Here is a 288358-nt window from a genome sequence, read left to right on the forward strand (position 1 = left end):
GTTTGTGTTGCCTATAGACTGTTCTCTAGGGTTTGTCTATAGATAGCCTATAGACTTTATAGACAGAACTCTATGGGCAATCTATAGACTGTCTAAAGAAATTTGGTAAGGGTAAGCTGTAGCACTGAAGGACTATGGCTATGGTTAAACAGCTTGACGAGGCCCAAGTAACCCTTACAAGGCAGTCCTAACGAGACCACTGAATAAAAAGTGTACAAGAAAATGTGCTCCCTTACAAGCATACCCAGCAATTCTGGACGAAAACATTCTTCAATGGAAGAGGAATTTAGGAACGCAGTTTTTTTTATATCGTAAGGTATAACATTTAATATATCCACAGATTTTCCGGCGGCAGGCTTCCATTTTGTTTTGCTATTAACTTTCGTGCTTTCCTCAGAACGTTCCCGATTGGTTTTCAATGGCAGTCTTAACTGCTCGATGCGATCGATGGAAAAACTTCGAAAAAAGATTTTGGTGCTCATCGGAAGACTGGACCACTACCTTCAGCATTTCCATAACTTTACCTTACAGTATTCCAATACTGGAAATTCTTGTGAAAAATGCCGGACATCAATAAAAAAAATTAAATAAAAACACAATATAACTTGAATAAACGTCTGCATTATGACTGAAAAATTTTAAGAACGACGCAAACTGTTTAGAACTGTTCGAAGGCATCTCCGCGAGCAAACGCAAACAAATGAAAATGAGAACAGTTGGGAGCAAAAATTTGGATTACAAATTGGAAAAAAGGCTGGGGCAATTGAACGCGTGTTGAACGGTTGATGTGTTCGTGCTTGTTTAAATTATACGGAATATTATGGCGAAAGGACTGGAGCTTGAAATCGGTGCGGAAATTGAGCATGAGTCATGTATAAGAACACCACTATTTTAGTTAAACGAAGTGCTACACCGAGGACCCTATCTTTTGACGGTGCGAGGGGATAGTCGGGTGACACTCCAGGAAATTCACCAAGTATTATACTGCATAGTGCAGTGACCTCTTTCGTGCGTTGATTTCTTTTTACGTTGATAAGTTCGCAAAAAAAAAAATCCTTACAAAACGCTATACAAAGAGGGAGACAGATATGTCCGCAGCGAGTCCCTCAGCATAATTGACGAGCCCCTTAGCAAAATAAAAACGGAAATGAGAAAAACAATGTAAAAAAAGGGACACTCCCTTCGCAACTGAGGACAATGACTGCAGTCATAAGCACCTGCGCCTGACGCACTTGACAAGGGGCGCTTTGTTTGACCGCCAGTGATGCGCATTGTCTGAGCGGCTCAGGGCTCAAAGCAATAAGCAGCCCACTGAAGTTTAGGACCAATAAAAGTCGACGCTGCGTGCTGCCATCAACAAAGCAAGCAGCATCTCAACTATTGACTGAAGCCTCAAGTGAAGGAATGAGCCCGTCCCCGCTTTACCCTCATGCGAGGCTGCACGAGAACGCAATTCTGAAAGGAACCGCTTGCATGTCATACGAGATTTGCGAGGCTCGATTAATGAGATAAGGAAGTGACTAAAGCATTTTCTTTTTTTTTTTTTTAAGTTAAGCGCCTGGGCGGCGTCAATCGTCCAGGCCCTCGTCGCCTTAGTGCGCTCCATGCGCCGAGTGGCTGCTTTTGTTGCAAGTCTTCGCTGTCAATAGCAGAGCCAGATTTACAGGACGCTGCTCGCGTTCGTATTACCAGGCGCCATTTACTCTACTACGCGGCAACTTTTTCAGGCAACGGAGCAGAAGCTCCACCCAACTTCCGAAGATAGAAAGTCAAAGCAAAAAGTTTTCTTGATTTCAACGAATTTCTTAGCCACGTCTTGTTACAAGAAGCTTGCAGAAATGGGACCTGCTACACAGGTGACGGACTGAAGCTACCGTGAACAGAGGAACGAGCCAGGTGGTCAGGCCCTTCGTGCGCAGCGGAATATAGTTCCCGCTTTTTTCTTTTAAAACATATTATTTCGAAAGCAATACTACGCTCATGAACGGCCTTTCGCGTAGCGGCGGCTGGTAGCCACGTTTGACCTTTAGAATGACCTCTGACGTCATACCAGGGTGAGAGATGGGCTACCAAGTCGAGTCATCGCGCAGCGGCGGCCGGTAGCCACGCGTGACATTTATAATGACCTCTGACGTCATTACCTTATGACGTCAGAGTCCTTATGACCTCTGACGTCTGACGCGCAAAACACAAAGGTCACTTTCACTGTTTCTGTCCCTTCTCCTTGTGTCTCGAGCGGTACATTCGCCATTCGAACCACGCCAACAGTCATCGAAATAAACGACACCAAGGGAACCAACATCATAAGGACTTTTAACTTTTTTATTATGAACGCAATGAGTTACTCGTAAAGGAAACAGTACTAAGCAAAAAAAAAAAAATTGAGGGGACACCTACGCTCCGCCTTAAAGGGCAACTGCAGCACTTTTTTTGAGAATTTCGCGATATTCATGGATTCAAATCTATGTAGGCTGTAGGTAAAGCGTTCCAAGTTTTTTTGCACTAGCATTTAAAATAGTGACGTAATCGACGATTGAATTTTGCGCTTCTCCTCAATGCACCGGAGGAGTGCAGAAAAATTCAGCTTGACGTCACGGAAGGTATGATTTCAAATTACCGCTGTCGTCAGCCACACCCTGCCCTGACTCGTTAGACGCTGCCCAACAACTCTCGGCAGGGTTTGCCTTCGGTGGCATTGATTTTTTTCCTTCAAAGCAAGCGTTTGTGCGTTGGAAATGTACTGATACCTTCGATGACGTCATCATGCGCCCCCCACTTGGCGTTGTGCGCTGCGGAGAAGCTTGAAGGGCGTCCGCATTTTAATCGGCGATCACTTCACTATTTAAAGTACTAGCCTAAAAAGATTTCGCATGCTATACCTGCAAGTTTCACACATTCTACCCTCTTCACCTCGTTGATTTCTAAAACCTATGCAGTTTCCCTTTAATTTAACTGCCACCTGCCAGTGTGGTTACTTTTCTCGCAGTCTGGTGGGTAGGTCGCGATGACCCCACAAGGCCACGTGACCTAGGTTTCCAACCTAGTTTGCTTCTCCTGGGGTGGCAGCCTGGGTCACCCTGCCACACTGTTTACCGCTCACAACGCCGACGTCGGATTTTTCTGCGTAACGGGGCCTTTAACGGTAGCGATTTAAAATGAAAACTGCTGTATGCGTCGTCTCCAGTTAGAGACGGTCGCTGACAACTAGCAAAGGTGTCTCATAAGTAGATCAATCACTACGGGGAAAAAAATATGGGCCAATACGAAATGATTGTGTTATATATGGGATCAGCAAAGAGGGGGCGTCTTGGAGATCGTGTCCTGCGTGGTCGCGAGGCATGTCTCCTTGGCGATGCTTGCTGAATCCTTGATTGAGTGATCGATCACTCAATCGGATTGATATATTGGAAGCCGCTGTCTCTTTTTAATATCCAGATTTTATTGCTTTCATTTTGTTTGAATTACTACTTTCTTTTTCCCTTACCGCACTTCGCCGCGGTGGCTGAGTGGTTACGGCGCTCGGCTGCTGGCCCGAAAGACCCGGGTTCGATCCAGGCCGCGGCGGCTGAATTTCGATGGAGGCGAAATTCTAGAGGCTCGTGAGCTGTGCAATGTCAGTGCACGTTAAAGAACCCCAGGTAGTCGAAATTTCCGGAGCCCTTCACTACGGCGTCCCGCATAGCCTGAGTTGCTTTGCGACGTTAAACCCCCCCAAAAAACAATAATACCCTTACCGCACTCTAGCAACAGCCTCACAGAGGCTGCTTTAACGAGCAGTGACATCTGACAGCACACGGGGCTCTAGCATTTCGCCTCGATCGAAATGCGATTGCCGCAGTCTAGGTCGCACCCGCGTCTTTCGGGTCAGCAGCCGAGCATCATAACCACTGAGTCATCGCGGCGGCTACCTGTAGAAGCAGCATCAAAACTAACGCAACCGGCTAGTGAAGCTTGCGCTCGCAGCAGGCTACTGCCGACAGGTCCCTTTAAGCGGCACATACTTCACAGTGAATTGATACAAAAAGCTGCACAAGAAGCGCGGCGTGTTCTAATGTTTCCTGCAGCCGGAAACGGCCCGGAGCGCTAGAGGTCTTCTGTTCCTAACAGGAGATTTTTTTTTGCGGGCGCATATAGCTTTAACCTTCACAGTCCCCAGCAGCAGACGTTGTCGGGCTCGTGAGAATGAAACGCGATGGTTTTTCTGCACCTCATCCTCCTTCCCTCGATTCTCTCCCTTCTGACACAGGGAAGAGCGGAAGAGGCGTCTGTTGTTTCAGTTTCCCGCGTCTCCTACGTCGCATATATGAAACGAGCAGAAATCCTCGCAGGTGCAGCTCAGAGCAGGCCTGACTGTTCTGATCCACTTTAATGATGCCTTCGCAGATTTATTTTTCTCTTCACTAGCACGCCTGTACTTGGTTTTCTTTTCCCGCTTTCTCTTATGCGATTAGTGCAGAACTGAAAAATGGGCGCTTTTTGCTTTCTCACGCAGAGCATTAGCTTTATTCTTTTTTTTTTCGCTTATTTCAGATGAGCAGTGCTATACATCCCTACCCACTTTTACATGAATGCGACAGAAGCCAACCCGAGTCTACTTTTTGAACGAAAGAGCAGACAGAGCGAGAAAGAGAATCGAAAACGAGTCCAATCTTTTCTTCTCAAAACCCCTCTCTTTCTCTCGAAAAATCAACTCAAGCCGAATTCTGTCGCATTCATATAAACGCGGATACTGTGCGTTACTATACATGCGTGTATTATTCTTCAATAGCATTCTCTGCTCGTAATGTAGGCACTGAGCGTTTCGCGCGCTAGCTTTATGCTAACGCCATAGTGCATATTTCATCCTTTTGTTTTTAGCGTTGGCCGTGATTCCAAGTGTATGCTTAATTATAGCTTACAGGTGCATTGTAAGACGTGTATTATATAAACAGCACTGATACAAAACGAGCATACGAGCGTAGGTGGGTTGCAAGAGACAAATGCCAATAATTACTCAGTGTCCGACAACTTATCTTGTGCAGCCTTCGACATCCGATCGTAAATTAGCTGTGAGGGTGCGATTAGCTTCTGATTTACCGTGTACGACCTTATCGCCAATGCTGTGCTTGAGGTGAGCGCTATTAATTGCTCCGTGTCTGATAACTTCCTATCTTGTGCAGCATTTATAACTCTACGCTACATTAACTCACAGGATCGTTAGGCATTTAATTTACGACTAGCGACCTTATCGTAGAGAGAGGCTTGAACGCTCCGAAGGAGCAGGAGAGGGAGAGATCAAGACTTTCGCCCTAACGAAACTCTAAGCAAATAATAGATACTTGCGCGTGTTTTATAACGCATAACGAGCGGGTTGCAGCGGAGAGTGCATATGTGCGCCCGTGTAGGCAAACTTAACCTTGATTTTAACAAGGGTGCTGCTGCGGGCTAGTTGGTTTGACATGACGAACGACACAGCGCCTGTATCTTACATCTTAATAGTCGTGTGTCTGCGCTGTTCCTTTCGAACGTGTATGCTTAATGGTTAGCAGAAGACGAGGCGCGAGCGAAATTCCCTCGAAATCCGACAGCGCAAATTTAGGTACGGAAAAAAAATTCTAAACTGGCTGCAGATTAAGCCAAAAAATGGGGGGGGGGGGGGGGGGGGACACTTAAACTCCGCCTTAAGGGTATGACACGATTGCGTAATGCGTCAATTACTATAGATGCAGAAGGTCATTTTATACTCTGTATTCAGACATCCATAGGAATACTCATACCCCTCCTGGGACAGTGGTGCAGCGGTTAAGCAATGCGCCACTGCACAGCGATGGCAGGTAAGCCCAGCGGTGGGCCTTGTGCCGTCCAGGTTGCTCTTCTAGAGCGACCAATCATTTAACTGCCACCTGCCACAGTGGGCAGTTTGCTCATTATCTGGTGGGGCAGGTTATGATGACGGCGTAAGGTCAAGTGGCCTTGGTGGCCAACTTGCCTCCTAGGCTGCTCTCTGGGGACCATCTGCCGGAGCCATGCTCGTGATTTTTCGCTCACAGCGCCGATGACGCCGACAACTGACTTTCTGGGGAATGGGGCCTTTCACGCTATCACGTTAATATTGTGCTGAAGCACAATAGCGACAACGTATACGTCCGGCGGTACGTCAGGCTTGCCTGCATGACGTATCGCCTCGAAGACTTGCCTAAGCATCGCAAAAGTGATGTGCACCGAATCTTCCCGGAGCATGTTTCTCACCTCAAACGATACGTCTCCGGCGCGTACAATTACTCCGGATCCTCTACAAGGCCCAGACTGACGGCTCCAACGTCATCATGACTCGGCCAGAGATTCGCATCGACCAGCATGAAAGTATTAACGGCTAAAACCAGACACCATGTTTGCTCTTCAAAAGTAGAACGTCGCGGCTTTGTGTCACTGGGAAGTTGAGTGGGCTGCCTGGTCGATATGTCGCCTTCGAACCATAGTTGCCTGCTTGTGTTATCACCCCGACAACGAACAGGAAGATTGAGTAGTGATGCGGGGTGGATTCAGCAACTCGTTTCGTAACTGTTGCATGTCTATGTGGGTCAAGAGGAATATCCGATGTTCGCTGTGTCGGCAGGACTGAATTTTGCAGCGCGTCAGGATCTGATTCTGTATCGCTCTTTAGTTTTTACGGTCTTCTAATCTTCTTCATGTGTGCACGAGTGTGCTTGGCACCCTTTTAACCAGCCAGTTAATTCTGCAGCTGTCCCCCTGCCGCGCGCAGTTGTCCCGTAAGTGTCATTGAGTTGATGCAACCTGGCGCCCGGACGACGAGAAATCTGCCTTCCAGAGCAGTGGCCTGCATGGCGCCCTTCTGCGCGGGACCAACCAAGCCGATGAATGACGTCCTTCGGCGAATATTGACGTCTTCACATGGCTCACAATCTTCTCGGTCAACGCTTGCCTTCACCGTCTCCTTCGTTGCTCAGGTACCGCAGACGCCACCTGTGGCACACTGCCAATAATCGCATCATCTGCTACGCTTGCTGGCTTCAGGCCACGTCGCTCGCCTCTGCCGTCAGCGTGCGCCTCGTTCCTACGCTGCTGTGCGCCCCTACCAACACGACACAGAGCCTGCCGTGACCAACGCCTCTTCCGGTTCGTCTACGGGTCGTCCCCCACATCTCCCTCGTCGCTCGCCCTCCCCTCGCTGCCGTTGTATATATTCGATGCTCCGCTGCACCACCTACGTCTGCGAGGCAAACTAACATCCACAGTTCCGGAGGCAAGTATTGCGTGTCTTGCGACCTACTCGTCGCAGAACACACAATACTAAGGGAGGTGTTTTAACGGACCAGACCGGCGTCAGAGAACGGGACACAACTAAGAAGACGACGAAGACGAGTAGAAGCTGTAGCAACGCCTCAGCGGATCGCCACAAAGATTTTCCGGCCCAGCGTTTCAGCAAGGAAGCCCGGGACTGAACCCCACATCACAATATATATAGCATGTTGAAACTGCACGTGGGCTGTGAGAGACGCCGTAGCGGAGGGCTCCGGATTGATTTCGACCACTTGAGGTTCTTCAGTGCGTACTGACATCGCGCAGCCCACGTGCATCTTCGCATTTCGCCTCCATCGAAATGCTATAGTGCCTGCACTATAGAAATGCGGCCGCCGCGGCCTGGATTCGTTCTCTTGTCTTTGGATGGATGGATGGATGGATGGATGGATGGATGGATGGATGGATGGATGGAAAAAACTTTATTGTCAATAAATTGGTGTTTGGACCCAGCAGTCTAACGTCATAATCAATAAGCGACCGCGGCGGATAGAAAATGAATATAAGGAATAAAACACGTATGCACTGTCAGCAGCAGGTGAAACGCAAACAGAACTGAAACGGGAGAAGCAAAACAAGATTTTAGTTGACGGAGGCTGAATACCAGCACACTTGACTTTCATTCCCGTGACACGACAACCGATGCGCGGAACTGTATTGCACCCCGCGTGTATTTCTTCTCCAGCAGCTTATAATGTTGTGCTCTTGTCCGCCCATTCTGGTTATATTGTTCGCGCTTCATTTGAAGCTGGTGGTACCTAGCTGTAAGCAAGTATGTTCCGTTAGTTCTTTTGCTCATGGTGTCAAAGAAGATCTGCGAATAAAATGAATCCGAAAATGCGATCCCATCCGGTTATCGATGAGTCAGAAAGGCGGTGATCGGTGCTGCTCCGGAGCCTCTCACGGCTGCGTGGCGCCAGAAGTCAGCGATCGCTCAAGCGCGGGCCACGAATCTAGAAGCTTGCGTGGAGCACATGCACTCACCCAACGACAGCGAGGCTGATGATATTCGGGAAGCGGCTGAGCGCCCCAAAAGTGCCGAGGCGGAAGGAAGAATGATCGATCCGCTAGACCGTCAGGCCTACGTGTACTATACGAAGCGAAATAATGTGGGTGCGTATTTAGCATCGAAATATCTTGGAGTAGGAAACCAGCTCAGGAAGGCGTTCAGCGAAAATCGCCAAACCAACTCATAAAAGAACACGAATCGCTCGTCCATCGCGATGTAACCGAGATCGGACGAAAGAAAACTGAATGCACTACCAATGAACGCACCGGGACGAATTTGCTAGAAAGCAAGCCACTCTTTATACGGGTGATGCCATGCTACGGAACAAGATGCACCTAGCTAACCCCTAGGACTTCCATTTATTCGTGCGCCCCGGGCTGCATCTTCGACGTTGTGAAGGAATGCACCGAATAAGAAGAAAATGCGGATCAGCGTTCTTAAATTGGCACCATCTGTTATTAGTGTCTCCATTTAGTCAGTAACGAGTGGGCAGCCTATTCCACAAATTTTACAAGGCATCAGATCTTATCGCCCGGTGTCGGCATTGGTTGGGACCCAGTTAGGATGGTAAATTGGTTTTTGAGGAAAGTAAATGGCGCAGTATCTGTCTCGCATATCTCGGTGGACGCCTGAACCGCGCCGTAAGAGAAGGGAGGAAGGTAGGAGTGAAAGAAGAAAAAGAGAAAGAGGAAGCGGTTTGGTTTTGTGCGTGTGCCTGTTTCCTTGTGGTTTCTGTATAGAAATGTCGGCGCGTTAACTTCGCTGCGATTTCGGGAGCGCTCCCGAAGAATGGCAAAAATGCGAAGTGCAAGCATTGAGGGCTTAAAAGTTACTCCCTAACTGAGGTCTAGATGAAGGCTCAAAGAATGTGAGGCAAGCTAAAAGTTACCGTCAGCTGCCAGCAAGGCCGAGCCTATTAGCCCGATAAGGTGTTCCAGATCGGATTAGAGGGCTTTTGTGTACAATGAAGTCAGGGATCGAGCTTTGATGTCCTAACAACTCCTAAATGAACAGGAGGATTTAGGGACTTCAGATCTGGAGTTACTTGATAGGTTCCCAGAGTTTCGCGCTTGTTTCCCCTGTGCCGCTCACTCCTGTATTGGCCAAACGCGATCACGTGGTTTAAAAGAATTTCGTCATTGCAGAGAAGCCAACTCATCCGCATCGTTTAGCACGGCTGTTGCAACTGACAGATGATTGGTTGACCCCATAGAGTTTCTAAATATTACTCTATCGCACACCCGGCGCAGCTACTCTTCTCGGGATTTGCGGCATTTCATTCTATCCGAGTGCAATTTTTCATTTAAAACGATGTTCTCTTATGAAAAACACGCAATTTTATGACGTGTTCTCCCGATGTTTAAAAGAAAATGCCTCTGACTTTCGCCGCTTGCACACAGATGACGCCACCCAATCGCATGGAGAGTATTTTGTTCGCACCTCATTGATAGGTCTTGTCTCAGCCAATACATTACTATCAAGCTGTGTTGTTCACTGCACCAGTATTTTGGCTGGAATAAAGTGAGCTCGGCAGCCAAGAACAGATGAATTTAGCCTGCTCCCGCTCTACCCACTGCGCAAAGTCAGCCTATTGCATGGAAGAGTTTCGGCTTTCCCTCAAAACTTTGATGCTTGAGAGAGCAGTATGGCGGAACTCAGCGCAACTCTGTAAAACCGAGAGGGTCATCCTCCATGCAGTGGATCAATGTCGCCATCTGCCGAGGAAACGAGACGAGCAAACCTCAGCTACTCCTCGGCCTCTGAGAGCTTTGATCCCGCAGGCCAAGGATTGTGCTTTGTGGGTTTCATGTTTTCCGGCAGACGGCGCTGCCTGTCTAAGGTTAGGGATGAACTGCTTTGTTGCTAATAGTTTTAAGGACAAGAACCTCTTCGTCTTTGCACAGGAACTAGGGATTATTTCTTTGGTTATGACAGTACTTTTTAGATTGAACCATGGCTGAAGACAACAATATTTTTATGCCGTGGATGCAGCACCTATGATGAACTTCTTCAAAGGAATCTCGTTTTTTGGCCAGCTCTCCAGAGCGCGCAGGCTAGTTGGTGCGAACCACGGTGCGAATATCCCGATAAATTAACTAGTAGCGTCTGGTAGACGACTTACTAGACGCGTTCTCAGCAAATGAGTGTTCTGACGCGAACTTTACTGCGATCGAATGTCGTCAGGCTCACCGTTGAGTGCGCGCATTCGTTTTTCTCTGATATCGCATCGCGAAAAGTCTTTGGTGGCAGGAAAGATAAGCGTGATTAGCCCGCTGGTGGCCGGGGCCGCACAAGGGACTCCGCGTCGTCGTGTTGTCGGATCTAAATGCCTGTAATTCGTGCGTATGCCTATAGTTACTGATCGCTTATAAATGATACGAATTCTTCTCCACTTCCTCTCCTCTTTTACGCATTGTCCCATCCTGGAAGAGTTCAAGCTCCCTGTATAGTTGTTGCTAGGGTGTGGGGGACGAGTTCCTTGCGCGACCGCCATTTTCTTCCCAGTTTTCTTTCATAACTTGAACAAATCAGGCAGGTCGGCAGTGTCTGTTTCGCCACGTTTGCTTGTACAGCCACAGCTGCTTGTGTTATACTGGCCGGAATAGGCACTTTTCGGCGTAGCAGGCGCGGTGGCAGTCTCACAGTAGGTGGACACCTAGACCCTGTCAAAAAGTTGAGTGTTTAAACTGGTTGTCGCTGCATTTCCCGATTAATGCAACGAGTGCAAACGTCAATTATTGTCGCTGCTGTACGGCTGTGGTCAAAGCTGTTCCAAAACGCGCATTAGCACCTGCTAGCCTGTTTAGCCTTTCTCCTGCAATTCGTTCAGGTTACTGAACTGCACTCGAAATTGTGGCCGTGGTGACTCTTGTGGGTGCTCGTGCGCTTAACTAGGTCTCAGAACTATCCCACAAACTCTTGTATTTAATCATTATTTAATGCGTCGCTGCGCGAGAGAAACTGCCAGCCGATTTAGCCAAAGTCTAACCAAAACCACGGCTGGTCGACGAGCAACGCTCAAGGTCTTACCGAACCTTTAGCCAACAACAAACTCGACTTCTCTCAACCAGTTTAGGAAACATGTGGCAGACAAATCGGCAACACAAAACTTGTTGCTTTTGGCTTATCTTTTTATTTAATTAATCCTAGCAAGGAACTACTGGGTACACAAATAATCACAGTAATGACAATGTCTGCCGCATTTAGGAGATTATTAACGTAAATTGCAAGTTTTCCATCTAAATGCCTTTCGAAACTCCACTGTTTACTATTTATCAAAATAGAGAACGTGGCGTATGTGGGTAATCTTCGGCAGCACACAAGGTGCATTTAGCCCTCGACAGCGCTAGTTCAATACCTCGGAACAATAGGTTGGTGCACGAAACTCTTGAACAATTTCTCAAGGCTACCAAACAGCTGCATGTCGTAGTTTTCCCATGAAAACGCGGACACTGCCTTATTCCTGAAAACACGGATGCAAATGCGGCGGCAAAGCAAATTCATGTCAGTATTAGAACAGTCGAATCCGACTATATCGAAAAATTTCTGAGCACTGTCAGGCCATAATATAAATGCATAGGAACATGTACTGCTAGACGGTACAAAATTAGCCATCAAATTTGATATACCGAGCTTCAGATAACACTGGTCCACTGAAGAAGCTGACTTTCCCTCATGTTATCTCTGGAGGTGTAGCTGACCCGCAGGTCAGATCGAACTTTGGGCAACCCCTCCTGGTAGTTGAAAATCTGAGATACCCATTCACCTCAATCCACAAGTGCATTGCAAAAAAGCCACCTTACTAAGACACATCTAGGTTATGTGGTGAAGTTCATCGCAACTACCTACCGGTCGACTCAAGAAAATGGCTTTCCCTCGGCACATTTCTGGAGGTTAGCTTTCCCTCCTGGACCTGGGGACACTACATAGTGTACGCCGACCAATGATGACGCTGATTTTTTATGACGTAGGCGGCGGGCGTGTAACCAGCCAACCAGAATAGTTTTTGACGAGTTCGGTGCGGTGGTGAACGAGGCACGTGATCTGACGTCACAGCAACATCTCAGCCCCTCCTCCTGGTTGAAGATCATTGTCAAGATGTTTTGACCTTGAGCTTTGCATGCGGACAGTAGAGCTTTTCGCTATAAAACCGACGTCAAAAGCAAATTCAACGACCCAGTGGGGAAGGCGATCAATGTATATGCGAAATGTACAATTACTACTGTAACGCAGATTTGTCGCAGCAAATCGCGCGAAGGCCAGTGCATTTTTTTTTCAGTTTGTCAATATGATATACTAGGTGCTGCTGTAATGAGAACCTTCTTACGCTTGTGGTCATGTGACCTAGCCACAGGCACTGATCATCGAAACTTTAGCATTAACTGCTTAACCAGATCTTGACATCCCCTTACACTGAACAGAGATACGCAGCGTCGGAAGTAGCAAGTCAGGGCTAAACTCAAAACTGTAACTTCATTGCAAACCTGGCGGCATGTAAGCTGCCGTAAAACACTCTGAAGAGGCGCATTTCGCTGCAATCACAAATAACCAACTTGAACGCTTTTTCGCCATAATTTTGCACTACCTCTGAATGTCTGAATGCAGATTTCGCTTAGTGATGGCGACCTCCACCTCCATACCAGCCATACGGGCCTGGCTTTCACCGCTGCTATACGAGCCCTTCGCTCGTAAACATAGCTCGTAGCTTCCACTTTGGTCCAAAGAGAGCTGCAGAACGCGAAATTGCGCGATCTTCTTTTCCCACAGACAACACTTCGTACGTACCACTGTAGCCTGCAGCTCCAGCTTCCGATATAGATATCAGTGAGATAACACAAACCTTGAACGATAAAGAAAGATACCAGAAAACTGTCGTCGATGCCAGGTCAAACGCATTGTCTTCAGCGATCCTTGTACTTGTCTAGCAGCGAGGTTGCTGGTATCTGTGACAGATATCATCACTGCCGGTTTCTTGTGCTATTAAATACAGCTCTCCCTTCCTCTTACCCACCTTGTCTAGATGAGATTTCGCTGTTGGCGGAATAGACGTTCAGTTGTCAGTCAGCGCCCTGTGGGTGTCGTCTCTTGGCCTTTGTCCACGCGCTGTTTTCCATCATGTTTACGATTCACCGACTGTCCAAACGCAGGAGACTTTGCTGTTTAGTGTTTGAAAGAAGAGTTTTAATTAAACCCGCGCATCTCAGTTCATACTGCGCTAATTACTGCCTCTGTTCGCCGCCTATAGGCAACTTGCAGTCGTGGCTCTGTAATGACAGAGCTGTCCGACATCGACCACTACGGGCAATCGGTATTCCTATAGCGATGAATTACGTTTGAAATTGTTATGCCGTGTATCTCAGACCCACAGCCGGGCGCACATTTATCTGGCCAAAGAGCTTTTGTTTGCTCAAAGATCATATGACCAATAAAATTCTGTAGACTTTTAATTTCGGACGCGTTATTCACCGATTTCTGGACTTGCGTAACCTGGGTGCTAAATTATTTCTATGCGCTACTCATCGTCCGTTCTTTAAAAGCGTGAAATCGCAATTTGGAACGCCTTGTATATTTACTGTCGTAGTTATGTCTACTTCCGCCAACAACTTTGCACGCGTGGTGTTGAGGTGAATGCAGTCGCGTGTCATGTCTGTGGAGAGCAAGATCACTGTGGTTGAATAATATTTAGTTTCTGCCGTTTCCCTCTAATGAAATAATCTCCGCTATTTTGCCCTGACCTGCGCCTCCGGGAGGACCATCGAGCTTATGGTGCTCGGCTACTGAGCCCTAAACCGCTGGATCGTTGGCGGCCGTATTTCCACAAGGTGGAGGCGAAATGCAAAATACACCCCTGTTCTGTGCGGTGTCCATGCACGTTAAAGAATTCAAGTGGATGAAATTAAGCCTGAGGCCTCCACTATGCCAGCTGTTTCTCTCTCTCTCTCTCCCTGCCTTCCTTCTCTCCCTTCTTCACCTCTCCCTTCAGAATGCGATTGAGATATCTGCCGTCAGTGCGATTCCCTCACGAAACATTTGCATTTTTCTCGCCAAAGCCGCAGCCGGTAGCGTTCGTGGAAACCCTCATTCCCACTGTTCTGAGCGGTTGCGCGGATTCAGTGTTGCCGCTGCATCCTTCCCCTATGCCAGCAATGACAGTGCGTGGTAAAAACGCGATAAAGGGACCCTTAAAAAGAGAAGGTCTTGCTTCTGAGCACAACGCGCCACATAAGACCATGTGTCCTGGCCGAAGTGTTAATGGCGGCGCAGTCTACGCATTGCATGCGATATAACTCGCCATGGTCAAGCAATCTTCACGGCCTCTAACGTGGCATTCACACGAAGGATGCCGCTGTGGGAAGAGCGCGGCCTGACGTCAGAAGCCGTAGCCACTCCCTGCCCAGAATTCCTACTTGTATCTAAGCTCAGTGCCCAAGTCTGCTGCATGCGACAAACAAGAAAGCAGTCTGTGAAGATTGCGAAGCGCATCTCAATCGGACATCTATCATCGCCCGTTATAAAGATGAGACCACGAGGCTCATTTCGGAGGCTTGCCATATGAAAAAGCTAGGTAACACCTGTATCAGCAGCCCATCGATAAATCTACTACCTAAGGAACTTCCATATTTTAATCAGTGACGTGCCTTTTTTAAGTCAAGTTGTGTGGTTGTGCGGTATCTTTATCTCATGATTATTTTGTGTTTTTACTCGTGCCATTTCATTTATATGTTGCCTCACCTGTAGCAATAAATCATTTGGTTGTTTGTCAGCGCTGGTGTATTGTCCTTCTCTTGTGTCGTCTTTCTTTGCGCTGTTTTTTCCAATTCGTAAAACATGTAAAAACCAGCCCGTACTTGCCATCTTCAAGAAAGCATAACATGGATTCCGCAACTCCCATGAGAAAACTAATTGGGAACACGGTAATTTTGTAACGTAGAAAGTTCGCCCAGTTGGCAATGCATTGTGTACCATCGTGCAGAAAGACAGAATAGAAAGAAAAGAGAGGACGAACACGCGGGCTCTCGTGTTCTTTCTTGCCCCGTCTTTGTGTTTCCTCTTTTTGTGCGCTGCATTTCACAATGGATGACAACTCTAACTGATTACAAATATTTCGAGAAGGCATTTTCGAAACGTTTTAAATGAGAAGACTTAACAATCACTTGGTAATTCTATTTATCAATAGTTCGAACCAAAAAAAGAGTGACGTTTTTACCAAGGAACTCACGTTCATTGGTTATGATAAAAATTTGTGCTAAAGAAAAATGTGCTTTCCATATATCGTAGAACCTCGTTAGTTCGCAGCCCGTCGGACCACGTGAAATATTTCAAATCAGCTGGTTTTAGAATGATCCGAAAACGAACCGAAACGAAAAAGGGTTGCGTGAAACGTTGTTCATCTGCTTGCAGCAATTCACAGTCGCTACCTTTGCATAGGTACACTCTAGACAGAAAGGAGTGAAAAGGGAGTAACCTGTCCTCTAGCGCACTCCATTTTATAAAAGGAAGTGCACTAAAGTACAGATTACTCCCTTAATACTCCCATAAAGGCGTATTCATGTATGGAGTGCAGGCGACGCAGGCGCGGCGTACATGAAACCGCGAGAATAGCGGACAAACTTAACGGCTTCTTGTGAAGCGATCTCGTTTTCTTCCTTTCAAGTCCAAACAAGCGACATTCTTCTACGCCGATCGGCTAAATTTCCGCCTCTTGAAACTCCGCAGGGGAAGATGCTCGCGCTGTCGATGCTTCGGAGCACTCCGTCGCACACCTGGAGAACTTTTAGAACATAATATTAATCCACCGCTTACTTACCCATCGCACCACGCCACAGATCTCGAAAGCACCGGGTGCTGTTCTTAACAAGAGGTTCACCAAATCAGGAGCTGCTAAGCCGGTGTAACAGCAGGTCCGCAGCTAGTGGTCCTTGTCCTAAGGCAAGACTTCTCGAAAAAAAATGCTGAGAAAAAAAATAAGAATGCGATGGCATATCACTGTTCATTTTTCTAGTAGAGTCGGCAACAGAATGAGCTCAACAATTACTCCAGGGAAATTACATTTTCATCGTTTCCCACCACTCTGTTCAGTCTAGTAATAACCTCCAGACCGAAAAGGACTCCGTGGTCACAGTTGGAAGTGAATGGTGGGGTTGCCTTGCCTCAGGGATCGGTGCATAAAATTATCCTTTGTTTCAAAAACCGCCTGTGGGTGGCGGCACCTGAATTTACTTCTTTTTTTTTTACCTCTGTCTAGTCCATAAAAGCTCCGTTTTCAGAGAAAGCGGCGTCTTTGTCGTTACAACGTTGAAACCTATTGATATAGGCAAACTTCATTGTGCCGGTAATGTCCTTTTAATAAAGAGTATTATTCGATCTGTTCCAACGGAACTGTTTATGCTGAAATGTTGTGTGCAGTACTATCATGAGCCACTGGCGCTTTGCTTCATCTGTTGTGAAAGTTGCGGAACCAAAGCGCACGTGTCCATACTGGATGAAGGCGTCCAGAAGAATGCAACACTGTCGTTCATGAACTCGCGCTAACAAATTAAGGTAGTCGTTTTCACAAAGTAGCCTACTAGTATAACCGTGCTTCATAAACGTGTGCGTCTGCTTGCGGTTCGTTGAAGGTAATTACGCGCACGCATATGCGCGTCGTCTCTTGGAACAGTCTGTATCTTTAGCTACAGCACGAGCCACTGTCGAAGCTGCTGAGCGCTGGAATCACCTGATTCCTGGAATCTACGCCGCCTGAAAGGCCGGCTGCTGTAGCCGTGGGAGCTAAACCGCGGGGGCAGCTGTTGGGCTTACCGGATACCAGGGACATGGCACAGGCTCCCTGTGTAAAACTGAGCCGAGCTGAATGCTGGAAGAAAACGAATTACAGTAACGCGGAAAATCAGAGCTCTGAGTTTCGACGCGTACACGCCGGAAATTTCTCCGGGGCTACAAAGCTTACAACACATGTTAAAAACAGAGGTAAGGCGCTAACCGTTTAGGACACTGGGCAAGCGTTGACAAAAATTGACAATTTTAATGCGGAAACAGCAACTTATACAAACAACCATCCTGTACGCGTACAAAACAGAATAACGACAAAAAATGAACTTTAAAAAAAATATTTCGCTATCGCGGATAAAGGAAACGCATTAGTCAAGGCACTTTTCTGAGTGAATATCACCGGAAGTATCACGCGCATTTTCACCTATGCGAAAATGCGAATTTTTCCATCTTGCTGTCAGAAGCAGCAAACTAGAACAAACATTGATATCAGTGCAGGCCTTGAGACAAAGTCGGTCCTGTCCTATACAGGTGCAGGTGGTAATCACATGATCTGCAAAATTCTCACGCAAGGCTCTCTGATGTCCGCACTTCTTCCTAAACGTCACAAAAAATCGCGAACATGATGCTGTGCATCCATCAAGCCATTCCGTCATGTTGATTTCAACGTCATGATGTCGCACGCCCTATTCGGCTGGATTATTTTTAAGACGCTTCACTCATTGTTGCACCATCTGCTCAGTGGCGGTGTTTTTATGTTAAGAGAGTACGAACACACTCAAGCTCAAAGTTAACAAGGCAAAGACACGCGGAGTGTATAGTCTAACTCCATGGACAACCTTAACGCACGGAATTCTGTTCCGTCAAATAAAGCAGTATAAACGAAGTAGCGTGCTGAGGTCACTGAACCTGAAGGCTAGTGAGCAGAAAGCATGTTAGTAAATCTTCATCCGGTTCCTAAAAAGACTTGTTAGCATAATGATTTTTTACATCGGACCACTATCCCCGCCTCGTGCCGCTTACGACGAACCAAATGAGACTCTGAGCGACTGTCTAGAATGATTACATTGTGTAGTGGTGGTAGGCTTTCTTTGAGAACCATACGTGGCGCAATCATTCCTTACAACAGGGCCTGAAAATTTTTTCCTAAAACCACATTGCAGGGCAACACTTTTCTCTTGTCTTCTTCATTGGCGCTGAGCCGCAGTAACATCAAGGTGCTGTGCCAAGAAGCTCTAGGTATCTGTTCCACTAATAAGAGCTAAAGTCTGAAGGCACGGTTGAAACAAAGGTATTTCCTCTGCAGCTCTGAGGTGGGGATTTTGCTCCTACGGGAGATCGTGTGGGCAGCCTCTGATTCGCAATGCATGGGCTGAGAAGTGCTGCCCGAAAGGCTGCTTCTCTGCCAGGAATGGCTTTGCAGGAAAGAGACCTCGGCTGACTTTCCAGTCGAAGTGGCGGTGCATGGCACAATACTGAGAAACTTGGCGTAGATAAAGCTACAATTACACCACACCAATACAACCTTCACAGCTACTGCAGGAAGACGTGCGTAAGTTGTATACTACATCTAGCATTTGAAATGCAAAAATAATTGCGGTAGAGTCTATGGCTCATTCTGTTCATCCCTAGCTTGCGTCCGTGTCTGCTCGCGCCGTGCTTATACTTCGACCGTGGCTATCAGCTCTCAGGAACCTTCGCAAGGGCGAAAGCGAACCGGCAAAATAACGGGACTTACAGCAAAACGAAGGCAAAGAACGGGGTCACTTCTGTGGCTTCACTGACCTAGAGCCGTGTCCTGTGTGGTTCTCTCTTCTAGTTTCTGAGCTAACCTGCTCAGCTTCGGGATGCCGTGACAACGACAAAACGTTCTTATTTGCCCTAAAGCCCAGCGGATCATTTTTATCATCAGTCTTTTTCGTGTAACTTCAAGATCGTATTGCACACAAGCACCCGTGATTTCAGGACTCCCTCGAAGCCAAAAAGCATTGCTTGGAGGCTGCGCTCGAAAATAATATTTTTGCAGCATTATCCATATCCTCAACCGAGCAGCAGTGAAGCTAAATGTTTGTTTATTATACGAGTATAGTATTCGAATCTCCATTGGCATGCCGCTGCCTTTTGATTAGGCACTCTGAAGACAGCTTTCAATACTTTGTGTTTCGAAAGCTCAAGTAAAGAATGATTTTATAGGCAATGAATAGTCACCTAGCTATACGACGGTAGCGTCGTTAGCATCACCGGGGTGCTACCAATGAAGCCATGGGCGTTTTTTCAGCCTCATCATTCAAGATGAGCTCTAGGGGCGGTCGTCGAATAAAATTAATGTATATTAATGAATTATGTTACAGCAGGAAAAACAGATAACAGATGCTGGTCTTCCAGGGGTGTAACCCTTGCTCCTCAAGGTGCAAGAACACGCGCTCTGATACCAGACCTACAGGTCAATCAAAAGATGGCGTTCCCTGCGATCTCTGAGTGAACGTTTCTAGCTCCGCTCTTCTCTTTTTTTTTGCCACAAGTCTTCGTCTCGAGGCCAACTGCAAGCTGATCCAAAGCACAGTTGCAAAGAACACCGCCTCTAGTGTTCACAGTCACGAGTAGAGAACGCCGCAAGTTCTGTATGCGCTATCTTCGGGGTGTCCTGTCTTTGGAAGTGGGCAGACTCGCCTGCTTCGGATGCTTCTTCGAAGAGCTGCTTCCTTTCGTGCGATGCGCGCATCGTTCTCTGAGGTAGGCGCACAGCCACAGTAAGGACATGCACAGCGTCACACCCCCGACCAAGCCGAATAGACCCTCGTAGTCACCGCGGCTGTCTCGGTAAAATCCTGAAACGAAAGTTCCATCAGCGTCGTAACTAAGACAACAAAGCGACAAAAAACGTGGGAATAAGTTCAGCAACACATCAAACGTTCATATAAATTTAGCACACCTCTTACCAAATGTCAGAAGTTGAAAACAAAAACTGAGCAACTTCGCGCCGCCGCAGGCAACTTGGTGCGACAGGATTAACGTGCCGTGGCAGTCAGGGGACGACCAAGAATTGAGAAAACTGTAAATAGGACAGTTTTCGTGCACAGCAAAAAAAAAAAAATAATAAGGGTGCTGAAAATGGTGCGCTGAAGTACGACAGTATTTCGCTGCGGAAAATAAATGCCCGCCATTGTGCCCTGCGTCGGCAACACCAATCGCAGGCGTGCACATCCATAAGAGGGAACCAAATTTCTTGGTAGCGCCTGCCCATGTCTCCTATTACAGAAGAATAGACTGTTGGGCGAGTTGGTGCATGACTCGATGATACAAGGCACAAGAGTGGACAGGACGAACAAATAAGGATCACGGACAAGGCGCTTACTGCAACTGTGGTTTATTGCATGAGCGGGTGAATCGATAGCGACACAGATATCGTCACAGATTCATGCGTGTGTGTGTCTGCCTAAATGCTTTTTCCTATCACCTTGCTATAAAAGGCAGCTTCGTGCAATAAACCACAGTTTCAGTGGTTCGCCTTGTTCGTGTTCGTTCTTCGTTCGTCCTGTCCACTCTTGCGCCTTGTATCATCGAGTTCTACTACAGGCAACATGGAAAAACGCAGACAAAATATGCCTCTCCCTCTCCCATGCAGGGGGGCCACTGCCTCCTTTTTCCTCCTGTGTGCACGCCTACGGCTGTGAGCAACCAAAAGTAGCGCAAAAGACATGTCTGAGACAGAATATTCACGCGCCTGTTGGCGGATGAACTTGTGCAGAGCGTTTCGCTATCTACCGACGAAACTTTGGCGACAGGGCGTTCGCGCTGCCCTCACCAGTGGCGTGACAGGAGGCCATCTTACACGGTTACTCGTGCAGAGGGAACCGGACAATGCCTCCTTTGTTATCAATGCCTGCCTCATTGGCTGAAAATAACGAATCAAGCCTCTTCCTGTCGCTCTATCCTGCTCATCACCGCTCGCTAGCTTTTCTGCCTCTCAGGGCTCAGTCTGGTCAAATGGGTATAAGCGGGTCTGTAGCACTGCGCCACGTCGCAGAAAGTGTGAGAAGAGCAGCGCGGCACTGCAGTCACGTAAAGACTAAAGTACTGACTTCAGAAGTGACGTAACAACAACACTCCGGAGCACGACGGATCGCGGATAACCGGCGAACAAGGCCGATGAAATATCGTGATCTAGCTGGCATTGATAATAAAAGGTGCGTTTACGCCTATGACCAGTGAGGCCAGGGCACAGCAGAAAGTAACGAACGGCGCAACCCTCAGAACTGCTTACTCTTACCGATCAGCGATGGCCTTGCAAGCCCCAGCAGTCCCGCGAACGTCGTGGCGATTCCGAAGCAGACGCCGAGCTTGTCGATACCCACCAGTTCCATGAACAACACGGCGATGAGTATAAGAGTCGAGCCGTTGCACCAGCCCGACAAGGCGGACAGCGCAACCTGGCAGGAGTAAGGGCTGCACAGCGGCATCAGGTAGAGAGAGGCGCCCCACAGCACGAAGTGAGAGCCCATCATGGTACTCTTCAAAAGGTACTTTCGGTCCGTAATCCAACCGGAGCCAAGCCGAGCCAATAGGTCAGCCACGGCGTACGCGAATATCAGGTACACGGCATTCCATTCAGAAATGCCTTGGTCGAAGGCAAAGTCGACAATAACTGTCATGTATGTGCTCATGTTGAACAGTATCATAGATAATGAAGATGAGATGAGGTAAAACTGGGGAAGCAGCAAGAAGGACAACAGAGGAGCCCTTTTGGGTCCGACAGTCTCTTGTTTTGGAGAGTTTCTTGGCACGGAAGTCTTAACGGCCACCTCTACCCTTGCCGGACCGTCAATATTGAGCATTCGCACTTTTGTACTGTCGTCGTCAATCTCATGGCCGTACACAGTGCAATCCATGGTCACTGAAAACTGAACTGTCTGGCCGCCACTTCCCTGAGCATCTTCTCCTCCGGGCGTGTCCGTGCCATCTGTCAGATCAGCAAAACCAGACGCGCCATTGGCGGCCACTGTGACTCCACATCGATTCTCCTGGCGTTCCTCACTGTTTTCAATCATGGCGTCTCTTTCGTCGGGATCTTGCACTGCCCTGTCATTCCTGGTCGCGTCGCTAGTGGCGCGCGGGGGCGAATCTTCAGGTCGCACTCGCGGCGGCGTTCGTTGCAGAAAGGCACCGGCCACAGAGTTCAACATCGCGCCGCCGCAAAGCAAGAGGGTGCCCCGAATGCCGTATTCGTCCGACAGCGCCTTTATGACCGGAGGGAAGACGAGTCCGCCAATTGTGAAGCCGGCGTTGCTGATGCCAGACGCCATTGCGCGGTACTTGTAAAAATGCTGGTTGATCACAACGCTGAACAAGGCTAGCAGGCCGATGCAGGTTCCTGCATTAAAGACAATAGGGGGGGGGGGGGGGGGGGCATGACGCGATCGGTTGGATCCTGGTGCAGTTACGGTTAAAGTACGATGAGGCGCAATGCGACAGGGAAAGCCTCTGCTGCAATCAAGAGGCAAGCTCGTATTCATGTCCGTGTGGAATATTGCAGAGTACCTAAGAGGTGATGACACTGTGGAAAAAGTAACCTCACGGACACTGACAAATACAGTTGAAACTCGAACTTTGAGCAGGAAAATAAGATATTTTAACTCATTTCCATTTCGGTTCGGTTCGTCCTGCCCATCTTCATCCCATTTATTGCTACTGCATCGCTGCTGTGGAATGAAACCGCAGTCGATGAAAAAGAGAGTGGAATGAAACGGTTCGCAGCATTTCACACTGCAATGTGACAGACAAACTAATGCATGAATATGAACTACACCGTTACCCGCCAATATGAATCAATCCGAATGCAAAGTCCCTCCCTTCGTATCAGCAGTAATATTGGAGAGCTTGTTCTAACTACTTCCAGGTTTATTTAGTCTTTTAGCAAGCATGAAATAATGCATTACAGATTCCTTCAGTGCCACCTTGGAACTTTCAAGCAATTGCAAGTCCGTTATTACAGCCATCACGGTCGCATCTGCCGCACACACGCCCTATCTTGACGTCCTTAGTTTTCAAGCCCATTGCATTTTCTCTCCCTCCATTTTATATCTCCGCTTTCCTTCCCTTCGCCTAGGCTGGCGAGACAATGGTGGGGCCCCGCCTTAATGCCTCAAGCAACGCACAAATGGCGCACAATCAGTCTCCTTTCGCTGTGAAGTGCAGCAAACCGGAGCCTACTTCTGTTTAGCCTCCTCGCCTTTCCTTCTCCTTCTCTACTCTCAGAAGCATATCCGAAGCGGCTGGTGACAGAGGCAACGCCTCGACTCCAGTTAAGTGAAGCGGTGCTCACCGTGGATGATGCCGAGGAATATGTCCAGGAAGAGCATGGACTGCGCGAAGAAGCACACGCAGACGGCCAGCGACCCCCCGAGGCACCCGACCACCGTCAGCTTCCATATGGGGATGTACCTGGCCAGCACTCCCGCTAAGGGACCTGTGCCAACAAAGAACGTAAGATGGCGAGACAGACGCTTGCCAAAAGCCGATGTGGTCCCTTTTGGACAAACTTGACACGAAAAATGCGAGCAACTATTTAATTTACAATGTGAAACCTCGCGCATCAATCTTTATCCACGCACATCATTATACAACTCCATACCCTTACAAAAAAAGTTTTATACAGTCTATAGAGTGTCCATAGAATTCTGTCTATAAATTCTATACGCGTAGACTGCCTATAGACAAAAGTCTATAGGCAATACAAATGTCATAGAAAGTCTATAGACGATCTATAGATTTATGGCCATACACTTTTAGTAGACTTTTGTCTATAGACAGTCTATAGACCATGAATAGACAAAAAGCAATATCAATAGGAAGTCAATAAGAAGTCTATATACTGTCTATAGACCATTTTTATAAGGGTATATCTCACAAAATGACTATAAAATATCATACAGGACACAAAACACTATTTCGTACGATGCGCAATGGTCACAGCATGATAACTTTAAATTATGCAGCTAGATGAGATCATTTTACGCCGAAGCTAAATAGCCTTAGGAGGCTATAGCTACGCTTCAAATAAATGTTTGGCGCGATCTCAAGTCAATATTTTTTTTGCACTTACCAACAAACGTACTTCATAAGTAAATCTGAAGTTTGGGTGATTTGGCACATATTTATTGTGCATCAACTGGGCATGAAAGACGGAACGCAGCGCTTGTCTGCGTGTCCGTTTCTTCCTGTATTTGATGCACTGTTGACACACAATGGGTACTTTATAAGTATTTTTCTTTTCGCATCATCGTTAGCGGTGCAGCAAGAGCACAACGAGCTCAAGCAGCGGCACAAGCCGGGCTCAATATTTAAATGGCCAAATTTATTTATTTTTCACTACCCTAAACACTTACTACTTTCTTTCTCTTCGGGCGACCTTTGAAAATCATCATCATCATCATCAGCCTGACTACGCCCACTGCAGGGCAAAGGCCTCTCCCATGTATCTCCAGTTAACCCTGTCCTTTGTGAGCTGCAGCCACTGTATCCCCGCAAACTTCTCAATCTCATCTGCCCACCTAACTTTCTGCCGCCCTCTGCTACACTTCTCTACTCCTGGAATCCACTCAGTTACCCTCAAGGACCAGCGGCTATCTTGCCTACGCATTGCATGCCCTAGCCAAGCCCATTTCTTCCTCTTGATTTCGACTAGGATGTCCTTAACTAGGGTTTGTTCCCTCACCCACTCTGCCCGCTTCCGGTCTCTTAACGTTACATCTACCAATCTTCTTTCCATAACTCTCAGCGTTTTCTTAACTTAAACTGATCCCTCTTCGTTAGCCGCCACGTTTCTGCCCCATTTTTTCTGCATATTTTTGGTCACCCAGACATCGATGAAAAGCACTGTGCAACATAAAGAGCTGGATTCTTGGACTGGGCGATTACTTTTCCGCGGGCATGACATGAAGGATCTTGCAGCTCATCGACACCGCGCAAAGCCACTTGATGAGATAGCACTGAAGTACCTTCACCCCTCCAAGCGGTCATGAATAGCAACGCCGGCTGCGCTATTGTTCAGTTTTGCATTGTGTTTCCAGGTGACAATTTTCCGACCACAAGTCACGTACGAAGGGGCAACCGAGAAGCCGTTAACCTTCTTAATGAACGAGGTCGACGCCAATAGTTTACACCTACGCATGCTTCATTTTGACAAAGAACGTGCCAAAAGATGGGTTCAGCACTTTTCCAGTCATGGGACAACTAACAGCCAGGCAGCCATTTCAGACGCGAATCAAACTCGCTGGTGGTACTCGCTGCCAGCTGAAATATAGGCTCTGCGAATGGGTTGCTAGCAAGAGTCTGCTAAGTACTAGAGTTACTTGGATCGCAGAAAAAGATCTATAAGAAGTGGTCTATCAAATCCTGTTCAGTCCACGCTTGCGAAGTGGTCGTCCTGAGATGGCTTATGTGGCTTGAGGATGCTATTGAGCTAAAAGTACAAAGGAACACGTCTTCTTGCCAACACACAAATAATTTGCCGGATTGGAGAGTTTCGAAAAGAGCCGTGTAAGGCCCAATTCATCGAGTAGCTTTCTTTTTTTTTAATACTGCCTAATTAGTGGTTTAAATAGGCTTAAGTATTGTGGCACAAGGGAAGGGAACTAGAAAAAGGATGTAGGAGACCAATGTCATCTTTGTCCTTGAGGTCGGGTGCCTACTAGGTTACTTTTTCCCAAAGCCACCGAGTAATTCATTTATTTTAAAGGGACACTAAGGGCATGCAACTCCCTCCAATTATTGTTTTCAGTAAAAATTTATTCTCAAACTATGGTTGTGCTGACGTTTGTGCGGCAGCAAAATACGTATCTATCGCCGAAAAATTCGATATAAAGTCGTGACGCCCTTACCGAAAGCGGCGGTTTGTCGACGTGTTGAAGTGGATGGCGGTGTAGTTAGCCTCTGGAATCCGCGCCCTAAAATCGGTGTTGAGCATCCATTTTACTTGCGAATCTGCCGATGACGGCGACACCTGAATGTGTTTTGTTTTTTTTCCGGCTCATAAAAGCTCCGTTTTTTGTGAGAATGGTCTGTTAGCGATTAGAACGATATAAGTGAACTCCAATTCGTCCTCGATGTCTGTTTAATTCACTGCCGAGAGCTCATTCTAAGCCAGGAAGGGCTTAAGGGACTGCAAGAGCGGATTGCCGTAACCATTAACGCCTAAAACCGCAACGATTACGCCATTGGAGGAGAAATACAAAGCAATTACCATGCTTCGGGATTAGGGGGCACGGAGTGTTCGTGCCACCTGCTACGACCCCGAAGTGTGGAGTCGACCCTTGCCCCAATTAACCTACAGCCGAAACATTTCTGCAGCTGTCGTCGAGGTGACCAAGCAAACCAGGGAGCTGTCCAGCGGCTAAAACCAGTTCGATCATGAATAGTATTCCGCAATAGCTATTAGTCGGGTTTTAAACATGTCTGTGGCAACAGCGCATCGCACAGACATTATTGCGTATCGAACCCGTGTAAACGGAATAGGGCGTTGTAAGGCGTTTCACATTGAGCGTCAGACGAAGGTGGATCGAGGAGGGTGAGTCGCTTCACATGATGCACGTAAACAACTTGCTCTTTGTGTCGAGGAAAGAGTGAGTAGATAGGTTTAGCCTTGTGGAGACGTGCTAACTGACACGTATACCAGACGTTGGCTGCGAATACCCAGTGGCCCCGCCCTTGCCACTGCGCATGCACGTCTCCGCTACGCTAAACCTATCTATTTTCCTGGGCTCTCCGCGCCGTTATTACAACGGTATTCGGGATATTGAATCGTTGAGAAATAAAAAGATCATTCAATCAAGTGAATCTTTCTTGTGCATGTCCAGTGTTCTTGTGCATGAATGAGCCAACTCATACACTGAAAGAACCAGAAGGTATTAGGTACCAGCGTATAACCAGTGTTACACTGAAAGCTTTTCGCGATACTCTTAAACAAGTTGACCTGGCCCACATAGCTCACCTCAATGATGTTAATGAAGTTTATAATAAGTTCCTTGATATTTTCAAACAACTATACCACTTGTACTTTCCCTCTACAACATATAAAGCCTCACGAAAAACTCGGAAACCATGGATCAACCATGAGTTACGAAAAGAAATAAAAATGAAAAATAAGCTGTATAGAACATTTCTAACCACACGTACAGTTGAAGATTTGAGGTTATTTAAACAATTTCGAAATAGATTAACAAAGAAATTGCGATCAGCACGAACAGAATATTACTCTGCATTTCTAGACGTCAAGAAGGGTCGTCATGATGTGGTTTGGACCCGTTTAAACTCATTGCTGCACCGTAACCAGTCACATGGCCATGTGCGGAATCTTAAGATCGATGATGAACTTTCAGGGACAGAGCTGGCAAATGCTTTCAACGACTTTTTCACGAAAAAGAGAACGGATGGGTCTGCACGGAATGCATGCGATTACTTAGACTTTCATAACGATAATACAATATTTCTTGAACCTGTCACGACGGATGAAGTAGCATCGGTCATACTCAGCCTAAAAAATAGCAGTAGTCGAGATATTGACGACATCCAGATAAAGCCCATAAAATATGTAGCCGATATTATAGCTCCAGCTGTGGCACATATTTTTAATGTTTGTTTAGCTACATCAGTATTCCCAGAAAAAATGCAGATTGCTAAAATAACTGTTTTATTTAAAAAGGGAGACCGAAATGACTTGGGTAATTATAGACCCATCTCTGTACTGCCTGTTTTCTCTAAATCATTGGAGAAAATTCTACACTCTAGACTGAATAAATTTTTAGATAAATACAACTTGCTCACACCATATCAGTTCGGATTCCGGGAAAACAAATCGACTGAACTAGCACTCTTAGAGCAAGAAGAATATATTCTGACACAGTTTGAACACAAAGAGCTCGTAATAGGAATATTCATAGACTTCTCAAAGGCCTTTGACTTGGTTAATCATAAGTTACTTCTAGAGAAGCTATGGCACTACGGAATTCTGGGCCAGGCTGCAGAACTAATAAAATTTTACCTGTCAAAAAGGAAACAAACTGTCAACATAGATAATACATATTCAGAAAATAAAAGCAATTTATTCTGGTGTCCCACAGGGAAGCATACTTGGGCCCCCTACTTTTCAACATTTACCTTAATGATATTTTGAACATTAACCCAAATGTCAGGTTCATCATATATGCCGATGATACTAGCATTTTTTTCTCCGGAAGTAACATTCATGACCTGATACAAATGTGCAACACGACAATGATCACACTGGAAAGATGGTCACAATCAAACTATATGCGCGTGAATGAAAAAAAAGACTAAAGCTGTAATATTTCAACCAAGAAACAAACCGATCCCCCCACACGATAGTATTAACTTCAACTCGAGAGAAATAGAAATTGTTGATCACTTCCAATGCCTAGGTGTAGTATTTTCTTCGCACATGTCTTGGGAAGATCACACAAATCATGTTGTCTGGCAGTTAGCCAGGGTAACAGGCACGATTGGCTGCATTAGATGCATTCTTCCTAAATCAATTAAACTACTTCTATATAACACACTGTTCTGTGCCCACATTAACTACTGCCAGCTTGTATGAGGCACTGCAACGTATTCCTCATTACAAAAAATTCATGTTCTGCAAAAAAAGTTTCTTCGCTACGTCTTTAATGCGGACTATGGAGCACCCAGCAGAGCGTTCTTTCGTGAAACTGGCATAATCAAAATCTTTGATTTATATCAATATCGACTGAGTGTGCGTTTTAAACTAGAAACCAAAAATAACATAAGTCATATTCGACGTCTGGAAAATTTGAAAGAAAAAGAAGCGAGTTACCCTTTTAGAGAGCCTGAAACCTGGTCAGTGCCTACACCACGCATAAATACCGGTAAACAGCGCCTGCAATATAGACTTCCTTCTCTTCTAAACACATACAAATCTGCCAATTTCAACTTGTCTACCTGTACTCATCGTGAGCTGCGTTACTTATACATAGACTGTGTTACAAAATGATTTTTTTTCTTTAAACTGCACTAAGAGGTGTTTTTTTTGTTTTCTTTAATTTGTATTGTTTGATTCATTGTGCTTTTGTTGTACTGCTGAAAGATACTTATGCAATGATGTTTGGATGACCATGTAAATTGCCCACATGTACAAACTAGAGGTAAGATTTTTCTTGGTGTTAATGTGTTTTTCTCTGAATTGTTTTCTTTTGTTTTCTTTGTTATTTTTTTTCTCGTCGCCTGTCACTGCTGCCCGGTATAATGAGGGCTGCGGCTCAGTCAAGCTGTCTATGACAGCTTTTTCTGCAGCTCCTCTGTCACTTTTTGAGGCAGAAATAAATTGATTGATTGATGATTTATTTATTTATTTATTTATTTATTTATTTATTTATTTATTTATTTATTTATTGATTGATTGATTGATTGATTGATTGATTGATTGATTGATTGATTGATTGATTGATTGATTGATTGATTGATTGATTGATTGATTGATTGATTGATTGATTGATTGATTGATTGATTGATTGATTGATTGATTGATTGATTGATTGATTGATTGATTGATTGATTGATTGATTGATTGATTGATTGATTCCCTTCCTAATACAAGCGAAATGTACCCCAAACGAAAAGCTACAAATCAGCAGCTTGAATGTGTCTGAGGCCCCACACACAGGTATCGCATACAGCACATGGTCCGGCACGTGACAAATTAACACATACACGCGATGAAACATAACCAAAGTACACACTGCTAAGGATATGACAAAATGACGTAAAATTATTCTTGCGCATATAGAGAACAAAAAGGAAAAGAATTGTCGGTGTAGAATTTACGTATTTATTAGTACAAGATGCATTTTAAACTCTTTAGTACTTAAGGTGTGTACATTAGTATCGTATGGGTTGTATTTGTTTAAAATGGTTGGCATGAGGAAGTGTAGCGTCTGATATCCGTAGTTTGGCCTATTAGTGGAGACCGCCCATTGTTTTCTAGACCTTGTAGAAACAACTTTCTCTTTCAACGTCAGCTTGGCTACGGATTTCAGAAATTCAGATCAGCAGTCTCTTGCAAACCACCTCGCTCCATACTTTTTTTTGTTCTCCTCAAGTCAGCACATAAATTTATCACACGCGCACATGATTAATACCCACATAACATGTAATGAAGTGTAAATAGACCATAAATTTTAAGCACATTTTTTTGCCATGAATGGATTCAGTGCGCGGGAAAACATGGACACATTAAAGTTTATTTCCGATTCCACTGCCCGCAGCTGCTCGGCTTTTAGATTAAGTTCAGCTTGCTGGGAAGTGTTCTGTTAAGTTCAGCTTGCTAGCAAGTGTTCTTCACGTCATGTCGATCGCGATACACCTGTGAATAAGTCACTTGAGTGAGAGAGCTTCCTGAGAATTCACACGTGTTCTTTTAAGCAGAAGAAACAACTGTCTGTAATTATGCTTAAAAAACAGACCTGTTGAGCCACATACACAAATAAAATGGCAAAGACCATGTATTAAGCCAACCCCGTCACTAAAGGAAAAACAAAGGCACTTTACGCACAATGTCCGAACGAGAGAAGAAACGATGGTTTCATGGCTTACCAACTAGCCCCAACAACAAGTTTCACCGAGAGAAGTAGCGTCATTTTAAAATATCTCCGTGCCGCCAGATTTGGCGGAGCTTGCAGAGAAATTTTGTAATGCTATCCGTGGCAGCTCAAAGCTTGTAGGAGTTGAGGAGGAACCTTATTCTCGACTTTCAAAGATTTGGAATCAGTCGTGATCATAATTCGGTCGATTTTTCTATCCTTCACCGCGTAAAAGCTTCCCCCTCTCTCTCACTTTTTCCTTCAGCAATACATCCCAAGCGCGCGAGCATACACACAACGCGAGCGCATCTAAAGCATCTCCATCTTACGCGAACCAGCCAGTCAACAATCAACGCCAGTAGGCGCTTCCGTAGCTCTCCGAATCGTTCTATGATAACTCATGAGGCAATGTTTGAGGCTAGATCAGGGTGTCTTAGAACGCGAAGCTATAAAAGTACAATACGGTCCATTGTTAAAGGGAACATGCAATCGCGTGGCCTCCGCGCTTCGCGAAGCCCTGTTGCCTATAGATGCGGCGAGAATGGGCGGCATCAGGCGGATACGCGGAAAGACCAGCCGGAATGCTTACTGTGCATGCATCTTTTGGCGTTAATTCTCGTACGTTCCAGGCGGCAGCGCTTCGCGAAGCGTTGAAGCCACACGATCACATGTTCCCTTTAACAATGGACCGTACTGTACATATAACGAAGAATGTGACACATGTTCAGTGTATCGTAGATCTGTAGAAACAATTGAACATCTTATTCTCGATTGTGGCGGAATCGATCTGGATGTCGATGCAGGCACAGTCACTCGCCCTGAGGCCCTAGGGTTTAGAGATAACAATGGTCATAAGAGTGAATCTGTGGTGTAAGTTAGCAAAAAGCGATTGGAAGATAGGTAGCTCGAAAGCAGAGAGGTGATATAATATTAGCAGAGTAGAATTAAAAATATATTTAAATAAAATGGCGAATATAGAGACCAATTTATAACATCGGTAAAGAAATATAAATAAAGAAAGAGAAAAAAAACGGCCGATCATGGTGGCAACTGCCACCACCCCGTTTCAAAGGGGACGCTCCTATCTTCCATCCATCCATCTTAAGTGGAAGCACCTCTCTTAGGATGGAGGAGTGGTAAAGGGGAAGGGGGGGGGGGGCGGTGGAGGTGGAGAAGCGCTGGGGCTCTAACGTGTACAAGCGCGACCATAAGTAAACGGAGCACGCTATTGCGTTTGAAGTGCAATCACGCTTTCTCCATTAGCAATGAAGAAGCGTTGTTTGTCTACAAGAAAGCCCACCAACCTCCTCTACCGGCATGCGCATACCACTGCTGGAAAATTCAATTAGGTGACGCGTGAAAAATATTCGAAGACAGTTGCGTGCTCCGTTTACTTTTGTCCGCGCCTGTACATAACATGGACTAACATTAGTCAACCTCTTTCCGCCACCAACTATATAGCCACCTCCACCAGCGCAATTGATACCGCGAATGTCCTGCAAATGAGGCGGTGCTCTATTGCGTTCTCAAGAACAGAACGCATCTTTCCGCGTTTGTATACACGCGCAAACTTCAGAAGGCTGTTTATCATTCTTTTCCCATTGCCGTTTCACCCGGGCGTGCAAGGGTTCTCTGTGGTGGGGCACCTGTGAGGAAGTAGCAGACCACGGACAGGTTGACGGGCCACGACGCCTGCTCCCTGGTCACCAGGAAGGTGTCCAGCAGCGCCACGTACACCACGGCGGCCGAGCGGATCAGGGCGAAGGTGAACACGTTGATCCAGCAACAGGCCGCAGCCACGGCCCAGCTCCGGGGTGAGTCCATGCCGCTTTCTCCCTAGGCTGCTGCAAGACGGCAAAGCGCGCATCGTACAAGGTTGTATCAGCAGCGCAGATACGAGGGGGCTTATCTCGCGACCTTCTTCTTTAACGTTTCTCGTTTCTTAACAGGCCGCGCGGTGTACACTACATACGACCACGGAGGTGCCCCGCCGCCCGCATCGCGAGTTTTATTTGCACGGCAAACTCCTGCGCTGGCAGTACATGGCCCTCACGTAGCCACCGTCGTCGCGTCGACGCGCGCGGAAGCTGCAAAGCGCGTCTACATTTTTTTCTCCCGTTTTCAGCTTTTACGCGACAGCCTTTACAGCTGGTTCGGTCGAAAAGCCGTCGGCGTCGTAATAGTCGACACCGCGTGACGGAAATGATCGGGGGCTGAGCAAAAAAAAATCGTATCATGGTAATTTGTGGTTTGGTTTGGTTTAAGGGGTTTAACGTCCCAAAGCAACTCAGGCTATGAGGGACGCCGTAGTGAAGAGCTCCGAAAATTTCGACCACCTGGGGTCCTTTAACGTGCACTGACATCGCACAGTACACGGGCCTCAAGAATTTCGCCTCCATCGAAATTCGACCGCCGCGGCCGGGATCAAACCCGCGTCTTTCGGGTCAGCAGCCGAGTGCCGTAACCACTGAGCCACCGCGGCGGCTACCATGGTATGGTAATTTGTGGCTCAAGTGATTGATGACTGATTGATGTGTGCTAGACGGTGACGAGTTAATGAAATCATTGTAATTAATTGATTATTTACAGAAATGAAAAAATGAAACAATTAGAGAAGGGGGTTCAAAGGTGTCAAAATGCGCATAATGAAAAGCCAATGCTTGATGATGGTAATTAAGAAAATATGGTGTGTGTAACTGATCTATGAATTAATTGATACAATTGAAAAAAATAAAAATGCGTTCATTTACACCACCACAACCTCCTACACGCTGTCGCGTTCCACTCTTAAAGGCGAAGCTTAAGCGTCTTCCAATTTCTTTATTAACGCATTTGCATTAAAGGGCCTTTGCAAGCGTACCGCCGTCACGCGTGGTGAGTGGCACAACGAACCTTAGTATGCCACATGTAATATAACGAGCTTTAGTGTGACTTCGGATATAACGAAACTAACTAAATATGCCGCCTCGGATATAACGAACTTTAGGGCGTCAACCTCGAATATGCTAACGCATTCAAACGATCCACCAAGGATCGCCTAAGATCTTTCTTTTATTTCAACTTTTGTTGGAATGCGGCAGTGATAGCGGACGGGGTGATTGAGGTTGTAGTGTGCCAGTCGACAGGCCCGTACTCTTCCGTCTTCTTTCTTGGCACTACCACTTCCTATTACTACCACCACCACCATAACGGTAGCCACAAGCCCGCTATAGGTCTGTGCCAGCATCGATCATCTTGTTGTACAGCCTTTGTCAAAAATACGCAGCCCCATAGGATTTTGCTTCTGGGCTGTCCAGTGTGGGTCGTTTCGCACTTCCGGAATTCCGAATCTCTCGAAGGTAAGACCAACTCCCGTCCTCACCCCTTCAAAGCTTAGGACTTTCGGGTGTGCTGAAAGTCCTCCCCGTACATTCCCGCATTCAGTTCATGCAGCCTCGGTTCTCTTACGTTAAATGAACACCGCGTCCATTGTCACGCCATGTCACAGCGCGTCCTCAATAACGTTGTGCACCGGCTAGAAGAGAACAGTATCGTGCGTCGCGCGGATCAGAGCACATGGCGTTCGCCTCATCGGACGATTCCTTGTGCGAGCGCGGGCATGTGTCAGCCGCCAGTGTGGTAACGTCACGCCACGAGAGTCGCGCAACGGTGCAGGCTTACGAAGTATCGGATTAGTGCGTACGCTTCTGAACAGTTCAAGTGGAGTGCTGCTTCTAAACTTGAGATGACTGACACAGCGCCCGAGATGGGCAGAAAGGAGTGAGAAGAGAGGAGAATGAATTTGAAGGGCCTCGCTCGACTGAATACAAACCGCCATTTATTCATCTTCTGTCGCGCCCGGCCCGAATTGGGCACAGTTTGGGATAAGAGTTAATGGACAATAACTAAGTAATTTGCGATTAGCTGATGACATTGCCTCGCTAAGTGTCTCAGGACATGAACTACAAAGCATGATCAATGAGTTAGGCAGGCAGAGCAGAACAGTGGGCCTAAAAATTAACATGCAGAAAACCAAAGTAATCTTCAACAACCTCGCAAGGGAACAGCAGTTCACAGTTGGTAGCGAGGTGCTGGAAGTAGTAAGAGAATACGTGTACTTAGGGCAGGTTTGTGGCTGCTGATCCGGCTCATGAGAGGGAAATAACTAGAAGAATAAGAATGGGGTAGAGCGAAAAAGGCAGGCTCTCTCAGGTTATGAATGGCAGTTAACCAATATCCCTCAAGAGAAAAGTATACAACAGCTGTATCTTACTGGTACTAACCTATGGGGCAAAAACGTGGAGGCTAGAAAAGGGGGTTCAGCTTAAGTTAAGGACAACGCAGCGAGCTATGGAAAGAAAAATGATAGGTGTAACGTTAAGAGATCGGAAGCGGGCGGAGTGGGTGAGGGAGCAGACGTGTGTTAATGACATCCTAGTCGAAATCAAGTGGAAGGAACGGGCTTGGGCAGGGCATGTATTGCGAAGGCAAGATTACCGCTGGTACTTAGGGGTAACGGAGTGGATTCCAGGAGAAGGCAAGCGTAGCAGGAGGCGGCAGAAAGTTAGGTGGGCGGATAAGATTAAGAAGTTTGCGGGTATAGGATGGCCGCAACTGGCGAAGGACAGCGTGAATTGGAGAGACATGGAAGAGGCCTTTGCCCTGCAGTGGAAGTAGTCAGGCTGATGATGGTGATGTCTAGCCCAGCGGCACTTAAACTTGTCGATTTTGCATTCGTTTCTTTTATCTTTTTTTTTTTTCAACAAAGGCCACACTAAGTGGACTGCGGTATGCCAGGCTAACCTCGTAGTTCTTCCTTTAAATAGACTTCTGCGCCAGCAGTTTATATCCGGAATAACATCAATACATTCCGCCCCCTTATTTAAGGATAAATAAGTATCTGCCATCAACAGTATAAGTGGGGAGAAAAACAGAAAACGGAGACTGCCAGCTGCTGAACGTCCCTCATCATCGCAGGACACAAATGTTGACCCTGAGTTGAACTGATGCTGTCAGAATGCGGGATTTGGCGCGTAATACGCTACAAGCCTTCTAGATTGTGCTTGCATTCATCAATAAACAGCCGGAAGACTGCGCCCGTGGTGTCGTTTTCGTTTCCATGTCTCGTGTCCTTGTCTCGTTCGCGCAGTCCTAACATCTTTTAATGAAATGAACCAACTAGGCAGCAAGAACGTTCTACTAAAGCCGCACTGTTTTCCGGTCAACGCGCGGTGCCCGCAGCTCTTGTGTCTGTCGTATAAACATGTCGTCTTATTTTATTTAACAACTATTAAGAAGTTAATAAAAAAAAGCCTATTACAATTTGCTTAACTGGTAATATTCACAAATGTGCTTGAGCGAGGTATGCAACCGGTCGGATAACCGAGCCCCAAAAACAATGCTCTATACCCATTACATCTTCTTAAAAGCTTTTAAAGCTAGGGGGCCTTCTTCACCACATTTTTAAAGAAGAATATTGGATAGATTTCAGGTTGCCTGCTATGGTGTCTAAAATTAATGTCTAATGTTCTTCCCAAACTCCGGTTGGAACCGGCTCTATTGCCCATACAAGGTATGCATGAGTCATCGCCTTCTAGAATATTCAGAACCTTTCATTAGATTATCCAATGGGATTAACTAATCCGACGCCCTAATCCACCTCAATCCACTAACTAAACCTTACTTATTCACCTTAATCCATTTTCTGGGGTACGGCCTACTTCCGAAAATTAGGGGGTCCTTTGGAATTTCGGGGGGTGAGCCAACTTCCAAATTTTCGGGGTCCTCAGATTTTTAAACTCGACGATACCTTGTGATTGGTATCACCACTGGCGGTCACGTGGTGTTGGTGACGTCACGGCCCTATCATCGCATTCACAGATCTCGGGCAGTCCTCATACCACTACTGGCGCAGTGGTGCAGTGATCTAGTGATGCGCCACTGCCCCGGTAGGTCACTGGTTCAAACACAGCCACCGGAGGGGCTTGTGAGAACCAGGTTGCTCTTCCGGAACTCCCCTAAGGCTCATGAGCAGTGCCACTGCGGGCAGGTTGTGATTGCATCACAATATCACGTGATCCTTCCTGAGCAATCAGGCAATTTAGTGACAGAGAAGCCACATTTTTTGTCAGACGACAACCTAAATGATCTGGCATTAAAAATCTGCACTCAGTAAAGTCGCGTGGCGAGCTATGCGTGCTGAGCTGAAGGCGTCGTACTTGGCGCATACATACCCTGACGCTGACGAGGGAATGACAAGGATGGGCAGTGTTACAATGACTCGTAAAAACGACCGGCGATAACGCACTCGGTATCGCATATCAGGTCTTGAAGTGCGGGCTCCTCAAGTTCTCACTATCACGCGTGGATACGCCCGGAGTCTGCGCGCACAATGAGGGCAATAGCGGTGATAGGGAGCCAGAGAAATGCCTTTCTGCGTCGCAGGGAAGGGTACTACCGAGTCTAAGTGCTGAGGCGTGCCGGAAATTTACTGACCCGAATTCTTCCTGCGTCACAGTGTGTATTAATGGGTCTAGGCGCTGCCGCTATCTCAACAACCATTCCAGGCTCGCTGTGACACGGATGTAAGCTTGGGGAAGGCGATGCCCCCCCCCCCCCCCCCCCACTTGAGAGGAAGGTAGTGTAACGACCGTGAGGCGCATGCACGAAACATACCTGGGACTGGTCTATACATTTTTTAGCACCTTTTCTGGTTTATTGGTTTATGGGGCTTTAACGTCCCAAAGCGACTCAGGCTATGAGTGACGCCGTAGTGAAGGGCTCCGGAAATTGCGACCACCTGGGGTTCTTTAACGTGCACTGACATCGCACAGCACACGGGCCTCTAGAATTTCGCCTCCATCGAGATTCGACGGTAACGGTCGGGATAGAACCCGCGTCTTTCGGGTCAGCAGCCGAACATCATAACCACTAAGCCACTGCGGCGGCATTTAGCACCTTTTCGTTCGTCATTCACAGTTATATATTTTTTTAATACAATGGTTCTTCTTTTTGTACTATTAAACGATCCGTGTGTGCCGGTTGAACTCGCGAGATTGTTTTGGTAAGAAGTTGCGATAATTGGCAAAGGAGCGCATGCCATCATTTTCTAAGGGCAAGCTGAAGAAAACCATCGCTCTTTTAGGCTCGATACCGGCAGGCCTAAAGCTTTAGAATAAAGCATACTACGCATACGAAGGCGCGTTTCACACACTCGCGCCAGTACACCCTTAAAATAGCGCGAAAAAAAGACACGGTCGCAGAGGAGGGACGTACACACTAACGCTGACTTACAACTGAAACTTTACTGCGAACAGGCTCACTTTTGTAGGCAGGCTGCGCAACAAACAGAGAAAAAAGGGGAAAACACAGAAAAGAAGGAAATGCGGTAATCAAAGAAAACTTAACGAGAAGATTTCGCACCATAGCTGAAAGGTCTCATTCCTTTGTCAGATGAAAGCACTGAGGGCGCCCTGACACACGTCTCTTTATTTGATACCAAAGCTTATAACATATTATATAATATGTTGTAAGATTCAATAAAACATTTCTTGTAAGTAAGAGCTCGTGTATACATCTCTTCTCTGCGTCCGTGTTTGGCTAGCGCTATTTTAAGCATTATCTACCGCAAACTTGCCCAAGCTCGACAAGAACTCTGAGGGCGCACTGACATACGTCTCTTTATTTGATATCAAAGCTTATACCATATTATATAATATGTTGTAAGATTCCATAAAACATTTCTTGCAAGTAAGCGCTCGTGTATACATCTCTTCTCTGCGTCCGTGTTTGGCTCGCGCTATTTTAAGCATTATCTACCGCAAACTTGCCCAAGCTCGACAAGAACTCGACAAGTACGTCATGTTGTGGCAAGGCAGACTAAACATTGATAATTTTCTGTTGGATCCTTTGGAGCGCGACGGGACGACACATAGAGAGAAAACACTCGACAGTGCTACTCTGTGTCGCCCCGTTGCGCTGCAAAAGATCCTGCAGAAGACTATGAGCCGACAAGCCCAGCTTGAAGTTCTTCTGCATTGATAAATAAAGGGCGGAGGAAAACAGGTGTAAATGAGATCTATTTACAGTCATTTCCACTTCAGAGTACAATTATTGACAAAAGGAAAAAAAATATAGGCGAACCGCAAAAGAGCGAACAGCTAGAAACACGTCAAACTCAAACCGGCATAAAGACAGACAATGGAAGAACTTATATTCGCTAACCTTCAAAACTGTCACGGACACCTCCTGCCCGCTGCTAACAGCACTGCGTTTTCGCGGGGAAGGACAGCCAACCCACTGGGAAGCCATTGAAGCTACGAAGCGGCGGCTAGAGAGCACTAGTGGCCCACCCGGAGCATAGTCTATACCTCTGACTATATCGCCTGTGCGAAGAACCCTCTTGTTGTGTTTCTTGTTTGTCGCTTTTATTTTTTGGCTTGATCCGAGCCGAACTCGTTGATCACCCGTTTCGAAGTGCCTGCTGGCCACCAGGATCATCATCATCATCATCGTTTCTTTTAGCTTCGCCAATATTAACCGGCGTGAACGTGGGAACCAGGGTTGCCGTTGGTGGCTACTTTGCGCCAAATTGGCTACTTTTCGACCCCGTCTGGCGGTGAAAATTTCACGTTGGCTCCTTGGCTACTTTCTGGCTACTTTGAACTTCTATTTTGGCGCATTTACTAGCCATTTTTTTTTTTGCAATTGCATATACAATAGTAAGCAAGAACAAAGAAGAACAATTATTTCCAAGGACGTTGCGCGGCATCTGGAGAAAATAACGCTAATTCAAGTGCACGGCGAAGCAAAAGGCCGTGCGGACGCTGCACTCCTTCTGGAGAAAATAACGCTCATCTAGAGTACTTTCTCCGTTAGGATCATGCATCCGAAACCATGCGTTTAGGTGCAGCCGTGTGAACGGCATGACACCAGGAGAGGAACGAGCAGCACGGTACCGGTGAAATAACACTTGTGTACCGCAAGGCGACAAAGCTCCTGTTTTTGTGCCTTCGGCTTGCCGACACCGGCGTCTACCATGGGATAAGACGCAAGAGCAAAGCGCACGTTTCGAGAAGAACGGAAAAAGGCCGAGCAAGTGGCCCAAAATTCCGTGTTCTTTATTTACTGTGTTTTTGTGTTGATTCAAAATGATATTATTTATTGTTCATTAATAAAAGTGGCTTATAATAATGGTTCTTTTCAACTTGGCTACAAATTTGGCGCCAAGATCTTGTAGCGTGGCTACTTTTGGCTACTTTTAGCTTCAGTTCTGGCTCTTTTTGAAAAATTCCCAACGGCAACCCTGGTGGGAACGATCGGAACAGCCGCGAGCACTGAACGCGGCGAAGGTGTCGGATTCGTTCGGCTGGGATGCGCGAATCCGGCCCGCTTAGAGGCGGATCACGTTCAGCGCGCCGGTCGGTGTTTACACGCGGTACGTGTAATCGTGAGTCTATTCGGGAGAGTAGACAAACAAACCATAACATCGCTCGATTGGAAACCTCGAAAACGATGTCAGAGTGAGGTCAGGGGGAAGAACGAATCCATGTATTTTGCTTGTACATGTGGAGAGAGGGTGTGAATCACACCGTAGTTTTCCGTCATCGCACCATAACGATTCTGGACTCTAGAAGCAGGCACGCGAACTGCGTCCTCAGGTAGCCGTAAAGAGGGTTCATGGGGCAGCCAGCGAGACGCAGTGCTGAACCCAACCTGTTGCTGAGCCACGACCGATCTGGAGCGCCGCGTGGCTGAACACAGTACATATATAAAGCATGTACCCAGCCAACGACAAAATCCCACAAAACTAGAGCTCGTCTTTGTCACATTATCACAACTGGCCCGCAAATGAACGGGAGGCTGCGCAACTCAGTCTGTTAATGAAAAATTACAGCCCACGACTCTCGCTGTACGAAGAACGATCAAAACTAGCTAGCTGGTTAGTAAAATGATTAACACAGTGATGAAGCCACGCTTGACTACCACTGTCGCTGAACTCCTCTTTGCTAAAGCCACTGAGAAAACACAAATAGCCGCAGTAGCATGCATGAGTGCATGCATGAGGCGGGTTCTTGACTGAAGGGAAGTTTGCTCTGCACCACGGTCCATGTCAGGGCCTCCGGTTTGATTTCAGCGGCCTAGGTTGGCCTTCGCCAGAGAGGTGGTGGAGCCGCAGTGTCCCTGTGCAGGCTGCTGCGCACGTGTGTAAGCAGCTGTCCACCTTAATGCGCTAGCACCCGAGCTTTCACTTTGTCTTCGTTTGTGCGGTCCCTCTGTGTGATAAGGATGTGATGACGTCACAAATTCACGTGGCCACTTGAAAAAAAAATTGTTTTCGTAAGCGCAAAGACAATACAAGGTAAGGCTGGATCGCCTCCTTCGGTTTTTTTTTTGGTTTTTTTTTACAGTTATGTCGTCTACGATTAGCTCCGAAGTTCCGAGAGCCAAACGTGAAGGGTTGCATAGACGTGTCATAAGCTACTTTGCGGAAGCTTTAGAATTATAAGCAGTCATTTTTCACCGCCAATGATGTCTAATTATTAAAACGTCTTAGCATCTGTACCAATGTCAATTTTAGGAGAGTCCGATTCCGCGGGTGATTTCTTGGTCGCGCAGGCCGCGTTTCAACGGAGACGAACAGCAAAAGTGCCTGTTTATTGCGTAGTATGTGTTTGAACGACCGGTAGTGGCAAGCGCACTTTTCCCTGTTTTCTAACTAGTTTTCCTCTTGGCGTACAATCAGGGTGTCGAACCGGAACCGAACCCGAACCCTAAACCGGAACCGAACCCGAATTTTCGCCCGGAACCGGAACCGAACCGAACCCATAAATTTTTCGCCATCTTGGAACTGAACCCGAACCGGAACGATTCAAAGTAACCGTTCCGAACCGGTTCGGGACCCGGTTCAGCGCCACTTTTTTTCATCTCGGCATACTTCTTGTTTTCAGACAAAATGAGATGATCTAGCGCGTAGATTTACCCTCCCGTAGCTGTCTGCTCTGGGAAGTGCGAAAATGGTACCCAGTATATGCGACAGAAAAATTACAGGAAGTCTGGTGCCTGGGAAAAAGTCTAATTGACGCTTCTGCAATGTACTACCGCCAATTCTTTGTGCGTCAGGTTTATGTGAAATCTTGACTTATTACCCCTCCCTTTTTATATATTTGCGTAAATCTTTAATCAAAATGTTAGGACTGCTCTAACTCAGTAAAGTACTAAAGACACCAAATTTTTTGCTTGCGTGCTTTCTTCTTTCAAACGATGTGTTAGACGTTGGTGTACACGGAGCATGGCGTGGTATTTCACCAACACACAATAAATAATTTATATTTAATTTCTTCATGACCCTGTTTCGGTTTCACCAACATAACGATGGCTGTGACGTGTAGAGGAAATTAAGTCGCGTGAGGTGCAATAAAACGGCAATATAACTGCTGATACGTTGTTCGTTGTAACTATAGGTCTTGAAGCTGGCTGATTTAAGTGCTATAGTGAGTCAGAACAACGTATCAGCGTTTCTATTAGTTTTCTCGTGCCTCACTGGACCTAAAGTTGAAATCATGTAACAACCATCATTTGGTTGATGAAACCGGAACAGCATGGGAGAAAAAATTGTTTTCTAAATTATTTAGTGGCAGTAGGCGAATACCACACGGTGGTCCATGTATTCTAATATCTATGGCGTAATTTGAAAGCAGAAAACACGCAATAAAACTGGGTGTCTACAGTCATTTAAGCACCGATTAAGAATGCCTTCCTTTTCTTTGGGTCATTTCCCACAAATAGATGAAATATTAGCGCGAGGATCCAACAACGTTGTGACGGTGGTTTTTGAGGAAAGGAAATGGCGCAGTAACTGTCTCATTTCTTGATGGACACCTGAACCGCGCCGTAAGGAAGGGAGGAAGGTGGGAGTGAAAGAAAAAACAGAAACAGGCGCAGTAGGCGTACACAGAATAAGTAACCGAGCGCCCTAACCACTGAGCCACCGCAGTGGGTAGTGCAACATTTACTTTTGTAGGCGCTCTTTGTCTCAAACAGCAGGTTCTAAATAAAACCCCTCACGATGTAGCTCAACAAAGAAAAAAAAAAGGGGCTGAATGGCTGTGGAGCTCGGCTGCTGATTCCAAAAATACAAAGACCAGCGTGCTTTCTCGCACGCCGAAAATCCCCAGCTGGTCCTCGTTAATATGGAGCCCTCCACTACACGGTCCATCCTATAGCCAACAATGTCTACTCGACACATTAAACCCGAGATATTCCTACTATTATTACCAAAAGAAGGATGTATAAATTGGTGCAGCTTGTTTTGTTTTAGAGTCCGCATATTCTTGTTTGTGCGCGACGGAAATAAGCAACGAAAGGCGGGTTCTTGGCAATGGTGGAGATGTACTAATAAGAAAAAAATTAAATACGGAATACTCAGAAGGGCAATGCGGAAATATATGCGCTCGCTGGCATGCGATAGTGATTACGCCCAGAAAGATGCTACTGCAATTAAATGTAACTGCGATGAAGTGATTTCGTTATCCCTATTCGCTGAAATCGTTCTGCTTCTAAGAAAAAATTGCTGCCAGTCGCCAGCGCGCGGCTCCATCCGCTGTTCTCTCACTGCTCGGTCTTAAATTCTGTCTGGCGACTTATATCTACTTCTCGCTGTCATGCTTCCCATTCGTAGTGTCTGACACGACTGGCTTATGACTGTTGGCGTTTTTTTCGTACAACGCTTGGGCGACTGAATACGTTGAGCCTTCACAACAATCTGCCTCGGCTATATCGGGTACAGGTGGGTGATGGGGGTAGAAAGATGAGTGAAAGTTTTTGAAGGTGTATTTTTACCAGTGAATGCCCGAATGTGCGCCCACCGGAGTGAGCATCAAGGATGGAGGCTGCACGCACGCACCCCCCCCAACACACACACACACACAGACACACACACACACACACACACACACACACACACACACACACACACACACACGCACGCACGCACACGCACACACGCACACGCACACGCACACGCACACGCACGCACGCACACGCACGTACACGCGCGCGCACACGCACACGCACACACACACACAAGCACGCACGCGCGCGCACACACACACAAACACAGCGCGGTTATTTTTGGGAAAGCAGGCTATACTGCTAACGCAGTAAAAAGAACAACAGGGTTTGTATACTCTATATCCTCTGACTCCGAGTGGAATTCGTACCAATGGCGGCGCAACAGAAAACTCTCTTTACAGATGCTTTAGGCTATTCGGCTATCTTGTAGGCTTCTTTTTATGGTTGTTGCATGGAATATTTGGAACCTTTCTGACCCTTTGTGGCAGATTGAAACTACAGTTGAGCCCATTTATAACGAACCTGACGGTGACGCGGCTTCCGTTCGTTATATCTGATGTTCGTAGCAAGTGGATTCTTCGTACAACAGCCAGAAACACTAAGGCCACTAAAAATGGCGTCTATTTCTTATAAAACTGCGTTATTCGTGCCTGCTTGTGCAAAGCAGAGCCTGTCGCGGCTCTTTCCAAGCTATCTAGGGCGGTCATGTAATCCTCGTCGAGACCTTGCTACCAGCTATCAAATTTAGGGACAGTGTATAACTAATCATGAATGAGATGTGCATGGCAGTTGGTGGCAGGTCGGCCCCATAAATGAGATTCCTGGTAGTAGGGAGAACTCGCCCTTGGTGTTCAACGTCTCTGGCAGAGCATGCACTTCTGCGATTGTGTGGTCCCCAGGAACGTAGTTATCCGAGAAAACATCTGCCCGGCTATGGATCAACGTAGCGCTGCCAGAAATCTGCATGCGTCTGGTCACGCGTGTTTGCGAGCTTCTTCTGTCGTTCCTGCATGGGATGATGCAGCGACGAAGTAGCGCAGCGCTTGTGGCGCAGAATGCATCCGTTGCACTGTCCGCTGTGTGACAATGCCTGCACATGGTAGCGGCGCAAAAGATGGAGACGACTGGCCACGCTATGCATACCACTTGACCGCCATGGCCAGCAAGGATTTCAGAATTTTCAAATCGCTGCTTTTAGTTGATCCTTCGGAGAAATAGCGCAAACAGGACAAGGGACCAAGGACGAGTAGACACACACAGCGCTGTGTGTCTACTCGTCCTTGGTCCCTTGTCCTGTTTGCGCTATTGCTGCGAAGTATGAACCAACAAGCCCGGATTTCAACGTTTTTAGTTGATCCGCGACCATGGTCAGTAGCTTCGCTTTCGACGATGCCCCCGTCTCACGCACACCGCGCTTCTTCCATACGGGATGCTTTGCCGAGCCTGCGAACGCGTAGGCAATGATTGCCCTCGTAGGCCATTGACGTGAGTTTGGCCGGCGGTTACTTACTATTTCAATAGAGAGTTATAGCATATCGTTACCATGTTTAATTTATCGTTTACATTGTTACCAGACGCTGGAGTTTGCGGTTAGCGCTGCGCAGGGCAGTGCCGCCTTTTAATTGCACTTCTGGGTCGACATGTTCTTTCCGGTTGAGAGACACTCTTTCATCTGCATGCTTAGTGGAAGCACGACCTCTTCAACTTCGAGGGTAGTTTACCGCGCCTCCTCGTTCGCTATAGCCGCGTGGTGCGGCCAGACTTGTTCGTTGTATCTCCGACAAATTTCCATTATGCATATATGAATAATGGAAATGCATATTTTGACGGTAGCACCGCATCCGCTCGTAATAAACGAGGGTTCGTTATATCTGCGGCCGTTAAAGTGGGCTCGACTAACTGCACATCCGCGGAATTCGCTTTAATACACTGGTATCAAGAAAGTCCAGGCAGGGCTGCAGATGTATGAGTAGAGGAAGTAATGGCCGATCGCAACATTTGTCATCTGCCTTGTGGAGAGGCCGTACAGGTAAGTGAAAGCGAAGAGTGAGAAAACCGAATGAATCAACACAAAGTTTTCTCGCCAGCACGTCCAGAAAAGACAGGCAAGAACTTAGTCGCCTATTAAGCATAGCTGCCAGAAAGGAGTTGTTTGTAGTTTTGAAAATAAATGCCTGAAACAATTTGGTGGACAAATGGTGCATGCCAGATTTAACCACTCTTTATCACTCAATCAAGGGCGCAAAAAATTCTGTTGACGCAAACGTTGCCTTTCATAGCGCCTCAAGAAAAGTCGCAAACATTCGGTGTAGTGCAAGTATATCTTCTTCCTCGCACAATGCTGCCCTTGCAAGAATGTTGCAGCTCAAGGTCGCAAACAAACACGTTGCCAATTTCTTTGGTTTGATTTATTGGATTTTAACGTCCCAAAGCGACTCAGGCTATGCGAAACACCGTAGTAAAGGGCTGCGGAAATTTCGACCACCTGGGGTTCTTTGAGATGCACTGACATCGCACAGTACACAAGCCTCTAGAATTTCGCCTTCATCGAAATTCGGCCGCCGCGGCCGGGATCGAACCCGCGTCTTTCAGGTCCGCAGCCGAGCGCCGTAACCACTGAGCCACTGCGGCGGTGCTGTTGATAATTTCTGTCCGTGCAAAAACGAAATGTTCTCAACCCATACAAGCGTGTGTTTTTATCATATTTTTTTTAATCAGAAGAAAGGCAGTTGACGTCATCATAATAAGTCAATGTCATAATTTCTAAGCCATGATTAGCTGTGTTTTTGAAGATACTGAGCTATAGGGGCTCGGGATATATAACGTGGGTCATAAAGGCGATGTCGAATAGGCGATTTAAATAAAATATATTTGGTAAGTTCTGAATGTTAGAGAGAGCCAGTGCTTCCACGAGGCTCTCGTTGGGCGGCGGATGGGCAGTGGCGGGATTCTCCACACTTTCTTACCATGTAGGGAAGGAGGGGGGACTGGCAATTCGGTTTCCGGGCGACGGAAATGTGTCCGTCTGTATGTAGGTGCTGATACATGAACGTTTTGTTTCTCAGTAGTGCGCGGGAACGTAGAGGGCGCATGCGGCGGCAATCTTGGGGCCCCGTATGTACAATGCGTGCGAGAAAGTCCCAACTGACTCAAGCTTCAAGGGAGACCTATTACTCGCATGACGAGGTCTCCTAAACTGCTCAACCAGGAGGGTCTTGTAGATGCAAAATCCACCGGCTTTTCGCCTCACACCTCATAAGGTGGATTATAGCATATACATAGCCGATTTTAATAAATTTTGAGTTCATTTCATTTTGCGGCTCTTGCCGAAAATTCGTCTTTTTGCTGCGGACAATAAATAAAATGGGTCAAGTGAGAACATCGCGCATTAAACAATTTTTTCGTGCTTAAGTAACGCCGTAAACACGACAAAAGGCATACGGGAGACGACACGAGCGCTGACTAACAACTGATTATTTTATCCTGGAAAAGTGTATAAAGGCGCAGGACTCGGGGAACAACCCCGAGAACAGAACAAAGGTTAAAACTTAAAAACCATACTGTGCATGCACATCACAGTCGAGTCATGACTCTTTTTCAACGAAATTCGAAGACTATCTTCCATAGTAGACGGCACTCCCCTATCCCCTGGACCTCACCCAATTGCCAAAAAAGCCTGACTCCTTATCTACCGAACTGATAGATGGTGAAGCAACACACTCATCTGCTTCCTTCCTGATCACATAGGCCTCGACCAACTCCCTACATATGCAAACAGGGTTATTAAACAGGACACTTGTCTTATCTACTGGGGGAAGCAATTGTTGCACTCGCTCCAATGCAAAGCCAAGTTGTACGACACCGCTACTTTTTTCCCCCATCTGTGATGCTCGAACAAATGCTCATTGCTTCCCCACTTAGAAAGACAAGTCTCCTGCTTATTCACCCTGATCGAATTGGTAGCGAGATGGTGGAGGCCTTTATGATAAGGAAGGAAGCAGATGAGCGTGCTTGTTCACCATCCATCAACTTCGTAGATAAGGAGTCAGACTTTCTTGGCAACTGTGTGAGGTCCAGAAGATAGGGGAGTGCTGTCTACTATGGAAGATAGTCTTCGAATTTCGTTGAAACAGATGCCATGACTCGACATTGATGTGCATGCGCAGTATATTTGTTTTATTTTTAATCTCTGTTGTTCTGTTTTTTGGATTGTTCACTGTGTCCTGCGCCTTCATATACTTTTCCGAAAATGTAATAACCGGTCGTTAGTCAGCGTCTGTGTCGTCTCCAGTCTTCCTTTTGTCTTGTTTACTGCGCTTCTTAAGCATGAACCCTTACAAACTGGCACAGTTTTATGTTCTCGTAAACAAATCTTTGCATTTTTTTTATACCGATGTGCCAGAAAAAAGAAAACGCATAGCAAGATTGACTGAAACTCATCTGCGTTCTATATTTTTTGTCCTGAACCCGTTTGAACCCGTTTGAACCGGTTCGGGACGGTCCGAACCGGTTCGAACCGGAACGGAATGGCCCTCTGGAGCCGAACCCGGAACTGAAGCCGAAAGGCGTGAACCCGAACCGGAACCGAACCCGAAAAAATGCCGGTTCGACACCCTGCGTACAATATTCAATAGTCATTTTCAACTGTAGTAGAGGAATAGCAAGAATAATAGGCTTTTTGTGCTAACGGGTTATTCCCGTTCATATTGGAGGGATCTATACACGGCGCTCGATTACTGCCGAACAGGCGCCCTCAATTTCTATGAATGAATGAATGAATGAATGAATGAATGAATGAATGAATGAATGAATGAATGAATGAATGAATGAATGAATGAATGAATGAATGAATGAATGAATGAATGAATGAATGAATGAATGAATGAATGAATGAATGAATGAATGAATGAAAGCCATTAGAACTGTAGTACAAGCAGCGTAGCTTTCTCTGTCATCGATTGACCTTCATCGCAGAGAATGGTCGAGTGTCTGGCCGACCTAAAGCAGTCCGCAGTGTGAAGAGTTAAACGCCGAAGCGAGGACAAGCGTGGAGGAGATGCCCAGCCGAACTTAAAATGGTCTACACCGGCAGGCTGCAGGAGCGAGTGGTGAAACCGAACTACCCCGTCTGCCACCGCCCCAGAAACGGCACTCTAAAATTGAGCTGATGCCAGGCAAGTGAGTTCAAGGACGGCCAAGCCGCCCGACTTTGACAACAAAACAGAGTCTAAGCTGAAATAAAGAAAGCATGCAGGATAGGTGCTGCTCGTACTCACAGTAATGGAGGTTCACACACTAGCTTCTGCACCGCTCCTCAGCGCGTATTTAGAGGCTTTACTGCACTTAGGAAAAGTATAACGCAATAGACTTCCGTCAGCAAACTGTTTTAGGCTAGCTGGGAAAATCCGTAAAGAAAAGAACAAAACACGACAGCGCGCAAGAAAACCGCCTGTGCCTTGGCCAACACCTCCAGTCGGTATACGCCATTTTCCACTTGAAATGAAATAAATAAAAGGCTATTTCTTTTGCCTCCTTGTGTTTCGTTCTGAACTGCATTACATGTCTGCGTTTTGCAAGACTCCTGTCAGCTCGAACAAGTCAAGACATACGAAGCCATTTCGAACTAAAGAAGGTATATGCAGGGAGTTAAACGCGCCTTTCCTCGGAATATCCAGCGATGTTGGTCTCTGTTTACCCTCGGCAGCAGTGATTATGCCAGCAACCTAAAACAAAGTCTAGACGTCACTGTCTTCGTGCTCAAAGAACTGTTCGGGGAACCGAAGCGCAGCTATAACTTCAGGAGCGGGCGGTCGCGGATCCAGACATCGCTCGGGGACCAGGGATACTCAGGAATACACAAATGAGCATCGTAAAATTCTCCAGCCTTACGGTACATAACGTTCAGTAAACAGCAAAAATTTAATGGACGCGTTCAATCGGAAGCAGATTTATTGTAGCGCTGCCTCGCGGCGTTATTGCCTTGTTACAGACACCAACGGATTGAGCCTGCACGTCTTCTCATGCCTGCAGGTATTTCAGGCGATTGGCTTCCAAAATCGTCAAAAGAAAACGTGACGGCGAAAGTAGCATAGTGCAAGCTAAGGTGCCAAACGGAAGAAATCGGCTGAGTGTACCCGCCGCAGTGGCTCAGTGGTAAGGCGCTCTTCTACCGAGCCGGAGTACCCGGGTTCGAACCCGACCGCGGCGGCCGCGTTTCGATGGAGGCGAAACGCAAGCGGCGCCCGTGTGCTGTGCTATTTCAGTGCACGTTAAAGATCCTCAGGTGGTAGAAATTATTCCGGAGACCTCCACTACGGCACCTCTTTCTCTCTTTCTTCTTTCACTCCTACTTTCATCCCTTCCCTTACGGCGCGGTTCAGGTGTCCGCCGATATATGTGAGACAGATACTGCGCCATTTCCTTTCCTCAAAAACCAATTTACCAATTTTACGGCTGAGTGTATTCCCGGAAGCATGTGCAACGTTCGTCCACCCGTCTGCGTACCAACGCGGCAGTATAGGCTGTTTTCGAGCTCTTCTGCACGAGCATATGCCAACTTCGCAAACACGGCCCTGGAAAGACTAACGACAGACCCACAGAAAAATAACTGCAAGACAAAAGGAGAGTGACGTCAAAGAAATTACTTTTATGGCTGCCTGCCAGGCATCTTTCCCAAGCTGCGAGATTCGCTGCTTGCTGAGCTTGAAGAAAACCTCGTCGACGCGCATGAGTCTCCGCATTACAGAACGCGTTGTCGGATTGTGAAGAAAAGCGCCAGGGCACGGGTGCGCATCCCTTTAATTGCCCAAGACAAACGTTCAACGCCGCAGAACGCAACGGACGACACGAAGAACGGACACACAGAGCGCTGTATAGCGTTCGTCATGGGGGAAGAAAAAGATGCCCCTCATGGTTGTGATGGAGGTATTAATTTTCAGGCTGTATCAACCTCTCATTCACAATGTGGCCAATTGCTCCGCCACTGCCGCGGAATGAAAAAGGAGATGCATTCCTGCCACTGTCCTAAAAAAAAATCCAATGTCCAAGCTACTCTCGAAGATGTTCATCACGCCTCTTGGTGACTGGAATGCTTCTGATTCTAAAACATTTGTTCATTTTGCACTTGGTTCACAATTATTCACGACTTTCACGGTGTACAGGGAAGGCACTGCAGATCCAGTATGGCTGCTTGAGAGATGATCAAGCAGCCGCGCTAGCCTTACGCTGTAGTGCGCTGCGCTACGGTGCCTGATGTTGCATCAGAATATTTGTGCCCTTTACTCGCCCCCTGGTACTGGGATACGTTATGTTCCCCATTGAAGCAACTGGATGAGAGTGTGCTGGCTTGCTAAAGCCGAAGCAGCTCTCAATGCAGGCCATGCTGTTAGTCCTCGACGTGCAGACATTGCAGGTGTCACAGAAACCTCACGACGCAGGCATGGCTGGTCTCGTGGGCAAACCGTTCGGCACCGTGCAGCAGCAGTGAGACGCGCAGGCGGCTTTGTGTAGTAAAGAGGGAAGGAAGGCGGCAGGGAAACGCTCGACTCGTGCGCGGAGAGCAAACGCGGATGCTGGGGAAATTTTCAATTCGTGTGGCTCTCTGGTCGCATAAGGTGCATTTACAGGCTTACTATAGTATACAGGGTGTTTCTTTTTTTTTTTCAGTCGTTTACAGATTTAAAAAAAAAGGCGCTGATAGTCTTGCGAATGCCGCCTTCACGGAATACATATTCGACTCGGCGGATGCAAGATAAGGACATAGCGGTCAAAGTTAATTAATTAATTAATTAGCCAGAATTTGTTAATTATTCTAAACTCTTCAATTTACGTTGCATACTGCAATCGCAATTCTGGAGACTGTGATAATTCAAAGCAAATACAATTTGCAGCATGTCACTAAGTGCAACTGGTATTGAGATATTCGCGATTGCGTTTTCTGCCTTTTCGGATCCGGTTCGGGAACTGAACGCTCAGACTGCGCCGGAAATCCCGCCCACGATAAAAAGGATGACGACAACCGGCGGCAGCGAGGCTATAGATCCGACTGCGGCAGGCAGGCGCTCGAGAAGAGCGCATATCACTGCTTCCGTGAGCAGCACGCTCTCTTTTTTGAGGCACGTTTCCTGCCGTCAGCGACTTCGAAAAAGCGGCACGGTGATAACGCGCAAGATTTTCCTTTCCGCTCTGGCCCGGCCAAGAAAGGCGCCAAAGGAACCGTGTGCAAGTTGTGTGGTTGTGCTTCATTATTTTTCGTTCAAAGTAACTTCAAAAGACGTGAACTGATGACTGTTGTCCCGTCGTATCTAGGTGGCTATGTTTTATGCATCACTAATGCTCGAAGTACTTGACTTCAGCCGCCACACATGCCATGAGTCTCTCCTTCATGGACTGCAGCTCTCGTTTCACAACCAGCGGGGGTATATTCGCACATGCCTTGATGATTCTCTGTTTGAGGTCGGCCACGTCTTCCGGTTCAGTTGCGTAGACTTCGTTCTCGACGTAACCCCGAAGAAAGAAGTCTAATGGAGTTAGGTCGGGTTACCTAGGTGGTCAGAACAGGATTCTACCGCACCCAATCCACTGACCGGGGAAGTTGCTGTCGAGCCAATCTCTTGCAAGCGACGAGAAGGGCGCAGGCGCCCCGTCGTGCTGAAACCACGAGCCGTGGACTTGACTTAAAGGGATCTCGAACATGAAATCGCTTACACCATTACTTAGAATGCTCGCTGTGCATGAATTTGCTGTTAGATTTTCTTCCAGAAAGTACGGCTCCAGTACTCGATTTGAGTAAATGCTACACCAGACATTCACTGGTTGGTTGGTTTACGGGGTTTCACGTCCCAAAGCGACTCAGGCTATGAGAGACGCCATAGTGAAGGGCTCCGGAAATTTCGACCACCTGGGATTCTTCAACGTGCACTGACATCGCACAGTACACGGGCCCCTAGAAGTTCGCCTCCATCGAAATTCGACCGCCGCGGCCGGGAGCGAACCCGCGTCTTTTGGGTCAGCAGCCGAGCACCATAACCATTGAGCCACCGCGGCGGCTTAGACATTCACTGACCACCGGACTTGGTGGTGGTGTTCCCCGAGCCAGTGCGGGTTCTGATCACACCAGTAGTGGGCGTTGTGTACTACATTGACTTCCACAGTACGGCAGAATTGGGCCTCTTCCGTCCATAGAACGTTCGTAAAAAAGTCTGAGTCTTCGTCACATTTGATCAACGCCCAGTTGCTGAATTCATACCGCATTTTATAATCGTTTTCACTGTGGTCCTGATGAAGCGATATATGGTAAGGATAAAAACTACGCTTCTTGAGCACTCCAGACTGAATACAGACTGAATAGCGGGAGGATCCAATGGCCTCGACGATTTCACGGATGTTGGCTTCGGGGTATGCACGAACGTAGGCGAGAACATTTATCTCGAATTCTTCCCTCAGGATAACTCCCTATGCCTTCCTTGAATGAAGCACAGATCCTGTGATCTGGAACAGTTTGTGCATTTTAGCGAACATCGTATGTGACGGAACCGGGCGGCCAGGATTCTCGGAGGCGTAGAGTCTTGAGGCGAGGCGAGCGTTGCCATTCGTTTTTACACAGGCGACAACCATCTGCACCTTCTCGGTCAACGAGTGTCGCGGTTACAGCTGCCCTGCCATTCCAACGCGCATTCAGAGTTCATATGCGCCGCCGCGGTGGCTCAGTGGTTATGGTGCTCGGCTGCTGACCCGAAAGAGGCGGGTTCGATCCCGGCTGCGGCGGCTAGAATTTCTTTGGAGGAGAAATTCTAGAGGCCCGTGTACTGTGCGCTGTCAGTGCACGTTAAAGAACCTCGGGTGGTCGAAATTTCCGGAGCCCTTCACTACGGCGTCCATCATAGCCTGAGTCGCTTTGGGACGTTAAACCCCATAAACCAAACCAAACCAAACCAAGAGTTCATATGCATAGTATTGCAGCAGCCTTGTTCGTTCTGTTAATAGAATCGACAGCCGGCAGCGGACCAGTGGAGATTCCGGTGAAAAATAATAAATCACAAGCCGATAAGCCATCGTTCCCTTCTTGTTCGAGTCAGAGCGGAAAATGAAATCGTGCGCGTTATCACCGTGCTGCTTTTTCGAAGCCGCTGATGGCAGGAAACGTGCCTCTAAGTTCAGTGCCGATGACCAAAAAAGGTTGGTTGGTTGGTTGGTTTATTGGGGTTTAACGTCCCAAAGCGACTGAGGCTATGAGAGACGCCGTAGTGAAGGGCTCCGGAAATTTCGACCACCTGGGGTTCTTTAACGTGCACTGGCATCGCACAGCACACGGGCCTCTAGAATTTCGCCTACAAGAAATTCAGACGCCGCAGCCGGGATCGAACCCGCGTCTGACCAAAAAAGAGTGCGTGTTGCTCACAGAGGTAGTGACTAAGCGCTCTTCTCGAGCGCCTGCCTTACGTAGTGTCGTGGGCGGGATTTCCGGCGCACTCTGAGCGTTCAGTTCCCGAATCGGATCCGGAAGGGCTGAAAATTCAATCGCGACTATCTCAATTCCTGTTGCACTCAGTGACATGCTGCAATTTGTATTAGTTTTGACTCCTTACAGACTTCAATATTGATTGCAATATGCAGCGTGCAGTGAGGAGTTAAAACGATAATTAACAAAACTTGGCTAATTTATTAAATAAATTTCACCGCTATGTCATTATGTTGTGTCCACCGAGCCGAATATACATTCTGTGAAGGCGGCATTCACGATACCATCAGCGCCTTTTTTTTTTTTTTAATCTGTAAACGGTTAAAAAAACACCGTGTATACGCTGAGCTTGCAGCAAACGTTAAATAAATCGTTAGCAGGCCCTGAAGTCTGCATTTTTCAGTAGCGGTTGCTTGACAAGCAAAGAAGGCACGTCTTGGAAGAGAAATCCAGAAGAGTGTGGTGGGGGCTAGTTAGTGCGACACTCTTCAAAAATAAACACAGGGCGAAGAAGGGACTCATGTAGTGCTTCTTCTCTGTGCCCCGTCTTTTACGCCGTTTTTGTGTTTAAAGAATTGAAAGAGCTCGAGAAGCCGTAACTATACTTCCTCGGTGCCACATATATGTTAGCTCTCATGGTACCGGCTGCGGAGGTAGCCCCACGTCTCACAAAAAAAAAAAAAAAATAAAGCGTGAAGCACTTCAGTTCTCTCGCAGCATACATACACATTCGAGAGGGGACGTTACGAAAAAAGCTGTGGTATGCAACTTGGATGCCCCACTGCGAACACTGTTGCAGACAGCCAGCAGAGCAAGGTATGCAAATTTCATAGACAGGAACAAACTCACAAACAATGCCTGTAACAAAGGTGCTACAGTTGATTTGGCTGTTGGAGGACGTGAAGCAATAAAATGAGAGACTTCTCAGATGTGTTTTCAAGCTCGACATTATTTCCCTCAAGGTCATTGAGCAACATTGTTAATTCTTAGGATATTGATTGGGTATATTAATACGACATAACGGTAAGGCCAGGCATTATGCTGGCGTGTGTTACAATAGGAATATGGAGAATAATAAGAAGCATTTGGAGGATTATGGTGTTTATGGGGCATAACGTCCCGAAGCAACTCAGGCTATGAGGGACGCTGAAGTGGAGGGTGCCGGACAATTTATACCACCTGCGGTACTTTGACCCGCACAGACATCGCTCACTACATGGGCCTCTAGCATTCCGCCTTCATCGAAATGCGATCACCGCGGCCGGAATCGAACCTGTGTTTATCGGGTTGCGGCGGCCGTTTTGAGAATTACAGTGTTATTACATGATATAGCCATTTTGGACACGCATATTAGCCGAAAGGCATACAACACCTTCGGCTTTATACAGTCTAGCCCGCTTATAACGAAGTCGGCGGGAATCGGAAATCACTTCGCTATATCCGCTATTTCGTAATATGCGGACTACAAAAAAAAATGAAAACATCGGCATACGGATTTATTGCCGCTGAAAGAAGTCGTCCAGCGTCCCCTGAACACGTTTCGCGAGTGCGGCCTTCAGGATTGCGGCTTCCATATTATCCAACTGCGAACCAAAGATCTGATCGAACTCCGGACTCCCGAGGTGTATTCGTAGCGTGTCAACAGCTGAGATGGCCGCTGCGGAGGTGACCGGCTTAGGGGCACAACTATCATCGTCGCATTCGCTGTCGGAAGCGCTCTCCGCCAAGTTCTCTTCCATGACACTCCCGGCAACTTCTTCAGTCGTCAAGTCCTCGGTGGCAACAAGGTCTTCGTCGGCGAAAACGAAGTCCATGTGGCTTAGACCCGCAGGCACAAGGTTCAAGTCGCTAGCGGTTCAAGTCGCCGTGACGCCGTTCAAGGACGGCGCAACACGAGACCGGCGTTCCATGCGATGCAGTGAAGCAACCTTTCGCTCCGCAGGAGAGCAGACGACGCCACGAAAGGACGCCGTCAGCCGAATTTTGCTCTTATTTTCGCGGAAAAAATCACCTCAAGGACGCAAAAATGTGTTGATTGGCAGATTATTTTTCGCTTGGTATTAAATCTCTTCGTTATATCCGCTGACGCGCTCTTATTTACTTCGTTAAAACCGGACCCAAAATGTATTGAAAATGCAAAAATGGGAATGGGAAATTGAAATCCCTTCGTTATAACCGCTATTTCGCTATAAGTGGCTTCGTTATAAACGGGCTAGACTGTAACACCTCCCACGCCGCGGTGGCTCAGTGGTTATGACGCTCGATTGCTGGCCCAAAAGACGAGGGTTCTATTCTGGCCGTGGTGGTCGAATTTCGATGGAGGCTAAATGCTAGAGGTCCATGTATTGTGCGATGTGAGTGCACGTTAAAGAACCCGAGGTGGTCGAAATTTCCGGAGTCCTTCACTACGGCGACCCTCATAGCCTGAGTCGCTTTTGGACGTTAAACCCCAATAAACCAAACCAAACCTATAACATCGAAAATTAATAAAGTGCATATCTGTACGTGAGCACCACGGCACGTTGGCTATAAGTCTGGTTGCACTTTTTTGCGCAAAGGCCGATTTGTCTGTGTTCCGTTCGCTCGTCACGGCGGATGTCTCGGGCTGCGCAAGAGTTCGATTCTGAAGCTAACTTTTCAGTCAGCTTAAGGGACTTCAGACCCTAGCTAAACGAGCCTTGTTAGGTGTTTAATCTTTTAGGTGCCTCTAATTATCGTTTATGTTTTTATTTATCCGTTAGATTCTCTACGATCACCCACCTTTTTAGGTGTTTACAGACATAATTTTTGCTTACTAATTTGTTTAATTACCGACCTCACAGTTATTTTGCGTGACGTGTTGTTGCCCACTTCTTGTGTTTTTATCCCCCTTATGCGTTGCCCTCTGAGTTTCAAAGCGTACAATAAATTATGACAAACAGTGACGGCAGTGCAGTTAGTCCCCAAATCACCGACCCCTGTGTTATTATTAGTTCCTTGTGGCTTGCAGTGTAAGACATGAACGGTAATAAAGTTGGGATTCGAGCAAGTAAATGCAGCTACCTCGGCCACGCACGACCCATGGTCCAAGCGGGTAATGTCGCCGGACCTGCGTGATAGAGGCTGTCTTTGTTCGGCTACACGATCGCCGTGGACCACGTGAGAAAGGCTCAACTCTCGGCGCAAGGGCATCCGATCCGACGTCGGGGCCGTCTGGCACCGGAAGCGCCCTCGACCGCAACTCAGCGTGAAACTTCGCCGTGAGAAACGCGAGGCAGGGACGCTCCCAGTGGCGTCAAGTTATGGCGGCTGCACACAGTCAGGTATCGCACACCCCAACAACAACAACAACCATGAGCATCGATACGTCGGTATTCGGCGACGGAAGCGAATCTGTTTTTTTTTTTTTTCAGGCCTGGAGTCAGAAACAATCCACAACTGCTTCGGTCAGAGCATCTCGGGAAGCTCGACCTGTTTGGTACAGCGTATAAGAATGCAATCTTAAAAATAACGGGAAAAAATGAAAGGATTCGGCTCACCGTGGTAAACTTTCGTGGACTTCCGTGACAACAAACTTCCGTTTCACTTTTTCTTTGTTGGCCGCGATTTTTAGACGTTTTGTCCGTTACATGTTGTATCAATACATGACTGTAAACTCAACGTGCTGTGCAGTTAACCCAAAGCGACTTGATGGCGAACCCAAGATTAAGTTTGATGGTTCTACAACAACGCCCGTCGCTCCCCTGGAAGAGAGAGGCGAAACTGCCGGGAGCGTGAGGAGACGTGTTTAGCTTAGTGAGTCTGGTCTAGCTCACTTCGCGCGCAACATTATTCTACTTTTAGCGATGTGGCATCCACTTCTTAGTCTCCTCGGAAAGCTAGAATTCATTACTGCAGTGTTGTGGGGTGCCACAAAATCTTCACAATTCACCAAGACCCGTAAAATTTTTACCGCTTCTCAGGCAAGTGGTGCAGATCAGAGGTGAAAAGCGTGGATAGCGGCAGTCAGCAGAGTCAAGTGTTTCGTTTAGTGTCATAACTGGCTTCGCGTGGCAGTATTCTCTGAGACTAGCACGAATGCTGGCATAGCCTGCGACCGGTTACCTCGCTGAAAGATGAGCTCTAGAGTTTTTCGCGCGTGCTAAGGCAATGCGGGTCTTTAGTAGGTAGAATTCAATGAATATGATAGTATCGCAAAGATATTAGCAGGATGAATAGTTGAGGTAGTTTGCTTTGATCCATTCAGAATTAGCAGCGCAAAAACACGAAGCACAGAGGGAGAAGTGATGCGATTTCAGTGCTTGCTGTGTGCGTGATCGCTTCTCCCTTTTTGAAGCACTGCGAGTTTTTGGCGGTGCTTTCCCATTCGTAATGAAGCTTGACGACACTGGACAGTTGTTTTCGTTTTGGCTGCAGTTTGTGCGAGATCATGACAATGCAGCTAGAGATTGCGCATCTTTCCTTCTAAGTGTATCGAGAAGCGAAGTGGCGTCAGCTTATTTATGAGGGCCCATGTAGGTACGGATGTCTGCTTTTCAAGGACATCATAATAGCGTTAAAGAAAATTGGCAATTCATTATCATTAATATTCAGCAAAGGTTTGGCCGAGGATACATTTCTTTTAGTGTTAACGTAGTGCGCTTGTTTTAAGCTTTATAGTGCTCTTCTACCTTTTCATGCTATTATGCTTGCATTACGGGTGATAGGTAATACCTGCAAGGCACTTTGATCAATTTCACTTCAAGTGCACGCGGAATGTCCTCGTCAACAGGCGCCGCGTGTTTGTTTCAGCACTGATTACATGTTTCTTTTCAACGTGATTTCCTTTCTCCGAGCAGTAAACCAACTGAGCTCCTGAACATGCAATGCAAAAGGTACATTGAAGGAAGAGCGTCGAAATCACGAAACGAAACTGTTACTTTCGTGCGAGCACCGCCTTGAAACGAAGCCACCCAGCCAACCCTGCTCCTACTTAAAGGAATTCGCGGCAAAGAGGGCGCTGACTGCTCGCTCTTGACGCGCCACCTGGCTGAACTTGGGCTCCCTATAGGATGCCACAGCTTCCAACATAATTGTTCTTCGCAGATGCAGCCGGCTTGTTCAAATGCCCTGTACAGTGCTGCACGGCATAGAATTATCTATGCCGTGCATCTATTATCTAGAGGGAAAGCCGGCGTCCGGGAAGATGAGGTCGCGTACCTGGCTTGGCTAGTGCTGTGCCGAAAACGTGAACCCTGCCTCGAAATCGATAGGTAGCTATGCCGCGATGCTTTCCTCTGAGCGCAGATTAAATTGATTAAATAGTGCGTTTTTCAGTTCTTCGATAAGTTTAACACAAGCGAAAGTTCGGTGTTAGACAAGTATCGAAACTTTTACAGCATTTCTTCGATGTTTGCCTGGGGAAGATTCGTTCTGTTACGGCTGAGTGCAAGTGTTACGCCCAAAGATAACCAAGACAAATGCGAAGCCCCATCTTCCCGGCATTCGTGCGCTTCTCCAGAATGGATGAAGAGCAGCGCAGCCAGCTTTCCCTCTATGTAATATAGAGAAACCATGTTGCGCGGTATAAGTAGCTCAAGGAACAGAAATTAAATTTGTCACTTTTTGTGTGTTTAAGTGCAGAGTACTTAAAATGGTTCAGCTCAGTCAAATGCGGGACCTGTCTCTGCAGACGTCGTGTACGTGAAGCCCGTAATAGTTGTAGCTGTCGTAGAAAAAAGTTTTGTAGGGAGTTAGTTGGTCGTGCATACTGAGACTGGGGAGCGCTAGGTTCTAGACAAGCGAACAACAAACACAAAGGAACAACACGTGACACGAGGTTCTAGACAAGGGAATAGCACACACAAAGGAACAACACAAGCCGCCGCGGTGGCTCAGTGGCTATGGTGCTCGGCTGCTGGCCCGAAAGACGCGGGTTCGATCCCGGCCGCGGCAAAGGAACAACGCAGGCAAAGGAACAACACGTGACACGAGGTTCTAGACAAGGGAACAACGCAGGCAAAGGACCAACACGTGACACGAGGTTCTAGACAAGGGAATAACACACACAAAGGAACAACACGTGACACGAGGTTCTAGACAAGGGAACAACGCAGGCAAAGGAACAACACGTGACACGAGGTTCCAGACAAGGGAATAACACACACAAAGGAACAACACGTGACACGAGGTTGTAGACAAAGGAACAACGCAGGCAAAGGAACAACACGTGACACGAGGTTCTAGACAAGGGAACAACGCCGGCAAAGGAACAACACGTGACACGAGGTTCTAGACAAGGGAACAACGCACACAAAGAAGCAACAACACCTGACACGAGCGTTGCGCTCGTGTCACGTGTTGTTCCTTCTTTGTGTGCGTTGTTCCCTTGTCTAGAACCTAGCGCTCCCCAATCTCAGCATACTGTCGTAGAAATTCGTAAGGCAAGCCGAGGCAAGCTAAGAGAGCGAAGTATAAAACGAAGAGGCGAAAGAAGAAACGAAAAATATGGGGGAGAAAATGGAGGGACATCATGCTTTTGCTGAATGTTTTACTTTAGCCATAGCCTAGTTCAGCCAGTATTTTTTTTTTTTTTTTCAGGATCACAGCACGCCTCCCAACGCTAAAATGCGTTATCCCCTCAAGGCAAAACCTTTGCTAAAAAACACTGTTTATCGGTGTCATTTCCTGCGCAGTGCAGCAGGTGCGGAACCAATCCCGATGACAGCACAGAAAGGCAGGGACGCATGCACAGCATGCAGGAGCTGAGACTGTAAAGTGTACGCGTACATGAACGCGTACATGAACGCAATACTCCATGGCAAACAAGGCTGTACGGTACAGTGCATCGAACCGCATCGACGCATTCACCGTTTCATGAAGGGAGAGGTGGGGAAAGGGAGGAGAGGGGAGAGGGGGAGGAAGTTGACAAGACCCGCCCACCACACACGAGAGACACAGGTGGCGTGAAAGCGGTATGTGCCCGAGCGGACACGGTAACCGCAAAATTTCGCTCGCATTTACGGAGTTCACGTACAGCCACGCTCTGATCACTACCACTCGGCTATTGGACGCAACGAAGATGGCTGCTATACGCGACAGTCGCGCGTTATAGTATATACGTGTACTACCGCAACTACGGGGGAAGGCGGAGAGTCCAGAGCTGGAGACCTTCCACATCGAAATAACGCGACGGAAAGACGATACGAAACTACACGCTGCTGTGTGGTTTTGTTTAATAATGCAGTGCGGTTTCTTTCGAATTGTTTTGGCAGCTTTAACCAACACTAGTTCGCCAACGCTTCTGTCCTGCCGGAGGTCTTCAAAACGAGGGCAAGCGTACGCCCACGAACCGCTCCGCTGCCAAGCATGACCTTATCTCTCGAGTTCGTCAGTCAGCGTCGAGCTTGCTTCAAAGCAGCCTCGGCAGAACACGGTTGCCCCAGCTTTTAAACGCACCCACGTGTAGCCTCACAGGTACGGGTTCTCGGCTACCGCAACAAGACTTCTTCGGAGTTAAGCAAACAGAGCATGCATGCACTAACTGATTGCCGGAGCTTACCGTGGCCCGATGGAGCACGTGAAGACGAATATAGTGAGGCAGTTGATTTGTTCACCGGTAACTCGGCGACATTGGCTGCTGTTAGCGACCCGGGGAGGATGCGGCCATTAGAAAGAGGAGGAAAAGGAAACGAGAGATGGGCGAACAGCTGCGCACTTTGTCGTGTCGGTGCGCGACAGCTACACGGGCAGTACGGTGCGTACTGCGTGCCTTTGTTATATAGGTATACTCTATATTGATCGCCGCCCTTATGCCGTGGTCGTATACTTGATAGTAGTATAGTTCAATTTTAGTGCAGCAGCGGCAACACACTATCGGTGGCTTACCGGGAAAGCTTCCACACGTGGAGTGTGTTCAGGGGGGCCGTGTTTTCACAGACAAGGAATGTTCCTTCAATTGCGTGCTCACGCAGTGGCTCATGTGACCAGCAAACTTTATAGCGTGGCGGTGCCACGCTATAATGTCGGCCTCTTCTGCGCGTGGCGCACTCTCACTGAAGCCTTTCTTTCCGGCTTAAAAAAACAAAAAAACGAGCATTCGTCGCATCTGCATGAGCACTGGTGGTGGGAGTACGCGGCTGCAAGCAATGCTTCAGTGACGCAGGCGTGGTATTCAGATATACGGAAAAAGGTTGTGCGCGAAACTGCGCTCTGTATTCACAGCGAGGCAGCACGTGAATATAAGCGAGCCATCCGTACCTCTGCCAGATGAAGGGACGTTTGTGCTTCGCGATGCGAACGTAAAGCGGTACAAGTTACGGGTTTGTTCGATTTTTGGAGCCATTCGTTCGTGAGCGTTTTAATAAACGTCAGCTATTAAAACGTTCACGGACGCATAGCTCCAAGAATCAAACAAACCCGTAGGTTGACCGCAGCAGTGGCCCAGTGGTTGAGCATCCGCCTAGCATACGGGAGGTGCGGGGTTCAATCCCCTGTGCCGCTGGGTACCCACCGGTGGTACAATGGGTTCAAGCTTCCCCTGGTCTGGTGCTCGGCTTATTCAGGGTGAAATGCTTGCGAGACGGGTATTTGACCCCTACCTTGAGCAAATGAAATTACCTTGTGCCATGGAGCTCTTAGGCCGCAGATGTCCTTGCGCCATAAAGATGCACTATCATCATCATCAATAAACTTCAGCTGATAATCCAGATGTCGTCTGTCTTCTCACTTCTGGTGTTGCTTGGGCCGGTAACTAAATGCACGAATTTGCCCATTTTTCAACTTCATTGCAGTTAAAGCAACGCAATCATTAGCCGCGAGCACCTCAACGTGTCGTCACATGTGTGCAAACGGCAAAACCCCCTCCACAAATCCACCTTAAAAATTGCCACATACGTTTCTGGCCTATCTTTTAAGTTTTATTATTTACATAGCAAGGCTTTACATTGTAAAGGCATAAGGCTCTGGCTTTAATTCGACACCGCGTTGGAGGCAGCCGGTGAACTGCAGTGACGGCATGATGTGCGATGCATCATCATACACCTATAGTAAAAAAAAAAAAAGCTAAATAATGGCTACAACTCGTAGCTTTCCGCGATATGTGCGTGGAGAAAATATATTTGCACCATGTAATACGATCGATCAGCGGGAAAAAAAAAAACAAGGCAGAGGTCTCTACACGCCGAGTTAGACCCGTTTCACATGCTTTGACTAGAACGAAAATACTCGGCCTGGTCGGTGACGCCGCAGTGCGATTTTCGGCCAGTGTTTTCACACGCAGCGCGTACCCAGAAAATTCGGTCGGAGGGACACGCAAGGTTGCTCGATGTTCGCGTGGGCAGCCCACGATTAGACGCAACAGAAACGCTGCACGGAATGTGTTGATGATGTTATGACCAGCTTGTTTTTAGATGCAAGGCAATTTCGTATGTTTTGATTAGAATAAACAGTTTTGCTTCCGCCGCAGCAACAGCTCCCACGTGACCCCACGTCACGCGCCGCCTCGGCGCTCCCCATTGGTCAGTCGCAGAGCGAACACACCGACGCTGGGACTGAATATCAACCGGACGGAACTCGGTCGCAGGCCGACCGCGGCTAGACCGACGGCCCTCCCCAGTCGCAGACCGATAGAATTCGCAGCGCCGCAGGCGAAGATCGCATGCATGTGAAAACGAGCCCTAGCTCGACCACTGTAAACTCAGGGACCGTTTCACGATCACATGAGCATTCCGCACACATGTTCCTCTGTACACTATAAGAGGAACTCGCAAATAGGCACAAGATATACGAACGTATATATGTATTTACAAGAACGTGCGAATCGGCATGAGTATATCAGAGGTGCCGTCGGGGTTCGCGCATCCCCCATACAATGTTGACAAACGTTGTAGGCATTAGCACAAGCTTAAAAAAACATTACATCAGCGACAAATACCCTGATCACCATGCATCAACTGCACAATCAAAAGAGACATTATGAAAAAAAATGTTGCATCGGGTCGCCTTCGACGATGGCAGGATGGCAGCTTGAGTGAAGGCATCACAGATTACAAAGGATCTGATAGGCACAACGCAGAACCACGACTAGTTTCAAAACGCGTCGCGATTTTCAATACAGCCGTTCGCGTACAGGCACTCTTCGGTTTAGGCTGCTATGTGAGCATTCAGTGGCAGTTCACGGCAGACCAACCGAAACTAAGGCAAGACGGTTCGGAATAGAAATCAGGGTCATTTTTTAGTGTTAGATAGATTTAGTGTTTTCGACAAGCTTGCAGAGAACAAAAAGCAAAGCACAGGTAGCAGTCACAAATGTGCCTATACTGCTTTGCTGATCGCACAATAGTGATGTTTACATGAAGCGATCCTTAGTGCAGGTGACCCTGTAAACGTCCTAAGAGTTTATTACCCTGGCTAGAGCGCGAGTACGGTGCGCCCTCCGTTTACTGGCCACAACCACGAGAAACACTTCTGGCTGGAGAAACTAAACACGGACGTTTAGTGCTCTTGACACACACAGACTTCACCGAATGAAACGACACTTCGAGGGGGAAGCATTACGCCCGCCAGAGCGTTTCCGCTGAAAGCAAGCACTCCGCGCGAAAGATTCGGGGATTCTTGTACACGTTCTTCCAGCGTCGTTCCAATCACGCGCGCCTGCTTCACCACGGCGCAGACTGTACCGGGGACCACGAGCTCGCGCACCGCGTTTCATCCCTTGACGACTATGCGTGAGCAATGCATGCAAATAGCTCGACCATCCGCAATCAAACATCCGCAGAGCACACCAACCTCACAGCGTCGAGCGAATGGCATACAAGGCCTACTGTTACAAACGCCGACGAAGTATATACGTAAGCATATAGCACCGCTATTGTTTCTTCTTCGCGTTAAATCACAACATGTGTATCACGCAATTCTCGCTACACGTCCGTGGCACTTTTCGAACGCAGCTGCAGGCGAGGCATTTGGCGCTTGTGCGTGCACGGTACATCGTCCAGTCCTCCACGCGGCGTTGCTGCCCACCAGCGAGTCTTCGGGAGCCGGATAGTGCACGGACATGGCTTCTCACGTCATGCCGTATTGGAAAGAAGGAAGGTAGCACGTCACTTCCGCCGCTGCCGGAAACGAAGCGTCGTGGTGGCGACGAACCATAGAAGCGCGACTGCGAGCGACACGCCGCCGATGAGGTGGAACAGTCCCTCGTAGTTGCCCGACGCGTCTCGGTAGAGACCTGCAACGGCAACAGCATTGGACCAAACGATATACGAATCTCCTCATTTCAGTCTCGGCTGCGCCACTGCTCCGGCAAGACGCACCTGTGCTGATTCGCAGCCACATTTTATATCCTTCGATTTGATACTCTCGACGATTTGATACATGGCTACCTGCGAGTTAGGAGTCCCTGAAAGACATACCTCTGAAGAAAATAGAGTGCCGAGCGCTATGAAGCGTCTAAGAAGTTAATTGCAGCCTGCATCAAGGTCGAAATTGCCCGCGGGTTGATGCCGTATGTCAAATGTCCTTTAGAATCGGCGAGCATGCAACGCGGTTCAGTTGCCGCGATAATTTCGGTTACATACGACTGAGGTCCCGTGATAAGCGCCGTTGGCTGAAGTGTGCCGCGCCAGCTACACGACAACCAAGTTCTTTACTCTGCGCCGCGTTTCCGGCTTGATTAAGAAAGACACATAGTTGCTACGTCGCAGTCTCGAACTTTATGAAGACAAGAGGACTGATAAGCCGAAAATATTAGAGGCTGGCATTGCTGGCATCAAATCTCAGAAAAGTAGCACTTATCAAAGGCTCCGTGCTTTTCCAGCAGACCGCAAATTATAAAGCGTTTCTCGATCCCTCCTTCCAGGTTGCCTTCCATGGTGGCGCAAACGTTGCAGCTCTGCAGGACTCAGTGCACGACTGCGGGCGATGGGAACGACTATTTCAGAATTCATTAAAGCTCGCCCCACGCACTTAACTTGTCTTAGCTTCACCGCAGACGCCTCACACGTCGAAATTGAACACCACAGTAGACGATGCCGATAAACTACACCTGCAGACTACATACGCAGGGCACAGCTACAATTTTTTCAGTGGGTGCTAAGCTGTCGCGGCTCGTGGAGAGCGAAGTTTGGGACAGCATTTAATATGTCATGCTGACTAAGATGCACATCACACACGCACACAGGTACATCCTGCAGCTTGAAAAGCGAAATAGGCCCAAGGTACCGCGACCTCTTCGATAAATATCTGTTGCGAGAATGAGCGGTTATCGGTAAACCAAATCAAAGAAAAAGGGACAATGATCACTCCATCGGCGACCAGGTACAACCAGCGTATTTAAAGGGAGTTAAGAAGGCCAAAATCAATGGACGAAACCTCCATCCCTTACCGATGAGCGGCGGCCTGGCGAGGCACAGCGCTCCCGCGACGAACGACGTGACGCCGAAGGAGACCGGCAGCCGGTCCAGCCCTACGTGCTCCGTGAGCAGAACCGACACCAGGATCATGGTGCAGCCCGTGGCCCAGCCGGACACCACGGCCATGCTAACCTGGCCGGCGTACGTCGTGAACACGGGCATGGCGAAGAGCGCCAGGCCGCCGATGAGGAAGTGCAGGGCCATCATGTTGCCCCGACTGACGAAGCCCCGATCAGAGATCCAGCCGGAGCCCAGGCGGGCGACTAGGTCGGCCAACGAGTAAGTGGAGATGAGTAGAACGGCGTTGATCCTGGACACACCGTGGTCCACGGCGAAGTCCACCACGACTGTCAGGTACGTGGTCATCGTGAATAGCACGGTGACGAAGGAGGCACAGATCAGGTAGAACATGGGCACGAAGAAGATGGACACGTTGCGCTGCAGTTTCGGGACGTCCGCAGAACGGTTAGTGCACAGGACATCGGTCTCAATATTGGCAGCCACGTCCGGAGCCGCGGCTGTCTGCTGCACGTCTGCTGCATAGTCTAACGGATTGAGAGCCGTTAGTTCTGCGTCCTTAGGCTTCTCAAAGCTCTCGCCGGGGAGTTTCGAGCACTCCGTGTCTTCCGGAGGAGGGTCCCGAGGGACGACCTTGTACGAAGGACACTTCTTTCGCGGATTGGGCTCCATCTGCAAGAAGGCACCGGCCACGGCGTGGAACATTATCCCTCCGAAGAGCAGCAGTGACCCGCGCAGCCCGTACTCTTCAAACAGGACCTGGACGAGCGGAGGGTAGACGATGGAGGCGAACGTGGGACCCGCATAGCTGATCCCGGATGCCGTGGCCCGATGCTTCTCGAAGTGCTGGTTGATGATCACGTTGTGCAGCGTGAGCAGACCAAGTGCAAAACCTTGAAACAGAGAGACGGAAAAGAAACCGTGGTTTTCAACGCAAGCGGAAACTGACGCCTGTAATTAGTGCACATATATTAATATATATACCTTGCACGACACCTAGGCAGGCAGTGAGGTAGATGACGCTGTTGGCCCAGAAACATAGACACACCGCGAAGGATGACAAGAGGCATCCGCACAGCGATATCTTCCAGATGTCCACGTAGAGGGCGAGAACGCCTGCCACGGGAGCTGGAAAAAGGACGCCAAGGTGGAGACTTCAGGGGCGCTTCAGAGCATGTTTGCACAGAATGGCGTAGATTACTGGGAACAGAACGATCCAGGTCCTGCCATCCGGAGCGCTAGGCATGCATCGATTAAATTACCATGCATGAGGGCATCACGAATGTCCAGTTTTTCTTGACTGAGCCTCGCTGACGTCATTAGAGAATTCAGCAAAGACTGCGCACCAAGCGGTCAGGTGAAAGGCGACAAACTCAGCTCAACGGACGGAAGCAACAATCATCGACTACTGTGTTCCTCAGAAGTTCGAAAAACAAGCACCACATTTAAGCTATAGGGACGTGAAAATCAACAGGAACGACCGCATGAACGGAAGAACTCGAAATGTCCCTAGTATTTTTAGAAGCCTCTATTTCCTTGCAGCGAAAAGCAAAGAAATTTAAGGACTACGAATGCGTCTCAAGGCTCTTCTGGTAGATCTTGAAGAGTTACTCGAGATCCTGATATGCAAATCGTTAAGTTGTTTGCCTCCGTCATAGCCTTAGGCGCGAAGAATACGTGCCCCAGATAAAGTAGTACGTGCAGCAGATATGCATAGTACCCGTGGTAAAGATGAAGACGGCGAGCAGCGTGAGGGGCCACGACGCCTCTTCCCTGGTCACTTCGAGCGTCTGCAGCACGCCGACGTAGACGACACCGCTCGATTTGTACATCAGGGCCGAGAAGAAGTTGATCCAGCAGCAGCTCACGGCCACCAGCCAGCTGCGTGGCGAGTCCACCCCGCCCCTGCGGACCATCGCTGCTGCCCGGACGCGGTGGTGGTCGTGGTCCGCCACCATGCCATGCACGGCGCCGCGTCCTGCCAGCCCGCCGCCGTCGCGTTACCTGCGATGACTCCACTTGTGGGCTGCCGACGGCTGCTGCTAGCGCTGCTAACACGAAGCTCTTCTTTCTCACTGCACTCCTCTCCTTTCTAAATCCTTCGCTGTCGACACCCGGCGCGCCGAGCTTGTGTACGCACCGCGAAATCCGACGACGCGACGTTTTTGTTTTTCGTCGTCAGGTGTCTCGCTAGTCTGGGCCCCGCTGTCAGCTTGCTATCCAGCCTTTCTCCACATATTTCGCTCTCTTTCTTTCCCCGTCGGGCCAGCCAGCGCATCTTATCTCAGAAATGGTTCCACGCCGCCGCCGCAGCGTTTTTGTTGATTGTGACCTGAGTAGAGCAGCTGCTTGCGGCGCACACACGCTCGAGACAGGAGGAAAAAAAGAGCGGGCCAGAGCATGCTAAACAGATGGGGCGGGTCTTGCTAAATGAATGTCTTTGCTCCATTCTCTATATGGACACAAAGCGTGCCCGCCGGTCGTTTATTCAGTTCTGCCAGTCGACCTATACGTAGTATTTTCCAATACTAACAGGGGACCACCTTGGGGTCGCGCTTTTTTGGAATACCGAGCAAGCGTCCGTATCCACGCGGTATACGATTTGATGCATGTTACACGACAGCGACGGCACAACGCGTCTACGACGAAATGAGGATGAACAGACAACCAAAGAAAGTCGCAAGCGATACCGAAACGATAGCACCGCACTCAAAACGACGCGGGCACAAGCGACGTTGAAACTTACCTACTCTCGAAGTATGTCGGAGCAGCAGTCGGCGATGTCGCCCTGTCACGTGTGTGAGGCACAGCGACAGCCTAGCATATAGCGGCGCATGCGTTGTTACAATGGCTCGCCGATTCACTGCCGTAATTCCGACATATATTTTTTTTATTAATCGTGGCGCTTAATTCGAGGGCCTCTCTGGCGTCCTCCACTGTCGGCGGGCGCAGCTGGCGGATGCGGACGTGACGCAGAGAGCGTTTCCTGAACATGATTTCGCATTCCCAACGACTGCAGCTGAATTATGCTTCCCCGCAGGTGCCGGCTGGCACAGCTGGACGTCACGCTCTCCATCAGCACACAACCTCGTACTAAATACTTCTCTTTGGACGTGTGGCATGGGACATTGTTTTTCCTTCAATTCCGACCGTCTCTTCAGATACCATTTAGCCGCGAAAGCGTCGGAACGAAGGCGGGAAAAAGTAGGTTCAACAATTGTGGAACCCATGTGAACACTGACGTCATACAGCACGAACAAAGCCAGGGCCGCCGCGGTGGCTCAGCGGCTATGGTGCTTGGCTGCTGAACCAAAAGACGCGGGTTCGATGCCGGCCGCGGCGGCTAGAATTTCTTTGGAGGAGAAATTCTAGAGGCCCGTGTACTATGCGATGTCAGTGCACGTTAAAGAACCCCAGGTGGTCGAAATTTCCGGAGCCCTCCACTACGGCGTCTCTCATAGCCTTAGTCGCTTTGGGACGTTAAACCCCATAAAAAAAAAAAACAAAGCCACGCCTTAATGATCGATAGAATTTTCGCGTTAGCAAAACTTCTAGACGGGCACGTTAGTAAGGATTCATGTCAACAGCGCAGAAGAAAACAGGGACACAACGCAGAAGCAACACACAAGCGCAAAGCGTAGACTGGCAACTAGATTAGACTATAGCTCTTTGCACACGCACGTTCTCTTTTCGTTTTCGTTCTGTTTGTTATTCTGTTTAAATTCCATCTGCGCTGTGGAATAAACTATAGATGCTAGTATGCGCTTATGTGGTGTCACTTAATTCCTATGTGCGTGCCTCTTTTGTTTTAGGCAGTGTTTCACAGTGAAGAGGCGCTTGTTTCGTGAGGGAAACCGTGAGGTTCTATTCAACGTCGCACACTATATACACGTCCCGACTGTTCGTCATTGCCTGCGGTGTAACTACGTAGGCAACGAGCAATAGCTTACAAAGTTAGCGGGAAGTGGGGTGGGGGTACATGCTCATCAAACATGGCAGGAATTATACTGCAACAAAATTGCGTTTTTAATTACTTATCGCGATAATTTGTAATTACTGAGTTACTTCCGTGGTCTAGTAATTCAGGAATGTAATGAATAATTTTGGGACGTGTGATTTCGCAGCAAAAATAAATTTAGTTTCGAAATTATTTTTTTTACAAAAATGGATCACGCACTGCTCTTTGCTTCGGCAAAGCTGGGGTCTCTCCTATGTACGGTAGTGCACATTGACGCGAGGTAAGCCTGCGCCAGTTAAAAGTTACGTTCCTTGCAGCGCTATCGAAAGTAGGGACCTCCTCAGCCAATCAGGACAGCGCGCTAAATGTGTTCCTCCAGGACAGAAGAATGTGTGCGTCACGTCTGAGAAGAATTCGGCGTTTCTTTTACACTGTTTTCTTTCGATATTTTTTCGCATGAAAAAATAGAAAGTAATCTAAAAGTAATTGGACTACTTTTTGCTATTAACCTAACGTAATGTCCGTACTCTTTGTGCGTAGTAATAGGTAATTTAATTTAATTACTTACATGCAGTTTTCAGAAAAATGGCTGAGGCTTAGCTTAGGTTAAGCCTAGTCAGATGCGAAGCATATTGTCGCCGAGTTGCATATCGAGCACGCCGCTTGGCTAGACGTTCTTCACGCTCTTCATCAGTCCCTGGAGCACGCCGCAACTTTTGCTTCTCATTCCAAGCAGCAGCCCTGTCTCCAGGAGGCATCTCTATCCCGTGTACGCCTAGCAGAGGCAGGCGCACCCCCTTGTATACCGCCGCTCCAGCATCACGTGTTCACTACAGCGCACCTAGCGGCAGAAGCAGGAAACCCATTGGTCGCGACGCCTCGCGCGACGGCGCGAGCTGGGGCCCCGTTTCTACTGTGTCGTTACGTCACGCATCACGTGGTCCTCCTTGGTCGCGACGCCTCGCGCGACGGCGCGAGCTGGGCCCCCGTTTCTCATCTGCTGTGACGTCACGCACCACGTGGTCATCCTTGGTCACGACTGTAGTGAACTAGAATACTATTCTAGTTCGCTAGTTCAAAAGACGCGGGTTCGATCCCGGCCGCGGCGGCTAGAATTTCTTTGGAGGAGAAATTCTAGAGGCCCGTGTACTGTGCGATGTCAGTGCACGTGAAAGAACCCCAGGTGGTCGAAATTTCCGGAGCCCTTCACTACGGCGTCTCTCATAGCCTTAGTCGCTTTGGGACGTTAAACCCCACAAAACCAAACCAAAACCATCTAGTTCACTATAGTCACGACGCCTCGCGCGACGGCGCGAGTTGGGCCCCCGTTTTTTAATCTGCTGTGACGTCACGCATCACGTGGTATGACATGGAGGTCACGAAAGGTCAATGGTAACGACACCGCCGCGCTCGAGGAGTTGGGTTGGGCTATTTTAGTATGCTTCGCATAAAAGTAATTAGTAATGTAATGTAATTACTTTTAAAACGTAATTTTGCCTTGTACGGTGCTCGCGACATCAACAGTCTACCACATTCTAGAAACATTACATGCGGCTTCCCAAGAATAATTCTGAGGGGCTAGACTGCCCCGCCGCGGTGGCTCAGTGGTTACGGCGCTCGGCTGCTGACCCGAAAGACGCGGGTTCGATCCCGGCCGCGGCGGTCGAATCTCAATGGAGGCGATATTCTAAAGGCCCGTGTACTGTGCGATGTCAGTGCACGTTCAAGAACCCCAGGTGGTCGAAATTTCCGGAGCCCTTCACTACGGCGTCCCTCACAGCCTGAGTTGATTCGGGACGTTAAACCCCAATAAACCAAACCAAACTTGAGTGGCTAGACTTGATCCCTGATCGTGACAAAAGGCCGAAGAGACCACAAACGCGGGACACAGACAAGGGGAAAGCGTTGTTGCTTATATATAAGCACCCAGTTTTTGCGCCGTTTCGCCTTTTGTCAATAGGCAGGCTATTTCCAAACGCACTGCAGACGCGCACGCTGCGTCCGGCGCACACCTGGCATTTAATGCGGTCGAGCCGCCTCCGACGCTAAAACCCCTACAGAAAAGATAAAACAGACTGCACAGACGCGCTGTCATGCGCGGAATAGTTCCGGTGCGTTCGATGACCCCCGAGTATGTATGCCTGACTGTTTTAATGCGCTTTTACGTGCCAAAACGGCTCGCTGCGCGCTACAAGGCACACCGTTGTCGAGAGGTGGGGATCACTATGCGAGCCTTTTAGTTTTTCGCGCACGCTAAAGCGTGGGCACACGGAGCGTTTTCGCATTTCGCCGCCGTCAAAATATGTCCGCCGTGGTTTGAATCGATCGAAGCCCCCCCCCCCCCCCCCCCCCCCCTTCCCCCGAAGTCGTGCTCAGCACCCGAACGCTACAAAGGGTGTTTCACCTAAGTCTTTAAACAATTTTTAAAAACAGGATTTTGGAGTTAGAACTTTTTTCGGCATAGCACTGTCAGCGGTGTAGTACATCAGAGTGCAGCTAAGACGTGCTAACTAGCAGGTTGGTTAACTAATATTGAATAAACTTCTTAACTGTCACTGTTAGGCTCCTTAATTATTAAGAGGCGTGTAGCACATCGTAATTGATATCCATATCAGTTTTTAGAATTTCGTAATCGCGGTTACCCTCGGCGCTGCAGCCGAAGAAGTTTAGGCTAAATCTCGTCAAAATGCACGCGAAAGGCAAAGCAACCTCTCCAGTGCACGTAACTCATCGAAATAGCCAAAGTTTGTAGGGCCACAGAACCTAGCGTAACCGCATTTTCAAAATTCTAAAAACTGGTATGGGTATTACTTACGGTGGGCTACACGCTTGTCGGTAATTAAACCCTATCGGTAATAGTTAAAAAGTTAACTGTGCAATATTAGTTAAGCAGCCTGATGGTTAGGACATGTTAGCTGTATTCTAACGTACTACACCGCTGACAATGCTATGGCGAAAAAAAAGCTCTAACTCAAAAAACCAATTTTTAAAAATTGTACAAGTCTTAGGTGAAACACCCTGTATATCCACGCATTAACCGCGGAAAGACTGCGGTGCTATTTATCGTTTATGGTTTATAATTAGCTTTAACGTCCCAAAGTGACTCAGTGACTCAAGTGGGGACGCCATAGTGGAGGGCTCCCATAATTTCGAACGCGGGGTTCTTTAAGTTAACGTGCACTGACATCACGCAGTACACGCGCCTGTAGCATTTCGCCTCTGTCGAAATGCGACCGCCACGGCCGGGATCGAACCCGCGTCTTCCAGGTCAGCTTTTCTCTTTCTTTCCTTCTTTGTCTCTTTTCCCTTCTTTCTTTCTTCCTCTTTCTTTCTTTCATTCTTCCTTACTTTCCACCTTTTTATGCTTCTTTCTTTCATTGAAGAAATCGGGATTATTGCTTCATTTCGTTTTTGTGCATACCTTCGCCTGGCACGATGTCACAACACCTCCGGCGTTCATCGCGAACAACGCGCTCGCCCGGCGTACATGTTGAACAAACAGCTCTGAAGACGACAGGTTAGTAAATTAAAAACGCATTTTTAGTTTAAAAAGAAACGGGTACGTCCTTGAGCCACTTCTTTTTCTTATACTTAAACGACCTCAAGTTTGACTCTCCTGTGCACGGCTGTTTTTGCAGTAATTTTTGGGTACTTAATTTGATTCTTCGAGCGTATGTTTTAGTGCGCTATCCCTTATAGTGGCCATTGTGATAGACCATGTGACCATGTCCTCTGTGATAGACCATGCATTTGTACACGACATGCACCCGCTCCTGCCTTGGCTACCAATAGACGGCCGGCAGTATCGAATAAAGAAAGAAATATTTACACACACCACATTGAACATAGTCACAAAATTATCCCAGTTAACACCTGTTACTGAAAAAAAAAAACTGGATTTACGAATAGTGTACCGTTGTTACCAAATCCTGAAAGGAAAAAGAAACGCGAAGTAATCAAAAGTTGTATACGATGCGCAGCGAACCAACCGAACGGTAAACCACGCGTATATACTCTATACAGGAAATCAGCCGACCCTCGATAAATGCAGTTATTTCAACGCAGACGTCCCAGATGGATGGCTAACACATGTCGTACTGCTAAGGGCAGTGTGATGTGCCCCGACCATTCTCGAAAGGTCGACGCCAGCCGTCTGTACGGCTACGACGTTGACGGAAACAGAGCAGCATTTCTCGAAGGTCAGCTCTTCGCTTAGCGCACGTGTTTTGCGTTTCATAAGGTTTTTCATTTTGATGCATCGGAATTAGAAGCCCCACCGTGGAGAAAAAGTGTCAGGCATCCGGCGTAGTGTTGTCCACACCACATTCCACTGCCACGGTTGGCAGATGAAAAAGTGTGGAGGGGGAAATCCCCCTCTCCACCAGTAGCAGAGAGGAGGGAGAGGTAGTGATGCAAAACTATCGATAGTTGAGTCACTATCGAACTATCGATGGTAAAAAAGACAATTGATAGTGCTATCGATAGTACTATCGATAGTAGTATCGATAGTACTATCGATTGTACTTTCGATAGTTCTATTGATAGTACTATCGATAGCAGTGTCGATACTACTTGTTATATATAGTACTATCGATTCTTTGAAATCAAGCACGCGTACTCACTGCATCGTAAACTTGGTTTCCCGAGTGTGTGGTATGGAGGTGATGGTGTGACTAACTTACAGGACTCGCCCGTTTTCGCGCCCTACGCGTCACCGAGCTCTGCAGGCGTACCGTGCGTAAAGTTGCTGGATAAAATGTTAGCGTGCGAATGTCCTAGTTGCGAAGCATGTGTGCGAAAAGAATTTCTGCAGCGGTTACGTCAGCAAGACGACGTCTGCAGTGCACGATAGTGTCGTGTAAGCCAGCACAACTTGCGCTGTTTGTTAATTCATCGGATGCAGTTCCAGGTATTTTTCCGAACTTTCCCTGTGGACGTTAAGGTACCATAGCTGGTCGAAATCTACCTGGAGACCTCCACTACGGCATCCCTCATAGCTTGAGCCTCTTTGGGGGGTTAAGCCTCATGAGACTGTGAAACCAACCAGGTATCGCAAATGTTTTGGTTATATCGCTGGCCAACAAATGCATAATATCAGTATTGTTACTATCAATAGTCTTACCATCGACAGTTTCACTATCGATAGTCTTGCTATCGATAGCGGTACGATCGCTAGTGATACTATCGATAGCAAAACTATCGATAGTAATACTATCGATAATACTATAGATAGTATTCGCATTGGCATCGGCATTGGCATTGGCCTTCGCATTGGCATCGTATAATGATAATTAAGAGGTCCCTAATTTTTTGTTTGCTTTTTCACCTTTTATCCCCTCGAAATTCTTCCTTTGTTTTGAGGATTGTATCATGACGATGCAGTTCCTCGTTTCGATAAAAAGTGTTAGCAGCGAGTAAGCGCTCCTCCTGTGTTTTTCTTTGTTTCCATCATCACGAGAGCAAAGCAGCTGTCCTAATGTTGATTCCACAATAAAGTAAACGCACCGGTTCAGGAATGATGATGATGATTGAAACGTTTAATGAGGAAAAAAGGGGGAAGGGGAATAAGGTGAAGGTGGTCGGGTCCTCTGTTCAGGATTCCGTTGGCAAAGGCCGCCGCCATCCGTGCTCTTTCAACGAAAGCTCGTTGATCCTCGAGTTCCGAGCCGGCCGCCCCTATCCTTTCCACGTTTGCTGTTCTGCTAAATCTATAGAACTATGCGCCTGGAAGGGCCATACCTTATTGATACGGGTCTCCGTATTGGCCAAAAAATTTACGCACTGATTTACAAGCTTCTGAATTTTTCTTGTGAAGTTTAGCCGGATTGCTGAGTGACAATTTGCACTGAGATGACAATAGAAAATTTCGTTTTTTAGCTTCCCTTTTCTTTCCTTAATTGAGCTTTTTTCAATAACTGTCCCGGAGAGGGTCTCCTAGTACAAAATTATATGCCGTCGATTGGAGAACGCAAAGGTCACGCGTAACTATAGCAGTGAACAAAGTCAGACGGTAGATAGCAACGTACCTTCCTATGAGCTGCGTTTGTCTACAGGTCGCGCACACATAATTCGTAGTTACGGCCCGCCCACCCGCGGTTTGATCCAGCAAGCCTTCCTCTTGAACCCTTCCACTCATGTGCTTCCGAGCGGTTTTAGTGGGGGTTTTCACGAGAGGTCGAACAGACATGTCCGGTAGACACTTTTAACATTGGCAAAAGCCTATATATTAATGCTGACAAGGAGCTCAAAAAACCTTTTCCAAATTTATTTTCTGAAAGAAATATTACAGATCCGGCTTCATGCAAGGGCACGTTTTGTGGGTTTTGCAAACCTTAAAATTTCGACCGCTATAATATGGATTTTTTGTAGCTAGCCATTCAGCTATTATTCTCTGGGCCCTTCCTATACTAATAAATGATGCCATGGGTTTATTTTTGTTTTGAAGGACGCTTATTTTGCAACAGAAAATTCCAAACACGGCCCATTTTGAAACAAGTTCATAATAGTCAGCCTAATATTTATGCACCTCATATAGCTATAAAGCTGAAAATATCCCAACCAATCTGTCCCTAACAGAACACCTGGCGGGCTAGTTGGTTGTTCGTAATTCCTATTCGTAAGCGCTACTTATCTCAGACAAGCACCCAGACAGACATGACAGGACGGGCGCTGGCTTTAACTAAGTTTATTGAAACACACACTCGTACATTTGTTAGAAAGAAGACAGTGAGCGCATACGCATTCACAACTATATATATATATATATATATATATATATATATAAACACATTGTGAATCAGGCAGACTAGACAGCATATTATAACGTATTTTCAAGTCATCTGAATTCACTTGCTCGCAGGAAGACTGAAGTGGTGCTGATGCACGTGTCACCTCTCTCGCTGATAAAAAATGCCTCTTATAGCTGACGTACTGTCTTTACTTCTAGTTAGAATTTTGATTTCCTCAAGTCATCGCTTACAGTTTTAATCGTTGACATCACTGCAAGAGCAGCAGTGGGCAGGTAGATTCTGGAACCAGTCCGATGCGTTTTCTGTTGATCTTTCATGTTTCCTGGCACGTTCGTTGACACAACTCCCAGTTGGTCCGGCATATACTTTGTGGGGACGCGCTCTACTCGTCCCGTGTGGTTCGCTTCCCCGCAGTGCACCCTCCTTAGCCGTGTTAGTTACTTTAACTAACAAGGGAGGGCGCCGGCGTCGCAGCGACACGAGCGCCACAGATGGCGTTTGCTGCGCGCGCGCTTTTCGTCGGCGGGCGGCCTCATGGTGGGAACATGCTCCCGCCAGTACGTCCCGTCCGGCCTCGGAGTTTCCCTCTTGCCCTGGCGTGGGCGAACGTTCGCTCGTAGCAGTGCTGGTGAGTCGGACGTCCTCAATTCATCAGCGTATTTTGCTGCTAGCCGGCGTTGTTGTTGTTGTAGCAATAAATGTCTTGTTTGTGTCAGCCAGTGTGTCGTTCCTTTGTTCCCGCAGAGCAAGGCCCGCCGTGGTCGGCGTGCGCTCGGTAGCGTATGCGACCACGGGGTGGGTTCCGGCGGTGTTGAACTGGGTCAGCGCGCTTAAGCGGGGAGAACGTGTTTATATCTCCCCAATTAAAGCCCCACAACTTTGCCACATGAAAGGGGATCTCGTAGACCACACCCGTGGCGCACCGGATGTACGGGTTTGCGTGTTTTGTTCCACAGCCGGAATCCGCAGGACCCCCGCTGCTGTTATGTGTGCCTGTGCTCGTCTCAAGTAAGTAGCGCTGAAGTACTATTCTATGAACTATCTTGGCCCTCCTACTGGAAACGCTCGATCTAAATTTCGTTTATCTAGCAACGGTGCTTCATACTGAAAAACATACTCGATTACGAGCAAATCTTCTTAGGTTCCATAGTTTGAAAATTATTTATAAAGAATGGCCAGCTTCAATTTTTCTCAAACTCTCAGAAATTAAGGTCATCATCATGAATTTTTAGTGCCCAAGGGGATCTGTGGCCAAAGAGCGCCGTGCCACAGGGTGTGACCCCTACTAAAGTAGGGGTAAACGACAAATTTTCTCAAGCATTTCACCCCAGATAAGCAGAGCTCAAAGCCAGGGGAAAGCTTGTACCTACTTTGTCACCGGTGGTGGGTACCCGGTGGCACTGGGGATCGAACCCTGCACCACATCCGAGGCGGATGCTCGACCCCCTGCAGCTGCGGAACTTTCAGAAATAAGCCTCCGGAACATTAATGCAGCACGTGCTTCAAAAACAAGTCGCAGTATTTTTGTAATTTACAAGTTAGATTGCGAAAAGAGGCCCTGTTAGCAAAACTGCGATAAGAAGGCAGAGCCAAGCGACGATGCTATAGTGAAGAATGTGTTCCTCAGCAGTAAGCATCGTCGCTTGGTTTTGCCTTCCTTTTTCTACAGAGGCCTTCAAGCAAAAAAAAGACGAAAGTGCATAAGTCAGCTCGTCATTCATGAAGAGTGGGCGTTTTTTATTATTATCTTATGCCTGACGTCTCGCTTGATTGATTGCGACGGCTAGTATGCGCTCAGAAAAAGAAGAGAACTTGCGAGGGCGCCGACCTCCGTTAAATGCTGAGAATGTGTGCGCGGCCTTTCCGAGGCGCTGTAACGGGCCAAAGATGCGAAGAGGTTTAGCAGCAAAGGTTACGGCATCCACACATGAGCGCTCAGCCTCATTGCATGCATCCCGGAGGTTCGCGCATTCGCTCGACTCATTCTGAGCACTTTGGCTTTGAATATTGTCACGTAGTGGTGACGGGAGTCCAGGCAGAGAGGAAGACAGCGAAATGTTCTCCTAAACAAAAACTGTTTATTTGGGCTCACCTGCGCCCACAATGAATTGAATCACTCGGCGGCGGCGAAAGCAACAAGCGTGCTCGGCGATCGTCAAACAGAATGACCGCCGCTCTCGGCTGTGCTTAATATAAAGCTGATAGCGAACTTCCGAGATATGGCGTCCAAAGTTACCACAACATTCTGGAACAACGTAGAATCTTCTCCGCCTGGATGCGATCAATAGAGATAAATATGGCCGCGTCTTGCATCACAAGCAAAGTGATAAAGCGGCGTGCCGGAAGCTTTGAAGAATGAACAAACACTACAAAGATTAGCGCCAAAATCACTTAACAGTCGAGCTATTTACACTAAAACCAAGTAGCAAAAGAAGTGTAAGAAACTGCTTCGCTGCAACATACAGTTCTGTTATCGAACGCTGTTCGCTTTCATTAGTCTCATTTCTTCAGGATGCAGGGTTTGCCACATGAAGTACGAGAAGTCCGGAAGCCAAGATCCTTCCTCCCCGTTCAAGGATTCGAAAGTTCGGCAGCGCCGCAACATGCCCTAGCACGCGGCTCAGAAGCAAATCCTGTGGCCTGAACACTTTTGAACAAGGCTGTACTTACTTTGTCACAGGCAGTTTTCTTACAAAGTGGATTACCGCAGTCCTCCTCCTCTTTACAAAGTCTCACCGCATATACGAAACAAAAGCACGAAGAAGGCCACAGAGCTTGGAGAGAACGTCACTATCGAAGCCGCGACGGGGTAGTGGCTCTCAACGAGTCGCCAAACGCTACCGCGCACTTTGCGAGACTGGGACAAGCAGGAGAGCCGGAGTTTCGAGCAAGGTGCAAGTGGGCGACGCCCAACTCGGACTGCGAACGCGAAGGGTGCCGGGAATGCCGATAGCTAGGCGCCCATATCTCGTCCACTCAATCGCACCCCGGTCGAGCCGCCGTGTTCTGTTCCGTGCGCTTGGCGCAGAGCTCGATTCCTACCGTGTGTTGCTTGTGTGCGAGCTGTTTGCGAGAAGTCGCTTGCGAACACCAGCCGAGCTAGTGCGACCGCGTAACCTAGGCATCATCATCATCAGTCAGGTTGAGTCCTGTGCTGGACATAGGCCTCTCGATCTCTCGAAGTGATTTGCTATGAGCCCTGTCCTATGCTAGGAGGCATAGGACACCTTATCTCAACAAACATAACCTCATCATTCCACATCTCAGCTTCTCCTATCATCAACAATGCTTCCTATCCTTTAATATCCACTCTGTATACTATGCGGTGCAGTACGGAAGTACAATGCGACGTGTTCTATTAACCACTTCCTAAGCATCGCAAAAATGAGTCACCACAATACAAGCCGCTTCAAAGGGCGCCAACGCGTGTCAAAGGAATCTTATGAAAGCTAAAAAGTGTACAGGAAATTCTGAGCGCCTCACATTGGCAGGGAGTACATGTACTCTCACAAGAACGTGAATACGACGACAGCCGACGCTGGTTCCAAGCAGACGTGAAAACAGCACCAACTGAGTAGGTTTGTTGGTGAAGGTGAATAGTTTAATGGATTAACACGTTTTGGCGGGCTAGTTGGTTAAGCATCTTGAATAAACAGCGCGAACGAAGACGAGCACAAAAGACAAGAAAACGGACGACACAGCGCTGTGTCGTCCGTTTTCTTGTCTTTTGTGCTCGTCTTCGTTCGCGCTGTTTATTCAAGAGTTTAATGGAGTAATTAACGTTTCTTGATAATTAGGAAACAAGTGAAGCGATTATATTTGTACGCTTCATCACAAACATTTTTTTCTCTCTCCAAGTACCCAAACATTGTTTATGATTCCGTTGTCCCAGGTTCGTCATACTGTACAAACTCCTCACTTAACGCTACAAACATTGCCGCCATGGTGATGCAACCTGCAATTAGGCGACAGCCGGTCCCAGCTGGAATGAGGCGAAGTCAGCAGTCGCAAACACCTCTTGCAGCTTAGAGTGGCAAGTCAAGTGTAATGATGCAAAGTTGTTGCGGCAATCTCTGTCACACAACGAGTAACTGTATACTCAGAAGAGTTGTCCCGCAGTCGCTTACAAAACGTTCCTTTATTATGTTTTTCGCTTGCCTCCAAAGCCTTGTTACGGCTTGGGCGGCACGCTCTGGCGGGTCTTGACGCTGGTGACCCTGCGACCCGCACCGCAGATTCTTCACGCAGCATTTTATTTCTGCGCCAAGCATTGTGGCTGCGGGGTCTTGACGCCGACGCGTGTTGACCTCGCAACCTGCACTGCACGTAGTTCGTGGTCTTGACGGGCTCTCATTTTTTAATTTTTTTCCCCAGGTCGCAATGCTTGTTCAGCAGCTCGGTCTGTTATCGCGCCGCCTTAAGTTCTTATTTCAATTAATTGATGGGCACTATAAAACCGACCTTTCCGAAATAACCTCCTTCTCAACCGGATACGCTACTGGGCAAAGGCATTCTTTAACGATAACGCCATTTCAGCCGTGCAATAACTGTTATGAGTATTCCTTTTTCAAAAGAACAGCAGCTGACTGGAATAACCTAAATGACATTGAAGTTCTGCAGCCATCGCTGACATCCTTTGCTTCCCTCCTTCGGTAATGTTCTTTGATACTAATGTTTTCTTTTGTTACTTACGTTGCTTCAATCTGCACTGTTTATTTGTGCTTTGCCATTGTATTGTGGTCTATATATATGTTGTTCTTCTCCCACCCTACTAAAATCCCGAAAATTTGGTGTTGCAGTATAAATAAATAAATAAACAACGCGGCGGGAAAGTTCGCCGCCAAATTGCCGCAGTTAATCTTCAGTTACGGTTCAGCAAGCAAGACACTGTGCAGCGGTCCCCGCACAACGGGATAAATGCGATATTGTAGTACAATACAATAGGCGTATAAAGACGGAAATCTATGCGATGCCGCGTTGCGTCAAGGTCAATGTCGAATGCGTGTTTGCCCTCGGCGTCCGTGTTTAGCGGGAGGGGGCTGCATTAATTCGTACGCGGGGCTAAACAACGCGCATCATGCAGCAGCAACAAGACGCCGTGGTGCGTAAGCAGGCGGAAAGCAGATGTGTACAACACACTTCCGGTGCATAAAGCGCTTTTGCTCACGCCGCAGGGTGTTCCGAGCTGTTTGCGTAATCGCTGGGATGACGGCATGCGTTCGCAGCGCCACCGGTCCGGGCACGTTCTGTATCCTCTTCGGTTGTGAATTAGTTATGAATGTAGTAACCCAATGAGAAACTCCACCGCGAAGTGAGCGTGACGCAGTCGCCGCGGGGTGAGTGTCCGCGGTGCTTGCCACACGTGCTCTCCGTTCGCTGCTCTGTACAGTAGTCATGCCTCCAAGTGCCATTCATTCGGGATCGTAGACGTTGCCTTATACGTTTATTAATGCGAAAGCACTTCTAGGATATGTCATGTCACCGTAAACGTGACCGTAACCGTAACCGTGTCACCGGGTCGCGTCACCGTAACGTGTCCGCAAAACGTGTCCGCAGCAGTTGTGACGTTCTCATAAGAGGTAGCACCAAACGAATGGTTGTGATCGATAGGGAACGGTGTGAGGATGATGCGCAAAAAAAATTGTCACTAAGATGATGAGGTAATTAGTTGGAGCCAATAATTAGTAAAAATGTCGAATTTGAATGTCGAAATAGCACGGACGACAAGCAATAGCAGGGAATAGTACAAAATGAGTGAAAAAATAAAAGTTCGAAATGGATTGAAATGCGTTCAGTGAATGAAATGTAAGGTAATCGATTAAAAACACTTCATCGATTTGGAGTAAGTAGTTAATTAATTAGAAGCGAAAGCAATGGAGGGTTGAATGGATTGGACGGGTATATAGCAAGTGGACGGAAAAGCAATTAAGCGTCGAATTTGAACAACAAAATTGGTCATCAGTCGTCGACTTATAAGGTTAAAAAACGATAAATAATCAATTGATCGGTAATTAATCAATATATAATTCAGGGGGCACTTTGGCTCTCTAAAGTGCTGCAAGGCGAAATCGTTTACTGGCGCACTGTTTGTTTTTATTTACCTTTTATTTTTCATTATCTTTTTATTTTTCATATTCTTTATATTTTTCTTTATATTCATATTCTTTTTATTTTATTTTTCATATTCTTTTTATTGTTTTTTATTTTTATTTTCACATCTTATTTTGTTTTTATTTTTGCTTATTTTCTTATTTTTATTTTCCTTTTCTTGACTTTATTCCTTTTATTTTATTTATGAAACCTATGCGTTCACTAGATGCGTTTTTATTCATGCCGGAATCTTGAGCCTTCGTGGCGGAGTGGTAGCGTCTCCTCTTCAAATGCCAAAGGCCCTGGTTCGATTCCCACCCTCGGCGCAGTTTTTCTAAGCAGTGACGCCGAAAGGCGGACAAATCTGCCGACGCTTCTGTCGACACGGCTGCCGACGCGTCTGTCGACATTCCTGCCGACGCGTCTGCTAACGACAGTATGAGGCATTAAAGGCTTTCGCCTTAAAAGAGACACAGAAAGGCGACGAGTGGCGAGGAGGCGTCAATGCTTTCGCATTCTCCCAACGCAGATCGCCGCGGTGATCTCTCTCTTTTTTTTTTTCTGCTTAGCCACCTGCTATTTCAGAGAAACCGCCAAGCACATAAACCCGTTCCCGGTGGGCTCCATGCGTTCGTGCTCTCGACTGCAAGGCCGCTAAGACGACAACGCATGAAGGACGACACACAGCCCAGGTAGCACCGAACATTAGAATAGTGGTATAGAAATGTTATGTAAGTTGGAGTAATGTTACATGTTGCATAGTAACTTTACATTAACATTAAAAATTAACATATAACATAATAAGTTACATAGGAAACGTTACTTTCACATTCTAAACAAACGTTGTTTTAATATAATCGTCTAAATTTAATTATAATGTTAGAGTCGCAACTATAAAACAACGTTGCAAATATATTTCGAGCACGGATTTCCAGACATTTTCTCACTGTTCTTAGAGTAAAGATGTTTTTCAACTAACAGTACCTAGTAACCTCATCTCTTAGATAGTACTCGCCATAGATTACATGAAGAGCCCCATTATTTTGTCACAAAACTTTATGTTATTACCCATTCCCCACTGTCACTCGTGGGACATCCCGCAGTAGCGAGTATATAAGCTCGGCGGCATGATATCCGCTTGGAGGTGAGTGAATACGAGTTGCTGTGCTGTAGTGTAGCGGAGAAGGTGTCGCTCTTGTTGTTGGTTCTTGCAAAGTGTTGTAAGTTGTGTGCCGTCACCACTGGCAGGCCTGCATCTATTTATGTTGCTTACATGTTTCATGAATGTTTGGGGAAGGTTATTCGAACATTTATATGTAACATTACAAAAACATAAGAAAAAAAAAGATGCCCAGGCTTAGCTTGGTTAAGCCAAGAATGCGTTGCATATTGTGCGGTCTTTTTGCGCGAGGTATTGCTTGGCGGCACTCGATTTTCTCAGCAGCTTTTCCTCCGTGACGTCACGCGCCGGCGCAGTGCCCCTAGCGGGAGGAGCGGGAGTCAGGTGGTGGCTGCGGCCGCGCGCGACCGCGCGAGTTGGGGCCCAGCTTTTCCTCCGGCTGTCGTGACGTCACGTCACGTGGTTTGGTGGCTGCCCGGCCGCGCCCAAGGGCTGAACTGAGTGATTGCAATATGCTACGCATAAAAGGACATTAAGGACATTGAAATAACATTTGAGCGTAACAAAAATGTAACATTATCGCAATGTTTCGGTGCTACCTGGGAGGCACTCATGCAGTACGTGTGAACGTGTCAGCGCTTTTCCGATCGAGAACATGCACCAAACTCCCAACAGTCCGACATTCTGAAGTGCCTACGTGCGCGTGTTCGTTGGTAAAGCACAGAAAATTTTCATTGGCACTCACTCCTGAACTCTGCTGAAAAAAAAAAAAAAAAAATGGCGGTGCGCGACTACTGCTAACTCCAGATCTGACAGCCAAACAACGCATACCGCTGCGTCGGAGGCTGCGGCCTTGGATAAAAAGGAGCCCGGTATGGAAATCTGCAGTCGAAGGAACGCACTCGATCATTTCATTATTTACATCACGGGCGCGTCCGCATGGCGGCCGACGAGGAAAACAAGGAAAGAAAAGCAGCTGAGGCGCCAAGTGCCGCCAGTAGCCTCGTGATCTTAACGAAGTGCGCGGCGGAAGGGGAAGAAGGAGGGGGCACGCCTCTCGCGTCCCCCGTTAAGCCGTCGCCGCCTCTTCCGCTGTGCGTGACAAGTGGCCTGACGTAATCTCTGCAGAGAGCCCCGATAAACGCTGACCACTGAAGCAAGCAAAACGTGCGGCCGCACCACAGCTCCAGCCGCAGCACGCGTGTGGCAAGGCTGACGCAAATCCCCGCCGCTTATTAAGCCAGCGAAGGCTAGGCTGCTATCGCGATGCAGTCTGCGCTTTACGGCCGGCAGCAGCTGCGCGGCGCGGATGGATATCTTTACGGTCAGCAAATGACACCTCGGGCTCCGGCGCGAACTGTTTCTTCCTATACGACTGTACAGTCTTAGCTCGCAATGTAATACAGTTAAGCCTCATTCGTTACAGTTCGAAACAGCGCATGTAACGAAGGGGGACTCGGGTTTCCCAGGCATATCACAAAGCATACTGTCACCGACTGGAAGATGAAGCGGGAAGTGGCGGAGGTAAAAAACCTCGCGCAAGGACCCAGCCATTAAATCATGCCATCACCATCCGCCACGTCCTGCCTTCATCGGCTTGCCGTAGCGTAACAATATGTTCATCATCCATTTAATTCAACTTCGTTGCAAAGAGGTACAACACATACAGACATTCACATTCGCAAATACAGAAGGTGCACGAGGCCACTTGAACCATTAATTAATTAAGGAAAGCCGGGATGATCATCAAAAGCCATGATGGCGCTCGCCTAGCCAGCAGCTTCAGGTTTAAGGTTAATTGAGTTTATAACTCCCAAAGCGACTCAGGCTATGAGGGACGCCGTAGTGGAGGGCTCCGGAAATTTCGACCACTTGGGGTTCTTTAACGTGCACTGACAATGGCCCCTAGAATTTCGCCTCCACCGAAATTCGACCGCCGCGGCCGGGATCGAATCCGCGTTTTTCGGGTCAGCAGCATATACCCACTGAGACACCGTGGCGGCTAGAACAGCTTCAACTTTATTACTCATAAAGTCATGTTATATTGCGCTAAAACTACGACACATAAGAGAAAAATATATAGCACAGGACGAGCGCAACCTGTGCTATTCTCGTCCTTGCGTTCTTCTGTTATGTGTCGTAGTTTCAGCGCAGTATAACAGGACTTATGTAGGCGATCACCAACTAGCCAGACAACAGCTCTTGTTAAAGCATATTACTTGTAAAGTCCCTGATTACATCATTTAGTTCAGGGACCCTCCAAGCGAGGAAGTTCCTGTGGGAAAAACGCATGGGACCTCATATTTTGGTTTGGTTTGTTAAGGTTTAACGTCCCAAAGCGACTCAGGCTATGAGGGACGCCGTAGTGGAGGGTTACGGATAATTTCGCCTACCTGAGATTCGTTAACGTGCACTGACGTCGCACAGTACGCGGGTCTCTAGCATTTTGCCTCCATCGAAGTGCGACCGCCGTGGCCGGGATCGAACCCGCGTTTTTCGGGTCAGCAGCCGAGCACCATACCCACTGAGCCACCGTGGCGGCTAGAACAGCTTCAGCTCTATTACTCATAAAGTCATGTCATATTGTGCTAAAACTACGGCACATAAGAGAAGAATATATAACACAGGACGAGCGTAACTTGTGCTATTCTCGTACTGTGCTTGCATGTCGTCCTTCTTCGTCCTTGCGTTCTTCTGTTATGTGTCGTAGTTTTAGCGCAACATAACATGACTTATGTAGGCGATCACCAACTAGCCCGACAGCAGCTCTTGTTAGAGCATATTACTCGTAAAGTCCCTGATTACATCTTTTAGTTCAGGGACCCTCCAAGCGAGGAAGTTTCTGAGGAAAAACGCATGGGCCCTCATTTTTTGGTTTGGTTTGTTAAGGTTTAACTTCCCAAAGCGACTCAGGCTATATGGGACGCCGTAGTGAAGGGCTCCGGAAATTTCGACCATCTGGGGTTCTTTAACGTGCACTGACATCGCACAGCACACGGGCCCCTAGAATTTCGCCTCCATCGATGTTCCACCGCCGCGGCCGGGATCGAACTCGCGTCTTTTGGGTCAGCAGCCGAGCGCTAAAATTAGCTGTGCATAGTCCTGTTGGCACTGTCTGAGAATACCTTCCCTTTCTTTGTGTCATTTACCAAAAATATATGAAACAAACGACCTAACAGCGTTCAGGTGGTGGTTATTGAGGAAAGGAAATGACGCAGTAACAGTCTCACCACTGAGCCACCACGGCGGGTCTCAATTTTTCCTCCAGAAATTTGAAGAAATGCCTGATAAGCCAGCAAGACTGCCCACCTCCTCACTGTCCCCTCCAAAAGTCGCGCAAAAATCCGCCTGCATGGTAACGGCGGTGCGTTCGTGCGTGCGTGTGCGTGCGTGCGTGCGTAAAATGCAGCCAAAGCAGACAGGACTTTTACCGGAGTTTTTTTATTGAGCGCAGAAAACTGCGAAACCCAACCCGTATCCCCGTCTTCTCGGTCCCACGAAGCTACTCGTAGAAGCGCGGGCAACTTCTGCGAGTGACTTTCGGAAGCTATAGCTGTATAGGCTCACCGGCCGGATTGATATGCGTGCTGGCTGCCTCGCGCGGACCGCTTGGAAAGTTTGAACACCGCGTTTCCTTGACTGGAACAGATGGCGGGTTTACCTGAAGGCACCCAGACTTTAAATCGGGCAGCATATGCCAGCTTTTGAAACGGCAAGCATGGAAAGGGAGCATCGCTAACTGGAATTACAAAGCATAAAACTGGGCATGGGACAAGACACAGGAGAGAAGCAAACAGGACGAGCTCAGTTTTGTGTGTTTTGCAGTGTTTGCTTTGTTTTATGTGTTTGCAGCGAAGCAATGTTTGCTTCTCTCTTGTGTCTTGTCCCCTGTTCAGTTTTATGTTTTGTAATCATGTCGTACCAACTAGCCCTTCATCGCGCACCATCGCTAACTGGAATTATTGGAGACCTATCTCAGTACAGTAATATCAGGAACAAAATGCGAATGGAAAAGCTGGAGATCGCTTAAAAAAAAAAAAAAAACTGACTGAAGATTCCACCAAGGTGCCGTTTAGGTAAAACAGTTTTTTTTTTTTAATGCGGCCTTATTAAACCATAACCCGCACAATAATAATAATAATAAAAGCTTCTACGCGACAACGGTGCCACTTCAACGTACCAAGACGCGTCTTAGAGACCAAAATCTGATTTTTTTTTTTTTGCTTTGAAGCGCTCTCCCCAACGAGACTTTACGCGCACAGTGGGGCAGATGTTTGAGCTAGCAGCTGTTCATGTGATAGCTTTCTTTTAAGCCCAATAAAGCAACGTAAATCGAACCTCGATGCAAACAGTGCTACTAGCAGTTTTTCGAGGCGGTATACAACTTTTCCATTGACAGTTTGTTCTTAATGTCAACAATTAAAAAAGTGAGCTAATTGGACTTAACTAATTAATTAACTTTTAACAACGAAAAATACTGCAGATTAGGCCACGCGACTCTGACTCGGATTATGCGACTCAGTTGGTTTCACTGGGCTAGGAAACTTCGTATTTTTTAAAAGCTTGGTTACATTTAGCTGCTACACCTGGTATATGGCCCCTTGGAAGTTACATAACCTTAATCGCGTAGCAGAATCGAATCACGAAAGGACAGCAACCGAGAGCGCATACATGAAGTGAGGTACTCAGTCGAGAGCGACGCGTGTGCCGCCGTCGCCTATCACTCAACGCAGCATAAGCTCGCGGGGGCGGACGTCTAATTGAACACTGAGACCCCCCCCTTTTCCCGAGGAGCTAGCCGTCGTGTCAAGGACGGAAATTTAGAGCTAGTGCCAGTTGCAGCAACAGGGAGGCGCGGGGCAGTGCGCAGCCGCAAACACTGCGCCGAACCCACTGTCTGCGCTGTCAAGAGCCGATTTGCACTGTCAACTCAAGGACACGCTAAGGCCCTGGGCATGCCACGGAAAAACGAAAACAGTGCGCGAAAGGACACATTTTATGCCCGTTAAGAGAAGTATAAAGAGAGAAAGCTGAACCTGGAAGCGACTGTATCACGCTATCCCTCTTTGAAACTCAGAACTTGCGCCTTATAGCCGTCGGTCAACACAAGGTCAAAATAAGCACCGTTATTTTCTCCTACACAGCATACTTCTCTGCAAGCAGTAGTGTGCTGCGAGCAGCCCAGTCAACAGGAGTCTGTCGACTCCACCCAAGTGGTCCATTGTGATGGAGCGAATGTCGCGAAATCTTTTTCACCTGCAATGTTTCACCAGTACATTCAGAATTTGGCATTGCGTGGCTAATTGAGCAGAGGGAAGACGTGTGTGTGTGTGTGCGTGTGTGTGTGCGCGCGCGCGCGCGCGCGCGTGTGTGTGTGTGTGTGTGTGTGTGTGTGCGTGCGTGCGTGCGTGCGTGCGTGCGTGCGTGCGTGCGTTTCGTCTCAGAATTCATGCTGTTCTGCAGACGTGAAAACTGCGCAAAGGACGGGGCATTCTACCAACTAACCCCACACTGCCCCCTTCTGGAATTCATACCGGGCATGCACGCATATATATCTTTTCACGCCAGCTTTCAGTGAATATGCGTTCTTGGAGAGCGAAGATGTCGGTAAGGGGCCCATGAGAAACTAGCGCAAAGCTTTCAGAAACGTGCTAACGGCTAGCTGCGAGCTCAATAAAAATAAGCAAAGGCGGAACTATTTTCGTCTCCGTCTCATCACGACGCGACTCTTCCAAGAGGAAACAAACGCGGTTGAAGACAATAAGCTCATCACAATACGATGCTCCAGATTAAACAGCCAGAACGTTGAGCGTAAGAAGCGCAGTTTATATTCACGTCTTCAGAGCTGGCGCCGTCCCTCGGTGCACTTCGTTATATCAACTGGCAGCGTGGAGTTAATGTACTAACACAGTGCAGCATACCACAGCGGTGTTAGTTACCTCTGTAATCCATCGCCTTATTTAGAAACAGTCCATAAAAGTTTGCGATGTAACACTTCGGATTATGCGTAATATATCCGGGCAGCATAAAGTAAGGCTACCTCACCTCTGCGGCGACAAGTCAGCAAGTCAGTCCATCCCACGTAGCGACAACCAGCGACAACAGCGTTACGGAATGAGAAGTGAAACCAATGAAACTCGAGTACGAAACTACGAAGATGCGCAACTGCGGGATACGGCGGCTGTCACTTCTTGAACTGAGCGGCTGGTTCAGTACGCTGCAGAATGCAGAATGGCGCGGTTGAATGTGATACGAAGTTGTGGGAATATGAAGCTCCATAAATTTCTCCTCTTTTTCAACGTATTGGACATTGTCTACAAAGTCGTGCAAAGTGTTGACGGACATGCACAAGGCAAGTTCGAACAAGCGTTATATTTTTCGCTTGCGCCGTCGAAGCAGCAGGTTTCTGTCGCCCGCCCTCGAATCGAAACTAGGCCTTCCTTTACGGTGGTGTGCAGCTGTTCGCGTGATTCCGCGTCTTTAGCGCGCTGCTAGTTAGACCGGCTGGTTCTTGCGCACTGACGGACGCAGATACGGCAATGGATCGAGAGCGAGCGAAAATAAGTGCGGAAACTTAGATTTCGCGAGCGCGTCCTCGAAACTGCAGCAAATCGATAGCGCTCCTGGCCGTGGCGTTTCCATTTTCAATGCTTCACGTGCTGACAGATGCAAGTGCCTTCCGAAACCACTTTTTCACCGGCAACCATTGTTTACAAACTTCACGCGCCAGCTGCGTCCGTTTTGTCCACTGGCGTGGGGCCAGGCTGTTACACAGCGCGCGAAGAGATATGCTGTGGCATTTCTCGGTCTTCGCGAAAGTATCGACCAAGCGACGGTGGCTGGCGCGAAGTGGTGTTAAGCGGGGTGTGTGCGCGCGTGCGTGCGTTTTTTCGGCGCGGTACAGTGTCCCGCAGTCTCTGCATGACAAAGTTACCGTGCTCGCGCGTCTGTTGTTTACTTGACACTTGAAACCACAAATTCGTCTATTCTTTCTTTGCCGCAGGTTAATATTTGGTTACTGAAGCAAGCTTCAACCGCACCACGCGTTTGCGCGCTCAGTGCCGGTGATCGCGCATAACGGTGCGACTTTCGGTCCACTCTGTGTCCCCGCGTCCGCACGAGTGCTCAACTCGTCAAAGTCGTGGTGTTCGACTCCACTTTTCTCTTTTTTTTTTTTTTTCATCGCACCGTCCAGCGCCGGCCAGTTTGTGGCGCTTACTTTCTTTCCGGTTTTGGGACACGTTGCTTAGCGTTGACTCGTCGCGTGCGGATGCTGCGGCATGCCGCTGCGAAGATTTCTTGTTTTGTTTTCTTTGATTTCTTCCGCCGTTTTGCTATTCCTTGCACGTCAGTTCTACGCTCGTGGGGTGATGCCGGCCGGCGTGCAGCAGTGCTAGCCTAACCGGTGCCGTAGCGCGCCTTGTGCGTTTGTTCCACATGGGACGCCGAACTACACCGACAAAGGAAACAACGGCATTGCAGTTCGCGACCTTTTCTCGAGTCATGTGGTGGTCGTTGGCGTCTTTACTCTTAGCGATTTTTTTTTTGTGACGTCGGTAAAATCTCCTCAGGCCACACGCCTGCCTGCGACTAATACAAACGATTGATAGCTGAGTTATGCTCTGTAATGTGCATCAGCTGCAGTTCACCAGTAGTTGTACTGCACAAAGGTCATGAGGATCTTACGATGTGTTTTTCCTTTTTAACATCACCTCATTTGTCAAGCGGGAACCAAGGAATAATTTCTTTCTAGCTTTAGAGCTGCATAAAATCTCAGCAGTACCAGTTTTAACATGTCTGAAATTCTTTTCCATTAGCACCGGGAAATTTTTAGTTCTTTCAGCATTGCTATGCAAGAAAAGCATGGCATTTGTATAATTTGTGTGTAGGCTAACATTATGGAATGTCATGACCTCTGGTTTTCAAAGATGCTGTGTGCTTTTTTGCGACACCTTTTTTTAAATCAAAATCCGGTCTAGTTGTAATGTAGTCTTGGACATAAAAATATGAAGCATGCTTCGGCAATAAAACGCTTTTCATGCCTTACATAGTAAAAATGAGGAAGTATTTCACACGTATGTGCCACTGATGCACTCACATATGAACCCATGAAAAAAAAAAAGCGAGAAAATTTCAAATGCTGAAGTGTACTCTAATACTATGGTTGCACCTGCACAATTTCTTCAGTTCTTTCGTATTTGACAAAATTGTATATAGAGGCTGAAGTTTGTTGTTTCATTGTGGATGAGGTTTTTTTTTTTTTAACTATAGATTAAAATTACAACAAACTTTACAAAAGGGGCTACGTTACACCCGGAAATTTGGAGCATGGGGGCTGCTAGTAACTTTCAGTCTCTTGTCCACTTAAACAGCATACAATTGAATTTCACACATTTTGTCATTTTCTGTACTTGCTAACTTGTTAGTTGGTTGCAATGAATCAGCAGTCCTCCACAACAGTGCCTCTTCACATCCCGTATGCAGCTTCTGTATGTTAACCCCCACATAGTCTTGTTGGTGAAAATGCTTTGACAAAGTACTTGTTAACGGTATGATAAATTCCTGGTATGCTGTAACCAACACTAGTTATCCCATGCACTTGCTGAATTATGATTTGTTTCTGTTCCATGCTGATTAAAAGTGTATAGTTATTTTCTTGTAAAGTAGTGTGTATTGTACATCCTGTATATATAACACTGCAAGTGCAGTCAGGGACAAAAGTGTCCAGACCACGTGTTCCTCAAACGAAGCTTATAGCTCTACTATCAGACAGCAGCTGGAGACCGCACTTGTGGAGATGAAAGAACAAAAAATTAACTTTTTTCTCCACAAGTGTGGTCTCCAGCCGCTGACTAATAGCAGTGCTATCGGCTTCGTTAGAGAAACACATGGTCCGGAGACTTTTGTCCCCGACTGTACCAGTGGATTGTATGGTGTCGTTGTTTTTTTTCTTCATATGTAATAACTTTTATTGTATACCTCGTGCAACTCTCGTTTTGGCTCAGGCTGACAGTGTGAATAATAATAATAATAATAATAATAATAATAATAATAATAATAGTAATAATGTAGAATAATTAAGTGTTTTTGACCTCACTGCCCTGCTTGGAGAAAGTGTAGCACCGTCGCAGATTTTCACGCGGTTTGTTGCATTGTGTTCCTTTCTGCAAGTTTGGTTTAGCAGTGACGCATATAAAAGTTTATAATTTCAGAACTGTCTAGGATATTTCAGTGAAACTTTGTATTTAAGCATTGAGTGAACTTTCTGATAAGCATGCGAATTTAATAACTCTACACGAAAAAAATTTACATTTTCACCTCTGAAACCTGCATCCCCACGTAATGTTTCAGCAACGAGTACACTTTATATGAGCTCTTTCTGAGTTAGGCAAACAGATGCTCTGGTCTTTCATGCCATTTTATTGCAGTTTTCCTTTCAATCTTTTTGCAAGCTTTCATGGCCCTCTTCTTTTGAATGTCTCTTCTTGAATTTGAGTTTATTGCAGCTTGACAATATAATGCTGCATTGCCACGGCGCCAGGGCAAAAGGGTAGGAGTAACTCCCCTGACTAGGCCCCTGGCACCCTTCAGCTGTGGCAACACGAGCAGCGCAAACAACTATACAGTGTTCTTTTTCATTACAACAACAAAACAGAGTACAACACTTGTACTTCTAGTGAAAAAAAAAAAATGTAATTCGTTCATCACAAATAATGCACATATTCAAGTACTTTTTTACTGCAGTATTCAAACAAAACATTTTGTGCATGGGAAGAAAGTAAATGGCTTTTAGTGCGCTTGAAAGGAAGTAAATGCGCTCATTGGTTAGACAAAAAATATAACTCTGATTGTTTCTGAAAAACAGGCAAGCTAGCAGACCATTCTGTTATTTCAAGTAATGAAGGATAGCATTTTAAAACTTGGGGACTTGCCATGGTAGCAATTGTGTGCCATGGTTTGGCCTAGTTTTGATTTTCTTAAAATGCATGTGTCTTAAAAAATAAGTGTGTTCAGTATCTGCATGTAGAAAGGAAGAGTTTAGGGTCGGCTCGATATTCTAAGATCATCTCTGACAACTGTTGATCGTAGCAGTTCCCTATACTCAGTATTGCATGCTTTTTAAAGTAGACTGAAGTGACGTCAGGTTTGGATATGTTTTCAGTAAATCTGATGCCCCTTCTTTGCATCAGGAGAATGCTTTCAATGTTAGGGGCCACACCCCAAACGAATAGTCAATATCGCAGTCTAGTGTGAAGAGCGCTAAAATGAAGTTGCCTCCTGAGGTTTACAGAAATCAAAGCACGAAACCTATTTAGCATGCCTGTAACTCGCGCGAAGTTCTTCCTTGTACAGCTTGCATGTGATGTCCAGGGTATATTTTCTTGAAACGTTGCACCAAACAACTTATGTTCAGCAACCCTGTCCAGGGAATAGGATTTGAAAGTTATATGCTCACTATGATTAACGGGCCAATTTATTGCTGAAAACACAATATATTTTGCTTCATTAACATTTAATTTTAGTCTATTTTTATCAAGCTACTTGGATAGATTCTTAAGCCACAAATTGGTGTTATGATATAGAGACGAAAGTTCACAAGGAGAAAAGAAAGCGCTTGTATCATCGGCGTAAAAAACGATATCTGGCATATTTGGTACTGAGACAATGTCATTGATATGTAAGGAACAAAATGGACCCTGATATAGACACCAAATCTTATGCGTTAGGTGTCTGAGGTTATTTTATTAATACTTACAAATTGATGGTGATAGGTCAGATAACTACTGAACAAACTAAGTGAAATATTTCTAATACTGTAATCTGCCAATTTTGTGATTGAGAGAATCAAATGCTTTACTGAAGTCCAAGAATAAGCCAGTTGTACTGAGCTGGTTTTCTATATTAATGATATGCTTGACCCTCACATGCAATAGTGCCGATTCTCGGTTTTTCCTTCTGAACTCCGTACTGACATGGATATGAGATTGTGTACCCGGAGATAACTAACCATTATTGAATTAATTGCCTTCTATACTAATTTAGAAAGTAATGGGAGTATAGATATTGGTCTGAAATTAATAACGTCATCAATAGCATTGCCCTTATGCAATACAGATACCTTGGCAACTTTCATGTCATCAGGAAAAATACCCATACTTATTAAGAGATTTGTTTAGTGACAGAGTATCACATAGTAAATCAGAAACCACCTTAATAGGAGCAGCTTTTATTCCATCATAACCAGGGGCCGAGCTGTTTTTTGAGCCGTTAATAATATTAGTAATTTCTGATGGTGTGGTGGGAAAAAGAAACACCCAAGAGTGGCATATCAGTCTGCACGTAATTTTCTAGGTCATCACAACTTACTGATTTTCCTGATTCTCACTGTGTCGAGTGGGGATGCTTGACATCTGTACGCTTCTTTGTTATTGTCTACCTGGTTTGCATGGCATGTTGCTACTGTTTATCAAGCCACATGGAGGCACACACAATCACTTCTATCGAGAGGGCCTTTCAGTTCATTTGCCCTGTGCTTTTCACTTTATCATTTGCGCGTCACTGTTGAATATCTCTTTGCTGCTCTTATTTCAGGGTTTGTGCAGGAGGGTAGCGACATCAGTGGACTCGTAGATGGTGTGCTTGCTCAGATTTCAGAGGTGCGTGACCCCTTTCTGCTGTTTGCTCGACTGCTTCACAATCTCGGAGCTGCTTTGTAATTTCACTGTTACTGTGCTGCTGTCACACAGAGGTATTGAAAAGAGTTCTAGCTCTCATACACGTAAATTTTCTTTGTGTAAGAGCATGTGAGGCATATCAAGATGTGAATAAAAATGCATGGGTTACTAATTTTTGAGTTCAGCGACATCACTCATCATTTAGGTAAAGAGGGGAAACATAAAGAGAAATAGATTGTTGGGTGCGCACTACAGTGACACAGCTGTGGGTGTGACGTGTTGCAGTGTGATAAATAAATGTGTAAGGGATGAGAAAATGCCTGCATGCAAAAGAATTTGTGATCAGCATTTGGGATGCTCTTTGTGGTGTACGGTCAAGTTGCTAGTGCAGGATGAAATCTCATACAGCTATATAGCACACATCAAAAAGGGGAACTTCCTCTCTTAGAACTGCTGATACTTCCTTGAAGGTCTTATTGCGTCTATCACTGTATACTGGCTGGGAGCTGTGCAAGGAGTGATAAGCTTTGACCTTCGTCAGCAGAAGGGAAGGAGCCATTTGAGATAAACTGAACGCTGCCTCTGTGGCAAAGGCCAAAGAAGGCCTTGTATGCGTGTAAAAAAACTGTCGAACAGAAAGTTCTGTGCTTCATATTTTTTAATGTTTACTTTCATTTTTATTTTACATCCATTATAAGTCTTGGCATGAATCTCCATATCATAGTATCTAACTGGTGCAGATTTGCCTGCAATTTTTATGTTTAATAATATTCAATAATTGAAGTTTCTGTTCTGGTTAAAATGAGGAGCTGCATCCCCAAGAAGTTTACATTTATTACAATGAGCATAGCCTGTTTGTCCAATGATTACAGTAGCTCAGGATTTTTGATTTATTTCTGTGTAATGTACCTGTGCAATTGTGAACTGAAGTAAATAGAACTCTAGCAGTATTCACTTAATTCCTAGCATGTGTTAGGGTCATTGTGAATTCGTGTCTTAAAGGTGCACTGAAGAGGAATCTGAACTCGTCTTTTTGCCGCGGGAACTCGATCTACATGTTCTGAGCATTTTTAGAAACTTTGATTTATGGCCCTGTGTGGCCGATTTCCCTAATTAAATCGAATTAACGTCCGGCTCCCGCCTTTTTTTTTCGAATTCTCCCTCGTACGGTGGGCGGAGTCAACCAACGCGTGGAGTGCCTTTCAGCCAGCTCTGTGGAGGCTTTGCTTTCGCTTTATTTTGATTTTTAGGTTTCCGTGAATAAATAGTTTCATTCGCAGATAATATAGCCGCAAAATAAGCCCGCAGAAATAAAAATACGCGCGGACTATTTGCTTCTACGGACTACTACGTATTACTCCGCCGATGGCAGAGCCGCAAGCCGCCACGGGACTGGGTGAAAGGCACTCCACGCGTTGGTCGACTCCGCCCGCCGTACTGGGGAGAATTTTTAAAAAAAGGCGGGAGCTGGACGTTAATTCGATTTAATTAGGGAAATCAGCCACACAGGGCAATAAATCGCAGTTTCTAAGAATGCTTGGAACATGTAGATCGAGTTCACGCGGCAAAAAGATTAGTTCAGATTCCTCTTCACTGCACCTTTAAGCAGTGTGTGAGCGGTACTGAAACGCTGGAGTAGTGCTAATGCTTACTTCTGTCCTCATTTGTACATAATGTAGACGCAAGCATTGAATGGATAGACAGGTGAAGGAGGCAAACTGTTCATGGCACAAAGGGAAGTAAAAGCAAATTGCTGCTTTGCAGGTTCAATGTGAGATTAAGAGAACTTGTGGGAATCAGAAGTGAAAAGGGGCAGTATGAAATAAAATTTTCCAGTAGCAAGGGCTGCACACTTCACTGGGCTGCACTGGACCAGCTTAGTTCTGGTACTATAACCTTACAACAGTTTCTTGTCATTATCTCTGTCATTGTTGCCCTTTTTTCTTGAGAAATTGCCTTTGGTAGCTGCAAGCAGTGTGTGATATGTGGTGTGTCCAACCTGTGTTACCTAAAGGTTTTTTAAGTTCAGAAGCTGATGAAGTGACATTCTTGTAATGTTTGTTTTCTTGTATGCCTCTGTGCAGCCATCAGCAGTTAGCAGTTCGTCACCTGTCAGGTAAGGAGAATTTTACTTACACTCTCATTCCTGTTTGGGAGTGCTCTTGCTATATTAAAAAAAAGAAAAATGCGCCTCAAGGTTGTTAAAACAACTTTAAAACATCTTTTTTTCCTTCTGTCTTGCTGTTTGCAGCTTTGCTGACTTGGAAGACAGCAGCACAAACATGTATGCAAGCCCGATAGCATTTGAGCCTGCTTTCATGGATTTTAAATCTCAGTAAGTTGGAAAGCAACTTTTGTTTGTAGCTTCACAGCATTGTTGGTTCCTTGGTCTCGACTGTGCCATTCATTGCCTTGGCTGCCACTTATTGCACGCTCCCAAGGTGCACTTTGCACCGTTTACCACGAATACCTCTGAGCATATGTGCAACAAAGTTTGGTCACTCACATTCTCGCTTTGTGCCTTTTCTGTATGGGCCAGCTTAAAGGTGCAGTGAAGAGGAATCTGAACTCGTCTTTTTGCCGCGGGAACTCAATCTACACGTTCCGAGCATTCTTAGAAACTTCGATTTATTGCCCTGTGTGGCCGATTTTCCGAATTAAACCGAATTAAACGTCTGGCTCCCGCCTTTTTTTTTTAATTCTCCCCATACGGTGGGCGGAGTCGACCAACGCGTGGAGGGCCTTTCACCCAGTCCCGTGGCGGCTTGCCGCTCTGCCACCGGCGAAGTAATACGTAGTAATCCGTAGAAGCAAATAGTCTGCATATATTTTTATTTCTGCGGGCTTATTTTGCGGCTATATTATCAGTGAATGAAACTATTTATTCACGGAAACCTAAAAAAACAAAATAAAGCGAAAGCAAAGCCTCCACTGAGCTGGCTGAAAGGCACTCCACGCGTTGGTCAACTCTGCCCACCGTACGGGGAGAATTAAAAAAAATAAAGGCGGGAGCCGGACGTTAACTCAATTTAATTAGGGAAATCTGCCACACAGGGCAATAAGTCGGAAGTTTCTAAGAATGCTCGGAACGTGTGGATAGAGTTCCCGCAGCAAAAAGACGAGTTCAGATTCCTCTTCACTGCACCTTTAAGGCTGAGCCCACCTTTGCATGAACAGGTAACAGGAGAAAATGTGACAGAAAGCCGGACTACTTTACATTTTTGTGGTTGCAAGGGCTTTGATATACGAACTTTGCCATTTGTCAGCAGCTCAATTTTACATATTAAGCCCTTGCAGAGGTGCTAAAAGAGCAGTTGACATTAAGCTGTTGGGATTCAGAAGAGTTGTGTAAAATCCAGGTAGCAGTCGCACAGTTTCTGCGAGTTTGATGGCACCGGGAATACTCGTATCCATCAATCTGATTGCTATTTTGATGCCTGGGTGGCATGCTTATTGGACAGCACGTGATGCATCACAGTTGTTCTGAATTTTTTTGTGTTATGCTGCATTTCAAACAGCTGTAAAACTGAGCAACAGATGTTAAATCGCTAGATCATTTATAAAGGAACTTTGTTGATGAATGCCATGGGGTTCAGGGAAGGTGTTCGTGCTGCATGTTTACATGTATGGCATTTTGTGGTGAACCATGGCAATTTGACCTGCTGCTCAGATGTGCTCTGAATGCTCATTTCCATTTTCTGTCCTGTTTATTACTCTCCTAGACCATTAAGTATGCCCGTGCGCCGGCGAGTAGTTGTGAAGAACCTGAGTCCTGAGTCAAGCATAGAGATGCTGTCGATTAGTGGCAGTACAGCAAACTTTCACTGCTCATTTTTTCAAGAAAAGGTATGTCTCGTATGCGAGTGTGCGGCTCCTTATTTGCATTTGTGTGTTACTCTATTGCTGAATGCTGTGCTTTATTTATTTTTTTTTTGTATTTTTCCCTCTATTTTTTTTTTCATTGAGCGGGAGACTGAAAGAAATTGTTCAATTTATGTCTTGTGCCATGTAGTCAGTTCTATAGGTTCTCGTTTAAACAGCATATGTTTGAAATGTATAGGATTCTGTTAAAACAGCATCATTTTATACTAGAGAGGCAAGTTCTAACTTTCTTGCTTTCTTGTTTGAAGTGGGGGGGGGGGGGGGGGGGGGTGCTTGTGTGGTGACAGGCATTAGGTACTGTCAGCGTCAATTTAAATGCGAACAAGCCAATTGAAACGCGAACAGCACAAATCGCAGATATTAAACGAGGGAGGCAAAATACATGAGCAGTTGATTTTCCCATCGAAGAGGGAAAGACCGCTCTTCTGAAATGTTAATAACCCACGCCTGTATTTCACCTCCATCCTCTAATATGCTTGATTTTTTGTGCTCGCGTCTCAGGTGTTTTGTTCACATTTCATTTGACGCTGATAGTACTCTATGGCATTACTGTTTTGTAGCTAGGTAGTGGCATAATTTTTAAGGCACGGGCTCTCGATTGTGCGTGCTGTGAAGAGTGGTGTCTTTTCTTCCTGCTTTTTTGTTATGACGTCATTTCTGTGAAATTGTACAGGCACGTTAAATATGCAGAGATCTTTGCTATTAGCCCTGCCTTTATTTTTGGGGTGGAATGAAATACTGTCCTTAATCCATGTGTCACTCACTTGTAGACGTAATGAAGTAGAAGCCTATTTCTCTAAATTTGTTGTGATGTCTGAAATTTGCTTTATAAAATTGTGCATAATTATCGAGTGCAACTAAAACAACATTTACGAATATTGCCTCTTGTTACCATAACATTACATTTTGTTGTGCTGATAAAATGTAAAGACAAAATGTAAATGTAAAGCATGTAAAATATGTCTATTCGGGTCTTCGTACTGTCAGCACATCACTGTTAAGCTATGAAAGTTCAAAGAAGATAAAATGTAAATGTAAAGCATGTAAAGTGTAAATATCTAGTCGGGTCTTCTTGCTGTCAGCACATCACTGTTAAGCTATGAAAGTTCAAAGAAGATAAAATGTAAATGTAAAGCATGTAAAGTGTAAATATCTAGTCGGGTCTTCTTGCTGTCAGCACATCACTGTTAAGCTATGAAAGTGGAAATAGCCTGTACAGAATGCATTTTGTCTGTACGCTCATTGCAGTCAGTGTGGTCCAATGTGCATCTGTTTCTTTCCATTCAAACAGAGGATATCGCCTGGTGGCAACACGAGTTTTGACATTGTGTACCTCGGAAGGCAGCGGGGCCTAGTTGAAAATATCTTATTTATTCACACATCGTTAGGCTCATTCAAATATCAGGTAAGGTTTGGATTTGAAAAAAATGTGGACTGAAATTTTTTTCCTGTGAAATTCATTGTATCTTAAATATTCATGTGTATCTTAAATCTTATCTTAAATATTCACAAGACAAGGAATCCTTTGTGTATGCTTTGATGTAAGCTTTGTTTGAAAGAGTTGTCCAGCTTGACCCTTGGCACCTGTGCTAAAGTAATTAATATTCTGAACCTGCTGTACAACTGTACACTGAACATGAATGGAGTTATTCCTGGTCAGAGCTGAAGAAGCCCTCCAAGTTTTTGTTGCACGGTGGTAAGTCGAGCAGGTTTAGCATTCTGATGTCTTAACCATAGTGTCGGTTACAAGAAACTTTTGTTGCCTAAAAATTTGTTTAAGCGGGACACCGTTTCTGATGCACATGTGTGCCGTGCATACAACCCATGATGCAGGCTAGCCCGTAAGAAATGTTTGTGCAGAGTGATGCATGGTCAAACGATGAAGCTGATGGTATGTTGTGCATTTCCCCCACCTCTTTCTTAAATTTGCTGCCCAGGTGTCGGCATTTGGAAAAGAGAATCCATACCGATTGCGACCATTTGTAGGGGTCCGCATGCCTCTCAACAGTAGCTACACGCCACTCATCTACATGCATAACCCTCACAGCTCTACTATTCAGGTGATGTGAAGAGTCATGCTGGGAAATTGGACTTGCTGTTATGTGTTCATTATGGGTACAGAAGCATGAAACAGTAAGAGACCAGAGAAGATGACACAGGAAGCATTTTACCTATGTCGACTTCTTTGGTCTAGCATTGTTTCAAGCGGCTGAATCCGTAGTGAAAATATGCTTGAATTTTAGTTCTCTTTCTAGCACAATTTATTTGCAGTACTTATGCAAGAGAGTTTAAAAGTGGCTGGAGATTTGTAAAGGTTTTTTTGCAATGCAAGGCACCGTTCATGTGTTCTTTGTTGTCTTTCTAAAACTCTATCATTTTGATGGGTGTCAAAAAAGTGAAAAGGATAAATTCTGCAATTCAGTTTCATACATTAGTTTGAGACTAAAAATGTTACGTAGTGGCATTTGGAACTCGTATAAAATATAATCTGTGTAGAAATGTAGAATTCTTGTACTTATCTGCCAAATACCTTTTTGCTCTATAAACTGTATTAACTGTGTATTATGTCATTGTGCAGAGAAGTTTTTCTTTTGTGCACAGCCATATTCTGCTGATAATGAATGCATTAATTTTAGCTGTACCTGGTGTAAATTGTCTTTACTACTTCAGCTAACTGAGATTTACTCCAGTGGTGGAGACTTGCATCTGGAGGTGCCCGACAGTGACAGCAAGGTGACAAAAGAACTTTGGGTGAGTTCTGGCGTGTGTATTGGTGGCTTCTTATTCTCTTGTACTTGCTTTCATTTGCTTGTTTTGTCTGTGTCTTTGGGGACTTGATGTAACAGCACTTGCCGCATGACCCTTCTGATTTCTGTCTTGACGCCTGTAGTAAGGCCGCAGATGTTATACCAGCTTGTTCAGGCCCACACCATTGGGGGCTTTGTCTGTACACACAGATGCACGTGGAGCCCTAAATGCACGATTATTGCTGCTCACTGTAATGCTATAGAGGATGGTGCACTGGTCTTATTTAAATGCTCTTGACTTGAGAGTCGTTTCCTTTCGCTTAAGGGTGGACGCTGCTTTCAACAAAAGTTCTCTTATTTGTTGATGTATTTACATGAAATTTTTGCACATGTTAGAATTAATTTTGTGACTACTGTCACTAAATTTCATGGCTCTGTCTTCGGAAAATTGTTTTTAATATATTTTTTCCTCTGAATCGTGTGGAAAGGCTGCAGAGTTAAGAAAATGTGGCAGAAGCCAGGTTCAGCATTCATTGCGTTCCTACTGGTGGGCTACAGGTCTACATTTTTTTTTTTTTTGCGAAGCAGTAGTCTTGGTTCTGAATTTTTGTGGTGCAATGCCCGTTGATATAATCTAGTCAGAAAAAAATTTCGTTAAGAATATTCAAAATTCACAAATTAAAAAAAAAAAGTCCTGTCCTGTGCCATGGCTCAAGGAGTGCAACAAAACAAATGAGATTGAAATAGGTAAAACAGTAGTAAAGAAACCTGCTCCACAAGGTGAGTATCTAGGCAGAATGTTGTAACTGAGAAAAACTCGCACTGTTCGTCATTTCGCTGCAATGCAGAGCCGCGGCAGTTCACAAAACAGTGTTAGAGTACTTCCCTGTTGATGTCAGCAGTGAAACTTCGGGACAGCATAAAAAACGAGGCTTACAAGCAGATACAGCAGTTTTCCCAATTTTGGGGATTTCAAAGCCGCATCCCCCCTGAAAGGAAACTTGAAACACTTTTTTAGTCGCTTTGGGACGTTAAACCCCATCAACCAACCAACTTTTTTATCAAGTTGTAATATTTCTCCTGGAGCAAAAGAAGCACAGTTTCCAAAATTACTGGCTCGCATGAGGATTTTCTTCAAGTGTTTTGGATCAGCTGAGTTACAGGAAGCTAAAAGTTTTTTTGTTGTTGCTTTCACTTCATTTCTAGCACACTTGGAGCCTCAGTTCTACATAAGCAGGGGCAATCCGCCTTTTTCACAAGATGTGGCGTCCTCTGGGGAGCAGGCAAAAACTGGTTGTAAACAAATATACATGAGACACAGGGGCAGTCCGATTCCACGGGGTGCATACTGCACCGGCAAATAGCATGCGTTTGTGGCCCAGCGGGCAATACCTGCCAAGTTTAGAAGGGGCTATAATTGCGAGCATAAAGGATGTGATGCATAGTGAAGCGTGTCTCTAATCTGGAGAGAAAAAAAAGCAGTGGGGGAGCGCTATTCCCAAGCAAAATTAGTTCAGAAGCAGAGCGGATGGCTTTGCCTATCGCATGCACAGTAGGAGCTGGCAGTTTTCAGGTGATGGAAGCGGAGCAGGAGAGGACACATGTGCAGAGCAGCCATGTGAAAAAGGCGGACTCTGTGCCTAGTGGTTATCATCAGGCTGCACTTTTTATTATATTTGATGCTGAATTCAGTGTACTGAGCTTATGCCATTTGTGAGCTGTCATTCGCTGTTTCTGAGGATTGAAGGCATTTGGCCGATAGCCATTTATGCCACATATGCAATCACATGTCATGAAGGGTAGCGTCACTAGCGTGGATCTCTTGATGGCAAGGGCAAGCCACCGTTTTGAGTGAAATTATACGTTTTCTACTGATAGTCATGGCATGACAAGCGTTGTTTACCAAGTCAGCAGGTTTGTTTACTGTTTTCCAAAAATCGTTGGTCATTCGTTTAAATTTCATGGAAGCAGGCATTCCTTTCATGTGTTGCACTTTTTCCTACTGCAGGAGATTCCTCCATACAAGACTAAACCGGTGATGAAGGCCAACTTTGTGTCCCGTATTGAGAAGAACCACACTGCTTTCATCCGCATCAAGCTGAACAGCACTAACCGTGTGGACCTCATTCTGCCCGTAGAAGTGGAAGTTGTTTCATGTGAGTTGGCAGCGTCACATTGAGAGATAGGTGAAGTCAGTTACTCAGCTTATTCAAAAAGGTTACGAAATGCTGTAGTTGCAGTAAAACTGAACATTCTCACATCCTGGGCTTGCAGCCCAGAATATAGTGCTACGGGTTTCCCTTGTCTCTGCAACCGGTGTAATGCATCAGTCACTTCCATGCTGTTACTCGAGGCTGTGGGAACTTTTTTTTTTCATAGCTCCCTTGTGTCATAAACTCAAGCCTAGTGTAGACTTGTACAGCTGTAATTAAGTAATGCCACTAGAGCACGCTTACAGTACCATGCTTGAATGTCACTGTTGCCATGTGATTTGCAAGAAATGGCAAAGCTTCAAAATATTAAAGTAATTCTGCAACCCGACTGCAGCGGCCGCATTTCGATGGCAGCGAAATGCAAAAAGCACCCGTGTGCTGTGCAACGTCAGTTCATGTTAAAGGGACACTGAGGAGAGCAATATTAATATATTTTTTATAGCAAAATCCGATAGTTCGGCATGTCATGGCTTTGTTGCCACTTGGCCGGCAGCGAAAAATGCATTTATTTCTAAGAAATTTGGATTCGAAGTTGAAAAGGTTTTTCCCGCCGCTGTGATTCAAACTTGGGATTCGGCTATGACGACAGAGGACTAAGTGATGTGAAACATGACGTGACATGACGTAACGCAGACTCCGTGATTTCTGCCGGCCAGCAGTGCGGCCTAGCAGCAGCCGAAAAGAAAGCTACCGCCGGCCGCACGTTGAAGGCATCTATCGGCTATTGCGGCCGTCGCTACAGTCGCTTCGCTTACGTTTGCACCGGCGTTTTGCGAGCGTTACGATGGATCTCGTTCTCGAAGTCGTCAACGAAGTTCTCGCAAATAGACACCTTTAGCATACCGTGTACCTTGATACCGCTAGCGGAATACCGGGAGCCCGCCTAACGCCGGCGAGCAGGCGCTGATTGGTCCCGATGCTTCAGGCGAGCGCGTAGCTGCCCGGCACGTGGCGCCATCTGGCGACGTCAAGGAGATTTGCGCATGCATTGGCTGCGCCTCAGTGATTTGTGCTTTTCGTGTCCTAGCGTCGCTAGAACCATTGGTTCCAGCAACACTGTTTTGTTATATGACGTCATGACGCTTGTACTTGCGAGTTTGGCCTGTGGCGGCGATACCTGTATTTTGGTTCTTGCTCTTTTCTACGTTACAAGAGCTTTGTTGTCAGTATGAGTGGCGTTTTTGTAATCAGGAGCTGGTATTCTGTCGATACAAGCCAACTTCAATTTCTCCTCAGTGTCCCTTTAAAGATCCCCAGGTGATCGAAATTATTTCCACTACGACACCTCTTTTCACTCCCTCCTTTATTCTTTCCCTTATGGCACAGTTCAATGTCCACCCATATGTGAGGCAGTTGCTGTGCCATGTCCTTTCCTCAAAAACCAATTACCAGTTACTATTATTTTGAGAAATTGGGTGATCCTTATTTTTGTGCAGTAAGGTATGAAAGCTTTCTTAATTCTTAGGTGAGGTTTTGTGTTTTTTGTATATATGGGTCCTTAAAGGTGTCTCGCTACCACTTGCCCTCTACCTTATCGTTTAAGCTCTGACCTCTTTGCTGGACTTTAAGTTGATGAAAGCATTAGAGGGCTCATTGTCAGGTGTCAACAGCATATGTATGGTGTCGCAGTTAGTCACCATTGCCTGTTAGCATTAAGGCGCTATGATGAAAAGGGTTCTGTATAATTAATGCATGCCGGGCCTTTGACGTTCTTACTCTGTGCAGTACCTGGCATCTTTTCACCCATGGAAGTCCTCGATTTTGGAGTCATGCACAGCCAGGATGAGCCCAGAACACTCCCTTTGAACTTGTTAAATTCTGGCCCGAAACAACTCTACATCACAGTGAGTGGCAGTGCTGGCTGCATTCCTCGTTGTTGTCTTGCATCCCCCCCCCTTCTTTGTTTTCAAATGTAATGTCTGTCATCTTTAAACTTGATTTTTACATGGCACACTTGGTATGCAAAAAAAGACTTTGGTTCAGTGTTGCACTCTTGGCCACCCATGTGCTTGGTGCCATGCATGGAGGCACTCTTCAGCAGTCAAGTGCACAAATCTGGTGTCTTTCATTTTCTTGAATTCTTTCATTTGATGCCTGAAGAATTTAAATTACAAAAACTATTTGCCAGTGGACATCAGAACTTTTCTCTGTCAGAATTGGTAGTGCCTTGTATATACAGGGTGTCCACGCTAACTTTAGCCAAGGGTTAAAAAATAAAATATTTGAGGTAGGCCAGGGAAACCACTTCCATACATCTACCAATTGGCTTGCACATCATAGGCAATTTTTTGTTTTGCAATTAATTAGCAATTAAGGTAATTTTTCTAAATGCATAAATATTGACTTTAAACAGGAAATGTGAATAGCAAAGTTGGAGAGCACCTTCAGAAACCCCCCTTCCATTTATTTGCGGTAAAGAAAACCTCACGTGTATCTTTTCTCCGAGCTCCTAAGAAAGCCCGCGAAATACAAAAAAAAAATCACGTGACTAGCGCATTTGCGCGCCACGATTGTGCTGCTTTCAACTGTGGCTTGAGTGAACGAAATCAGCTGCTGGCAAGGCGCTAAGACCTCATTGCTCCAGCAGGCCAATATGTTGAAGGTGGTTACGGCACCTGCGCGAGCCAGTCTGCAAGCGTGACGGCGCAAGTTGCAGCGAATGCGCAGGGCATTGTGAGCTATCACATGGCCAAAGGTGACAAACACAAATTCGACGAGTTTTATTCTCCACTGAGAGGCAAAAGAAGATAAGTAAAATACTTGCCTATCTTCTTTTACCTCTCAGTGGCGAATAAAACTCGTCGCATTTGTGCTTGTCACCTTTGGCCATTTCATAGCTCACAATGCCCTGCACGTTCGCTGCAACTTGCGCCGTCACGCTTGCAGACTGGCTCGCGCAGGTGCCGTAATCACCTTCGACATATTGGCCTGCTGGAGCAATGAGGTCTTAGTGCCTTGCCAGCAGCTGATTTCGTTCACTCAAGCCACAGTTGAAAGCAGCACAATCGTGGCGCGCAAATGCGCTAGTCATGTGATTTTTTTGTATTTCGCGGGCTTTCTCTGGAGCTCGGAAAAAAAATACACGTGAGGTTTTTTTTACCGCTAATAAATGGAATGGTGGTTTCTAAAGGTGCTCTCCAACTTTGCTATTCACATTTGCTGTCTAAAGTCAATATCTTAATTGCTAATTAATTGCAAAACAAAAAATGCCTAAGATGCGCGAGCCAGTTGGTAGAGGTATGTAAGTGGTTTCCCTGGTCTACCTCAAATATTTTATTTTTTAACCCTTGGCTAACGTTAGCGTAGACACCCTGTATACATCTATATAAAATTTTTTGTGTGCCTGAAGCTGCTGCTGCTGCTGCTTTTGGTGATTACACACATCAGAGAGTATGGTTGGTTGTCTGCTTGGCAGAATGTCATTGTTACCCCGGTGAACGAGGCAGTCGAGGTCAAGTTTACGCCCACCAAGGTGCCCGCGGACACTGTTCGGTCCACCCAAGTTGCGACTGTCACCTACATTCGTGAGCGGCTTTCACCTTCATCTGCTCTCTGTAATCCCTGCTTCCTGGCCAGAGATAGTGAGCCTCTCTGACCCATCTGATGGGCTGGCTTGACAAGGTGTTGCAAAGTGCAGTGAATGACTGTAGCTCGCAGGCTGTATACACTGTTTCTTCTCTTTACTCAGTTGTGCTGTGAGATACCAGAAACAAGAAACAGAGGCTAGTTTTGGTAATGTGTTTGTGACTATTATGAAATTATGCTTATGTTCACAAGGTACAGAAAGCCAGATGTATGTGTGAATATGTGCAGCCAAATCTAGAATTTTTTTTGGTCAGCTCGCTCATTTCATTCATGTTCACTTTACTGCTGAGATAAAGCATAGTGCATTAAATGAGCTTGAAAGAAAATAAAAAGCAACATGCAATTTTGTTTTCATTTTTTGTCGGTGTAGCATCACTTTTGTTTCTTCTTTTTTTTTTTTTCACAACTTCCCCGGCTACACACACTCTTTGGAGTTCATGTGGCAGACCTAGCTTCAGTTCTAAATTCTTTTGCCAAACCATTTCGTATTTGTAGTTGTATTTTGTATAGTAGAACCCCGCTGTACCACTCCCAGGTACTATGTTTTCCTGGCTGCTTCATTTTCGTGAGCCAGACCCGTTCAAACTCTCATAGAAGCCTATGCAATTCAGACTCGACTTTTGTGTTGCAACTGTGGCAGTGTTCCCGCATGCTATATCGCGATTGTCACATCACAATAGCCAGCATTTTGACGCACGCGGAACGGTGGCAGCATGCCAGCCAAGGTAGGACTTCATTGGCACTGGGCCGCCGCTGTGGTCAATTGCTTCCGGCGTGCTGTGCCCACGCCGACGCTGAGCACACTTATGCTTGGTGCGAATCCATTTGTGGCTGTTTGTGCAATTCCATGGCCACTGCAGCGTGAAGGCTAATGACCAAAGCCGCGAAAACAGTAGCCGCATGAAGCCCTGTGTGAGACACAGTCGCGTAGATTGGCTCTGAGGCTTGTTTCTGTCCTCCGCATTTGCCTTGTCGCCTGCAGCTTAGAAACGCAATTGATAAGTTCCAGTAGATGAGGATCGTGTGAGATTAAATGGCAGCCGCGAGAATAAGGCAGCCTGCTTGGCTGCTGCCTCCCGTCCACAAATAGCTGCTCAGGCAGACGGAGAGCCATCGTAGGGAGTCTAGGACATTCCGTGCATGCAGACAATCGCGAGAGTCAAAAAGCTTTGCAAATTCCAGGGAAACATGCTTCCTTAAAAAAAAAAAAGAAAAAAAACTGTGGACAAGGATGTACAATTTTTTCATGCTTGCTTCCAGACTACTGCGTTATGCCCTTGGTGCATTTTTTTTTTCCACAGTCCCATGAAAAGAACAGCGGGGTTCTACTGTTTTTATTTTTGGTGGAAAACTGGTACATATCATTGGCAAGGAAGGTACAAATTAAATATTATACCGAGGTAGATGAGGCACAAGGCAGTTGAATTACACCTGACACGGCCTCACCTCCCAGCGAGAAACATTGCACTCTAGTTTGTTTACTGTGCTGTTGTAGAACTTATAACGGAAAATACGTTGTGTGTTTCACCTTGTACACAAATGCAACTGGCAAAATAATGTAATCTGTTCATCAGACATGGTAAAGTTGCACAAAAACACATGCACGGACAGATTACAGGATGAGTGCAACCCTGTCTTGTGTGAAGTTTTTTTTTTTTTGGCTTTACCATGTCTGAAGAATTACACAAACCATCCCAACATCATGTCCTACTCAGTTACTATAGTTAGTACCTACTATAGTAATCATGTCCTACTATAGTTAGTATGCAGGGGGTTTGCAGGAAAGCGAAAGTAATTTTCAAAAATAGGCTTTTCGAAATGAAGTGGATTCCTTTGTTATAAAGTGACAGTACTGGCAGACATCATAAAAGTTGCAAGAGAAGTTTATTACTAAGGTATCTGCTAGCTGTTAAATTTCAACAGCTAGGTGCAAAATTGTAGTGAGCCATCAAGGCAAGCAAAATCAATTAGTTAATGTGGAAAAATGTAATTGTCCTTGGTGCTACAACTCAAGGAATTTCAGCTGTCCAGATGTGTCGAAGGAAAGCACGCCAGCCGTAAAGAGTGCAGCCATGCCCACCTCTCTTGTCTACTCGAGAGCCCGAAAATCGCAAAAGATGACGAAATGGCATTTTCGGAATCTATAGGCTATCTTATCCCTTATTCATTCCCTGGGTCAGTATTTTTGCTGTAATTCCACTTAAGGCGCAGATGAGCTCATCTCTGTTTGTTTTTCCTTCTTTTCACAAAATACAAATTTCTGACTGTTTGCTAGTTTACAAGGAGGATATCTTTGCGTCTAGAGCAGATAAAGGAATTATTTTTATTGCAGCATGTTGCTAAATGATTGAATTATACAATGTTATGAACCGATTTCTCGATCTATGGTTAACTTTTTGCGCATCAAATTGAAACTGCTCATCAACCAGTTCTCCCTGCATTTGTATTCCTTGTACTGTATGCTATCTAGTCGCATGTTAATAATGGTTTTCGGATCAGTGTTCTTTTCATATTGTTTTTGCGAACAAAAGAGCGAAAATCTTGAAAACTTATTTCAGAAAAGTGGTTATATATTTAAAATTGGCATACAAAACTGATTAATACTGTGCATTTGCATTGCATTTAACCTAGAAGTAAAGAAAGTTTTAAGACCCCTGTTCCCCTTACAAGCTAATGGGCAGATTTTTGTTAGTTACCTTAGTCATAAACTTCACTTGTACCTTTTATGCCACGCGCCAGTGCTGTCGTTGTGACCGTGAAGGAATCGTAATTTCATCATCATACCACACCAGCCATCCGGTACAAGTTGCCTATCATCATTCTCACACTGTCACATTTTCAAATTCCTTTTTTCATCGCAAAGCTGCAGACTGAAATGGCCTTCCAAACAATGTTGCCCTTCACAGTTTGTTGAAAATATTAAAAAATTTCCTGTTATTGTTTTCTTAATCTTGCTACCCCTTTTTAACACTGCTTATTATGGCCTTTAAGGTAATAAGATGAAATAAAATAAATAAAAAAAGAACCTTTTAAAGATTATTTAATAGTCTTCCTGCAAACAACCTGTGTATATCAAATGCTAGGTGTTCTCAGTATGAGAACATTGCATGAACAGTAAAATTATTACAGCATCAAAAAAGCAAAAATGAGACATTTACACAGACATATAACCGTATTATAAGAAGAAACCTGGCAGTATAAACGAAACACTAATTGGACGAGTGAATGAATGAAAGAATATGAAAGATTTATGAAGCAAAGTATGATTGTTGATGCTTTTCGTATTGCAGATAAATAGTTTGTGCATAATCTGCTTGATACATGCTAAAAGTGTACAGCATTACTGTACGGCTCTTTTTTTAATTGCCTTTTAACTAGCTTCTTTTTTTTCTTGCTTTTTCTCCAGCCTCAAAAGTCAAGCACTTGAAGCAGTGCTCCGGCAAGATTGTGGTGAAGTCTAAAAACAACCAGTACAAGTTGACTATACCATTCCAGGTGTATTTTATGAATGGGTGAGTCATGAGCTTATTTTGTTTGGATCGACTGGCCCTCAGTTTTAGTCTCTAATTTGATGTGCCGTTCCTTAACGGTTGCATACACAATGCTGCTGTATGGAAGCGTTGTGTTTGCAGCTTTTTTATTTGCCCATTGCTTTCTTGTTTGTTTGTTTGTTTTTTCTAGATCAGTAGGGTACAACGTGGATGGCTGAGTATTTTGTATAAATAAAGCACAGAGACTCACTGCTTTCTGGTTTCTTGTGTAGGTCACTGGAGTACAATGTGAACGGCACAGTGTTCTATATAGGGAGGGCCAAAAGTCTCAGCAAGTCGGACGTCAGGCCATTAAACATTTCCAACACTTTCCCGGTTCCGGTGGTGATCCATAGCATTGAGCTTCAACCTGAGAGTCAGCCCCATTTCACTGTGAGTAAGCCGACCAAGGATCAGAAATGGTGCGCTGTTGTGTTCACCTCAAAGGAGCAAGTGTGAATATCAAACCAGGTTACCACCTGAGTTGACAGCCTCACTTTTAATGAGTGTAGTAAAGGAAAATGGTCTTGTCAAGTCACGCTTTCAGCTGAAGGCTCTCATAAATTATTCATTTTGTTATATCATGGTTTCTCAGTTCAAGTAGTGTTGTGGTATGCAGCTGAGGTTCATGGCTTGCCATGTGTAAAGGAATCCTGACACGAAACTTAGAAATGAAGCTGCCATTGCAGCTCATTGTGTTTGCGGGTTTTTGTGTCATTTGTGGCCAGCAAAGTGAACTGCATAGAGAAGCTCAAGAGTTGTAGGAGGCTGCCGCTAGATGACTCCACAATTAAGTACCAACATCTCTGCGTGCTTGCCGACAAAAAAAATGACAACAGAAGATTGTTAAATGAGTAAAAATAATTGTACTGGTTCATTTGCTAAGACTGCATGGGAAGCTAACCTTAGAAAGCAAAAACTGGCTAGACATTGCACAGGGGCCTTGAAAATGGGGGTCACATTTGTGCATGCTTATGTGCGTTATCAAGAGGTCGGTTAACGTGGCTTGTCTATCTCTCGCCATCCTCAGGTCATTTTCAACTCGTCAACAGTTCTACAGCCGAACGAAACAAAGCCTGTGGTGTATCTCAAGTTTCATCCACAGAAGTCTGCTCTTCAACTGAATGCGACCCTCCGACTGCACACAAACGTATCACATTTCAACATTCCTCTCACCTGTTACAGCGGCAGGCTCACACTGGTAATAAAACTTGTCTGGAGTGCATGCATTTCTGGGCGGGTGCTTGCACTAGTTTTAAAGGATTTCTTTCTTGAGCTTCAGCCTTCACTTGAGTGGCAAGCAGTGAGAATTCTTTGCTCTCGTTGGTTAAAATTTCAGAGGCTTCATCATGTGGTCAACAATGAGTCCTTTCTTGACTTTGGCACCCTCGGCATTGGCAACAAGCGCAGCATGTTCTTCGTGGTCATCAATGAGAACCCCATTGAGGTGAATGTATTTGCAGTGCTACATTTTTGTTCCTGTTGCTAGTAAAGGACTCTGTTGTTGTATGCGCCGCTGCGGTGGCTCAGTGGCTATGGTGCTCGGCTGCTGACCCGAAAGACGCGGGTTCGATCCCGGCCGCGGCGGCTAGAATTTCTTTGGAGGAGAAATTCTAGAGGCCCGTGTACTGTGCGATGTCAGTGCACGTTAGAGAACCCCAGGTGGTCGAAATTTCCGGAGCCCTTCACTACGGCGTCTCTCATAGCCTTAGTCGCTTTGGGACGTTAAACCCCACAAAACCAAACCTGTTGTTGTATGCAGTCCCTTTGTAGTGTTAGCATTCCCCTGCTGCTGCACAGGATGTTGGCATTGGTTATAGTTTTCATCAGATGGTGATAGAGCGCAAATAAACAACACAAGTGCTGTTCATATAGGTACTGGTAATTAGTCTAAAAGTAGTCATTAAAACTCAGTGGGGACTGAAAATTTGTTTAGGTTATGCTAAGTTTGAATTGTGGAAAGCCCAGTAGGCTCCTGCAATACTACACATGATGTTGACATGACCAGTTCAAATGAACTGGAAATTTGAATTCGGCGAGTTCGATGGGAAGATTACATTGTATTAATTAATTTCTCACAAAGTTTGCAGAGTGTGCATGGCAGCTGTGTTCCTGAATTTGTTGTTTTAATGCGGAACATCTCTGATGCATGATGCTTTATTCTCATGAAGAGAAGTCTTTCCAGTCATGGGCAGCACATGCCCCCACAAAGGACGCTGTCCCACAGAACAATTCAAGAGACTAGTACAATGCAATCAACGTGCAATTTTCTCGCAGTACTTTAAGCAAAATGTTGAGACAGTGAGTGCTGCAGACATTGTTGGCCCTTAGAGAAAAAGTGCATGCGCACAAGTAAGCGTGGTGAGATTAGTGTGTAGTTTTTGTGAGGAGAATATTCGGCACGACTACTAAATCGCAAAGTAAAAAAAAAAGATAATCAGACAGTGTGCCTTATTGAGATTGTGTGCGTTGACCGTGGTTAGCCTTTTTTTCCAGGTGGTGATTAAACATTGGGGCACCAATATGACGAAGACTCTAGTCGAACTGGCCACTGAGGCAGAAAACAGCAGCACACTTGTCGGAAACTACAACTTCTCTAGTGCTCCGAGGCAGGTAGGTCCTTGTTTTTGTCAGCGTATCGATGCATTCAGTTAAACGAGAGATCTTGTGTCCTCACTCCTGCAGTGTTACAGCTTTGCGCAATGTTAACGTGATTTATGTTAGAGGCATGCGGCAAGAGTACCTATGCTTCTGGTTACACGCAGGTGAGCTTACTGCCCCTGCGTTACGCGCTGTTCCGCATCAGCGTCACGGCACCTGAGACAGAAGGAGTGTTCTGGGGTGAGGCCTCAATAGAGACAAATCATGAGGCAAGTGCTGAAGGATGCATTTGCATGATCTGAATATCTTTTGATACATGCCTTATTTTTGTGTGTGTCTTTCGCGCTACAGGTTCTTAAGGTGCAGTTCACAATGAGAACAGCAAAAGGCAGCCTCATGTCGGACCCCATCGTCTTTGAGAATGCTTTTCCGGTATGTCATCAGTCCTAATTAGTTGGCTGTTGTTGCCGGTTCGCTGGGCATAAGAGAGCATTATGCTGTCTTACCATGTAGTTTGTAATTGCACTGAATTACCAATGCAGCAGATCAACAATAATTGCTGGCTAAGCATTCATTGAAAAAAGCATGCATAGTGTCGTGAAGCTGGCAATTTAATGTAGATGATGATGATGATGATGGATTTTTATGGTGCAAGGGCATCTGTGGCCAAAAAGCGCCATAACACAAGGTAATTTCTACTACTCAAGGTGGGGTCAAAAGACCCATTTCCCAAGCATTTCACCCTAAATAAGTCGAGCACCAGACCACCGGAAAGCTTGTACCCATTGTATCACCGGTGAGCACCGGTGGCAGTGGGGATCGAATGCTCAGATGCTCAGATGTGGACGCCCACTGCTACAGTTCCTATTTAATATAGAGAGTGCATCATCTTTGTGCTTAACTAACTACAAGAAAAAAGATAAGTTGGTCAGTGGTCAATGCTGCGCAGCCTCTGTAGCCAGCACCTGGAACAGTTTTGGCCCAGCTACAATCACATGATGAAATTAGATGACGTTGTCATTTGCTTTGCTATGCATTAGTGCATTTTTTATGTTAACTTCTTGTCAACAGCAGCATGAAGCTACAATAGTGCCTTTCGCATTTTTTTTTTTTTTGAAACTTCAACCCTTGTTTCATACCATATAGCATGGCATGTCTTCCGCCTCCTGTTTGTAATAGCTGTGACCTTTTCTTTAATTTCATGTTGCCCTGGCAATGTACCATAGTATGCTCATAGCACTGGCGAAGCATTAGTAGTGTGCAGTTTTTTCTTCACTCTGTTCCTCTCCTTTTTTTGTCGTAGGGGAAAGTGTCATCGCAGAACCTCTACATCCACAGTACATTTTCACACTCCATGACAGTGACCTCTGTGCAAACGGTTCCTGAAGATTCTAGGTTTTACTTTGAAGTTACTCAGAACGCTTCGCCTGTGTTGCAGCCGAGGAGCAAGAACTGGGTAAGCGGGGCATATTTTTTTATGCTTACATGAAGGAGTATGGATGCCAACCTTTCAAGTCCTGTTGTTTGCTGTTGGTGTCCAGCACCCTGGGAAGAGCACAAGTTTAGAAGACATGCCCCAGTGTGCTTTAAATACAGTAGGCTTCTGTACAGTAGGCACTCTGTGAAGACGCAATCTCAGATAAGGTGAACCATAGGAGACTGGTTAGTTTCTCATAAGACTCATTGTAAAAAAAAAAACTACTTAAAACTGTTTCTCATGTCCTTAAGATGAACTCTCACTGAGGTTGCGAATTGCAGTGGCCCCATGCAGTGGCACTCATGGGGCATCCACGTTGTACTACAAGGAAAGAAAAAATATATAAAATGGTTCTACGTAAAAAAAAGTGCACCCCCACAAGATTTCTTCCACGCACCTCCACACAAAACTCTGGGGTAGCTGTTTTGCGGGAGCACTCTTTCTCATTGTGGCGCTGCAGGTAGGTAGAGAAAGCCTTCTTTTTTCAGACGCATCGTCAGGCAGTTTCATAGCCTGAAAAAGAAATTCGAAATTACCATTTTCATGTCCCCAGGAGCTACATCGCCATGGTCTCTTTGCATAACTTGGAACGCATTTTTCATCTTTGATCATTTTCATGCAACTTCAGTGCTTGTGCAAGGCATATTTTGCACTTGCACTTGTCGCATCACAATGAAATTTAGTATGGGTATGCTTTACTGTATGGAGAATGCGGCTAAGTACTATTTTTTATTGGAATTTATAGTTGTAAATGGGATCAAAAATTGTTGCATCCATTGTCTCATCTAAAAGAGACATTCTAAAGAATATTAATTTTTTTTTAAGAAGTTTGAAATTTTTTGCCTGACACAATTTATTCTTACTGCATAAAAGCAGTCATAACAAGCAGAATAGGGTATTTTTCAGTATGAAGCAAAACAGCGCAAACTCCACAAAGGACACAGAAAGGGAAGGCGAGACACTGGCACCAACTAACAATTGAAGTTTTATTCTTCTGACACCTCAGTAAATCTACAGCAAACATCGAAAAGAAGAAGAAGAACAAGACCTGATAGACTGACATCGGAACCAGCCATCACTCAGGAGAACCATGATCACCCAGCTCGTGATAGGAAATGCAACTCCTTATCCAGAAGGAGTGCTGACACAGCGCTGGCAATTTTTTCGTCCTAAATGATTTTTCGTGTGGTTACAGTTCGAGACAGGGGATTTCAGGCCATCTGGGTGTTCATTGCTGAGATTGTACATGCACACCTGAGTTGAGTGACACGAGTGTGCTGCGCAGGCTTGGTGACACAACCACGCGTGACCTTCCTGTGTGAGTATTGAACCATTGGAAGTGCCACAGAAGCCTCATCACCTCTCCGAGGACCATGCTTTTTCGCATGCTCGTTTCTTTCGGCAAAGCCTGTGACTGTACGTAATTCAGTCCACTGGATAAGCCAATGGTCATATTGCTTCAGATATTGTACAACATTTGTCTCCGTCGTGTGAGCACGGAACTTTTGTGTCACTGGAGTTGCATCTAGAATTTCACACTGTGTGCACGGTTTACTTCATGCAGGCAGGGAAGCTCTACTTTGACCCAAGGCGTGAGTGCAAGCACAAGTGCTACAGTGGGCTGCCAACAGCGACAACAGGTGAGACCGCAGGACATTTTTAGCGCTGGAGTTTTCATAGCTTTGCTGCAGTACCTAGTGCCAGCACACCGCCTATTCAAACTCTGGGTGGCATACCCGAAAGTTTGATGTGTTTCGCAATTTCTGTGCAGAGGGCCATCAATGGTTGTCTGGGCTGAACCTTCCAAGTGATGTTGGCGATTCAGACCTAGAGCTCTTTCAAGGCATCCATGGCCGCTGGCTGGCTCTTCAGGAAAGCAGGAAGCATGTGTGAGTGCCTGGCGTTCGATTCCTCATAGCTCCATCGGTTCACCATTGCAAGCTTTCTGCATTCCACTGCCCATGGTACACTGTTGCAGTATGGACTTTGCACTGACTTGGCCCATTCAGAGCACCAGGAGTTTCCCACTCTCCCATCTGGTGTCATCTTGTAGTGTGAAAGCATTTCTTCACTAGCAATCCTGGAAAAGGCGATGGGTCTCTGATGCCTCGATATCTGACCCTTGGCCTTTTAGAAGAAATGACCTAGTCTCAAAATGGAATTGGCTCACTTCTAAAATCGGGGTTTAGCCGAACGCCAGAATTTGGGTGGCCCACTGCCGAAAATTTGAGAATCGAGTCGACTCACGTTTGGAACCGTGCTTAGCAATGCTAAACCACCAGCCATTTTTTTACGAGAAGCAGCGGCGTGCATTGAGCAGTGGCAAATCATTGTGGGCCGAGGACATGGGCATCATCACGCACTATGCCTCAGCGTTGTTGTCTCTGTGCTGCATACTTGGACCTGCTGATGGAAAATGAAAAAGGAATGGGAATCCACTGGCACTAGGTTTTAGTGATGATGCTGCATAGCATACTGATTGAAACCAATGGCTAGTTTTACTGAGCTATGGTAACACAAGTGTTTTAGAGCAATGTGTGGTCCACTCTGCGTTTCTGAAATTCAATAATATGCTTGCACAGTGCTCCCTGTGATGCTCTTGAGATGGCCGAGCCTTCAGAGTACCGCAGGTGTTGCACTAATCTGTTTTTCAGGTTAATTAAATAATGATTTTTCAAGTTGTGAGTCACACTGCTGCTTGTCTAATGCAGACTTGTCTAATGCTGCTGCACAATGCACACTGCAGATTGCAGTCAACTGTTGGATCATCAGAACCGGTCTTTTTTATTAGCTAGATGGCTCGGTTGTATAGCTTTCCTTCTTGGCCATGTGGCTGCCTTCAAGTGGACAGTAATGAGTGATTGCTCCCTTAAATAAAGTTTAGGCCTTGGAGGCAAGAATGAGAAATAGATTTTACATTTGTAGTCGCCAGCCGAAAATTTGGACCCATATTATTGCTCTATGTGTGGCTTCACTTGACCATGTACCGTATGGTTTAAATGCAAGCTATGGATTTACTGAAAGCACAACTAAGCCCAAGTGGAGCTGTACTGCATTGTATTGCTATGTTTATATTTGTATGCTTGCTGCCTATTTTGTGTGGATTAAGGGGGGACCCTGGTCTTTGAAAAAATATTTTTATTAATGAAGTCACAGTTATGAAATTTCCAGGCCACATGTAGTTTTGTGCACTGATTCTGGATATGTCATTTAATTTCGTGTAAAACAATTCCTTGAGCACTTGTGCAATTTTTATGCAAGTATTTTGGGAAAAGTTTTGCAGAAAATTTGCTGCAGGAAACTCGCTCAAATGCATGCCATTGGATTCTCTTGACACCAAGGAATGCAATAAGGGTAAAATTATCATCCTGGCTATCATAGAACTTGAGTTATAGAGTTTTGAAGTTGTCACTTCAGAAATGAGAAGAAAAGTGTGTACTCCTGTTTCTGAAGTGGCAGCTTTAGTACCCTGTAACTCATGTTCTATGACAGCCAGGATGATAATTTTACCCTTATTGCATTCCTTGGTGTCCAGAGAGCCCAATGGCATGCATTTCAGCGAGTTTCCTGCAGCAAATTTTCTTATATGCTCTCTCCAAATGACTTGCATAAAAATTGCACAAGTGCTCAAGGAATTGTTTTACAGAAAATTAAATGACATATCTAAAATCAGCATACAAAAATACATGTGGCCTGAAAATTTCATTACTATATCTAGATTAATAAAAATTTTTTTTCAAGACCAGGGTCCCCCCTTAAGCTCCTTTAGTGATTGACACCTGATGCAGATCAGAGATCTCAAACATGTTGCCACACTATTTAAATGGCTTCAACCCATCTGGAATCAACCACTGTTGCCATCTCACCATATTTTTAACAATGAAAACAAATCAGAACAGCTAATAATGACAGTTCAGTTTTGCATCATGATTGTCAGCTTTATTGAGAAGAAAAAGTTGCCATCTCTTCCTACTTAAAAAAAGAAAAAAAAAGGAAACTGTGTACGTATGAAACCTCCTATTGAAATTTGAATCAAATATTTGAAGGTTACTGCTCAAAGCACCTGCTTTCTTCTTTTTTCAGCAACTGTTGGAAGTCTGCCTCCGTGCACTTTGTGATTTGCAAACAGTCTGTGCTAAAGCACCTCTCTCTGTGTTGAGTTAGCTTTGTGACCTGTTTTTCAGCATCAATGTGACCCTGAAGGTTGACACTAGTGAGGCACAAGGTTTCCACATGGAGGCCCAGGTGCTTTTCCAGTGGCCAAAGCTCTCAACAAAGAGCGTTCTCAAGTTCCCGGTTACACAAGTCGGCAACCTTACGGCAAGTTCTGAAAGCCTTCTCACACTTTGGTGAACCGCATTCACTGTCTTGCGTTATAGTCCGTGATGCACTAGCACTTTGCGATGGCCTTTGATCAAGGGCCTTCATGATTCTTAATTGCTATTCAACTGAAAGGGCTTGTATCGTTGCCATCATTGCTCATGTCATTGCTGTCAGTGCTTTTGTTCTTGTTAAAACAATTGGCTGACATTTCATTGAAAACATTCTAAAATATGTAAATTGTTTAGTTTTGTAAACTAATTTCAAATGTTCCCAAAATTAGTATTGGTTTCTTAGACGAGCAGCAGTTGTACTTGTGCACTTCAGTACAGGCCTGACCCAAAAGACGCGGGTTCGATGCCGGCCGCGGCGGCTAGAATTTCTTTGGAGGAGAAATTCTAGAGGCCCGTGTACTGTGCGATGTCAGTGCACGTTAAAGAACCCCAGGTGGTCGAAATTTCCGGAGCTCTTCACTACGGCGTCTCTCATAGCCTGAGTTGCTTTGGGACGTTAAACCCCATAAACCATTCAGTACAGCCCAATGTCTAGCTTTTGTCATGAACCTAGCTACCCTAATAATATGCTTGGTTGCATTGCTCGTGTATCCCCACCATTTTATTGTGAAAGCAATACTAGTTGCACTTTCAGCCCGTCGCGTAGCAAGACCGGTAGCTACCATATTAGCATATTGGATTGGATTGGATTGGACTGTATAACCGATGCATCACCACAAGTCTAACCACAAGCACCACCACCGGCTACACTGACAGCTGAACCATGGCGTAGCTACGGATATTGCTTCCGCAATTACCGGGCTTAACCAAGCTAAGCCACAGCCATTTTTTGTTTCTAGAATGTCATTTATTTCTTTTTAATTCCTTCTAATGTTGCCTGCTACACGTAGTTACGAACACGCCAAGAATGTGCACTACTGCTGCACGAATGCCATCCTCATCTTTGGAGTTCAGTGCTCCTGCATTGACTGTTGACTTGACAGCTGTGGTGTTGCATGAACACCCCGGCAAGGCCCGCAACGGGCCGCTGAAGGACACGACTCGGTTCCGAGCGGAACAAAAGCGGGCTTGCGCCCGTTCCCCACGGTTTTATTCACACAGCAAACAAAGTCATTGTTGTTAGACCAGATTTACAAATCAGCTAAGTGAATTGTGTGTCGACCCAAGAGGGCGCCACACAACATCGTCTCCCCCTAGGAAATAATGTTAAGCTATTGCGAAAAATACTGCTCTCTTAACATGTGCCACGAGACAGCAAACATTATACAATGGTCATCAAACAGAAACTATCCGATTTTATAGTTCAAGGCACAAAAATGTCTCATTTCAGCAGTCATTACACATGGCAAAAGAAAGCACACACATTATACAGTGACTATGGGCACGACATACGATCAATCTCACCCAGAAACAACACTAGATTTGTACATCCACCGTAACAGAGAACACACAAGGAGATTCATCATTATACACAACCTATCACAACATCATTGTGCGCTGAATGCGAAAACATGAGGAACTTGCAAAGAAAGCAAAGTGAGTAAAGATCACAGCGATACAGGAGTATTCATTCATTACCCGCTTTATAAAGTCTCCATGACTGGCCCACTGGCCACGGACAGCTCAGTCGCGACTACAGGCCAAGAAAAACAGGTGTGCTACCCTTCGCTCCAGAACTACATCTGGTAGTCTACGGCCCAGAAAGGTGGTTTCCGCTGACGCACTGGGCGCCCGCGGCTGTGCGAACTGGAAGTCCCTGGGTCGCTTTGCTCCGGAAAACTACAACTGCTGTCCTCTGTGGATTCGTGCGGAGTGGTGCGGCCACTTTCGGCTGACTTTGACGGCCTATATTCCTTCCCCCCCTCGTTGCGCGAAGCGTTATCCAGGATATCTGCAACAGGAGGCGACACATTTTCGGACATTTCGGCACTTGTTTCAGCTAGAAGCTTGTTTTGAGTTGCTGCCATTGCATTATCAGCAGCGTGTGCTAAGCCTGCATAGGAATAATCTATGCTTGGTGGGCTTGGAATATTTTCTGGGGCCGGCAGTACCCAGACCAGTTTAGAAGCATTCCAGACCTTACCATCACTCAGTAAGAAAGTGCTTGGACCAACCTGTCGCTGGACTTTGAAAGGTCCAATGTATTTGGATGGACCTGTTCTGAATGACCGCACCTTCACTGTGTCACCGATTTGCACGGCCGTTGGCTTTGCGCCTCTACGTCTATCAACGTAGTATTTCATTTGCTGTTGCTTATTTTCAACCCTTTGTCGCACCTGTGTTTGCTCCGAAGATGTGTGTTCTGGAGACGTTGCTGTAGCGGAAGTTTGAGGCAAGTTCCAGGTGCTTTGCTGCGAATTAGGAAAGGAAGTACAGCTCATGTCGAGTTTCGAGCGCGGTTGCCGGCCGTGCAGCAGGACTGCAGGTGACACGCCCGTAGTTGAGTGGGGTGTGAGCCGGTACCATCCCAGATGTTGTAGGACAGCTTGTTTAACGGGTTCTCCTTGGAGTTGAGCTATTTGAATGGTCTCCTTCAAAACTCTGTTGAATCTTTCAATAAGACCATTTGCTTGAGGGTAGTAATTTGATGACCGCAAATGCTGTATGCCTCTCTCTTTTAGAAAGTCTTTGAATTGTCTCGAAACAAATTGTGGCCCATTATCTGTAACTATCGAGTCTGGAAAACCCTCCCTGCTAAAAACAGAGATCAGAAAGTCAATGACATCCTGGGATGTTACTGAAGGAGTGAAGTAGACTTCAGGCCATCTGGAATAATAATCCATTAACGTTATGGCATACGTTGGACTCGGTGGAATGTTCAAAGGCCCCACAATGTCCATGGCTAGCTTCTGCCAGGGGCGGTCCGGCCAGGGAACTGGCTGGAGGGGTGTGAAGGATGGCTTAGCTGACTTGTCAGCTGCTTGACATATGAGACAGTGTTTGATGCATTCCTCTACCTGTCTATCAAGCTGTGGCCACCAGTAGCGTTCTCTTAGCAGTTCTTTTGTGCGGACTATGCCCGGATGTGATTCATGGGCCAACTGTAGGAAAGTGGGACGAAGTACTTCAGGAATTACCACGCGATCTGCTCGCATTAGTAGACCATCTACAAAGGATAATTCCTCTTGGATGTGAAAGAATGGCACAAGATCAACTGACAGAGCCTTCTTGTGCAACCAGCCCTTACTGAGCTGACTGATGACCTTTTGCAGGGTAACGTCAGAAGCTGTTGCATTTTGTACAGTTGCCTTGTCGACTACTGGTGTTACCAGAGAAACGATTTCTTCCTCCTGATTGTCAGAATTTTCTGCGACGGGCAGCCTGGACAAGGCGTCTGCCACATAATTTTGTGTGCCCTTGCAGTACTCTATTTGGAAATTGTAATTCAGCAACCGAGCTGTCCAACGAGAGATGCGTAGTGGTCGGCGACCCGAATCGCCGGCGGAAAGCAAAGCAACCAATGCCTGATGATCGGTTCTGAGTGTAAAACGTCTACCCCACAGATATACATGTCACTTTTCGCAAGCAAACAAACAGGCTAGTGCCTCACGTTCACCAACTGAGTATTTTCTCTCAGCCGGCGACAGAGCGCGTGACGCAAAAGCAATTGTATGAAGGTGCGACCCTTCTTTCTGCTGTAGTACAGCTCCCAAGCCAACGTCTGAGGCGTCAGTGGTGACTACGACAGGTAATTCCGGGTTGAACATTTGCACAACAGGTTTGCATGCCAAACGTGCCTTAACTTGATCAAAACTATTCTGAGCTTCCACCGTCCATTCAAATGATTGACCTTGTCGGAGCATTTTCCGCAACGGTTCCACTAAATCTGCATAATGATGCAGGAACTTGGCGTAGTAGCCAGCTAGACCTAGGAATGATTGCAGCGACTTGACGTTCGTAGGGGAAGGTGCATTAACTATAGCTTTGATTTTCGATTCCATGGGAGAAATACCCTGGGCCGACAGGTTGTGCCCCAAGAATGTGAGTTCCCTTACTGCAAAAACACATTTCTGATTCAATTTCATTCCTGTTGTGGAAATGCGAGACAGCACTTCCTTCAAGTTGCGATCGTGCTCCGCCTTGGTCCGTCCCCACACCAAAATGTCATCCAAATAGCACACTACGCCCGTACAGCCTTTCAACACGTGTGACATAAGCTTTTGAAATGTAGCCGGAGCAGAAGCTAAACCAAAACAGACTCTTTTAAACCTAAATAGTCCTTCATGGGATATGAACGTTGTCAACTCACGACTTGTTTCCGTGAGTCCCACTTGATGGTATGCTGAAGCCAAGTCCAGCTTTGAGAACCACGTAGCTCCTGCGAGCAACTGCAAGAGTTCCTCCGTGTGCGGAAGTGGGTAGCCGTCGACGACAATAGCTTTGTTGGGCTCCCGCAAGTCCACACACAGGCGAAGGGAGCCATCCTTCTTTTTCACGACGACCAGCGGAGACACCCACTCCGATGCGTCGACGCGTTCGATGATGTCCTCGCGCTCCAGGCGCGCGAGCTCGTCGGAGACTTGTTGTCGCAGTGCTAGCGGAAGGCGTCTCAGCTTCGCACTGACGGGAGGAACATCTGGTCGGCGGTTGATTTGATGGACGTAGTCCTTGACAAAACCGAGCTCACTCGAAAACAAGGCTTCAAATCCTGGCGGTGTGTTCTCCGGAACCTCGAACGAATGACAAGTGGCTTGGAGACAAGTGAGGGTTGACCCCATCACGTTGATGTGCAGTTTCTGAATGGCGTCAAGGCCCAGCAACGAAGATCCTTGTCAAGTGACATGAAAAGTTACCGATGCTTGAGTATCGTTGTACTGTATGTCAGCTTCGAAGGTGCCCAGTGTGGGAATCAACTTCCCGGAGTAGTCCCGGAGAGCCAGGGTTGACGACGACAGAGTGTAGAAGCGTGCAAAATATTTCCGAAAATCAGCATTGTTGACAAGAGAAACGGCAGCCCCAGTGTCGACAAGTATAGGAACTGGGTTTCCTTTAAACGTTACGGTAGCTATTATCTCTTTCTTATTTTGTGGCAATTCTATGCCCAGAATATTCGGAGAATTCAGGATGTGTACTTCCTCCACGGTAGAGGCCGGCGCCTGCGACGCGCGAAGTGTCGCGGACTGATGCTGTGAGCGACAGACTAGAGCGAAGTGTCCAATTTTCCTACAATTGTTGCAACGACGATTGCGGGCTGGACAGTTTCTTCCGTTTGCATTATGTTTCGGAGAGCCACAACGATAGCAATACGGTTGACGACCCCCTTCCTGGCTTTCTCGCTCGAACTCCGGGCGCCTTCTTCCATCTTGGCTGCTTCTACCTCCTTCGTCGGTTCCGGGGACGCCACAGTGGAAACCCGACGCTGTGTAACTGCGCCATCCGCCTTCTTGCTCACGAGCACGAGCGGGCGTTCGAAAACCTGAAGTTGCTTGACGAATGCATCCCTGTTCGATCGTCGGATTTTCCGTTACAGGTTCGTTGACGCGATAAACCGGCGTTCCCTCATAAGCTGCATTTGCTTGCTGTACGGCTTCTAAAGCTTTGCCAATTTCTTCTGCCTTGGCCAGCGTAAGCGTTCGGCCAGCGTTCAGAAAACGTTCGCGCAACGCTGGGTTTGAGACGCCTTCGATGATCTGATCTCGGACGCGCTCGTCGAACGCCGAGCCAAATTCGCACGACAACGCAAGTTGTTTAACTGCCGCTACATACTGGGTAAATGGCTCACCGGGCAGTTGAAGTCTCCGGAAAAAACGGTGTCTCTCAACGATGAAATTCGTTGCGTCTGCGAACAGCAGGTCCAAGCTCCCGACTAACTGTGTGTATTCGTCTGTGGTCGTGGCAGGCTCAAGCGGCGTCTGCGGAAGTGCTTCAGACGTTATGCCGGCGACTGCGGACGCTTGCCTAGTTTCTTCATTGTTGAAATGCTGGCGCTGTCCCTCTGCTCCGAGCAGCGTGAGAAGGAGTGCCGCTTTCCGCTCCGGTGCCCAGTCGCTACCACCGGCCGACAGGAGGTACGCCTCGAAAAGTTTGAACCAACGCTTCCACGGCACTGCAGGCGAACCGGGCGCAGACAAAAACGGCGCGGGAGCGAGGCCTGACGCCATGCTGACGCAAAGTCTCTAAAGTTGCAGGAGAAGGTGGAGCGGGGCAGCAAAACACAGGGCCAGTCGAAGCAAATGGTACGTCAGTCGGGGCAAGCGTACAAACGTCACTTACTGTGATCCCATCCTCGTCGCCAAAATGTGGTGTTGCATGAACACCCCGGCAAGGCCCGCAACGGGCCGCTGAAGGACACGACTCGGTTCCGAGCGGAACAAAAGCGGGCTTGCGCCCGTTCCCCACGGTTTTATTCACACAGCAAACAAAGTCATTGTTGTTAGACCAGATTTACAAATCAGCTAAGTGAATTGTGTGTCGACCCAAGAGGGCGCCACACAACAACAGCCTTTGAGTCTGTAGGCATTCAGTTAGGGGGCCTTCAGAGCATATATCGACCCCTTTTCTGTTTGTAAACAAACCCAGAAGGTGATGACGACAGTGGCTTCCCAAAACATCTCTGGAGGAAGGATTTCCAGAATCTTCGGTGTGGTTTTTAAAGTGGTGCCAGTGCAGACACGACAGCACTTGTGACCCCTCTTTTTTTTTTTTTTTTGCTTGCGTTACCTGCTTTTAACCTCGAGTGAATATTTCAATCAGCCAGATAGCCCAGTAGGCACTGAGTTCAGAGACTTTAGTGGGACCACTAACAGGCCTAGAATTTTTTCACTGCACAAATCACTATTGTCAACAAGGAGCGCAGAGATTGCAGTGGTGGCCTAGTGGATTGAACACCCACTTCGCATGTGGGAGGCGCAGGGTTTGATCCCCAGTGTCACCGGTTGCAATCCGGTGATACTATGGCTACGAGCTTTCCCCTGGCATGGTGCTTGGCCTGTCGAGGGTTAAATGCTTGGGAAATGAGTCTTTGACCCCGCCTTGAGCAGACACTAAAAGTGTCTTGTGCCATGGGGCTCTTTGGCCAAAGCTGCCCTTTTGGCATAAAAATTCATCATCATCATAAACAGGAAGTGGGGAACTGGTTCCCGCTTCTACAGAGAGCGCAAAGATCGCTGTCTGTTGTGCAGAAGGCACGGTTTCGCACTGCAAATAGTGGTCATGTGCTGCAGGTTAAACTTTTTCTTTTTAGTGGGTGAAATATTACATGCTCAGTTTACCAGTGAGAGTGACTCTGGAATAATGGGCTGGAACTGCAGCACCCTGCCTGGGCACACAAGATGCAACAACAAAAAGAAAGCATTGCGCTAGTAGCCATGTTTATCTTAAGGAAACATGCTGCTTGCATGCAGCATAGTTGTGTGCTCGATAGAGAACGAATGCAGCACTCATTGTTTATCTAGACGGTGGAATGCACCCGAAGTGAGCCGGCGAACCAGAAAGGTAGGCCAGAGACCCCTATATTTTCTGCAAGCAAGCACATCACCTGGAGGACATCACTGTGTAGTACTTGTAGTACTCAAACTTCAAACTGGAAATGGTTTGAGAGCTCAATCACGCTGTCGCCAGAGAACAAACTGGTTTGTCAACAAGACAGATATAATGGGAGCAAAGATCTCTGCGCAGGCCAGATTGCAAATGTGCATGAGCGTACTTCAGTTGCAGCATTTCTTGGTTGTTTGACGTCAGACTGCACACTTTGCTTACTGATTGTTTGTGTGCTTTCTCCGCGGTCATCTAGCAGGTGAGTCTGGCGTTCCTCACTCTGGTGACAATGCACTTGTGCACTGCAGGTGAGGCAGCTGACCCTGGAGAACCCGTCTAGCCTTCCTGTGCTGGTCCAGGTGTTGCCACTGTACTTGTACCCGGATCTGGATGCCGCCCTGACCATGGCTGCCCACTCGACCAGCATGCTGAACCTCTCGACAGCCACCAAGAGAGAGCATAACGTGTTCACACTGCAGGACTTGGAAGAGTACAATGTGAGCACTCGGGAGATGTATTGCGCTTGCTTGCTGTAAACTGGATAGCTTTGGAACTGTCTGTCTTAGAACAGTGCCTGAAGCACTCGTATAACGACAGCCGAAAATCCACGGCAATGTTTTGGATTTGCTCCTGAACAAACTGCCTCTTTCTATTCACTAGTCTCTTGTGTGGCTTAAAAAAGTACCATATATTGTTATGTGTAAGTCAACCTTTCTTTTTTTTTAAAACCACCTTGCAGCGCCTAATGGTAGTTTTGGCCAAGCCGCAGGCAGTATGCATCCTGTGTTGGTGCTCGCTCCTGCCAGGGTGCATGGAGCTCCATGTTTCAAAAAGCAAAATTGTTCATTTGTATGCAAATCAATTCCGCTGACGAAAATTTGAAGTCTGCCATGCCATTTACCCGGGTTGCTTGTGCTGGCAGTCGCTTTTATAGGCGAGTGAGGGGTAGTGCGAGAGCAAACTTCTTTAGAGTGTGCATTGTGCACCAGAATCCTAAACTGCAAGAGAGCTGCCAGTTCTGTTTCCTGCTTACCAGGGTAGTCGGCAGGGCCGTACGCCTTGTAGAAGGTGTGCCTTTTTGCCTCTTGTGATCTCTATTTACCTCCGACTGCTGGCCTTGCAATTGCATCGTTACGTATGTATTGCTTCAAGTCGCGCATATGCCTCTATCTTATCCCATGAGAAACAGCATAGGAGTTCACTGTAGATGCACCTCTAGCTTTCTTGGTTGGTTTGGGGACAGCTGTTGACTTATATTAGGCCAGCTTTTTTTTTGACCAACAAGGGCTTCGATTTGGGGGCCATCTTACATATTTGGAGTCAAGCTGTATGTGGTGATATACAGTAATTTTCTGTGCATATGTTAACTGTTACTACTACTTCTGTGCTTGAGGCAATCCTCTGACGGCTCTTCATTGCAGCCACAGGCGGCATCTTATGCATTCTGTCAAGTGCTTGTATTCTTGTATTACATCAGTATTTGCACTGCACGGCGGGAATCCTCAGTGCCTTATTTTTTATGCATTTGCATCACTAACCCCCCTTTCGCGCAATCTGTCTTCTGGTGTTGTGTGATGCCACCGTCACCCTCCAGGAGGAGCAGAACTTACTACCATTATTGCTGGCGCAGATTTGTCGTGTGTCACATGGTATGATTGCCTGTGCTTTTTTTTTTTGCTTGAGCATATACCGTATTTACTCGCATAATGATCACACTTTTTTTTTCAAAAAATGACGAAAATTTAGGGGTGCGATCATTACGTGGGGTAAATTTTTTACAAAAAATTTTTGAGCACCGGAAACACAAACAAGTCGCAGGCAGACAACCCTTATCACACGGGCGCACTGCCCGCGCTAAACGCGCTTATCGCGAACCGATCTCGGCTTACGTCGTTACATACGGCGAAAAGCGCAAGAGCTGGCAACGTACTTTCTTCGCACTAAATCACGTTCCAAGAGCAACGCATCAAAATAGGCAGTGTGTATAGTACTGCGCGACGGCGATTTTATGCGGCCTTCAATCTCGTCCGATAGCGCGGCAACAGCGTACAACAGCAACGTCCCGCGGCGCTCAAGCTACGCATTTTACCGCCGTTACGCCGAAAAATGTCCAGTCCCTGCCACATTGTTGATGTACTTAGGTCACACGTTTGCAACGATCGGAGCACTGGATTCCGCACGCTTACCGCAATGGTGCCGCCCGCGAGCGCGGCGGACGACGGCGCTCTGTACTCCCTAGTCGTCGCTAGGCTTAACTTGTTTCATACCGAAGCCACAGTGGACAGCGCTTTTGAATTGACCAAAGCTATAATGAATATTCTACTTATGGCGCTGCCTTACTCACAACCTCATTGTTTCATATTAAAAGAAATATACACGATCGATTTCAGCAACGCCTTCGCAGCGGAGCTGTCATGCATGCAGATCGGGTCACTCGCGCTGCAACGGCGGCAGCTGCTACGCGGCTGTGAGCGTAAAACTAGCTTGTATCGCAGTTATTACTCCTACCAGCAACTCGGTACAGGCCCCGCGATCCTCAAGGAGGATTCATTTTTGACGTTCCCATATCCCAGGGCTTATTATTTACAAGAACAATAAAGTTTAGCCGGATCACCGCGTCACTTCGTTCGTTGCACCGCAACCCAGAACGGTGGCGAGACTTGCGACAACGGCGAACCGTGATTCGAGATAACCGCAGTAAAGTTTGGTATCTGCGGTTAAGCATAACCGCATTTAGACTGCCCATGTGACCGCAGGTGAAACAGCAGGTGGCTGCCGCTGCAATGCTGACAGAGCAAGATGGTAATCTGCACGTGCCATCTGTCAGACAGATAAGCAAGTACGATCATCGTCAGCTAGACTCGTCATCGTCGTCAAATTGCCACGGCAAGTTCGGGGTGCGATCATTACGCGGGGAATAAAAAAAACTGAATTTTGCCACAAAATTCGGGGGTGCAATCATTACGCGAGTGCGATCACTATGCGAGTAAATACGGTATGTAGTGTGCTACAGTAAAGTATTAAAGGTGCGCTGAAGAGGAATCTGAACTCGTCTTTTTGCCACGGGAACTCGATCTACACGTTCCCAGCATTCTTAGAAACTTCGATTTATTGCCCTGTGTGGCCAATTTCCCTAACTAAATCTGATTAACGTCTGGCTCCCGCCTTTTTTTTGTTTTGTTTTGTTTTTAATTCCCCGCATACGGTGGGAGGAGTTGACCAACGTATGGAGTGCCTTTCAGGCAGTCACGTGGCAGCCTTGCTTTCGCTTTTATTTGTTTTTTAGGTTTCCGTGAATAAATAGATCTAGTCAAGACTACATAGCTGCAAATTAGGTTCACTGAAATAAAAATACGCGTGGACTCCTTGCTTTCGCTGTTCACTACATACCACTCCGCCGATGGCAGAGTGGCAAGCCACCATGGAACTAGGTGAAAGGTTGGTCGACTCCTCCCACCGTCTGCGGGGAATTTAAAAAAAAAAAAGGTGGGGGCCGGATGTTAATCCGATTTAAATTAGGGCAATCGGCTGTACAGGGCAATAATTCGACGTTTCAAAAAACGCGCAGAACGTGTAGATCGAGTTCCAGTGGTAAAAATACGAGTTCAGATTCCTCTTCAGTGCACCTTTAAAGCTGTTTACTAACAATAACTCTTAGTGTGAATATTAATATTCCTTTGATGAGCAACCCACGGGGTTGCTTTTTTTTTTTTTTTTTTTTTTTAATGGGAAGCCTTGGCTCTCTCTTTCTCTGCTCTGCTGTGCTGGTACTTTAACCATGCCCCACGTGCCTTTCTCCCACAGTCGAGCCCTGACAACGTGTTCCTGGCGTATGGCAAGGGCCTCGAGGAGTACTTCCATGTCCAGACCCATCGCAAGTCTCTGTCCTTCCAGCTCACACCAGGCATGAGGGTGCGTTTGAAGGTCGGCTTTTCTCCCAGAGATGACCAGCCGGCGGCTTCACTGCTCCTTATTCGGTATGTCCACGAATCCATTTATACGCGATAAGCATGCCTTGTTGAAAACTAACCGTGTTGCTTTGCACTGTGTGAAACGCGTTTCGTTACATTTTTCTACTAATATTGCTTGAACCCTTTTGTTCATGTGGAGTTGGTAAAAACTGACATTTCGAACTTTATTGGGGAACTGTCACGCAGTTCATAGGAACACGTACATATTCAGAGACGATACAGATTTCAGGCTCTGTAGAATCTGAAAGTTCGAAGCATGCCCAAAGGAAAAAATCTGTAGTATTTTTCAATCCGATGTGATCTCACTAAAGTGATCTTTTTTTTTTTATGTTAGGGATTTTTCAGACTGTTTGATTATTTGAACCACTTCATTAGTCCCTTCGAGTCCAAAAAAGTTTGTTGGTGACTGTAAGAGCATTTCATAACCTGCAGTTGCTGTGACTATCAAGCAATTGATGAAGTCAATGAAAAAGTAATCTGGCTCACAATATAACATCAATAAGCTCTTTAATTGGATCAAGTGGTTGCCGTATTCTTGTGTGGCATTCATTGTGTTCTAATGAGTGTTTTGTTTTTCAAAAAAAAGGCAGTTATGATAGTATTGTTGTCCGGAGAGGTACACTTTCTTTCTCTGAGCGTTTGTTTACCGCTGTTCGCATATAACGAATTTTATTAAAATACCAGACTAATAAACCAGAGGAAACAGCTCGGCTTGAGTATGGAAAAATAGATGTTGTTTGACAAAGTCGAGCCTAGATTTTACTGCTCCTGTGTACAGTCATGCACATCCCTATTGGTGGCGATTGGTTACAGAAGGTGAACTTCCTCAGTTCCTAGCCTTAGCTGTCAAACGCATGGCAATGTGTTCCCCGCTGCCACCACAAGCTTTTTATACACTTCTTATTTCTGGCATTAGCTCTGTCAGACGCCATTTTTGTTTCAGTCAAAAACAAGCATTTTTATCCCTAAATAGTATATTCAGACCTCAAGAAGGACAATATGCTAGTTTTCAGCACAAAGTGCCAACAGGGAATTTTTTTACAGGAAAAGTGCAGAGTTTCTGCACAACGAAAAGCTGTGTGTTCACTGTGTACACAGCTTGTACAAAGCACCTTATAGGGTTAAACTTACCTACCAGTTATTGCCGTTTGTGGTTCCTTTCCTTGTCTGTCATTGTATTTTTGTGCTGTGTTTGTCTGTGCTGCATGGGTCCGCACCTGTATTTGTTTGGCTGCAGGAACAACCTGACGGTGATGAGTGCGGTCATGCTGAAGGGCCAGGGTGGTTATGGCCAGCTTCGTGTCGGAAACAAAGTTCCGGGCAGCGACTCAGTGCTTATTTTTGAGCTTTCTGAAAGCCACCTGAAGGACTGCGATGGTGGGTACTTCAAGTGTGATGTAGAGCTCACTTGGACATGCTTCTGAGAGGATTACAGTCGCTTCAGTTATGAAATGATCTTACACCTCTAAAAAATTATTTAGCTCGCTGTTAACACATGCTGCTACTGTTACCACTATCATAGGGTGATAAAAAACACGTTTTGTGGACATGGGCACAGTTGATAGAACATCTTGGTTTACTGTTACCACACCAGAAATTGACCGAGTACACTTACAGTGCATTTTTGTATCCGGCACCCACCAGACTTCTGACTAGTCGCATACAGGAATGCAATGCGTAACATTTTAATGATCTGCGGAGAGTAGCCTCCAGACTAGTTGTGGTGGCTCAGTGGCTGTGGCAATCAGCTGCCGAGTACAAGTTCACATGGTCGCTCCTTGTCATGGTGGCCTTGTTTTGTTGTAGCCGAAATGCAAGGGCAACCAGAACTGAGATTTCGGTGCATGGTGAAGATCTACAGGTTGGCGAAATTAATCCTGAGCCCTTTATTACAGCATGCCTGCTGGCCCAATGTGTTACTTTGCCATCTAAACGCCCATCATATGGGCCTTCAGGCTTGCAGATGGCTCTCAGTCGATGTAGTAGTGTTCTGAGTTTTCATATTGCTACGTGCAGACAACTTCTAAAATTGGTCGAAATGTCCTTAATTGCATGTTTCACAGCAGCTAACATTGGTGGGGTATCTGAAGCTTATGCATAGAATCCGTGTGTAATGAAATGGCTTCCCAACGTTTTTGCACCCTTGCCTTTGGACTCAACTCTTTTCAACCCTGATAGACTTGTCACTGTGGCTTACCATGTGGGCCACGGACTTTTTGTGGTACATCTGAGGAGCATGAGTTCGACGACAAGCTTTTAAAATGTAAATTACAACAACCAAAAGATGTGTAAAAGTGCACAAGAAATAGCAAAGGAGTTCAGCATAACATTACGTCATAAGAAGCCATCATTTTGTATTTTAGATACACATCAAATTGACTGCCACCACATAATGGGCATTGTGAAATAAATTTTATGCACACAGGCTTCATATTGTTTTATTAGATTCCATAGTAGTTGTTTCACACATATAATTGTAGTTTGTTTGAGTCGTCCCTGTTCTCGTGCTCTTCTCTAGCCCACCAGTTCATCTTTAACAAATCCTGTTCTGTTTGGAGAGGTGCTGTGTTTTGAAGTACATTTTGCCCATGCTCAGTTTGTAACTATTTTGCCATTGTTATTCCTGAGTGATACTGACAGCTGTCGCTTTCTTTTATGTTACACAATAGCTCGAGGGCCCACAAATTCTTGTTTGTGGTCATTTTGCTGCAAGTCCATATTTTAACTTAGTACTACTCTATAGTGCCCGAAATGTGAGCTCACTTTTTTTTTAATGTGCGGGCGATAAAGTTGTTTTCTTTTTGGTGCAGGCACAAGGAGCGGGCGCTTGATGCAGCCTAATTTCACGGTGCGTCGGGGGTTCACAGCTCGCAACACTGGTCAGCTTCCGGTGTTTGTACAAGGCTTCTACATTAGTGGAAAGCCGTGTCAAGGCTACGGCTTCCGAGTGTTGGACTGCCACAGCTTCGAGCTTAAGCCCAATGCCACTCGTCGCATCGACATTGCGTGAGTAGCTACTCAGTGTAGCAGCTGAATTGTTGTTCCTTTTCGAAGGCTGTTGTACTAGACTGCAGAAGCAACACCTCGTGGTGTCTCTTCCTGTTTAGTATGAAAGGTTCTAGGTTTTTGCATTGGTTAACACCTGATGAAGGGCATGACTAGGGTGTTAAGTAACGTAGCTGTCAGCACTCATTATGAGGAAACGTAGCAGGGATTCACAGTTTCTGCATTAGCAAGGACAAGCTCGTTTCAATAAGAAAAAGTCACTGAATTTTTTATAAACATTGGGCTTTTTAGCTTTTTGTTGAATACTGAGCAAACCAGCCAGCTGGTTCCAAAGAAATTTGTTAGTAGCTAGTCCTTGCTGAGGGGAGCAGGTGTGTGCATTCAAGTTTTACTACTATTGGTTTTTTTCTTCTTTGCTTTGTTAGCATCATGCAGTTGGTATACGATCTAACTCCTTAGGGCCGCAGATTTTGTGTAAACTATTTGAGGTACGAAATATCTCTAATTTTTGTAGTAAAACCTTTTTAATTCGGTCTTAAAGGTAGTGAAGAAAACTTCCGAATTACCTGAATGTTTAATTATCGAATGGCCCCCCCAGCACTGCCGAAAGCCATTGTAGCTATAGCTATAGCCTTGTAGCTATGGCTATTTCTTGTAGCTAGCTATGGCTTGTAGCTATAGCCATTTTGGTATCAAATCTAGGACACCGAGGCCACATTTCTGTGGTGGGGAAATGCAATAACACTTGTGTGCTGTATGTTAGTGCATGTTAAAGATTCCCAGTACCCGTCACAGTGGCTCAGTGGTTAGAGCTTTTGGCAGCTGAGCCCATGGACATCGGTTCCATCCTGGCCACGGCGGCTAGGTTTTGATGGAGGCAAAACGCGAACGACTTCCTTATTGATGTGCGATGGCAGCACATGCTAAAGAACCCCAGGTGGTCAAATCTGGAGCCCTCCTTCACTGATCATTTTTCTCTCTTCCTTTCACTCCCTCTTCATTGTTTCCCGCCATGGCATGGTTCAGTGTCCACTGAAAGTGTGACATGCTCTGCCTTTCCTTCCCCGAGAGCCAATTATTATTATTATTATTATTATTATTATTATTATTATTATTATTATTATTATTATTATTATTATTATTGAAGATCCCTTGGGAGGAGGGGGGGGGGGGGGGGGGTGTCGAAATTACTCTGAAGCCATCCAGGACACGGTGTTCCTCACAGCCCATGTGTAACCACTGTGGTGGCTCAGTGGCTTTGGCATTAGGTAGCCGATCCCAAGGTTGTGTGTTCAATCCCGGTTGTGGCGTCTGTATTTCAATGAAGGCGGAATACAAAAATGACCATTTGCTATGTGATGTCAGTGCACATTAAAGACAGCAGGCGGTTGAATTTATTCTGGAGGCCTCCACTAAGGCGTCCCTCCTAACCTGTGTGTTGCTTCAGGACATTAAACCTCACGTGACATAACATTTTAAGCTATTCCAGCAAAAATAGGAAAAAGTAGCTTTTCTTATTCAGGAATGTGTAATTTTAAGAAAAGTTGGAGAAAAGCCTGTTTTCTGTTTATTCAGCATAGAAGTGGCACATGCTCTCGTTACTTCTTTTTCTTTTTAATGGCTTGTTGGCTACTTGAACAAGTGTATGTGACAATTCAAAAAACAAAGTTTTGTACTTTTCTTGCGTGTACCTGTGTGAAGAAATGGCTGAGAAAGCAAGGAGTAGTGTGAGGCTGAATAACACTGTAGCATTGCCCAACAAAGATTGCAATTTAATTTCGGAAACTGTATCTGTATGCAACCTCGCCACAGGCAAAACCTCTTCCTGACACTTATTCATTGTTGTGCAGTGCCACAGCCTTGTTCTGCCCTGATGACATTTTTTTTTCTTGGCTTAGCATCAATGCCAATGGCCCTGTTTAAATTTCTTCATTGCCTCATGCACATGTTTTTCTAACCTCATGCGGACCCAGACAGTTTTTTTGCTCATGGGAGTGTCATGGGAGCAAGTGAGAAAAATGTATAATTACGAACACAACTCTGATTGAGCAGCATTACAATTCATTTGAAACGAATGATTAGGCAATATTCTGAAGTTTCTCAAATTAACTGGAAGTATGTGTGGATTATTTGAGTAAATAAAATTGATCCTAGTTAGCCTGTATTACATGATGACTCATCCAATTTCGTCTGCTGAGAAAAGATATTTCTTCTCTTCACAGGTTCACTCCCGATTTCATGCTGTCGCTTGTCGAGCACACACTGGAGCTGCAGACAAGTCTGGGCCCCGGCCGGGTGGCCTACAAGATGTCAGCCACAGTTCCGCGCCAGTACTTGGGGCTGTGTCAGGCAGCACTGCCGCGCCCTCGCTGGGAGCCCTTCATGCAGTGCTGTGCCCTCAGTGCAGCGCTCTTCCTGCTCCTCTGCGCCCTGGCGTACGCCTACCTGGAGCGGGACCGCATCCTCCACACCAGCTTCTACCCTCTGACCACCCTGTCCAACCATGGCACCATGGTGCCTCCCGCTGGACGACTGCAGGCCTTCGACCTGCGCTCCCTGGCCTCTTCTCAGACAGCAGTTCCGACCGACAGCCAGACCTTGAACTCAAGGTTTGTGCTAAGGGCCAGTAATCCAGTGAATGCAGACCACACATATGTAGACCTCCCCTGTGTTTATAAAAAAATCACATGCCTGTGCAAAGCCACTGCAGTGGCTCAGTGGTTATCGTGCTTGGCTGCTGACTCGAAAGACGTGAGTTCGATCCCAGCTGTGGTGGCCGCATTTCGATGGAGGCGAAATGGTAGAGACCTGTGCACTGTGTGATGTCACGGCACATTAAAGAACCCCCCAGGTGGTCGAAATTAAATTATCCACAGCCCACCATTACGGCGTCCCTCATGGCCTGAGCTGCTTTGAGACATTAAATTCCATAAACCATGACCCACATGACAGTGTGAGGCCTGTGTAGGGTGTCATGTGGTAAGCCTGTCCTCTGATATTGCAGAAATCTAATGTACATTTCTTATTCTTGTAGTCCTGGTTAAACCATGACCATTAGTGCAAGTCATCAACTACTAATTATATTTGTTGGTTAATACATTGTGTTCAGCTTTTACTGCAAACAATTTGCGACTTTTGTGAGGTTAACCTGTAGAGAATGGTGGTCCCACTGAGGCATTAAAAGAGAATTAAGATAGGCCTCTTCATTTGTTTTTCTTAATAAGAAAGCTTTATAGACAAGTGTCATGTTGGTCCACAGGATGCTTCCAGTCGTTAATCCGATGGCTCTGGCAGTCCAGTTCATTTGCTTTTGACATGTTTTATGAGTCAACTTCTTTGACTATAACTGGCATAGAATGTAAACTCTGTTACTTTGTGCTGTTGCTTGTGCTTTAATAACACCTCCACTCTCATCCAGCTGCAACAAAACTGGAAGCAGCAGCAGTGGCAAACGAAAGAACCACGACACAGCACAGCCGAACACAGGACCATGCAGGGTCGACTCAGCATGCCAAGTCTCAAGCAGCAGAAGTTCGTCATCGCTCACACGGCCACCAGATGCCGAGCACCACTCAGTGCGTGAAGCTGACGCAGACCGCGGCAGCAGTCGGAGCGGGTTACGCCGCCGCACAAACACAAGGCAGAAGCAGGAAACTGGGGTGCAGGCCTCGTTGCCACCTTTGCAGTCTTCGCCACCGCAGGCAAAGCAGGTGGTGGTGCCTCCAGTGTTGGGGAGGAGTGGGGACATGGATGAGCAGGATGACGTACAGCTGGCAGCATGGTGGAAGTTCTTCATGTGGTTCGGCTCAGATGCCTGGAGCAGGGAACGAAGCGTTGAGGCAGTGGCAAGCGTGGCAACGCAGACAGCTGGCGAGAAGCAAGTTTTTGATGGCGAAAAGAAAGAGGAGGACAGGAAAGGCAGGCACAAAAAAGTAGTGGTGGAAGAGGAGACATCATCCACTACAACGGAGACGTCAAATGCGGACTCTGACTTGAGTGAAAAGGTAAGATCGTTGAGGTTACTGCGATAACATTGGGAGATTTTTTTTTTAATGAGTAACTCCGTCACTCTGCAGCCTTGGTTGGCAGGTGTCAAAGTGGAGAGATGCAAAATCCTCTTGGAAAAGTGGAAAGAGTGAAATTCCACTCCTTCTTCAAGGGAGAGGGAAGATGAAGAGATGGTGGGAGGTGATGGGTGGTACGTGGGGCAAGGAACTGAGGGGAACAATGCGTTCCACTCTGATTGCTGGATTGGATAGGCAGAATGGAGCCAGGGGTACAGCATTTCACACGGCGATCAGACTGGATCACGGCACCCGCTCACATAGTCTGAACCTGTCAGTGGTGGCGGCTGCTTCATCTGGGGGAAACTCTTAATGCTAACGCATACTCTACTGCACTAATCTCATTATCATTAATAATTGTTTTCAGTGCACTAGCAGTAAGACTCCCCCCCACTCATCGATTTCACTTCTGTCTGTCTGGCGACGTGAGTTGCCCCTGTCTGACGACGCTGGTCGCTTGAGAAGAGCAACTTGGGTCTCGCAAGCCCCTCCAGTGGCAACATCTGCTATCGTAGCGCAGTATCGCATCGTTTAGCTGCTGCACTACTGTGCTAGGAGTGGTATGTTTTTCTTGATATTTTGTTTGCTTGGCAGAGGCAGTATGGATCAGTTCGTAACCTTGATGAACCTTTTACGATGTTGTTTAGTGGTAACATGTCATAGTTACATTGTATCAACCTTGAGGCAATGCACAAACTAGAAGGGGAAAGGAAGCAGGCATTGGCAGCACTGTCTTTCTGGAAGACTCAGCAAAGAAGTGTTCATGAATGCCAAAAAAGCTACTAAGGAAATTGCGCGGTACAGAAAGACGTGAACACAGACGGATGAAGTGCATACTTTCATCTGATTTATTTTCATAGGATGTGGCACTTTTATACAGAACAGGATGACATGAAAGAGGGAAGAAAAAAATTTGCTGGGGTTTATTTGGTTAAACCTGGTAGGTTGCGTAAGCATCCATAGCATTCCATTCGGGATATCACCGGTTGTAGACGATTCGGTTTTGATAGAGGCGCGGTGCGCCCGTCTAGCAGCGTCTTGAGCGCGCCGCTTAGCAAGGCGCCGTTCGCGTTCTTCATCTGTCTCTCCGAAGCCCGTTGTCGTTTCCTGGCTTCGTCAAGCCGACGTAGCCTCCCTTTGTGTTTATCAGGCGGCATAACGACGGAGCTGGCAAGAGAGCGCGCGCATTTTATAACCCCCCTCCCCCCCCCCCCCCCCCCCCCCCGTTCTCCAGCCTCCTCTCCACACACCCCAGCTGGCGAGAGCACGGCGCCTCCACTCGGCAGCGGCGTGGCTACAGCTGTAGTGTGCCGCGCTTGCCACCCTTCAAGGTCAAACGTGCCTCGCGGCCGCCCCGACGCGAAGGGCTGAAACCTGTCGTAATATTGCTTACGCAATAAAAATAAACCATTTGCATCCGAAAAACTACCTTCGACTTCCTATCTATAATCTGGCCTGTGGCCTCAACCATTCTATTTAGCTATCTACGAGGGCCAATCATGGTGTGCTGACGCAGTTTTGTGTTGAACTTGTGAGAAATGTGATGTAGTAGCCAACTCAAAGTGTCTAAAAATCTCTCGGAGTTGCCTTTTAAGGAGTATTTTTATGCACAGTTATCTGTAAGCCTGCATAGTGTTAGGTAATTGGCTCACATCCTGCAGCTCTGCGATGGACGGTTGTCTGCTTCTCTCATGTGGACCATCTTTTCTCCCCCAGGATCAATCATTGCTGCTTCTGCCTGATGTGTGTACTTCGGCAAAGTTGCCAAAGGGAAAGAGGTCCAAGCTGAAGAGCAGCCTCGAGGCAGGCAGCAGCAGCAGCAGCAGTTCAGCTGGGGCCGGCAGCCGATCATCTTTCAACTCACCCATGTTTGCGTCCGACGTGAATCTTGCAGATGAAAACTTTGAGTCGAGCACAAAGTCAAAAACGCACAAGAAAGCCAAAAGTGAGAAGAAGAGGATTCACGATGAGGATGTTATTAGACCGAGGTGGGTGTTCGTGTTGATGACGAGAATAGTACATTACGAACTTCCCTGTCTTAGAGCATGCTTGTTGGCCTAATTTAACTTCATATTTGTGCTAAAAGGGGAGAATCTGCCTTTCGAGTTTTTTTGTATTGCTTCCAATATTTTATTGCAGCATATTTGATGCTGTTTCTCTTCGGTTGCGGCGGTCAAATTTCAATGGAGGCGAAATTTTAGAGGCTCCTGCACTGTACGATGTCAGTGCACGTTAAAGAACCCCAGGTGGTTTGAAATTTCCGGGGCCCTTCACTACGACGTCCCTCATAGCCTGAGTTGCTTTGGGACGTTAAACCCTCCATAAACCAGCTGATTCAAGCACCAAAGCAAGGGAATTGTTGAGTGGTTAGTGCTGGTCAATAAATGGTCAAATCCCAGGGGAGCATGTTGCACTTACAAGAAATAAAAAGTGGCAGGCAACAGAGTGCAATTGCTTCATGCGCTGCATTCGACTACTCTGCTTCTTGGCCAGTACTTTTTTTTTTTTTTTTTACACAGTCCCACGAAAAACGCAGCGGGATTCCACTCTATTAGATGGTTTGGGCTGCATGGAGTCGGGTTCTTCAGCTAGCAGTACTTTACTTCATATGTTGCCTTCTTGGTTTTTTTCTTTGCTATCCTTTTACGCTCGGCATATTTCCCTTTATGTAGTGCAGCTGAACCTTGTTATAAATAGGGCGAATTCCTTGCGATTCGGCAAAAGATGTTTTTTAGCATTTTCGCAGAATTGTGTGTTTTAGCTACATTCTCTTGATGATATTGTGTTTGTGGACATAAACGATAGCATGATGGGAATGTGATTAATTTTATTATCTGAATTCTTTTGAAACATGCAATCTGGTAATGAACAAAAGTTCTGCAGATGCTTTGACACATGCCTGCTGCCCTATCTCCCCCCCCCACATCAGGTGCTGTGGCTCTGGCAGCAACGCACCTGTATGCTTCTGTGGGATGAGTCACGGTACTGGCGCCTGTTGAAAGCAGTGTTACCATGTTTTCACAAATACAATGCAAGGTTTTTTTTCTTGAATAATCTGCTTCGGAAAGCACAAATTTTTTCCACTGTTTGTGAAACCCATGGAGAGCTCACTCACCTAGCTTGTGAGATGTGAAGAAAAGCCAATCTCTCTACGACCCTGAATCACTAAATTGAGTCACTGACCCTACGGCTACCCTACATTGAGTCACTGATCAAATCAGCTCCACTCTGCCATGTGCTCGCCTTCCTGGTTAGATTAATTGGCAAGATTTTGTTCCCAGTTTCAAGCCTCAAATTAGAATACATCTTTTTCAACAGTTATGAGAAAGGGTTATCGCTTTGTAGGTTTGTGGCTATGCTTAGGTGGTTACTAATTTTTCTGTTGGCAATTTCAGGGCCAATGCATTTAGTTTTTATATTCATTGTTTCATTATAGTTGAGTTTGTTATCACAAGGGTTAGCCATATGTCTACTTGCACATTCATTTTTGTGTGCTACTTTGCAGCACGTTGGAGCTTCCATACAAGCCCAAGACAAGCGCAGAGACCAAAGAACCGCATGTACCGCGACCTGAAGTTTTGAGGCTGCCTGTTGAATTTAGGAAGGCAGCTGAAATGAAAGTGAAAGGCAAGTTTTTTCCTAGTTATATCTGGAGAAACTTAGCAGAAACCTTTGGCAGTCTTGTCAGTAACTACTGGTATGTGCAGTGCTGATTAATAGCATGTGCCAAGTTTCACTGAAGCGCCGCCGCGGTGGCTCAGTGGTTATGGCACTCGGCTGCTCACCCCGAAGACGTGGGAATCCTGGCCGCGGCTTGTGTGTCAAATTATTAGGCTGTTTTGTGTTTCTGCACGCACATGTAATTGGGTATCCATGAAGAATGTCTTAGCTGTTCACAGCTTGTTGGTTTGAATTGTTAATCCATAATTGCAGTGCAGCATGAGGTTTTTGGCTGAGCTTGTTTGAATGCAATGCTCCTTACAGGGCGATCTTCATCATTTGAGACCGAGGCAGAATCGCACTCGAGACGAAGTTCCCCGCCTCCCTTGTGGGATTCACCAAAGGAAGCAAACTCTGCACCAGGTCAGCCCATGCACTCGGCTTTCCTGCTCTGAAAGGGGCGTTTAGCTTGGATGCAAAGCAGTTCTTGGGCTCACTTTTTTAACAAGGCAATATCCCTTCTTACGGCAGCTCACTGTGACCAGTTATGAAATTGCTTGGTGAAGCTTGTAACATGGCCCTGACCCAATGGGATAAGGAGTGTCGCCACAGCTTCCAGAGCTTTCCACTAAGTGACGCTACCAGTTCACAGCTTCACTTCCACACTGATACTTGCCTTCGTGGTCCGGCACTGGATAGGGAACCTATGATGGAGTTTCCCCGCCTCCCATTAGCTCTTCCTAGCGGCCATCCCCACAAAGGGAGGACGAAGGGAGCATGCTGCAGCTAGAAATGTGGATGGGCGACCGAAAATCATTGACATGCCGCGGCGTTTGCAAGTGCTGCATTGAAGAGGGCTAAGATAAAGGCGTCTTCTACTTGTTCCTATCGTGCCCACGCGAATAAGAGCGCTTACAGAGATAGATTCAGGCGGTTGGATGAGTACAGCAAATCAGCACGAGGCTCATTTGTTCAGTGCCTTTTCATTGAAGCTTTAATTTTCATAATGCAGTGGGGCTTCACCTGTCGTGGCGCATGGATATATAACATGTTTACTCACGGCATAGACCAGATGGCACACCGTGCAAGCCAGAGGCTAACTCCCGAAGGAGCGAGTGTTTTGTTGACAGTGCCAAGAGTGGCTTAATGCACCACCTGGCATGTGCTGCCAATTTTCCCCTCAGCATACCACTGCGAGGCTCCTACAGTGACTCCTTAAGGATGGTTGAGAGGCGTAGGTAAACTGTAGGCTCTAAAAACAATTCACCGGATAGGAGTTGCAGCTAAAATTCACATCGGTTCTACGCCACTCAGAGTGGTTTTGTTTTTCAGTTGCATCAGTGTTAGTGCTTTATTCGTTTTACATGCAGCCGAAATAGTTGTGTGTTTAAATGTGCTGTTGTAGGCTGTGCTTCTCTATGGCACTTCCTTTCTTAAGGTAGGTATGCCGTTAACGGCTGCAGTTAGGCATTTTTTTTTTGTATGTCATGTTCTTTGAGCAGATTTTCTTTAACCGCAGCAGGTGGGCTAAAGGGGCAGGGGTAGGCATGTTGAAGCAGTCACAGACCATGATACACCGTTGTCGTATATCACGGCAGCAGCATCTTCGTGATGTAATGCCCTCAAACAAGCTTTGCAGATGCATTTTATATATGATGCACCTGCGGAACTCTCGCATGCTGCTAATCTCGAAAGAATGAAAAGTGGGAACCTTGATGAAACCCATGTAATAGCAGTTCTACACAATCTTAAGCTAGTACGCATGTATTGAGGTGCAAGAACAGGCATATGTTTCACACGCAGGTATGTTTCCATTGGTATTTATCCAGCGAAACCAGCATGAATATTTTACTTCTGATGCGAACTGTACTCCGTTTTCTGCATCAGGTGCAACCTGTGAAGTGAATCATGTAATAAGCCAGCAGGCAAAGCATTTACTATTTTTCACTCACCACGAGAACACGCTGCTTTCTGATCACGGATGTAGACAGCGCAAACAAGAGCGCTAGCTTTGACAGTGTTGCACCTGGTGTGTGAATTGGAGTATAGAGAGCTAACAAATGTTTTTTGGGAGACAAGAGAAACCACCAATGAGATGTTGAATGCAAATTAGTGACACTTGCAACAGGATGTGCTTTGTGAAAGTGTGGTTTGTCCAGCTGTGCTGACCCAGCTTATGCTGTAGTATTGTCAGAGAAATGGATTGACTGCGTGCATGCAAAAATAACATGTTGAGCTTGAAAGAGTCTCTCAGCATAAGCACATGTTTTATTTGTAAAGGCACAGCCACCACAGTGGTCGCATTTCAATGGAAGCGAAGTGCTAGAGTCTCGTGTACTGTGCAATGTTAGTGTACGTTAAGGAACCCCAGGAGGTCGAAATTATCCGTAGCCCTCCGCTATGGCGTCCCTCATAGCTTAGTTGCTTTGGGACGTTAAACCCCGTAAGCCGTAAACCTATCTGTAAAAGCACATTAGAGTTACATCACAGCATTCTACAGCTGAGCCTCGTTATAGCAAAGCAGTCTGTAACGAAATAATGGATATACCAAAGGAATGACGATTCCCCTTGGAAGATTGGTCAGCGTGGGCTATAACGAAGCTATGGCTATAACAAAGTAATTGCCGGGACCCTTGACCTTCGTTATAACGAGGTTCAGCTGTGTAGTATTGTTATTGTTTTTTTTTGTGTTTTTTTTTTGTTTTTTTAGAATTATATATAACCAGTGTCTTTCACTTGTGAATATTTGGTTATCAGCAAAAACTAAACTTTGTGAGATCATTGAGCAGTATCGCTCACCAGTGCTTGAGCCAGCCTCTGTTGCACTGGCGGAAAAGAACCGCAGGTCTTTGCAGTGGCGTTTTTCCTCTGTTCGACACGCTTTGCAGACGATGCACTGGCAGAAATAGCCAGGCAGACGGAAAGCTTTGCCCTTCAGCACAAGAGCACGCGTGCAAGCCGGCCACTCAGCTACTCAGCAGCAGTGGCTGGCTCCAGCTTGGCAAGGCCATCACGAGCACCAGGCAGCCCACCGCGCCCTGCGCCACCTGCCATCAGTCGCAGCCCTGGTGAGATCAGAGACCAACATCATCATCATCATCATCAGCCTGACTACAACCACTGCAGGGCGAAGGCCTCTCCCATGTCTCTCCAATTAACCCTGTCCTTTGTCAGTTGCCGCCACTGTATCCCCGCAAACTTCTTAATCTCATCCGCCCACCTAACTTTCCGCCGTCCCCTGCTACGTTTGCCTTCTCTTGGAATCCACTCCGTTACCCTTAAGGACCAGCGGTTATCTTGCCTTCGCATTACATGCCCTGCCCAAGCCCATTTCTTCCTCTTGATTTCAACTAAGATGTCATTAACCCGCGTTTGTTCCCTCACCCACTCTGCCCTCTTCCGATCTCTTAACGTTACACCTATCATTTCCTCAAGCGCCACCCAGTTTTTGTTCTTAGCAGAAATAGATCTCTTGGCTTCTTGGGGCTCTTTTGACATTCGTTTGGCACCAAAAATGCATTTACTTCTGAGGAAGTGGGAGTTGAAAATGGAACAAGCTTTTCCCGCCACTGGGTTCACACACTGGCAATGTTAGTTGCCACAGTGGCTCAGTGGTTATGGCGCTCGGCTGCTGACCTGAGAGACGTGGGTTGTTGTTCAAAATTTCATTTTTCACGGTGCCCCTCATGTCGAAACACTGAAACCAAAGCTGCACTCAAAAGAACAGTTGTTGAGCACACAAACTAGACTGTGCAGCACGTCCAGGAAGCTGCAGGTCGCGCTTTTTGCACGGGCGATTTGAATCGTACAAATGCGTCCGATGGCCTATGACGCAGTAGCAAACCGGTTAAGTAGCTTTGCAGTGGCAAGAAAGTATAAAATTTACCGTATTTTCCGGTGTACAAGATGCACCTTTGTATAAGACGCACCCGCCATATATGCAGGCTGTCATTGAAAAAATCGGTATATAAGACGCACCCGTGTATAAGACGCACCCCAATTTACCCAGTTAGGCTAGTGAGGCTTAATTAAACATGCTTATGCGACCATCGCAAAATGCACCGTACGTATGAGAAGTTCTTAAGCAACGCTAAGTGATCGAAAAAGGCAACACTCATGCCATACCAGCCCACGTTTTAGCATAAAAGAAAAAAAAAAGCGAAAGAACTCTCTTTATGTCCATAACAAATTATTTTTACATAAAACTTCAAAGTCTTCATCTTCGGATGCGCTATCGAAAAGGCAACACGTCTGAAGCATTCTCTTCGCACTACGTACTTGCAAAGGGTGACTAAAAAAAAACATCGGCTTCTCTTGGCTTGTCTTGACAATGGCGAGAAGCGCGACTGTCGCCATCTTTTAGCATTTCACATTACCTTTGCTTGGGGCCTCCGAAACGGCCGCATATTTAAGATCCCGGAAGTGGTCAACCCCGCCGTTTCATGATAAAGTTCACCTAAAAAAGTTGTGCATGGCGGTCTCCGTATTGAAGTATTAACCATGTTACAACCGCGTTATTGGTAGTAATATTTTTTCGGTGAAAAAAGCTTGAACATGAACCTGAGTAATTTCTGAACTCGCAAAAAAAAAACCGGAAAATTCACATATAAGACGCACCCTTGTATAGGACGCACCAGCAAGATTTTTGACAAAAAAACCGCGTCTTATACATCGGAAAATACGGTAGTTTAAAATGTTGGTCTGTGGTGCTGATTTTCACATTTACGAAATTAGTGAGCGACAAAGGCCTTTGAGCATTGAAATATTTCTCTGTTTCATTTGAACATTTAAACAAAAAAAGCTAGTACAGCCTTTGTCAAAAGTTTGGAGCCCAGGGGGTTTTCTTTTGAGCCACACTGTGTCGTTCTTAATGACTCTCTAGCACTCCAAATTTCCTGAACGTGAGAAGATTTCTGGTACTGCCTCCTGCAATAGGTAGGACTTCCACGAATGCTCCTGAATTCCCAATATAAAGCTTAGAAGTGAACCCCCTGGGCTCTAAACTTTTGACAATGACTGTACATTTGACTCTTCAATAGCAAAATGCTTTTAGTCTGCAATCTCTTTAATAAAGGCTTTTCTTCTGGAATTCTATTGTGTGAACTTTGCTTCTTTCCTAACCGTGCGAAAGGCTAGTTTTGAGTGCTTTAAAATAAAAATTATTTCTTCAAGAAGTACTACATGCACTGCACATTGTAATACATCAAATTATAGCTTATTGATTATACTTTCTAATGAAAAAAACACCAGAGTTGTGTGTGCAAAACTTTTATGAAAATTTATTGGTTAAATATGCTGGTAACACAAAAAAAAAGAATACAAGCAAAACAAAAATAAGCCACCGCACTGTGCTAGCAATTGGTTACAAAAAATTTAAATATACAAAAAGTTGCACATCATCTTAACTACCATTCTTGTGATTTTCAGCTGCGTACATAATACATTGCACTTTCCGTGTTCTTTCAAGTTAGGCAATATGTCTGCTGCACCACTAGAGAAAGTAGTCGCATGAGGACATAAAGTGGAGGTAGATATCGGATGTGCTGCACATTACAGTTGTTATGAGTTCTGACCTTATTTTTGTATAGCAGAGCTTGTAGTTCCTACTTTTTTCCAATTTCTCTTGTTCTGTTTGTTTGTTTGTTTGTTTATGGGGTTTAACGTCCCAAAGCGACTAAAGCTATGAGAGACGCCGTAGTGGAGGGCTCCGGAAATTTCGACCACCTGGGGTTCTTCAACGTGCACTGACATTGCACAGTACACGGGCCTCGAATTTCTCCTCCAAAGAAATTCAACCGCCGCGGCCGGGATCGAACCCGCGTCTTTCGGGCCAGCAGCCGAGCACCATAGCCACTGAGCCACCGCGGCGGCCAATTTCTCTTTCTCTTTTTCTGTTCTATCGGTTCTATGGGTGAAAACGGGGCATGGCCTTCCTTGACATCATCATAATCAAAAATTGCGCATTTGGTATAATATCCTGGCAGTATGTTGCAAAGACCCTAAAGCACCAAATAAAACCACTCTTATCTTTTATAAATCAAGTGCACTGCATAAAATACGTCAACGGCAAAATGAACCATGCACGAGCACATGCTGGTGTCACGGTCCTCTGAGACGAAGTCTCAAAATCGGAACTGTAATTGGTCCATTCCACATGGTAGTCTAACTCACCGTTAAAAAAAAAAAAGTGTTTATTTCAGCTTCTTGCCTTCCAGGAGTGTGCAGTGCAATGACGCCATGATAGTTGTCCGGCGGACTGCGTACGGTCAAAGTTTCATTTTTCACGTCGCCTCCTTACGTTAGAAAATGAAAAACAGAACTGAAACCAAAGAGATGGTGTTGTAAAAGCAAACTAGATGGCACAGCTTGTCCAGAAATGCAGACTTGAATTTTTGGCAGCCGGTTCAAAATGTCACTTATATGACATTTCATATATGACACATGTCCTATGGCACGGTAAAGAAAGAGTTAAAGCTCTTAATATAACTGATGGCCATTTGTTTTATAACTGTGTAACATAATCCATATCAACAGCTGCGTAATATAGGCAGAATTAAGGTACTGACATACCAAGAGAAGTGCACTGTTGTCACCTCTGCTACTGGTACGGGTTGGTCTTGGCTGGTTGTGCTCATCATTATAAAAAACAAAGGGTACAGTTGAACCTCATTATAACAAAACGGCTTATTGCGAAGTAATGGATGTAACAAAGTAATGGCGGTTCTCCTCAGAAACTCGGCCAACACGGGCTATAACAAAGCTACGGCTATAACGAAGTAATCGCCAAGCCCCTTCGACTTTGTTATAACGAGGTTCAACTGTATATGCTAACATGGCACTTCTGTCTTGTTTTGCAAAAACGATATGTCCTCTAATAATCAAGAAGGGGAAGTCTGTTATGAAAGACACCTGCTCGTTTTGCCGTTTTGCAGAGACAAAGCAAGTACAGAGACAGCTGTAGTACTAATGTGCATTCCACTAGAGTACTCATTTCACTCTGGGACCTCTTTGTGTAGTGTACTTCCCTGGGCTTTTTTCCCTTGATACTTTGTACCCTCAATACTGTCTACTGCCTGCTCCATTAGCTTCCGGCACTAGCCCTTTCTGTCCAAATGCTAATTGGCCAACAGACAAATGCTAGAGTTTTTGATTTGAAGGCTATTTACCACTGTGGAAGTCTGCAGTTATTGCATTAAAACTTTTTGCCTTTTTAAACGACTTGTTTCACTATGTGGGCACAACTGGGTTCGCTAATTGAGCCTGTGTGGATCAGCTTTTGTTGTTGGTTTAGCTGAGGAGTGCTCACTGCCTTGTACTTGGTCCCTGCACCCGAAGGTGTTGTTGGTCAAAAACCAGCTGGACTCGCTGTCGAGCCTCCGCTGAAGGCGAAGCCTACTCCGCCCGGCCATTCCTGGGACAGCATGGTCCGGCCTGTACCAGACCTGCCCCTAGATGCGTTCTCACTGCCGGAGAAACCCAAGGAACCCTGGCTTGAGCCCACAGATTCTAAGCAGGAAATTGCACCCGCACTCAGAAGTGAGTACTTGAGTGGAACCTCGTTAATTGGGATTTCACAGGAGTGGATGAAATGTTTGAAATAACCGAATGAAGAATTATTGGGGAGACTGGAAAAAAAAAAACTAAGTATTTTCCACATCAACGTACCTTTATTTCTTGAAACAATATGCTATTGGTAATTGCCTTGTATGAGAAATTAGCATGGTGATAACTATTTTTTTGCTATTCTGCCAAATGGTGCAGTGTGCAAAGTTTGTCTGAAGTACCAAGACATAGTAGGTCCTCTAGGATACTCAGGGTATCAACAGCCTCTCATCCCCATTCCTTGTAAAAAGAAAGCATAGTGTGGAGCACGCCCACAGCATAATCTAAAAGGAGCATAGGCTCTGGGATAACATGAAAGCTGACATGTTGGTCCGCGACACATGTGCGACAAAAATAAAGAAATTGGCATAGTGCAGTACAAAAAAAGCATCTCATCAAACTTTCTCAACTGATAGTCATAGCAGTGAGCGTGGTGCCCACTTCGGTTTCACGCAGTTCGTTTGGACAGCAGCATTACTCATGCTGTAATGGTCAGTCTTGCCAGTCACTCACTCGCCACCATCACCCCATTTGCACATGCAAGCTCCGCTGCATGTCCAAATTCACCAAAGCACAGCCAAATTCTTCCAAATTAATGAGAATTTGATGGGACCGGACAGTGTGTCTCAACCAGTTTTCTTAATTAACGGTGGTCAAGTTAATGAGATTTTAATGTACTGTAAATGGCATTGCTCAATTCATACCACAGCGTCATGTACAACCGAATCTTCCTACAGTTGCTCGTAAACTTAGCCAGAGATACTGTTATACTGTGGCCATTTCATGCCAGATGTTTAGAGAGTGCCGACAATTCCTTGCAGATTTTTCTTGCAAAATCCATGCCATTTTATTTAACTGCTTAGAATCTTGCGTGAAAACATTTTTGCTGATGAAAATTTCAGTCTTTCGAACTTTGCAGGATTGCACAAGTGTGTGGTTATAAATAAATTTATTAACACTTTTTTACTTGCCACCATTAAACTTGATTGATGGTTTATGATAATCATTTGGTAAGTTACAGGATCAGTAAAGATTACTGTAAAGAATTTCTTCTTTTTCATGTATCTATGAAAATGGCCATACTGACAGTTAATTTGTGGACCCTTTTATTGTCGGTCATGTTATTAACGGTCATTTTATTAACTTCAAGTGGGAGACACAACTCTTAAAATTGTAAAAAAAATGCGAAAATTTTGATTTTTCAAAAATAGAGTACATTGAATCCAAATATGCCAAAGTACCTACCTGCAAAGTTTCAAGGTCTCATTCAACCTCTAACTTCTAAAAAATCGACATAGTTGACGCCTCCAAAGCTCCGAAATGGCAAGTAAGGAGCAAAATGCTGCAGCACTTCGCACCTTTCACTGTCCGCGACCGTGTCCCCGATGGCTAGCACGCCTCCAAATGGCTGGCACACGCATTCCAGATGGTTTTCTCAGCTCTGTGGAAGTTTTCGTTACGTTTTTTACGGTGAAATTTTAATTATTCTTATGCCGTTGAATTCAGAAAGAACTGAACTCTGGAGCTATGCCTTCTTTTTTTTTTTTTTATGGCCGGGTTGAACATATCAAATTTGTTGAAGAATGATGTCACCTAACTATATTTGGTAATTATGAAGCTTCGACATAATTGAATATTTTCATGCAATGATATATTTCAATAAGAATATGCATAGCATAGCTCTGTATGGCAGGTCTTTGGCTACAGCTGCATTTCGATCGGAACCTAAAAAGGTTGATAGAAATTGTCTTAAGGACCCATAAGAAATTAGCTAATTAGGCTTGAGTTATTTTCTCATAATATGAGAAGTAGTTGAGATACACTAAAACTAATTATATTTTTGAAAACAGGAGGAAGAAATACATACACATGCCTAATTTCATTATATCTCTGATAAAAAAATTACATTTTAAGACGTGCACCTCCCCTTACGTTAATTATATCCATTCCTGATACTATTCAGAGGAAGTGAAAAATTATAGCTAGTATGCAAGAAGTCTGTTTCGGTTCACTTCTAGGTCCCGTTTGCATGCTGATCAGGTCCCACCAGCAAATTTGGTAGCTTAAGACATTTAGCAGAGCACTGTAATTGGTACTCTTTTTAAAAGGATCATGACAGTTATGTTGTGTGTGGTGACTCCCCAAGTTTTATTGCTTAGCACTAGATGCTGTTGCGGCCACTTCATGCTGGCTCTTAGGCCCGTATTGTAACTTCTATACATCAAAGAACTCAGTGTGCTCACCACTTGGCTAAAGGAGTGAAAGTGGTTGCTGCTCTCATTATCATTAGTAATCAAAAGTGCAGTGGTCTCGCTGCATCGTCTGTGTCTCTGGCATAGAAAGCGTGAGTCTCACCGCTGTTGCAGACACCACTTTTTTAACCAAATCGCGACACAGTGAGAAACAAAATTATATGTGCTGTTAGAATCATCCCGGTAAAATAAATTGTGAAGCTCAAATCACAACACTTGTGCTGTAAATATAATTTTGCTTGTTATTAGTAAAAGCAAATAAATTTTTTGTTGGTGTCTTTGAGTGCAACTGCTTTGCACTGTGTCAACCTCTAAGTCGCTTTCACATCGCAAACCATTGCTGCACATCTGGTGTGCCTCCAATACAGTCCATACTGCGCCCTGTCTGCAGTATCAAATGCCATACAGCAAGGAATAGTGTCACCAAATCGGAAAGCACTTCGGTTGCAAAGCATGCCCCACGGTTCTTCTTACAATGTCTTGCTCTGCATCTAAGTGCCACATCGCCTTCAGTGAGCACTTTGACGGATCAGAGTTAGAATATGGGCCCATACTGTCACCGGTGGGGTTGGCGGGCGTTTTTTCTGTGGGCAGTACACTTAGTGAATAATGCACTCATCCCCCCCCCCCAGACATGGCTGCCGCCTTTTCACCTGGCAACCTGCGGCCAAGTGGTGCATCATACCCCGTGCCATCTTCCGATGCCACGTACTCTCCATGGTCAACACCAAGGGCCCCTGCCTCCGACTTTCCATCACCCTGGAAAAGCGTGCCTGTTAGCACACCACCCAGCATGGCCTCCAAGAGCCAATGGGGCATCCTGGACATGAGGGCACAGACTGAGGGCGACCGCTGGGCACCCAGCCCTCTTCAGCACCCCATCGGACCTGGCGATGGCACGGTGAGACAAGCGACCCCATGCACATCAATGCCTGGATGGGCCTGAATGGGCCGGAATGATGGTGCCCATGGCAGACGCGGTTTACTTTTATTTTTTTTGCAGCATCCTGTTACAGTAAAAGCTTGTTAATTCGAACGGCACAGGGACACCAGCACAGTTCGAATTATGGGGGATGCGGAAATTAAAACTATCTTCATTATTTATGCATGAAATGTTACCAAACTTTGCAGAGATGTGCAGCTTTTTGAGCTGAGTTCAGAACTGCAGTATAATTTACACTAGCCGGTACAGTTGTTGAGGAATTACGATTAACACTCTTGTAAACTCATCACTGGGGCATTACATACTGTATTTACTTGCATAATGAACCCACTTTTTCCCAGAAAAGTTGACGTGAATTTGGAGGGGAGGGTTTATTACGTGGTAAAAAATGTTCCAACAGGTTTTCTTCTTTTTCAAGAGTCGAAATTTCATAGCATACGTCCACCCGCCTGCTTATTGGCCTGCCCATCGGTACACCCATCTGTCCCTCTGTCCGTCATTAACAAAAGCACGCGGTCACCCGCGTTCACGTCGCCAGTGTTTAGCATTGTTTGCTTTGAAACTTGTTGGCTATATCACGGTGCGATCCAACAATTCTGCGACCATTTGCATCAAGATAAAGTGAACATGCGGAACACTTGCCCTGAAGGTCAGGTGCATTTATTTGCCTGAGATTATAAAAGTTTGCGGGATGGTTACGAGTGCATAATCGAATGTTGAAGAGTTGGGTGTGGTGTGAGAGGGCTTAGTCATTTTCTCGCCCCCTCTCAAGCTCGCCAAATTGCATGGGGGTCTGAAAGTCCTGTTTCCTCAGTAGCATTTCAGTGTAGAGGAATTTTATATCTTTCTGGTTTAAACCACTACACTCCCCTCTGACGCTCGACTGTTTGCCAGTTTTCTAAGCTGCACAGCTAGCTGTGCAGCAGTGCGCCAAGCAAGCCACCGCTGCCAGCGCTCCTGTCAAAGGTGCACAGCATCTTGGCATTCTGCCAAGTTTGCTGCAATCTATTGAATGAAACATAATGCAGAGGGCACTGCAAACATCTGAGAAAGCTCCAGTTAGTTTTACACATGTCGCAGTGTCGTGCACAGTCATGGTTGCCATGGTTTCGGAGTACTGGAGGCACGGGAGACGCCTGATTCACTGCATCTCGGCTCAGGTCATGCCATCCATCATTCAACAACAAAAGCTAACACAGCAAACTACTGAATTCTTAGAGATCGGTGCTGCCTACAAGCAGTGGTCAGGCACAAATCTCTGAGGTCATAGTTGCCTGCTAGCATGGGGGAGAGGCTTCTTGTTCACCTCTAAGTTGGTTCACCATTCCTCCCTGGCCCCACACGCCAGATTTACCCTCTCCAAATCTACTTTGAAGAGGGATGCAGCCTTGCAGTCGCATTGCTTGGTTGGCTGTGTGCCCAGGCAACACCACCTTGACGCTGAAGGCCTCCCCATGGTGGGTTGGTGTCACCCAAGTGAGGCTGCCCTGAACACCACTTTCATCACGCCTGACCATTCGCCTAGAGTTGCTCATACAAAACATGACAGTGTGCAGCATTTTCTATATTCTTTTCAATATATTATTTGTCTTGTAATTAGGCTGACCTTTTCGGCATTGCAGAGGCAGGGTGGAAATGCTAAATTAAAATTTACACAAGCTTCCATACCTGGACATGGCAGCAGAACGGGAACAAACGCTTGTGTAAATAGCAGCAAGAGCTACGTTAGCAAATGATTAGAACTAATTAAGTGGTGTATTAGCCCACCCCTCATAAAATGACCCAGAAGGCCTTTGAAGAATGCATAAATAAATAAAATAAGCATGGAAATGTGAGCAGATCAGTACTTCTGTGCGGATTTCATAATGACACAGCATCACCTTGCGCCTCTGCCACTGCAAAGACCACATTCTGCATTTGTGAAGGTGATAGCAACGCAACAGTCGATTCCACAACAGTTCACCCCGACAGCACTACCTCCCTCTCCTCTGTGGTGTATGCGGCTCCCATGTGTGCGCCTTGCTATTCCGGGGATAGCGAAGAAATCAAATTTATCGACGTCAGCCATTAAGCAACTGACACTGTCCATGCTCCACTTCGAATATTGGGACTGTACTCACGTCTATACGGATGGCTCAGTAACCTCTACTAGTTCTGCTTGCGCCGTGGTCATTCCTGCGCGACAGACTCAAATTCAACAACAAATTTCGCATCGGACTACCTCTACTGGAGCAGAATTGGCCGCGCTTCTTGCGGCAGTACAGTATTTCTCACAACAATCGCCTCAAAAATGGGCTGTTTTCTGTGATTCAAAAGCTGCCCTACAATGTCTTCAATCTGCCTTGAGACATAGCGACCATGAGCAACTTGTAGCGGAGATACGATATCTGCACCACCAGGCAATCGAACAGGATCGTGAAATCATCTTCCAGTGGGTACCAGGCCATAGCGGCATTCTAGGTAACGCCTTAGCTGACGATGCTGCTTGATTGGCTCACGATACAACCAACACTGTCCGCATACCACTGACAAGAGCTGACGCAGCAAGGCACCTTCAGCTGCTTGCCCGAGACGTGACTGTGCAGTCGTGGTCTACCCCTGGAGGTTGGACACCCCGCTCGCACCACTTTGACCTCTTGCTTCAACTTCATATACCATTCGGCATCCCCCGCGGTGATACTATGCTGTTGTGCTGCCTGTGGCTGGGAGCAGCGTTCACAAACGCCTATTCCAATCTCATCGCAATGGCAGACTCTCCAGCGTGTAAGCAGTGCGGTTGTGATGAAACGACCGGACACCTCCTCTGTGACCGCCCTCGTTTTGAGCGAGAGCGCGGTTTCCTGATTGCTACTCTGTACTGCTTGGACTCGCGTCCTCTAACAGAGTCCAACGTTCTGGGGCCTTGGACATAACCTTCCTCCCAAAGTAAAGCGGTGAAAGCACTCCTGGGATTCTTAAGGGACTCGGGGTTGTATTCCCATCTATAATCTTTAAGTTTTCAGTGCGCGCCCTCTGTCCCCGTGACGTAATGGTTGCTGGACACTTGGAAAACTCATTTCATTGCCGCTCTTTTTTTCCTTTTTTCCCCTTTGTTCCCCTCCCCAAGGGTAGGGTAGCCAACTGGGCATCGCTTGGTTAACCTCCCTGCCTTCTCGTCCATTTCTCTCTCTCTCTTTCATAATTACACAATAGCAGGAAGGCATAGTACACTCTAAACTGAAGGGAGTAAAAAGGGAGTAAAGCTGTCCTCTAGCGTGCTCCCTCTTATGAAAGGGTGTGCGCTACAGGACAACTTTACTCCTTTTTTACTCCCATATAGGCATATTTGTACTTTCAGTGTAGCTGCGATTTTCAGAGCCCTAATCTCTGGGCAGCATAGCCCACCAGTGGACCCCTAAATTTTCTTGGGCGCGATGTGACTCCGTCTTATTGAAACTGGCAACAGATGGTAATAGCAACCTAGCTTGTGTTTTTTTCCGGAGGCTCTTTGAAAAACGTGAGCTGTCCCACTGTTTCATCACACCACTTATTATTCGTGCCACACAGTGTGAATATACGATGTGCGAATAGTGGTTTTTTGGTTCGGAGTGAACAGTAATTTTCTTCGAATAATTTCATAGCAAATACAGTCACCGACTGATTTTTCGGACTCGGCGGGACCCGAAAAATGGTCCGAATAATCAAACAGTCCGAAAAATTCGTGAACTTAAAAAAATAAACTTTTCTGCGAAAAACCGGCTTTGAAAATCGCGAAAATCCGCCTACAAGCGATAATATTAGACGCTATCTGAGTCATAGCCATGTTTTCTTCATGTCTGTACCTTATCACATCATGACACCAGATAGTGCGAGGCGGCCGCAGTCATGCCACGAATGAATACACTCGCTGCGCGAAGCAAGAACTGTCAGTTTGCATGGGGCAATGACGTTCGCAAAGACTGAGAGATAACCCACGGGAAGATGCGAGCAGAAGCGAACACCTCTGAATGCAGTCCCACCTCCCCCTCACTACTACCACGTTTGCTGCCCCGCACCGCAGGGTGTGTCGTCCAAGCCGCGGTGGACACTGCAGCTGTCCCGCTGTCCCATTGTCCTGTTTTCAGTGCGATCGCGCGCTCTTTGTAGGCCATCTCGAATGGCAACAATGGAGAACAAATTGCCAAGCCTATCCAAGCCAGTCTGATTGTGCCCGCCTTGCCGATTTCGTTTAAATCCAAGGTGGTGCCTCTCACGGTGGCGGGGAACGGATTGTTTGTGACAGCGATGCCTGCTCGCGTCTATATTAGGCTGAATCAACAAACTTTCGGTTAACGATCATCACAATATTGTTGGCGTCTATTTTAGTCCGAAAATTCGAACTTTTAGACTCCACAAAGTCCGAACTATCGGTCGTGAAAATGTGCACGTTTCTGTGAGGTACACGACGGTTCCTCAGCGAAGTCCGAAATATCGTGCTAGTCCGAATTATTGGAGTCCGAAAAATCAGTCGGCTACTGCATTTCTAATACTTCTGGCGCACAAGAAAGGTTGAACGACACAATAGGCATTTTCAAAATTGTATTTCTCAAACCCATAAGGCCACCACATGAAAGAAAAAAAAGCAAGAATACATTTAAACTTTGTCACATTCATTGAAGCTGTTTCGACTTTCTGCAAAAGTGGCTATCAAAATTAGGGAAGCCAGCCAACAAGTGGCACCAACGTATCTATGGGATGTGATACCTATATGTAAGCCCTGCAATTGCGATTGCGTATTTGTGCAGCTGTTACTTTTAAGCGGTGACCCCCACAGTGAGTCCCCACCGCCTAACCTTAGAAATAGAAGACAAACACTCGTCAATCCCAATAAAACATACGACCTACTTTATTCACAGGTGTCGCAAATAACAGTGGCGTGCATGGCATCGAGTTCGAACACTTGGCGGACGAACAAACAGGGCAAACACTGTTGCAATTCCTCGCATGGCTCAAAAATAGTAACTTTGATTGTTTTCAAGACGAGCACCATACAAGATGTGGACAGGAAGTTTTTTGTGTTGATTATGATCTGTGCTGGATCACTGCAGCATACTGCTCTGCACAGTGATATACAGTTGAATCCCGCCACAACGAAATCGGCGGGGCGGACGAAAAATTTCGCTGTCGCGGAATTTCGTTGTCGAGAAATTACAGACGAGTCGGCTGATCCCGGGCTGGCGTTGCATATGTCTCCTCGCCCAACGCCGCCTCTCCTCCTCCTCTTCTCTTCTCGCCCAACGCCGCCTCTCCTCCTCCTCTTCTCTTCTCGCTCAACGCCGGCTCTCCTCCTCCTCTTCTCTTCTCGCCCAACGCCGCCTCTCCTCCTCCTCTTCTCCATTCCTTCTTTCACCACCTCCTCTACTTGCCTCCTCCCCCACATCGTTTCGAGAGCCGTCGGGCCTCATCGCATCTGCACCGCTGCGTGCTACCACGGCGCTCTCGCGGGCTTGCTGCCGCCGGCGGCGACATCCTAGGAATTCAGCAGAGCAGAGACGCGACGAGACCACGCTAAACGGTGCACACACAAAGGAAGAAATGGTGAAGCGGAGTGGGCTTCTTCCTGCACTCTCGCGTTTTCCTTTTTTTTTTTTTTTTCTCCGACAGGACACGAAGCTCCGCCCACCGATGGCTCCGCCCACCGGTCCACACAGACTGCCTGAAAAGGCCGATTCACACGACGGACCGTTCGCCCGCGGCCCGCGCACTACGTGTGCATACGTCAGCACTTTGAGGGGCGCGCTGTCGGCCGCCATCCATCCATGCATCCAGCGCGCCTCTCAAAGTGCTGACGTATGCACACGTAGTGCGCGGGCCGCGGGCGAACGGTCCGTCGTGTGAATCGGCCTAAACGCGCTCGGTGCCTAGCAGACGACGCGGCCACGGAGGACGCGGCCGGAAACGCTAGCAGATGGCGTGCGCTGGCGCATTTTACACGCGCTTTCGAGGAGCCCCTCTTCGCTTGGAGGCCGCGAACGCTTACCAGCCAACACCGCTAGCAAGTGATCATGACGCGCTTTCGTGCTTGACAGGAAACCGCGAGCACCATGACAGCGAGCTACATCAATCGAAGAAGCCCAGCAAAGAGCCAATGAGCGGGGCGTGACGTCACTTCAAAAATCACGTGGGCATCTCGAGAAAAAAAAAAAAAGCACACGAGGGTGTGCGCGAGGAGGATGTGCGATTGAGTGCGCGTACCCCCCCCCCAAACAGTCTGCGATGCAAAAAAATTAACGGCGGGAACGGGAAAGTCGCTCTTCAGCACTCAACTTCTGAAGAAAGACAAGACGGAGGGGCCACTCACCCGCGAAAATTCGCAAAAAAAATTCGTAGAAGCGAACACGTGCTCGCAAAGTACTTCGTTTTTGAGGAAATTTTAATACATTAAGTCCTATGGGGGTTTCACGGGGAATGCAAATTACTTCGTTGTGGCGAAAATTTCGTTGAAGCGGCGTTCGTTGTACCGGGATTCAACTGTACCTGTATGGGTGGTTGGGATCTGGACGTGTGAATAGCTATGCATAGGCCGTCTGTGTACGAAAATTTTATTGTTTTTTTTTGCGGCCCAAAGATGCGGCCCAAAGTGGACAGCCAGATGCCATTGCAGTCAAGCGGTTTTTTTTTTAGCTGTCACATTCCTTTATGCCACCCATGTTACTTACCTTGCAGTAGAAATGCTTGTATATTCATCACAGAGGAAGCTAGCACACAAGGGCACATTTTTCTGTTTGTCAATCTTCTCAATAGAGACCACTCATTCACACACGATACGTTTCACATTCCTTGCTTCACGTGGGATAGGTCTGGTTGCAAATTACTTTGCTCGCTTGTGGCGTATTCCTTACATCCAGAGACGCACAGTACACGCATTCATCCACCACAACAACCACAGTGTTGGCAGAGGATGCTTGACGACAAAAGAACACTGGACAAGAGAGCATATGTACACGAAACGACATAACCTGCTCCGGTGTTCCTTGTTTTTGCCCTGGAGCAGTGTGTTGCTCGACCTTTTGTCGATCTCACTGTGGTGACGTCACGCCTGTGGAAAGGGGCTCAGGGAGAGGCCTCCGATCCTGGTGGTGTTGGCCCAGGCTGCCCTGGTGCAGCGGCACATAGTTCAAAATTATTAGTGGCGGAACCGATTTGCGTTCGAATTAACAGGCTATGTTTACAAAGGCTTCAATGGAGCGTGGATGGACTAAGCTGCACTGTTCGAATCATCCAGAAGTTCGAATTAGTGAAGTTCGAATCGGTGAGCTTTCAATGTATAGACTGACCTTGTTTTTGTTTCTCGTAGTGTAGTTCCACCTTGTATCTTCCTCCTGCGAGATATTTGTAGTGTTTGAGCATCTGGAACAGCTTCGTGTCCTCTTTCAGCTCACCTCTGCTCCAAGAGCAAGCTTTCAAAATGAACGTAGCCCAACTAGCCCAGCTTTCCATCCTACTACAGCAAATTATATAGGCTCTTCCATGGAGAGTTGGTAAGGAGAGGTGTTGCCATGTGGTTTGACCTTTTTCTTGTTTTTGTTGAACAAATCATCACTGGTGGGTGAGGACAGGCAGTCCGGTGTACTTGTACATTTTATGTTTCTGTTTTTCTAAATGGCTGCTGCTTTTTGTTGTTGTTGTTGTTGTTGTTGTTGTTAAATGTTCGTAAGTGGGCAGAGGAGGGGCAGGAAGGTATCAACCACCACCCTTACTTTCTCTTTGAATCTGCCAACAGTGAAACTCTTTCATCAGTCCCCACCGCCCCCCTCCTTGTGATGCCCAACTGGCCCCTTAAGGTATTTCAAATAATCAGTCACTTGGCTGCATTCCTTCTAATGGCAGGACAGCAAGCTTTTAATTCAGAATATTGTAGCTGTAGTTTGTGTGTTTTACGAAGTGAAATATGTTCACGTAGTTCCCGTGATGAGACCGCGTGCATGTGTGAAGCAGTAACGTGCAGGTCTAGCACTTTATTATCGTTTTTTGGTGGCCAGTGTGCCATGATTTGGACAACGTGGGGGAGCCAGCTTAACAAATTATGACAGGGCTCTGATGTAACCTCGGAATGCTGCTTGTGTTCCAGAACCACTTCTGGGAACCAGCAGCGACGCCGCCTGCTCCAGCTGCACCGGTTCCCTCCTCTGTGTGGGGATCTAACTGGTGGAGCACCGGTGTGGCATTGCCATCTGCGACTGGAACTTTGTCACCGAGCAGCGGCGGGCCTCATGGGGACACATCGCCAACTGAGTCCATGGCCAACATGGTGCAGTCTTTAGGAATGGACTCCCCAGATGTCAGCTTGGACCCAGCCATGTGTTTTGACCCTGTAAGTTACTTGCTGCTGTGTGTTTTGGATTTCGGAAGTAACCTAAGATTTTCACAGACTACCGGCGGCTTAGTGGCTTGAGCATCCACCTTGTATGCACAAGACGGGGGTTCGGTCTCCAGTGCCGTCGGAGGCTCAATTATTTTGCAGTGATAGCATTAGAAGCCTCATTGGGGGAAAAAAAAACAGAAAAAAGCGGTGTTACGTAACTTCCAGCTGGCAGGTGGAATTTCTAGGTGGCAGGTGGTGTACAGGAGGAGCAACCTGGGTCTGCAAGTCCCATCACTCGTGTCTGGCAAAGGCACCAGCAGCTTCGAAAGCTATCACATTGCCTACACATTATGCAGTTAGGTGTCCCTATGAATTATTTGCAGTGCTATGTAGGATTAGCTTGATGAAGTACGTGCCGCATGTACCACCTTTACGGGCACCCTTGTGGCAGCCATTGGAACTGCATAGGGGATACTGCGTGACTTCCAGCTGTCAGTGCATTCATAGCCAATGCACTTGCACGTAATTTTTCTTTGATGTGAATCCTGGGCTGTTCTGTGGGGATGGCAACAGAGCTCAGAAACAATGTAGCTGGGGATGTAACATGGCACACGAAGCTTGCAGTGGCCATAGATGCAAGTTCTTTGAATTGCCTTACAAGCTTGGCAAAATAACATGCACATAGCAGAGGCAAGTGCCTATCAAAGGCTCTAAGCAATGGGGCGCGCTTGAAAGGTTGAGTAACAAACAGCTATGTGGGATTTACATAAGGTCTCTTTTTTTTTTTTGTGATAACATGCATTCCAGTAGGCAGCCCTTTACTTGATGTGTCCAGGCACATGTAGCCACTCCCATCCTGGCAGCTTTGCATCTCGTGACTAGATTTTCACATAGACTTGTTCTTTCAAAGAACATGTCTGTCAAAGGCAGGTGTCACATCACTCATCTGAGCAGAAACTTCGTGTGTGGTTGGCTTAGCATATTGATCAGCAAAAGCTGATTGGCATTGACTGATTGTCCCTCCACTTTCCACAGTAGCCACCTGCTAGGCTAGGTTGTCATCCACCTTCAGGTTGTGCATTCCTCCGCCCGAGTCAGTATCTCCTCCGTCTACAGTGGCCAGATGGCAGGCAATGTACACGACACTACTATGCCGGACACCGCCTTTTCTTCACGGTGGGGCTTCTAATACTAATGCTTTAAAAACTGACAGGGAGCAGCTGACTGAGCACCAGATGTGGTTAAGCTACGCTTTGGTGAACTGACGGAAAGCACCAGATGTGGCTCACCTCCACTTTGGTGGACTAGGCTTACTAGCCCTCCAGAGAGGTGTACCAACATTTTTGTGTTACCTTTATTTGCTACAGATGTTGAACAGAAAAGTTGCACCATCTGGCATCATTCTGATGGGTGTGTTTATTTTGCATCTTCCTGCAAATGATTTTGCTGTCATGGCTCTGGTTTTGCTGTTCTTTTCGTGCACAGTTTCTTTTCCAAGTGTGGAAAGCTGTTGCTTGGAAATCCTAAAACTGCAGCATATGCAGAGCTTGTCTCATCATCTTCCGTCTCTCTCTTTTTCCAGCTAAGTACTGGCGGTCTTGGCACAGGGCTTTCGCACAGCATTTGGACCCAACAGCAGCCAACTGGCATATCTCGTCCATGGAACTACAGCCTATTTCAGGACAGTGCCCCGATGCCGACGTCATTGACCCATGCGTCATCAAGCAGTGGCAGCGGCACTGGTGGAAGCAGCAACAGCACAAACAGTAAGAGCCCGCAGGCCCCCTTGGGGTGGCAAGACAAAAGGTCCTTTTGAACAGAAGAGAGGAAACAACGCCCACCGCTTCCCAGCGCACACAAACTCCCCAGCAATACTTTCACAATGAGTATTTTGTGTCTTGGCACAGAGTTGTTCTGTTCCCGCTCCTGTCATGTTTCTGTTTGTTTGTACCTCCCTGTTGTGAGACTGACCGTAGACAACTTGCAACCGAGTCCTCGAGACTGGGCTACAAGGCTTGATCAGAAACTGCACATATGCTTTTGAATCGCCAGGATGTTGTGCAACTGGTGTTATTGGTTGAAGCAAGGTCTGTTTTATCGTGCCACATCTGCTTGTTCATGCCCTGAGTAACGCACCATGTGAAGGCTATGCACCATGTTCGGAAACTACACTGCACCAAATTTACATGTGCAAGCCTTGTTCACCATAGCTGCCCTTGAGTGAAGCACTGTTTGTCGTTTGTAGGAGTCCTGTGCATTGTTTGCTGTCTTAGAAAAGAGCACTAAGTGAAATGAAAGAATCCTGCACAAGACATTGCATTAAATCAGTTGGCGGTGTATGTATACAACGCCCTTCTCAGTAGGAAGCTGTAATGTGGATGCCATCATTTTAACATTGGCAGCCCCATGGTTTGTGCCATTTTCTGAGCTTTGTTTATTTCATTAGTGATGCTTAGATTTGAGGGTGAAAAGTGCACTCTTAGTGCAACCTATTTGAGTTGCCTGGTTTTTTTATTGCGCCAAATGTAAGCATAGCAAGCCAGCACCTAGATTTAATTCTATGGCTCGTATGCTACATACGTTGGTAGCCATGTAGAGAAATGACAATTACGGCTTCAGGCACTTGCTTTTTAGGAAGTATTGTTGTATTATTTTTGGATTGTCGAGCTGGGTGAATGAACATGGTTCATTCTAACCCTCAGTGCCCATCATTGTCTCTTTTTTGTGTGTGTGTGTGTGTTCATTGAGATTTGAACTTGATGGCATGTCCTTGTACAGCAGCAGTGTCTTACCTCTTTCTCTTCTTGGGAGCCCACCACATGTAGTTTAGCTACAGGTTCAAGATTGGTCACTTTCAGCAATTCAGCAGCTCAAATTTTTCTAAAGCATGAAACATATGCTGATGTTGGAAGCAGTGTTGGTTGCTTGATTGCTTCCATGAGGAAAAAACAAAAGTTCTGCTGCCTGCGCTGGTTGATACTTATCAAAGTGCATGTACGCGTGTACCATTCGTCTGGTGCTTGCTGTAATTGTATCCTTACATGCAGTAATACAGTGATGCAGACATGCCAGTACTGCTGTCGTAGTAATTCATTGCCGCAAAAATCTAATTCACTGAAGTGGCTGCAGACAAGTTCTGATTGCATTCCTTTACGTGCCCCAACTCAGAGGAGTGCTTGTTACTGAGTGAAAGGTGAATAAGCATGACATGGCCAGCATTGCTCTGTAGCTGTGCTTTTAATCGAACGAGATTCTGAAATTGCATGTAAATATAACTTGCAGTAGGCTTTATAAGAAAGAAATATGTTCGCATCCCTTGAGTTTTGAGTACTGGCACCCTTACTTCTTTTTTCCTTAAAACTAGAGGTGTTTTTTTTTTAATGCATACCTCAGTTGTTGCTAGTCAAGGTTCACTAAATCTTTGAAAAGAAATGTTGTTTGCTGTAGAAATTCTAGTTTATCAAGTATCCTTAGTGCAGTTCCTTAGTGTACAGTTGCACCTCTTACAAATTTGCATTTTTGTGTGTGTGTGTGTGTGTGTTGTGTTTGTATGTGATGTAGCAATGTTGCCAGTGCAGTCCATCTGGTGTGAAAGTTATAGGCTTGGTTTCTGTCCTATTGCATTGCACTACTTTTATATTGTTTGTTTTTGTTTGTTTGTTTGTTTTTTTAATGCAGAGAGGATCGGGGCCACGCAGGGCTGGTAATTCAAAAGCCTCGATTCGAAGAAGTATATTTCGCACAAACTTCTGCAGTCATAATTTTGCTGGTTTCATTATTAGGGCATTCCTGAAGGAAGTATCAACCAAGCCTGAATCTATGATTGCGCCGTGTGTGAATTGACCTCCCCTCTTGTTATTCCTTCACCACCTGCGTGCATACCTTCCCAAGGAACGAGATTTCTCTCATCCTTTCCTCGTTCTCTTGTAAAAGACATTGTGGTCATGATGTTGTGATGCCTTGATTATCAAAAAGATAATAATCATATCATTATGAAGAAAACAAAAACAAATTTCAAGTCATTTGTGCCCACTGGTCTGCAAAGCTTCAACTGCTGACATGTTTTATTGCTGTTTTGAACAGACTAATTTATTTTTATCATTTCGGATTGTATGAATCGTTACAGCTTCTGCCAAAGCAGTGTGCAGAGAAGTTTTTAGCATTGAGACAGTTATGACATTTCATGTAGTTGCGTGTTAAAACAAACAACAAAAAAACTTGAAGGAGCAGATACTTTATGCGTTTAGTTAGCACCCTGGGAGGTGCATTCACATTGAGGCTCCTTGGCCATGTTGTAAAGCACTGCCAAATACAGCTGTGTTTTTGTTGATGCTGCAAGAAGCATTGCTTGCACAGCATGCTATGGAGCTATCCTACTTAACTGTGTTGTCTTTTATGTTCTCTGTGTAGCGGTGGGCTTGCAAGGCCATGCAGACCCTTTGTGTGAGCATTGTTTGTGCTGGAGTGGATTTATGTGTGCTTAATGCTGTGTTAGAGCAGACGTGACCTGTTCCCGTGTTTTAAGAAAAATGCAAAATTACTATGCCTGCTTGGCTGCTGCGGTTGGCTAACAGGTTGACACTGCCGCCTGCTGTGCTGTTGCCACCCGAGTGTTTCAGAGTTCCTTTTCACAAACTGAGAGGAGTTTCTATCAGAGCTTCGTTATTGGCTCATAGAAATAAAGAGAGCCTGTCACCACTCTCCTCTGGGTTTTTGTCTTACTTTCTCAGAGTTCTTGTGTGCACTGCTTAAAGTAATTGCTAGCTGCGAGTCTTCTAACAATGGCTGCGAGAAGCATTGGCACTGGTGGAGGTACACTTTAGTGGACAGTGATCAGATTAGCCTAATGATCTGTCTTTCAGGCTACCCGAAATGAGGTTGATGTTACGCAAAACGCATTCGTACACACAGTATTCGGAGGCAGCATATGACACCTTTGTCCTTAAGAAAGGTATCATGACTCTTGTAGCACACTGCGCTGATGCTGTGCTGCACCATGGTCCAAGTACATTGAACGAGCTCAGTGTACAGTTTTATGCGATAGCATTGCTGTGGAAAGCCAGCATTGTCCGGTGACCGGTGCCGCACCTATGGAAGAAACTAAAGGAATAGTTTATGGGGATTTAACGTCCCAAAGTACCTTGGGCTATGAGAGACGCCGTAGTGGAGGGCTCCGGAAATTTCAACCACCTGGGGTTCTTTAACGTGCACTGACATCATACAGTACATGGGCCTCTAGAATTTCGGCTCCATTGAAATGTGACTACCATGACCGAGAACAAGCCCGCGTCTGTCAGGTCAGCAGCCAAGTGCAATAACCATGGAGCCACCGGAGCGGCTGAAACTAAAGAAATAACCTCATAGCCAGGTAACAGGATATGAACCTGTGGTGGCACGAACAGACCACTGCGTCATTGCACAGCTTAGCTTCCCCCTGTGCTTGGAATGTCTTCTTCGTCAACCACCCGCATTCAAACGTGTTATACTGCCAGTCTCTCGCCCTGTGGCTTGAAAGCCGTGCACATGCAAGCGCCATCAGACGAGCATGCAGCAAGCCATATGAAACTGCAAGAGATTAGAAACAGTGAAATTCAATATAAAGACCCTATCGCATTGGGATCGGGTAATGGTAACTAAGCGATCTACAGATTTTTGTTGGAGACCCAGTGCAAGAAGCATTGAGATGCAATTGGAGCTACGATGTAAGAATTCTGCCCATGTGAACCATGCTGTGGCATCAAAACTGGTGAGTCGAGAAGCTTAACTCTTTTGTTTTTTTTTTCCAATTGCAAGTTTCATGCAAAAGAAAGAATTAAGACCTACTTTGACATCACAATGTCTCAACAAGGCTGCTTTTCTATGCCATCATCATAAGGAGTTCGTATTGGGCACGAGGACATATGGCACGGCATCATCTAGCATCAGTGCCACCGCGACAGTAAATGGCCCCGCCTGCTACTTCTCACCAATCTGTCTGCTTTGGTGATGCATATGTTATATCACATTCTCTCTTTTAATAAGCACCTATTTTTTGGCATTTACAGTGACCAGTTTTATGCGATAATGGCTGTCAGTATCAACATGGATGTTATATGCATGTTGCTCAACCATGAGTACCCATGACTGCCATCTGTTACTAATTTCATGTAGTGCTGCAACTGCTGGGTTTTTAAAAATCGCAGGCAACCCTCTGTAGTACAGCTGATGCATTTTGACGCTGGCTTAATTCTTTCTTTCTGCACTACATCCAACTGTATGTATTTATGTGGAATACTTTAAGTGTTATTAAAAAATGGCATGGGAGTTCTGTATAATAGCGGTTTGGTTCAGTGGCCAAGCGTGTTCTTGCTTTAAGTAACTTCATGGATACGTGGTAACCTGCGCAAAGACTCCTCTCGTAGTACACATCAGCTGAAGTGTTACCTTACCTTTTTGTGAAGGGTGTTGCAGGCCCATTTATGAAAAGGTTGCTGTAATGGTAGTGCTATTAGCCCTAAAACTGATTTGATTATAACCTAAGAGGGTATGTGATTGGTGGTGCTCAACAGGAAGTGGGGAGAAATTGTGGTGATTTATCTGCAAACATGGGTACTATTTCTTGTTGGTCTTTAAATTACAGTAAATTTAAAGCAAAGCGGGACGCCACTGGCAGAAATTCCGCACATTTTTATTCAGTTCAGAGAGGTTGGATATTTGCAAAGGACAATAGATTTTCGCATAGGTTCACATCCACGACTTTTGCGGTCATGCTGCGGTGGCAAAAACCACTGTTTAGTAAATACTACTACAACTCCATACAATTTTTCTTGGTAAAAATTAATTTTTTGCATCTTTGTGGCTATGTTTATGCTTGTTCAATAGCAGAAGAGTAGGGGCGTGCAAATACTCCTTTTTCCAAACTGAATCGAATAGACCAGTGTAGTTTTGCTACCTAATCGAATACAAATTGAATATTTTCACAAATATTGCTCAGGTGGTCGAAATTTCCGGAGCCCTCCACTACGGCGTCTCTCGTAGCCTTAGTCGCTTTGGGACGTTAAACCCCATAAACCAACCAACCAACAAATATTTGCTACTTTTGCGAATGTTCAATGAGCAAGTCTGAGAAACAACCAAGTGCTGCTGTTGCAGTTGTAGCTTTATTTGCTAAAAAATGCAACACTGATCTCCATTTGGGGGGGGGGTGTCGCAGCATGAAGTCAATGTATTAACTGTCATTGTCAGGTCATGCTCATAAGAAAAGTACCTTTTGCTGTTGATAATGGAAGACAATAAACTAGCGCCACATCTTTTTGCATGACACGGGCGAGAGATTTTTGCATATGAGTGAGGCACAGTGACCTCCGAGGTCGGGCATAAAGGCTGGGTTTCCTGAACCCTGCGGCATCGTCCAATTTCTGAGGCCATGTATGACAATTACGAGCTCCGCCACGCGAATGGACCACACCGTGGAGCTTGGGATGGAGGTTTCAGCTTCATTCCAATCGTGGCAGCATGGTAACACATTATATCGTGTATGGCCCATGTTTTTAGATTATAGCCATGGAAGGAGGAGAAGGTAAACTTTATTAAAGGAGAGGTTTTAGGCGCAGGTTCAGGTGGTGTTCCCTCCCCGTGGTGGGCTCCTCTTCTAGGCCAGACGACAGGTGGCCGACCAACGATGACCAACGATGTCGTTCGGCGACCCCTTTAACCCACTTCGTGACTCGGAGTTGAACCTCCGGGTCCAAGCTGAGCAGCACGGCCTCCCACTGCAGACTCTTCGATGGCTTGTCTTTATCACATGAGTATAAGATGTGTGATGTGTCTGCCTTTTGGTGTCCGCAGAGAGAACAGACGGAGCTGAACTGCTCGGGGAACCATTTGGAGTAAATGTGCGGATTAAAGAAATGTGTCCATTTGGAGCTGTCGCCAACTGACTTGTGTTTTACTTGGAGATCTATGGGGTTCCGGGAAGATTTGTCTGTCTTTCTTGAATTGGGTCGTAATTTCTTCGTAGGACGTCACTTGCTCCTTGGCCGACCCAAGCTTATACAGCAAGCTTTATTCGAGCTTCGCGCCAATTATTCGAAAAGTATTCGAAAACTTGGGGTTGATTCATTTCAGATAATTTTGAACATACATTGTTTGATTCGTTTTAATAACTATTTCATTTATCAGTATTTTTTAGCTTATAAAAGCTCAGTTTCCAATGAAAGTAGGCTTTGTCTCGGACTGTCTCACACATCGGGGAACATCCAAGCTATTAACAAATTAACTCTATGATCTGAACCGAGCAGCGCCCGCCATGAGAGAAGGGACGAAGGAGGGAGTGAAAGAAGATGAAATGAGGTGCCATATGTGAGCCCCACAATAATTTTGGCCACCCAGTTGATACTCTGGCCCTTTCAGTGGTGACATTTTTGCTGCAGCTTTAAGTACATTTACTGCTGAAAAGAATTTGAGTGAAGTGGAAGTTGGACTATGGTTAGGCATGACTTTGATGGGAGGCTTAGCGCGACTGCACGACAAACCAATTAAGGACGGAGGGACGAGCTATACGACTGAAAGAACTGAAACTGAAAATACGTGCTAGAAAAATCGTCGTGCATACCGAGCTATCCATCAATTGAAAAGGCGGTCAAATAACAATGGATAAAGACCAGAGCTTTGAACCAAGATAATCTGGGTGAAGGAAACACCTCCACCTATTAACAGCAAAGCCGTACGTCATATTGATGCACTTATCACTTGCTATTTTTTCAATGGATGATGTCTCAATTGTAACTCTAGTCTCAATAATCTCCCTATCTAACTGCATATCCTAGCGGCCAATAACTGAAGTTCAGTAATTTTCTCATCGCTTCGGCTCGAAAGGGCCCAAAAGCTTGACAATGCTTGAAAATTAGCCAGCGAGATGCCGTGAAAACCATGGTGAAAATCACATCCACATCAAACAATAATTTGTTGCTACGCTTTGCAAACTGTAAGTGTAGTGATCGTCACGTGCCCCTCTCTTTGGTTCGTCGTGCTAAGCCTTCCTTCAAAAATTTGGAGGACGCTTAAGCTTCGCCTCCAAGAGTAGAACGCGACAGCGTCTTGCAGCGCTGCTAGGGGGTCCACAGAACGCCATCGCCCGTTCGGCTCTACGCCTTGCTCATCGGTAAATTGGTTTTTGAGGAAAGGAAAAGTATTTGTCTTGCATATTCTCGGCGGACACCTGAACCGCGCCGTAAGGGAAGGGAGGAAGATGTGAGTGAACGAAGACACCGCGTATTCACTCTTTTTTTTTTCCTCAATAAAGAAAAAAAGCTGGCGTGGCGGAGTGGTTATAGTGCTCGTCTCGCACTCCGGAGGCCCTGGTTCGATTCCCCAACTCGACAAATTTCCTACTCAGTTCTATTCATCAATGCTTCTGAGATTTTTCGCTCATGGCCAACGCCGCCGACTACGACACCGGCTTTTCTGCGACACGGTCTCAGGCCAACCTCCATTTGTCTTCAGTGATGTATAATCATGGAGGAAGAAAGAAGTTTTTTTTTTTTACCTCCATGTGTATAATAGCCAAGTGTACCTTTCATCAATCTAGCGACTCATTAGCCTGCGATTGTCGCGGCCCCAAACGGGTAACCATGCATTTAATACTCACAATCTCGGAGTCCACATATAGTGAGCCATAGCCCACGGATCTGCCCCTAAATCTTGCCCTGACAGCGGATAGCGGCAGAGCTGCGTGAGCGTATCGCTGCACGAGATGACGCGGGAGAGCTGCTCGCGTGGCGCGCGATCAACTGAGAAGCTGCAGCGATTTGGACCCGTGCCACCCGGCCTTCCATTAGCGGAGCTGTTCCTATCTGATGCAGTCTGCTGTGTAAGGTGCGCGTATATATAGCCGTTGAGGGCAACGCCGATCTAATCCAGGTAAGGCGGTATGTTGTTCTTGTCGATAACTAAGGCGAGCGAAAGTGCCTTTATATGCACCGCTGCACGGTTCGTTCTAGTAAATTGGATAGCCAGGCTTTATAATAGCTTCCTTTCTCTTTGGTATATCGTTTCCAGCGTCCTGAACGTTGATATGGCGGTGCAGCAGGGCACGGCGTCCAGCGCAGTGGGCGGGCTTCTCGAAAGCCTTCAGACGCACCATGACGAAGCATTCCTGTACGTGTCTCAGGGTCTCAGTTACGAAGAGCAGGGCGAGAACGCCCTAGCGGCTGAGATGTACTACAAGGGTCTCGAAAAGCTGACCCAGGGCTTGAACCTCGACTGTGATCACCCCGGATGCAAAGGACCGGAGTGGGACAAGGCGCGCACCATGCAGCGAAAGATGAAGAGCATCAAAGGCGAAGTCGAGTTTCGGTTGATCGCCATCGAAGCGGCCGGCGGAGCGCCGCTTTACGGCGACAGACCGCCGACCTACGAAGAAGCGACGAGCGCTGGTGCCGCCCATTCACCTCGAAGAGAAGCAGAGGAGCTCTTCAGCATCGATTCCGGCGTCCAGGTAAAGCAGTTGAAGCTTTAATACAGACTGTTGCAACGCTAGAGGCGCACAGTAGAATGCTTCTCTTGGTTAAACCGAAAAGCTACTTGCCTTGGGTCATAGAAGCTGCGGTAAATGCAGATTTTCAAATTAATTCTGATCGAATTGAACAAGTAAGTCATCCAAACATGTATCGAAACAAGATGTCTGTCGTATGCCATCTCTGCGTCAAATTTCAGCATAAATAAGCAAGTGGTTTAACCGAAAGAAGTATGTTAGTGCACATTTTAGTGTTGGGTTTTGGTGGTTTATAGGGGTTTAATGTCCCCTAGCGACTCAGGCCATGAGGGACACCGTAGTGAAGGCCACCTGGGGTTCCTGCGTACGTGTGCTGACATCGCACAGTACACGGTCCTCTAGAATCTCGCCTCCATTGAAATTCGACCGCTGCGGCCAGGATCGAACCTGCGTATTTTGGGTCAGCAGCCGAGCACCATAACCATTGAGCCACCGTGGCAGACACATTTTAGTGTTGCAAAAAGCAAAAGTCTGTATGTAGCACTGTGCTTAGGCCCTGGTCGTGAGGTATTGCCCAAGTTGAGTCCACTAGCTGTAGTCTGTTAATCGTTTGCTTGAAACCAACAAACTTCCTCTGTTTTCATCATTTGCGTGACTGTGCACATAACACACATACACCTGGCCAATTCTTTAACACTATCACACGAGCATTAAACAAACTGCTCAAGTACAGCGATGTATGAAGAAGTGTGGCGGCGAAATGGGCAAGAATATGCACATGCGCACAAAATGCTTGCTGTTTGCAGCCTGTTTCGCTGTTACAGTTTGTCACAGAGTGTTGTAGGCCATTTGATGCTCGCACAATACTGTTAAAGAATTGGCTGGGTGTAAGTGTCATCTCCTTTGTGCATCCTGTGCTTAGCAAGGTTCTTTATCAACCAGGCAATAGAAAATGGTCTTGGATGTTTTCCAGCACAAAACTGCATGTGTTGCTTTTTGTTTATTCGTTTCCTGAACAAAGGAAGGGGGGTTGGGAAATCGACTTTAACCATTTGCATTTGTGACAGTTAATAATTTTGTACCCAACATATGTCTCTCCAGATTTTTTATGTGTCGGCTGGAGGAGCGGTTGAGGCACCGCCTGAGCCTACAGACCTCCATGTGTACCGCTTGCCAGGAAGACGTGATGCCATGTTTCCTGATGAAAAGTCGCCACTGGCCTGGTTGCAAGTGGGCACATGGATTTACCCCTTGGTTCCGAAGCAGTCCCCTGCCCTGAGGTCAGGCTATGGAGCCTATATCTTCCCCAACATTGATGCTCAGCTGAAAGAATCTGGTAAATGATGATTGCCGGCACAGTGCTCATTCACTTGCATGTGAATGCCACGATGTGGTCCTCCTTTCCCAGTGCCTGTGTACCAATAATTTATAGCTGTTAAATATATATGAATTTTCCATAACTTGTTTCTTCAGGTCATATATGCTGCATGTGTGTCTAATCCTCAGTTGAAGTAGCACAAGGACTAAGTGTGAGGACTGAGTGCTGGGCTATACTTAATACATATGCATTCTGGAATCGCTTCAGCTGACAGATAGGAATGCAGGGGAAGGAATACAAGGGCTGAACTGGCATCTGAAATTTATTTGACGGCATAGGCTCTGCACGCTGTTGCATCGCTGAGAGCGTCTCACAAAATGCTTCTCTCGGCTAGCCCACTTGCCTGTTTGTGCACAAATAATGCACAGAGGTTGCATTTGGCGATATTTTTGTTTTCTACTATGTTTAGGTTGGTTACTTGCCTGACTCGATAAAAAATTGGCAGACAGCCCACATCACATGTGGTGATGCTGGACTAAAAAGCTTTTGGAACAGCTGTACTGGAAGCGCCATCTCTCACCTGTGGACTGTTGGGGAACACTCTTTGCTTCACATCTTGTGTTTGTCTGCCTTCGTCATTCTGCCGCTGACCATAGCTGGCCCTGCCAATACAGCTGTTGTGAAAGCGTCTCTTTTGGTCCAGCATTGCTGCATGCGATGCCGGATATCCAATTAATTGTCACCAAATCAAGCAAATATCGAAATCAAACATGGCATAAAACAAAATTTACTGCCAGATGCCGCCTCTTTGCGAAATATGTGCGCAAAAAAGGCGGCAGTTTAGCCGAGAGAAACATTTTACAAGCGCTCTGAGCAATGAAACTGTGTGTACATGTAGTCAATGAGACTGCAGAGAAACCTCAAAAGTAAAACAAAAGACAATGAAAAGATCTTTCACTGATCTTGGGTACATTTCAGGAATGCTAGTTTCCTATTACCCTCATGAAGTTCTGTGTTAGTGTGTGTTCCCTTGCGTCCCCATCTGTTAACACTGCGATTCCAGAAAGAGTTTGAGTTTTCATACTTTGATATGTCACATACCTTTGGTTTCTGAATCAAGCAAATTTTAAGGCACTGAGTGGCCTGCTGTCACTTTGGTGCATGTAGGTTTTCTTTACTCGATTATTTTCTTGCTTAGCCCATTAACTGCCGAATGAATTCCTGAAAAACATACCAAAATCGCCAAATTTATTTTTGGCGAAAAGTGACTGTTTTTCAGGCTTAAAACACATGCTAAAAGTGCGAGACATGTTTTTTTATGGGTAGCTACCACCTTCTAATGTTGAAAATTGCAACCAAAGCAATTGCTGACCACAACTTGTCTTTTGAGGTGGGAGCAGTGCAATATCCTGCCGCACGACTGACTTGTCATTGGCGATATTGGTACAACCGCCCATGATGAGTACAGCTTGAGGTTGATGGTTATAGGTATAATCTCTTAAAGATCTTGGGCAAGTTCAGTTCGTTCGCAGCTAAAACAGCTTCTCTGGGTTTTGACAAACCTGCCTCGTCGAGCATATTTTGGAGCTGTTGCCAGGGTTTTTGACGAAATGAGCATGCAAAACAGTTTCATAGTTACTATTGGATGCAAGAGGTGATTAAATGGATTCTGCAGAACACTTATACCTATAAAACTTCGAGACTACTGGCAGGTGAACCGTGTTAAGTGAGCCATAGAATGGCAGGAAGACTTTGTGATCTTAACGCTCCCTGTGTGTAGTCCTGTGCTTTGAGTGCTATCGCAGAACTGAATAGTTGTGTTGATTTTCGGAAAGCAAATTTTTATTACTCTGCATTTCCCTCAAAGTCTTGGGGACTGTTCAGCTGTATTTTAATTATTTTGACTTTCCCATAAGGTGGCTCAGTGTTAGTGTAACGGCTAATAAAACTTTTTTGTAATGGTACAAGTACAGAGCCCCTGCCATATTTTCTAAGCTTTCAGAGGCATAGTTTGTAGCTTAGCGCCCTAAAAGTCGGGACCATTTTGGCACCATTTTCGGTCAGAAGCATTGGCCGTGTAGGGGTCAATTCAGGCTTTCTAATTTTGCAGAAAACTTTTTGTTTCATAGTAAGATGGCTTTAACAACTTGGAGTTAATTTCTGGAACCTTTTCGGATGCCATGCACATAATTTTGTGCTTTGAAAACTTGCAGCTTTTGCAAAACTGTGCTACATCTAGCAGCAATTTTGTTGTTTCAGTCAAATTTAACTCTCTTCTTATTGCTGCTGGTGTACTTTTTTCTGTTAGCTAGCAAATGCCATGGATTATATTCTATGAAACAGTGCACTTGGTTGCACATACTTCAACATAGTCATGTGAACAGATCTTATTACTTATAATATCCTTTTTTTTTTGTTTCGAGCATTATGTGCATCTTTGGAAAATGTGATCCAATGATCGCTTGAGTGCTCATTTGACAGAACATGGTGTTTCACTGTTAAGATTTCCAACCATTATAATAATTTTTACCAAATTTTGTACGTTCGTTTAGAAAATTAAGTGGCTGTTTCGCGCAAAACTAACTGGCTATCTTGAGGCCTGCGTAGACTATTTCGGCAAAAAACAAGTTTTTTGTTTGAACAGAAATGGCGAGCATTATCTGAAAGTGGTAAGTATTGAGAAAGTACAGGGTGAATGGAAACAAGTTGTTTAGGCGTGCATATATTTCGTATGCACTTGTGGCAAGTTCAACCCAACAAGCTCAGCCAACATTGTGTAATGGTTATCTCTCTCCTAAGCAAAATTAATATCATGGGTCCTCTTGGCTTTGTCCAAGGTAATTCTTTACCTTCTGCTTGGCTTCTGGCATTTCCTGCTGTTATTGGACATTATAGCTACCAGAAATAATCTGGGAGCAAACTGTGTTGTGGTTGATGTAAGTGTTGATGGCACTGTGCTCTAGTGCATTTAGCGAGCCTCTCGAAACCCTTCAAACCAAATGCTACAAGGCATTCTTGTGCGTGTCTCAGGGCAGAGTGCTGTCATGACAGATGTATTAAAAGGGGCTCTTGAAAAGGTGGGCCAGGGTTTGAAGTGGTTGTTTTCCAATTTTCCACCCAGGTGCATCGGTGGGAGTCTTGCTTCCTCCAGACCTACCACCTGAGATGCACTCGCTTTTCGAGTCTCTTATGGAGGAGTTGACAGCCATGAAGATAGAGGCCTTTGCTACGCCCAGCTGCGTGTGCGTGCCTGAATCTGTACTAAGCCGATTCAAGCGGTCAGCCCCCTTCAGCCAGAAGGTGTCTGAAAGCATTGTAGCAGGTGTGTGTGGCTATATTTTTCTACTTTCATTCATGCCTGAAATGACATCAGCAACTCTTATGCACCTCCAGTGAGAAAAAAAAGTGCATTTAGGCCTTGCCATTTGTCCATGCCTACTTAAGACGGCACTCTGGGCAAGTTGATAACATAGCGAAGAGATTCAGCATGGGAGAGAGAAGCCACAGTGTCCTGTTCCGCCATGTCCCGTATATCCCGTGCTGTATCTCTTCACTACTTAAATTGTTTTAGCGCATTGTTGAGACACCTTAATAATCTTTTTGTGAGTAACACCCTGAAGTGACACGTGGTCAGCATTGACCACATAGAGCAGTGCACATCTTCTGTATTGCCGTGAAGTTAGAGTGCATTTGTAAATCACGTTTAGTAATTTTGTGGGATTAGATCTCTACTATCGATCGAGTAGGCTTACTCTGGCAAGGTGGGCTTATCGGCGTGAAGCATGATTACGATTGGTCATTGTGGCCTGGCATGGTGTCTTTGCATTTCACCTCCGGCCACTATTGCTGGGATTGAATACTACGTTCTCATGCCTGGCATCTAAGCATCATAGCCACTAGGGTCATTGTTGATCAAGCCTCTGCTCTTGGGTGTTTATTTGAGGCTCGAGTTGCGTTTGTCGTCAGGCTGCATTTTGTAATAAGGAACCACTTGTGACACTTGGTCTGAAAGTTCCAATATTTCAGTTTTAACTCTCTTGCTTCCAAAACAACGATTTGCCATCCTTGCTTCAAAATATTTGCTTTAAATATACATTGGCAAATGGCACTAGATGCTGGGCTGCTAATTTTTAGATACTAGTAGTTTTCGTGCAAGTTAACACAAGTTCCTAACTAGTTTTGAAAATATATGGCAGGAATATAATTTTTCCACCGCTTTTTTTGAACACAATCATGGTGTTCTGGGAAGACTGCACTGCTTTTTGGCAGTGAAGGAGGCGCGGACTGCAAATACCCTAAAATTTTAGATGACAGTGAAAGCAGTGAATTACTCTGACTTGATCTGCAAGGTGAGGATTGTTGCTCAGACCCTGAGCATGGCACTCCAACATAGATTGAGTCCTGGGCTTGGAAATCCGAAAGGGTGCATGGAAACATTCGCCAGTGTGAAGTTGGTTTGGTTGGTTTGACATCCCAAAGCAACCCTGGCTGTTGGAGAAGTCGTAATTTAGACCACCTGGGGTTCTTTGATGTGCACTGACATCACACAGTACACGGGCCTCTAGCATTTCACCTCCATTGAAAAGTTACTGCTGTGGCCAGGATCGAACCCGTGCCTTTCAGGTCAGCAACTGAGCGCCATAATCACTGAGGCACCGTGGTGGCCATCAGTGTGGTAAATTTGGCTGTTCACATCAGCTATATATTCATCCAAAAGTGACAGAAAAAGAATGTGCTGCACTAAGATAAAGTTTTACTTCGTCGAAAAGGTTTGGGGCAACACTTGGCTATGTTGCCCCGATGCAGAAGCAAAGAATACCAACCATCGCTCCGTCTCAAATGAGACTAGAGGCTTGTCAGTGGCACCATTTTGATAGCCAAATACCTCCAAATTACGGCATAACAAAAAATGTCAAAATGTCACGCAAATGATTAGTGTAGAAAGCCCAGGAAAATAGTGAAAGCCGTCGGGAGTGCGACGAGTGCCACTTCGTAGTTCACACACGTGACAGCTTCAAGCAAGAAAATTAAACATGCCTTAGTTTGGCAATTGTCTTGAAAGCCAAATGAAATAAAAAAATTTCTCATGTGCAATCTTTTCAGCGCGAGTCATTACTAATTTTTCCAGCAACCTAGGTCGTGCTGTGCCATCATGGACGATCCATGTAAGCAAATGGATTAAGCACAGAACAAGCAAAATGGAGGCAGATATTGCTGAAAATTTCCAGATGTGTTCATCACTGGGGCAGTTAAAGATTTTGTGGAAGATGGTTCTCTGTGGTGGCATCAAACTGGCGACATGATAGCCCTAAGCTCGGCATGTTGGGTGTTAAATCATTAACAAATGTAGCTGTGGCAGTTCTGATACTATTGAAATATTAAGTCTTACAAAATAGCCTTGCCTTAGAGACATGAGAAATGCCTCAGGTGGTTATGTCAGTGGCATGGTTTTATGCATTCATTCTATTTCCATTTGCAGATCATTATATTCACTCAAGCAATTTGCCAGAAAGTTTGTGCTGTCATCCCATTGGTAATGCTTTGCAGCAAGTTTTGTTTTAAAATGTAATCTCATCAACACAATTGCGCCCATGCTGGTGCAGGTCTCGGCCATGTGGTCTTGGCATCGCACGCGTGTCATGTACCACGCGTTGCCCCCTCAGACTAAATGGCATGTATGCTCAAAGTGCACCCATTCATTGACTTGGGAATAAGGGAGGAATTACTCATTGACATCCACCCGAGCGCAGCCATATGGCTACAAAGGAAAGCTATACAGCTTTCTCAGAATCTTCGCAGTTAAAGAAAAATTCATCCTGGTCCGGTTCCGCCATGTCAATGTCAATGATGTCAATGAGTAATTACTCCCTTATTACTAATCTACTCCACCTTGGGGGCTTCTCCTAAACATTTCACCAACTCTGTTCCCACTTCAAGTTATTGATCAATTCGCTCTCACCCTACCATAAGCTTGCTGTCCCGGTTAGCTCAGTTGGTAGAGCGACTGCTCCGGTGTAGTGGTGGTCCCGAGTTCGAACCCCGGACCAGGACGAATTTTTTTTAACTACGAAGATTCTGAGAAAGCTGTATAGCTTTCCTTTGTAGCCCTATGGCTGCGCTCGGGTGGATGTCAATGAGTAATTACTTCCTTATTACAAATCTACTCCACCTTGGGGGCTTCCCCTAAACATTTGACCTTCATTGACTTGGGGCCTAGAAATTCTGGGGCGGCATTTTCAACAGATGCGGCATCGCAACACGCGTTACCGCAGTGCAGAGATGGCCAGATATCAGTGCCATGCAAATTGCCTGCAGTGTATGAAAAGGCATGTGGTGTGCCTGCTTGTGAAGTTGGTAACAGCTGTCTTGTAGAAGGAGCGAGGTAAGAGGGAGACACATGGATACCTGCTGGGCACCTTTGAGGTGCTCAGAGCAGTACGGAAAGCAAAAATCGGAAGAAAACCCAAATAACAGCCACTGTGGGATACAGTCAGAAAAAAAGAAATGGTAAAAAAAAAAAGTGACCAATGCCATTTTTAAGCAGGACAACGTGAGCGTACCGCATGCCCTCAGTCTACTGCTCGCTTCATGCGCAGTGCAATAAATGCTCTATTTGCCATTGTCCTCTCTCTGAAAGTTTTATTCACTTTTTTTATGTAACAGATTTGAACACACCTAGCATGCTTGCACGCCTTTTTATGGGTACCTCTGTTGATGTGAACTTCTGATAAGACAGACAAATTTTCTGGTCCTTTCAAGTTCGTTTTAAAGGGAATCTATTGTATAATATTTAGGTGGAAAATTTGTTTTTAATGGAAACAAAAAATGGCGCCTGAAAGGGGTAACTTTGTCAGAAGAGGTATCTCTGTGCCTTCAGTGCAGCAAGTGCCGCTTTTACTTATCATTCAGGTTAACACACATTACTACTTGCCAATATGATGCAAAGAAACGTTTTCTCCTTCAGGGCAGTGGTGTCCTAACTTTTCGACTGGCTAACTTTCTAACTTGAGAAACTGGAGGCAAAAGGTAGTTCTCATTCTTATTACATTCAAACAATATAGTGGTAACATTTTTAACTTGGAAGTTTTTGGGCATTACTGTCTCCAAGGCTTTCACTGGAATGCGAAAAGGTAGGCTCAGCTACAAAATGATGTCACTATGGCTGGATACAGTTTGTCTTCATTGAAGCTGGTCCCAGGTTCCTGACTGCCACACAGAATTCTTCCACGGCAAAAAGTAGTCTGTTAAAGCTTCTCTTGATGCCTAAACAGAAGCTGTCGCAATTGCGAAACGAAAATATTGTTGCCAACTGAAGTTTCTTTTTTATATAATATATTTAAAGGGACGTTGAGGACAAATTGAAGTTGGCCTGTAACGATAATTTGACAGAAATACGGGGTATCGTCACCACCAGCTGTTTTCGCAGGCAAACTGTGGTGCGTCAAAACAGCTTTTGGTGTGCAGGCCCCTGAGAATAGGCTTTACTACCATTGACTTCCATGCACTGATCATGGAGTCCTTTTTGGTGTGGATGTCACGAGTTTGAATCAAGTGACAGGAAAATTTTAAAATCCAATTTTCATGCTTAATACTTCGTGGCTGCCTTGTTGGTTCATCATACTGAGGACTGCAGCGCAATAACAACTCGGACAAGAAAGACTGATGCAAACATAGCCGCTGTGCTTGCATCCGTCTGTCTTGTTGGTGTTGCTACTGTCCTCAGTTTTCTTAATAAATATGCCCTTTGCTGCTGGACAAACATCAGCGCAGTCACGAGTCTCAGAATGATTTTTTACTGAGGAAAAAAAAAAATTGCATATAGCTGACCTTAAGGGTCCCTTGAAGGAATGAAACACCTGATGCCATTTCTTGTGTGCGCATTGCATGTGTGTGTCTTCACATAGTTTCCCGTAGCGCTGGAATATGCGATCTCACTCCCTGTGACGTATTTCACACTTGAACTTACTACCGATGCTGAAATAAAATGTCTCTTTCTATCTTCCCATTGCTCCCCAGGCTCTGAGGCTCTGTCAAAAGGTCTGACCAAGGGTGCCATCGTGACTGGCGAAGCTCTCAAGATGGGTACAGCTCGGCTCAAGCAGTACCTCAAACCGGACCCCGAGCCTATGAAGGTGGACCCAAGAGTCAAGCAAGGGCTCGAGATTCTGCGCACTGTCACAGGCTCGGTGCGAAGTGTTACAGAATGTGTCGGTGAGTGGTTTAAGGTTTGCCTGCAGTCCTTTCATTTCTAATCAGCATTTCTTTTGGTGTCCAGGTGAAAACGAGTAAGATTTTGTCAACAGAAATAGCTGTTGTTGATTCATTGCCAAGAATACCCTTGGGGCCCCGTTGCGGTGGCTCAGTGGTTACGGCGCTCTGCTGCTGACCTGAAAGATGCGGGTTCGATCCCAGCCGCGGCGGCCGAATTTCGGTAGAGGCGAAATTCTAGAGGCCCGTGTACTGTGCGATGTCAGTGCACGTTAAAGAACCCCAGGTGGTCGAAATTTCCGGAGCCCTTCACAACGGTGTCCCGCATAGCCTGAGTCTCTTTGGGACGTTAAACCCCAATAAACTAAACCATTCTTGGGGCTATTGCTTTCAATGCACCCAGGCCTGGTGGAGCAGTATAAATGTTGAAAGGATTACGTAGTCTGGCTTTCAATGTCTTCCTGATGTTGCATAGTAGCTGTGCTCTTCTGCAAAGCATAAGTTTTGTTGAATTAGATCTGTCAGTGAGAATGATCATCTCGTTTGTGTTGAAATCCATTCTGCATTCTTGTGGAAGTGTTTGAGTGTCACTTTTGATTGGAGCCACTGAATCAGACATGGTTACATTTCTTCAAACATGCTGTGTGTGTTGCATTGCATTTATGTGGTTGCTGGATGTTAAGGTAGAAGCCTACGGCGCCAGTAGGTAATTACCCCCGTACCGTGTCGTCTGAAGTCTGGAGGGGTTGACAATGACAACAGCGCGTCGCGCGCTTTGGACGCTGTCCAAGCCTGCGGGGATTGGGGAGAAAGACCGCGAACAGCCTTGTCGGGGCCGCAAGGGGCCGACGACCGCTTTCTGTTGAAAGGAGATTCTGGGGGGTCAGTAAGGTCGGCTTCTTCTGAAATAGCTAAGCAGTGGACTTACTGGCGCCTCTAGAGTCGGGCTCTGGCGAGCACTGGGCTCCACCTACTTGTACTTACAGTGCCATTGCAGCGGGATTGGTTGAAATTGGGCGAGAGCGGATTTAATAAAGCTCCGCCCAATTATTGAAGGATTAAAACCCGCTGCGAACAAAGAGCAAGGACGAGCGCGCCGAGTCCCAGTCTCGGCCGCTTTCTTACAGCCCTTCTTTTTAAAAGCCTTTTTCTAAACCGCCTTTTTCTCCAAGTTCTTGTATTCGGTCCAGTCTTCAATAAATCAGTTTTTTCGGTCAAGTAGTTTGGAGTTGCTGCCCCAACCGGCAACGTGTCGCCGGACGAGCGTACGAAGATGTGAAGTGCCCAGCATACGATCAGACCAACCGGCCATTCCGACCTTTTTTTTAACTCTGGAGTGTGACAGTTTCTAGAAATGCTTTTGTTAAGTTGAGGCTCTGGGTTGGATTTTGAACAATAGAAACATGACCTTGTGAATGTCAAAGGACTGTTTGGCATAAAGTCCTTGCAGGCAAATAAGCCAAGCTTTGTGGTGGTGGTGTTTGGTGGACTCCCTGGCAGGGTTACAACATGCTGTCGCTTAGCATCATTAATTAGCAGTTAATTAGTATTTAGCCATTAATCACTAATTAGCGTGACATCATCCGGTGGTGATGTCACCAGTGCCACAGAGGCAGTCAAAGTGGTGCAGAAAATGCTTTCGCCTCTATGCACTTTAGACAGTCAAAGTGCCCCCTGAATTTTTCTGCTTTTTCTCCTTTGTAATGAGCATAAGGCATTATTATACATGGATTGCCACGTGGTATTCTCCTGCAACCCCTAAATGATTTGTAATCAAATTTATTTCCCATGCTGTTTCGGTTTCAACAGCTGAATGATGACTGTGACGTCAAAGAGAGGGTATAGGTCACTTGAGGCATGAAAAACTGCAATATAATCGGTGCTTCTACATTCGTTGTCATTCTGGCTCTTGAGAAAGGCTGACTTCAGCGGTGTAGTGAATTAAAACAATCAAGAAGCGATTATATCGCAGTTTTTCCATGCCTCACGTGACATATAACCGCACTTTGACGTCGCAGCCATCATTCGGCTGTTGAAACCGAAACAGCATGACAGAAAAATCTGATTATAAATTATTTAACGGTCGTCGATGACTATCACATGGTGATTCATGCACAGTAGTGTCTTCTGCACCGTTGCAAAAAATAAAACATGCCTCCAGAATTAGGTGTCTATACTCCTTTACTATGACTGCGCAGTTGTAATAGTTGCCATGACTGCTACATAGCCCATTTGGCCCACTTGCGAAACAATGTGAACAAATCGGGCCACAAAGCGTGGTGTTCTGTCGCTGAGCGGTGCTGACTGTATCTGTATGAACCGATAGAGGTCCCCACTCTGCAGGGTACCAGGGGCACCACTATTCATTGACATAACACAGAGAAAAGTCCAGGTGTTAAGGCATTGAAACAGGTTTGTTGCCCGATTTTACACGATGCAGTAAATGCTCGTTAGTTCTAACTTCAAGGGACCGGAAAAAATGAATTATCCAAAAGTTTGAATTATCGAATGACCCCAAAAAACTGTCAAGAACTGCTTGCATCTCTTTAAATTTATTTTGGGAAAGACCGGGCAATGTTTGTCTGATTTTGAGATGAGAACAGCGCGGCAATGACTGTTTTTTCCGTTTCCATCAATGCTTTATTGCGTGCATGCTCTAGGGACCGTCAAAGCAGAACTGCTGCAAAATCGTGAGGGCCTCCTGCGTCCTTAACAGTGCAGCATGGTGGAACTCCATCACTGCTGTGCCACACACCCATGGGCGTGACACTTTGTGACTGGCAAGCTGATAAGTGTCATCGATCTTAGTTTCAAAAATGGCATGCTGGTGTAGTGTATGGGCTGCATTCAAGCAGGATGCTGCATTAAAAGTGACTTCTGGTGCTGTGGGCAATCAGTGGACTTGGACTGCAGTGAACATTTTATAACATGCATATGTAGCCATTTCATGCTTAGCTGTACTTATGGCCATGAGTTAGTCTGCATTATCTGCTTTTTCTGGGAAAGATGGTGGTACATATACCGACTTTGTTTGTTTTCGCTTGCTGCAGCCAACAAGGTTGGCGAGCTGACAGTGACAGTGGCACAGCTGGTGGCTACAAATGTGTCCTGTGACACATGTGTAGCGGGCCCACCAGAAGTGTCTTCTTCAAGCATGGGCAAGGTCCAGGGTGCAATCACCATTGCCAAGGGTGGCCTCCAAGGCAAGTGCTCTGTAAAGTAGAATTGACCCCATGCACTTATCCTGTTGTTCTGGTGCGAATGCAAGATAAATTGGTGCCAGTTTGCGCTTTTATCAGTAATTGAACGTTGCCTTTGCATGAAAATGAGATCTCGAAACAGGTCAGTGCGCTTAGGGCCCTCCAGAAGTAAGAAATGAGATGTTATATTCACAGCAATGTGCAAGACAGTAGCAGGAAATTGATAATCTTTAAGCATGCCGCGAAAGTGGCAGGTTGATGCATTGGACATCCTGTGTTTATTGCAAAACAAGCAGGTTAAGAACAGCAGGCTTACATTGTGTGGCAAAACAACTCATATGAAACTTGTGTAAAAGTAGTGAATTTTTGATAACTAGCAGTCTGGCAGGTGCATTTTGTTTCTTTTTATGGGTGATCATAGAAAATTGTGAGTGAATTGTGCTTTTAATGGCCCTGGAGCGTTGTGAATTCCGCGGGTTTCCGACTAGAGAGCACTGCCGTATTAGAGTCAAGATGGAGAGGAGAGCTCACGAGATCAGACCTTCTGTTAGTTGAAATGCCGCATTTCTCCGACCAAAAGCAAAAGCATACAAGGCGATAAGCAAGGCAAATGCGCTTTCACTTTTTATGCGATTGCTGTCACTCATCCCTTCGATATTCCTTAACGAATGGTGTTAGAATTATTCTGTTTTTGTGCATGAATGCTGAGACAATTTGGAATGCAGTAAAGGTCCTGATTTTTCTGTGTACGCATGCAATACTTTTTGAAAGTCATTTTTGTGAGAAACGTTATTATGTAAATATGCATGCTGGAGCTTAACATTTATTTCCACGAGTTCTGGGCACTTATACAAAAGAACTGTCACCTTTATTGCATAGAACAGGGTTTTGTGAGCATGCTGACATAAAAAATTGGTGGACTTTCATAATTAACACCTCGGGAAGGACTTTACAAGGATGTTAATTCTAATTATTCTATACCCATACCAACTAGCTTACAGCTAGCTTACAAAGCTACATGACTGCGGAGGCCCTCTGGTCATCGTTATGCCTGCTGAGTCGTGTATATCGGGGCCCGTGCTAGCAGAGTGGGCTACGAGATTCGGGCTTGAGAAAGGATGATCACTTGCGATGTCATGGTATGACCATTGAATTTTCAATTGATGTGGTGATGCTAGTCTGACGTTTCCGACCTTGGTTGCTTACAGCTTGGTAAAGTTTGAATTAAGCAGAATTGTGGTATGAGATAAGCGGCTCGAAAATACATTGGAAATATAGCGAGCCAACCAAGTTACTGAAATTGATTTGAGTTAACAGAGAGCATGAATTACCGCAAGTGTACTATACAAAAGTATTCTTTTCTGACAGATTTGAGCACTTGTTGAAACAGTGAGGCATTATTTTTGTCTTTTTTTGTGCTAGCACTCTGCACAGTACATACTGGCACTGCAAACAGTACAACTTTCCTCATACTTTACCTGCCTGGTTTTTGGGGATGTCAGCCCCCATCAGTAAAAAGTGTGGATGCTCCTACCTCCACTCTGGGCAACACAAGAAACACCTATGTAGAGGCTTTAGCTTTATAGATCCATCCAGAGCTGCTTTTGGCTTTGTGTGGACAAACAGCTTTTTTTTTTATTGATAATGCTCTCCTGAGTGTTGTTGCAGGAAGTGTATACAATACAATGCACAACAGATAAAATTGACATCTCATAACTTCAAGTTGGATGCTCTTGAAACGAAATATCGGTGGAACGTTCGAATTTATGCACATCCGGTTGTTCGACAACTTCAAGAGACAAAGGATTCCAAATATCAGTCACATCAGGATACAAAGAGTAACGAGAAACGTCGACATGTGTGTCGTAAGGCTTGATTGATATAGTGCGGTTTGTTCTCGCGCTCCATTTTCCCGGGGACTGAACGCATCGTTTTTTAAATCTTCAAATACCCTTGAATTATCTGAAAAAAAAAAAAAAAACTTTTGGATTTTGAGGGTCTAGATTTTGTAGATCTATCCTGGGTTATTTTTTATTTGTGTAGACTAACAGAAGAGGTTTACTTGGGCATAAATGTCACTGCCTTTCTTCCGTTTCTATGCAGGTGTGTCCACCGTGTATGTTGGCTTGGAAAATGCAGCCAAGATCTTGGCAGCCAGCCTTGCCAATGAGACAGTTGAAGTCGTGGGCCACAAGTGAGGCATTCACTTCTTGACTAGCACCAGATAGCCGCATTCATTGCTCTGTTATTATCTGCAGTACGTAGGTCAGGGTTTGAGCTGCATTAAAGGGACACTGAGGAGAAATTGAAGTTGGCTTGTATCGGCAGAATACCAGCTCCTGATTACAAAAATGCCACTCATACTGACTACAAAGCTCTTGTAACGTAGAAAAGAGCAAGAACCAAAATACAGGTATCGCCGCCACAGGCCAAACTCGCAAGTGCAAGCGTGGTGACGTCATAGGACAAAGCAGTGTTGCTAGACCCAATGGTTCTAGCAACACTAGGACCCGAGAAGCCACAAATCACTGAGGCGCAGCCAATGCATGCGCAAATCTCCTTGACGTCGCCAGATGGCGCCACGTGCCCGGCAGCTACGCGCGCGCCTGAAGCATCGGGACTTATCAGCGCCTGCTCACCAGCGTTAGGGGGGCTCCCGGTATTCCGCTAGCGGTAACAAGGTGCACGGCATGCTAAAGGTGTCTATTTGCGAGAACTTCGTCGACGACTTCGAGAACGGGGTCCATCGTAACGCTGGCAAAATGCCAGTGCAAACGTAAGCGAAGCGACTGTAGCGACGGCCGCAATAGCCGATAGATGACTTCAACGTGCGGCCGGCGGTAGCTTTCGTTTCGGCTGCTGCTAGGCCGCACTGCTGGCCGCCAGAAATCACGGAGTCTGCATTACGTCATGTTCACGTCATGTTTCACGTCACTTAGTCCTGTGTCGTCATAGGAGAATGCCAAGTTTGAATCAGACCGGCGGAAAAAACTTTTTCAACTTCGAATCCATATTTCTTAGAAATAAATGCATCTTTCGCTGCCGGCCAAGTGGCAACAAAGCCATGACATGCCGAACTATCGGATTTTGCTATAAAAAAAATATTAATAGTGCTCTCCTCTCTGTCCCTTTAAGGTATTTTTGCACTATATTGGTTGTTCACATGAAATAGCTTGCAGAGAGGCATTTCTACTATGCTTTGTTATTACTTAATTCTGTTTGCCAAGCACCTCTCATGTTTTTCATGATAAATCAACACCTGCCTATGCCCTTATCAAGAGATTAAATTGCATGTGTGCATTGTGCAGAAATGTGCTATAGTTGATAATCTTGGTCCTCTCTTCACCATTGTTCATAGCAGTCAAGGATAGCCATTTATTGTTCGTAGTAATTGCAGGAGAGCTAGGTACTCACATTATATCCTGATTTCTTTTCAGGTATGGAGCGGATGCAGCTCAAGTGGTGGATGCCGCTATGAACTCTGTCACCAATGTCACTATGGCCACATCTGCTGTCCGAGGTTTAGGATTCAAAGGGGTTGCAAAACGCACTGCTAAAGAGACGGGAAAAGCAATTCTTCAGGAATATGTGAGCAGTCTTGAGGCACAAGGAAATTTTCGTGAGAGTGCAGCGTTAAGGAGAAACATGGAAATGCAGAAGTCCTAGAAAACGTTTTTGATTTTCTGTAACGACACATCCCAAGAAGGAAAAAGTTGTAGATGATAGTATTATGCTGTTTTGATAATGCCTAGTTGTGCATGAATGTGCTGTCAACCTGCATTATTGTTCCTGCTAGTTTCTTGCATATACCTGGTGCTCAGAAGTGCATTATTGTTGCTTGATTTTTGCTTGTCACTGGTTAAGCATAACGCCTACAGTTTGTGATGTGCCTTTTAGTCATATTTTTGTTGCTTCATTCTGCCCTTCAGCTGAAACGAAAGGCATCACGGGAAGCACAAGACGAGTCAGACGATGATCGAAGTGACCTTTAACTCATCTACTCACTTGGTCCTGGTATATGTGCTTTCATAAAGGAAAAGCAACGCGCTGCAAACACAGTTGTATTTGTGTGCTGTATGCGATGTGCAAATATGTGTAATTTGTTACAAACGTAACAGTGCGCGCTGTTTTGGAGATGTATATTTTTCACAATAAACATTTGTTTAACGCTAACGTTTGTCTGTGTGGATTAAAATTTGCATATAGGCTTATGACATGATTTAAACGTGACGGGAGTGCTAAAGTCAAGGTAAGCTTTCTATGCGAAGCGCCATGCTGGTGCGTAGTTCTTTTCAGCGGCGTAGATTACTTCGCTTTGATTTTGTGAACGTTCAAATGCTTGAACGCTTAGCCGGACGTTCATCCAGCAGCATCGAGCGTGAAAGTGCTCCAAGGTAGGGCTGGTAGGGTGCTCCGACTCTCTGGCATCTATTTCCTCTACGTCTGCAGTTGTGCCGATCGACAGCGGTATCAACCCAATATGGCGTTCTCCATGTGTGCAGTTTCCAGGCATTGAGGACCATAATTATGTAGTGCTGTAACTAATTCTTTACGCTAATCTCTCGATGTTTATGTCAGTGGCGCACATACTGAGACTGCAGTTTTCGTGACACATAAAAAATGGTAAGTTAATTTTTGTTTTAACGCGCACTCTTATGGCTGCTTCCGCAGTAACGTGCTGATGCTGTAACTTCGAGCTTTCCTGCTCGTTGCGTGCTACAGTGTTTCGGTTTTTTGCAGGCAAAATACTTGGCACAAATAGTAGTCGTCGGAGCTCAAGTTGTAGCGCGAGCGTTTGCTCGCGCCCTGCAGCAGGAGTATGCCGGTGAGACGTGAACGCTTTTTGCTCTTACACATGCACGTACTAAGTTGCGCAACAACTTCTGCTGTTTACAGCGAGCCAGGCTGCTGCTAGACAAGCGGGCGCAGGGAGAGGCGACAGTACTCAAAGGGCGGCTGCCAGTACTAAACTGGGTATGAGCGTGCAGGTATGTACTGGGGCGGTTGTTCTTGTGAGGAGTTGAGCAGTGTGTCCGCATTCCTTGAACGAATGCGACACAAGCGTTGTTCTCGCCAATGGTGGCATCAGTGCCACTTCGCCTGTGCGCTATCTGCCTGGCGGCATGTTTTTCTCGCCACAGCTGATGGCATAGCTTTGTTGCACAGCGAGCTTTTAACTATGCTCGTCGCACGGGTGAAAGGCACATGATTGTGAAAGTGCTGTGGCATGTTGCGCATAGATACACACTGCCTGAGTAGTGGAGGGGGGTTACTTGATATTAATGACTGCCTATCGCTAAGAGCACAGACATATGTAGGCAGACACGCTGTCTGGTAGTGGCAGTTTTGCTTGCAGAATTTTTTTTTTACCCTCCCCTCTTTTTCTCGAAAAGGTCATCACTCTGCCTGTTGTAAACTTTTGAATTTGCCAGTTTGATTGTGACCTACTGCAGTGACCTTTCAGGAGTGGGCTGATACTCTGAAGTTGCACCCAGGGAGACAGTGGTGTTGTCCTAGTTTCAATGCTGCAATTAATATTCACTATCAGCAAAAAAGTTCTTTTGCACTTAGTGCATTGAATTTGAATTTTGTATGTGCGCTGATCTAAATATATTTGCCACAACAGTTGCAAAGTCATTGGTGTATTTTGCATGGCTGTGCTGAAGTTGCTGTGTTGAGTTGTATTAAAGGTGTTGGCCCACAAAGCATAAGAATGAACATCATGGCATCACAGGACACAAACACCTTACGCATAACTTCATACTGAGAAAACTAGACAAGCTGCTATGTAAACATCTGTAGACAAGCTTACAGGAAACCGCGTCTTATTGAGCAAAAAACTCGAGGCACGAAAGGAGAGACATTTTACTGTGTTTTACAGTGAACACATTCCTTTTCAAATAGTGTTACTCATTAGTGAAAATGTCCTTGTTGGTATGACCTGAATCTTTAGGCTTCTAAAAGAAGCAAATGTCTTAAACTATAGATATGATAAATTATAGTCCAATAAATACAACAGACTACTTAACCTCTTGTTTGGTGTGTGATAGCCTTGGCTGCTGATGTGTTGTAAAGCGCAACACAACATACCTTTGCCATGTCAATGTGATCTGGTACAAAAGAGAACTTCAGGTTCTGTACCTGGGACGCCTAGCCCTTTCTTTGAAGCAGGTTTGATGATGCAGAATTATCTGCATTTTCTAAACATTGTAATATAATTTCTTGCCACCGGCAACATGCCACACACATGAGGATTTAAAATTTATAGTGTGGAACCGTAGGTGCAGTGCCCTCCTGCAGTTTCCTACCACTGAAGATGTACCACTGTAATGTTGCATTAACAAATATTTAACACCGCTTGCTTGTTAATGACGTTTTCCTGCCTGGTTATGATGGAGTTTAGTTGAATGAAAGAATGAATAAAAAAAAAGCACCATTTTTGTGCAGAAATGTTCACTGTGGAAATATTTTTTATTAAGAGTTCTTCAGTGTACTAAACACCTGGTATGTTCTACCAAATGCAGGAGGCTATGCAGATATTGAATGTCGACAAGGTTGACCCCGAGCTGATGGAGAAGAACTACAAGCATTTGTTTGAAGTGAATGATAAGTCCAAAGGCGGCTCATTTTACCTTCAGTCAAAGGTAAAATTCCTTTATTGGAGCTTATAAACATTAGATAGTGTTAGTCACTTTACAGAAAGGGTTGAAGTAAAATATTCTTTTACTAACTCCGACTGTTAGTTTTTCCACTCGTATTGCACATGATGAGCAGTTTGTGTGGCAGTCATTTTGGTGATAGTTCTTAACTGGCATTCATATTCTAGCAGTTACATTAAGCTGGGTGCTGGGACTTTGGAGTGTGGGTTTTACGGTTGGTTATGGGTACTCGGCATTCTCCTGATTGGTGTCTTATTCTTGTCTGTAAATGTGCAAATCAGTGGGATTGGTCACTCAGGAATTCAGTGATCCCTTAAAAAAGCTACTTCTACTCAGCCTTTGTAGTATCAGTGGAGTGCTGGACCGTATAGTGAAATCGAACTTTCGCTAAAATGCATGTCAACATGATAAAATAAATTATGCATGCATGAAATATGCACATTACTGGTCACTAGCAAATCTGTGTAGGCAAAAACCTGGAACACAGTGGTAAATAACCCAGCTCAAGGAAAAATAAAAGCTAGAAACTGAAGATCAAGCCAGAACTACAGATGTTGGTTTATGCAGTCATTAGAACCCCAGGTGGTCCAAATTTCCGGAGCCCTTCACTACGGCGTACCTCATAGCCTCAGTCGCTTTGGGACGTTAAACCCCAATAAACCAACTAAACCAACCTATTGCTTGTTTCATGTTTAAGTTTATAGTAACTTTTAAGCACGAAGGTTTTATGTAATAAGAGTGACATGGTGTATTAAATGAACAAGGGAGAAGAAAACCTCAGGTTGCTTGAGCCAACGTTTCGACAAGGGGACTTGTCTTCGTCTGGGCCCAGACGAAGACAAGTTCCCTTGTCGAAACGTTGGCTCAAGCAACCTGAGGTTTTCCCCTCCCTTTTTCATTTTGTGATCGCCATCTACCACACCCTCTCTCTACCATGGTGTATTAAAAGAAGTCTGAGATGAAAGACCTAATTGATGTTCTTGCTCAGTAGAGAAGAGAGACTCCCTGGTGGCTGAGTGCTAAGGGCACCCAGCTACTGAGCCAAAGGACCTGGGTTCAGTCCCAGCCGCGGAAGCCACATTTCGATGGAGGTGAAAAACAAAATTCATGTGTATGCTGAGCCATGTCAGCGCAGTAAAGAACTCAGGCAGTCTGAATTATTCCAGAGCCTTCCACTACGGTGTCCTTCATAACCCATATGTCACATCAGGACGTTAAACCCCACAATTTACAGTTTACATTTCTCAGTCGACAAGCATGCTTGCATGCCTTAAAACACAGGATGTCTCCACAGTATACACATTATTTGGCGACCATAGTAGTACTGTGCTGAAAAATTTACCTGAATCAAACATTTTCTTTCACTGTTTTCAGGTTTACAGAGCAAAAGAACGACTTGATGAAGAGCTTAAGCTCCAGGAAGAGCAGGAAAGAAAAAAGAAACAGCGACAGCAAGCAGACAACACATGAAATTGACTACATTCATAGTAGTATTGTACAGAACTTAATAGCTGTGTACATTTATGCATAGCAGAGAAGTAAATACGATAGTAGTACTGCTAGATTTGGTTAAACTGTTTTTGATAGTGTTGATGCCAAGCAGTCCTTGGTGGTATTATTTCTGCTTGGTATCTAATTCTGTTCGGTTCATCTGTTGCTATGCTAATTTTCTTGCTGTTTCAAGTTTACTGAAGCAGAGGAGAAATAAAAGGTGCGCGCTCTGCCAGCATGGTTTGGGAAGCTTCAAAAGCTCGGGTGGATGTCAATGAGTAATTACTCCCTTATTACAAATCTACTCCACCTTGGGGGATTCCCCTAAACATCTGACCAAAAGCTTCATATTTGAAAAAAACGTGCTTATTGGAACTAGTACGTGTTATTTCAATTTGCTGCATGAAAATGTTACTGGGTAGTGAATGCGAATACAAGAATGTAATAGGCTTAATTTTTAGGGCCCGCTGTTGCTTTGGTAATGTTTATGGTTCATGGGCTTTTACATGCCACAACAACGCACTGAGCTAGCAGGCGTGTTTTTTGGAGCTTTCATGTTAGTTTCTGCCACCTGGCATTCTAAAAATGCACTGAAATAGTGCTTGGTCATTTTTTTGATTTCGCCTTTATCAGAGTGCAGCAGGAATTGGAACTCGTGCTCACTAGACAAAGGCCAAGTGCATCGTCGTGGTAAGCGCTTGTTCTGTGGATAAGCACGAGCATCCATGCCCCATATCGAGGAGCCTGCGCTCTCAGAAAGTTGGCGCACGAAACGACGAAATCTCCGCGAGGTGGGAGAGCAGTGAAAAACTGCGGAACTGCACTCGGCGTAGAGAAAATGAGCGCGTTCTAAAAGCAAACGTGTGGGGACCTGTAAACGTGCATTACAAAGAAGTCTGTCTCAGCCGCCGTTGCAACGGTGGGGCCACGCTCGCACGGATGCCTCGAGCAAAGTGCAAAGTTGAATAAAGAACGTGTTTCAATAAATCGCGCACACGCGCTCATTGCGCATGACTGGGCCAGTGGGATGAGTTGTGGTGCTCCACGAGCCAGGAAAAAAAAAAAAAAAGCCAGGCTAATCGGCTGATTATGGCAGTATATCTCTACCTGCTCTTCGCCTTCGGTTTCAGTTTCGAGAACAGCTGTTGCAGAGCTAAGGGGGCGCCACGTGTAGCAACCAAATGTTTGTTATGGCCGCCCACCGAATAATAGGAAATGGCCGAAGTGCGCTTGGTAGCTAGCAAGGACGCCTCAGCGTGAGTCTCGGTTTGCGGCATCCGTTAAAAAGTGGACTGAACCCGTGACACTGACTCCATGGAAGACGACGGAGCGTCACCGAGTACTTCGAAGACTGCCTCAGCTAGCGCATCCAGTTCAGCGGCAGCAAAAAAAGGGGACGATGCCAAAGACGACAGCGCCAGCCGCAACGCGGACTACCTCAGGAGTACGCTGCTCACAGAGGTGCTCAACAAGAAGAAAATGGCCCTGATGCACTCACCTGAAGTCATCAAATTTTTTCAGGAGCAGCAGAGACAGAAACTGAAGCCGGGGACTTCGGGAAATTCGTGAAATATCTGCCCGTTTTGGTTAACGTGTGCAACTCAGTGCTTTTATGTGCGTTGAACACTTGTTTAGCAGTCACTGATCTCACCACTTTTTTAGTTTGCACGCTTTTATTATGTCGAAAAACTGCAATTATCGGCGCCGCTGTTGTGGTGCACGAGCACGAAGATTTATGAGGCTGTACACACAGACACGAATGCAAGTCAACGCGTAATTGATGTAAACGAAGGTATAAAATAAGAACTAGGGTTTTACATTTTGTAGAGAATTTTTCACCCTCTCTATCTCGTTGTGGAGATCGTCCCTGACCGATTTGAGGTGTTCAGTCTTCTTCTGTAGCACTTCGGCGAGGCCGGCGATCTTGTCGCTCATCTCCATGAAGTGCTTCACCTTCAGGAACGCCGCGTCTGCCGTCATCGGTCCGTCGCTTTCGTTCGCGGAGGCCGCAGCACCGTCGGTGGCCGCCTCGAGGTTGCTACCATCTGGCAACAGAGTAAACACGACGTCTTCGGAAGCGTTGTTCAAGTCCTCCTGGATTGCTTCGAATGTGGGCGGAGTTGGTCTCGTCGGAAGCGGCGGTTTACGGCGAAACATTGCGCCGACTCCGTGTCGGCCGCCTTGAGCGTTTGTTCACTGGCGTGACGTGTGGCAATCCTGTAGGCTTGCTTCGCCTCTAAGCACGAGATCGGCGGATGCTGCCGTCGCTGCACTTCGACTGAGAACAGGAGCGCAGCGTAATAGGCGTATGCGGCGTGCTATGTTCTTGCGCTAAAGAATCCCTCGTGCACTGTAAAGCAGTAGGAACCGCATTCTGCGCTGGTCCGTGCTTTTGCTGCACCCGTGCGTGCGAGACAACCTGCACAATGTTGCGCACGTCTGGCAAACACTCAAATGAGTTGTAATTATCACCATCATCAGTATGATGCACTACTGCAACGCGTTGGCGACATGAATCTAGCTTGTGGGATGTTTAAATATTCGACAGCATACTGTTGATGCATGAATATAATGAATGCGGCGGGGCTGCTTCGGCGAAAATGCCAGACATGATGTCAGATAACACCGCTAGAGGGACGCTGCGAACAGGAGGCGCGCTGAACCAACTTTGCGCGCGAAACTTGAATTCGGGCCTCAGAATGAGGCTCGTGCAGTGCTTCGGGGACTAAATTGGAAAGTTATGTGTTCATAGAAAATGACCGCAGTCATCATCATCAGCCTGACTACCCCCACTGCAGGTCAAATGCCTTTCCCATATCTTTCTAATTAACCCTGTCCTGTGCCAGCTGCGGCCATACTAACCCCGCAGATTTCTTAATCTTATCCGCCCACCTAACTTTCTGCTGCTCCCTGCTACGCTTGCCTTCTCTTGGAATCCATGCCGCATAAACTGGAGCACAGGCTCAAGGTTATGCTCCGTTTCATACATAGCGCGCAAGCTGTGAAAGGTAAGGAAGTACGGAAACAGTCCGCGTTAAAAAATAAGGTGTGTTACTCCGCGCTTGTTTTGCTGTCGAGTGGTACAAGGCACGAAAAGCGGCAACGTGTCGTCAGCAAAAAGAGAGCATTTAATTATGTTTATGGCAGATGTATCGTGTAATAAGCCAGCAATCAAAGCATTTATTAACTTTCGCTCACCACAAGAAACTCACCACTTTTTGATCTCGGATGCAGGCAGCGCAAACAAGAAAATTGGAAAACTGTCTCACTTCTCAATGGAGAGCGCAATCGCGCCGTAAGAGAAGAGAGTAAGGAGAGTGAAAGAGAAATAGGAAGGCGCTAGCTTTGACAGCGTTAAATGGAACAGTTGTTTTGGTCTTTAAACGCTTTCTCCCGGCATCAAGTGCGGTTGTGCTACTTCCGTCTTATTTCGCGCGTTGATTTCGCTATCGAGTTCTGAGCTCGATCCAGGTGGTAGGCTCTCAAAGCTAGCAATGCTACAATTGGGGTCAGTTGGTTGATCATTATGCAAACGTTTGCGCTATAAGCGACACAAAAACACACACACACACAACACAAGCGCGGCAGGCTTTTCTTTTTTTTCTGAATAGCAGAATATTGTGTTTTCTATCTAGGTTGCTGGCGTGTTTATCTGTAAGGGTGATTGCGATTTCCTCGGCGTTATCTACGCAGTTATCGCTCTTGATCGATGAGCTAGTCATATCTTGTCCGTTGTTGTCCAATGCGGGGGCTACCGCCGCTTTCCATCCCAGGTAGGTGCTGGCGTCGACGTAGAGTGGGTCTTTGTTTCTTGGTTGGGTTGGTTTATGGGGTTTAACGTCCCAAAGCGACTAAGGCTATGAGAGACGCCGTAGTGGAGGGCTCCGGAAATTTCGACCACCTGGGGTTCTTTAACGTGCACTGACATCGCACAGTACACGGGCCTCGAATTTCTCCTCCAAAGAAATTCAGCCGCCGCGGCCGGGATCGAACCCACGTCTTTCGGGCCAGCAGCCGAGCACCATAGCCACTGAGCCACCGCGGCGGCGGGTCTTTGTTTCTGGCGATGTTGTTTTGTCTGTGGCGACCTCTCGTTTGTCGTCTTGCGTGGTTGTGTAAGGGGTCCATGACTTGGGGAATCGGAGAGACCTTGTAATCCCGTCTGCGTTCGGGGTTGAGTGCTTCTCGGGGGAGGGGGATGCGAGTGATTAGTGTAGAGCCGTATTTGCTTTCTCACGATTTTTAGCTCCGAAACAAAATCTGCTAAGGTGCATAAAACCCGCAAGGCCTATTGTCGACATGTCCCGCTTTGTCTGAAGTAAGAGAAACCTATTGTTGAAGGTGAGGTTCGGGGTCGCGTCTCGACGGTACCACTGTCAAGACGAGGCCCGTTCCGACCAGGACAGGAGTGCAGCTGAGCGAAGTTCGTTGGTGGCGAAGGGAGGTTAGGTTTATTTATATTTTTACTAGAAAAGAGATCAGAAGTGAGACGATTCTGCCACACTCGTTGTCGAGTTTTATAGCGTTCTCGTAACCTAAATCCCCTAGGTTGAGGACGCCTTCGCCGGGGTGGGAGGGGCCAAAAGCTTTCACTTGTGCGCACGAACTCGTACCACCGCACTTATGGTTACACCCCCGTCACGCGTTGAGTCTGGGGGAAAGGAAGTTGCCGTCGATGTACCGTCGGCTGCGGTAGGGGATGATTTCTGGCCAGCCGAAGGTTCCCACGGGTTGCCGACACCTATTCTTCATCAGATGACATCCGTCGCTCAAGGCCGGAACGCGAGGTCGGAGAAAGGTCGGAATGTGTTCCTTTGTCCTTAGAGATGTTCGCAATGGTTGGGAATGACGCCCGCCAGCTCTTCGCAGCGCTCGGCACGCCGAAGAGCCGCCGGAAACGAGGCCCTTAGTTCCGCGGCATAGTCGCGGCAATTGGGGAATTAAGATAACGTCCGTCTGCCCGCGGCAGCGTTGGAAACTTCGGAAAGGGGGTCCGGTTTTGCTCCAACTTCAGCCCGTTCATTTTGGTCCTGCACTCTGACCGGGCAAAGCTCGATAATTGGAACCAGCTGTCATCGGGGTCCTCTCCGTATGGTCCATGGCGGCAGGCCTAGGAGCAATCACCATCGAGTTGCTCGGAGCCGCTCATTAGAAACATGTGGGCGCGCTGGCTGCCACCCGGCGAGGCTTGTTGTCGCCGTTCCTAATACCATAAAGACGGTCGTTTCTAGCGAAGTCCACTCTCGCCGCGGGCAGCGGCGACTCCATCTGGGTGACTTGCTGCAGAAAGTGGCCTGGGCTGCTGAGGCGCGCCAGAAGATCTTTCCGCTGTAATGGCTACACTGTACGAGTCACTGGCAGCGTATTTCCCGAGGGATCCACGCACGGAGGGATGGGCCTTTGCGGGCAACAAGCGGTTCCTCGCAGTGCTGCTGTGCGCCTACGTCTACGTGGCCAAAATTGGTGGGCCTCGCTTCATGAAACGGCGCAAACCTTTCGACAACATCAAGCCCCTCATCGTGCTCTACGACGCTTCCATGGCGGTCCTGAACTGCTACTTCGTGGTGGCCTTCCTGTCCAGGACATACTTAGGCGGTGGTTACAGCCTCCTCTGTCAGGGCGTCGACTTTGGGGCACGCGACGAGATGACCATGAGCTTGCTCAGCCACGCGTGGTGGTACCTGTGGGTGAGGATCGCCGACTTCCTGGACACCATCTTCTTCGTGCTGCGCAAGAAGGACTCGCACGTGTCCTTCCTGCACGTGGTCCACCACGTCCTGGTCGTCTTCGAAAGTTGGTTCGGCCTCGCCTGCGGAACCGACGGCCAAGCCATATTCAGCGTCGCCCTCAACAGCCTGGTTCACGTGATAATGTACTCCTACTACTGTCTGTCTCTGCTGGGTCCTTCTGTGCGGAAGTGCCTCTGGTGGAAGCGCTACCTAACCCAGATCCAGATGGCCCAGTTCGTCGTCATGATCGTTCACATGCTTCTGCCACTGTTCATCGATTGTGGTTACCCGAAGACGCATGTTTTTGTGTGCATTTCTATTGCCTTGGTCTTTCTTATGTTGTTTCGTGTTTTCTATACCAACGCGTACATTAGAACCAAGAAGACGAAAGACCAGAAAGGCACAAAAAGAAAGTTTCGGTAATGCCAGTCCTGCTGCCTGTTTCGCCTTGCTTGTACGAGGCTATTTCGTGGTCCGAAAAGCATGTGTTTTGCGACCAGGACCTAAACACACTCCTACATGTTTACCTTCTATCTAGAACTCTGTGTAAATAGCAGCCAGGCTGTGCAAATTGATGCTAAAAGAGAGTTCATCGTTATTCACTGACACTGCATGGTGTGAAAGTGTACTGAATTCCTATGTGCAGTGCCGATTGTTAATACAGCATTCGAATGCGCAATTCCAATGACACCTGGATATTGTCCCGTTGTAGTGACAGCAGTCCGGCTAGCAGGAAGACAGCGGAAGGCTCCCAAACAAAAGCCTTTATTGTGCTGACCTTCCCCCACGAGTGAGTGAGTGAGTGAAGAAACTTTATTTCCGCCAGAAGAAGACCCGTGCCCCTCCGGGTCCGCACGCAGGCGTCCGGGGAGGGGCAGCGTCGCAGCTGGAAGACTAGCAACGGTATAGTCGCGCAGCTTCTGCTGCCAGGCGGGTAGCGTATCGTTGTATGCTAAGGTCGGCACTTCTGAGTATGGTCTCCCATTCCTCTGCATTATTGATTCTGCCATATCCTGGGGCACTGGGGCATCTCCATAGTATGTGTTCGAGTGTAGCGGTATGCCCACAGAACTCGCACACCTCCGCATCCTCCCTCGTGTCACCTCCTGTCCAGCTCCTCCAGAGCGGGGATGCGAAGTTTCTAGCTTGGAGTCTTCTCCAGTCATAGGCCTCAGCCGAGCTAAGCGATCTATCCGGAGGAGGATAGATCCTTTTGTTCTTTTTCTGAATGTCTGTGATGCTATTAAAGGTATTGGTTTCCTCTTTGGTGCTGAATTCGTATGAGGTGTCCACGGCTCCCCGAGGTAAAGAGGAGCGGGCGAGCCTGTGGGCGGCCTCGTTTCCAACCAGACCCGAGTGGGCTGGGGTCCAGATAATTAGAATATTGTGGGCTGGGATAAAATCTTTTAGATATTTAGCCGCCATTTCGTGGATGCGTCCCTTGCTGTAATTTCTAATTGCGGCTTTGCAGTCGCTTACTACGTATTTGGTACCTGGCTGAGTTAGAGCGATCGCTATTGCAACCTCCTCCGCCACAAGGGGTTTTAAGTCAAGGTGTCTTACAACGCGTAACGTTCTGCCTGAGTTCCCCCACGAAGAACTGAACTCGGCGGCGCCGGCGATACCAGCAAGCGTGCTCGGCAGTCGTCGCAGAGCAGGGTGCCCGCCGCTCTCGGCCGCACTCGAGTTCGGGTACAAACTTATATAGCGGCTAGGCGTTAACACAGCGAAAGTTGACTGGTAACTGTTTCAGCGGATGTGGATGAGCACATGATGGCAGCAATGATGCTGGAATAGGTCATTCCAGTCTGCAGCAGGCACGCTCTATTGAAAATGTATCTTGTCGCCTATATATTCCGTATGCTAAGTTCGGAGGTCGTGGGTTCGGATCCCCCTGGTGGCATGTGGTTGCTTTTTCTTCAGTCATTTTTCATTCTTCAGTCATCACTCATTTTTCATGCATAAAGCGATTACACTGTTAATTTCCTGTTGGTCAGTACCACAAGTTAAAAAGTAAAGAAATAAAGCTTTAAATGATTCCGCTATATGTTTGTCCTTGCTTTCAGTGACTATTTGCTTCCTTCAGATGTATGTTACTCGTATAACGAGGTCCTCATTTCCCTTTCGTTGTCTGCTCAAGACGTATAGCATGGTTGTTTCTTTTTATTTTCCGGTGTCCATTGAGATGCAGCCCTTATCAAAGTACGTGCTTTCTTCTGTACGATGCTATGTGATCGTAATACAGCGCCATCGTTCTAAGTTTGAAGAAGGTTAGAGCAACTCTCGTCCCCATCCTTCCAAAAGTTGTGGATTTTGAGGATGCTACAACGGCTCAATTAACTACAAGGCTGAGAAGCAAACCCCTGGGACTCTTTACCTTTTTTAAAATGGTTTCTTTAAGCGACTTAGTGTTTAAGCGACTTAGCGTTTAAAGAATACAAATTAAAAACAAAAACGCTGTTTGATTTTCCACCCGTCTGCCGACGACTCCGCTCGGCAAAAGAGAAAAAGGAGGATTCACGCAGAAAAAAAAAATACTTTGACGGTGGCATCGTAGCCACGCGGATGAGGAAAGGTGGCCACCTTCGTTCGTGTCCGTTTTGAGACTGTACAAACCTCAAGGAAAAACTGATAGTTTAGCCGTGTAGAGCCGTATTTGCTTTCTCACGAATGTTAGCTCTGAAAACAAAATCTGCTTAAGGTGAATAAAACCCGCAAGGACTTTTGTCGACACGTCCCGCTCTTTCTGAAGTAAGAAAAACAAAATGCCCATAAAGGCGCTGTCGGTTCTAGCGAAGTCCACTCTCGCCGCGGGCAGCGGCGACTCCATCTGGGTGACTTGCTGCAGAAAGTGCCCTGGGCTGCTGAGGCGCGCCAGATCTTTCATCGGCGCTGCAATGGCTACACTGTACGAGTCACTGGCAGCGTATTTCCCCAGGGATCCACGCACGGAGGGATGGGCCGTCGTGGGCGACAAGCGGTTCCTCGCAGTGCTGCTGTGCGCCTACGTCTACGTGGCAAAAATCGGTGGGCCTCGCTTCATGAAACGGCGCAAACCTTTCGACAACATCAAGCCCCTCATCGTGCTCTACGACGCTTCCATGGCGGTCCTGAACTGCTACTTCGTGGTGGCCTTCCTGTCCAGGACATACTTAGGCGGTGGTTACAGCCTCCTCTGTCAGGGCGTCGACTTTGGGGCACGCGACGAGATGACCATGAGCTTGCTTACCCACGCGTGGTGGTACCTGTGGGTGAGGATCGCCGACTTCCTGGACACCATCTTCTTCGTCTTGCGCAAGAAGGACTCGCACGTGTCCTTCCTGCACGTGGTCCACCACGTCCTGGTCGTCTTCGAAAGTTGGTTCGGCCTCGCCTGCGGAACCGACGGCCAAGCCATATTCAGCGTCGCCCTCAACAGCCTGGTTCACGTGATAATGTACTCCTACTACTGTCTGTCTCTGCTGGGTCCTTCGGTGCGGAAGTACCTTTGGTGGAAGCGCTACCTAACCCAGATCCAGATGGCGCAGTTCGTCGTCATGATCATTCACATGCTTCTGCCACTATTTATCGATTGTGGTTACCCGAAGACGCATGTTTTTGTGTGCATTTCTATCGCCTTTCTCTTTCTTATGTTGTTTCGTGTTTTCTATACCAGCGCTTACATTAGAACCAAGAAGACGCAAGTGCAGAAAGACACAGAAAGGAAGTTTAGGTGATGACAGCCCTGCTGCCTGTTCCGCCTTACTTGTACAAGGCTGCTTCATGATCCGAAAAGCATGTGTTTTGCGACCTGGACCTAAACACACTCCTACATATATGTTTACCTTCTTCTTACAACTCTGTGTAAATAGCAGCCAGGCTGTGCAAATGTATGCTAAAAGAGAGTTCATCATTATTAACTGAAACTGCATTGTGTGAAAGTGTACTGAATTCGTATGTGTAGTGCGGCTTGTTAATACAGCACTCGAACGTGCAGTTCCAGTGACACCTGGATATTGTCCCGTTGTTGTGATAGCAGTCCGGCTAGCAGGAAGGCAGCGGAAGGCTCCCAAACAAAACTCTTCATTGGGCTGACTTGGCGGCCGCACAAAGAACTGAACTCGGCGGCGCCGGCGATAGCAACATACGTGCTCGGCAGTCGTCGAAGAGCACAGTGTCCGCCACTTTCGGTCGCACACAGTTTAAATCTGACAGCGAATTTTCGAGGCACGATGCGGAAAAGAAAAGCTCACAACAATCTCAAACAATGAAGAATCGGTACCAGCTTCCTACTGTAATTCAAAATAAATCTGGCTGCATCTTGTGTCACAAAGTGATAAAGCCGCGCGTCGGCTGCACTGGGCATGAACAAATAAACACGAAAAGCTTAAAGGCAAGACATACATAGAAAGCAGCTACATACAGCAAAATACGCCAGGCTTTCATTGACAGCTGGGATCGTCTAACTCTATACTATAATGTCATCTGAACCAGAAGAGAGTAAAAAGGAAGGATGACTTGAAACATTGGGAAGACAATTGTTATTGTCGAGGGTATGAAATATTTAAGAGATATTTATACATCTTTTTATTGTAGAAGTGTCATATAAAAATAAAAAAATTGGCAGGGACACTTAAGACTGCTTACGTGTGAGATTGCGAAAGCGTTAAAGTGCTGAGTCTTGCTACGTTGCGGAATGACTGTGAGTCATAAGTAATGGCTATGACTACGAGGTATGACTATGCATCGTTTGTACAAACTCTACACGCCTTACATTATGTTACTTGTGAAGTCCCGAGTCAAGATACTTTGCAGGAGTGAAGTGCTGAGTCATGCGTCATGAATATGACTGTACGTCACGACTACGCTACTTTTAAAGTGCTTAGTCATGATATCTTACAGAAGTGCTGAGCCATGCTACGTTTCATTACGATTATGGGTCATGCGTCATGACTATGACTGCGCATATTTGTACAAACTCTATACACCTTACATTTCGTTACTTGTAAAATAACGAGTCTTGATACGTTGCAGAATGACTATGAATCATAACTTTCATAGGTCATAGCACTTTACGTTTCATTATTCATGACTATACATGTTCGCTTACATATGTTGAGACTCACTGCATCATCCGAATTTCGTGCCACAGACGGCGGCGGACGGAGTTTGTGCTAATGGGACATATAATGTTTTCGCATTAATACATAATGTGTTCCAAGAGCACGCGTCGCGTCCACGCGAATTTGATTTGGGTTGTGGGGCGCATTGCAGCGGGGCAATATCCGGAAATGCGTCTCATCCTCGAATTCTTTGGAGGTTAGTAATTCTGCTCATTATCTTCGTACTGCTGCAGCTTTGTAATGTCGCTGATGCTTTTGCTATAGAAAGATGCAATAGGACTAGCCAGTAGTTCTTGTTTTTGTCTGTTTTTGCCTTTTTTACGCTATGCCTGCCACTTGCTCATCGTGCTAGCTGCTCGTGCAGGATGAAGGGTCTAAGAGATGTAATGAGCGTTTACACGAGTATCAGCTCGGGAAGTGTGCTGGTCTGCAATAAAATTTCCAGAAATTCAAGTCAGAGACGGCGAAGAAGGCCTGCACGTTGGTGATATATAAGAGCGTGGGCCCTCGGGCTAGTCGCACTGACAAGTACGTTGACGTAAATTTATTGATAGCATCAATCAACGAGAAACTTGAAAGCCTGCTGGCTCTGCTAGAAAAAGTCAACAACATGGAACAAACGCTCCATTTTTTTGTAGTAGAAATAAAAATAATCTCAAGAAATGGTCTCTAAGCGAGACACTGAAACCAAGGAGCCAAGAAAAATTGGAAGGGACCTAAGCTCCGCCTTAAGGGTATGACGTGGTAGCGTAATGGGTTACTTCCCTTATATGCAGAAGGTCATTCTCTGCATTCAAAGACCCCTGGAAGTCCTCATGCCACTTCTGGCACAGTGGGAGCGGTTAAGAGATGTGCCACTGCTCTGCGACGGCAAGTGCTTCCAGCGATGGGCCTTGTGCGGCCCAGGTTGCGCTTCCCGAGCGACGAATCATTCATTTAACTTCCACCTGCCACGGTGGGCAGTTTTCCAACTATCCGGGGGGCAAGTTGCGATGAAGCCGCAAGGGCACGTGACCCAGATGGCCCATCTACCTCCTAGGTTGCTCTCTGGGGACAACCTGCCGAGCTATGCCCGTGACTTTTCGCTCACAACGCCGACGTCGACAATGCTTACACCGGATTTTAAGTGAACGGGGCCTTTAACCCGATAGCGTTAAAAGAGTGACAGAACTGGAAGAGGAAAAAGTGCACGTGTTGGTGGAATCCGACCTTCAACGGCAGGCAACAACAACAACAGCAGTTCAGTGGTCCTGAGTTCCGAAGTGGTGACTGAGCATAGAAGCCCACTGAACCCCTGTTTCGGAAAGCCAAAGACTCTTGAAATGAAATCACTATCTCAGCTTGCAGAGGCTGGCATTGCATACGAACATTGGCTTCCCGCCATGCAGGGCAACGTGCCAGGAATTACCCGTTTCGCAAATCAAGAGACCAGAGACACGTGCCTCAAGAGAAAGAACGCCCTTGGGGACGACATTTCGCGAATTTTATTTCAAGAAATCTTGACTTGCTACAACAGGGAGCTTCTACGGTCTGCGAAAGAAGAAACATAAGATGAAGATTACAAGCTTTCTGGGTATCTCAATGGCAATGTGCTTGTTCGAAAGACCGAGCGAGCTCATGCAGTTCATAATAAGGACAAGGGTGAGCTCGACGAGTGCAGTTTGTTGAAATTACTGCAGAATGCATGATTAAGTGGAGTTTTACTTACCTGATGATGTAAATGAAATTGTAGCAGCATTTCTCATAGCGTGCCTAACATGTATCCACCTAAATACGCGATATGTGAGAAACAAAGTGTTGTACTTTGCCGGGTTCTCTTTTCAGTTTGTGCTTAATATTCTAATCGAAACATAGGGCACTAACGAAAGTGATGCTTTCTAGGATGCCTAATTGCATTGTTTTTTGTTTTTTACGCTGCATAATTGAAAACATTATGATTAGTTTGCTTAAATATAACGGCTACTATTTAAACAGGCTACACTCTCGAAGGGGGCAGAGTAGCGTTGCTGATCGCGGGTAATGCTGAATGTCAAATCTTTGATTCTTATACTGCAGTCTCGCCAGACTATGAATTGTTGTCGGTGCACGGATACGCATGTATATTCCCTCTGTTAACGACCCCGAACTGGTGATATGTCTGCCTTCTACGGTTTCACGATCAATTTCCTGCATTTGTGGTTCGAAATCATAACTCCAAAGGTTCAATAGGAGGTGCAGATTTCAACATTGACATGACTACAATAGTCACTCATAGAATGCTTTAAATATGATTGTATTATCCAACCGTTTTGCCGACTTAATATGTCACCTAGGTAACACCTGAAGGCGAGTCAACTCTGAATTTATTTAACACGGATTCATTGCAGTCAAACATTAAATCTGGAGTTACATCGAGTTCTATCAGCGATCATTTGCCGGTGTTTCTCTGGGGAAGATAAGTGGGTCAACGGGGAAAAGTTCCCTGCGGTGCTGTACAGATTAATTACATACACAACTCTGAAATCTTTTCGCGACGCCCTCTTGCTACTAGAATGGGATGTGATCACCAACCTTCCGGATGCCAGTGAGGGCTACAAAAAGTCCATTGATATACTGACCCTACTGTACCACAAAAGCTTCCCTCCCAGGACACGTAGAGAAAGCAAAAATAAAACAAGGAACCATGGATTACACTTGAATTACACAATGAAATGAAAATAAAGGACAAGCTATAAATTCCTTCGCGTAAAATCAGCTGATGGTGTTGTCGCGTTTAAAAAGCATGGCAATAAGCGAACAAAGAAGATGGAACAAGCACGTGCAGCATACTACTTATCTTTCCTGAACATTGAATGCCGTCAACACAGTGTATTATTGTCGGGGTGTGACACCCTCATAAATCGTTGTCATTTGCTTAATCCGTTATCGAAATTACAATCAACGGCAAAGATTTATCAAGTATTGAATTAGCTGACGTATTTAACATTTTTTTTTCACAAATATAGTCACTACTCGTGCTTTACGTCCTCCCATGCTAGTAAATGTGCGTGCACTCATGATGACAACACAATATACTTTCAGCTCATCACACTGGATATATTCTAAATCGAACAACAGCACAAAATAAATAAATTAAATTAAAAAAAAACCCTGTGTCCCTTGGTTTCTGTGGCTGTTGGCTTCTGTCATAGCTAAAGTTGTGTCAGTTATAAAAACCATAATCGACAGCAGCGCAGTTGTGACACTGACGGTTTCCAAGATGCCCAGTTAATCATGTAGTTAACATTATTGTCCCAATACTCATCACATTTTTAACAAATGTTTATAGTCGGCAATTTTTGCAGCGAAAATGCAGTCTGCAAAAGTTACCGTTCTCTATTAAACGATCGGGATTATATGTGACATTACAGGCCGGTATCCATAGGAACAAATCCATTGAGTTAGCATTGATAGAGCGGAAAGAATGTATTTAATTAGCGGAGCATGAAAACAAAGCGGTGTTTGCTGGCATTTTCGTAGGCTTTTCTAAGGCCTTTGATTTAGTTTATTATAATAATGAGAGGCAAAACAAGATAAGTAAAAACAAAACGAATAAAACTCGTCGCATTTGTGTTTACCACCTTTGGGCTTTTCATCGCACTCACAATGCCCGGTGCGTTCGCTGCAACTTGCACCGTCACGCTTGCAGACTAGCTTGCACAGGCGCCGCAACCACCGTCGACATATCGGCCTGGCGGTGGAATGGGGTCGCACCATACCAGCAGCTGATTTCGTTCACTCAAGCCAGCACTGAGAGCAGCACAATCGTGGCGCGCGACTGCGCTAGTCCAACGCCTCCTAGTTTGGTTGGTAACAACTTTATTCATAGTCCTGCAGAGCTTTCGCCGACGGGGCCTTAGGTCTCCCACGTGGGGACCTAAGGCCCCCACGTGGGAGGCGTTAAGACACGACTCATACACTCTTTCGTCATTAACGCCTCCTAGTCACGCAATTTTTTTTTGTATTTCGTGGGCTTTCTTTGGAGTTCGAAAAAAAAAAAAAAATACACGTGAGGCTTTCTTTATCGCAAATAAATGGAGTGGGGATTTCTGAAGGAACTCTCCAACTTTGCTATTCACATCTGCTGTTTAAAGTCAATGTTTACGCATTTGAAAAAATTATCTTAATTATTACTTAATTAATAGCAATACAAAAAAATTGCCTAGATGCGCAAGCCGGCTGGTAACTGTATGTAAGTGGTTTCACTGGCCTACCTCTTCGCCGCCGCGGTGGCTCAGTGGCTATGGTGCTCGGCTGCTGGCCCGAAAGACGCGGGTTCGATCCCGGCCGCAGCGGTTGAATTTCCTTGGAGGAGAAATTCGAGGCCCGTGTACTGTACGATGTCAGTGCACGTTAAAGAACCCCAGGTGGTCGAAATTTCCGGTGCCCTCCACTACGGCGTCTCTCATAGCCTTAGTCGCTTTGGGACGTTAAACCCCACAAACCAACCAAACCAACCATCAAATAGCTTCTTTTTTAACCCTTGGCTAAAGTTAGCCTGGAGTCTGGACACCCTGTGTACGCACACCGGACTGAAATTCGAGTTTTGCATTGAGTACAACTATCACTATAGAAAGAATTTTCATATTGCTTAACAAACAGACTGCGCTGGAGGATAGCATGGAGTTACAGGAAGGACTCTTCACGGACTTGAGCCATACAGTATTATGCGGCAAGACAGCGTTAGGTTGCAGAAGCTTCCAAGGCCTGCAGCGCGTGGAAAAGAATCGTGGGAGCCTGGAAACTGTTGCAGCGACTCATGGGGCGAGGTGGGGTGGATCAGGCGCGGGCCGAAGCAGCTCGATACACTGGTATCCGTTCACTGCACTGTCAAATGTCGCACTGCGAAGGGAAAGTGCTCGCGGGGCTTTTAGGGCTGATATACTGTAGCTTCTTGGCTCGGTGCTGGAACCCCCTATGGATCACTCCGTGCGTTTGCCGGGTAGAGCAGTGAAGCGCACTGTTGCGAGCATATATAGCGCCGTCACGGGCGTATACAAAGCGCAAGGAGAGGGTCTATGAAAAGGCCTTCACTCGGGGAGAAGGCAAGCGTGCTTACATGTTGTGCGCCCAGGTGCGTGTGAGTGCGTCTTTGTATAACGAAAAGAAAAATCTGGTAGCTGCACCGTGCAACAGCCTAACACAAAAACCTTCTTACTTGGTGGTGGTGATGACAACGACGGTGGTGACCTGTTCAAAAATGTTGTAAAAAAAAAAGAGACCGTTTATGGGCAAACCAAACGGCTTCGTTCTCGTTCATTTTCTTCCCAAACCGTGAAATATATTTTCAGCAACCGTACACTCAACCGGCAGTTGGCACTGCCGTTGCAAAATACGTGACACCTTTACGTAACGCCGTGAATGTTAACTAGACCTTGAAGCATCGTCGAAGATTAAAAATAAAAGCTAGTTACGTATTCCATGAGCTCGCCTGCGGCAGCGCTGTTTCAGATGCAGATGAAGACTCTGACGTCAGCGGCGGAATCGAAGCCCCGCGGCCAAAGATAATGTGGTGGTTGTCCATTAAAGTGGCTGTTACGGCACTATATATGCAAGGGGCAGGGATCTACGTGGGCGTTGCCTTGCTGTATTCTTGTTCTACCACTTTCAATGCTGAACACGGCTTCTGCCTGGTGTCACCTTGCGGTTGCTAATCGTTATTAGGATACGCCAGGCTGTTCGTCCACACGTGCCGCTTTGTCCAATGGAAGGAGGAGCGCATAAAGGTGCCACGCAATCTAGGAAATTTCAGTCGTGTATGTGTCACCGCGGGCAGCAGCGACTCCATTTGGGTCACTTGCTAAAGAAAGTAAGTCCCGATACTTTTTCATCAGTGCGGCAATGGCTACACTGTACGAGTCACTGGCAACGTATTTACCGAGGGATCCACGCACGGACGGATGGGCCTTTGTGGGCAACAAGCGGTTCCTCGCAGTGCTGCTGTGCGCCTACGTCTACGTGGCCAAAATCGGTGGGCCTCGCTTCATGAAACGGCGCAAACCTTTCGACAACATCAAGCCCCTCATCGTGCTCTACGACGCTTCCATGGCGGTCCTGAACTGCTACTTCGTGGTGGCCTTCCTGTCCAGGACATACTTAGGCGGTGGTTACAGCCTCCTCTGTCAGGGCGTCGACTTTGGGGCACGCGACGAGATGACCATGAGCTTGCTCGCCCACGCATGGTGGTACCTGTGGGTGAGAATCGCTGACTTCCTGGACACCATCTTCTTCGTCTTGCGCAAGAAGGACTCGCACGTGTCCTTCCTGCACGTGGTCCACCACGTCCTGGTCGTCTTCGAAGGTTGGTTCGGCCTCGCCTGCGGAGCTGACGGTCATGTCATGTTCAGCGTCGTCCTCAACAGCCTGGTTCACGTGATAATGTACTCCTACTACTGTCTGTCTCTGCTGGGTCCTTCGGTGCGGGAGTACCTCTGGTGGAAGCGCTACCTAACCCAGATCCAGATGTCCCAGTTCGTCGTAATGATCGCTCACATGGTTCTGCCACTGTTCATCGATTGCGGTTACCCGAAAGCTCAAGTTTTATCGTGGATTTCGATAGTAATCCTGTTTCTTGTGTTGTTCCGCGTTTTCTACACGAACACGTACAATAGAGCCAAGACGACGGCAGCGCAGAAATTCACGGAAAGGAAGTGCAGATGACCCTAAAAGTTCTGCCTGTTTCGCCGTTTTCCAAGGAACGTCTGATGGAGTGACAGCGGTGTGTTTCAATCGGAAGACCTGAACTTGCTCTTATGGCGTCTTCTTGTTTATAAAACTGTGATCAAATACGAGCCAATCTCTCGGCAAAGTGCTAAAAGGAGTGCGCCACTGTTATGTGACACCGGCTTTGAAATAATTAGCTGAACATTTAAAGCGAAATGTATGTGTGATGCCGGCTGTAGCAAGCAACCACTTAAAACAAAATAACCGCAGTTTTCTGTGAGTCTTCATCAGATTTTATGCTAAGGTGTTGCTTGAGCCAAAAGAGAAAAAAAAGTTGGCAGTGGCTTAGCTCTGCTATGCCAGGATATACGTAGCGTGAGGTAAGGTCGAAGTGCCCACATCTCGGTGGACACCTGAGCCAGAGGGAAGGCGCATAACTGCCCTCTTGGAACAGAGGACACCTCAACCATGCTTTAAGCTGAGTGGCGGTAGTAACAGGTGCGCGCTGCATGCGTTGGCACTGACAACGTTGTGCCAGAAACGCGGCGCTGAAGACATAGGCCGTCGGCGTTCGTTGTGTTCATTGGCGTCTGCGTTGACAACGTTTTACACCTGCGTAGAGACCTACGTCAGGGAGAGAGGCCTGAGATGTTCGACGGAGAAGTCGGAAATCATCAGGATCGGAAGAAATCCTACCAAAGCCTCGCTGGAAGTAGTTCTAGAGGGGCAACTGATCCAAGAACAGAACATGGTACGAATCCTAGGCATGTGGCTGCAGAGCAGCCGAAAATGCAGCCATACCATCAGCCTGCTGAGAAGAGCCGCGGAGCAGGTTGGCAGAATGATCAGTAGAGTCTCTCAGAGAAGGTACGGGATGAAAGAAGAAGATACCCTCAAACTCGTCAACAGCCTAATCGTTAGCAGAGTTATGTACTCCTTGCCCTACCACGCAACAACAAAGGCGGAGCGAGAGCAAGCCGCCTGTATTCTCAGGAAGGCATACAAGATTGCTCTACACCTGCCCAGAAACGCATCAAACGAGAAGCTACTCCAACTCGGAATCAGCAATACCTTCGATGAGCTTGCCGAGGCTCAATTGGGGGCACAACTCATCAGACTCAGAGGCTCCTCTACGGGAAGGGCGCTCCTGAGAAGGTTGGGTCGGAACACGTGCGGACTGGTAGACAGATACGCGGACGTACCGGACGACCTTAGAAAGACCTTTAATGTAGGACCCCTGCCTAAAAACATGGATCCTAACCTACACGAGGACAGACGAAAAGCAAGGGCCGAGCAGATAGAAAGGAGGCTAGGCCGATCAGAGAACACAGTCTATGCGGACGCCTCCATGTACAGGGTCCTTCAAAATATGTGCGAACACGGCGAAGCGTGCCCGCGCTCCGCGGAGCGTCAGCGCATCCGGCGCGGTCGCGCATCGAAACAATGTGGCGCATGCGCACAGCAGACTGGAGGCGGTGCTTCGTGTCGTCTGCTACAGCGCGCCGTGCTTCCGTGCTGTAGCAGACGACACGAAGCACCGCCTCCAGTCTGCTGTGCGCATGCGCCACATTGTTTCGATGCGCGACCGCGCCGGATGCGCTGACGCTCCGCGGAGCGCGGGCACGCTTCGCCGTGTTCGCACATATTAAGGCGGAAGCCTTTAATGTCTCATCGTTGTAAGCAGCAGTTGTCGACAGAAAATGTCACGCTTTTCAATTGGTGGAAACAGTCGTGACGTCACAGTGCGCGAATTTCAAACGGGGCCAATTGTACTTTGGCTAGTAACCATGCAACCAATTGAAGGGATCGTATAGTTATGCTCCAATTAAGTGAGACTGAGCTTAGTTAATTGCTTAATTACCCAATTAGCCTAATTAGATTTACTAGTCAGGCCATATAAATAAATAAAACCGATTAAGAAATTCGTCGAGCTCAGGAATCGAACCCCGGTCTTCGGCGTGAGAGACGAGCATGCTATCCACTCCGCCATGCCAGCTTTTTTTTTTTTATTTATTGCCTGACTTCGGCAAGAACCACAGTACACATATACACTTACAGAGCGCAATGAGCAATAATTAACAACACTATCCGCCCGGGGGTGCGTGGCTTCATCATATTAAAACTCCTTAAGCGTCACCAAAGGCTCGACTCTTTCGAGCCACTCGGGAGCTTCAGGAGCAAGTTTCTGAACTTCAATATACTTATGCATGCACTCCCGAAAATAGATCCGTGCTGGCCGTGCATCAGGATCGCAATGCTATCCTGCCATTCTGGAGCGCCAAATACAATGGAGGCCCATTAGCATAATGAGGTCGAATGGTGTCCCATCCTCACTCACTACAGGCAAGTACCGAATACCATGAGCGTCAAGCGGAAATTCCTTTTTTAAAGTCCGTTGCAAAATGTCCCAAAAGTATACCCCCTCCCAACAGTGCAAAAAAACGTGGTCTATTGTTTCTGGTTGTTTACAAATTAAACAATGTGATCCCCAAGGTAGAAATAACTGCTTCCTTTCCAAGAATTCCTTTACTGGTAGTGTTCCGGTATGTAATTTAAAGAAAAAAGTTTTTGCACTTGGCGGCACCTGCATCGCCTTCACACGCTTAAGTACGTCGCGTCCCTGGCCTCCATTGTATAAGGCCCTGTACATAGGTTGTGGAAGAACTACGTCGCACAAATCTTTATACAACTTCTTCCTGCTAACAGAAGATAAATATTCATACGAAAATCGAACAGACAGGAATCGAACACTCACGACAACCTCTCTAAAGTAACCAAAAATACGTCCCGAGAAACTTTCGGTTGTGACAACAAAGTCCGGCAGTGCATTTCCTAGCCTTAATTGGCACACAGTGCGCAAAAACGGGTCGCTTACATCGCGCACAAAACAAAATCTGCTTACAATCTGCCGCAGAAATAAGTGTCCCAGACTCAGGCCGCCATCCTTCACCCGCCTAAACAAATTGGTCCGGCTACAGCGTTCCCAGTCCGCAGCCCACACAAAAACGGCAAAGATCCGGTGCAGTCTCTGTACGTGCATCCTTGCACAATGCAACACTTGCATCACGTACCACAGCCTAGACATAAAAAACAGATTGCACACTGTGGCCCTTGCGAAAATTGAAAGGTGTCGCCCTTTCCACCTTTTCACGCGTGGCTTGCGTCTGTGCTTTCCAGTACGAATCGCTATCGCGATAACCATCCAGTGGAACGCCTAAGTACTTTACTGGGGTCGTCACCCAGGACACGTTTGCAAAATTGCCGGGCTTCGTTGGCCAATCTCCGTGCCAAAGCCCCAGGGACTTTGACCAATTCACTTTACTACCGGTGATCTTGGTGAATTCTTTTACGCATGCCACGGCCTCGGTTATACCTTCCCGGTTCACTGTGAACACCGCGACATCATCCGCATAAGCCAGCAGCTTAACTTCTGCTGCCTGTAGCTGGAATCCTCGAATTTTTTCACTTTCCATGATATTCAAACACAACGCTTCAATGTAAATGCAGAATAGAAGAGGGCTGAGGGGACAACCCTGGCGCACCGAACGCTGCAGGCTAATGGGGGCCCCCAAACTCTTATTTACAATTAATCTTCTCGTGCAGCTCCGGTACGCCAAGGCCACTCCCTCACAAATAATGGACCCTAAATTCACATGGTCGAGTATGCAGAACAGGATATCGTGCGAAACACAATCGAATGCCTTCTCAAGATCTAGCTGAAGGAGGGCTACACAGCTATTTGTGTAATCACAACATTCCAGCACACACCTCGCTTTATGAATATTTGAAACAATAGAGCGTCCCTTGATCCCACACGTCTGGTGGCTCGATGGTTTGGAATGAACAAAGGCGCGTCTAGTGAATACGGTGTCTTCACTCACTCTCATCCTCCTCCATTCCCTTCCTGCGAGGTTTAGGTGTCCACCGACAAATGAGCGACAGATACATTTCCTTTCCTCAAAAACCAATTTACTGACGAGCGAGGCATAGAACCGAATGGGCGATGGCGTTCTATGGACTCCTTGGCAGCGTTGCAAGACGCTGTCGCGTTCCACTCTTAGGGGCATCAGTGACCACACTTTAGGTCAAAAAAGTGCCCCCCTGAATTTTGTGAGACAGTTACTGCGTAATTTCCTTTCCTCAAATACAATTTCCATTTTCTTCATTACGGCTCCTCTTTATCTTCTTTCACTCCCACTTCCTCCCTTCCTCTACGGTGCGGTTCAGGTGTCCACCGAGATGACAGAGAATTACTGCGCAATTTCCTTTCCTCAAAAAGCGTTGCGTTCAAAGGGCAAGGCATCGCGCTGAACGGGTGGTGTTCCGTGGACTCCCTGGCAGCGCTACAACGCGCTGTCGCGTTCCACTCCTAAAGGCGAAGCTTAAGCGTCATTAATTAGCAGTTAATTAGTAATCAGGTTTGGTTTGGTTTGGTTTATGGGGTTTAACGTCCCAAAGCGACTGAGGCTATGAGAGACGCCGTAGTGGAGGGCTCCGGAAATTTCGACCACCTGGGGTTCTTTAACGTGCACTGACATCGCACAGTACACGGGCCTCGAATTTCTCCTCCAAAGAAATTCAACCGCCGCGGCCGGGATCGAACCCGCGTCTTTCGGGCCAGCAGCCGAGCACCATAGCCACTGAGCCACCGCGGCAGCCTTAGTAATCAGGCATTAATCAGTAATTAACCATTAATTAGTGATTTGTCATCACTTAATAATTAGTACTCAATTATATGTGACGCTACCGGTGCCACAGAAACAGCGAAGGTGGTGCGGAAAACGCTTCCGCCTCTACCCACTTTAGACAGTCAAAGTGCCCCCTGAATTTTTTTGAAGGACCCTGTCCCCCCTATGTAATGCCCGCTCGGGCCTTTAGGGTATTTGAATAAAGTACGTACATGCAGGGAAGCGCTTAGCCGCTACGGTGGTAGTTAATAGCACAGGAGACATGGCCACATGCGCCTCAGTGGAGGTCGTGGGCATAACGGAGGCCGAGGAAATTGCCGTCGCGCTGGCGGTAGCAGAAGGCTATAGGAAAGGCCGATCCCTAAACATCTTAACAGACTCGAAAGACACGTGTAAAAACTATACGAAGGGCAGAATTAGCGGCATGGCCCTCAGGATAATCAGTGGGGCAGCAGCCTCTGCTGAGAAGACACCCATACAACACATAATCTGGGTCCCAGGCCACGCAGGCGTAGCGGGGAACGAAAGAGCAGACAGCCTAGTTCGAGGGCTTACATACCGAGCAGGCATGTCAGATGTTCTGGAGCTTCAGCTACTATCATGCGAGGGGGGATACACAGAGACATTACAACTATACAGGGGGACTAGATTCAAGTACCCACCACCACACAAAGCCCTCACGAGGGAGGAAGCAGTCGGCTGGCGTAGGCTACAAACAAACTCCTTCCCCAACTTGTACATCTATAACAAGATGTCACCAACACAATACAGAGCAAACTGCCCCTGGTGCGGCGACACACCCACACTATACCACATCACATGTATGGGAGTGCGAACGAAATAAAGCATTCCACCAACACGAATTCCCGAGTGCGGAGCAATGGGAGAGCCGGCTCACCAGCAGCGAGCTCGCGGCCCAAAGGGCCTTAGTGCGGCACGCTACTGATGCAGCGCGACTCAGTGGAGCCCTGGACTAGGGGCCCAGCCTTGCTGAAGAGAAGCCTCAAGTCGCCGGCGCCACGAAAGACGACGGAGGCTTCGAATCCGCGAATCTCTTAAAAGATCTCAATAAAAGTTTTCTACTACTACTACTACTCCGATCATTTTAGGGAAAGGAAGTGCGCATAATGGCTCCCTGGGTCAGTGGACGTCTGAATCGTGCTTGTAGGTACGTGGGGTGATGAGAGAGAGATGTGGGCTGCAGGCATTGACAAGGTTGTGCCAAAAACGCGGCGCTGAAGTTATAGGCCGTCGGCGTTCATTGTGTTCATTGGCGTTGGCGTTGTCAACGTTTTACACTCCGTTCATTTTAAGGAAAGGAAGGCGAGCGCGCACAGCGAGGCACGTCAGCTGTGCGTAGTGACGTCACTTGCTCCACGCACATGCGCAGCACGGCTCTCCAGGAGCCACGCGAAACTGCTCAACCTCGGTCAGTGTAGCTCACGCTACAAAGGCAGGTACATGCAAGGCTCCCGTTGTTGACGAGGGCTACAGAATTACCTAACATTTCTACAAGTACTTTTTTCTTGCGAAAGCAATGGGCGCGTTAAGTTAGCCTGCTCCGAGCTCCGAGGCGGAGTACTCGAGCGCGACACCTAGGAGCTCAGTCGGAGCGCAACTTAACGGCCATTTGATTCCCGTGCACGCATGAGCGCGCCACCTGACGTTTCCACCATTTCCGTTTCCGGGCAATATTTCGCGCGCATTTTGACCATGGCAGCAGTCAAGCGCAAGTTACTTCAATTCTTGCTAGACGACGACGAACTCGACGAACTTGACGCCCGTAGGCGCAGGCAGCAGCAGCGGTTTACCTTCATGCTGCAAGCTGCCCGTGTTGCCATTCAAGGTAAGATTCAACTGCTTTATCGCATTACAGAATATTAACTTTGCTCTCTTCGTATGAAGACCACAGAATCGCCGAGAGGAGCATCCGTGGCATTGAAGGATACGTACTCAACGTAGTACCTCGGTACACAGACATGCAGTTCAAGGAGCATTTCCGGATGACCCGAAGCACCTTCGAGGTAAACGACGCGATCAATTTTGTTGTGCAGCGCTAAAGAACGACACACAGAGAAGCACAGGATGGTGCTGTGCTTCACTGTGTGCCGTCCTTGAGCGCTGCAACAGCTTTTAATAACTATAAATCAACAAGCCCAGCTGACAGTTTTGCTACAATTTTGTTTGTCCACCATGGCGAATACGAGTGTATGATTTGGGTGACCGGCGTCGCGGCCAACCAATAGGAGCGGGGCAGCGAGAGCGGTTTTGAGATTATTTTGGACTGGGCGCGATCCGTAATTCGGCCCCAGTGGCTCCCTAAGCACAAGCAAGCACTAAACACGCTCGTGAGTTACTTTATGACGGTAAAAGGGCAACACTTTCTATGCATTTTGTAACTGCAGTGAGCTAGTATCTTAAAATGCACTGGCCCATTTTGTTGCTGATGAAATTCATTATATCTAAGCTCATATCTTGAGCAGGAGCAGCAACCACTGGACATTCAAAACTTTGTGGTTGCCATGCAGGTGCTGCTGAGAATCACGCAAGAGTGGCTCATCATGGAGAGGGCACCTCGAATACCTCTGCAAACTAAAGTCCTGATGACATTGTGGTTGCTGGGCAACCAGGAATCGTTTCGTGGAGTGGCAGATAGATTTGGGATCAACAAGGGCTTACTGTTTTATCTAAGAGATCGCATTATAGAGGTCTGGGCACGTGCTGCAAAAGAACTCATCCGTTGGCCTGCAAACCTGCAAGATGTTGCTCGGGAATTTGCCCGAAAATGGCGCTTTCCAGGAGTTGTTGGAGCTGTGGACGGATGCCACATTGCAATCAAGGCCCCCGAAAACGAACAAGATGCATACTACAACAGGAAGGAATTCCACTCAGTCATCTTGCAGGGTTGCTGCGACAGCAATATGATATTCACTAATGTACACGCAGGCAGCCCAGGACGGATGCACGATGCCAGAGTTTTCGCCACATCTGGCCTTGAAGAGGTAGTAGGCAACTTGCCGCAGAATTTTCATATTCTAGGTGATTCAGCTTATCCCCTGTCAATGGGTCTCATGCGGCCGTACAGAAACAATGGCCACTTGACAACACAGGAGGTCAAGTTCAATGAAACGCTAGGGGCGGCAAGGTCAGTAATTGAGCGAGCTTTTGCTCAGCTGAAAGGAAAGCTACGAAGGCTTAAGTACCTTGACATGAAACCCACTGTGAGAATGAGCAACTATATTGTGGCATCGTGCCTCGTTCACAACATAATCCTTCAATGCAAAGACACATTCGGTGACGACGACAGCACCATCGAGGAAGAGAGTGATAAAGATCCACCTCTTGATGATGAGGACACAGAGCCTGCGGACAGCCACGCTGCAATGAAGAGGGTTTCAATAACACGCTTTCTGTGCAGAAAGTAGTGTTAAGGTTTACAACAGGTAGGGTACTTCCAGTCCCGAAGTACTATGCATGCAAGATGCATCACACGCACAAGCTCTATGCGGTGAAATTATTTATTGTGTACATGAGTTGATCATTTTTGGCCAGAAGAACTCTCACTGGTAATAAAATGTTGAACACAGTGTCTGGATGTTTTCTCTGAATAAAAACTAAACTGGGCGGTACTGGCCTGTACCATATTCACCGACTAGAATATAAACTGAGAAATTGCACAGTATACAAACAGCAAACGCATACAAAATGAACAAAGTTTTTGCCCCAACATGACACACAAAAATAACACCACAAAGTTCACTGCTGCTTATCCAGTGCTGCGAGGCGTTTTAGCATACCCAGTTTAAGCCTCTGCATCTTTAATTGCTGCTGGTATCTTTTTCTTTCTTCATCCTGCCATGAGTGCAAGTTCAGCAGAATTTCCTCCAATACACCAGCCGGTGTTCGACGACGCTTCGCATTTGGTTTGCTTTTCTGGTCCGGAGCACCATCATTTCTTGAGTTCTTTTCGCAGTGCACAGTTTCTTCTGTTGTCGGTGGTTCATTCATGCTGCCCGGGGTGGCCACAGCTAATGCGCAGGCAGCTGAGGTGGAGGGCTATGGGAGCTGGCTTGACGCCACTGGAGCCTGGTACTCTATGTTATTTGCAAGCAAGTCATCCATCACCTGAAAAAATGGCCACTCCTTTCTTTCTCTTCCACTCTTCTTCTTGTGCTGGCGGTGCTTGTCATACGTGCGTTTGAGACCTTTGAACTTCGTTTCACAGTCCGCAGCAGTTCGCGTGTACCCGTGCTTGCACATTTCATCACTAATTTGTTTCCAAATGTCTTTCCTCTTTCTCTTTCTATCACTGAAGTCTTCTTTATGATTCTCATAAGATGAAATCAGGAGAAGTACCTCGGCGTGTACCCAACTTGAACTTCCTTTTGGGAGACCTACAGCATAAAGGAGAGCTACAGCTTAAGCCCCCACATAAGAGATTAGTAACAGAGCATGAAAACCATTTCAATTCAAAGAAAAGAGGCTTTACTCACTGTTGTAGTTATGGTCGTAGTCATCACTTTCAGCAGTCCAGAGGGAAAACTGGTCCTCTGTAAAAGTCATTCAGTCATGGTGTACATCAGCCTACATCAGGACTCATTTAAGAATTGACGCAAAAAAAGTGACAAAAAAAAGAGGTCTTCGTCACCCTGTGCGTCAAAAATAGTGGCAGTGAATACCTCCAATAACCGCCTGTGTGCGAGTACAGCGGAGAATTAACCCGGCAAAAAGTGAAAATTCATATCATGTCACAATTTCTATCACAGTGAAAATGCAACTCATGAAATTTAAACAGATTTCATATATTATAATATTCTCTCAAGAACCCTACTGTTGCAAGCACTTTGGCAAGAACGAGCGTTTGCCTGCACCAAGTACAACGTTTGAAGGAAGTACCGATTTCATGAATTTCCGAACGCGCTTTGTACTTATTTTCGCTAAGTGCGGCGACGTACGACACATCGCGCTCGACAACGTGCCATAAACTTAGCTACAGCTTTACAATAAAGCTGGCTGCGCTACGCCAGCAACACAAGGCAAAAGCAAGAATTTAGATTTTCAACGCAAGATTCCCGCAGTTGTCGCTCGTAACTGCTCGTTTTCTGGAAACGAACAGAACACTCTTGATGGCTCAAAGAACGAAACAAGGCATTAAAAACTCATACACACCTGAGTCGTCGCATTGAGCGGTTTCCGCGTAAACATCCGACCCTGTGCCCGCCGCATCTCCGCAAAGCTCAAGTAAGTCAGGTCCTACAGTCGCAGCAGCCGTATCAAGTACGAACCCTGCAAATGCACCAACGATTAAAACAAGGTCACCGACGAACTAGCAGCAGTTTACGTACGTACCTGTGTTTGCGTTCACGACGAGCACAGACCGCGCAGCCATAACTGCCGTTAACCGCGAAAGGCGCCAAAAAGGAAGTAGCACCATAGTACCCGGAAATACGTCACGTCGCCAGACGAAACCAGACCCGCGCTCCCGCACACCGTCGTCGAGGGCGGAGCGCGTAGAGCGCGCTCTCCAAACACACACCGGAAGTCAGTTGTGGTCGTTTAGCTTACTTGGAGCGCACTCTGACGACTCGAGCGCGCTCGAGTCCTTTAACTTAACGCGCCCAATACTACTTTCACTTTCAAACCTTTGCGGTGCGACGGCGGTGCACATGAAATGACCTTTCGCATGACCTCTGTGTGACGTCACGCCGAAGAGCTGGGCGACCATCTCCCCAGACGGGGTTACGAACAAATTATTAAGGAATCTGGACGACATGTCCATAACGGCGCTCACGAAATACATGAAGGAGGTATGGAGTAGTGGCCGTCTCCCTCAGCAATGGAAAACTGCAAACGTGGTGCTAATCCCTAAGCCGGGTAAACCGCCCGGATTAGAAAATCTCAGACCAATTTCCCTAACCTCGTGCGTAGGAAAGCTTATGGAACGCGTCATCCAGGCTAGACTGACACGCTTCATGGAGCAGAACGACCTGTGGCCGCACGAGATGGTCGGGTTCCGGCCGGGCTTGTGTACGCAGGACGTGATGCTTGGCTTGCAACATGACATTATAAATTCGAGATCCAAAGACGCGAAGGTGATTTTAGGTTTAGATCTAACCAAAGCCTTCGACAATGTTAAGCATGCCCGTCCTTGCGGGGCTTCAGGACATAGGTGTCGGCGAAAGGACGTATAATTACATCAAGGATTTCCTGTCGCACAGGACAATAAAACTAAAATTTCAGGACTTAGAATTCCCCAAGGTTTACCTGGGAAGTAAGGGAACGCCACAGGGATCGGTGCTCTCCCCCTTCCTTTTTAACGTGGCAATGAGGGGCCTTCCCGCCGCACTCAGGAACATAGAAGGCATAAAATTTAGCTTGTACGCAGATGACATCAACATATGGTTGAACAGTGGTAGTGACGGTAGCATAGAAGAGCGGCTGCAGGCAGCGGCAGACACTGTAGTGTCCTACGCGGCCGAAAGGGGCCTTGTGTGTTCGCCGCAGAAATCAGAACTTTTTGTTTGCAATCCGAAAGCGCTCCGGTGCAAGCGCGACTGGAATTTTGAAATTAAGGTAGAGGGCAAAGCTGTACCGAAAGTTAATCACATCAGGATCCTCGGACTTTTTATCCAAGAGGACGGTTACAATGAAGGAACGATCAAGAAGCTCAGCAACTACGCTGCGCAAGTAACAGGGATCTTCAGGAGGGTCGCGCTGAAGTGCAGGGGCCTCAAAGAAAGCTGCCTCTTGAAACTGACGCAGGCGTATATTATTAGCCGAATATGCTATGCCACGCCATTCCTCGATATTAGGGTAAACGAGAGAGAGAAGATCGACGCAATTATTCGGCGTTGCGTCAAGAGGGCGCTGGGCCTACCTATCTCCACCTCTACAGACCGCCTGTTGGAAATGGGGGTGCATAATACTTGGATTGAACTCGCCGAGGCGGTGCGAATCGCCCAGCTCGAAAGACTGAGTACAACAAATACGGGCCGGACCATCTTAGAGTGGGTCGGCCGAAAAGTAGATAGGGGCATATGCGACAAGGTCGCCCTACCGCCACAATGTCGCGAGAATATCATCGTTCCCCCCCTCCCCCGCAACATGCACCCAGAACATCACCGGGAAAGACGGGAGAAGAGGGCGGAGGCGCTGGTTAAAAGGGCCGGAAATTTCAGGGCAAATGAGGTTGCCTACGTGGACGCAGCGAGTGGCAGGTCGGGGGCGGCGGTCGCCTCAGTAGTCGACGGCCGAGGTGCACCAGTCGCTGCCGCCTCCATTAGGAGTAGAAACATAGATACGGCCGAGGAGGTCGCAATAGCGCTTGCTTGCGCCGGAACCAAGGCTAGTTTGATTCTTAGTGACAGCAAAACAGCAATCTGCAACATCGGAAAGGGCAGGGTATCGCCAGAAATGGCTCGAATTCTGTCCGCAGCCAAAATTGATCGCAAGATCACCTTAATTTGGGTCCCAGCACACACATCCGTCCCCGGTAACAAGGCGGCCCACATGTTAGCCCGAGATCTCTACTTCCGGGTAACTGTAGAGCCGCCCGACCCCCAGGGGATGGACGAACGTTTGCAAACGTACGCGGAAATCGCCGTGCACTACAGGTTAGGCAGGCGTCTAATGCCACCACCAGATCCAAACTTAACCAATACAGAGGCCATCGCCTGGCGACGATTACAGGCCGGAAATTTCGTTAACCCTGTCTGGTTATTTCAAATCACGTTAGACGATAAAAAAGGTGACAAATGTAAGACCTGCGGAGCGAGGGGGACCCTCGATCATATAATTTGGCAATGCCCTGGATCCCCGGGTGCTGAGGACAATATTAAGAGTAGAGAAGCCTGGGAGGCCCTTCTGCGAAGCGAGGTCCCCGCCGACCAGAAACGAGCTGTCCGCCTGGCGGCTGAAGCCGCGAAGAGACAATGTATCTTCGCCAGTCTTTAGTCGCGGAGGTCCCGTCCCCTGTCCCCTAGGCCTGCGTGCCAGGGACGGGGAGTAGGGGGCCTCCTACATCGGTGGAAATAAAAGTTGTTATCAATCAATCAATCAATCAATCAATCTGGGCGACCACCTCGCGCCGTCCGTGTGCGACGGCGGTGCACATGAACGGATTAACGGCGGCCTGATTGGACTGGATTGTATTGTATTGGATTAGATTAGATTAGATTAGATTAGATTAGATTGGATTGGATTGTATAACCGATGCATCGCCACAAGTCTAACCACAAGCACCACCACCAGCTACACTACCAGCTGAACCATGGCGTAGGTACGGATATTGCTTTCGCAATTACCGGGCTTAACCAAGCTAAGCCACAGCGAATTTTTTTTTCTCTTAAAAAAGGCAAGCAAAAAAAAAACACAGTATATTGTTCAGGAACGCTAATAGAGTCCTTATAAATTTCAGATTAGTAGTACTGCAAGGCGGAGAATATTTCATTCGAGGGAGTAATTACTCGTTTGGTATAGGGCTGTGCTGTGGTCAATTTTAATGTGCAAGTTATCACTCTTTTGATTGAGCTTTAAGACGTCACCTAAATGCCTAAGCGTTCGGTATCGAGTTGGCGAAGCAAGATGGCCCCGTAAATGAATATCAATATCCTCTAGGTAAGGCTTCAGCAGGTGCTTATATAGCTTTGTAAAACTGTTCTAGGCAAGACAGCGCTTTAGCACGAACAACATGCTTGTATGTCCGAGGTGTAAGGGAATTAAAAGAGTAATAACGGGGACTAGTTGGTAGTTCATTGTACAGAATCCTAAGCATCACACTGGAGGGTAGGCACGTATCCAATGGGGGGCCCGCCCACCCTCGAAATCAAGTTCGGCTCCACCCCCCTCTCCAACCCTTCCTTCTCTTGGTAGTGCTCAGCAAGCTGCCAGCAGCTGCGCAAACCATATAAGTTCGTCCGCAGTTCTTATCCTGCAAGATTGCTCTTCAGTCGCACGAGAAACGGCGCAAGATTCAACTTCTTCATTTCGTGCATGCTCGTGCTCTCATACGCTCTCCACAGGAGAAATTCAGAAGCGATATTTTGTATGTGTTATCTCAAGGTTATCAACGTGGGAGCCGTTGCCAGTACCCAGTCACCCTAAATGCGTCCCAAGTATCTCTTCCTTACCGAAAAGGATTAAAAAGCCCTTTCTTGTCGCCTTCCGCGGGCAGCACAGAGAACCACGGAATGCGACGTTGCCGAAGCAGCGCAGAATTTTTGAGGAGGTATACGACGTGTATACTGTTCCCCACTTTTACCCCCGCAACCCCAAAACAGCTTCCGATAATAGTGAAAGAAAGCATCAATAATACAAGAGCCATTGCTGTATGTGCAACCTCCATACTGAATTTCCAATACTTCTTTAGCAAGAGCAACCTGCCTGTCATCACTCAGGGCTCGACAAGATGGCTGCTCATCCAGAAGCCTACGGGACCTAGACCTTATCAAGGCTCCCTTGTATCTTTCGGTTTCAAGCTGTTGGAGCTCTGCTTTTACGGTAGTGATATCTTCTGCATAGGCATCTGTGCTAATCCTGCCTCTGGCCCTGAGGGTATACGAAATAAATAAATAAATAACTCTGTAGCCATACTAAAGTGCGCCCTAGCTCACGAAGGGGATGTCTCTTCAGGAACGCGACTCTTGCTGAGGCTTCAATAGCGAAGTTTTGTGCCTCCTATTTACATAAGTCTCATTTGTGCAAAACTGAGAGATCGCCGCGTGACCGTGTGTCCTTCTAGCAAGTACATACAGCACTGAAAGATTTCATCTGAGAGCAGACAGCTAGCTATTCAACTTCCACAGCTCCCATCGAGGATGGAATATGCGCCGGCTGTGCCTCCCTATCTGGAGAGACACCATGCAGTGATCAGTGAAGAATATTGGCCACACCCAGTAACCAAAACGCTGGCTAACTTGTTCTGTTGAAACATAAATCCTATCGATACGAGGGCTAGAGACTGAAAATGAGTTCAACCGGCCCCCTACCTACCCTCTCCGGCACGGCACGCAAAATGAACATTATGGCCCCTATCTTGAGGCCAACTAATTACAGCTTACAAATAATGGCCAACTAATTACAGAAAAAAATAGCCTTCTATCTCGCAGCTTTACAAGGGCTTTAACACAAACAATTCGCCACTGTACACCCTAAGTTGCGAGATCACAGCAAATAAGTAGCCTGCCATCGTTTGTGTCTTTAGCCACACAAGATGGCACCCGAGGAAGACGAATGTGCAAGCTGCTCCCAGCCCATTTGTGGTAGGCAGCAATTTTTGCCGTGTGTGTCCTACAAGCAATGTTTGAACTGCAAATGTGCCAGCATATAGGCCAGGCCGAGGAATGCGATATCCTCGTGGAATCCGGGACCAACAAGTAAAAATGGGTTCAGTGTGTGAAACGGCGCGATCCTTCGTCGACGGGGCTTATCTGCACAACCGGCGGTACAGAAACGCCCCCCCCCCCCCCCCCCCCCCCCGAGGCACTTCGCTCTTCCCTGGATCTTGAAGACGCAGTTTCCCTCAGTGCCTCATCTAGTGTTCTTTAGGCGATACAAAAAATGCCCAGTCGAACGGATGCGTTGGCCGGTGGAATGCGACAGCTTCCAGCCGAGAATGTGCTCCTGCTTGAGGCTGTGAATGGCTTAAGTGCATCTGTTCTGGTTCGTGCCGCCATCCACAGTGAGTGCTCGCCCTCCGAGTCTCGGAATCTTGCAACTACGCGTCTGTTGTGGCGACAACGCTCGCTACGACAAATTATGCACCCCCACCAAAACCTCCTGCTCAGCTCAGTACCAACGTACTCATCTGCCACAGAAGCGGTGAGCCAGCCATCTCGGCCTCGAGCGGCGCTTGGCACAGCTAAGCAGTCCATGCTTAAAATAGCGTTCAAATTAGCGGCAAAGAAACGCCTATTTGTTTCTCGCCTGGACCCGTCTACAACAGCGTCAGACATACAGGAACTTTTGGCGGATATTGTAGGTGACAAGGTTGCTACGTGTACAAAACTGAAAACGAGGTAGGATACTCGTATTGCTCCTTCCTAGCCTCTCTGGATGAGCATTTGTTCGAACTCGTGAGCAAACCTGAAATGTGGCTTGATGGTTGTTTTTCGCCTTTCTAAGGGAAACTCTGGTCCTCATGGTGCTTTGATGATGATTTACGGTGATTTAGCCGCGTCCGAAAATGGCAGAGGAAATTAAGCTTTATTATCAAAACACGAGAGGGCTCCGAACAAACAGGGAAGCCCTCTTCGCGAATGTATGTCAATCTGAGTATACGACATTATATGCCTGATGGAAACGTGGATAACTCATCTTGTGCAAGTGCCTCTCATTTTTCGGATCAGTGTGACTTTTTTCAGAGCTGACAATGTATTCTGACAAGGTTAAAGGCGGGGGTTCAGTACTGATGGCCAGTCGTTCTGTGTTAGGTGCATTTAGAAGACCAGACGCACGCCGCCAAAGGCCAGATTTTCTGCACGATATGTGTGCAAACGATAAGCCCTTGCAAGTGCTTCTGGCGAGCAGTGATGGTAGCAGCGCGGCTTCGCTGGTGCCGGCGATAAGGCTAGATCATCGAGATGGGTCAGCCGGATGTGCCGACGCCATTTCGCTCTCAGCTGCGTATCTGCTGACAGAGCGCGCTGGCATGCGCCAGTTTGGCCACCGCTCGCGTGCTCAGTTTACTTTGGTGCAACTGTACAAAGAATGTGTGTGTGGTTGGAAATTCCAACCCGTAACAAATCACACTATCTCGTCGACTGTTGCTACTTTCGGCCAAATTCAAATCCTGATGTTTTCACCAGCCATTTTTTTTATATATTGGGAAAAAAAGTTTGTTTTTCAAAGTGCAAGGTTCACATTTACGGGGATTTTTTAATCTTCCTACGGTCGAATGCACCACCGGTCACTAGTGACTGCACAGCCGTACGTGAAAAAGCCGAATGTTTGTAAGTTTACATGGGTTACGCCAACACAATGCGATAAACTGCGCTGGTAACATTTTATGAAATGAACGCTGGCGCAAAAAGGACACTAACAAGAAAGAGAATAGAAAGAGACACCACTCATTCATCATGCACCAACTCGTCCCTCAGGCCATTCTTCCGTAACATTTTATATCTAATCTTATCTAATGTGCCTCTTTTCGGAGTACAGGTGGTGCGCGATCCTCTTGTCCTTGTTGACAAATACCACTGCCCGTATACTCTGTTATTCTTTTTGTCTTTTCGTCCAGTGTGTGTCATGATAACTGAAAATTTAGGTACGCTTACGGCGGTTACCATGGGCTGTACAGGCGCCCACAGACTTGACACGAATGACGGAAAGCGTGGCTTGGACTGGCGACAGCGCCACGAAGCGATAGTCATCGGGTGCGAGATAATCATCCCGGTAGGTTTACGGCGGCTGACGACAGCCGGTGAGCCGCTCACTTTGACCGCTTTTCCTTTTTTTTTTTAAATTCTGATAGTGTGCCTGCTGGCATAAAGTAATGTCGCGCGATCCCTAAATTTCGCACTGAGCTGCCTCAGCTCGTAAGCCTTACGAGTTTTAGCCCGAAGGCTGCCGATCTAACAAGATATATGTTATGAGCAATGAAGTGCGCTTCCAAATTCAGCCACACCTACCGAAACTTCCGGTAGCACACCACACTGCTCGGAACATTTTATGTAAAATCGGCAGTCTTCGCACCGAACTCGCAAGGCGCGCGAGCTGAGGAGCTTAGCGCGCAATTTCGGGATTCCGCGATAAGAAAACAGCAACGCGTTGTACAGGCGTGCAACAGCCCAGAAAGTTAATATTGGTACCAAAGATATTCATTATATAAACAAATTGTGAAAAAAATAAAATCTGGTTGCACGCGATGAAGCTGAATACCAGGATTCTCGACCAGAACTTTAAGCGAGAACCAAACTGTTTTTAAGGTTTTGTGCGGAAGCAAAGGAATGATAAGGTTAGTGTTGCCGCGCTAAAAATGCGTGACGGTATCTGTTCTGAACCACACGATGTATGTCAAGCTTTCAAGAAATGCTTCGGCACGACAGACAAGGACAAAACGTAGAAAAAACACCACAGAGTGCCATTTTTTTTAGAGAACACATAAAAGAGCCTACAGTAGAAGAAATATAGCTTAGAAGGATTGTTTTGTAGGCCAGTTGGTCATACATATTTCAAGAAATGCTTCGGCGCGGCAGACAAGGACAAAACGTAGAAAAAACACCACAGAGTGCCATTTTTTTTAGAGAACACATAAAAGAGCCTACAGTAGAAGAAATATAGCTTAGAAGGGCTGTTTTGTAGGCCAGTTGGTCATACATATTTCAAGAAATGCTTCGGCGCGGCAGACAAGGACAAAACGTAGAAAAAACACCACAGAGCGCCGCCTACACCACCACAGAGGTTTTGTCCTTGTCTGCCGCTCCGAAGCATTTCTTGAAATATGTATGACCAACTGGCCTACAAAACAACCCTTCTAAGCTATGTCCAGCTTTCGCTGGTCACTTCAGCTCTTGTTTTGTACGCCCTGAAAGCCCTACTGCTGTTATCACTTTTGAAGACAGCGCTGACTGCATAGCGTATGAAAGTGTCGCTGAGCATGAGGTTCCAAAACTTTCAACAGGAGTGGACGAAATTCCCAACTTCATAACCAAAGGATGCGCCACCATTTTTGCTCTTGTTTTGGCACATTTGTTCCATTTATCCTTGCGCACTGGTGTTTTTCCTTCTCATTGGGAACTGTCAATAATTGTTCCTGTATTCAAACCTGGTGATGCCTGTGATGTAATTTTCAGCCTGTGTCACTGAATTGTTCTTTTGCAAACGTTTTTGAAATGGTAATGCACGAACGAATAAGCTCATATTTCAAACAAAAGATCTCAACTCTGCAGCACGGTCTTTCAAAAGGACGGTCCGTTAAAACGAATTTATGCAGTTTTCTCGGATACAGTGGGCCTCACGTGTCTAATCGTGGTCAGGTAGATGCAATCTGCTTCGACATGGCTAAAGCTTTCGACACGGTTTCCCAGAGGTACTTATCAAGAAGATGAAAAAATATGATCTTTGCTCCATTTAATGCAAGTGGCTCGAAAGCTACCTTGACAACCGCCGTAATGTGGTCCGATTTTCCGGCTGTGTGTCAGATGTTTTTCTTTCGTCATCGGGAGTGCTTCAGGGCTCCAACTTAGGACTAGTTGCCTATATGTGCCATTAAACACAGCACAGCACAGCACAGCACAGCACGACACGACACGACACGACACGACACGACACGACACTACACGACACTACACGACACAACACAACACAACAACACAACTTAGGACTGCTGTTTGTTTTTAGTGTTTATTAATGATTTGCGCTACACGTTATGAACTCGAGGGCTTTGATTTTTGCGGATGATCTGAAATTATTTTCTAAGATTGAGAACATAGAGGACTGCCGCCGATTGCAAGATGACATTAACAGCATTGAGAAATGGTCCTTGATGAATCGCCCTAAACTGAATATTAAGAAAACTTCCGCTGTGTCCTTAGCTAGAAAATGCGACACAGTCACGTTTGATTATGCACTTGTTGCCGGTCAAATATCTCGTGCTGCCCATGTACGAGACCTCGGTGTTATTGTGGACTCCAGGCTTGGTTTTCGATTACATGTATCTGCAATTGTACTGTGTGCCCTGAGACAGGTTGGGCTTATTTTTATAGAAACAAAAAAATTTTGTCGATAAGAAAGTCTGCGCACTCTTTATTGTGCTCTCGTGAGACCGCGTCTTGAGTTCACGTCGGCAGCTTGGAAGATCATCTCTGTTAGCTACTGCAGGAAAATTGAAAATGTTCAACGTAAGCTCATACCCATTCTCTGTGACAAATATATTGGTCGCCGTCGTTTCTACGACTATGATTATCTCTTAGCATACCTCAATATGTCTACTCTTCATGGCAGGCGACTCATGCGTCACATGCAGTTTCTGCAAAAAGTGCGTGGCTCCATTGACTCTCAACATTTATTGATGCCGCTGAGATTTCGTGTGCCCCCTTCAAAAGCCGCCAAATGTTCTGATAATTTTTATCCTATGATGCATGCCATGTGTCCAATGACTTTGCAGAACACATACAATTCGACATTAGTAAGCACGGACATATTTGCCTAGACTGTTTTTCATACGTCATCGTAAATGAATGTTTTAAATGGTTTTTATGTATTGTGTTCATGACATGTTTGTATCTGACTTAGTGTGCGCTTGTTTTAGACCAGCTGGCTGTTGAGGAACACTCAATTAAATTTATCTATTTGTCATGTATGCAATACGGCAGTAATCCCAAGTGTGCTGACCAGGATTACCATGTACCCTCCTGATAAGCCTCTCGAGTGACTGACGATAACATTTAATTCTGGCGAAAAAGGCTCAAGAGCAGCTTCAGTCTCCTCATCAGAGGACAGCTTGCTTATCTGAATGGCAGCCACACTCGCACCCCATTTTTTTTTTAAATATACCGTGACTGACGTCGCCTTCGACGATTACGCAAACCCCTATAAGGGTAGCGACCTGAAATGCTGCGACGCTCGCCATTTTTGGTGCCCGTCTTATTGAACGCCATTACATGTACTGGGGTGGCCCGCCTGCAATTCGGCTGCCTGTAGGGCAGACATCGCCCTCCGTTTTGAGGTTACCCATCCCAATGACACCATACCGGGTGCCTTCAACCACTGCATGGGGAACGTTCGTTCAACTTGGGTATAGGCAGGGCTTGTGTGACTTGCAGAGCCATGTAAGTTGGCAGCGCGGACAACTGCGAAGGCGAAAGGGAAAGGCGCCATTCCACATAAGAATTAGCCTTGTGTCGTACACACGCGGTAGCAGTGCGGCTCTGCAGATAACAGACCACGGACTGCAGACCCCGAGCGGCCGTGCAACAGCTTGACGTGGCCCATCGATGCGCATCAGGGCTGTGGCCTTTTAGTGGTTTGTGAGTTTGATGTACCAAGGGTGTACGTAGAGTGTGGGCAACACCGCATTGAAGGGCTCCGGATTAACGAGATTTTTTTAGATATGTGTATGATAAATATGCCATCTACGGTAACTACGATCGTACGGCAAAAGCAGCTAGGCAAGCGCGGCAGTGGTAGGAACGTCAGTGCGTAGTCATATTGGTCGTACCAGCCGTACGCCCATGTTGAAATTCTCTAACTTCAACCGGACGGGATTAATTAATGCGCACCGACATCGCGAGATGCGGTTTCGTATTTCGCCCAAATCGAAACGTGGCAAGATTCGACCTGCTCCCTTGGGGTGAGCAGCCTAGCGCCGGAACGATTAAAATACCGCGGAAAGGGAAAAGAAAAAAGTAACAGAAAGGTGCGACGAGCACACACGGCTGAAGCAAGCAGAGCGAGCTGAGCAAGCACAATATTAAGACACCGGAAAAGAAAATATCTAGAAGCGGATTCGTGCTGCACTTTCGTTTCACTTCATATACCACGTGGTTATCCACTCTCGACACAAAAGTAGGCTTGACGAGAACAACTGTTTTTTGGGCTCAGTTGATGTCCCCTCTTGATATCGTAGAGGGAAATTGGGTTGATGATAATTGTTGGAGGATACTTGACGTCTTGCAGATTCGAATTGCTCAATCACATTGCAAGGGGACACTTCTGGAGAGGTTAACTTTTTATAACGATTAAAAGCACAAAGGAAGATACAAGCAAGGAGAAAACATATTTACACTTGACTGACTCGACGTGACGAAACCAGCCTTCGGTCCTGCCGAAACAGCTGGTTTTAAACCCTATGTCCCCGCCCTCGGTGGGGAGAATAACCAATCAGTTAACTGCACAAACATACACCCAATAGATTATTGGGGAAAGGAAAACACCGCCAATCAGCAATTTGGAAAGGATAACACAACCAATCAATGATTGGGGAAAGAAGGCAACTCATTGCGGCATACACTGTACACATAAGTACACTTTCTACCATCACGATTTTGGAGAATAATGCTTTCCTCTTGCGAGCTTCGCGAACACTCTCACTTTCCCAACGTCCGGTTGACCCAAGTTCGAGGAAAGTCACTTCAACCCATCTGTTCAGCATCGTCGCTCCCCATGCTTGCAGCTAGCGTGGCAATATCCTGTTGACCGCACTTCAAGCTGTCAACGCACGCCGCTGCAGACATGGGACAAAAGTCACGCACTGTGACGCGGGTCCGCCCGTCCGCCTCGCCGCGCGCACGTGCACACAGGATGCGACCTAATGAATCCGTTCCTGAAGGGAGTTTGACCTTTCCCGTAATCCTCCGCTATCCGGCGCCCCCCTTATCCCGCTGGGTTAAGTACGACTCACACCCCTTCTCTGCAGTTGTGCGGAGGGCACAAGAGAAAGAACGTGATGGGCATTCCACTAACGCGACTCGGATGCGGCAAAACAAAGTACAGCACCGCGAACTTCACTGGCTCCTTGTGTAACGCCGCCCACACGAGCTGCTCTTTCTCTAAAGCACGACAGCGCGCGCAAAGTTTCACAACGGCATTTAAGCACGAGTTTAAAGCAAGTTCTTCTCACAACGGCGCCAAAGCGCGAGCCGGAAAGAATTCGAGCGCGCGCTCGCAAAAGAAGTTTCTTCCGCGTGCAGGCGGCGCAGGCACACACAAGTCAGCAGGGGAGCTAGTCGTCCTGCCCGATCAATTACGAGGAGTCGCTCGGAGAGCGTCCGCAGAGCCCGGGTTGTGTCCCTTACAGACTTTTATCAATCAAGTCTATCGACGACTTATAGGTTTATCGCCATACACTTTTAGTAAACTTTTGTCTATAGGCTATGCATATACAAAAGGAAATATTTATAGGACACGAACCGAGTATACAAGAAATCTATTGAAAATCTATAGACCATTTTTTTTTTTACGAGGAATGGGCAAAGAAGAAAACTGTGTATCTCGCTCAGAAAGCAGCAGTGGAATATTGGTTGCCAACTCGTCCGTGAAAACCACTGCACAATGTAGGTTCAGTAGTTCAGCACACTGATCGATAGGGAGGACGCCGCAATTTTCGCCCACGAGAACAGGAGTCTCGTTGTCGCTTTTCGAATTTACTTTGTTACAAAACTTTTTACGATCGCTTTTTATCAGGCTAGACAGTGTACAACTGCAAAAATTTGTTTCTTGCGTCATAAATTTGTTTCCAGCTAATTTCAATTTTCTGAGAATTTTGCCTAATCCGTGATTTTTCTTGTTCGAGGCGTTTTCCTGAATGTTTTTTTTTCTGCTTATTTATTGCCCGAGCGACCACGGGTGGACAAGAATCGTTAGTAGGTGTGCTTAGCATTCGTATTGGCACGCAATTTACTTAGATTTCAGTTTTTCACGAAACAGCTGCCAATTTTATTAGCCAGTAGAGGTCTGCAACATTACGTTTACAGTTTCAGTGTCTGCATGTGCGTGTTTATAATATTGAACTTTTTTTTCCATCAGTTTGTGGAAGGGAATAAGAACAGTGTACACCTTTATGGATGCCGATTTCTTCCGAAACTGTTTAAGACACGGGACGACTTGTTCGCATGAGGTCAAATGTTGGTTACCTCGAGTTGCTTCATTCACTAATTCGGTGAGCTAGTGAAATCGGAGTAAATGAAGGAAACGCGTACTTCGAGAGTGACGGAGCAAGATGAAGTGTAAATCGCGCCACAATAGCGTAAGCAGTTTGAATTGAGCACCGCTGATATTACAGCACGTCACCAGCGCACACTGTCTTTGCAGCGAGCTCTCTGCGCGTCTCAAACGCTCAGTTCTGGTTACTTGCGAAAAAGAAAAGCAATGACTTTCCTCACGCTGCAGGGTGTCAAAGAACGAATTTTTCTTCATTTAAAACAAAAATAGGGCATTGTCTTGTCTGTGGCTACGAACCTGTCATTGGCACTAGCCACCACACCGTGCTATTTAAAGGAAATAATTAGTTTAGTTAACTTCATTATCAAAATAACTGCTTTCCACCGTTGTTTACAGTTTGTTCCAGAAAAAAGGTTCCTTTCTATTTCCACCAACCTATAGTTTCAGAAATTTTCTAAAGAGCAGGGGATATATATGTGCTGCAGGTGGCCGATGGGTAAGCACAGATTATTCATAAAACGTGCACGAAAACGAGGCGGAAAATTAAAGTCGGACGAGCTGAAATAGAGAAACTGCTGTGACCATCTCTGCCTCCTTTTCCGCCACGTGAAGCAGGCTGCGATGATCTAAACGCATTCCTCCCCAAGAACTAGCAGTCGTTTACTTTGCCATGACGCTTGGAGCGCATTCGTGGCTTCTCAGGAATTTTGTATTCACAGCGCTGGCACGCTGTCCCGTTCTGTCTGTTTATATGCACGTGCAGTCGATGGAGGTTGGCGCCCGTCAGAACGAGAAAAACATCGCTTCCAAGGACCATCGCCTGCGTCCACGGCCGAGTCTCTCGAATCTTTCCGCGTCCCTGTTTCTAATACCGGCTCCTGAATAACAGGCGGCAACATTTAAGAGAGGAAGTAGCTATTGACATAGATAGCGGTACCGCGATGTCGAATTGAGGAAAATATTATTTTGGCATTTGGTCACCGTGCGTGCGTGACCGACCATACGCCGAGGTTGAATGCAAATAAGATAAATCTCGATTGCGAGCATGTGCCGCGTTTTTATGTTTATTTCTTTTCACGCCGGTGAGGAAAGTTAACTCCGATGAGGCAGAGGCTGCCAATGATCATGTAAACAGTTTGGCACTACGTCCTTAAGTGCGCAGCGGAAAAGGTGCTTCCTTCTAAGCGGAAGTAAGGGGGGAAAACAGCGCGTGCCGGCCACGCGCTGTTCAGACACAAGTTTGGCCGCGCGAAGTCCACATCGGCGACCAGCGGTGCGGGGGGCCAGGACCGCACAGAGCAGACATGGAGAACCGCATCGCTGGAGGCGCCGAAGCAGCAACGGCCTTCTTCAGGCGCGATCCCCGGACTGCAGAATGGGCTCTGGCGGGAGACAAGCGCTTCATTGTATGCCTCATCGCTGCTTACGTGTACTTGGTTAAGATCGGAGGACCGCGCTTCATGAAGGGGCGCCAGCCATGCGACAACATAAAGCCCTTGATCATACTTTACAATGCGGTCATGGTGCTCCTCAACTGCTACTTCTGCGGTGCTTTCCTCGCGAAGACCTACTGGGGCGGCGGTTACAACTATTTCTGTCAAGGAATCAACTTTGAGGCGCGCGACGAGCTGACCATGAGCCTGCTCTCGCACGTCTGGTGGTACGTGCTGGTGCGGATCGCGGATTTCCTGGACACCATCTTCTTCGTTCTGCGCAAGAAGGATTCGCACATATCCGTCCTTCACGTCGTGCACCACGTCCTGGTGGTCTTCAACGGCTGGTTCGGTCTCGCCTACGGTGCGGACGGCCAAGCTGCCTTCGGCATCATCTTCAACAGCTTCGTGCACGTGGTCATGTACTCCTACTACTTCCTATCCCTGATGGGACCGTCGGTGCAGAAGTACCTGTGGTGGAAGCGCTACCTTACGCAGTTCCAGCTCACCCAGTTTGTGGTCCTCTTCATCCACATGTTGGTTCCACTGTTCAAGGACTGCGGCTATCCTTTGACACACATGTGCATCACGTTACCGCAGGGTATCTTCTTCTTTGTAATGTTCATGAACTTTTACATCAAGAGTTACAGCAAAAAAGGGAAGCTTCACACTCGCATTGATACCAAGAGTAAAGCTGGGTGACTGTATTTCTCTCGAACTATCACGAAAAAGCGCGTTTAATCTGCATAATCAAATCTTTACTTCAAGGATTCCAACGAAGAGCGCCATTTTAGCATCTTGGCACGTAGTACCAAAAGCAGAAAAACCTCGAACTGCGTCATGATGGTGACTTCGCAACGCCTTTTACTTGAGCCCTTCCGTTTACGTGCTGCAGCGATAAGTATCGCTCTCTTGTACGAACTGTAATTGTAGCTGCAAGCATTTTGTTGCAAGAATGAACCGATGCATGCCGCAGTTGCTCGAAACGTTAGTGCGGAACGAAACCAGTTTCCCAGATTAACAGAGAGGAATTTCTGGTTAGGGAATTTCTCGTATGTCTGGTTCTAACCTACGCTACCCCCAAAACTGAAAAAAAAGAGAGGGGAGAATAGCTTCCCTACAGACCTCAAGTAGGCCCTAATGCTTTTAGCGCTTTAAAACGAACAACGAAAACCTACAATGACTGAAGCGACTCCACTTGAGGGTTGCCTCTCCCTACGCACGGAGGTCTCGTACTTAGGCACCATGAAATGGATTAACGCTTTAAAGTGTTCACGGCTGCCTTAAATCTTGGACAACGAGAGGTAAATTTCCTTTTGTTGTACGCGAGATCGCGTCGCCCTCGAGATACTCACAGGACAAACACCCGGCGTATCTGTGCTTTTGTGTGGGGTGCGTGCGGCCAGCGGCGGCGGACGAATTACACCCCAGAACGACGCGGAGTGGAGGTGTCAACGGCAGACAAGCACCGCCAAAACGGTCAAGAGGCGACGTGAAATGTTCGCTCCCGCAAAGCCAGCCGCCCCGGAAAGGGGTGTCATCCGATCGAGTCACGCTCTGCGGTTGGGAGCGGTGGATGCCTGCGTGACGGCCAGGAGGAAGGGGGTGGAGGGGGTGGGGTGCATGTACGGGACCGCCGGCAGGACGTGGTCGGCAGCGGAAACGACCAGAAGAACGCACTTGAACAACGTGCAGAGAGCCCGCACCTGGACGGAAAAGTTGTGTCAGCGCACTTCTAAATCATTGGAAGTTAATTCTGTCCAGTGTAATCAGCAATTTTCGATGTGACCTCGATGACTCGGGAGGTGGAGAACAGGAGGAAGGAGCCATGCCTGACTGGTGCAGTCGACAATATCTCCCGACGCTGAGCGGACAAGGCCATGGACTGAGCGAACGTCTCGGGCGTGGCCCAGTAGGCCAAGCCATCTCCTCCAGTGAAGCAGGTTGGTGTGTTGTAGGTCCTTTCGCTGGGCACTATGACAGCTGAGGGGCATAGTGTCAGCGGCAAGGAAGGGAACTGATGAGTAGGAGGTAGGCAGTTGGAGCTGGGTGCGAGGTAGCCGAGGTAGCACGCGTCAGCGGAGGGTCGGGGTTGTCCTTCGCCGATGAGATGGCGCTGCTAAAGTTGAAATTGAAATTTTCGTGGACAAAATTGGCAGCGGAAAAATTGCGGTGCGAGAGAGAGGCCAAGGAAGGGGCGGCCGGCGTAAAACATGAAACTGCATGTCTAGAGAAAGAGGAGGGCATTGTGGAGTGTTTGGGATAGATTCACAGAACAGAAAGGGTTGCCCACAAGGTGGAAAACGGTAGTGGCGGCACTGCGGCCGCGATCTAGATGTAGTACGAAATTGTCAACCGTGTCGGAGGTGCGGCCACGAAAGAAAGAGACCCGGACAAGGTTGACACGGCAGTTGTTGCGGGTGTGCCGGACAGGCTTGCATCCAGGGTAGATGCTACAATTAAGACTGCATGATACGAGCCCGGAGGTGTTAGTAGTGATTCCAGCAGTGCCAGCCGATGTGACCGCGTTGCCCGACACTTCAGGCAGCGACGAGGGGTATGTAGACGCAGCTAAAGACGCTGCGGTCGCGACAGAATAGCAGGTCGGCAATGTCGGCGCTGATGGAGTATGACAGCTCGCATGGAAGCTCTATGAAATGCGACTATCCGCTTAGGGGCGCGCAGCAACATATGGACGAAGGACGCCTGGCTACATAAAATGTCCATACAGGCGCGTCGAGCTTGCGACTCGCTTCGCAAGAATTCTCCCTCCGAGCAGGGATTGGCCTCTTCAGCTCGCACATGACGGTGGGAGCGAAAGAAGTAGTGGCCATGCTGAAGCGTAATGCGGCTTCGAAAGTCCGGACAGCTGTAGCGCACCAACGACGAATCCAGCGGTTCCTGTGTACGCGTCCGTCCTCGCGGTGGCGGCAAGTGCCAGCCACGCGAGCCGCCTCCGGACCCAGCGGCATGAGCAGGACGAATGGCGCTACCAAAAGTGTTTCCTCCTTCTGGCTGCCGTGACGTGTTCGTCTCGCTACGCAACATACGGCACCTCTACTACCACACGTAAAGGCCAAAGACAAACGCATCGCCTAATGACGCGTAGTGAGAGTAAACTAATCGCGAAAAAGCATGTCGTTAATCGTCAATCAGAGAAAATTACTAGCAGTAATCGCCCCGATATCACAAAAATTGGCTGTGGTTTAGCTCTGGTTAAACCTAGTCGAGTAGCGATAGCTACAGACCCCCGGCTGCGCTTAGGCTTCGCTTGTAGTTAGAAATCTTGTTTGAGCATTCAACGCGCGGTCTCCTCTTCACTTCATTCCTACGGCGATTCCTGGCCTCCTTCAGGCTGACTGACTTCTCACCATCCATACTGCGGCCTCAACTATGGCTGCGACAGCAGCGGAGCGCGGGGTGTGACGCCATACAGAGGGCGCAGCGAGCGGACAATGGCTAACAATGGCAGGAGCGGTGGCCGCGTGGCGTCCGCGATGAGCCGAGTTGCTGGAGAATCGAGAGCCGTGGTGTGACGTCACAGTGTGGCCACGGCTCTAAGTGCGGCGACGCCGAAGAGGCGAAAACCTGGCGTAATGTAAAACTGTCCGCGAGTACAGCGTGAAATCGCAGGTGTGTGGCAAATGCCTCCGTGAAAAGGGAAACTAGAAGGCCGCTTCTGATGCACTGCCGAGGTTTGCAGCACCAGCACCATTGGTAAGGCGAGCGGGGCTAAAGGGATAATGAGGGTTCCTCGTCCTTCTTTTTCATGTCGTCATAGTGCCCACGGAAGGACCGCGGGACATCAACCGCGCACTGGTGTTGTGAGTGTGCTGCGGTCCAAGACGTTACGCATCACAGTGGCGGTGGAGGCGTCGTGCGCGTGGTCCCGTCGTCTTCGAGATACCGGCAGAACAAACGGCCGACGTATTCGTGTTTGTGTGTGTGGTGTTTGCGGCTCAATGGGGACGGATGAGATACACCCCAGAACGGCGCGCAGTGGAGCTGGGGACGGGAGACCGGCACCTGCAACAGGGCGAAGAACCGAGGTGAAAAAGAGAGCGATCAAGAACCCGCTGACGCGGATGATGCGTGCTGGAAGAGGGGCATAAAAGGCGACGGAGAACGCGGCCGGCAGTGGAGTCGACGAGAAGAACGCACTTGGAGACCGTGCAGAGGCCGTACACTGACGGCGAAGTTGTGCTACCGCACTTGTATATAATTGTAAATAAATTCTGTCCTCTATAATCGGCAATTTTCGGTGTGGTCTGGCTGGCTCGGGAGGAGGAGATGTCACCAATACAGACTTGGTGCGTGCACTCCCAGACTCCCTTAGAGCGTTGGGTGGGTAGCTGTTTTGGTCTCTGAGGAGATGTCCTCGACTCAGCCAGAAACCAGCCACCAGGTGGCAAAGGAGGATGGTCGTTTAGTGCCCAGCTTTAGCCTGTCACAAGCCAGAGAAGGGGTCGGAGGCAAAGGTTCACAAACAAAACCAGCTTCATGTAGCAAAGAGGCGATACAGAGGATTTATATAACACTCATAAGAACACACGCACAGTGTTCTCGAAAACAATGAAACGTATGCAACGCAATACGTTACGGAGGCTACACACAAAGGCAGATCTTGCAACAACATTGCACTAACACACGAGAGAGGCTAACAAAGCAAACACAGTTTGTTCACCGGGCACTACGACAGTCCGACAAACGAAGAACCACGATGGGGCCGTCCTAGAGACTGCCTCGCAGGTTTGTGGCTGACCGAGTGTTGTTGACCCGGGAGTCGTGTCCGGGAGCGCTTCTTCGAAGCTCCAACTGCGGCGCGGGCTGGCCGACGGCGTCTGTTCGTAACACAGAGTATCAACTGTACAACCACTCTCTCACCCTCCCGCCGAACCTCTGAAGCTCTTCGTTGCCGGAAACAAAACGCTTAGATTATCGATTTATCGAGGTGAGAATCCGAGAGAACCGCGATACTCTTGCGCTTTAGAGCTACCCTTTTTTCCCTTCACATCCGCCACCGATCAAGATAAGTGCTTGATAAGTCTGCAAACGCAGCTGATGCAGCTCTAAATAATGCCTGCCGAAGTTGAACTGGACACTGATACCACCCTACGAACACACATGCTTGTATGATCGAAGTGGCAACCTAATTCGACATACATATATACGTGGTGCCAATACAGCACTTCCCATTACCGCTACACGTTTGAATGGATTTTCCTGTAGATTGCCACCTGTGAACAAAGTCAAATAGCAGGCTCCAGTTTCATTTTAAGAAAGGCAGCAACGACAGCCAGACAACGAAAATAAAAAACTAACAATAAAGCGCTCGTTTTTAAGAGACCCTGTCTCTTTTATTGTCATTGTCTGCCTTGTGTTCCTTTAAGCGAAATGAAGTTCAGCTCACCTTGACCACCACTCGACCTGCTGCCAATCTTCCTATTCGTATTTATGTCCTTTGATTTTTCCTCCATTTCATGCAAATGTATGCTTACGTGCGAAAGGTAATTGCACGCCTTGTCTATTTTGTGACAAGATTCAGGTTTCGAGATTCAAGGTTGAGGCTCAATATTTATAATAGTGTACGAGGTGCTGGCACGTGATGCGGAATTCTATCCTTGACCGTTCACATCATACGGTAGCTTTTTTCTTAAGTTTTCTCTGCATATATAGAGAAGCGCTGGTGCGGCGGTTGTATGATAAGTTCATTGTTTCCATTCTACACGGGGTTCAAAACTATGGACATTGTGGATTTTTAAGAACAAACGATAAGCAGTAAACGTAAATCTTATTTCCAGAAAGGCTATGCGCGAGGGTAACTGCTGTGGTCAATCTCCTAGTTAAAGATAAAATTAAGTATTAAGCTTTTCTATCCTTTCTATTAGCATCCTCGCTTAATTAAAATTAAACTTATAGGCTGTCCTGCTCCTTTCCAACTCCATTTGGTATAATTCCCGCGGTACGCCCGTGTAGTTCACCTAAAATTTCGAACTAATTGCTCGTAATTGCGTATGCTAGGCGGTGACGAGGCGCAGAACTCCCTGAACGACGCAGTTGTCGCAAACAGCACATCGTCTGCTAACGGCGCATAATTAGGCGAAGCTTATAACTGTTACCGTTTCAGTTTCAACGTGTGAAGTTTAATAAATGCCACTGGGAAAAGCCTGCCTCACGCCGTCTGGGGAGATGCGCCGGTAGCCCCCGGCTTGTAGGCGTAATTACGCGCCACGAGTTGCAAATTTAGAGGCGAATATCTTGGAACCCGTGAGTGCTACGAGATTTTTACCAAATGTAAGAAGAGCCTATACATACAGGAATACAAGCACAAGCTTCCAGTATAAAAATGAACTGTAGCTACTATGACTAACAAGATTGTTTATTAACTTTAGTTAATTAGGAGTCTAACGACGACCATTTTTCTCTCACTGTGTGTGCCTTTTGTCGCATAACCTTCCAGAAAACAAACATCGCTCAAAAAAAAAAGCTACTTTCGCTTAGTGCTCATCTTTTGTTTTTTAAGTCGGATGTCTAATTTTGAATGCCCTGTTAAGAACCTCACAACGGCAGAAGCCATAGATTGGCAACTCATCCAAACAAACACGTATCGCAACCTTAACGTTAGAGTAGCTATTCAAGAGTGCGCATTACTTTTAGTCGCTGACGACTTAAAACCAGTTATCGTTAAAAAGCAATATCAAGGAAATAAGATGGAAATATTAACATTTTAATTACTAAAACAATTTTTATGTTGGAGCGCTGCTGTTGAGACATCACCATCACCTTGCCGTACCGAGTGGAGCGAGTTCGCCAAACTCACTACGGGGCAAATGCGTTCTGCAGCGAGTGTCACTAAAACTCATCATGTGACACAGCGCGAATGACACTTTAGATGAATGTCAAGAGGGTCATTGACACCTCGCATTGGCGTGACCCGCATAAGCAGACACTCCAAGGGAACGCCAAATGCTGAAAATCCGCTGTAACAATTAAGGAGAGGCTCATGACTGAAAGAGTTCAGTTGCAGGAAACGTTGAAATCATGCTACTGTCATATGCGCAGTGTTTGGAATAAATGGCACCACAAGTCCGCAAAGGGCAGACTTTGCTGAAAAATGGCTGTGGCTCAACTCGGCTGACGGCTGAGCCTGGTGATACGGAGCGAAAGACAACCGAACCAGTGGCCGATGTCGACGCGGAGACGTAGGCAGTATCCGCTGCCTTTTTCCGCTTGAGACACCCTTGTTGCCTGTGCCGCTGCTTCTCCAGACGTACCTCCAGTTCTTCATCGGTTTCATCAACTCGACGAGCCCGCTTTCGTGACTTAATTACCTCTAGCCAACGCAGCTTCGTGACGGTCTCTGCCACAGTAGGGATCGCTAGAAGCAGCCCGGCGCCTCCAGTGCTCAGACGCAGAGCTCGTCCCGGTGACCGGTCCTGGCTCCATGTCTCTGGAGCCTTCTAAATAACTATAGTTTTCCTGTACATAGCGCTGATGACTCTGCACGGAAATTAGCTTATGTCTGTGGTCAATTATAGACTGCTGTTTTCAGCAAACTTATGATTTCAGTCTCTTTCAGCGCATGATTTTCATTACGTGGCATAATTTGAGGGTAAGTTGGGAAAGTACGTTTTAGAACTAAGAGGATAAAACACGCATACTTACCAGGCGACTTATCGGCATTACTACCTTCCTGAAGAAGCACCCTCAACTAGATGGACCTCCGGATCCTCACCGGTAAATGCATCACCCACCTGCAAACCTCACCCCATCACTCACCCAACTACCTCCTCACCATCCACCTACATCCACCTTCCAGAAACCGCACCCACAAGCACACACCAAATTTCACTCTTGGGATGACCACCCACCACTCAGTCACCTTTACCTTCCAGAAGCTCCGCACACCAGGAGCCCACGCTGCAACGGAACGAAAAAGCGACGAGAAACCTAATTAAAACACGCAATGGAAGATCGATTAATTGTGAAGAGAGAGAAAGAACAAACTATCAATATAAAGTAATTATGTGGGTGGTTCACTCAGGCCAGGGAAACCATTGGCGAATTACGGCCCTCCAGGCCTGACCGATCAGCTGGCGTTGAAAGGGGAGCTCTGTGTGAGCCACCTTCGCGAGCTCCCACTGCTCATAGCTGAGTTCCTCTAAACGGTACGTTACTCGGCGCAGTTCCAAACCATGTGGAGGATGTCTGAAATAAAAGCGACATGTACAACCGGTACTGCTAATGCATATTCATCGCATCACATCGTGCGATCGGCTGTGCGCTTTTTCCTTCTAAGTTAGCCTCAGAACTTTTCGAGGGCTTCTCGTGCACTTGCATCATAGAGCGAATAATAAAATGAGGATAAGTGCCGCCAACTCTTCCGAGCTAAATCAGACTGCCTTAAAACACGCAATTACGCAAAGAAATTACCATTTCCGTGTAACGAAGGCGGGGTGGGAGAAACAGGACGAGGAAATTTTGGGGCAATTAGAAACAGCAAGAGAAAATGACGAAGACAAGGCGGGGCCTTATTATGAAGAAGGAAATGAGGAAGAGAACCGTCTAAAAGTTTTGAAATTATCTAAGGGCCCTGGTATGACAGATCGAGAAGACCCAGGAAGAGGGAAAAGATAGAAGATGCCAGGTAACGTAACCCAAGGGTCTTCCAGACGCAGGCTCAGATGGATGACGGCCAGCTTTGTCCCGGTTTAGCTACGCTCGGGCCGGAGCAGCCGCAAGCCACTGGCTCCGCTCTGTAGTCCCACCCACGGAAACGTCATGGAGCGACTAGGCCACGTCATTGCAAGAAGTTTTCATAATAATCATGACGACGACGTCGAAAATGACAGCAATCGTACCAATAACAATCAAGAGACATTTGCTTGTACTGGTGCAATTCGGGCGAAATGAAAGGGATGCGGTGAAAATAAAATGAATAAAAATGCAATGCAATGCAAACAAGCGATGGTACAAATATAATATTAGAAGAATACAGGAGAACTGGGGAGACAAAATAAATGGCGAAGGAAGGTAACTATTATATCAGGCTAAGAAACCTGGAGCAAAGCAGCGCCACAGGTCGTGTATATATATAAAAAGTACACCCGGCCAAATCGTTAACTGGCTCGGGTGTTGCGTCGCTAAATGCACCTTGTAAAAAGGTTCCTTTCGGCTACATCGCTGGAATTACACTGCTGTAATTTGACGCGTGAGATGGCATTTCGTGGTCCCTTTTTGTTCATATAATGTTTGAGTGGAGTGCTTGCGTGTTTAGGTCAAAGTTATCAGAAATATTCACCGTCTGCCACTACGAAGAGCCGGAACAAGCGGCATACGCAGCAATGGTTCTGGTCCATATGGGCTCCTCCTCTGTGTAAACTACCACTCCTTTCATGAAGACAAGTCGTTTACCCAAAGTATAGCGCAAATGGGCCACCAGAACCACTGGTGCGTATTCCGCTTGTTTCGGCTCGTCTTAGTGGCAGACGATGAATATTTCTGATGACTTTGATCTAAGCATGCAAGTACTCCACTCAAGCATTAAATGAACAGAAAGGAAACTACGAAATGCTATCTCACGCGTCAAATTACAGCATGCATATGCCAGCGGTGTAGCCGAAAATAACCGTTTACAAGGTGCATTTAGCGATGCAACACCCGAGCCAGTTAGATTTTACCGAGTGTACATATAAAAGAAGGAATAATGATGCAACGTCCTCGACGTGGTACAATTAATATAAAAGGACCAGACGCAAACAGCGGCTAAATGCGAAGTGAAGAACAAAGGAACAAGCAGACAAAATTATAACAAAACGAAAATTTCGGTGCAGCTCACCAGATAGAAAAGTTGCAGTGAATGTAAGGCGTTTGAAGAGTCAAATAAGCACTTTTAGTAATATTATTGTTATTATTAATCTTTATGTATTTCTTCGCGGGTGTGTATCTTTTGACTTCTGGTACTTCTATATTTCATTTTTTTTTTCACGCCTTAGACCGTTAATTGATTGCAAGGTTCGTTATCTTCAAGCATCTGCCGAGACCATCGAGCGCCTTGTGATGTCCTGCCCGAGACTCCATCCGATGCCGACAGAGGGCGCCACCCTTCCTCAGGCGCTCGGCTGCAGTGGACGACGAAGGAGACAACTCCAAGGACAAGAGCGAAGGGGTGCTGCGCACCAAGCGTCGACAGACTCTTTGGTGGTGCACTGTGTTTAACCGCGCGAAACAACAGGGTCGGATGTGAACGCGGTCGATGAGCGACCCCCCCCCCCTTGCTTGCTTTAGCATTTGCGTTTCTTTTTCCTTTCTTGTGCGCTCTTTTCTTTCTTTCCTTGTGCGCTTTCATCTCGTTTTTTTTTTCTTTTTGGTCTGGGTGCTCGATTTAGTGGTCCCCGCCCGTAACAAAGGGTAAGGCCTCAAGTATCTATCTATCTAAAGGCATATCAGCAACCCGGCTACCAAGTGTTTACCAGGCGGGCGATCACATCGGAGCTTCCTGCAGAGTTGTCGAACAGCGTCTACAAGCATGGACACAACCGGTACAAAAGAGAAGACATTAGATCAATCAGTACAGGCAAAGCGCAGATCGCGTTTTATTTCACGCAAACGAGCACTAGCTGCTTTTACACAACGATGTAAACAAGAGCACTAGAGTGCAGTCGTCCTCATCGGAGCACTGCTGGGGAAATTTCGCGCTCATGCGGTAAATGCTCAGTGCTGTAATATTATCTCCAAGCACTCAATTGGCGAGTACACGAGCTATCTTCGAAACAAACATAAGAAAAAAGCGAGCTGCAGATTTCGAAGATCTGAAGCTGTCGCGAGGCGGGGCTGTAGGATTGGCGAAACGAAGGCGACGGCTGTTGGTAGGTGCGAACTTAGTTCGCATTTGGAAGGCATTCCACAATCTGGAATGTCTCCGCGGTGCTCCGTTGAACTGAATGTCATCTGAACCGAATGCCGTTGAAAAAACTTGAAGCAGTGCAAGCTAGGCAGTCGAGTCGAATGACATGTGGTTGGAAGGCATTAGAAAAGCCCATGTAGCAGGGGTATTAGATTCTTTCAGACGACAGGCAGCTACCATTGCCACGAACAGTGAGAAGCGTAGCTCCGGCGGTTCAGGAAGCTCTGCCCCTGGCGATGGGGCCGGCGAAAGAGGGCCGACTTTTCAACGTGCAAAAAGTGACGAGAGGAGAGGGAAAGGTGTGAAAACACTGAAATTCAAATTTTGACTAATGATAACTCAGCTTCTACAAAGCGCACAAAAAAAAAAAATCCTTGCTGGAGGATATTCGTGACGCGGGACGCTCTAACATCCCAGGCATGCCGCAACTTTATTAGAGCCCCTTTCAGAGCCCCTTTAACGCCACTGCGCGTTAAACAAATGACGACGGATTTGCGGTTTGTTCCTCCAATCGAGAACACAAGCGCAATATGGTACCTGAGCTGCGCAAATATTGCGAACGCGAGGTTCCACAGCAGAACCAACATACAGTGGTCCGCACCGAGGCGGCTGCCCTTCAAGGGTTTTTTTTTGTGAAGCCGCGCTTACATGAATTCGACATTAGTCGACTCCAGGGAAAGTGCAAAACGTCGAGGAAGAGAGTAGAGGACGAAGCACGCCTTTCCTTCTCAAAACCTGCTCTTTCTTTCAGAAAGTTGACTTGAGTCGACTTCTGTCGAATTCATGCAACCGAAGCTTGAGTCTTTAGGAGCTTCGAGTAAGCAAGAAGAACGGCGGCTTTCGGTGGAAGAATGGTTTTCACGGCCCTGAACAATGACGTTGGCATGTGGGAACCCTACAGCCGGGGTTCAGTTAAAGCAATCCTCGACAGTGCGCGGGCGACTCACTGTTCGACCCTTCTGTTACGGTGGACGGCATGTCAGACGTAACCGAAACAGCACCTTTTTTCCTGGACTTCTCACCAGGCTTCGGTCAGTGCGCCCTTTTACTTCGTAGTCGGGTACTCGGCTTTGTCGGGGGTCATGCGCGTCTGGGCCCACCTGGCTGGCACTGCAGTTGCGTCTGGTGCGCATTTTAGAACCCCGTGTCTCATTCTAGGCAACACAAAAAGGCGCTGTACAAACGGCTGCAGCCTTCGCAACCCGGATGGGCCTTCGCGTCTCTGTCCGTTGCCACTGCTCGCACGTGCCGTGAGCCTACCGGTGTTCCGCAGCTGCTGTACAAGAAGTGTAGAGGACATTCATCGCTTGAATACTGTCTCGCCCCAAAGCTCTGCCCTGTCCTTTCTTGCTGTCGCTCCCCTCTATACTTCTCCTCACTATCCTCTCCCTTTCCCTTTCATTTCCGCCGGCTGCAGCTCGGGTGCTTAAGATATTAGATAGCAATTGCCGCGGCCGGCAACACTCTTTTGCTTCACTTTTTTATTTTTTTAAATAAACCACTACCCCCCCCCCCCCCCCAGAAAAAAAAAAAAAGAAAAGTGAGACCGAAATCCGAGTTTCTCGTCTTTAGGAATGCGGATGCGACTTGCTTTGGCAAGGCATGGAACAACCTCGTGAAAACAAATCGAGTCGAGAGAGGGAGGCACAGTAGGAATCAACACTTCTTCTCCTAAAACCTCGGGCACTTACCCTTGGATTGCCAGACACACACACACACAAAAGCTGCCGCTGTCGAAAGCAAACCTCTCGCTTTGCTTTCTGTAAGAATGTGTATTGCGCAGCGCTTGCAATCAAATAGAACGCTTATATCGGTGTCAAAACTGTGCTAAGCCGCCGCGGTGGCTCAGCGGTTATGGTGCTCGGCTGCTGACCCGAAAGACGCGGGTTCGATCCCGGCCGCGGCGGCTAGAATTTCTTTGGAGGAGAAATTCTAGAGGCCCGTGTACTGTGCGATGTCAGTGCACGTTAAAGAACCCCAGGTGGTCGAAATGTCCGGAGCCCTCCACTACGGCGTCTCTCATAGCCTTAGTCGCTTTGGGACGTTAAACCCCATAAACTAAACTAAAACTGTGCTCGCATTGGGCTCCCTTATCTCAAGGTCGTCAGATTTGTACCTTAGCGAGACGTTTTTTTTTCAAAGAGCGTAAAGGATCGAACTGTGTTGTCAACGTCGCCAGTGGAAGCGAGAACACGACGCATCTGACTTCGGCGGCGGCGGCAATGACGTCCTAGCGGTACTCCACCGCCGCAGATGTGGAAGTTCATTTCAACAGCTCCTTCAGCGCGGAAGCAGACTGGAACGGACCACTGACCCGTTGCGGGCGTCTCAGTTCGTCCGTTTGACCGTGGGGAATGCGCTGAATCACCGATTTCCTTTGCTTTATAAGAGCGTGTATGGGCGAGTATATAATAGCCATGTTGAGATCAGTTATTGACAATACAGTTTGATAGGGGTCTAAAATATGAGTATTTTCGTAGTGCCATAGGAGTCTGGCGCATTCTTAAAGAACAATGACACAAAAGCTTCGATGGGGAATTGGGCTTCACCAGAAAAGTTGTCATGATTGTTTCACATCAGCATTTGTATGTTCTGGGAAGGAGGTGCTACTATGCTCTTTAGTAAATAGTGTACAAAGTTCTCCCCTTTCCTTTCTTGCTATCGCTCCCTTTCCCTTTCAGCTCCGCCGGCTGCAGCTCGGGTGCTTGATATTAGATAGCAATTGCCGCGACCGGCAGTACTCTTTTCCTTCACCTTTCTTTTAATAAACCACTACCACCACCACCACCACAAAGACTTCTTGAGGAAGAACAGTTTCTAAGAACTATGTCGTTCACTGGCTGCTACGTATTCTCGAAAAATAAAATAAAACACGTATGCACGCTCATGTCAAGAGTGATCTCGGTCTCTATTCATTTGTGACAACTGCGTTGTCCGTTGGTGGCAATGCGCAGTGTACGGTTTCACTGAAGTATTGACATAGAGATTCGTCTTTTTTTCAGAACACGGGAGAATGACGGACCAAGAAGACAAGTAAAATAAAATCAGTAAAAAAAAAAAGTGGTCATGCGATTCAATAAGCGCTGCATCTGGGGCAGAATTTTCATTGAACAATATACACCACGTATTAACGAAGACAACTTACCACCAAAACCAAGAAAAGCACAGAGGAATTTTTTTTTTTTTTTTGTGTGCGAGCACCAAGGCTTCCAGCCTCGAAAAGACCCGCAATCTGTTTGACTGTCTCAGAAATGCAATAAAGATATCCGGGACTGCGCCGGGCCTGTGTTTCGAACGAGCAGATCAGCTTCACTGCACGAGAGCGGTGTGCTATCGCCGTTTTTCTTTTTCCAACGTGGTATTCATTACTGAGGCTGGGAACCGCTAGATTCTTGACAAGGGAACAGCACCACATAGGAACACCACGAGACACGAGCGCAAACTTTCAACTGGGTTTATTTTTGACATGGCGCACATTTGTAAGCATATCTTATAATGGGACACACAAACATAAGAGCGTTAAAACCAGCCAAGATGGCCAGGCAGTCGTAAACCATGCGAGATACAAACTATCCTCGCAAGTCAAGAATTCTACAACTGACCGCCTAAAAATAAACTTTCTTTTTTTTTTTTGTTAAAACCACGGACGGGTCGCTAACGTACCCGCCGCTGTCCTTTACTGAAGCCGTGCAAAATGCTTTCCATAACTCCCTTGTGGTCTTGTCCTTCGATTTAAGAAGAACCGTTGTTCTGTCCAGAAGAGGTTTGCACTTGCGCACGGCGCCGCGAGCATTTATGCTTTTCTTAGTCGCTGACTATTGGCCTCCTTAAAGGGGTGGAGACACCAAATTTGTGGTTCGCGCGTTCTTAGTTTCAAACGCTTATATGGCTCCAGGAAGCATGATACACACTCAAATATTCATATATTCACAGTGAATAATTTATTATCGCATTTTTAGGTGAACGATTTTCGGTTTCGGTTTGTACAGCGTACAGTGACGTCACAGAGGGGGAAGATCAACTACTTCGCCTGGTCACGTGGGCCCACAAAAGTTGTGACGCACCTACTGCTGCATCGTCTGCTTTCTCACACACGTGCTGACCAGCGCATGAAAAAAACAACGGATGGCTAGCAGCTCAGAGTCTGACGGGTCTGATTTCAATGAGTGAGGACATCGACGTGTTTTTTATCACACGCTAATATCGCCTTCGCGGGTTCGCGTGAGGATGCGAAACACTTTGCAAAATGCCAGTAAGCATCGCTGCGCCGCTCTACCCAAGCTGCGCCCACAACCGGTGTCACACTTCGCCGCCGTGCAGCAGTACCTGAGCGCTGCTTGGGATGGTGTACAAATATCACAAGAAAAGACAAGATCATCTTGTTATCAGAACTGCCAGCTATACTCGAGCAGCGACAAAGCATGCCTGCTTATGTTCGGAGCTTTCGGCAACGGCACCGCTCGCGGGCGCTCCGGGCGACGAGCTCTGCTGCTACCTGGCTGCCGTGGTCGTCGCTAGGCCTATAGCCTGTTTCGCAAGCGGCCGGCGCTTTGGAAGTCGCCTGCGCTATAATAAAAGGCCTACTTTTCGCAAATAGCTTTAGTGTCAACAGCATCATCTCACAATAAAATAATAGTATGGTCAATCTCCTCGACGCCTTCGGCAGCGGAGCTAGCGGGCGCCAGGCGAGCCGGACCCGAACGTCGGGCCAGCGGCAGCTGCGAGGCGGTTGTGGCAAGAAATTTGCTCATATCACAGTTGTTACCTCTACCATCAGCTCAGTATTAGTCAGCGATCCTCAAAAATGACAATTTTTTCACATTTCTTGTCCCATGGCTTTTTATTTACGTCAAGAACACTGTTTAGTTCGCTTTTATGACGCCGGCAGACGGTATCCAGGCTGGCCGACCGGCCAGGCTCGGCGTACTTCACGTCCGCACAAGAAAATACAAAACAGCCATGCTACCAGAAAGGATGCTTCCTAGATTCGAGATACGACAGCATGACTGTGCTAAAAGTGGATCTTTCGGCAACGCCGGGCGACGACCTGCGCGCTGGTCCCAGACTGCCCTAGTCGTCGCTAGGCCTAGATGGTTTCACATTGACTCCGCAGCTCAGGGCGCTTCGGGACTGGCTAGCGCTCAGAAACGTGCTCCGCTCGGCACCCCTTTACTGTGAACTCGTCCCATAATAAATGATATGTTCGATTTCCACGATGTCTTCAGCAACGCAACTAGCAGACGGCAGGCGAACCGCACCAGGTAGCAGCAGCACAAAACCGCTATGGGATGAAATTTGCTTGCATCGCAGTCATCGCTTCTATTAGGAACTCGGTATTGGCCAACGATCGTCAGAAACGATGCATTTTTGATATTCCTATATCCCAGGGTTTGCTATGAACGTGAACAAACAATACTATCGCGTTCTTCAGATGCCGGCGGTCGGCACGAAGACTGGCGCAGGCCGCTCGGCTCCGAGTGCGCCCTATGTCATCATGACGCTGCCGCTCTCTGCGCTCGCATTGGCTGCCGCTTGCCGTCGTTGCGTTTGCCGCGAGCCGCCCGCCGTTGACATCTAGCAGGCCGTACGCAGGCGGCGAGCTGCAATCGGACGTTGCGACGCTGTTCGCAACGGCGCGCCGCAAACCGAGCGAGGGGCGGTTAGCAGCAAATGCGGCTCGCTGGTGCGTCGACTGCGCTCACGCGGCTGTGCCCCGCTCATCGTACGTCACTGTATTTTGGTATGACGTCAAAAAACTTTAGTTTTTCTTCCCCCCTTGTGACGTCAGCGTTGATGGCGCTAGCGATGGGTCTAGATCGTGAGAGTGAGCATTTAGGTAATCTTTGGAACCGAATTAAAATATTTTTTAATCGTTTGTTGTGTCCAACACCTGGCTGTGAGTGTCCTTGCATACATAGGAATCCCATAGCAGGCTTTTTATAGCTTCAAAATTTGGTGTCTCCACCCCTTTAATACGCATGTCATTACTAGCCCCTCATTTCCCTACCCTTGTCTGCTGATAACAAGTGCAAGGAAGACGAAGTAATCAGTACATACGAAAACTTTAATCGATTTTTTTTTCGCCTTACGGGCTACAAAGAATGAGCACAAGTGAAGCCAGTGCACCTATCGAACGGAACCACGTTAAAACTTCAGTATTTAAACTAAATAATGTAACTGAGAGTTACCAACGTATACGTCCCCCTCTTCTCACCTGCTAGTGTCTGGTCTTCTGCCTCTTCAGTCTTGGTTCCCTCCAATCGACTCCAAGGAGCGTGCTTCTCATTTATTTTTAGCGAAAGTTCATGCTCCCTTGCGCGGTCATTAACGCAGCAGTCCTTCAGGCCTATGTGGGAAGCTCCACAAGCGGAATTTCATACACGACTCCAGTGGTTCGCTTCACATGCGTCGTGGCATCCCTCTTTCTGCACTCGCGTATTCTTGCTCGGGTCGGGTCTCAGCCACAAGCATTGAGCGAGAGAGGGGAAAAGGAACGAACGGTAGTAAATCTAATTATATACAAGGGTAAAAGCGTAGCGCAAGCGCGTGTGTCTGTCTTCATAGAAAAATAGCGCACTCAGAACAACGGACAAGGAAGACCAAACAACACAAGTGCTTACTCGCAAATGTTGGAATAAACGCCCAGTTGAGAGTAGCGCTTGTGTTGTTTGGTCTTCCTGGTCCGTTGTCCTCAGTGCGCTATCTTTTCCATGATGCTGTACCAACTAGCTCAAATGTCGATTCTACTTGTATCTGTCTTTCTGAGTCCTCGTCTTTTTTGCGCAGCGCTTTTAACTTTTTAATTATTGCTGCTACAATGCAGCGCTCGTCTCGTCTCATCGTCCCTCGGCTTTGTGCAGGTGCACTGTTTTAGCCTAATTTTTGCTCGGCTTGTTGGATCACACTCGCATGAAAATTGTTTAGCGCTTCCGTCGTCTCGCTGCGTGCCATCCTGTACGACACGTGAGAAGCTCGAATAGGGGCTTCCGGGAACGTCGACGGGCGCGGGTCACCCGTCGTGCGGCATGTGTCGGCATGTCCCATGACGTAGTTCTCGGAAGAAAGGGGAAAGCTGTTTCGGAGATGCTTCCTTGGGAACAACAAAAGCATGTGCTACGTGTTTGAAAGTGGCCGAGAAGTGGCGTCAGCGCCCGGGGTGCGGGTGGCTCTGACAGCTCTTGTCAGTTGCATTGGACAATCGAACGACGTCCCGATGGACACGGCGAATACCCGTTGGGTCAATAGCCTCGGTTATATGAATGCGACAGAAGTCGACTCCTGTCTACTTTTTCAGAGAACGAGCAGGTTTTGAGAAGGAAAGGCGTGACCCATCCTCAGCTGTCTTCCTGGTTGTTTTTGAGCTTTCCCTCAAACGCGGCTACTGCAGGCACTTGCTGAGTCCCCGAAACCCCAGCCGCCTGTCCCACCTCCCATCCGTCTTGATGCATGAGTGTTAATGTTTGGGAAGGTGGGAACGTGCGGGGGTATGGTGGGCTTGTATTACACAGCCTCGCGTTTTGTGGCATGAGCATAATCAGATTTTCCTTTTAAGCAATTTTTCCATGCAGTAAAAAAAAAAAAAGAGATAGGCCCTTCGTGGCGTTTGCGTTCCGTGCTCGCCTGGCCCGCAGAGGGCTTGGGTTCGAACCCCAATGGCTGCTATTTTCTTTTAATGGTTTACTGCCTTGAAAATTCACGCTCAAGACGACATCGCTCCCCGGCCTCTTGCCTACCGCGAGCCCGCTAGCGACTGCAGCGCCACCTCTTTTGTTTGCGAAAATGCAGAGGTTTGTAGGGGGCGTCACTAACAATCCAATTTGGCCGCTCAAGAGATGATCAGGCGGCCGCGCTAACCTTGCACTGCGCTGCCAGAGGCTGCCTTAAAATGTTCGTGCGCGTGCGGTGCTTCGGCGAAGCTCTCAATACAGGCGCTGTTGTGTTCTGTTCTGTGGCTCGAGCATACAGCACGCATCGCAGGTGCTATTAGAAACCACCCGACGCAGGTGTGGCTGTTCTGGCATGCAAAACATTCGGCGTGGAGCGGCAGGTGCGACACGTACCGAGAAGGCTCTAATCGCGGAAAGAAAGGCGGCGGGGACACGTGTGCGCAGGGCAAACACGGATGCCGGGAAAAGTTCCGGCTGGTACTCGCGGACGCAAGAATTTCAAGACGAAGTGCTCGTTCACGCATGTAGTGCGTGCGCGCCATACTGACGTGCTCAGTGCAGCGGCACTGCGCATGTGCTTGAATGATCAGACGTTTGAGTTCAACTGTTTTGTTTCGTATTTTTGTTTCTTTCGAAAAAAAAATAAACTTCTCTTTCCACGCGCGCCGAGTTCGCAGTAAGTGGCGTTATTTTTCACCTGATTAGAGCGCATAAGCCGCAGCACCCGGCTGCTTAGACAAGCAAAATACAAATAATCGTAGTCTGGGAGCGCCCTGCGCATTTCAGCCCAATGATTTCTTTTTGAACACCACAGGTATCAGCTACGATTTAAAGAGGAGCTGTGGCTCCTTTTTCCTCTGTGTCACAAATGGTACTACCGGCTGCGATGTAGCGCCACGTTGTCGTAAAGTTCGACAGACTCCGAGTTTAGAGTGCATCCAGCAACTACCGATTGCAAGCACTACACACACAGAATCATACAAGAAATGTTTTTTTTAATTTCTTAAAGATACCTGTATGATTAAGTGGTCGCTGTTGAAAAATGTTGCTCTCAAGGGCGGTTCAAAATTTGCGTCAGTCAAGATCACTGCTCAGTAGTGGTATGCTAGAAGGACAAGGGCGTCCGCAGAATTTTTTGCAGGGGGGGGCCCATTGGTTGTTGGCGCCGGAGGGGGGGGGGGTATATTCGTAGCGAAAAGGCACTATTTGCGGAGTAAATTTATTTATTTATATATAAATAAAAAATAAGTAAAATACACACATGAAAGAAAATTACAAGCAGCAAATTAAAGCGCGGATTGTAGAGATACATTGGAGTTTATCAACAAAGAAACAATTAAAATTAATAAAAATGCAAAAAGATACTATCAATACTCGAAGTGCTCATGAGCACTGCAGTCTTACTGCATACGGGTTCTCGACTCACCCGAATTGATGACCAGCACACAGCGCAATATGTTCACAAACACGCAACTACAGTCACTCAGTCAGTCTTCCTTGAACAGCAACTGTAGGCGCCTCGGATTTTTCTGGGCGAATTGCGTAGTTACACGGGTGATAAATTCATTTCTGTGCTTCATTACACGCTCTCAGTGCACAGTCATCATATATATTGATTGGAAAAATGGTTGAACGAGTACGTTGAAAACAAAAGATGACTATATATACAACGAAAACTTATTTACAAGATAAATGCACGCTCGCAGCTTCATACACCTCGCTCCATCTTGCTCGCGCATCCGCACAGTCGAGCAACCGCACACACACTGCTCGCCGCTCGTCGTTTTCTCGTCCGCTGTCTTGGTTGTTCTCACCTTCGTTGACAACCCGCCACTAAAAACACCGAAGCACAAACACAGAGGCGCGCACACGTGCAAGGGCTTACTTGCCACAATATCCACGAATGCGCACTTTTGGGGTGTAAGGAACGCCGCGCGACTTCCGAGGGGAAGGGACACCCGCAACTAATTCGGCCGGAAAATTTGTTTTTGTGCTTTTATGGGGTTCAGAGCCCCAAAACGACTCAGGCTATGAGGGACGGAGTAGTACAGAGTTTCGGATAATGTCGACCACCTGGGTCTCTTTACCATGCACTGACACGCACAGTACATGGGCGCTGTTGTGATTTGAGGCCCAGCCAGAGGTGACAGGCGAGCCAGGCAGGCGCCATCGGGCTGCGTTGACCAAAGGCGCTGGTTTTCGGAGAAGACGCAAGGAACGCTGGTGTGGGGGCGCCTCTGGAGACTGCGTCGCCGTGAACAAAAGCAGCTAATCCCCTTTGCCGAAGGTTCTGAAAGCGGCGCTTCTACCGCACCGAGCTCTCCCGTGGATCGGAGGAGATAGCGCGCGGCGGCGGCGCCAACTCGTCGCCCGCTTGCCCCTGAGCAGCCCGACAAAGCGGGGGTGGACACGGCTGATTTGTCCTTCCCCCCTCAAGAATTCATCGGTGGCCGGCGTACGAACGTATCATGATTATAGCGAGCGACCTGTGCCCTGTGCACTGTCTGCCTCCGTGTCGCTATCTCTCTAGAGATCAAAGAAACAGACACCCATCTCGAAGCACATGCTCGCCGGTGCCGCTGCATGTCTGCAACAGGTCGTCTTTCAGCAGAGCTGGCGGTGGCGTGGTTTGAAAACGGCGGAACGACGCGCGCCCGGACGCGGCATTTCGCAGATGTGACCAAGCGTCTAAGCGGGGCTGCTTTTACCCTTTTGGCTGAGCGCACCACCGCCCCTGGCGTGCGGTCATCACTCACGGTTCGAGTGAGTGATTTTCCAGGGGGGTGCAGCCGCCCCCCCTTGCCCCCCCCTCCGGACGCCCATGTAGAAGGAGGCACACGCACTCCTCTTTCACGGTGAGTGCGGAGGTTTGATTCCAACATCGCTATTTCCAAGCTCTTAAAAACTCTGCTCTGGAGCATCCACAACGGCTCAAAGAGCACGACGCACCAGCCTGACGTTATAAACAAGCGTACAGCAACAAGTGTGCTTGCCGCGCACGCAAGCAGGTCTGGACACCTGATTGACTGGCACACGGCGGCGAGTTTAACCAGATCACGAAATCTGACAACGCGGCTTCTGCTTGAATCATCCAATCGACGACCCAGACCTCAAATCGCACGGAAGGAAGCATGCGACTAATCTACACACGGTCATTAGTCGACGTTTTTAGCACGCGCAGTAACAGGTGTAGGCCAGGCGGGCCACAGCGCGTGCAGAGACGGCGTCCTGTAAACCGGTTTACGTCTGCACTACTGCCTCTCCGGCAGTAGCGTAGACGTACAGGTGCCCCAAAAGTAATACGGAGCACACGAGCGGTGGCCGAAATGGAAAAAACTGCCTGCCAGCGCGCTTTATCAGCTCTGTCAGCAGATGCGCGCCAAAGAGCGGAGGGGCGTCGGCACATCCGGCTGACCCATCTCGATAACTTGATGCTCGCGTTATCGCCGCCACGAGTGAAGTTGCGCTGCTACCATCAGTGCTCGCCAGAGGCACTTTCAATACATCATGCAAGCGTTTGTTGTTTGTCAGCGCCGTGTAGAAAGTGGCGTTCGGCAGGTTGCACTTTTTGCTTTTTCAGGAATGCCACCATTTTCAGACTGCGAGACCGCCGTGGTTCGCACTTCGCTTCGCGGTGCGTTTGTGACAGTGAAAACTGAGCAATCTTTAGGAAGTATACAAAAAGGGAAGACGAGAACACAGACGCTGATATAACCATGGAACGTCTTACCCTGATCGGCTTCTCTTTCTGCGTTCGTCATGAAGTTCGCGGTGCTTTTATCGTGATGAACAAGCCCATGATGTGTTCGTCGAGTTTGTGCGCGAGCTATAGATGCTTCGTCCGTCGGTTTGGCAAGTGTGATCAACTTTTTCTTGATTCAAGGGAGTGCATGAAAAAAAAAAGAATAACATTCACGTGTTTCCTTCATTGTTTTCATTATAAAGATAGGGCCTCAACAGTATAGCAACTGAAGTAATTAAGGATCACTTCCCTTGGCCCAAATTTGGCTTCTTACAATGAAGGATAAAAAGAAAAACAAAAAAACGAGCTTGTCTCTAATTTAGTCCTCCCCTATCGGCTATATTTTGCAAACATGCAAAGGAGAAAAGGGAAACAGGGTGGAGACGATTAAAAAAACGACTTCCAAAGGCACTTTTCATGCAAACTTAAAGTTTAGTGACGGGTGAAGCTCCCGCTCATGTTAGTGACTACGACCATGCGTCGAGGAAGGGGCTCGTATAATGAGTCGACGTATCCGGGTTGACCTCGAAGGTTATCCAGTGTAAGAAAGTGAATTTGTGTGGGAGAAAATGGTCTTGTGTAAGAAAGTGAATTTTTGTGAAAGAAAATGGTCTTGGATCCCGGCCGCGGCGGCTAGAATTTCTTTGGAGGAGAAATTCTAGAGGCCCGTGTACTGTGCGATGTCAGTGCACGTTAAAGAACCCCAGGTGGTCGAAATTTCCGGAGCCCTCCACTACGGCGTCTCTCATAGCCTCAGTCGCTTTGGGACGTTAAACCCCAAAAAACCAAACCAAAATGGTCTTGAATTATTAGCCCACTTGCTATGCCGTTGAGCACGTATTTTTATCACAGACAGCACATACATGCTATTGTTTTTATTTTTTTGTTTGTCATGCGTTCCCTAGAGCGAAGCTAAGTTGTCACCGCATTTTCCAAAACGTTGCTCGAGTCCTTATACTCGTCAGCACACAAACTCGCCGCCATGTGTAGCACAAACTTCGGCTGCTCCACAGACTAAGATAATGCAGTTCCTGACGAAGCATAGAGCGCACGGTGCGGATGGCAAACATTTCTGCACGGCACGGACGAACAACACACCATGAGGTATTGAAAGCGCCCCTGGCGGGCAGGGATGGTAGCAGCGCAGCTTCGCTCGTTGAGGCGATAACACGAGCATCAAGTTATCGAGATGGGTCAGCCGGATGTGCCGACGCCCCTTCGCTCTTTGCCGCCCATCTGCTGATAGAGCGCGCTGGCATGCAGTTTTTGCCATTTCGGCCACCGCTCGCGTGCTCCGTATTACTTTTGGGGCACCTGTACGGGTACTACGCGGGACGCTTCCACACGGATCGCTGTCTTGCCAGCCGAGGTCCGGACAGCAGAAGCACCCCCCCGAACAGTTGAAAGCTGATCTAGCGACTTTATTGAAAGCAGACAGTCACGCCGACCAGTAAAAAGCTTTTCTCTTGGGGCAGGCCCAGGAATTCTACTATACATTGGAAGTATGTGTAGCCGTCGATACGACATTTGTACTGGTGGAGAGAAACAGTGCGTGTACTCGACTAAACAGCTGATGCGCAAAGGGCTGCGAGAAAAAGAGCGGGCAGGAGCGTACAAGCTCGCGCCACGATTAACGGTCACGCCGTTCGGTGCCGGCACGCTCTGGCATCGGCAGCGGCGGCGGCCATTAACCTCGATCTGTTGCGTCACTGGGGACCCAAGCCGGCAGCGGTCGTTACCGCGCGCCAAACTGGGGGGTTTCAGTTCGGATTTTCCTCGTACCTGTTTGGGCGCCTTCTTCTCTCGGCGGCTGCGTCACCATTAAGAGACGTTCGGAGAGGAGGAGGGCCTCTCCGGGCCAGTGCCCTGGAAGCGGAATCTCGGGCACGCGTGCGCGCCGTATCTGTCTTCACGTGGCCGCGCCGAGCACAAAGGAAAGAGGAACAAAACAATCGGTGTGTTGTTCTCATCTCCTCACGCGTGCCGCATTTGATTGCTGACTTATTAATGCCTTTAACAGGAGGGCATACCGTCTCTAAATTAAAGAAATGCAGTTAGCGCGGCTTCAGGCAAGGCGTCGAAAAACCCGTATAGTAATACCCCCACCCCTTCTCAGCTCAACCCTCTCCACCTGGCGTACTCCGGACAAAAGAAGCAGAGAGGGGGGGGGGAGAGGAGGCGGCAGAGAGGAGGCGCTGGGCTACCTCAGACGAAACGAAGGTCACGCTCGCCCTGGCCAGCGGATAGTCCAGTTCGGGAGTTCGTAGCAGAACTGTGCCGCGGAGGCTGCAAGACGCAATGGAGAACTCGGGCACCGGAGCAACGTCGGCGGCCGTCGCCTTGGAATCGTTGGGGACGCTCTGGCGGCGCGATCCCCGCACAGAGGACTGGCCTCTCGTGGCCAACAAGCAGTTCATCGTGGGACTCCTCTGTGCCTACGTCTATGTCGTCAAGTTCGCCGGGCCTCGCTTCATGCAAGGGCGCAAGCCGTACGATAACCTCAAGCCCGTGATTGTGCTGTACAACGCTGCTATGGTGATCCTCAACTTGTACTTCATGGTGGCCTACTTCTCCAAGACATACGGGGGTGGCGGCTACAGCTTGGTATGTCAGGGCGTAGATTTCGACTCGCGCGACGTGGTTACCATGAGCTTCTTGTCCCACTGCTGGTGGTACCTGTGGGTGAGAATCGCCGACTTTCTGGACACCATCTTCTTCGTACTGCGCAAGAAAGACTCGCATATATCTCTTCTCCACGTAGTTCACCACGTCCTGGTCGTCTTCAACGGCTGGTACGGCCTCGCCTACGGGGCAGACGGCCACATCGCCTTGACCCTGATCTTAAACACCTTTGTGCACGTGGTCATGTACACATACTACTTCCTTTCGCTGCTCGGTCCCTCCTTTCGGAAGCACCTGTGGTGGAAGCGGTACTTGACCCAGCTGCAGATGATTCAGTTCGTCATCTTGATCGTGCACGGCTTGATCCCGCTGTTCGTTGACTGTGGCTACCCGAGGGCGCACGTGTACATCGGGATTCCGCAGGGATTCTTCTTTCTCTTCATGTTCCTCAACTTCTACTTGAAGAACTACAACGATAGGAAGAAGGCGGCGGCACAGATCAGCGCCAAGAGCAAGCTTCAGTGAGCGATGTACCGCTTGCCGACTGTTTGGCGTCGACTCATCCTCCCACTTGTGATTTTGCATACATCAATTGCACTAGTTGAACACTTGGGACACCAGTTTGTTTCAAGCGGCATCTTCAGCTGTTTCGGCAAGAGGTGAATGTGCAGGCCGCTGCGAGTGCGGGTTACGAGTTCGAAACGCTGCTTTTTCACGATTTGTACTTACAGGCATGGCTCATAGGCAGTGAATTACTTTCATGTTTGCACCGTGCACTTCGACCTTGAAATACTTTTGATTAATCGTGAATATGTGTGAAGTTAACTGCACAGAAAATGAATGTACTGACTTCGACTTTCAATTGTTCGGGCCCCTTGACTGATATTTTCGGATTATTAGGAGACAGGCAGGATCCAAAAATGCCTTGTTTTATTATTCCAGCCATTTCTTGGTTCGTAATCGTTTTGAGAGGAAAAAGATTGTCAATGTTACTTTTTTTTTCCTATGCACATTTACGACTGGGCCAGTATGATGAGCAACTGAAAACGCAGTTAATAAAGTGATCACCAAGAAAGGTCATACATTATGATGACAGCTACTCGACAAAATGAAATTGTCTTATTTTTGACCTTCGTTAGCCTTTAGATATAGGAGCAGCCTAACAAAATGTGAGGATGTGTGTATTGTGTACGCTTGTTCTTGTTTATCTCTAAATTGTTGAGAATGTGACTTTTACTTTATGAACGCATGTGTCGTCTTCGCGTGCCGCATTTAAATTGTACATTATTGTGATGGACCTGGAAACTAGCCTCTGGCTATGGGTCCTAGATCATTGTGCGTACTGTACCGTTGTAAATGAATTTTCATTTGAAAAAAAAAATCAAGTTTTATTATTACAAATATTTTTATATTAAAAAATAGATTCGTAGATATTTCTTAGCGTGTCTGGTTAATGCGGGTAATGCCGTTTTCACTGTTGTCCGAGGAAACCTACTTGAACGATGTACTCATTGCAAGTAGGGTCAAGAGCTCGCGCAGTTTTCAGAGCTTTCAGTGCTGCGTCCGCTGGCGATACAACGACAGCTTTAAAAATATATCAAGGGGTCTAGATGTCCATTTTTATTGACGCACGTAAACTGACTAGTACACTGCAGAAATTCTTTAGGAGCTCGGGACAAAACCTATTTTAGGTCACTGAGACGACCGTATCGAGACCAGTAATAAAACACTGTTGGCATTCAGGATACTGACTCTATGATTGTGATACCCAGTTCATCACGCTTTTGCATTTCCTTTGATGCGTGCGTCGCTCATGTGGAATATGTTAAGTTAATAGTCCGCTTCCCACCTCAAGCACTGTTTGCCAACCTCGTTAGTAAACACCGAGCGAGTTACAGCTCTTACTGTACATTGTTTTGTCCCACGATGTGAAGTGCATCGATTTTCCTTTGCACAATTCCGCAGTGAGTAGTAACGTTCCCCACTGTCCTTTTCCCACCACTCGTGTCTTGCCTACACGCTTGCCCTGCAATAAGCGTAGCTCAGTGGTTCCGTTTCTCAGTGAGCAAGCCGGAAGCGGGGAGAATACTGGAGTACATATGCTTGCATACGCTTCCTGTGTGAAGCCTATGCAACTGCGAGATAATGATTTGGGGCACATAGTTATGTATTTTCAGCTTAGTTCTCCGAAGGCTTATGTTTTGTTATATATTGTTTTGAGCGTCGTCCAGTTTTACTATTGCTTCTTTTTTATTTTTCATAGTAAACGTGCGCTTGATGCTTCGCTGTTTTTTTTCTGTCTCCATGGTCAATACATGGATGAAATCTTTTTTCCTAATCGCTGTATTTATAGTACGCATGGTCGAATGTTGCACTTGTGTTTCTTTCGCAAGCCATGGTGGCAACTGCGCTGTTCGCTAATTAACCTAACGCTGTACGTGTCGTTTTTCCTACTATCATCACTTGGACTTGTTTGTGTATCGTTTGCTTCAATCATCTCGGAGCTTACTGTCCTGGGCTGGAGGACAACAGGTTCTGCCATTGTTTCTCAGTTTGTCACTTTTTCCCTCTGTTCTCAAAAATTAAAAGATTTTACTCGCCCTTCCGACAGTCCCAGCCAATGTTTTCTTGTGCTGCGAAGAAGAATACCTCACTCTTGGGGACTTGATACCATCTCTCTTGCACTTAGTTGGATTTAACATACACGCACGCACATACACGTATGCACGCACACAACAAGCACACACGCTCTCTCTCTCCTGTGATCTAGGTCATCATACAAGCAACACTCAATCGTCTCACTGCTTTCAGTTTACAAATTTACAAGCCTGCGCGGCGGCTTCATCGCATCAGACCCCGCTGACAACAATGTCACGCAATGGCTCCGGCGTCTCCGTATTTGGCCACGCCGGAGCATCCGTCAAAGGTATGAGCCGCAGCACTGCCGGGTGTGGATTTTGGCCGGAGAGTCCTTTTCGCGCGCGGCACCGCCAGTTTGTGTGCTGGGTTGCGGCGGCTTCCAAAGCCACACTGCCAATATAAGATTGGAAACATGAGGAAGTGCTTACCGCAGTTCCCACTCTACAGGAAACACGAAATAGGTTTGTCAGGAAGAGGAGTCTGCAAAAACAGGATGCCATTTGGTGAGCAAAACATAAAATAATATAATTATACTGCATAGTCAGTTGCTATCTCTTCAGATAGCAACTCTTCTATAGCATTCAGATAGCATTCCTCTTCTAGGGATAAGCCGCGTAATAAATAAGGATTTGCCGTCTTTTCTACGCCCTCAAATGTTTGTTGCGCTGCTTTTTCCTCGAAGTGTACAGATGCGCGACCAGTCTAGCTGATTAACCGTGCAGCAGAGCTATACTCCTGAAAGCAATTACGTACTTGACCCTATATTAAATAACTCTTCTCATGAAGTCATAAAGGTGTGTCCGTTCCGCTCTAATCAGAGCGCGCATGCCCCGCTGAACGGTCGTCTCTGCTCATGAATCTGTCGTCCCTGCTCATATTGATTACATGACAATGAGGCTAAAAAGATGTTCCTCCGACTTGCGAAGGCTTGGCGACTCAAAGAAGTAGACGCACCTTCAGGAAAAAATGGGGATCACCGGCACAAATCCGCACAAATCCGCAAAAGGCGCTTGATAATAGTGTGAAATGCAGTAGCTTTTTTACTTGTTACCATCAACGATGCTTGAATATACAGTTTACAGTAAATTTATGACGGCAATATTTCTTACGGTTTTGAGCAACAAGAGCCGAGTGTAGTTGCATTATGAAGTCACTTTAAATAATACTGCTGCCCATTTTTTGTTCCACAAGGAGTTTGCTGCGATAACACGTGCGTATTTAAAACAAAGCTGCTGCATTTTGTGAAAGTGCACGGGTAGCGGTGCATCTACGTTTTTTTTTATAAGCTTCAAAGACCTGCGAAATAACCGCTACGAGAGCTGGAAGAGACCCTCACGGAAATCGAAGGGGACGAAAAAAAAAATATATATATATATATATCTGTGGTCAAGGGCTCTTTCCTTGGTTGCATCGTCTTTAATTTCCTCATTAGTGCAGTGATAATGCGAAATGCTATGCTCATTATGTTGCGTCTGTCAACAGATGCTTTGTTCGTACTGCAAATACTTCCATCCCTGGTGAAAAAGCAGCCTTTGTTTCTGAAGGAGTCAGTAACGAGTTCAAAGTTCGCGCTTATTTTCTTTTCAGTTGGGCTCAACGAACTGCATTTTCATGAATACTGCATTTCAGGATCTCTACCCTGCGCTTATATTTGAATGTGGGAACATATACGAGTCCAAAAACATCTACGCCACCTTCGAGGAAGAGAAGGCGGATGTTGTTCATGTGTTACTGCCGTGATTGAGATTTGCTGGATGCTGAACATCAAGTACTCTCCGAAAGACAAGAACATGCTTTTCTCCCTTTTAGTGCATTTTCATTGACTGAAGACTGGAGCGCACCCCCAGTTCACTGAACGCGCGATTTTGGCTGTACAGAGGGCGCGTGATGTCGATTAAGGAAGCCACTTTTGTGCAATGAATGCCTGAAAACTGGCTTCTCTGTTCCAGTGTCTGTTTCCTTATGCGTGGTGATGCAATGCATTCACTAAACAGCAACTTCTGAACTGAAGCCTGTGTAGTGCACTTCTTTTCGTGTGCAATCAAATGCTTCCGGTACATAATGTAGCGCTAAAGCATTGCTATGTGATGAAATTTTCAGGTAAGGATAAGCAGTGAAAGCGGCTAATAAGTTATGAGCTTTGACTTGTTCTGGAAACAGGACGCTTTTTCGGCGGTCGCTGGTATCTAGTTATTTCTAGCCAAATGCTAGTGCTGGCAACTTTAGACTTCTCTGATGCGGTTAGTTCAGGGACTACCTTCCTGAACTAGTATCCGTTACGAACCAGACTTTTTGCTGCCTACAGTTACTATGAACCTGATGAATATGGTAACAAGCAGTTACTGGATTTTTTTGATAAGCATTGCGACCTGTTTCTTAAAGAGTGCATGGCTATTTGCTACAAAGCAGTCAGGTACATGAAGGTGATATTACGACATGTTACTCAACCTCGCTTCCATTCGAAGTATTCCCGCCGGCGCTGCCTTTGGTCACGTTACGCCACCAATGGCCTAGCCACATTGACTACCAGAAGTACTCGCTCACTGTGCGTTCAGCTGTTAAATACAGCATTTAATCATTGATGGCGACAGAAGGTTCTGCTACTCATGGCTGCATCGTACTATTTTGCTGATATATTTGGATCAGAGCAATAATTATGCATGCATTGTATATAACTGTAGTTGTATCTGTGTGCTGCCGTACAGCGTACAGGCATAGTCGTATTCTGCTTGTGAAAAAACAAGCACTAGTCAAGGTCATTCAAGAAAAAAACTAAAAAAAATTGAGGCTTAGACACTGCTACAGGTGCCTTATTCACAGAGGGACAACCGATGCGGCGCAGCCTGCTTAGACTAGACAGGGGATTTAACGAGTTGGTCCGAAGAACATCATCGTGGCGTCAAGAATAAAAAAGCGGTTTCTAACTCCCCAGCAGAACGCCATCAAAACAGAGGCCACTTAACTGGTTTCTTGACTGGCTTCTTGACGCAGAACGCGGCCCACTTGTCAAATTGTTGGGAAAGAAGTATCTTTATCTGCGCACCTTCTCAAGGAGAGGCTAATTATTCAAACAACAAGAGAAGTGATGAAGAGGACGCAGGCAATATACCCAAGATGTTCACACGATGTGTATGCCACATTTTTCCTACATAAAAAAACCCACTTGTTTTCGTCCGATGAGAGCAAGGCCCCCGTAACGGTGCCGAAGCGTCAATCTTTATTTTTTCTTAGTGTCCTTGGCGAGTGCCTGTTTTCCCACATGCAGATGAGTTTCCCTCGCCAAACGGTTTTCCATCGAACCATGAACTATACACGGTCGCATTTCTAGCTGCATACGTGCTTGCACTTTCTCCTGTATTTTAAACGGCTGCACTGCAGCTTCGCGGTAGGCGCCGTACGTAATAACGAAAAACTCCGCGTTGGTCACCGCTGCCAGTGCTTAAAGTCTGGCTCCATCGAGGGGGGGGGGGGGGGTCTCTGGTGATTCGAGCCCACATGGAGAGAGAAATAAGAGGAAGAGAGGGAGACAGAGAAAGCGGATGGTGGCCTGTTTTACACATTGTTTTATACAAAACGGAGAAATCATACCTTTAAAGGTGGCTAATTGTTAGCTCAGTTTATGACACATTCCTGGAACAAGCAATCCCAGTTCTGCCAGTGGTCTCGTTGCAGTGTAGCCTTCTAAATAAGTCGCGGGCACTTCTGGACTGACTCGTGGTGTGAGGGCTATAGTTTCCCCTTTTCTTCCAGCCCTTGTGTAATGCTGCTGACTTTTATTTTTCTTCGTCTCGGCTTTTAGAAAACATATTAAAAATTATTACTAAAAATCGCGCTGAAATTTTCTAAACGATAAGAATAAATGTTCCGACTACCATTGCCACTCAGATAAAAAATGGTTGCCTACTTCAGATTCATGTAGTCTCTACATTCGAGCTCTGGGGGCGGGTATCAGATCCCTTGTAAATACTGGTGGAAGGTTTGAGAGCCTCCCCCTCCCCCCTTCTTCACTTTAAGCCCTGACCACAGTGTTGGTTTGAGTATCCCTCTCATATGCGGAAAGTGAGGGGATTGGATTGGATTGGAAAACATTTATTCACCCTCAGAAAGTGGTTCAAGGTGAGTTCTTGGTCGCGCTAGATGGCCGTCAGCCCATGGCTTACGGCGACCCCGTGGGCTAGCGCCACTGCCCGGAGTTGGATCTCCGGGTAGGAGCTGAGCAGCACGGCCTCCCACTGCTCCGAAGTTAGGAGCTGAATTAGGTCCGGGGGAGGTGGATCCTCCGGACAGTTCCATAGGATGTGGTCTAGTGCGGCTCTGTCACCGCACTTGTTACATTGGGAGGAGTATTGGCCGAGGAGTGCACGTGTTTTTTAAGGCTATTATAAAGCGAAAGCTCTGAATGGAATCATTTGATGAATGCTGGTATTCAATTCCCAGCAATGATGACAGAAAATGAAGCGGATTGTTTGCATTAATTAGTTTTGATTTTCGGAAGTAGGAGATTATGTTGATCAGAAAATATATTATTATTAACAATAGGCAGGCATGATGTTGTAAAGATAGGGCTGGTGATGCTATAAGACGGGCGCAAAAAATCAATAATCTTAATTTCAGCTGCACTGCACACATGAAAGGCAAAATAATGGGTCAGTGGTAGATTGGAGCACTAGGTGCTGCGCATCAGGTAAAGGTCATTATTCGAACAGCTTGTTTTTGGACATGACACAGAGGTGACAGATGGTATGTGTTGCCGCAAAATAATAAACAGTAATAAAGATGGCCTAGGCATATGCACAATAAAGTGACCGAAGAACATTTTTGCTGAAAATAACGCGTTTTTATTGCCTTATGCCAAATGCAACCTTTTTTGCTAACTGTTTTAGAGTGCAGGTTAAAAGTGAAATGTTTGTCAAGCGTCACGCCAGTGATGTCACGTCAATGATTTGAATGAGCTGAGTTCGTTTATCGAACTTCGCTGATAACTACGCAGCAGATTTACAATACGGCCACAAATTCTCAGGGATTCTAGTTTTCAAAAATGGATGGGATGATAGAGTGCAGGAAATGATTTAGTAAATTAAATAAATACGGCTGTCATCCGATGTCTATTGTCAATGAACTGTTTAACTGACGCAGTGAATTATATCAATGCAAGCCCTATGGAATAGTCAAGGTGAAATCCAAAGCTCATGCAATTAAGTAGGTGCATATTTCGGTCATTAACGCATGACTTCTAAAACTAGGTGCAGAGACATAAGCGGCCGGGGTTGGGACAACTGTTACCAGGGGACCACTAATGGATGTTGTTGCCAGATTAACTGCAAGATCATTCCTAGCAAATCTGTGTGGCGTGCTATCCGGCACACGAATTAAACTCACAAGATGCAGTTAAGGGGGAATCAATGAACTGAGCATAGATAACAAAGACAGTGGACTCACCGAAGGATATAATAAACCAGTAATAAGACTAAGACTAATGACTCCCGCTTATGAAAGATGTGTGTGGGTGTGTGTGTGTGGGGGGGGGGGGGGTTGTTTACAGTATACTGCCAGGTAAATGGGTGTTAAATGAGGCAGAACTGAATGAATGGGCAAATCAAGAGGCGGACAGAATATTTGTACAATGGCTGTTTCGTTACAGTGCGAGGCCTGAGTTACGACCGTAGTGTTTTTTGTTTTTATATAAGAAGGCGTAATAAATGACCCGAAACGAGGCGTCCGGGATGCGAGAAGGTTCTCTACCTGTAGGCACAGTTTCATATTTACGTCTCGTTTGGTGCGGGAGGTTGAACAGACAACTTCTTCTCGTTAAGGCTCGATTAACACTATAAGGTATGCCAGAATTACCCTCCCAAGCTGTGGTCCCGCCAAGCAAAAAATGAATACGAAAGGGCGAACGTGTTCCACCACCCGTATGCTCGGGAGTGTTTACGAGATGTTGGGAGAGGCCATTTACAGGGTTTTTACATGGCTCAAACGAAAACACTCAAACTACAGTACACCCAGTTTTCCTTGTCTCTCTCGCTATCATTTCTTTCGGACTAGTATGCGCGCCTAATGAGCGGTAAACACATTTAAGCTCATTTCTCTGGCCGCCATGTCTCCCGAGAGTTTTGTGCGAACTCCATATGTCGTGCGTATATTTACTTTGCTCGTTTAGGTACATAGATGAACAACGCAACGTCTTGCAGACATCCGCAGCTCCTAAGGAAAGTCAGCAACTTTGGACCGAACCACAAAAGGTGGCGTCTTCTTTTTTCTTTCGCTGGATCGCAACTCACGATTTCTTCTTGCTGATTACATGAATGACGCCGCTGTTAAGGTGTTTACAAGCCATAGGCACACCGAGGCAAATGTACGCGCCATTGTCGTTAGCCTGTATTTATCGCTGCTTTAGATGCGACCCTTTGCATACCTATATTACAGGCATAAAGGCCTACTTGACCGAAAGTTTTCTTCGGCTAATTTTGTGCTGGACATAGTGCGCATGTTATGAACAATATTTATATTGAATAATAGGGCTGTGAAGCGTCTAGAATTTTAGTTAGAAGCGTTCAAATACCTCTGTAGCAGACGACGCAGTCCCTTAGCGGTGTGCTGGACAACTAACAAACCTGACCGGAAATTACGCACAATTGAGACACCTGCATCGCCGGCTCGCCAGTTTCAGGCGTTCTGAAGTGAGTGCGCGCCCCTTGTAAGCTCCTTCTGGCGCGTTTCTGGCTGTTTTCGTCGCGAAGCTCGATGGTCTCCGAGAAAAATTAACTGCTGGCATCATGTCGACGAAGTGCGTGGCCGCGGAAATGAACACGAGGAATGCACTGCCCTTCACCCCCGATCTCGAAAGCTGGTGTCAGCTGTCTGGAGCTCAGGTTTTAACGTGAATTCCCCTCTCTTCTTCAAAAAAGATAATGGTGGGTGACTGACGCTTCTGCCTCGCGCTAACCCCTTTTGTGGATTGGGCTTTGTCAATAGACCTGTCCCGGTCTACATCATGCAACAGAGCACGTGCGCGTTCTGGCCCGATCGGCAAAGCATGCCACGAACCGAGAGGGTTATAATGCGGAGAACGCTTCGAGGCGTTTCTGATCTGGAGAATAAAGAGGACGGAGGACCGCTCGCACAAGGTAGCTTAGCCGGTTCAGAAGCTAAAGTTGACGGCTTTGCTCATCGAGCAACGCCCTATTGACGGCACGTTGTTTACACCGGGCAGAAGTCTAAGGAGAGGTTTGCTTCGTCTGAAAAGGAATCCACATATGCACGCGTTTATTGCAGGTACAACTCTGCCCAATGCGCAATAATGCCGTCGTGTGCCGAGTGTATCCGCTGCCTCGAAGATTCGCAGGCCGGGCTGAGAATCCTGGAAGGCCACATGAGCGTTACTGAAAACGTCGAATTTCTTACTGTCTCACGCCATTCATTCTTGAGGTTGATTACAGGAAGCTTCAGCGTTACCATTCAAAGCGCGTCTCCAAGACTTCATAGGACTGAACGCATGTTATTTGAATGATAATATTTTCAAAGGAAGACAACACGTTTTGATTATATGTTCTGCATTATTACTCAGTTGATACAGACACACTGCCTGCGGTAATTTGCGCGGTGGGCGTATACGGTCGACTGGGGTCCGGCAACCACGTCGTTCTGCCAAGCTGTGTGGCTTGAAAAGATTAGAAAAACTTTTCCGCTCCTGCAGTACACGGGCTTTAAGTGGTTCTAGGTAAATACAGTAATGAACGCAGCGCATAAGTTTTTGTTCATTTGAATCGGCATGTATTTCGCAACGCGCAGTGGCTTGCCCGACCGAGGCGCGCAAAGATGAACCAGCCCACCATCGGCATCGCATTGATGCCACGGTTCTCGAAGAGAAAAATATATATTTATTTTGCAGCACAAATTTTGCTTCTGGCATATTCATTCGCTTAACGAAGGGCTAAATTTTCTTGAGCTCCCTTTTTAGACGTCCAGCTGTTTTTATTGATTTACCTCGCGTTCACAGCACCTGTTCCAAATTTCTACGCACAGGTAGGAATACCTTTCGACGGGGGAGAAAAAGGAGAAGGCAGGTCATTTTTTTTTTGTATCAAGACAACAACCATATTGCACGCACAGCAGAGCGCACATGTGCTGTTGGCACGCGCGTGCCCGCTCAAAAAAGTCGACTTGATAATACAAGCACTTCTACTTGGCCTCCATTTGAGTATGCTTCCTTCCTCCGCTATGTCCGAACTTTGCACATGGTGTAATCGAATACTGCCAGGCAAAAAACGGTCACTAGCATTGCGGTGCGATCATCTGCGCTGAGGTTGAGCCAGGAGTTTTCTAGTCTACTAAAGCAAATAAAACACGTTTAAAACTTTTTCTAAGGCGTTTCATTCGTTTTAAGATGTGTGTTTTCACATATAACCAATATTTATTGAGTAAAGTGCTGCACGCGCTACCGGTACCAGCGCTTTGCTCGAGCCGCAACGAGCAGACGCTCCGAACCTGTGCGGACTTCTGTCTCAAACGTGCGTCACTTCCGCCGGGCGGCAATGGCGCCCTTTTTTCCAGTTTCGGTATAGACTTTTTGCGTGCCTTTGGCACCGTAACTGCTTGAAACTGCAGCGTAATGTTTTGTGGGTAGCATAATAGGGGGGTTTACTATGAAAAAACAACTTTTTTACGGTTTGAAAAATTTCGGTCAAGTAGGCCTTTAAGCTGCGTACTTAGCAAATATTTAACGCCTAGCGATTTCGCGGTACAAACATCCTGCAGATGCTAGACTACTAAAACCGTAGCAGCTCACATGGAGGATACCGAACAACATGAAAAACGAGGAAATGAATAAAAGGAGTAAAATTTTTTATATAGGGAGGCATATACAAAGCGGTAAAAAAGAAAAAAAAAACTTTGTACGAAAAGTAACAAATGAAACAGTGTAACACGTCATTATGGGGTAAGATCACATGCTCACTGGTTTTATTACTAAAAACGGATGAAATTGTTCTGCCGGATCGGAATTTAGTTCTTAATTGATAGCTTTTCAATGAAACAGAGCATGTGTCACGACTTTATGCACGAGCCGGAGAGCACGACTGCTTGTCACGGTCGAGATTGGAGTAGGCTACTTATATGCATTTAGAACTTCCTTACAGCTGGTGGCGGTGGTGGTTTATTTCTCTGTGCTCGTCGCTTAGCACAGGTCTTGATTAGTCATACTATTCCCACATTAATATGAAAATCTATTTTCGTCGGTTTAATTCAGTAAAGTGAATGGATGGGACATTTGGTTCATCGCCGAGACTGAATTAATCTGCGGAAAGAATATATCATGCCTGCGATGTCAGCGCAGTAGGCCGATGCCGTTGGTTGCAGGGATTTTCAGAGGGTATTCGCCGTTTCTTTCTTGAGGTGCGTCCGACTATAGTGGCAGCTATGGACGACATTTGCGCACGCGCAAGAAAACATTTTCAAATCTGATTTCAGCGTCGAAAATAAATCATTTGTATGACCAGAGGGAGGATGTGTGCTCTTTCTTTCCCTCTCTAATTCTGCGTGTTCTTAACGCTGGTTCCAGCAGCGTGGCATTCGAGCACGCCCTACATGTTAGTGCCGGTAAAGGATGATCTGCACCAAGCGCACTGTACAGGACAACAAAAATGAACAAAGTAAATCTTATGTCGCAATAGGCTGAATCTACCAACTAAAATTAAAATATTAATTACACAACCTTTGTATTTCCATCTCTCACAAATTGTTTTATTATTTGAGGTACTACCACCAAACAAAATTCCGAAAACATAGTCCTCGAGCAAAAGCTGGAAATAATACTAATTACTAATGTGTCATGGCACTCACACACATATAATCTTTTTACCAGTGTTATGAAGCCTGTGCTATTATTGTATGCCTTTCGGCTATTATGCAAGGCATAAAAAAGCTGTATCAAGTAATAACACTATTTTTTTTTTCAGATGCTTCGCATGATCCGCTATATTCCTTCTTTTAGCGCACGGCAGTATCATTCTTAGTCGCTATAATTTTCTCGCGGTAATTATTATACTCAAACAATACCCTACAAATTAACACTACTCCTAATGCCCTCGAAGACAAAAACGTTATGCTCGAAAACACAGGAAATCATTAACTTCATTTCTTTATTTTCTTGAATAGTCTATTCAACTGCGATATCTTGATCATACGAACTGCGTATTGAATTTTACTCTCGTGGGCCTCGTTTCTGTGTTCTCTCGCTGTGCTTGTTGCCGAAAGTGTAGCCCCAATGGGCCTTCAAGCTGCATACCGCAGCATTTGGGCTGTGTTCTTTTTCAAGGATGCTTGTTGTAAGAGAAATGAAGGATTTTCAATTTCAAAAGCTAGGATTAATACCAGTCCGTTAACTTGTGGAGCCCCACAGGCGTCACGAAAAGGATGCGAGTTCGGCTCCCGCAGACGGCGTGTTTCTTTTACTCAGTTCGCAGCCTGCCGGGCTGCGAGGTTATCCTCAACGAAGAAAATGTCTGCTATCTGCATTTTCATTGGAGCTGTCGCTACAGTATGTCGTGTTCTGCGCCGACGGATATACCGACCGGTTTTGTGCATGCAAACGAGCCATGAGCGGAGCGGCCGACCGTGTCAGGCTTCTCCCGTCTCGGCGTAAATGGCATGAGAACGCGCAGCCTTGAACGGTTACAATGTACCATCAGATTCAACCCAAAATGCGAACAGGAAAACGCTACCGCCAAAACAAGAACGGAAAAATTATTAGCCGGCTAGAGAGCACGCAGCAGTCAGCACATAAAAGTGAATATCAAATGCCCCAAGTGAAATCTTAGAAGTACTTGTATTTGGGCGTGTTGGTTCATAACTTTTCAGGAGGACACAGGGGCGCAATAAAAGACACGGACATAGAAGCAGACAGGGACGAGCGCTTACTATCAACAGGCTTTATTCGACGTAGACCGTTAATATACCTTCGCTTTACCTAAGCGCTACTGTGCGAATCACAAGCACGTGGCGCTTTTTGTGTTCTCTGGTATCCACGTGCTTGTGATTCTCACAGTGGCGCTTGGGTAAAGCGAAGGTATATTAACGGTCTGTGTCGAATAAAGCCTGTTGATAGTAAGCGCTCGTCCCTGTCTGCTTCTATGTCCGTGTCTTTTATTGCGCCCCTGTGTCCTCCTGAAAAGTGAAATCTTATTTTGCTGATCCCATTTCAGTTCTCTTGTTGCCGTTTCATTGGACGCTGACTCTATGCATGCTTATTAGAAGCACGGCGGTGGCGCAGAGAAGCATTCCCGATACATAGCTTGCGTGTCTGATCGTACTAACAAGGAAAACGCACAGCGCAACTGCTCAGCATAAATTGCGTTAACACCCGAGCCTATCGTGCAGAGTGCGAGGCAAGGGCAACAAGTGGGAATAAAGAGGGAAATACGAAGTGACATAATGGGTAAGTCCAGGCTGCGCAAGTCGCGCACGACCTGTAGAAGGCATGGATGTGCCATAGATCCACGTGCGCTCGAGGCCGTGGTTTTGTAACAAATGGGCCTGACGCCTTGCGACTGCAGAAGTCTGCACTGAGAGCAGGTCCCGTGATACTGCTTCTATATATCGTTTACTGATAGAAGGGTCTGCGTGAATTAGCCTATCGCACCCAGTTCTCACTCAGGATGCGCTCCGCGTACAGCGCACGCCTGAGAACGACCGGTGCCGCCGTCTTGGTGGCCTCACGGTCGGTCTGGCATCGTTACACGTGCGCTGTCCGGTGCAACACGAGGAATGCAGAAGTAATGCGTTTTAGCCACTTTGAGCGTTCGAACAAGTTGGCTCTATAGATCTATAGATACACGCACCGCAGCGAACAGGAATGAAAAGAAAACAAAGAACGCCAAGCGTTGACTCTGCTTGGTAACATGCTACACTCAGTGAAAGTGGTTGCTGTGCATCTATTTATCTGGTGACAACGGCTAAGATCTGCAGTGACCTACAGACTACGTGGCAACCAGGGCTAACACAATGGTCGCCTATTGTGGTAGCCCATCCATCAAGAACAATAACGTAACTTGTCCGCCACATCTTCTAAACCTTCCTGAAAACCACGCATACACTCCAATGTGCTTCCAATAAAGTAGTAATTACTAATTACCATCCATCAAAGCGCAGCCACACGGCTACAAACAAAAGATATACTGCTTCCACAAGAACTTTGTACTCGATGAAAAAAATTCCGGGGGCAACTAAGCAATTCTTATGATGTGTAATGCGAGAGCAAGTGCAACTGACTCGCTGGTTCAGTGGACACCTCAACCGCGCTTGGAGGTGAGTGAGGGAGTGAAAAAAATTACCGACGATTACGTTACTTCCTAATGCGAAATTTGAGCGCAGCAAATAAGCTGTTTCACCTTTTCGATAGATTGAGGCAAAGAAATCGAGCAACACATGTATGCGCTATCACAGAATTTTTTTTTATTTTTCACACGTATTCGCAATTTCGGCTCGGGCGGTGCACATATACAGATCCGCCGCCACCGATCTGGCTCTCTGATTGCCACCGCACAGGGGTTGCATTGGAGGAGGAGCGAAGAAAGGAATTAAGTTCGAGCCGGCGCTTTGACAACCGGAGACTCGCAGGAAGAGGGGGGAGGGGGGCGGCGTGTACACCCAGCGGCAAACGATGGGGGCAGAAGCGCGCGCAGCAAGCGGACAACACGATAAAGGGAGGAGGGAAGAGATAGCAGCGACTGACTGATGCCGCTGACGCCGATAGCGCTGGGGGGATGAAAGGGGGGCGGAGCTGGTTACGAGGCCGACGCCGACGACGACGCGAAACCCAGGAACGGACGCCAAAGAGCTGCGCTCTAAAAACTTAATTTTCGCAAAGGGACTCTCCCGGCGAAGGTACGTGGCGGTGGGGATATCTGCGGCCTATTGCTTCAAGAGGGGTGATGTCATTTGCGTGCCGCGTTTCGGCCGCGTGTTTCTGATGACTGCGGTGGTTTTCGCACACTGAGCCAAGTAATACTATAGCATTAAAATTCGTCCTGTTCCGCGATTCGAACCCGAGACCACCGGCTCACCCGGGCAGTGTCGCTCTACCAATTCAGCTAACCGGAACAGCTAGCAGTGTTAGGGTGAGAGAGAATTGATCAAGGACTCGAAGTGGGAACGGCCTTGGCCTAATGACAAGGCGAATCCCCAAGGTGGAGTACACTGTAAAAAAAAATGCTCCTCAGTACAGAGAAACCCGCTGGTAATGCGTTGCCGGAGGGTTTTCCGCAACATGAATACAGCGACTCCGTCCGACGGTTGTCACATTCTTGGTAACGGAAAGTTACGCTATGCTATGAACGAGAATGAAATCGTTTCTTTGCAACGAATGCTTCTGTTGTGTTCTTATTAAAGGTCCCGTAATGTGTATGCATACTTCCTCCGTTCACTTGGAAGTCATCTGATCTAGAACAGAAATAATCTGCATTGTAATTATGTACTATCGAGAGCAAAAATAACAGACCCCTGCCAGCGCGTGCCGATCCGCGCCAAACTGCATGTGAGCACCGCCTGACGAAGCGCTCCTAGTGCCGAGACCAGCGCAGTGGCGTGCGCCCATCTCGAGGAGCGCTACGCATTGCGTGCCACTGCGCTCGTCTCAGCATCTGGAGTGCTTCGTCAAGCGGCGCTTGCATGCAGTTTGGCACAGATCGGCCCGCGCTGGCAGGGGTCTGTTATTTTTGCTCTCGATAATACTTTCAGTAGTACATGCACATGCATCTGTGTATAGCTTCTGCCCAGAACGTTCACTGCAGATATAGCAGTCCAGAGGCCGAGGAAATAAGTATTATGTACAAGACTCATGCATTTTATGTATTGCACACGTACAAAGAATGCAACTTAGAATGAAAGAGTGGCAAGTGTTTGGTTGAGTACAAGTACATACGTTTTATTTTCATGACAAATTGCACACATTGTACCTCTAAAAATTGCTTTCGGATCCATCTGAAAAGATAAAAAAATCCTCATTTAGTAGCCACACAACACCTATTATAAATTTCACAAATACATTTGAACCATCCGCTATTGAGCAATCGGCTTTCGTAGAAGCTTGTAAAAGCCATTTACTGAGAACCAAACCAACATGATTCATTGCCTAAAATTTATTTCTCATAACAGTAAACAGCAGAAACCACAGGGCCAGGAAGAAGCAGACAAAATGCGCTTACTCGGACACCACTGTGTGCATGAAAGTCTTTACGGTTGTCTACAATTTTGTGCAAATATAAAGTAGCTAAGGATGGGTGCCAAATACAATTCAATGCAGATGCCTTTCATTACATAGTACCCAATGCACAACTTAGTGAGCAAGGAACATTGGTAACATCTGAAAAAGGCCAGACACTTGCCCACAAGCATGATGATGATTGATTTTTGATGGCGCGAGGGAATCTGAGGACAAAGAGCACCATGGCACAAGGTATTTTCTTCATCTCAAGGTGGGGCAACGAACCATTTGGCAGGAATTTCACCCTAAAGGAGACGAGCACCAGGTGAGGAGAAAGCTTGTACCCATTGGATTGGTGGTTACCCAGCACTTGCCCACAAGCAATCAGGAAGCATACTTCCCCGAAACCTTATGCTTTCAGTCATAGTTTCCATTATCTCAGCATCTGCACGAAAATGTACTAATCTCTGATGTCAGTGAAAATGCAGCCACAGGTGCTGGTTGCAGCTCACTAAGGTATTCAAATATCTCTGCAGTGCGCCTCACGAGGAACAGATGCTTAAGTTTCCACAAAGGGCTCCTTGCAGAAATTTAACCGAAGGCCGCTGCCATGTTAACCTTTTCAAAATGATGGCCCAGAAAGACAAAGTGTAGTCATGTGTCTGATGTAGAAAAAGGATGAAGGCATGAATCTTTCAGCTTCTTCAACAGCTGTGATGTGTTTGTAACTGGTATCGCTTGGTTTGGTTATTAGGGTTTAACGTCCCAAAGCAACTCAGGCTATGAGGGACGCCGTGTTGAAGGGCTCCGGAAATTTTGACCACCTGGGGTTTTTTAACGTGCACTGACATCGCACAGCACACGGGCCTCTAGAATTTCTCCTCCATCGAAACTTGGCCGCCGCGGCCGGGATCGAACCCACGTCTTTCGGGTCAGCAGCCGGGCGCCGTAACCACTGAGCCACCGCGGCAGGGCTGTTGCTGGTATTGCTTCGCACAGCTTCAGTCTTCCCTTTGACATTTCGTGAAATCATTCCATATCTGTGAAAGATCTCGCTCGCAAACATTTTGGTTCTAATGAAGGAGCAAAAAAGACCCATGACCTAGGCCTTTTTTTGTGACACTAAAGGAAGGCTCGCTTTTAGGGTCATTATTGCGAAGAGGTCCATGTGGCAACAAACTTTGAAACAATTTCTGCAAGAGCTGAGTGTTCTGAAGCCTAAGAATCTCTCATGAGGTGCCCTGTAGATTGAGTGCTCTGAAGCCTAAGAATCTCTCATGAGGTGCCCTGTAGATGCATCAGAACACCTCAGTAAGCTGTTACTGGGTCCTGTAAGTGCTATGTCATTTGACATTAAGGGTATGTACTTTTCCTCGACACATGCAGATTGCTTGCGGAGGAAAGCACAAGAGTCTGGCCATGCTCAGCTGTTACCTTTGCTTCTTTTTTGTTGAGTTCTGCAGTGAGTACTACGTAATGACAGAAGGTATCTGCATCGACTCATGTTTAACATCTGTCTGTGCGACCTCCATCTTGCACGACACGACAGGCAACTCCATAATGCCCTTCATGCACCGAGTGTCAGTGTGTTCTGTCAGCTTCCTGGTCCTGTACTTTCTGTTCTTAAAGTTATTACTGCCTTCATTCTCCACTCCATGAAGCCTGAATGTGCTACACTGGGTTGCTCCACGCGTCATGCAGTAACCTGGCCATTTTTTTCATACATCGGAGGCACTCAGGTCGCAAGCCATGCTTACTATATTCAGCAGATAAGTGTACATGTGAGACATATCATTTATAACCAATTTTAACAGTGGTATTTCGTGCAAGAATATCTAAATGCTACTCAATTTTTGCTCAAATTTTCAGATACACACTCTTATTCAGATTAAAAACATAATTTGGCTACTGTGCTCTCGTGATGCCACGTCTTGAGTTTGCATCAGTAGCTTAGAATAGTGCCTCTGTTACCTCTGGCGATGAAATCGAAAATGTTCAGCAGAAGATTGTATGCATCCTTTGTGATAGATATATTGAGCGCTGTCGTTTCTAAGACCACGACTTTCTTCTAGCAGACCTTGGTATGTCTACTCTTTATGACATGGATTTTCTACATAAAGTTGTGCTCGGCTCTATTGACTGTGAGCCGTTATTGATGTCACTGCGATTTCGTGTGCCTCAGGGAAAAACCACCAAATGCTATGATAGATTTTATCCTGACATGCATGCCATTTCACCAATGACTCGTTTGCAAATAACACAATTCAACTTTTTATGACACAGAAATATTTGCCTAATTTGCTGTTTTCATTGTTTATTCATTATGCTTGTTTTTCTTTAGTATTATTATCATCGTATTTGTGACCATTTTTCTGTATTATGTCTGTTCACGTCATGGTGCTTGTATTGACTTAGTGTGCACTCGTTTAGGCCAATTGGCTGTTCAGGCACATTTAAAATAAAATATCTACCTATCTATTTAAGCAGAAGCACAGCACCAAGGTACTCACCAACTGTTTGAAGCACTGTGCGCAAGCTCTCGTGCCGACATGAATACAGGTACTTTGGAATGCACATTGTCCAAGTCTTCATCATGCCATGCCGCTCCGACTCCCTGGTAGCAAAATTTTCCACTAAAAAAAAGAGCAATTTTGTTTATGTTAGACTAGTAATATTAAATTTTACTATATACTAGGTACTTCTCATCATTCTACCCCAGACTAAACCATACACCAGTGATCATCATGTTTTAATTTTGTTGTATATGATCACAAAATGTGGTATAATTAACATGTTAGAAATTCTGGTCAAAATAAATCTGACAAAGTATTGTTTAAAAAAATCTGGGCACAAGGAAGAAGAAAGCTAGCCAGATAGCCTGGGCGAATGTTTTCAGTTTCATGCAAGCATCAGTACCCTTGCACACAAAATGTACAATTTAGTGGGTTTACCCTTCCAGAATGGAATTTCATGCTGCAACCATCTAGCTATGCGAAAAAAATTTTTAACTTCCATTCCGGACAAAGGAAAGAAAATTCCTCTGGTTTTTCTTCACAAGCCTCTGCAAGTATACAATTCAGTGAATCTACTCTGCAAGTACGTGAACCTACCAGCACGAGACAATGACAAGAAAGGAGACAAAGCAGGCGCTGACTCGCAATTGAAGTTTATTGAAGTAAACAGGGAGTACACAGAAAAGCCAAACAACACCACAAACCACACAGTTACAGATATGCTATACCACAACATGAGTAAAAGATCGCCCTTAACTTTCCTCTCATCTAGATAGTCCAACTCGTTGCATATGAACACAATGGACAGCACACTCACAGATTTGTCACCGAGTCATAAGATGTGTCTAGCCTCGATAATTTTCCGGTTAATCTGCTCCGAATGTATCGCCAAAATGAGTGTTGCCAAAAGGAATGGCTAGCAGCCTTCACATTCCTTGCGATGTACAGATAAGTTAGAACCCCTACCAATATCCAAATATCTCTTGTGCTCCCGTAGTCTTACATTCACACACCTTCGAGTTTGACCAACATAAACCCAACCCCAAGATAACAGTATCCGAAACACCACATACATTTTACAAGGCACATATGCTTTTCCCGGACCAAATTCACAAAATTATTCTTAACAATTTTACAGTTTGTAGACAACTTATTAGGGGCCAAAAGCACCATTTCTGCGTCATACATTCTGACCACATTTTTCAAATTGTGCGACAATCTACATATGTACAGTAACACAGTCGATCTTTTGGTATCTCGATGGCTGGCCCTGGCCGTATCCTGCCAATCCCTGTGAAAGGGTTTTAGCTTTAACATGCTAAAGAGAAGAATGGCGCAGCATCAAGTAATAAGGACAGCAGGACAACAAGCACACGCACAAGTGCCAACCTTGGAGTGTATACAGAATCCAAGAGCACGTGCTTGACAATCAGCACTGGCAGTCAAGGAAATGAGAAAACACTGATTTGAACATTCAAGATTGAATGAGCCCGACCCTTGACTGCCAACGCTGAATGTCAAGCACATGCTCTTGGATTCTGTATCTGCTCCAAGGTTGGCACTAATGCGTGTGTGCTCTCCTGCTGTCCTCGTTACATGATGCTATGCCATTCTTACCTTTAGCATGTCTGACCAACTTGATCAATCTTATACGCTCAGCTTTAACAATTTATCACACACTCCTGCAATAGCATGGTTGGGGAATAATGCTTTCGTAAGCCTTAAAATCTGCTCATGGAGACCACTTGTCATGCTGTGAAAGCATCACTTCATCAATACCGAGCCTAGCCTAGATGACGCAATGCTATCTTTCACTAGCTTAGAATAGTTCGGCCAATAGTCAAGTAGCTGCTTGACACTCCTGGGTGAATATCGGCAGCATACATGGCATGTGCAGAACCTCAAGGTGAAGCCCAGAAACCACAGCTCTTTTTGATGGGACATTTCCTCTAAGGAAATGCTAAGTTAAAGAAAGGCCTTGCTCCTTAAACAACTTGACAATATGCACAGGTCCCACACTATCGCAACCTTTTGTAAAAGACCAGAAAATCAGACGCAGTGAAAGATTTTCCCCCAGCCCATGCAAGTTCTTGGCAATCACTCCATCCACCCTGCTTAAGAGAATATTACTTAGCACAGAGGCATTCAATCGATACATATACTAGACTTTTGAACATATGCCGCACAGCCATACTCCAGAAACATGCTCTTCAAATAAAAGGAAGTAAGTCCAAAAAAAGACTGCTACGCACCTGTTCCTAAACACAAGCTCATCATTGTGCTCCGATATACACATTCACAAGCTTTTCATAAGGTCCTCATACGGGATGGAATAAAATAGTTCTACATCGACACTAACCACCAGACAATCTGCTGGATTGCCATTCTTCAGATACTCAACCACGCTGCGAATTGAGTACAAGAAACCGATCTTCAAGATGCGAAGTAGACAAATGCTTTTGCAAATAACCAGACAAAATTTTGCAAGAACCCTTTTCTGAAATTCATCTGAAGAGCATGCTAGTGAATAGCATTTATTTTAAGAGCATGGCTGTAGAGTACTGCAGTGTGGTATGTGTTCAAAAATCTGGTATATGTAGTGGTTCGAAGATGGGCCTTGTGCTAAGAGATATTTTAAGTAGGGTGTATAGAATGATTGTCAAGGACTTGCATGGACTGGGGGAAAAAATCTTTTGCTATGTTGATGATTTTCTGGTCTTTTACAAATGTTCTGATAATTTGGGATGTGAACATATTCTCAATCTGTTTAAGGAGCAAGGCCTTTGTCTTAGGTTTACCTTGGAGCAAATGTCGCCGCAAAAGGAGCTGCGGTTTCTGGACCTTACCTTGATAAGTTGATCTGCACACACCATGTGTGCTGGTGATATTCACCCAGGAGTGTTAAGCTGCTACTTGGACACAGGTTGGCTGTTACAAGCTAGTGAAAGATAGCATTGGACTGTCAAGCCTGGACTCAGAATTGATGAAGTCATGCTTTCTTAGCATGACGACTAGTTTCCAAGAGTACATTTTAGGTTAATGAACGCAGGATTTCCTAACCATGTTATTTGCAAGAGCATACAATAAATTGTTAAGGAAGCCGAAAGCTTTTCACGGCGACCGGCGCAATCAGGCCGGGGCCAGCCAGCGAGATGCCAAAAGACCGGTTGTGTTACCGTACATACATAGATTGTCGCACAAATTGAAAAATGCGGCCAGAAGGTATGATGGAAAAGCGATTTTCTTGGCCCCTAATAAGTTGTTTAAAATATGTAAAATTGTTAAGAATAATTCTGTGAATGTGGCTAGAGAAAAGTACACATGTGGAGTGAAATGTATATGTACCTTGTAAAATGAACATGGTATCAGACCCTGTGTCTTGTGGTCGGGTCTATATAGGTCAAACTGGAAGGTGTATCAATGTAAGATTACAGGAGCACAAGAGGGTAGGGGTTCTAACTTTTCTGTATATTGCAAGGGATGTGAAGGCTGCTACCCTTTTCTTTTGGCAGCACACATTTTGGCAGTAAATTCAGAGAAGATTAAATGGTAGATTATTGAGGCTAGACACACCTTACGACTCGGTGACTAATGTGCAAGTGTGTTGTCTATCGCACTAACACGCAATGAATTGGACTATCTCGATCAGGGGAATGTTCAGGGGCATTGACTCATGTTGTCATGTATGCTTATTTGTAATTGTGTGGTTTGTGGTGTTGCTTGGCTTCTTCATGTATTCCCTATTCACTTCAATAAACTATGGCCGCGACTCAGCGGCTGTCTTGTTTCTTGTCTAGTCTTTCGCACTGGTAGATTCACCATGATGTCTCACCTGTGCAGAAATCCAACACGACATTTTCCTCTTCACACTTGAGGTTCAGTGCATAATAAGGCCAACGCCAGTCATCCGCAAGAAAAGTTCATGGCTCCATTAACACCGCCTCCTGCTTACAAGACACAGTGCGGCATTCATTGTAGATTCTACCTGCAACACAGAACGCAAAGTTTTAGTTTGAGTGGACTAAGCTAGGAAAGCAGCACAAAATATCGACAGCCAAACGGCCGAGCTGAAAGAAATAGAGGGTAGCGTAATAGTGAATATACTGATATAGTTTTGTGTAACATCTTCTATTCATATAAAATGTACACTTTTTTTTCTTATGTTGACGCCTGGGTACACTATATTGTGCACTTATTGCATGGGCCCGAACTAGCAGCTTGCTAAGGGCCCAGATGCTTTTATCACCCTGTTTGTATAACCTTCATCCAAAGTGAATAAACTGATACTGATATTGCATGCAAGATATATGCATGATATATTGTGATATTCAACACTGCTACCATTGGCTTAGCCAACTATTTATGCATAACAAAAAATGCAGTATCACATAAATACTGATACAGTACTATTAGCGTTAATATTAGCAGTGCAGGTTCAATGAAAAAAAAGGGGGCCTAGTGCTAGCTGCCATTCCCACAGCAGGCTTGTGACCAATCGCCAGTTTAAAGGAAAAAGGAATGACTGAAAAGGGAGAGAGCCAGTAGGAAGGAAGACGGGCATAAAAGGACTTAGGATACAATAGGCAGGCAAAGTTATTTAGACAGCAACCACAAAAGAAACATTAACACCCAAGTAAAGATGTACAAGACCAACCATACCATTGTGCACAGTGGATAACTTGTTAACCTCATTTAGCCCAAAATATATTTTCATATATACTTGTCCTATTAAGTGATTACATTCATTAATAGCATAATTAACCTCATTTAGCCCAAAATATATTTTCATATATACTTGTCCTATAAAGTGATTACATTCATTAATAGCATAACTGACCGACTGAAACCAAAACAGGGGTGAAGGGCGGTGAATGAGCCCTAGGCGTGATGCTTTTGCCTTCCTAGTGGGACACAGAAGGATCATTCAGTCGAACATCGGGTCTTTGAGATTAATATGTAGTTTAATATTAGCATAAAAATAGAACAACAAAGCAAGCAATGTAGCTGATCATTGTTCTATGCACATGAGAAAAAAAAGCATTATGAATAACCAAGTATGCAATGTTTGTAGCTGCACATTTCTTCACACACGTGTCTAAAACATATGCGCATGATTTGCCACAAGACAGTGTCTCGTTTAGATAGGGTACCTGCTATGGCAGTAGTGCACAATCAGGCTGGAATGAAATGCAAACAGCGCCTATGAACAAGACAAAATATTTCACCTGTGTGATTTCAGCTTGAGTATGCAGCTAGCCTGATTCCTGTTTCTGGTTAAGAGATCTACCTAATACACATATATGAACCCTTTCTAAATGTATACCTCGCTGCAAAGTAGAAAAGTACTGCACATGTATGTTCGCATTTCGTTCCGGCCTAACTGTAAATGCATAATGTGTGTCTAATGCTCATCATTATCAGTCAAGGCTGTCACTTCCAACACCAAGCAGATACATGAAACCTGCAAAAACTCCTTGAAGGCAAGAGTCTGGAGACAAGCTTCTAGACCCACTCTGAAGGATGTAGATTTGGTGTTTAGTGTGGCATATAATTACTTCTGCATTAATAGCGAGCATGTAAGGCCAATACAAGGTGCTTCTGAATTTGGTCGCCTAAAATTTGCTTGGGAGAACGCAAAATAATGCTAAAGAGCAATTTATAGACACAATATTGCATGCTGAATAAACAACAAGAAAAAAAGAAGGCAATGCTCTGGAAGCACCTTCAGTCATTCAAGACAAAAATGATGAGGCATGCTGACGCTGCTGCTTGAACAATAGAAAAAAGCCACTACTGCTTACTTACAATAAACGCTTTCTCTGAGCAAGCAATGAAAGAGAGCTGTAACTCATGAAACCTCTCGTCATTCTTTTTACAAAAAAGGAATTTAAAAGGTTGCAATGCAAGAATCCCTGCCATAATAGTATTCTCCTCACACTTGGGTTACACAAGCCAAGGCTTTTAACAGCATGGGTTTTTGCATGTGTTCATTCTGAAGCATTACCCGGTTGAAGCGACACAAAATATTTACTTCCCCATGAACCTGTGCGTGTAGCATAATCACAGAAAATATTTTTTACACTGGACAGAAATACAACAGCATAGTGGCATAATTGACACACAACAGGCTTCGGGGACAGTGCAAGACAATGATCTGAAATCCTACACAACAGACCTGCGACATTACAATGGCTAAATCCTTGATAGTAGTATTTAAGAGCCATCTAAATGCTCGTGCGCAACAGGTGGGAGCACTATACTGCGAAGCAACAGTAAACCTTTGCCACTAGTCTAAACAAAAGTGCGCCTCATTGCGACTTCCACTAAACTTTTTTGCTCCCAGTGCAACAAAGCAAGTACACAGGGGGCTCGAATGGCAACGATACGATGTGTTAGGCTATCATGTCATCATCTTAACATAAACAATGCATGTGGTCTCTGTTCCGGACTGCCAATCAGCCTCGAGAAGACAAAGATGCTTATAAAAAAAGAACAAAGCAACAAGCTCTCAAACCTCACAGTGAACATAGAAGTAGCAGAACCATGTAACCTAGCCAGTAGTTCGAAGCTAAGCAGCAGAAGAAAATATGTTAAGGCCAGGACTGAGCAAACAGAAAATCATGGAGGAAACCTAAAAGCAGCAATAAGCAATGAGAGTGGAGTTGCCTTGATGTTCATTGTCAATACCTACTGCTCAAAGTAAAGGAAACAAGGGTATAAGAAATACAGGATTTCATATTATGCTTTGAGCAAATGCAGTGAGAATGAAACAGGGTAGAGATTTGTCTTACAACATTTTCACTCTTTACTTTGCACCTGAGGAAAATAAATTTCTGTGAAGTTCACCTACTGCTTGGCACTGTCCTAGAAGGAATGAATCCAGGTCTCGAAAAGTCTACAGAGAGAATACTGATGATGCATGTGCATTTCTCTCTAGACTCCCTCGTTTATTCCTTCCCTTAGGTTCAGGAGTCCACCGAGAGAAGTGAGACAGTTACTGCCCCATTTTCTTTCCTCAAAAACCAATTTTCATTTCATTTCTCTGAACTGTCCTGAAATGTGTATAAGTTACCAATTTTTTTAGTGCCCAATTACATACTGTAATTTTTGCAAGGAATATGAGGTTGATGAACAGAAAAAAAAAATGTCTGGAATGGTACCTTTGGTAACTTGGCACCTGGACAAACAGCTGACCCACTGGGCGTCCCCAGGGGCTCTGCTGCGAGGCGTCCCTTGCAACAGTAGCCGGTAGTCCAGATCCAAAGGAACCATGCGAATGATTACCGAAAAGTTTAAGGACAGCAGATGTATGAACACAAAACAGCTTTTCAGCACTGTTGCAGTGGGATGAACGGTTCCAAATCTCTAGACTATACCTGGTAATAAATAAATTACCAGAAGACCATCTCGAGCGCAGAATGATCTCAAATAGAGTTCAGTAAAGCAGAAAGTTGGGCTAGTTGGTATCGATCCATCTAAAAACGGAGCACAGAAAAACACGCAGAACACAGGGAGAGCGGACAGGACAAGCACATTCAACACGCACTACCAACATGGACAGCTTGTGCTTAATTGAATCGAAAAGTTTACGCTGACCGACCAATGTTACTTCAAATAGAGACAGAAAGCGCATGCACGTTGTGCTGATGTTACAGTGAACATAACATGCGACGAGACACAGGGTTACAATACAAACAAAAAACCGCTTTCAAAATTTGAGAACAAATTGCTCACCTTCTCACAAGTTCACGAAACCGGAGACGATGCCGTGTGGCTGCCGCCAGTCACTCGTGATGCAATGCAATGCCGCTGACTTTCCTTGAGCAATTTTCAGTCGATTAAACTTCGAACTGTTCGCACCGACCACCGTTCACCTCACCAAGCATGTGTGCACGGAGGAAGTAAAATTCATGCGGGCAAGTCAGCCGCGCAAAACTCCGAGCACGATGCCATTTGCAGAGCTATGGTGTCTAGCAGAGCTGCACGGGAAATTCATAGCCCCATTCGCGTATTCGCGTCCGCAAAAGCGCACCACCTTGAAAACATATCAGATGTATTTAATTTTACCGTAGTTTTTTTAGCTGACAACTTGAATGGTTTTACATATTAAAATTTTCTTTTCGTTTCATGAGCGTTGTTACCACAAGAGCGCAGGGCATGCAGCTTGGCCATGACGAGTCGAAGCGCTAGCCAAGCCCGCAGTCGGAACCATGCGCGGAATTGCGGAGTATGTGTGGTGTTGAGTGAACAGGTGCTTTAGAACGGTTTTTGTTCTTCCGTGTTCGCTGCGTGCGTCCTGCGCGTTGTATTGTCGTTACGGTGTGTGTATGTGTGCGGCCCGGTGTTGAGTGAACAGGTGCTTTAGAACGGTTTTTGTTCTTCCGTGTTCGCTGCGTGCGTCCTGCGCGCTGTATTGTTACGGTGTGTGTATGTGTGCGGCCCGTACGCCGCATTGGAGTGTACGACCGCTTGCTGTCCCATGCGGCATCGATGCATAGTAAAACGACCGTGCAGAATGTGCGTCACAATGCCAGTGGCCCTGCACTAAAGAGGAGACGAAGCCGGCGGAAAAGCTGCTCACCCTCGTGGGACTGCAAGAATCTGGCGAGGAACGGTCGACACGCGTTTCGGTGGATGATTTCGTTTATCAAGCTAAAAAATTCAGCACTGGCCAATAGCACTGATGAGCTGCTGCTGCGTCATGATAAACACCTGTCTAATGTTTATTACAAGCTTGTTGGATGTGAACGTGGCCATGAGTGGTATTCGTCGAGCAGCGGCCCTCAGGAGGTGGAACCAGTCGACACCTGAAGACGATTACTGTTTGCCCGCGCCCTGGCGCCTCGCTTCCAACCGCATGCGTT

General features: G+C 46.6%; 6 protein-coding genes, 1 long non-coding RNA gene and 6 pseudogenes across 13 annotated transcripts; 8 read left to right on the forward strand and 5 right to left on the reverse strand.

Annotated features, from left to right (window-relative positions):
* Nucleotides 1-17310: 17310 nt before the first annotated feature.
* Nucleotides 17311-90396, reverse strand: LOC149371848 (monocarboxylate transporter 12-B-like). Of its 4 annotated transcripts, none has more exons than XM_089566141.1 (5): nucleotides 90329-90396; nucleotides 32334-32531; nucleotides 23400-23543; nucleotides 21348-22448; nucleotides 17311-19905 (listed from the first exon to the last, which is right to left on the reverse strand). In XM_089566141.1, the coding sequence occupies exons 2-5, from the start codon at nucleotides 32509-32511 to the stop codon at nucleotides 19706-19708; spliced, it is 1623 nt and encodes a 540-aa protein (XP_089422267.1). In that variant the 5' UTR covers nucleotides 32512-32531; nucleotides 90329-90396; the 3' UTR covers nucleotides 17311-19705. The 4 variants fall into 4 exon arrangements, with proteins under 4 accessions (XP_089422267.1, XP_089422270.1, XP_089422269.1 ...); XM_089566144.1 differs by having other exon boundaries at nucleotides 32334-32528; nucleotides 90329-90395; XM_089566143.1 differs by lacking the exon at nucleotides 90329-90396 and adding an exon at nucleotides 79744-79869.
* Nucleotides 63720-90407, reverse strand: LOC149371849 (monocarboxylate transporter 12-like). Of its 2 annotated transcripts, none has more exons than XM_089566146.1 (5): nucleotides 90329-90407; nucleotides 68087-68370; nucleotides 67351-67494; nucleotides 66321-67259; nucleotides 63720-65165 (listed from the first exon to the last, which is right to left on the reverse strand). In XM_089566146.1, exons 2-5 carry the CDS (start codon nucleotides 68322-68324, stop codon nucleotides 65038-65040), a joined length of 1449 nt encoding a protein of 482 aa, XP_089422272.1. In that variant the 5' UTR covers nucleotides 68325-68370; nucleotides 90329-90407; the 3' UTR covers nucleotides 63720-65037. The 2 variants fall into 2 exon arrangements, with proteins under 2 accessions (XP_089422272.1, XP_089422271.1); XM_089566145.1 differs by lacking the exon at nucleotides 90329-90407 and adding an exon at nucleotides 69113-69130.
* Nucleotides 90408-90480: 73 nt separating this feature from the next.
* Nucleotides 90481-166327, forward strand: Tmem131 (Transmembrane protein 131). Its single transcript, XM_089566140.1, has 36 exons — nucleotides 90481-90635; nucleotides 95876-95940; nucleotides 98043-98074; nucleotides 98210-98293; nucleotides 99681-99804; nucleotides 101132-101245; nucleotides 101778-101900; nucleotides 102511-102591; nucleotides 104596-104743; nucleotides 106526-106644; nucleotides 108216-108324; nucleotides 111792-111897; nucleotides 112149-112308; nucleotides 112946-113116; nucleotides 113255-113362; nucleotides 114412-114528; nucleotides 114681-114785; nucleotides 114868-114948; nucleotides 115820-115972; nucleotides 117558-117633; nucleotides 117765-117882; nucleotides 120178-120313; nucleotides 128112-128300; nucleotides 131608-131780; nucleotides 133012-133151; nucleotides 134585-134780; nucleotides 137003-137389; nucleotides 138199-138784; nucleotides 140561-140832; nucleotides 142350-142471; nucleotides 142829-142927; nucleotides 145393-145572; nucleotides 149840-150040; nucleotides 152991-153259; nucleotides 161391-161633; nucleotides 163207-166327. The coding sequence occupies exons 1-36, from the start codon at nucleotides 90515-90517 to the stop codon at nucleotides 163438-163440; spliced, it is 5742 nt and encodes a 1913-aa protein (XP_089422266.1). The 5' UTR covers nucleotides 90481-90514; the 3' UTR covers nucleotides 163441-166327.
* Nucleotides 166328-171231: 4904 nt separating this feature from the next.
* LOC149371851 (spartin-like) lies at nucleotides 171232-193045 on the forward strand. The gene is made up of 12 exons (XM_089566148.1): nucleotides 171232-171524; nucleotides 171663-172101; nucleotides 173200-173434; nucleotides 176538-176738; nucleotides 181433-181627; nucleotides 184675-184827; nucleotides 186928-187018; nucleotides 188262-188412; nucleotides 189565-189649; nucleotides 189721-189812; nucleotides 191349-191468; nucleotides 192858-193045. The coding sequence occupies exons 2-12, from the start codon at nucleotides 171679-171681 to the stop codon at nucleotides 192951-192953; spliced, it is 1842 nt and encodes a 613-aa protein (XP_089422274.1). The 5' UTR covers nucleotides 171232-171524; nucleotides 171663-171678; the 3' UTR covers nucleotides 192954-193045.
* Nucleotides 193046-194748: 1703 nt separating this feature from the next.
* LOC149371852 (uncharacterized) lies at nucleotides 194749-195436 on the reverse strand. The gene has a single exon (XM_089566147.1). It carries the CDS (start codon nucleotides 195129-195131, stop codon nucleotides 194781-194783), a length of 351 nt encoding a protein of 116 aa, XP_089422273.1. The 5' UTR covers nucleotides 195132-195436; the 3' UTR covers nucleotides 194749-194780.
* A 2871-nt stretch (nucleotides 195437-198307) lies between these two features.
* Nucleotides 198308-199126, forward strand: LOC149371853 (very long chain fatty acid elongase AAEL008004 pseudogene; annotated as a pseudogene).
* Nucleotides 199127-201600: 2474 nt separating this feature from the next.
* LOC149371854 (very long chain fatty acid elongase AAEL008004 pseudogene) lies at nucleotides 201601-202419 on the forward strand (annotated as a pseudogene).
* Nucleotides 202420-209542: 7123 nt separating this feature from the next.
* LOC149371855 (very long chain fatty acid elongase AAEL008004 pseudogene) lies at nucleotides 209543-210728 on the forward strand (annotated as a pseudogene).
* Nucleotides 210729-216714: 5986 nt separating this feature from the next.
* On the forward strand, nucleotides 216715-218717 carry LOC149371856 (uncharacterized). Its single transcript, XM_089585388.1, has 3 exons — nucleotides 216715-217020; nucleotides 217080-217198; nucleotides 217703-218717. Exons 1-3 carry the CDS (start codon nucleotides 216822-216824, stop codon nucleotides 218597-218599), a joined length of 1215 nt encoding a protein of 404 aa, XP_089441514.1. The 5' UTR covers nucleotides 216715-216821; the 3' UTR covers nucleotides 218600-218717.
* A 207-nt stretch (nucleotides 218718-218924) lies between these two features.
* Nucleotides 218925-225194, reverse strand: LOC149371857 (uncharacterized; annotated as a pseudogene). Its single transcript, XR_016290684.1, has 4 exons — nucleotides 225165-225194; nucleotides 220344-220500; nucleotides 219668-219724; nucleotides 218925-219568 (listed from the first exon to the last, which is right to left on the reverse strand). The product of XR_016290684.1 is annotated as an uncharacterized LOC149371857 (transcript).
* A 9597-nt stretch (nucleotides 225195-234791) lies between these two features.
* Nucleotides 234792-239452, forward strand: LOC149371858 (very long chain fatty acid elongase AAEL008004 pseudogene; annotated as a pseudogene). The gene is made up of 2 exons (XR_016286936.1): nucleotides 234792-237147; nucleotides 238986-239452. The product of XR_016286936.1 is annotated as a very long chain fatty acid elongase AAEL008004 pseudogene (transcript).
* A 19398-nt stretch (nucleotides 239453-258850) lies between these two features.
* LOC149371859 (very long chain fatty acid elongase AAEL008004 pseudogene) lies at nucleotides 258851-262746 on the forward strand (annotated as a pseudogene).
* A 13930-nt stretch (nucleotides 262747-276676) lies between these two features.
* LOC149371860 (uncharacterized) lies at nucleotides 276677-287536 on the reverse strand. Its single transcript, XR_016286937.1, has 4 exons — nucleotides 286655-287536; nucleotides 283327-283479; nucleotides 279492-279614; nucleotides 276677-276758 (listed from the first exon to the last, which is right to left on the reverse strand). It is a non-coding gene; the product is annotated as an uncharacterized LOC149371860 (long non-coding RNA).
* Nucleotides 287537-288358: the final 822 nt, after the last annotated feature.

Source organism: Amblyomma mixtum, chromosome 1, assembly GCF_055824585.1.
Source record: "Amblyomma mixtum isolate Tamu chromosome 1, ASM5582458v1, whole genome shotgun sequence".
Classification (NCBI taxonomy): Eukaryota; Metazoa; Arthropoda; class Arachnida; order Ixodida; family Ixodidae; genus Amblyomma; species Amblyomma mixtum.

Coding starts and splice junctions, on each gene's coding strand:
- LOC149371848 (XM_089566141.1), bottom strand. CDS start 32,511: ATGGACTCACCCCGGAGCTGGGCCGTGGCTGCGGCCTGTTGCTGGATC. Junction 23,544..32,333: donor GGTCTGCTACTTCCTCACAG/GTGCCCCACCAC, acceptor TTGTTGGCACAG/GTCCCTTAGCGGGAGTGCTG. Junction 19,906..21,347: donor TGCAAGGCCATCGCTGATCG/GTAAGAGTAAGC, acceptor CTTTCGTTTCAG/GATTTTACCGAGACAGCCGC.
- LOC149371849 (XM_089566146.1), bottom strand. CDS start 68,324: ATGGTGGCGGACCACGACCACCACCGCGTCCGGGCAGCAGCGATGGTC. Junction 67,495..68,086: donor CGTCTTCATCTTTACCACGG/GTACTATGCATA, acceptor TCCTTTTTCCAG/CTCCCGTGGCAGGCGTTCTC. Junction 67,260..67,350: donor CTGCCTAGGTGTCGTGCAAG/GTATATATATTA, acceptor CTCTGTTTCAAG/GTTTTGCACTTGGTCTGCTC.
- Tmem131 (XM_089566140.1), top strand. CDS start 90,515: ATGGCGCGGTTGAATGTGATACGAAGTTGTGGGAATATGAAGCTCCAT. Junction 113,117..113,254: donor ACAGCGGCAGGCTCACACTG/GTAATAAAACTT, acceptor TTAAAATTTCAG/AGGCTTCATCATGTGGTCAA. Junction 137,390..138,198: donor AGCCAGACCTTGAACTCAAG/GTTTGTGCTAAG, acceptor ACTCTCATCCAG/CTGCAACAAAACTGGAAGCA.
- LOC149371851 (XM_089566148.1), top strand. CDS start 171,679: ATGGCGGTGCAGCAGGGCACGGCGTCCAGCGCAGTGGGCGGGCTTCTC. Junction 189,650..189,720: donor CCTGCAGCAGGAGTATGCCG/GTGAGACGTGAA, acceptor TGCTGTTTACAG/CGAGCCAGGCTGCTGCTAGA. Junction 189,813..191,348: donor AACTGGGTATGAGCGTGCAG/GTATGTACTGGG, acceptor TACCAAATGCAG/GAGGCTATGCAGATATTGAA.
- LOC149371852 (XM_089566147.1), bottom strand. CDS start 195,131: ATGTTTCGCCGTAAACCGCCGCTTCCGACGAGACCAACTCCGCCCACA.
- LOC149371856 (XM_089585388.1), top strand. CDS start 216,822: ATGAGCGCGCCACCTGACGTTTCCACCATTTCCGTTTCCGGGCAATAT. Junction 217,021..217,079: donor TGCCCGTGTTGCCATTCAAG/GTAAGATTCAAC, acceptor CTTCGTATGAAG/ACCACAGAATCGCCGAGAGG. Junction 217,199..217,702: donor TGACCCGAAGCACCTTCGAG/GTAAACGACGCG, acceptor GTTGCCATGCAG/GTGCTGCTGAGAATCACGCA.